Source organism: Pristiophorus japonicus, chromosome 16 (genome assembly GCF_044704955.1).
Source record: "Pristiophorus japonicus isolate sPriJap1 chromosome 16, sPriJap1.hap1, whole genome shotgun sequence".
In the NCBI taxonomy this organism is placed as follows: Eukaryota; Metazoa; Chordata; class Chondrichthyes; family Pristiophoridae; genus Pristiophorus; species Pristiophorus japonicus.
In genome coordinates, this window is record NC_091992.1 from 132,424,310 (window position 1) to 132,672,954 (window position 248,645).

The 248,645-nt window shown below is 44.4% G+C and overlaps 1 protein-coding gene and 1 long non-coding RNA gene across 7 annotated transcripts; one reads left to right on the forward strand and one right to left on the reverse strand.

The window, feature by feature from the left end:
• Positions 1-13,926: 13,926 nt before the first annotated feature.
• tex2 (testis expressed 2) lies at positions 13,927-208,547 on the forward strand. 5 transcript variants are annotated; one of them, XM_070857901.1, is made up of 12 exons: positions 13,927-14,015; positions 83,474-85,130; positions 140,729-140,929; positions 143,372-143,717; positions 149,606-149,850; positions 150,641-150,787; positions 166,142-166,241; positions 192,233-192,365; positions 201,527-201,652; positions 202,587-202,796; positions 204,314-204,434; positions 205,944-208,547. In XM_070857901.1, exons 2-12 carry the CDS (start codon positions 83,499-83,501, stop codon positions 206,067-206,069), a joined length of 3,387 nt encoding a protein of 1,128 aa, XP_070714002.1. In that variant the 5' UTR covers positions 13,927-14,015; positions 83,474-83,498; the 3' UTR covers positions 206,070-208,547. The 5 variants fall into 5 exon arrangements, with proteins under 5 accessions (XP_070714002.1, XP_070714006.1, XP_070714003.1 ...); XM_070857905.1 differs by having other exon boundaries at positions 201,533-201,652; XM_070857902.1 differs by having other exon boundaries at positions 13,932-14,020.
• A 6,629-nt stretch (positions 208,548-215,176) lies between these two features.
• LOC139226843 (uncharacterized) lies at positions 215,177-223,463 on the reverse strand. 2 transcript variants are annotated; one of them, XR_011587324.1, is made up of 5 exons: positions 223,395-223,463; positions 223,078-223,221; positions 222,790-222,842; positions 217,814-217,893; positions 215,177-215,364 (listed from the first exon to the last, which is right to left on the reverse strand). It is a non-coding gene; the product is annotated as an uncharacterized lncRNA (long non-coding RNA). The 2 variants fall into 2 exon arrangements; XR_011587325.1 differs by having other exon boundaries at positions 223,326-223,414.
• Positions 223,464-248,645: the final 25,182 nt, after the last annotated feature.

The following is a 248,645-nucleotide window of genomic DNA, read 5'->3' on the forward strand; positions in this document are numbered from 1 at the left end:
CGTATTGTCCCTTCCTATCACCTTGTGGTTTACACTTACCCTGGTGCTACTCTGCTCTGTTGCCTCCTGCCTTTTGTATTCTTTCTTGGGATCCTGTTCATCTGAGCTCTCACCCATTCTAACTAGCTCAGAGCCCTCTCCTGGGTTCCGAATTCTCCTTGCATTGAGGCACCGAGCTTTCATGTTTGCCTTTTCATTACACCTTGACCCTTTAGAATTTTGCTGTACAGTGGCCCTTTTTGTTTTTTGCCTTGGGTTTCTCTGCCCTCCATTTTTACTCATCTCCTTTCTGTCTTTTGCTTTTGTCTCCTTTTTGTTTCCCTCTGTCTCCCTGCATTGGTTCCCATCCTCCTGCCATATTAGTTTAACTCCCTCCCCAACAGCACTAGCAAACACTCCCCCTAGGACATTGGAAATTGGCCAATTGTATTCAATAGTTAACTGTTCACTTGTTATCATTACTTAACTGTTCACTTTCCATTCTTTCTGAAATGGTCACTTGTTATCGTCACTGAAATGGTCACTTGTTAGCTGACTGAAATGGTCACTTTTTGTCATGACTGAAATGGTCATTTGTTGTCATGACTGAAATGGTCACTTGTTATCATCACTGAAATGGTCACTTGTTAGCATCACTGAAATGGTCACTTGTTAGCATGACTTAAATGGTCACTTGTTGTCATGATTGAAATGATCACTTGTTAGCATGACTTAAATGGTCACTTGTTGTCATGACTGAAATGGTCACTTGTTATCATGACTGAAATAGTCACTTGTTGTCATGACTGAAATGGTCACTTGTTGTCATGATTGAAATGGCCGCTTGTTCTTTAAAATGTTCAATTTATTCTTCTTCTAACGTTTTGCGGATTTTGAGGGAAGGGTGGGTTGGTGCGGGGGGTAGGGGGTTGGAGGGAGGGTGTTGTTCATTAGTTCTTTAAAAAAATGTATGTTTGTTAATAAAAGATTTTTTATGTTTGTTAATAAAAAAAAATGTTCTACAAATTTTGTACCTTCTCTATTATTTACATAAGTTTTACAATATACAGTTCTTCATGCAGATTTGTTTATTTATTCTGTTTCACCACAGAATATCATTAAATAACTTCAGTGCGTAAAAGATGTTTAATAAATAATTCCAATATATAATGAGATCTATTTAGCATAGATAAGGTGATAATACCTATTTATCTTCCCTGTCCCAAATTTCTGAGTAGAATTTGCATCAATTTTATTCTCTAAATAACTCAGAACAATTCTCCACCCTTCCTCAGAGGCTAAAACTGCCGTCCGTAGTGCCCATTTCCCTCTAAGGCCCTGAAAAAGCAACTATTTTTGAGCACTCTTTTGGGCCTTGCATCGGCCCAGCGAAGTGCATGCTAAGTGCTGAAACTTGGGATGGGCCTAGTGTGGGCGATCATTTGGGCGATCATCTCAGCGATCAAAGTGGAAACTTGGGGGCCTATTTTTCCGCCGATATTTTGGGCCTAGTTTCCACTTTTTGCTCAAAATGGGCGATAGAGGTCCATTTTGGGCCATAGATGGGCCATAGATGGGCGATGTGAAGTGGAAAGTCTAGCCCATAGAATGGTCACAGCACAGAAGGAGGCCATTCAGCCCGTCAAGCCCGTGCCGGCTCTCTGCAAGAGCACTTCAGCCAGTCCCACCCCCCGCCCTTTCGCCATAGCGCTGCAAATGTTTTTCCTTCAGGTACTTATCCAATTCCCTTTTGAAAGCCATGATTGAGTCTGCCTCCACCATCCTCTCAGGCCGTGCATTCCAGATCCTAACCTCTCGTTGCATAAAAAGGTTTTTCCTCATGTCACCTTTGATTCTTTTGCTAATCACCTTAAATCTCTATCCTTTGGTTCACGATCCTTCTGCCAATGGGAACAGTTTCTCTCGATCTAATCTGTCTAGACCCCTCATGATTTTGAACACCCCTATTAAATCTCCTCTCAACCTTCTCTGCTCTAAGGAGAACAACCCCAGCTTCTCCAGTCGACCCACGTAACTGAAATCAGTCATCCCTGGAATGATTCTCGTAAATCTTTTCTGCACCCTCTCAAAGGCCTTCACATCCTTCCTATAGTGTGGTGCCCAGAATTAGACAAAAAATATTCCAGTCCTAACATTAAAAAGTTGACGTTTATAAAATCCCCATGAGCAGACACTCTGGACACATTTAAAACAGGGCTTTGCACTGGACTGGAGTTATACCGCACTCGATGCAAACCCCTGCTTCCCCCTAGAGGAAGTCTCACTTTGCTTGGCATAAGCATGCTCCTAGAGTCAGATTAGGTCTTGATCCCGTGAGTCAAACTCTCACTTAACCATTGCTGCCTGCCTGAACCCACTTTTCATTAATGTGATGACTGCAATAAAGACTTGCAGTGAGTGAGGAAATAGTAACCCAACGGGCGACATGTCTGCATTATCATTTTATTTAGTCTTGATTTCAGACTTTGATGGGGCAGACTTGTTCCTCATCAGCCATCATCCTTATTAGCATTTTCATTGTGACATCAGTGATATAGAATTCCGGTGAGCCTCCAGCATGTCACTGCTTTTGCCACATAAACCCATTCACAGGTGATGCTGCACCCAGCTTAGTCGCGTACCGATGCACTCGGTCACTGAGTTAGAGGATGTGACTGTGATCCGTCCATGTGCTGAGTTCCCAACTTCAGCCACTGGGCAGACAGAGAGGAAAGGAGACCCATTCATTCATGAGGTACCAGACGGTCAGTTCTGACGAAAGGTCATCGACCTGAAACATTAACACCGTTTCTCTTTCCACAGATGCTGCCTGACCTGCTGACTGTTTCCAGCATTTTCTGTTTTTAATTCATGAGGTAATCTCCAAACAACCAGATTAAAAAGTGGCGTTAACTTGGTATCAGTTTAAGCCAGTAAGTACGTCACCTCCCTGCCTTCGGGGCGAGGATCTGATATCTGGTGCAGGGGCACAAAGAGGGCGGAAAATGACACAGGATATACAGCACAGAAACAGGCCATTCGGCCAAACCAGTCCATGCTGTCGTTTATGCTCCACTCGAGCCTCCTCCCATTCTTCCTCATCTAAATCTATCAGCATAACCCTCTATTCCCTTCTCCCTCATATGCTTATCTAGCCTCCTCTTAAATGCATCTAAACTGTTATGGTCACAATAAAGAAATGTAACTGAGTACTGTAGATGTGAGTAAGTGTGACCTTAGTTCCTTTATTCTAACTCCAGAGTGCCGGTACAGAATGGGAGACCTGCTTATATACAGTGCTCCCAAGGGATGCTGGGATCCCTTGGAACTCCAACAGGTACACCCTCTGGTGGCGATATAATACTGGTTACATAGGGTTGCATACATAACATAAATTATTCGCTTTAACCACTCCCTGTGGTAACAAGTTCTACATTCTCACCACCCTCCGGGTAAGGTAGTTTCTTCTGAATTCCCTACCCTACCGAGACAGAGGTTGGAGATCAATATTGGTGCAGCCCGAGGCCAGGTATTCAAATGTGAAATTTGAATGCACAAAACTTTAAATGGGCCGCCCAGTCTTTTATCATCATAGGCAGTCCCTCAAATCAGTGGGTACCTGTTAAACCTTCGTCGCCAACAGGCTAGATCCAAGACCGTCCCATCTTCTGTCGTCAAACTACAGTAAATGGACGACACTTGCGCACATTCAGAGGCTGAACTCCAAGCTATCGTCAACAACTTCACCGAGGCGTACAAAATCACAGGCCTCACACTAAACACCCGTAAGACAAAGGTCCTCCACCAACCTGACCCTGCCAATCAGCATTGCCCCCCCCCCCCCCCCCACCGGTCATCAAAATTCATGGTGCGGCCTTGGACAATGTGGACCACTTTCCATATCTCGGGAGCCTATTATCAGCAAGGGCAGACATCGACGATGAGGTCCAACACCGCCTCCAGTGCACCAGCGCAGCCTTCGGTCGCCTGAGGAAGAGAGTGTTTGAAGACCAGGCCCTCAAATCTGCTACCAAGCTTATGGTCTACAGGGCTGTAGTGATACCCGCCCTCCTGTATGGCTCAGAGCCATGGACCATGTACAGTAGACACCTCAAATCGCTGGAGGAATACCACCAATGATGTTTCCACAAGATCCTCCAAATCCCCTGGTAGGTTAGACGCTCCAACATCAGTGTTCTCGATCAGACCAACATCCCCAGCATTGAAGCACTGACCACACTCGACCAGCTCCGTTGGGCGGCCACATTGTCCGCATGCCCGACACAAGGCTCCCAAAGCAAGCGCTATACTCGGAACTCCTACATGGCAAGCGATCCCCAGGTGGGCAGAGGAAACGTTTCAAGGACACCCTCAAAGCCTCCTTGATAAAGTGCAACATCCCCACAGGCACCTGGGAGTCCCTGGCCAAAGACCACCCTAAGTAGAGGAAGAGCATCCGGGAGGGCGCTGAGCACCTCGAGTCTCGTCGCTGAGAGCATGCAGAAACCAAGCGCAGGCAGCGGAAGGAGTGTGCGGCAAACCAGGCTCCCCACCCACCCTTTCCTTCAAAAACTGTCTGTCCCACCTGTGATAGAGACTGTAATTTCCATATTGGACTGTTCAGCCACCTGACAACTCATTTTTAGAGTGGAAGCAAGTCTTCCTCGATTTCGAGGGACTGCGCACTCCAAAATAATGAAGCGGAACATTGGTGGAGATACATGAATGGGAGTCAAATAATAAGTGAAAGCTATAAGAAAGGATAGGGAAAACTGCTGCTACACCTGACCTCACAGGCCACGCAGGTTGGCTGTAACGTCACGGTCTCAGCAGCTATTGCCAGACATGTGTCCCAACCGGCTGCTTATACCAGTTATGTTGTGTTTTGAAGCCGAGGTTACAGAGCTGTTCTCTCACTGCCTGGGCTGTGACCCTGACGTTCCAGGACTTCTTTTAGCGCAGCCACAGGATAATTGTCCGTTCACAGGTTGTATAAACTTGTCTTGTATTCCCTCGGGTTTAGAAGGTTGAGTGATGATATATTTGAGGCATTTAAAATGATAAAGGGATTCGATAGGGTAGATACAGAGAAACAATTTGCTCTGGTGGGGCAATCCAGAACAAGAGGGCGTAACATTAAAATTAGAGCCAGCAATGAAATCAGGAAATGCTTTTTCACACAAAGGGTAGTGGAAATGTGGAACTCTCTCCTCCAAAAAGCTGTGGATGCTGCGGGTCAATTGAAATGTTTAAGATCGAGAACGATAGATTTTAGTTCAGTAAGGGATACGGCGCAAATGTGAATGGATTTGAATTACAGAATGGTTGAACAGCCTACTCCTGTTCCTATATTAGTACAAATCGCTGAGCGATTCCCTCTATTATTCTGTTTGGATGTTTATTTTGTTTTCTCAGTCCGAGTGAATGTCCATTTGCAGCGCACTATGGCTGGTGGGTTGGGGCAGTTCCTGGGTAATCCAAAGCTCATCGCTACAGATTCACATCCATCATTCCCAACTGTGGTATGGTGCCAAACCTGACTGCAAGGGTTGACGGTGGATAGGCAATGGCAGACATTTAAAGATCACATGGATGAACTTCAACAATTGTACATCCCTGTCTGGCGTAAAAATATTGAATGTAATATCTCCAAGTTTGCAGATGACACTAAGCTGGGAGGTAGTGTGAGCTGCGAGGAGGATGCTAAAAGGCTGCAGGGTGACTTGGACAGGTTAGGTGAGTGGGCAAATGCATGGCAGATACAGTATAATGTAGATAAATGTGAGGTTATTCACTTTGGTAGTAAAAACAGAAAGGTAGATTCTTATCTGAATGGTGACAGATTAGTAAAAGGGGAGGTGCAATGAGACCTGGGTGTCATGGTACATCAGTCATTGAAGGTTGGCATGCAGGTATAGCAGGCGGTTAAGAAAGCAAATGGCATGTTGGCCTTCATAGCGAGGGGATTTGAGTACAGGGGCAGGGAGGTATTGCTATAGTTGTACAGGGCCTTGGTGAGGCCACACCTGGAGTATTGTGTATAGTTTTGGTCTCCTAACTTGAGGAAGGACATTCTTGCTATTGAGGGAGTGCAGCGAAACATAGAAAATAGGTGCAGGAATAGGCCATTCGGCCCTTCGAGCCTGCACCACCATTCAATATGATCATGGCTGATCATTCACCTCAGTACCCCTTTCCTGCTTTCTCTCCATACCCCTTGATCCCTTTAGCTGTAAGGGTCACATCTAACACCCTTTTGAATATATCTAATGAACTGGCCTCAACAACTTTCTGTGGTAGAGAATTCCACAGGTTCACAATTCTCTGAGTGAAGAAGTTTCTCCTCATCTCAGTCCTAAATGGCTTACCACTTATCCTTAGACTGTGACCCCTGGTTCTGGACTTCCTCAACATTGGAACATTCTTCCTGCATCTAACCTGTCCAATCCTGTCAGAATTTTAGATGTTTCATAGAAAACATAGAAACATAGAAAATAGGTGCAGGAGCAGGCCATTCAGCCCTTCTAGCCTGCACCGCCATTCAATGAGTTCATGGCTGAACATGAAACTTCAGTACCCCCTTCCTGCTTTCTCGCCATAACCCTTGATCCCCCGAGTAGTAAGGACTTCATCTAACTCCCTTTTGAATATATTTAGTGAATTGGCCTCAACTACTTTCTGTGGTAGAGAATTCCACAGGTTCACCACTCTCTGGGTGAAGAAGTTTCTCCTCATCTCGGTCCTAAATGGCTTACCCTTTATCCTCAGACTGTGACCCCTGGTTATGGACTTCCCCAACATTGGGAACATTCTTTCTGCATCTAACCTGTCTAAACCCGTCAGAATTTTAAACGTTTCTATGAGGTCCCCTCTCATTCTTCTGAACTCCAGTGAATACAAGCCCAATTGATCCAATCTTTCTTGATAGGTCAGTCCCGCCATCCCGGGAATCAGTCTGGTGAACCTTCGCTGCACTCCCTCAATAGCAAGAATGTCCTTCCTCAAGTTAGGAGACCAAAACTGTACACAATACTCCAGGTGTGGCCTCACCAAGGCCCTGTACAACTGTAGCAACACCTCCCTGCCCCTGTATTCAAATCCCCTCGCTATGAAGGCCAACATGCCATTTGCTTTCTTAACCGCCTGCTGTACCTGCATGCCAACCTTCAATGACTGATGTACCATGACACCCAGGTCTCGTTGCACCTTCCCTTTTCCTAATCTGTCACCATTCAGATAATAGTCTGTCTCTCTGTTTTTACCACCAAAGTGGATAACCTCACATTTATCCACATTATACTTCATCTGCCATGCATTTGCCCACTCACCTAACCTATCCAAGTCACTCTGCAGCCTAATAGCATCCTCCTCGCAGCTCACACTGCCACCCAACTTAGTATCATCCGCAAATTTGGAGATACTGCATTTAATCCCCTCGTCTAAATCATTAATGTACAATGTAAACAGCTGGGGCCCCAGCACAGAACCTTGCGGCACTCCACTAGTCACTGCCTGCCATTCTGAAAAGTACCCGTTTACTCCTACTCTTTGCTTCCTGTCTGACAACCAGTTCTCAATCCACGTCAGCACACTACCCCCAATCCCATGTGCTTTAACTTTGCACATTAATCTCTTGTGTGGGACCTTGTCGAAAGCCTTCTGAAAGTCCAAATATACCACATCAACTGGTTCTCCTTTGTCCACTTTACTGGAAACATCCTCAAAAAATTCCAGAAGATTTGTCAAGCATGATTTCCCTTTCACAAATCCATGCTGACTTGGACCTATCATGTCACCATTTTCCAGATGCACTGCTATGACATCCTTAATAATTGATTCCATCATTTTACCCACTACTGAGGTCAGGCTGACCGGTCTATAATTCCCTGTTTTCTCTCTCCCTCCTTTTTTAAAAAGTGGGGTTACATTGGCTACCCTCCACTCCATAGGAACTGATCCAGAGTCAATGGAATGTTGGAAAATGACTGTCAATGCATCCGCTATTTCCAAGGCCACCTCCTTAAGTACTCTAGGATGCAGGCCATCAGGCCCTGGGGATTTATCTGCCTTCAATCCCATCAATTTCCCCAACACAATTTCCCGACTAATAAAGATTTCCCTCAGTTCCTCTTCCTTACTAGACCCTCTGACCCCTTTTATATCCGGAAGGTTGTTTGTATCCTCCTTAGTGAATACCGAACCAAAGTACTTGTTCAATTGATCCGCCATTTCTTTGCTCCCCGTTATGACTTCCCCTGATTCTGACTGCAGGGGACCTACGTTTGTCTTCACCAACCTTTTTCTCTTTACATACCTATAGAAACATTTGCAATCCGCCTTAATGTTCCCTGCAAGCTTCTTCTCATACTCCATTTTCCCTGTCCTAATCAAACCCTTTGTCCTCCTCTGCTGAGTTCTAAATTTCTCCCAGTCCCCAGGTTCGCTGCTATTTCTGGCCAATTTGTATGCCACTTCCTTGGCTTTAATACTATCCCTGATTTCCCTAGATAGCCACGGTTGAGCCACCTTCCCCTTTTTATTTTTACGCCAGACAGGAATGTACAATTGTTGTACTTCATCCATGCGGTCTCTAAATGTCTGCCATTGCCCATCCACAGTCAACCCCCTAAGTATCATTCGCCAATCTATCCTAGCCAATTCACGCCTCATACCTTCAAAGTTACCCTTCTTTAAGTTCTGGACCATGGTCTCTGAAATTACTGTTTCATTCTCCATCCTAATGCAGAATTCCACCATATTATGGTCACTCTTCCCCAAGGGGCCTCGCACAATGAGATTGCTAATTAATCCTCTCTCATTACACAACACCCAGTCTAAGATGGCCTCCCCCCTAGTTGGTTCCTCAACATATTGGTCTAGAAAACCATCCCTTATGCACTCCAGGAAATCCTCCTCCACCGTATTGCTTCCAGTTTGGCTAGCCCAATCTATGTGCATATTAAAGTCACCCATTATAACTGCTACACCTTTATTGCATGCACCCCTAATTTCCTGTTTGATGCCCTCCCCAACATCCCTATTACTGTTTGGAGGTCTGTACACAACTCCTACTAACGTTTTTTGCCCTTTGGTGTTCTGCAGCTCTACCCATATAGATTCCACATCATCCAAGCTAATGTCTTTCCTAACTATTGCATTAATCTCCTCTTTAACCAGCAATGCTACCCCACCTCCTTTTCCTTTTATTCTATCCTTCCTGAATGTTGAATACCCCTGAATGTTGAGTTCCCAGCCCTGATCATCCTGGAGCCACGTCTCCGTAATCCCAATCACATCATATTTGTTAACATCTATTTGCACAATTAATTCATCCACCTTATTGCGGATACTCCTTGCATTAAGACACAAAGCCTTCAGGCTTGTTTTATTAACACCCTTTGTCCTTTTAGAATTTTGCTGTACAGTGGCCCTTTTTGTTCTTTGCCTTGGGTTTCTCTGCCCTACACTTTTCCTCATCTCCTTTCTGTCTTTTGCTTTTGGCTCCTTTTTGTTTCCCTCTGTCTCCCTGCATTGGTTCCCATCCCCCTGCCATATTAGTTTAAATCCTCCCCAACAGCACTAGCAAACACTCCCCCTAGGACATTGGTTCCAGTCCTGCCCAGGTGCAGACCGTCCGGTTTGTACTGGTCCCACCTCCCCCAGAACCGGTCCCAATGCCCCAGGAATTTGAATCCCTCCCTGCTGCACCACTGCTCAAGCCACGTATTCATCTGCGCTATCCTGCGATTCCTACTCTGACTATCACGTGGCACTGGTAGCAATCCCGAGATTACTACTTTTGAGGTCCTACTTTTTAATTTAGCTCCTAGCTCCTTAAATTCGTTTCGTAGGACCTCATCCCTTTTTTTGCCTATGTCGTTGGTACCAATGTGCACCACGACAACTGGCTGTTCTCCCTCCCATTTTAGAATGTCCTGCACCCGCTCCGAGACATCCTTGACCCTTGCACCAGGGAGGCAACATACCATCCTGGAGTCTCGGTTGTGGCCGCAGAAACGCCTATCTATTCCCCTCACAATTGAATCCCCTATCACTATCGCTCTCCCACTCTTTTTCTTGCCCTCCTGTGCAGCAGAGCCAGCCACGGTGCCATGAACTTGGCTGCTGCTGCCCTCCCCTGATGAGTCATTCCCCTCAACAGTACCCAAAGCGGTGTATCTGTTTTGCAGGGGGATGACCGCAGGGGACCCCTGCACTACCTTCCTTGCTCTACTCTTCCTGCTGAGATCCCCTCTCATTCTTCTAAATTCCAGTGAATATAAGCCTAGTCGATCCAGTCTTTCTTCATATGTCAGTCCTGCCATCCCAGGAAACAGTCTGGTGAACCTTCGCTGCATTCCCTCAATAGCAAGAATGTCCTTCCTCAGATTAGGAGACCAAAACTGTACACAGTATTCAAGGTGTGGCCTCACCAAGGCCCTGTACAATTGCAGTAAGACCTCCCTGCTCCTATACTCAAATCCCCTCGCTATGAAGGCCAACATGCCATTTGCCTTCTTCACCGCCTGCTGTACTTGTATACCAACTTTCAATGACTGATGAACCATGACATCCAGGTCTCGTTGCACCTCCCCTTTTCCTAATCTGCCGCCATTCAGATAATATTCTGCCTTCGTGTTTTTGCCACCAAAGTGGATAACCTCACATTTATCCACATTATACTGCATCTGCCATGCATTTGCCCACTCACCTAACCTGTCCAAGTCACTCTGCAGCCTCTTAGCATCCTCCTCACAGCTCACACCGCCACCCAGCTTAGTGTTATCTGCAAACTTGGAGATAGTACACTCAATTCCTTCATCTAAATCATTAATATATATTGTAAATAGCTGGGTCCCAGCACTAAACCCTGCGGCACTCCACTAGTCACTGTTTGCTCCACTAGTCACTGCCTGCCATTCTGAAAAGGACCCGTTTATTCCTACTCTTTGCTTCCTGTCTGCCAACCAGTTCTCTATCCATGTCAGTACATTACCCCCAATCCCATGTGCTTTAATTTTGCACACCAATCTCTTATGTGGGACCTTGTTTGAAATCATGAAGGGTTTAGATAGAGTAAATAAAGAGAATCTGTTTCCAATAGTTGAAGGCTCAATAACCCGAGGGCATCGATTTAAAGTGATTGGCACGAGAACCAGAGGCGAGATGAGGAGAACCTTTTTGCGCAGCAAGTGGTTAGGATTTGGAATGCACTGCCCAACAGGGCGGTGGATACTGTTCAATAGTTGCCTTCAAAGGGGAATTGGATAAATACTTGAAGGAGAATAATTTCTGGAATATGTGGAAAGAGCGGGGGGAGTGGGACTAACTGGGTTGCTCTTCGAAAGAGTCGGCACAGGCTCGATGGGCCGAATGGCCTCCTTCTGGGCTGTGCTATTCTATGATTTTAACCTCAGCCATGGGCTCACTGTTATTTTATTTCCCAAGCTTAACACAAGCTTCAGTTTTCAATTAGTTTTTAATGGGCAACTGTGCTGTGTTTAATTTTTGCAACTAGGAATAAAATCTTCAGATTGAGTATTGTGAACTGGTGGCGATGGAGAAATCCAGCCTGCAGTAATGCACATTTTATCAACACTTGCTGTGCCTTCATGTAAAACATGTAAATGATGGCATCATTGCTGGCAGGCTGCCAGCTTGTGATTGATTGTAACATCTCCTCAGATTTTGGATGTACAAACAAAAGAGATAGTGTTTTTTGTCATATGGGCTCAGAGGAGAAATTTGGTAAGAACTCTCTGAGCAGTCAGCTGAATGAATACCCGTATCTCCAACAGGCCAAAGTACAGAATAGACATCCAGATAAAGCAGTTTGTGAAATGCTGATTGACATCTTGTGGAAAAAAATCTGGATGGTTATTTAGGAAGAAGACTTGAGATTTATACAGCTTGGGATAATTAAAGGTTGCACAGAAAATGATGGTTCCTGGGCAATGAACATCATCTCAAAGTAGAGAACTGGTGAAGAATAAAGTAGCTCACTGACGGATTAAACACAATCCTCTATCTTTAAATAGAGTTGTATCTGTGTTATTCTGAGACAGCTCTTCAAACAAACTGCCCACTGTCAGCTGTGGCTAAATAGGTAGCACACTCGCCTCTGAGACAGAAGGTTGATTGTAGGTTCAAGCCCTCCTCCAGGGACTTGAGCTCATAAATCTAGGCTGACACTCCAGTGCAGTGCTGAAGGAGCGCTACACTGTCGGAGGTGCCGTCTTTCAGATGAGACGTTAAACCGAGGTCCCGTCTGCTCTCTCAGGTGGACGTAAAAATCCCATGGCCACTATTTCGAAGAAGAGCATGAGAGTTCTCCCCGGTGTCCTGGCCAATATTTATCCCTCAATCAACATCAATAAAACAGATTATCCGGTCATTATCACATTTCTGTTTGTGGGAGCTTGCTGTGCGCAAATTGGCTGCCGCGTTTCCCACATTACAGTAGTGACTACACTCCAAAGAAAAGTACTTAATTGGTTGTAAAGCGCTTTGAGACATCTGGTGGACGTGAAAGGCATTTAAAAAAAAAAGAAAAAACATATCACCTCCTTTCCATGGACAAAAAACCCCCCAGTTGAACTCTTTACCTCCTGCAGCCTCCCCTTCCAGCGACAATTTACAATCCAAGCTTTCATAACCCGCACTTGCTAACTAATTACCACTTCCTGATATAACTCATCTTCTCTCCTACTGTTTGCTGCTTTGTCATGCAGGCCAAGGCCCTTCACCCACATTTCTCAATACCAACTACAGCAGACCTGGTTGCAAATCAATAGGCTAGACAAAAACAGCTTTCCCAAATCAAATGCATTAAAAGTAAGACTCGTGTGGCGTATAAACACCAGTACAGACTAGTTGGGCCAAATGGCCTCTTACTGTGCTGTATATTCTATGTAATTCCGTAACATGTTTGTAGTAGGCTGGAATGATTTGTCCAATCAGTTATTTAATTAATTGACTGTACTCGTAGGAAAAGCACATAAATTAGCCATAATTTGACTGCATCTGGACTCACTTTGCCTGTAATGACGCAAATGAAACAGTGCAATTTAATGCTTCTTCAGTTTGAGCTCTTATTCTGCGTCTTTAGCCTTAAAACCTTTACTCAAATACTCAACATCATGAATTATATCAAATGACTGAGAAAAGCAAAAACGGAAAGTATCTGCATGGATGCAATAAACAGAATCAGAATATGTTGATCAGGAGACCGTCTGCCGGTCAATAACGGATCTGGGAAATAAGGCAGAACGCATGTGGGTCTTCCGCGGTTACATCCGAGCCAGGGTGTCCCTGGAGATGGAGCACGCGGTGTCCACCGGTGCGCTCGCGGCCTTCCGCAAGAGATGGGTGCCAGAGGGACTGGAGTGCATCATCACCCCCGGCAACTTGATTTAAGTTACTGCCAAGTTAATTTGTTTATTGTGTCGGCTTTAGTGCCCCCCTCCCTCTCTCCCTTTTAGCCAGGGGGCACTTGTATAATTTGTGTTTTTAGTGCCCTCAAAAAAAACCTCCAAAAAACAAGGGGGCACTTGAAAAGTTCTTGGATTGTGACCCTCTTTAATCGGGGGGTGGGGGGGGGGAACGATAAAAAAACAGAACGCATGTGGGCCAGGACCACTGGGATCCATCCATTCCGCCCCCTGTTCGATGGGTGGACCGGATAGTCACATTGATTGATCCAGTCTGAGACGGTCGTCGCGGGGAAGGGGGGCGGGGCCGGAGGGTGAGAGTGCACATGCGCACTGAAACTGTCGACGGTGGGTGGAGGGGAAAACGAAGGGTGATCGTACGCATGCGCCCTGAGACGGCGGACCCGGGCAAGGGGGCGGGACAGGAGCTGGCGGCTGAGCGTGCGCGTGCGCTCTGTGTTCCCAGGCGTCGCGGGTGTCAACAGGCTGTGGCGCGAGCGCCGAGTGGTGGTTGGAGTGAGGCGGCTCGAGCGCCGGGGCAGGCGGCTGGAGAGGGGGCAGGGTGAGCGCCAGTGCCGGGGCAGCGGCTGCCATGAAAGTGCTCGGGTAAGGTGAGCGCCGGACCGCCGGCTGTGTCCTTCTCCTCGGAGGAATGACTTAACACTTCTTCCCCAGCCGCCCCCCCCCCCCCACACACACACACCCCCAGCTCAGTCTCCACACCGCGGCGGCCGGGCAGTGAGGCGGGCGGTTCCCGCAGTGACAGACCGGCCGCGAGGCGGACAGCCGGGCCCCGCGCTTTCCGCAGCGACTGAGGGGGGGGGAGGAGGAGGAGCCTTTGCATCAGTCACCTGGAGCTGTCACCGGCTCTCTGTCCCCCCCCCCCCCCGGGGTGTCTCTGTTTCCCCTTCCCCCCCCCCCCCCCCCGGGGTGTCTCTGTTCCCCCTCTTCCCTACCCCGGGGTGTCTCTGTTCCCCCCTCTTCCCTACCCCGGGGTGTCTCTGTTCCCCCCTCTTCCCTACCCCGGGGTGTCTCTGTTCCCCCTCTTCCCTACCCCGGGGTGTCTCTGTTCCCCCTCTTCCCTACCCCGGGGTGTCTCTGTTCCCCCTCTTCCCTACCCCGGGGTGTCTCTGTTCCCCCTTCCCCCCCCCCCCGGAGTGTCTCTGTTCCCCCTCCCCCCCCCCCGGAGCGTCTCTGTTCCCCCTCCCCCCCGGAGTGTCTCTGTTCCCCCCTCTTCCCTACCCCGGGGTGTCTCTGTTCCCCCCTCTTCCCTACCCCGGGGCGTCTCTGTTCCCCCTCTTCCCTACCCCGGGGCGTCTCTGTTCCCCCTCTTCCCTACCCCGGGGTGTCTCTGTTCCCCCTCTTCCCTACCCCGGGGTGTCTCTGTTCCCCCTCTTCCCTACCCCGGGGTGTCTCTGTTCCCCCTCTTCCCTACCCCGGGGTGTCTCTGTTCCCCCTCTTCCCTACCCCGGGGTGTCTCTGTTCCCCCTCTTCCCTACCCCGGGGTGTCTCTGTTACCCCTCTTCCCTACCCCGGGGTGTCGCTGTTCCCCCTCTTCCCTACCCCGGGGTGACCCTGTTCTCCCTCTTCCCTACCCCGGGGTGTCTCTGTTCCCCCCTCTTCCCTACCCCGGGGTGTCTCTGTTCCCCCCTCTTCCCTACCCCGGGGTGTCTCTGTTCCCCCCTCTTCCCTACCCCGGGGTGTCTCTGTTCCCCCTCTTCCCTACCCCGGGGCGTCTCTGTTCCCCCTCTTCCCTACCCCGGGGCGTCTCTGTTCCCCCTCTTCCCTACCCCGGGGCGTCTCTGTTCCCCCTCTTCCCTACCCCGGGGCGTCTCTGTTCCCCCTCCCTCTCCTCCCCGGGGTCTGATGTGCCCAGAAATGTCCAGGCGACACTTAGATGCTTTGTCCTTCTTGCTTTTAGAGGTGCTAGGCAGTTCTCTCCTCCCCCTCCAGCCTTGTCTCGGTTTAACCAGAGGACGACCTGCAGGTGTGCAGTAAAGGCTAATGCAGACCAATTTAGTAGTTTCTGTGACTATTCCCCTTGTTTTTGTCCAAAGGCTTCATTGCTAATGTTGGGTGTGGGAGGCACAAGTTGTACACTGCTACTGGAAAATACATTTTACTCCATATACAGGAAGGAGTTCTCTTTTCCCTCACTGCTCCATATATCTTTTACTTCAACATAACATCATGTTTAGGAGATGAAAATTATTGTAATTTTTAAAGTTGTGGGAAAATAGCAAAAAAAGTGTGTATTGGTCCATATGTTGAAAGTACTTTCAGTTGTGCAGCTTGTTTCAGTCTTTGGCCAATTTTTAAGAAAGCAGAAATGTATATAATTGTTTAAAAATCAGTAACAGAAATACTACGCTATCTGTCCTGATGGTGCAAAGGGGCATTTTGGACTATGGAACTTGTTTATTGTGCTTTGAATGTAGCATCATTTGGTAAATACTGTATTATTTGCTGTTCCCTGTAATCCACTAAATTACAATTGGGTGTGAGTAATAAAGACTGTAATAATGGTGTTAGTGGACATTAGTCAGAGATGTAAATATCTTTGGATGACATTGAACTCTTTTAATTGTTGGTTTTCATTCTATTTCTGATTTGAATACACCCCACATGCACACAGCTGTTTCCATAAAACAAAGCTATTGACACAAAAAAGGTAATAAAGTTGCATTGAAGGCCTGAGAGGCCAAGGTGATAGTACAGGAGAGTTCTTTTTGCAGGATGGTCGAATCAGAATTTTTAGCACAGCAGAGTTGGTCCAATGCGCTTGTGCTAGCTCCATATGTACTCTAATTCAATTTCCCACTCTTTTATCAAATCCTTTTAATATTTTTTCTTAACATGTTTATCCAGTTCCCTTTTCAATGTTGTGATTGATTTGACTCAAATAATCACATTGCTGTTAATGCATTCATATTCCAATAACTCTTTTGCCTATGAGTTATAACTGTTAATATAAAATATTGCAATTTCAGCCAAATTACATCTCTGCTAAATTCACCACATAGAAATATACAGTGCTGTTTTCTGTTTATACCTTTTTGTATGAGTAGTGGATTCATGTTAGGCATTTGGACTTGATCTTCAGGGGATGCCCAGCCCACCATCATCATAGGCGGTCCCTCGAAACGAGGATGACTTGCTTCCATGCCAAAAAGGGACAAGTTCACAGGTGTTTCAATGAAGGACCCGAACCTGAAGGGTGGAAGATGCCTGTGCGTGAATTTTTTTAACATGGGGGTGGCCGTTGCACACCAGTCACCACACGGGCTTGACAGAGCTAGGCCTTGGTCCAGTGGCAAGGATTATCCAAGACCACTGGAGACCAGCTCTGCTGCATGGACCTTGTGTGCGCACATGTATCGCAGTATTGTCTATCATGATTGGTGAGATTAGGGTGAAAATATTCTTCTTGGACTGCAGAAATCACACTGTTTACTTGAAAATATACAAGTGAAATAAACAATGGTGGCAAGTATTGCGATATAAATATCTTGACTTGAAACTGATCCTAAGCCATTGATGACTTTGTCACTTTCATTTTATGGTCAGCCTGATACCTGAGAACTGAGACTGAAGGTTACTATTTCTCAAACTTGTACGTACTGGAGTTTTAGAAGTATGCTTTTGTTTGCAATAATGTCAAACTTTCCAAATGAAGTGCAGTAATTTCACAACTCTGCTTGGCTCAGTGATAGCACGCTTACCTCTCAGTCAGAAGGGTATTCAAGACCGACTCTAGAGACTTGAGCACATAATTTAGGTTGACAATTCAATGCAGCAGTGAGAGGAGTGCTTCACTGTCAGATGAGACAATTGAGGCCTTGTCTTCCTGTTGAGGTGGATGTAAAAGATCTCATGGCACGATTTGAAGAGGAGCATTGGAGATTTGGTGTCCTGACTGACATTCATCCCTCGTCTAACACCACCTAAACAGATTATATGGACATTTATCTCATTACTGTTTGTATGTCAATTAGCTGCTGCATTTGCATAAAAATGTAGCTCCATTTGAAAAGTATTTAATTTGGATATGAAGTGCTATTTGGTTAGGGTTAGTATGTGAAAGGTGCTATATAAATGCATTTTCTTTAATTGAGTAGCCGAACTGCTGCTAGGTTAGTGATGTGTAGCAATGTTTTCTACATGCAATGCCTTAGTGTGGGGAGGAGCTATAGTTACTGTGTTTGTGTTGCCTCTTGATGAAGTTGGCTGAATTATTTTTGGTAAACTGAACCATTTTATTATCAACTGAGTTACTTTAGTTCCAACCATGAATTTGTTTTACACCTCATTTATGTTGAAAAACCATCCCAACAATAGCTGTCAAAGTTTATGTATGGCAAAATAGAAGGAAAGAACTTGTATTTATATAGTGCCTTTTGTGACCTCCGGACATCCCAAAGTATTTTACAGCCAGTTCAGTACTTTTAAAGTTTAGTCACTGTTGTAATGATGGAAAAGCAGCAGCCAATTTGCGCACAGCAATGTCCTACAAACAACAATGTGATAATGAGCAGATAATCTGTTTTAGCGATGTTGGTTGAGGGATAAATATTGACCAGGACACTGGGCGAACTCCCCTGCTGCTCTTCAAATAGTGCCACGACATCTTTTATGTCCACCTGAGAGTGCAGACACAGGACCTCAGTTTAACGTCTCATCCAAAAGACAGCACCTCCGATAGTGCAGCACTCCCTCAGTAGAAGTTAGTACTCACCTTGCCTGAAAAAGTCCGTTTTTAAAAAAGCACGTAGCTTACAATTAATGATCTCTCAAATGAAATGTGTTTTTAACTATTTTCAATTTTGTAGCCTTGCATGTTTACAGTAGGGAGAGCTTTGTTTGACTAGAAATGATTTTAATCGATCTTTCCTGAGGTTTGAGAAAATAGTCCATGTTTGCTGTGAAAGGTCAGAAGCCGTTAGTTTGAGGTGGTGACATGTGCGAATGCACTAGTTTTAATCACTGAGATATGACCTTTAAGTGTCTGATGTTAAGAATACTGTAGTATTTTTTTCAGCGTGTATTTAGTCTAGCATGACAAATAATGAATTTTCTTAAAAGAATGCCACTTGCATTCAGTGCACCTGGAGTTCTGTGACAAAAATTCAGGATTACTCAGAGGGTCACTCAACATTGTAGTCTGCTCATGAAATGGGAACATATAAATAGCTAACTAATCAATGCAAGCTGCCTGATTCAGAAGTGAAACAAAAGGAGAAATAAATTGGGATTTAATGGCACTTGATCCATGGTAAATTATTAATTATAAGACTGCATAGGGAAGATTTGGAATACTTATTTTTTGTGTGCTTCCAAAAAAAAGGTTCCTTACCCCTCCTAATACCATAACTTAGTATATCAAAAGCAAAATACTGTGGATGCTGAAATCTGAGATAAAAACAGAGAATACTGGAAATCTCAGCGGATCAGGTAGCATCTGTGGAGAGAAAAAAAGTTAACGTTTTGGGTTGACGACCCTTTGTCAGAACTGTCGAATGGTCCAAAAGAGCGCATTCTTAAGCACTGAAAGGGGGAGGGGAAGACAGATCAAAAAGGAAGGTCTGTGATTGGGTAGAAGGCAGGAGAGAGACAAAAGGGATGATGGGATGAATTGAAATGGTAATGACAGAAGTTAGAACAAGGTTAATCTCATCATCGTCATAGGCAGACCCTCTAATCGAGGATGACCACCTACGTCAGAAAGTTAATCTGGATAGAGTGTGAATGGCGTAGTAATGACCAGCTGCCATTATAGACAGAGAGGTGGGGGGGTGGGGCAGGGAAGAGAAAGGGAAAGGGAGCCAAAGATGACCAGAGGTTATGCTCTGAAATTGTTGAACTCGATGTTGAGTCCAGAAGGCTGTAAAGTGCCTAAACGAAAGATGAGGTGCTGTTCCTCGAGCTTGCGTTGAGCTTCATTGGAACAGTGGCGGAGGAGAATCCTGCAAATCCCCTGGGAGGACAGGCGGACCAACATCAGTGTCCTCGACCAGGCTAATATCCCCAGTATTGAAGCACTGACCACACTCATCAGCTTCGCTGGGCAGGCCACATAGTTCGCATGCCAGACACGAGATTCCCTAAGCAAATGCTTTATGTGGAGCTCCTTCATGGTAAACAAGCCAAAGGAGGACAGCGGAAACATCATAAGGACACCCTCAAAGCCTCCCGGGTAAAGTGCGACATCACCACTGACACCTGGGAGGAGACCCTGGCCGAAGACCGCCCGAGGTGGAGAAAGTGTATCCGGGAGGGCGTTGAGCTCTTCGAGTCTCAGCGTGAAGAGGCCAAACGCAGGCAACGGAAGCGCGCGGCAAACCAGCCACACCCACCCCTTCCCTCGACGAATGTCTGTCCCAATTGTAATAGAATCTATGGTTCTCGTATCGGACTGTTCAGCCATCAAAGAACTCACTTTGGGAGTGGAAGCAAATGTTCCTCGATTCCGAGGGACTGCCTATGATGATTGATGGAGGAGTCCGAGGACGGAGATATCCTAGTGGGAGTGGGAGTGGAAAAATGACAGGCGACTGGAAGCTCAGGGTCACACTTGCGGACTGAACGGAGGTGTTCAGCAAAGCGGTCACCCAATCTACGCGTGGTTTCCCCAATGTAGAGGAGACCACATCGCGAGCAGCGAATACAGTATACTAAATTGAAAGAAGTACAAGTAAATTGCTGTTTAACCTGGAAGGAGTATTTGGGGCCCTGGATAGTGGGAAGGGAGGAGGTAAAAGGGCAGGTGTTGCATCTCCTGCACTTGTACGGGAGGGGGTGCTCGGGGTGACTGCGGAATGGACCGGGATGTCGTGGAGGGAGCGGTCCCTTTGGAATGCTGAGAGGGGAGGGAAAGATGTGATTGGTGGTGGGATCATGCTGGAGGTGGTGGAAATGGCAGAGGATGATCTGAAGAACGTAGAGGCTGGTGGGGTGAAAGATACGGACAAGGGGAACTCTGTCGTGGTTCTGAGAGGGAGGGGAAGGGGGTGAGAGTAGAGGTGCGGGAAATAGAACGGACACGGTTGAGGGCCATGTTAACCACGGTGGAGGGGAATCCTCGGTTGAGGAAAAGTTAGTGATGTGCTTGCTGTGGAGTAAAACAGTCAATTTTTCCTGAAAGAGTTGTGCTGCACCTCAAAGGCCTCCCATGTATTTTTGCAGGCAATGACAATGTGAAAATTGCTCATTTAGCTTTGTTCAAAAATCTTTTGAGTGAAGACAAGTTGTTATTTTTGAACATGTTATTGTAATAATCAAAATTGGGCCGAGACTCTTTCTTATCCTCTCCTTACCACCCTGGGCAGTCCTTAGGGTCAGGGAGCAAGTCACTTGTCTACCCTCTTGCCTGTAGATCTTGCCAGCGGCAGGTTGGGGCCCTAAAAGGAGTGGTGAGCAGCGTGGAGGCCCCGACCTGCGAGGGACCATCAGCGGCAGGTCGGGGCCATAAAAGGAGTGACGAGTGGAGGCCACTACAAGGTACAGTGTGAGCTGATGCAGGAGGGCAACGGCAGCGAAGAATAACGTCAGCAAGGTCCAGGTCGGTGATTGGCACGTGGGCAGATGCAGCAGGAGCGACGCGAGACTGTAGAGGGACATGATCGGGGCCTAGGAGAGGCGTGAGTTTGTGGCCAGGGGCCCAGGGGCAGCACGGGCCAGCCCCACGCTGCGATATGTGTGCTTATTGGGTCCGTGCAGCAGAGCAGTTTTCCAGTTGTCTTGGGTAATCCTTGCCACTGGACCAAGACCTCGCTCTGTCAAGCCCGTTTGGTGGCTGGTGTTTTTTTTTAAATCCACACACGGGCATCTTCCACTCTTGAGGATGTAGTTAGGGTTCTTCTTTTGAAACACCTGTGAACTCATCCTTTTTTTTGGCGTGGAAGCAAGTCATCCTCGTTTTGAGAGACCGCCTATGATATGTTTCAGGCCAGCTGGTTCCAGTTTTGAAAAAGGGAGTAGGTAAGGTTGCTGTGGAGCCCTCGACAATATTTTAATTGCTAAACTGTTTTTTTTCTAAATCCCATTTAAGCGTCAATAACCATTAAAGGAAAGCATTTTCACCCAAATTACGATTTTTTTTATTGACAAGTATCCCCTTACGCTGTGCAAATAGACTGCTGTGCCTGTTTGCACCAGCTGTAAAATTTTCAGGCGTAATTGGGCAATTAGCCCAACTCTGCGCCGGTAATTAGGATTTCAACATCGGTGCAGATCATCTGTCAAGTCGGAACTTGACAGATTGCAAGTTCTGGATTTAGCAAAATCCCGAACTTGCTGTCCATTTCAAAGGTGTTATCACGGCACACTCAGAGTACGCCATCATACCGACCACAGAATCTGGGCCATTAAAGTCCAAGAAGTGATTGTCGCAGGGATAGTGTTAGGAACCTTTGTGTCTACAGTTAAACAATTAAGGTGTTGCATGCAACTTTTATTTTAATCTTGTGGAGTTCCTAGGTTTAATGTCCCATAAAAACATAAGAACATAAGAACATAAGAAATAGGAGCAGGAGTAGGCCATAAGGCCCCTCGAGCCTGCTCCGCCATTCAATGAGATCATGGCTGATCTGATCATGGATTCAGCTCCACTTCCCTGCCCGTTTCCCATAACCCCTTATCCTTTAAGAAACTGTCTATTTCTGTCTTAAATTTATTTAATGTCCCAGCTTCCACAGCTCTGAGGCAGCGAATTACACAGATTCACAGCGCTCAGAAGAAATTTCTCCTCATTTCAGTTCTAAATGGGCGGCCCCTTATTCTAAGATCATGCCCACTAGTTCTAGTCTCCCCCACCAATGGAAACATCCTCTCTGCATCCTCCTTGTCAAGCCCCCTCATAATCTTATATGTTTCGATAAGATCACCTCTCATTCTTCTAAATTCCAATGAGTAGAAGCCCAACCTACTCAACCTTTCTTCATAAGTCAACCCCCTCATCCCCGGGATCAACCTAGTGAACCCTCTCTGAACTGCCTCCACAGCAAGTATATCCTTTCGTAAATGTGGAAACTAAAACTGCACGCAGTATTCCAGGTGTGGCCTCACCAATACCCTGTACAGCTGTAACAAGCCTTCCCTGCTTTTATACTCCATCCCCTTTGCAATAAAGGCCAAGATACTATTGGCCTTCCTGATCACTTGCTGTACCTGCACACTATCCTTTTGTGTTTCATGCACAAGTACCCCCAGGTCCTGCTGTACTGCAGCACTTTGCAATCTTTCTTCATTTAAATAATAACTTGCTCTTTGATTTTTTTTTCTGCCAAAGTGCATGACCTCATACTTTCCAACATTATACACCATCTGCCAAATTCTTGCCCACTCACTTGGCCTGTCTTATGTCCTCCTGCAGCCTCTTCATGTCCTCCTCACACATTGCCCTTCCTCCCATCTTTGTATTGTCTAGATTACTTGGCTACATTACACTCAGTCCCCTCTTCCAAGTCGTTAATATAGATTGTAAATAGTTGGGGTCCCAGCACTGATCCTGCGGCACCCCACTCGTTACTGATTGTCCCATCTCTCCATAGTCAAAGGCTTGAGGTTAAAAGGTGACTGGATGGTGGTGTGAATTAAACACAGATTTTCACCTAAGGGACCTGGGTTCAAATTCAGGACAGACTGATGGGCTAAATGTTTCTTCTCTCTGATGAAATTAGTTTGGATAGTCTGTGCAGTCCTCCTCGGTGTGGGCCCATGACACAAAACTGGCCACTAATTGTTTACTAAATTTTATAACCTCACTCGGATGTCACAAGATGACTTGAAATTTGCTTCATGTTAACAGTGGGTATTCTAAATGGAAAATGATTCATTCCCCAGCACTTACGTCATTAGTTTTAAAGGGTGCAAATTGAATCTGCTCTGGATTTTTTTTTCTATACTTGGTAGTCATGGAAAGAAGATGTCAGCTTTTGGCTCCACTAAGTGAGTTGGACAATTTACTGCTAAATCATTGCTGAACTGAGAACTTTGTTCTGTAAGCCCTTGTAGAAGTAGAATAGAAGTAGAAAGTAATCAAAAAGTGACGTCACAGCCAATGGGGTAAGTGATTGGCTGGTGTTGGGTGAGTAGCTTTTCTTTTATTTTTTATATCAGTAAGTGAACTATAACATTGTTATTACCAATTTAAGGGTATCTAAGGTTAAGACATGGCAGGAGAGCTCAGTCATGTGATATGCTCCTCCTGTACCATGTGGGAACTCGGGGACACTTCCGGTGTCCCTGACGACTACGTGTGTGGGAAGTGTATCCGCCTCGAGCTCTTGACGGTCCGCGTTGCAGAATTGGAGCTGAAGGTGGATTCACTCTGGAGCATCCACGATGCTGAGAATGACGTGAGTATCACGTGTAGTGAGTTGGTCTTACCGCAGGAGAAGGGTCCACAGCCAGATATGGAATGGAAGACCAACAGAAAGAGCAGTGCAAGAAAGATAGTGCAGGAGTCCCCTGTGGTCATCCCCCTGCAAAACAGATACACTGCTTTGAGTACTGTTGGGGAGGATGACTCATCAGGGGAGGGCAGCAGCAGCCAAGTTCATGGCACCGTAGGTGGCTCTGCTGCAAAGGAGGGCAGGAAAAAGAGTGGGAGCGCGATAGTGATAGGGGATTCGATGGTGAGGGGAATAGATAGGCGTTTCTGCGGACGCAACCGAGACTCCAGGATGGTATGTTGCCTCCCTGGTGCAAGGGTCAAGGATGTCTCGGAGCGGGTGCAAGACATTCTGAAATGGGAGGGAGAACAGCCAGTTGTCGTGGTGCACATTGGTACCAACGACATAGGTAAAAAAAGGGATGAGGTCCTACGAAAAGAATTTAAGGAGCTAGGAGCTAAATTAAAAAGTAGGACCTCAAAAGTAGTAATCTCGGGATTGCTACCAGTGCCACGTGCTAGTCAGAGTAGGAATCGCAGGATAGCGCAGATGAATACATGGCTTGAGCAGTGGTGCAGCAGGGAGGGATTCAAATTCTTGGGGCATTGGAACCGGTTCTGGGGGAGGTGGGACCAGTACAAACCGGACGGTCTGCACCTGGGCAGGTCCGGAACCAATGTCCTAGGGGGAGTGTTTGCTAGTGCTGTTGGGGAGGAGTTAAACTAATATTGCAGGGGGATGGGAACCTATACAGGGAGACAGAGGGAGACAAAAAGGAAGCAAAAGCAAAAGACAGAAAGGAGATGAGGAAAAGTGGAGGGCAGAGAAACCCAAGGCAAAGAACAAAAAGGGCCACTGTACAGCAAAATTCTAAAAGGACAAAGGGTGTTAAAAAAACAAGCCTGAAGGCTTTGTGTCTTAATGCAAGGAGTATCCGCAATAAGGTGGATGAATTAATTGTGCAAATAGATGTTAACAAATATGATGTGATTGGGATTACGGAGACGTGGCTCCAGGATGATCAGGGCTGGGAACTCAACATCCAGGGGTATTCAACATTCAGGAAGGATAGAATAAAAGGAAAAGGAGGTGGGGTAGCATTACTGGTTAAAGAGGAGATTAATGCAATAGTTAGGAAAGACATTAGCTTGGATGATGTGGAATCTATATGGGTGGAGCTGCAGAACACTAAAGGGCAAAAATCGTTAGTGGGAGTTGTGTACAGACCTCCAAACAGTAGTAGTGATGTTGGGGAGGGCATCAAACAGGAAATTAGGAGTGCATGCAATAAAGGTGCAGCAGTTATAATGGGTGACTTTAATATGCACATAGATTGGGCTAGCCAAACTGGAAGCAATACGGTGGAGGAGGATTTCCTGGAATGCATAAGGGATGGTTTTCTAGACCAATATGTCGAGGAACCAACTAGGGGGGAGGCCATCTTAGACTGGGTGTTGTGTAATGAGAGAGGATTAATTAGCAATCTCATTGTGCGAGGCCCCTTGGGGAAGAGTGACCATAATATGGTGGAATTCTGCATTAGGATGGAGAATGAAACAGTTAATTCAGAGACCATGGTCCAGAACTTAAAGAAGGGTAACTTTGAAGGTATGAGGCATGAATTGGCTAAGATAGATTGGCTAATGATACTTAAGGGGTTGACTGTGGATGGGCAATGGCAGACATTTAGAGAACGCATGGATGAATTACAACAATTGTACATTCCTGTCTGGCGTAAAAATAAAAAAGGGAAGGTGGCTCAACCGTGGCTATCTAGGGAAATCAGGGATAGTATTAAAGCCAAGGAAGTGGCATACAAATTGGCCAGAAATAGCAGCGAACCTGAGGACTGGGAGAAATTTAGAACTCAGCAGAGGAGGACAAAGGGTTTGATTAGGGCAGGGAAAATGGAGTACGAGAAGAAGCTTGCAGGGAACATTAAGGCGGATTGCAAAAGTTTCTATAGGTATGTAAAGAGAAAGAGGTTAGTAAAAACAAACGTAGGTCCCCTGCAGTCAGAATCAGGGGAAGTCATAACGGGGAACAAAGAAATGGCAGACCAATTGAACAAGTACTTTGGTTCAGTATTCACTAAGGAGGACACATACAACCTTCCGGATATAAAAGTGGTCAGAGGGTCTATTAAAGAGGAGGAACTGAGGGAAATCTTTATTAGTCGGGAAATTGTGTTGAGGAAATTGATGGGATTGAAGGCCGATAAATCCCCAGGGCCTGATGGACTGCATCCCAGAGTACTTAAGGAGGTGGCCTTGGAAATAGCGGATGCATTGACAGTCATTTTCCAACATTCCATTGACTCTGGATCAGTTCCTATCGAGTGGAGGGTAGCCAATGTAACCCCACTTTTTAAAAAAGGAGGGAGAGAGAAAGCAGGGAATTATAGACCGGTCAGCCTGACCTCAGTAGTGGGTAAAATGATGGAATCAATTATTAAGGATGTCATAGCAGCGCATTTGGAAAATGGTGACATGATAGGTCCAAGTCAGCATGGATTTGTAAAAGGGAGATCATGCTTGACAAATCTTCTGGAATTTTTTGAGGATGTTTCCAATAAAGTGGACAAAGGAGTACCAGTTGATGTGGTATATTTGGACTTTCAGAAGGCTTTCGACAAGGTCCCACACAGGAGATTAATGTGCAAAGTTAAAGCACATGGGATTGGGGGTAGTGTGCTGACGTGGATTGAGAACTGGTTGTCAGACAGGAAGCAAAGAGTAGGAGTAAATGGGTACTTTTCGGAATGGCAGGCAGTGACTAGTGGGGTACCGCAGGGTTCTGTGCTGGGGCCCCAGCTGTTTACATTATACATTAATGATTTAGACGAAGGGATTAAATGTAGTATCTCCAAATTTGCGGATGACACTAAGTTGGGTGGCAGTGTGAGCTGCGAGGAGGATGCTATGAGGCTACAGAGTGACTTGGATAGGTTAGGTGAGTGGGCAAATGCGTGGCAGATGAAGTATAATGTGGATAAATGTGAGGTTATCCACTTTGGTGGTAAAAACAGAGAGACAGACTATTATCTGAATGGTGACAGATTAGGAAAAGGGAAGGTGCAACGAGACCTGGGTGTCATGGTACATCAGTCATTGAAGGTTGGCATGCAGGTACAGCAGGCGGTTAAGAAAGCAAATGGCATGTTGGCCTTCATAGCGAGGGGATTTGAGTACAGGGGCAGGGAGGTGTTGCTACAGTTGTACAGGGCCTTGGTGAGGCCACACCTGGAGTATTGTGTACAGTTTTGGTCTCCTAACTTGAGGAAGGACATACTTGCTGTTGAGGGAGTGCAGCGAAGATTCACCAGACTGATTCCCGGGATGGTGGGACTGACCTATCAAGAAAGACTGAATCAACTGGGCTTGTATTCACTGGAGTTCAGAAGAGTGAGAGGGGACCTCATAGAAACGTTTAAAATTCTGACGGGTTTGGACAGGTTGGATGCAGGAAGAATGTTCCCAATGTTGGGGAAGTCCAGAACCAGGGGTCACAGTCTAAGGATAAGGGGTAAGCCATCTAGGACCGAGATAAGGAGAAACTTCTTCACCCAGAGAGTGGTGAACCTGTGGAATTCTCTACCACAGGAAGTAGTTGAGGCCAATTCACTAAATATATTCAAAAGGGAGTTAGATGAAGTCCTTAGTACTCGGGGGATCAAGGGGTATGGCGTGAAAGCAGGAAGTGGGTACTGAAGTTTCATGTTCAGCCATGAACTCGTTGAATGGCGGTGCAGGCTAGAAGGGCTGAATGGCCTGCTCCTGCACCTATTTTCTATGTTTCTATGTTTCTATGTTTGTCTGCTGGTCATTTTTATTTTACATTGTTAAATGTTGAAGTATTTAACTTAGACCTTGATTTTCTTTCATTGGTTTGAAAAATGTGTGTACTGATATTGTCCAATATCTTCCACTGTATTCGTTTAATACTTTGCACTTCATTCTTGAATTACAGTATTTTCTCCCCATTAGTCCCATAAATTTGCCCCTGCAGCATGCACTTTTCTTCAATGAGAGCAGGTAGGCAACTGTTTCTGCTATGTTGCTATGAGCCAATGCTACTCTTCAGCTTGTGTATGTGTGTTGAGTAATTGTCTTTTCACCTGTTCCCTCCATCCTGTCTCCAGAACACCTGGTGGAGGTGAGAATCATAGGAGTAAACTAATTTCATAGCACATTGGTATAAGTGTCATACAACAGAGTACTATTTGCCTGCTGCTCACCAGCCTTATTAATCACACCTTGTGCATTTACACACAGCCACTTCAAACCTAACTTAGACTTCTTTGTATTTTCTATGATTCCCCCTAATTCTGCATTGTCTTACTCTGATTGTTTCCCCCAGTCCTCTATGCACCTTGTTTCTACTTAATACCACATCCTTGTGCCCAACCCTACCGAATTAGTTTAAACCCTCCCCCCTCAGCGCTAGTTAACCTGCCCGCAAGGATATTGATACCAGCTCTGTTCGGGTGCAACCCGTTCATCTTGAACAGGACCCTCATGCCACAGAACTGGTCCCAATATCTCAGGAATCTGAAGCTCCCCCTTGTACCATGTCCCCCACACATTAACCTGCCACATTCTCCTATTTCTACTCTCACCAGCACGCGGCATTGGGAGTAATCCAGAGATTTCTGTGTTTTGAGGTCCTGCTTTTTAACTTCCTCCCTCATTCCTTAAACTCTGACTGCAGGACCTTGACCCTTTTCTTCCCTATGCCATTGGTTCCGATATGGGCTATGACTTCTGGATCTTTCTTTTCCCCCAGCGGAATGTTTTGCACCCTCTGTGATGTACCTTACGCTGACACCAGGGAGGTAAAATACAATAGGGATTTATACTAAGCTATCTTTTTATAGTCCTACACCAACAAGTAAAATAAACTTTTGCCGTCAGTCCCATTTAGTGTACAGTCAAACTGTAGTTGTCATGCTTATATTCTTGGCGGGACCCAGAAGAGGCACGGGCCCAGGGGCACTGCGGGTCAGCCCACACTGCGATATGTGTGCGCACTAGGTCAGCTGGTCTCCAGTCGTCCTGGTTAACCCTTGGCACTGGACCAAGACCTAGCTCTGTCAAGCCCGTGTGGTGGCTGGTGTGCAACAGTTTAAAAAAAATCCACATACTGGCATCTTCCACCCATCAACATGTAGTTCTGGACCTGGAATATTAGGTCCTTCATTGAAAGATCTGTGAACTCATCCCTTTTTGGTGCGGAAGTAAGTCATCCTCAATACGAAGGACTGCTTATGATTCCCAAACTACCTGCTTTCACAATGCTTTCATCTAAATTAAAATATATGTGCATTTGTCAAGAATAATTGTATTGTATCTTTTTGAGAAACAAAGATGGAGAGCCAAGGTTCATAACACAGGACTACCATTAAGGTTGAAAAGGACAAAAGAGAAAACAAATAAAAAAAGTTGTGATTAAATGACTCTAAGCTGCTTTTAGAATGTTTTTAGATGCAACATTTAAAACTATTTTGGATTAGTTGGTTAAAAGCTGTTTAGCTTTCTACACTATGGTTTCATGTGATAAGATGGCAAAAAAAAGGAATGTATTGGGTGCTCAAGTATTTAAGCAGCTGCCGGGTCTCCCCCACCACACCAGTGATGATAAAAATGATTAGTTATTTTACATACTTATCACTTTTGTTGATGGGTGATTGGGGGGAGGGGAGGAGAGAAATAGCTTTTGTTTGTGCAAAATATTCCACTTGTGGATTTTGTATAATGCTCAAATCTCAGTATCTGCTGAAATAGTCCATTTCCAATTTACTTTCATGAACATTTAATAGGTTGCATTTAAAGTAGATGTTAGTCAGACTTCTAGGCAAGAATTTAGAACTCCCACTGTAATTTTGTAGAATGGGTGTCGATTATGCTCACACCCATTGTCAACACTTTATTTAAAACAATAATTGATAGATTGCTTTCTCTGGATGTAGCCATTGAATATTTCAAATGGTAATGGCCACCAAATAGGTTTCCTTCATATTGTCCTGGTCAATTAACAACAAATACAGATTATCTGGTCTTCATCACATTGCTGTTTGTGGGAGTTTGCTGTGTGCAAATTGGCTGTCGCGTTTCCCATATCACAACAGTGACTACACTCCAAAAGTACTTCATTGGCTGTAAACCTCTGAGATGTCTGGTGGTTGTGAAAGGCACTATATAAATGCAAGTCTTTTTTTCACCCCCCTCAATCTTTGCTCTCCTCCAATTTTAGCCTCTTGCACATCCCTGATTTTCATCACTCCACCAATTGGCGGCTGCACTTTTAGCTGCCTCGTCCTGAAACTCTGAAATTCCCGCCCTAAACCGCACTGCTTTTCTACCTCTCTCCTTTAAGATGTTCCTTAAAATCTACTTTTTAACAAACTTTTGGTCACCTGTCCTAATATCTCCTTATGTGGCTTGGTGCCAAATTTAGTTTGATAATGCTCCTGTGAAGATGTATAAACATCAACTTGTATTTATATAGCGCCTTTAACGTAGTGAAACGTTCCAAGGCGCTTCATAGGAATGTTATGAGACAAAAAAATTTGACACCAAGCCACATAAGGATAAAGTTAGGCAGGTGACCAAAAGCTTGGCCATGAGGTAGGTTTTAAGGAGGCGGAGAGGTTTAGGCAGGGAATTCCAGGCTTAAGGCCTAGACAACAGAAGGCAAGGCCACCAATGGTTGAGCGATTATAATCAGGGATGCTCAAAAGGGCAGAATTAGAGGAGTGCAGACATCTTGGGGGATGGGGAGATTAGAGATACAGAGGGATTTGAAAAAGAGGATGAGAATTTTGAAATTGAGGCGTTGCTTAACTGGGAGCCAATGTAGGTCAGCGAGCACAGGGGTGATATAAATGTAAATTGTTTCAATTCCTGCTGTTGAGGACCATGAATTTGCATTTCATTGTGCCACTATGTGGAGTGGTAGGGCCATAGGTTCATCTCTGTGGCTCCCAACACATTGATCTGCTTTTTCACAAGGAAGATGCTAAAATATTCAGGTGAGTGTATCCTACATAACTCGCATCAACTAGCAGATTGAACCCAGGATATCTGTTGCCAGTAGCCTGGGGAACAGGTTTGCTTACACTTCTTGGTTGAGCTATGAGTGCAAGGTTGATTTTTGTGGGTAAGGATAAGAACTGTAATGGAAGAACAAAAGATAGTTATTTTTTTTAAAAAAGGCTTGGATTATTTGGAGTGTCAATTTGAAGTGCAAATTATAAAGCTTATATTTGTGACCAGAGCATAAAAGTTGTACCTCAGTTCAAATACATCCCTTAGCTCATTTTATTTAATTTTTCCTGCCGGTGTTTATGTTGCTCTAATTTTAACCCTATGTTTGTCGAGTGTTGCTGTTGAGTTTAACTGTGAAAGTAAATTTCCAGAGCTATGCATATCCCTTGTTTGTGCTTTTTCTTTAAAAGATAAGCCAAATTTTCACCAAAGTACAGTACTACAGATGTTTGCTGAATTTGAACCCAGAATTTGCATAATCAAAACTTCAAACTTCAGAAGTACAGGTATTTGCATCTTTTGAACCTTCAACAGTTTTTTTTTAAAGTCCTTGCAATTTGTGGTTGAGGTCATTTAAAGGTGATTTACCCCATCACTAAAATATTTGAATGTATGCTCTTGATTCCAACTATATGAGAAAACATTTTATTCCTAGTCTGCTATATAATTTTTTGTGGATTAGGTCTGTTGGAAGTAAATGCAGTTCATGTACTCAGATAGTAGATTGGGAGTAATTTTGTTAGCTAGACTTTAAATTCTGCTGTCCCCAGTTTTAATCGGCAGCTGTGGCGCTTGCATCTTTAAGCTTTTTCCATAAAGCTACTTGTACAGGCTGAAATTTTGATGTGATTATACAATTGTTCTTCTCCTGACTGCTGCTGTAAATTCAGCTGTAGTGTACATGTAATGTAACCAGCTTGGGAGCGGCCAAAGTTGAACGAGAGCTACTTGAAGGGAGAAGTAACCTGCAGTCAGTGCGAAGAAGTACATGAGCATGTTCAGTATGGGTTCCTTTTATTTTCATTGTAAATAACATCTAGAATTGACTTCAACTACATAGAACAACTGGTTTGTTACAAATAAACATGGTAAAAGTAATTGTTTAACAGCTTCTCAATTGGACAAGTTCCCTGAGGATGATTGAAGCTTTGTTCAACTGAATGGTGGAACTGATCTGGCTGTTAATTTTCAGCCGGTAGAAATTTGATTCTTGAACTATGTGAAGGCATTATACAGGAGATCACTAGTACATTTTGTAATTACAAATAGCTCTAATGTATCTCATTAAAAAGTTATGAGCGAATGAGAATAATGAAGCAACGTGAGACTTAACTACAGCAGAGCTGTAATACTGTAACATCCAGTGCATAGAAAAGACTGTTGTCATTCAGAGAACCAGTGGAACAGCCAAAACAGTACTACAGTCGATGCACAGTCATATTTGACAGCTGATTGTGGTTTGCTTCTGTCTCTGTTACCCTTTAAATTATTTTCTCCAAACCTCTTTCCCCCCACCCCCCCTGCTGATCAGTTTAACCGAAGGATTATAAACCAGTCAGCCCGCTTTTCTATTTTATATGGTAGAGTATGTAAATGCATGATCTATTTCTTGGCTATGGAAGAGCAAGTCTATTCAGGCAATAGATTTTTATAATATAATCTATTCGTATTTGAGGCTAATGAAAAGACTGTATAATGTAAAGCAATGAAAAACAAAGTTTCCAACAGTAAACTTGCACACTTCAAAAGTTAAATGCCTCCAACATTTTTATGAGCAGTAGTAATTAATCTTCCCAATCCCAAGATTTTTCACTTTCTGTTTTTTAATGCATCGCCTCATTTAAAAATAAGGACCAAACTGTGTACATGTTCTGTGACTGAGGTAAAACCCACCCTCACTGTCAAAAAACTCCCACTAAAATCAAAAATGGGTAGTGAAAACACAAACTTAAATGCATCAACTTGGGGACTGAGTGAGTTAATATGTAAAGAGGCAGTCTCCTCTGTTGTCCAGTTCCGTGGTGCCCTTGCTTTCTAAAATATCCTACTTTCAGATATGCTGCAGCCCAGAAAAAGTTTTTTTGTCTTGCCTTGTAATCAGTTAATGTTTTGTTTCTTGAAGTAAAATACTGTATTGAAAAAAAAGCTAGAGATGGTGATGAGAAAGCTCAAATTTGCATAGGATACACGGCACAGAAATGGACCATACAGCCCAACCATAAATGGCAGTGGTGTTCATGCTCCACTAGAGTCGTCTCTCGTCTTGACTCATAAAATCCTATTAGCATAACTCTCTATGCCCTTCTCCCACATATGCTTATCTAACTGTCCCTTAAATGCATATTTCAGCAGGTGCAGTGGAATTCTCTGCTGCAAACAACAACTTCTTGGGTAAACTATTGCGGTGTTCAGAAACTACTCTGCTTGAAAAGAGGAATGTTAAAGGTGTTGAAGTGATTGGGATTAGATTAGGTAGTTCATTTGGAGAAAAGCACTGGCACAGACTTGATGGGCTCAACCACCTGTTTCTGTACAGTAACATTTTATGATCAAGCATTGTAATGTTAGAAAAGTTCATTTGACAATTCAAGAATATTGTAATTTTTCAACTAAGCAGTTTGATACTGTTTTCTTAAAACTCATCTTTGACTAGTTTTGCAGATTTAGGTTGCACTAATATTCAAATATATCTAGCTCCCAATGTAGTTTCTTACATTTCAAAGGGTTCAAACCCATTCCAGTGGCGGAACTACAAATGGCAATATTGCAACCTTTGTTAAATCTTAAAATTTCAGTTTCAATCTGGGTTGTTTCTCGTCAGCTGTGACTCCGTCCTCTCACCTCTGAATCAGAGGACTGTGGGTTCAAGTCCCGCACCAGGAACTTGAGCACAAAAAAATCTAGGCTGACACTCCAGTGCAGTATTGGGCGAGTGCTGCACTGTCGGAGGTCCTTTTGGATGAGATGGTAAACCGAGGTCCCATCTGCTCTCTCAAGTGGACATAAAAGATCCCATGGCACTATTTTGAGAAGAGCAGGGCAGTTATCCCCGTTGTACTGGTCAATATTTATCCCTCAATCAACATAACAAAAACACGTTATCTGGTCATCACATAGTGCACAAGCAAGCTCCCACAAACAGCAAAGTGACTGCCACGTTTCCCACATTACAACAGTGACTACACTTCAAAAGTACCTCATTGGCTGTAAAGCACTTTGAGATGTCTGGTGGTGGTGAAAAGTGCTATGTAAATCCAAGTCTCTTTTAGTTTAGTCTGATAATGGTACTGCAATGTCACAACATTTGCTATTTTCAAGAAATTACTTGTGTTTTTTTTTATCTGCTTTTTATTTGCTTGTTAGTGGTAATCAGAATAGAAACATAGAAAATAGGTGCAGGAGTAGGCCATTCGGCCCTTCGAGCCTGCACCACCATTCAATATGATCATGGCTGATCATTCACCTCAGTACCCCTTTCCCGCTTTCTCTCCATACCCCTTGATCCCTTTAGCCGTAAGGGCCATATCCAACTCCCTCTTGAATATCTCCAATGAACTGGCATCAACGAGACTCTGCGGCAGGGAATTCCACAGGTTAACAACTCTGAGTGAAGAAGTTTCTCCTCATCTCAGTCCTAAATAGCCAACCCCTTATCCTAAGACTATGTCCCGTGGTTCTGGACTTCCCCAACATCGGGAACATTCTAACCGAACCTGTCCCGTCCCGTCAGAATCTTATACGTTTCTATGAAATCCCCTCTCATCCTTCTAAACTCCAGTGTATAAAGGCCCAGTTGATCCAGTCTTTTCTCATATGTCAGTCCAGCCATCCCTGGAATCAGTCTGGTGAACCTTCGCTTCACTCCCTCACTAGCAAGAACATCCTTCCTCAGATTTGGAGACCAAAACTGTACACAATATTCCAGGGTAGGCCCACCAAGGCCCTGTACAATTGCAGTAAGACCTCCCTGCTCCTATATTCAAATCCCCTAGCTATGAAGGCCAACATGCCATTTGCCGCCTTTACCGCCTGCTGTACCTGCATACCAACTTTCAATGACTGATGAACCATGACATCCAGGCCTCGTTGCACCTCCCCTTTTTCTAATCTGCCACCATTCATATAATATTCTGCCTTCATGATTGTGCCATCAAAGTGGATAACCTCACATTTATCCACATTATACTGCATCTGCCATGCATTTGCCTACTCACCTAACCTGTCCAAATCACCCTGCAGCCTCTTAGCATCCTCCTCACAGCTCACACCGCCACCCAGTTTAGTGTCATCTGCAAACTTGGAGATATTACACTCAATTCTTTCATCCAAATCATTAATGTATATTGTAAAGAACCGGGGTCCCAGCACTGGGCCCTGCGGTACTCCACTAGTCACTGCCTCCCATTTCGAAAAGGACACGTTTATCCCAACTCTCGGCTTCCTGCCTGCCAACCAATTCTCTATCCATGCCAGTACATTACCCCCAATACCATGTGCCTTGATCTTGCACACCAATCTCTTATGTGGGACCTTGTCAAAGGCCTTTTGGAAGTCCAGATACACCACATCCACTGGTTCGCCCTTGTCCACTTTATCAGTTACATCCTCAAAAAATTCCAGAAGGTTGGTCAAGCATGATTTCCCTTTCATAATTCCATGATGACTTGGACCGATCCTGTCACCGCTTTCCAAATGCGTTGCTATTTCATCCTTAATAATTGATTCCAACATTTTCCCTATTACTGATGTCAGGCTAACCGGTCTATAGCTATTCGTTTTCTCTCTCCTTTTTTAAAAAGTGGTGTTGCATTAGTTACCCTCCAGTTCATAGGAACTGATCCAGAGTCGATAGACTGTTGGAACATGATCACCAATGCATCCACTATTTCTAGGGCCACCTCCTTAAGTACTCTGGGGTGCAGACAACCAGGCCCCGGGGATTTATCGGCCTTCAATCCCAGCAATTTCCCCAACACAATTTCCCGCCTAATAAGGATATCCTTCAGTTCCTCCTCCTCACGAGACCCTCGGTCCCCCAGTACATCCGGAAGGTCATTTATGTCTTCCTTCATGAAAACAGAATCAAAGTATTTGTTCAATTGATCTGACATTTCTCTGTTCCCCATTATTAATTCACCTGAGTCCGACTGCAAGGGACCTACGTTTGTCTTCACTAATCTTTTCCTCTTCATATATCTATTGAAGCTTTTGCAGTCAGTTTTTATGTTCCCGGCAAGCTTCCTCTCGTACTCTATTTTCCCCCTCCTAATTAAACCCTTTGTCCTCCTCTGCTGAATTCTAAATTTCTCCCAGTCCTCAAGTTTGCTGTTTTTTCTAGCCAATTTATATGCCTCTTCCTTGGATCTAACACTGTCCTTAATTTCCCTTGTTAGCCACAGTTGATCCACCTTCCCTGTTTTATTTTTACTCCAGACAGGGATGTACAACTGTTGAAGTTCATCCATGTGATCTATAAATGTTTGCCATTGCCTATCCACCGTCAACCCTTTAAGTATCATTTGCCAGTCTATTCTAGCCAATTCACGCCTCATGCCGTCAAAGTTAGCTTTCCTTAAGTTTAGGACCCGAGTTTCTGAATTAACTGTGTCACTCTCCATCTTAATAAAGAATTCTACCATATTATGGTCACTCTTCCCCAAGGGGCCTCGCACAACAAGATTGCTAATTAGTCCCTTCTCATTACACATCACCCAGTCTAGGATGGCCATCTCTCTAGTTAGTTCCTTGACATATTGGTCAAGAAAACCATCCCTAATACACTCCAGGAAATCCTCCTCTACTGCATTGCTACCAGTTTGGTTAGCCCAATCTATATGTAAATTAAAGTCGCCCATGATAACTGCTGTACCTTTATTGCGCACATCCCTAATTTCGACAAGGTCCCACACAAGAGATTAATGTGCAAAGTTAAAGCACATGGGATTGGGGGTAGTGTGCTGACGTGGATTGAGAACTGGTTGTCAGACAGGAAGCAAAGAGTAGGAGTAAACGGGTACTTTTCAGAATGGCAGGCAGTGACTAGTGGGGTGCCGCAAGGTTCTGTGCTGGGGCCCCAGCTGTTTACATTGTACATTAATGATTTAGACGAGGGGATTAAATGCAGTATCTCCAAATTTGCGGATGACACTAAGTTGGGTGGCAGTGTGAGCTGCGAGGAGGATGCTATTAGGCTGCAGAGTGACTTGGATAGGTTAGGTGAGTGGGCAAATGCATGGCAGATGAAGTATAATGTGGATAAATGTGAGGTTATCCACTTTGGTGGTAAAAACAGAGACAGACTATTATCTGAATGGTGACAGATTAGGAAAAGGGAAGGTGCAACGAGACCTGGGTGTCATGGTACATCAGTCATTGAAGGTTAGCATGCAGGTACAGCAGGCGGTTAAGAAAGCAAATGGCATGTTGGCCTTCATAGTGAGGGGATTTGAATACAGGGGCAGGGAGGTGTTGCTACAGTTGTACAGGGCATTAGTGAGGCCACACCTGGAGTATTGTGTACAGTTTTACATAGAAACATAGAAAATAGGTGCAGGAGCAGGCCATTCAGCCCTTCTAGCCTGCACCGCCATTCAATTAGTTCATGGCTGAACATGAAACTTCAGTACCCCCTTCCTGCTTTCTCGCCATAACCCTTGATCCCCCGAGTAGTAAGGACTTCATCTAACTCCCTTTTGAATATATTTAGTGAATTGGCCTCAACTACTTTCTGTGGTAGAGAATTCCACAGGTTCACCACTCTCTGGGTGAAGAAGTTTCTCCTTATCTCGGTCCTAAATGGCTTACCCCTTATCCTTAGACTGTGACCCCTGGTTCTGGACTTCCCCAACATTGGGAACATTCTTCCTGCATCCAACCTGTCCAAACCCGTCAGAATTTTAAACGTTTCTATGAGGTCCCCTCTCACTCTTCTGAACTCCAGTGAATACAAGCCCAGTTGATCCAGTCTTTCTTGATATGTCAGTCCCGCCATCCCGGGAATCAGTCTGGTGAACCTTCGCTGCACTCCCTCAATAGCAAGAATGTCCTTCCTCAAGTTAGGAGACCAAAACTGTACACAATACTCCAGGTGTGGCCTCACCAAGGCCCTGTACAACTGTAGCAACACCTCCCTGCCCCTGTACTCAAATCCCCTCGCTATGAAGGCCAACATGCCATTTGCTTTCTTAACCGCCTGCTGTACCTGCATGCCAACCTTCAATGACTGATGTACCATGACACCCAGGTCTCGTTGCACCTTCCCTTTTCCTAATCTGTCACCATTCAGATAATAGTCTGTCTCTCTGTTTTTACCACCAAAGTGGATAACCTCACATTTATCCACATTATACTTCATCTGCCACGCATTTGCCCACTCACCTAACCTATCCAAGTCACTCTGTAGCCTCATAGCATCCTCCTCGCAGCTCACACTGCCACCCAACTTAGTGTCATCCGCAAATTTGGAGATACTACATTTAATCCCCTCGTCTAAATCATTAATGTACAATGTAAACAGCTGGGGCCCCAGCACAGAACCCTGCGGTATCCCACTAGTCACTGCCTGCCATTCCGAAAAGTACCCATTTACTCCTACTCTTTGCTTCCTGTCTGACAACCAGTTCTCAATCCACGTCAGCACACTACCCCCAATCCCATGTGCTTTAACTTTGCACATTAATCTCCTGTGTGGGACCTTGTCGAAAGCCTTCTGAAAGTCCAAATATACCACATCAACTGGTACTCCTTTGTCCACTTTATTGGAAACATCCTCAAAAAATTCCAGAAGATTTGTCAAGCATTGGTCTCCTAACTTGAGGAAGGACATTCTTGCTATTGAGGGAGTGCAGCAAAGATTCACCAGACTGATTCCCGGGATGGCGGGACTGACCTATCAAGAAAGACTGGATCAACTGGGCTTGTATTCACTGGAGTTCAGAAGAATGAGAGGGGACCTCATGGAAACGTTTAAAATTCTGACGGGTTTAGACAGGTTAGATGCAGGAAGAATGTTCCCAATGTTGGGGAAGTCCAGAACCAGGGGTCACAGTCTGAGGATAAGGGGTAAGCCATTTAGGACCGAGATGAGGAGAAACTTCTTCACCCAGAGAGTGGTGAACCTGTGGAATTCTCTACCACAGAAAGTAGTTGAGGCCAATTCACTAAATATATTCAAAAGGGCGTTAGATGAAGTCCTTACTACTCGGGGGATCAAGGGTTATGGCGAGAAAGCAGGAAGGGGGTACTGAAGTTTCATGTTCAGCCATGAACTCATTGGCGGTGCAGGCTAGAAGGGCTGAATGGCCTGCTCCTGCACCTATTTTCTATGTTTCTATGTTTCTTGTTTAATGCAGTCCCTAACCTCACGCCTACTGTTTGATGGCCTGTACACAACTCCCACCAGCGTTTTCTGCCCTTTGGTATTACGCAGTTACACCCATACCGATTCTACATCATCCATGCCAATGTCCTTCCTTACTATTGCATTAATTTCCTCTTTGACCAGCAATGCCACCCTGCCTCCTTTTCCTTTCTGTCTATCCTTCCTAAATGTTGAGTTCCCAGCCTTGGTCACCCTGGAGCCATGTCTCTGTGATGCCAATTACATCGTATCCATTTACTGCTATCTGCGCAGTTAATTCATCCACCTTATTGCGAATACTCCTCGCATTGAGGCACAGAGCCTTCAGGCTTGTCTTTTTAACACACCTTGCCCCTTTAGAATTTTGCTGTAATGTGGCCCTTTTTGTTTTTTGCCTTGGGATTCTCTGCCCTCCACTTTTACTTTTCCTCTTTCTATCTTTTGCCTCTGCCTCCCTGCATAGGTTCCCATCCCCTGCCATATTAGTTTAACCCCTCCCCAACAGCACTAGCAAACAATTCCTATCGGACATTGGTTCCGGTCCTGCCCAGGTGCAGACCATCCGGTTTGTACTGGTCCCACCTCCCCCAGAACCGGTTCCAATGTCCCAGGAATTTGAATCCCTCCCTTTTGCACCACTCCTCAAGCCATGTATTCATCTATCCTGCGATTCCTACTCTGACTAGCACGTGGCACTGGTAGCAATCCTGAGATTACTACTTTTGAGATCCTACTTTTTAATTTCGCTTCGAGCTCCCTAAATTCGTCTCATAGGACCTCATCCCATTTTTTACCTATATCGTTGGTGCCTAATTATGGCAATATTTGCATTTTGATGTGTTGGAGTCACAATTTTTTTTCATGGTCAATTGTTTACTTTAAACACAAGTTTGAACCTGTCACATCAAGTGATAACGGAGAGCTGTTCAATACTGAACCCATTTCACGTTTGTTGCAGATGCTCTTTAGTATGGTCGAATATGTAAGTGATGTGGCTTACCTCCTGGCAGTGTTTGGTCAATGTTTGTGCCTCTGAGCGCAGTGGTCTATCCTTTTGCTTGCTGACATTAGTCTAGATAGCTGAAGCTTGCTGAAGTAAATTGAATACAGTAGATGTGATCGATTTTGATTTTGCATTTCAAGTATTTATCTTGGTTTATTTTAAACCCAAAACAGATTCACATGGAATCAATTTGACAATTCAAATAATCTGCTCCAGATACTCACCGTAATATTTGGAAGCAAGAGCATGTTTACAGCAACGGTGTGCTGAGAAATAAATCTTCATTTTACAGTGAAATTTAGTAAAATATTTATAAAAATTATTAAGGCATCTCAGAAATACTTTTAAAGACAGCACTTGTACAAGACAGCTAGTTGCTGTTCTATACATGCTATAATATTGTGAATGCATGGCTTTAAATTTTAGATAATTCAAATGTATTGGCAGAAATTCATTCTTTAATGTATTTTCTAAATCGTTTCATTTGTCAACTTGACGCATGCAATTTCTCTTTTGAAAGAGTTTGTGTTTGTTTAGTGTCGTATCATCCCAAAATGCTTTACAATTGATGGATTACTTTGGAAGTACAGTCACTATTGTTTAGAATCAAAGAATGGTTACAGCACCGGGGGCCATTTGGCCTATCGAGCCTGTGCCAGCTCTCCAAGAACACTTCAGCTAGTCCCACTCCCCCGTCCTTTCCCCGTAGCGCTGAAAATATTTTTCCTTCAGGTACTGATCCAATTACCTTTTGAAAGCCACAATTGAAACTGCCTCCCTCACCCTTTCAGGCAGTGAATTCCAGATCCTAACCACTCGCTGCGTGTTGCTTTTGTTTCTTTTGCTAATCACCTTAAATCTGTGTCCTCTGGTTGTCTACCCTTCTGCCAATGGGAACAGTATCTACTGTCTGGACCCCTCAAAATTTTGAACATGTATCAAATCTCCTCTCAACCTTCTTTACTCCAAGGAGAACAACTCCAGATTCTCCAGTCTTATCCACATAACGGAATTTCCTCATCCCTGGAAACATTCTTGTAAATCTTTTCTGCACCCTTTTTAAGACCTTCACATCCTTCCTAATGTGCGGTGCCCAGAATTGGACACACTACTCCAGTTGAGGCCGAACCAGTGTTTTAGAACCATAGAGACATAAAAAATAGGTGCAGGAGTAGGCCATTCGGCCCTTCGAGCCTGCATCACCATTCAATATGATCATGGCTGATCATGCAACTTCAGTACCCCATTCCTGCTTTCTCTCTGTACCCCTTGATCCCTTTAGCAGTAAGGGCCATATCTAACTCCCTTTTGAATATATCTAACGAACTGGCTTTAACAACTTTCTGTGGTAGAGAATTCCACAAGTTCGCAATTCTCCGAATGAGGAAGTTTCTCCTCATCTCTGTCCTAAATGGCTTATCACCTTTTCCTTAGACTGTGATCCCTGGTTCTGGACTTCCCCAACATGGGGAACATTCTTCCTGCATCTAACCTGTCCAATCCGATCAGAATTTTATATGTTTCTATGAGATCTCCTCTCCTTCTAAGTTCCAGTGAATATAAGCCTAGTCGATCCAGTCTTTCTTCATAGGTCAGTCCAGCCATCCCGGGAATCAATCTGGTGAACCTTCGCTGCACTCCTTCAATAGCAAGAATGTCCTTCCTCAGATTAGGAGACCAAAACTGTGTACACTATTCAAGGTGTGGCTTCACCAAGGCCCTGTACAACTGCAGTAAGCCTCCCTGCTCCAAAATTCAAATCCTCTCGCTATGAAGGCCTAGATGCCATTTGCCGCCTTCATCATAACTTCCTTCCTTTTGTATTCTATGCCTCTATTTATGAAGCCCAGGATCCTGTATGCTTTCAACAATTTGTGCACATATACCCCCAGTTCTTGCACCCGCTTTAATTGTATCCTTTAGTTTATATTGCCTCTCCTCATTCTTCCGACTAAAATATATAAATTTGCAATTTTCTGCTTTAAATTTCATCTGTCACATGTCTGCCTATTTCACCAGCCATTCTGTCTACTTGAAGTCCATCACTATCCTCCTCACTGTTCACTATATTTCCAAGTTTTGTGTCATATGTAAATTTTGAAATGTTGCCATATCATCATCATAGGCAGTCCCTCGAAATCTAGGAAGACTTGCTTCCACTCTAAAAGTGAGTTCTCGGGTGGCTGTATAGTCCACTGTGGGAATTACAGTCTCTGTCACAGGTGGGGCAGATAATGGTTGAAGGAAAGGGTGGGTGGGACTGGTTTGCTGCACACTCCTTCCGCTGTCTGTGCTTGATTTCTGCATGCTCTCAGCAACGAGACTCGAGGTGCTCAGCGCCCTCCCAGATGCTCTTCCTCCATTTTGGACAGTCTTGGGCCAGAGATTCCCAGGTGCTGGTGGGAATGTTGCACTTTATCAAGGAGACTTTGAGGGTGTCCTTGAAACGTTTCCTCTGCCCCCTGGGGCTCGCTTGCCGTGCAGGTGTTCTGAGTAGAGCGCTTGCTTGGGGAGTCTCGTGTTGGACATGCGGATGATGCCGAGTGTGGTCAGTGCTTCGATGCTGGGGATGTTGGCCTGGTCGAGAACACTGATGTAGGTGCATCTATCCTCCCAGGGGTTTTGCAGGATCTTGCGGAGGCAGCGTTGGTGGTACTTCTCCAATGCTTTGAGATATCTGCTGTATATATGGTCTATGCCTCTGAGCCATATTGGAGGGGTGGGGGGTGTGTGTGTGTGTGTATCACAACTGTCCTGTAGACCATAAGCTTGGTGCCAGATTGGTGGTATTGGTTTTAAACAATCTCTTCCACAGCCGACTGAAGGCTGCACTGGCACACTGGAGGTGGCGTTGGACCTAGTCATTGATGTCTGTCCTTGCTGATAGGCTCCCGAGGTATGGAAAATGGTCCACATTGTCCAAGGTCGCGCCGTGGATTTTCATGACCGGGGGGGCCGTGCTGTGTGGCGTGGTCGGGTTGGTGGAGGACCTTTGTCTTGCGGATGTTTAGCGAAAGACCCGTGCTTTTGTACGCCTCGGTGAAAGTGTTGACGATGGCTTGGAGTTCGGCCTCTGAGTGTGTGCAGACGCAAGCGTTGTCCGCGTACTGTAGTTGGACGAGAGAGGATGGAACAACCTTGGATCTAGCCTGGAGGCAGCAAAGGTTGAACAGGTTTCCATTGGTTCTATAGTTTAGTTCCACTCCAGTGGGGAGCTTGTTGAGAGTGAGATGGAGCATTGCAGCAAGGGAGATCGAGAAAAGCGTTAGTGCGATGACGTAGCGCTGCTTGACTCTGGTCCGGATATGGATTGGGTCTGTGTGGATCCGTTGGTCAGGATCACGGCTTGCATATCATCGTGGAACAGGCGGATGATGGTGACAAACTTTTGGGGGCAGCCGAAATGGAGGAGGACGCTCCATAGTCCCTCGCAGTTGCCAGTGTGGAAGGCGTATGTGAGGTCAAAGGAGGCCATGTACAAGGGTTGATGCTGTTCCCTGCATTTCTCTTGTAGTTATCGCGCGCTGAAGATCATGCCCGTTGCACCCCTTACTGGACGGAATCTGCATTGCGACTCTGGGAGGAGCTCTTCAGACCTATACACCCATGTGTAAGTCATTAACAGATATCAAGAAAAGTAATGATACTAGTACTGACCCTTGGGGAACACCACTGTTCCTCTTCCAGTCCTGAAAAACAACTGTTCAGCACTACTGTTTCCTGTCACTTAGCAATTTTGTATCCATGCTGCCACTGTCCCTTTTATTCCATGAGCTCAAACTTTGCTGGAAAGCCTATTATGTGTCACTTTATGAAACACCTTTTGGATTTCCATGTGCACCACATCAATTGCATTGCCTTCATTAATCCCCTTTGTTACCTCATCAAAATACTCGATCAAGTTAGTTAAACACAATTTGCCTTCAACAAATCTGTGCTGGCTTTCCTTAATTAATCCACGCTTATCCAAATAACTATTAATTTTGTCCCGGATTATTGTTTCTAAAAGCTTCCCCACTACCAAGGTTAAATTGACTGGCCTGTAGTTGCTGGGTTTATCCTTGCACCCTTTTTTGAACAAGAGTGTAACATTTACAAATCTCCAGTCCTCTGTCACCAGCCCCGTATCCAAGGAGGAATGGAAGATTATGGTCTGTACCTCCGCACTGTCCACCTTTCCTTCCCTCAGCATCTTAGGATGCATCCCATTCGGTCTAGGTGACTTATCTACTTTTAAGTACATTCAGCCTTTCTAGTACCTCATCCTTATGTTTATTCCATCTAGTATCTCCACTACCTCCTCTTTCACTATGACTTTGGCAGCATTTTATTCCTTGGCGAAGACAGATGCAAAGTACTAATTTTGTACCTCAGCCATGCCCCCTGCCTCGATGGGTAGGTCTCCATTTTGGTCCCTAATCAGCCCCACCCCTTACTGCCCGTTTACTATTTATATGCCTACAGAAGACTTTTGGATTCACTTTATGTTAGCTGCCAACCTATTCTCATACGCTCTCTGCCCCTCATGTACTTTTTCACCTCCTCTGAACTATCTATATTCTCAACCTGATAACTGTCATACACACCTTTTTTCTGCTTTATCTTACTCTCTATCTCTTTCTGTTGTGTTCCAAACACAGATGAGACTGCAAACAGGGAGGTTAAAGTAACAGTGACCTCAGTCTTTATTAAGACACTCCAGAGTGAGGAACAGGACTTGGGGGCTGGCTTATTTACAGTGCTCCCAAAGGATGCTGGGATCCCTTGGGACTTCAGGGGATGCACTCCCTGGTGGCGGAACATGGGAGTGCATGCTTTACAGATACACATCATCACTCCGCCCGCCCCCAAAGTCAAAGTGAAAACTATTTACAAGGTGAGGCGGTCGGGAGCCTTTCTTTCCCTGGTGGACTGCCTCGGTACAAATGTCTGTTCTGGTGTGTTGGCTGTGCCCTCGCTGGGCTGGCGTGTTGTTGGCCCTGCAGGGCTGCTGGGTGAGCCTGGCCTTGCTGGTCTGTTGAGCATGATGGGTTCGATTTCCTGGTCCGGGGTGGTATCGTTGATTCTTTGGGTGTGTGTTTTGGGCTCAAAAGGTGGTGTCTGCTGTGGGTTGTTCAGAGCAGTCTGTGACTCGCAGCCTCGTTTGGTCCAGGTGCTTTCTGCAAATTTGTCCATTGTCTAGTTTGACTACAAACACCCTACTCCCTTCTTTGGCTAGCACCATGCCCGTGATCCACTTGGGACCATGTCCATAGTTTAGCACATACAGGGTCATTCAGATCAATTTCCCATGTCACAGTGGCGCAACCATCGTTTACATTTTGCTGCCGCCTGCTCTCTACCTGATCATGCAGGTTGGGGTGAACCAGCGAGAGTCTGGTTTTAAGTGTTCTTTTCATGAGTAGCTCAGCCAGGGGCACCCCTGTGAACGAGTGGGGTCTCTTGCGATAGCAGTACTCAGGACAGGTGGGTTTGGAGTGAGCTTTCTGTGACTCGTTTAAGGCTCTGTTTGATTGTTTGTATTGCCCGCTCTGCCTGCCCATTGGAGGCTGGTTTAAACAGGGCCGAGGTGACATGTTTGATCCCATTGCGGGTCATGAATTCTTTAAATTCGGCACTGGTGAAACATGGCCCGTTGTCACTGACCAGTATGTCAGGCAGGCCTTGGGTGGCAAACATGGCCCTCAGGCTTTCAACTGTGGCGGTGCTTCCCGACATTATTTCACATTCAACCCATTTTGAAAAAGCATCCACCACCATCAGGAACCACTGTGAGCGAGTTTTACTGAGAAACGGGCCTGCATAGTCGACATGGATCCTTGACCATGGTCTGGAGGGCCAGGACCACAAACTTAGTGGTGCCTCTCTGGGCACGTTGCTCAACTGAGCACACACGCTGCATTGCCGTACACAGGACTCTAAGTCAGAGTCGATACCGGGCCACCACACGTGGGATCTGACTATCGCTTTCATCATTCCTATACCCGGGTGTGTGCTGTGGAGATCCGAATGAACGTCTCCCTGCCCTTTTTGGGTAGCACTTGTGGAAATGTATTTTTATCTAAGCTGATACCATACGGTATTTGTGTGCCCTTTGCAATATATATATATCAAAATGGAGTCCTGGCCCTTCCAGAACTTTCTGCATTTTAGCAGTCAGCTTGCATAAACAGCTAAACCTGGTTTGAGATGGCTGATGGCCATCAGACAGCTAGGAGACAAGTCATGCTGAGACAAGTACCCCCCCATGGTGCTTTCCTATTGTCTACACTACAGAAGTTCCATGTCACCCCACCCTTATCTTCTAGCCATTATCTTCTTTCCGAGACCTCATCCATTTGATGCAAACAGATAAACTGACCAGGAAATTGGAACAATCCTGACACAATACAAGACAGGTGATAGCCCATTACCTATGACTCATGGAGTAATGGCCGGCTGACCAACTGATAACCCTGACAAAAGGAAATATCTGGATACCATGTCAGGACCAGGATATAGTAATTAACTCTATCTGTATTCACTGACTGTGAGACAGAGCAATACACAGGGAGAGGCCATAACTTTGGTTTTACTGTATAAATATCTTGTTAAACTGAACCATTTCACTTAGCCCTTGACTGAGTGTAACCTACCCCTTGCGAGCAAGTAAATTAAAGAAACTTCTACCGGAGCTGTAAGTGTCGGAGTCATTCTTTTCGGAGGTCGAGATTTCGACACACTACATGGTTACCCCACAACAGGCAGCCTGCTTGAGTGGACAGCTCGTCCTTTCACTGCTGGAATGGCTTGATTAACTCTTGCATTTCAACGGGGATGCTTGCCCAGCTCCCATGCAGTACACAGTTTTTGATTAGGGACAGCAGAGGATCTTGGCTGGTCCAAGTCCTAATCTGGCAGGCCGTGACCGGTGATTTATCATTTTCAAACGCTTCCATGACCATCAACAACTCTGCGGCTGTGCCACCATCAACAAGTTTGCAGACTGCGCCATTTCCACCCCAGTGGTAGGCAATGGTAGCCGACTGAGAGCATCCGCAGTTCTCGGTGCCTGGCCTGTGGCGGATGGTATAGTTATATGCTGTTAGCGCGAGTGCCCATCTTTGTATGCGGGCTGAGGCATTAGTATTTATCCCATTGTTTTCAGCGAACAGGCATATGAGGGGCTTGTGATCGGTTTCGAGCTCAAATTTGAGGCCAAACAGGTACTGATGCATTTTCTTTACCCCGAACACACACGTTAATGCCTCTTAATCATGCTGTGGGCTCTCCTTAGACCAGCTCCTGGAAGCATAGGCAACAGGTTGCAACTTCCCCGCAACGTTAGCTTGTTGTAATACACACCAGACTCCGTACGATGACGCATCACATGCGAGCACAAGTCTTTTACACGGGTTATACAATACAAGCAGTTTGTTGGAGCGTAAAATGTTTCTGCCTTTCTCAAAAGCAATTACTTGTTTTTTTTTCCCATACCCAGTTCTCACCTTTACGCAATAACACATGTAGGGGCTCTATGAGGGTGCTTAACCCCGGTAGGTAGTTAGCAAAATAGTTGAAGTCCCAGGAACGACCGCAGCTCCGTGATGTTCTGTGGCCTGGGCACATTTCTGATAGCCTCTGTCTTGGTGTCTGTGGGCCGAATGCTGTCCGCCGCGATCTTTCTCCCCAAAAACTCCACTTCTGTTGCCATGAAGACGCATTTCGACCTCTTCAGCCGCAACCCTACGCGATCCAATCGCTGGAGGAACTCCTCCAGGTTTAGTAGGTGCTCGACGGTGTCCCGACCCGTGACCAATATGTCATCCTGAAAAACCACCTTGCGTGGTACTGACTTGAGTAGGCTCTCCATGTTTCTCTGGAAGATCGCTGCAGCCGACCGAATTTCAAACGGGCATCTGTTGTAGATGAACAGTCCCTTGTGCGTGTTGATGCAGGTGAGGCCCTTTGAAGACTCCTCCAGCTCCTGCGTTATGTAGGCTGAAGTCAGGTCGAGCTTGGTGAACGTCTTGCCTCCTGCCAGCGTCGCAAATAGGTTGTCTTCATTAGGTAGCGGGTATTGGTCCTGTTGCGAGAAACAATTAATCATTACTTTATAATTGCTGCAAATCCTGACCGTGCCATCACTTTTGAGTACTGGAACAATCGGGCTGGCCCACTCGCTGAATTCCACTGGCGAGATGATGCCCTCGCGTTGCAGCCTGTCCAACTCGATTTCCACTCTCTCCCTCATCATGTGAGGTACCGCTCGCGCCTTGTGGTGGATGGGTCGTGCCTCTGGGACCAAGTGGATCCACACCTTCGTCCTGGAAAAGTTTCCAATGCCTGGCTCAAAAAGGGAAGGAAATTTGTTAAGAACCTGGGTACATAAGGCCTCATCGACATGTGATAGTGCTCGGATGTCATCCAGTTCCAGCAGATTTTGCCCAGCCAGCTCCTTCCAAGCAGTGTGGGGCCATCGCCCGGGACAATCCAGAGTGGCAGTTCGTGCACCGTGCCCTCGTAGGTGACCTTGACCATGGCGCTGCCCAGGACAGTGATGAGCTCTTTGGTGTACGTTCTCAGTTTTGTGTGAATGGGGCTCAGGGCTGGTCTGAGTGCCACAGATGAGACTGCACACAAGGAGGTTAAAGTAACAGTGACTGTCTTTAATAAGACACTCCAGAGCGAGAACAGGCCTTAGGGGGCCGGCTTATATACAGTGCTCCTAAGGGATGCTGGGATCCCTTGGGACTTCAGGGGATACACTCCCTTGTGGCGGAACATGGGAGTGCATGCTTTACAGGTGCACAACACTTTCGTCATCCAGCGAGCTCTGGCTTTGGTTGCCCTACCTTTCCCCATCATGGAAATGTACCTCGACTGTACCCAAACCATATCCTTTTTAAAGGCAGCCAGCCCATTGTTCGATTACAGTTTTGCCTGCCAATCTTTGATTCCAATTTACCCAGGTCAGATCCATTCTCAGCCCATTGAAATTGGCTTTTCTCCAATTAAGTATTTTTACTCTAGATTGTTCCGTGTCTTTTTCCATAGCTGGTCTAACCTTATGATCACTGTTCCTGAAATGTTCCCCTACTGACACTTGCTCCACTTGACCCACCGCATTCCCCAGACCAGGTTTAGCAATGCCTCCTTCCTCGTTGGGGCAGAAACATACGGATCAAGAAAGTTCTCCTGGACACACTTTAGAAGTTCTTCCCTCTCTCTGCCCTTTACACTATTACTATCCAAGTCTATTTTAGGATAGTTGAAGTCCCCCATTATCACTTCTATAGTTATTGCATCTCTCTAATTTCTCTGCAAATTTGCACCTCCATATTTCTCCCACTAGTTATTGGCCTATAGAATACACCTAGTAGTGTAATGGCACCTCTATTATTTAACTCTACCCACATAGATTCTGTCTTTGACCCCTCCAGGACATCTCTCTCCAGCACTGTAACATTCTCCTTAACCAATACTGCCACACCAACTCCTATCTTTCCTGAACACCCTATCTCCAGGAATATTTAATACCCAGGTCTCCGTTATTGCCATGGCATAGAAACATAGAAACATAGAAAATAGGTGCAGGAGCAGGCCATTCAGCCCTTCTAGTCTGCACCGCCATTCAATGAGTTCATGGCTGAACATGAAACTTCAGTACCCACTTCCTGCTTTCACGCCATACCCCTTGATCCCCCGAGTAGTAAGGACTTCATCTAACTCCCTTTTGAATATATTTAGTGAATTGGCCTCAACTACTTCCTGTGGTAGAGAATTCCACAGGTTCACCACTCTCTGGGTGAAGAAGTTTCTCCTTATCTCGGTCCTAAATGGCTTACCCCTTATCCTTAGACTGTGACCCCTGGTTCTGGACTTCCCCAACATTGGGAACATTCTTCCTGCATCCAACCTGTCCAAACCCGTCAGAATTTTAAACGTTTCTATGAGGTCCCCTCTCACTCTTCTGAACTCCAGTGAATACAAGCCCAGTTGATCCAGTCTTTCTTGATAGGTCAGTCCCACCATCCCGGGAATCAGTCTGGTGAATCTTCGCTGCACTCCCTCAATAGCAAGTATGTCCTTCCTCAAGTTAGGAGACCAAAACTGTACACAATACTCCAGGTGTGGCCTCACCAAGGCCCTGTACAACTGTAGCAACACCTCCCTGCCCCTGTACTCAAATCCCCTCGCTATGAAGGCCAACATGCCATTTGCTTTCTTAACCGCCTGCTGTACCTGCATGCCAACCTTCAATGACTGATGTACCATGACACCCAGGTCTCGTTGCACCTTCCCTTTTCCTAATCTGTCACCATTCAGATAATAGTCTGTCTCTCTGTTTTTACCACCAAAGTGGATAACCTCACATTTATCCACATTATACTTCATCTGCCACGCATTTGCCCACTCACCTAACCTATCCAAGTCACTCTGCAGCCTCATAGCATCCTCCTCGCAGCTCACACTGCCACCCAACTTAGTGTCATCCGCAAATTTGGAGATACTACATTTAATCCCCTCGTCTAAATCATTAATGTACAATGTAAACAGCTGGGGCCCCAGCACAGAACCCTGCGGTACCCCACTAGTCACTGCCTGCCATTCCGAAAAGTACCCATTTACTCCTACTCTTTGCTTCCTGTCTGACAACCAATTCTCAATCCACGTCAGCACACTACCCCCAATCCCATGTGCTTTAACTTTGCACATTAATCTCCTGTGTGGGACCTTGTCGAAAGCCTTCTGAAAGTCCAAATATACCACATCAACTGGTACTCCTTTGTCCACTTTATTGGAAACATCCTCAAAAAATTCCAGAAGATTTGTCAAGCATGATCTCCCTTTCACAAATCCATGCTGACTTGGACCTATCATGTCACCATTTTCCAAATGCGCTGCTATGATATCCTTAATAATTGATTCCATCATTTTACCCACTACTGAGGTCAGGCTGGCCGGTCTATAATTCCCTGCTTTCTCTCTCCCTCCTTTTTTAAAAAGTGGGGTTACATTGGCTACCCTCCACTCGATAGGAACTGATCCAGAGTCAATGGAATGTTGGAAAATGACTGTCAATGCATCCGCTATTTCCAAGGCCACCTCCTTAAGTACTCTGGGATGCAGTCCATCAGGCCCTGGGGATTTATCGACCTTCAATCCCATCAATTTCCCCAACACAATTTTCCGACTAATAAAGATTTCCCTCAGTTCCTCCTCCTTAATAGACCCTCTGACCACTTTTATATCCGGAAGGTTGTTTGTGTCCTCCTTAGTGAATACTGAACCAAAGTACTTGTTCAATTGGTCTGCCATTTCTTTGTTCCCCGTTATGACTTCCCCTGATTCTGACTGCAGGGGACCTACGTTTGTCTTTACTAACCTTTTTCTCTTTACATACCTATAGAAACTTTTGCAATCCGCCTTAATGTTCCCTGCAAGCTTCTTCTCGTACTCCATTTTCCCTGCCCTAATCAAACCCTTTGTCCTCCTTTGCTGAGTTCTAAATTTCTCCCAGTCCCCAGGTTCGCTGCTATTTCTGGCCAATTTGTATGCCATTTCCTTGGCTTTAATACTATACCTGATTTCCCTAGATAGCCACGGTTGAGCCACCTTCCCTTTTTTATTTTTACGCCAGACAGGAATGTACAATTGTTGTAATTCATCCATGCGTTCTCTAAATGTCTGCCATTGCCCATCCACAGTCAACCCCTTAAGTATCATTAGCCAATCTATCTTAGCCAATTCATGCCTCATACCTTCAAAGTTACCCTTCTTTAAGTTCTGGACCATGGTCTCTGAATTAACTGTTTCATTCTCCATCCTAATGCAGAATTCCACCATATTATGGTCACTCTTCCCCAAGGGGCCTCGCACAATGAGATTGCTAATTAATCCTCTCTCATTACACAACACCCAGTCTAAGATGGCCTCCCCCCTAGTTGGTTCCTCGACATATTGGTCTAGAAAACCATCCCTTATGCATTCCAGGAAATCCTCCTCCACCGTATTGCTTCCAGTTTGGCTAGCCCAATCTATGTGCATATTAAAGTCACCCATTATAACTGCTGCACCTTTATTGCATGCACTCCTAATTTCCTGTTTGATGCCCTCCCCAACATCACTACTACTGTTTGGAGGTCTGTACACAACTCCCACTAACGATTTTTGCCCTTTAGTGTTCTGCAGCTCTACCCATATAGATTCCACATCATCCAAGCTAATGTCTTTCCTAACTATTGCATTAATCTCCTCTTTAACCAGCAATGCTACCCCACCTCCTTTTCCTTTTTATTCTATCCTTCCTGAATGTTGAATACCCCTGGATGTTGAGTTCCCAGCCCTGATCATCCTGGAGCCACGTCTCCGTAATCCCAATCACATCATATTTGTTAACATCTATTTGCACAGTTAATTCATCCACCTTATTGCGGATACTCCTTGCATTAAGACACAAAGCCTTCAGGCTTGCTTTTTTAACACCCTTTGTCCTTTTAGAATTTTGCTGTACAGTGGCCCTTTTTGTTCTTTGCCTTGGGTTTCTCTGCCCTCCACTTTTCCTCATCTCCTTTCTGTCTTTTGCTTTTGCTTCCTTTTTGTCTCCCTCTGTCTCCCTGTATAGGTTCCCATCCCCCTGCAATATTAGTTTAACTCCTCCCCAACAGCACTAGCAAACACTCCCCCTAGGACATTGGTTCCGGACCTGCCCAGGTGCAGACCGTCCGGTTTGTACTGGTCCCACCTCCCCCAGAACCGGTTCCAATGCCCCAAGAATTTGAATCCCTCCCTGCTGCACCACTGCTCAAGCCATGTATTCATCTGCGCTATCCTGCGATTCCTACTCTGACTAGCACGTGGCACTGGTAGCAATCCCGAGATTACTACTTTTGAGGTCCTACTTTTTAATTTAGCTCCTAGCTCCTTAAATTCTTTTCGTAGGACCTCATATTCATATTCCCATGTGGCTATTTGTGCCTGAAGCTCACCACCCTTGTTTATTATGCTTCAAGTGTTCACGTACGTACACTGTAAATCTAATTTAGACCATCTTGTGTTCTCTTAATCTTACCAGATCTAAAACTTTACTATTTCTTGCTGGGACTTGTCTCCACAAGGACTGTGTGGTGATCACTCCTGCCAGTATTGTCATGGACAAATTCATCAGCAACGGGTAGATTGGTGAGAACGAGGTCAAATAGGTTTTGCCTTTGCATTGGTGTTCTCACCACCTGCTGCAAACCCGCTCTGGCAGCTATGCCCTTCAGGGCTTGGTCAGTCGTGGTGCTAATGAGTCAATGTTGGTGATGGACATTGAAGTCCCCTATCCACAGTGTTATGTTCATAATAAAGTAATGTAACTGAGTACTGTAGACATGAGTAAGTGTGACCTTCGCTCCTTTATTCAAACTCGAATGTTGGTACAGCATGGGAGGTCTGCTTATATACAGTGCTCCCAAGAGATGCTGGGATCTCTTGGGACTCCAACAGGTATGCCCTCTGGTGGTGGTATGAGACGGGCTACCTAGGGTTGCATACATAACACACAGTACCAGAGATGGACTCGTGACCAAAATCGTAACAAAATTGAAACTGCTTGATCAATACTATCCTTGCCATATTTTAGTATTCTTCTCTTAGGCAGTCCATTGGAGTCGAGGATGACTTGCTTCCACACTAATGAGTTCTCAGGTGACTGATGAGTTTAATGCAGGACCTACAGTCTCTGTCACAGATGGGGTAGATGGTGGTTGAAGGGACGGGTGGGTGGGGTGCTTAGGTTGTCTTACGCTCCTTCTGCTTTTTGTGCTTGGCTTTTGCGTGCTCCCGGCGAAGAGACTCCAGGTGTTTAGTCCCTTCTTGGATGCTCCTCCTCTATTTTGAGCGGTCTTGGGCCAAGGATTCTCAAGAGTTGGCAGGGGTGGTGCATTTTTTCAGGAGGCTTTGAGGGTGTCCTTGAAACGTTTTCTCTGCCCTCCTGGGGCTCGCGTGCCGTGACGTAGCTCGGAATAGAGTGCGTGTTTCGGGACTTGTAGAGTGCCAACAATGTGGCCCGCCCACCCGAGCTGGTCGAGCGTGGTCAGTGCCTCGATGCTAGGGATGTTGGTGTGCCCATCCCGCCAATTAATTTGCAGGATTTTGCAGAGGCAGAGTTGGTGCTTCTCCAGTGCCTTGAGGTGTCTACTGTACATAGTCCATGTCTCTGAAGCATATAGGAGGGCGGGTATCATTACTGCTCTGTAGGCCATGAGCTTGGTGCCGGGTTTGAGATCCTGGTCTTCGCATACTCTTTTCCTCAGGTGGCTGAAGGCTGCACTGGCACACTGAAGGCGATGTTGGACTTCGTCATCGATGTCTGCCCTTGCTAAGGTATGGGAAGTGGTTCACATTGTCCAAGGTCTCATTGTGGATCTTGATAACTGGGGAGCAGTACTGTGTGGCAAGGGCAGGTTGGTAGAGAACCTTTGTCATACTGATGTTTAATGTGAGGCCCAGACTCTCGTACGCTTCATAGTTTATCTGCCAGGGCATATGAATATACACAGGTAAAACACCCACAAACAAATCTTTGTCTTTAGACCAGCAGTCAGTGGCTGATCACTGCATAAAATAGATATAAGAATGTAATTTAATATTGGCTGCAACTCACTGATCCTAAATGTCTTGAATCCTGGAGCTTGTAGTGTTATCTGTTCCAAGAGCTCTGCAAGTTATTTTCTGCGGGCTTTTTAATTGAAGTACTGACATTAGACTAAGGAAGTCAGTCAATTGTTTATAATGTTTACATGCAATTACTGTTCAGGACATAGCATAGCAATTTAATGATTACTCTGAAGTATATGCTCACATGTTTTGGATGTGAATTCTGCACAGGCAGAAAACTGAAAAATTCACATCTTAAGAAGTATGCTGCTGTCTCTCAATTGCATGCTATCATATTTGTGCAAATTTTCTTCAATAAGGCTTACTGTACTGCTCGACAATTGAATTTTCCATTTCCCACATCAGCCATTTTTGTGGCTTCTAAGATTATTGCAGTTTTCTGGATATTATGGATGGGTTTATGCTGTGGATTCGTGTCCAATATGAACTAGATTGAGACTGTGAAACACATTTCATGTACAGGTATGACTCTCAACAACAGAGACTTTCATCTTATCAGTTTAGGCTGTATTCCAGGTAAACAATACTGTTCTAACCCACTTAGCCCAGTCTCTACACCCTCTTGCATTTTCCCTTCGGCATTTAGTCCCCTTGAATGAAAACACATTCAATTTAACATGCCATTTCAGGAAACTAATGGCACAAAAGATGTTCGTGATTTAAACGTACAAGAAGACTTCTGTTATTGACAGTCATATGCTTCATAGCCAATTTGTAAATTACTTTTTACTGCAAAACCCCTCACTAACAATTGTATATATTAAAATAAATTCTAAACTATGACAAAATTTAAGTTTTCAGTTTTCTCTCTTTCACTATCCTTCAGTGATTTACATTAAATGAAGTAAGACAAAGTCTGAATTTAAGAAGTTGAAATACTGTTGGAGGAAAGAAAAACTCAAGCTCCTGGCCAAAAGGCTTTCTTTGATTTCTTAGACATTGTTGAAATTCCTTGGCTCTCTAAACCTTTTTTAGTTTAATTCTTGGAATGTGGGCGTCACTGGCAAGACTGGCATTTATTGCCTGCAAGGTGGGTGCAATTCTTGAACAGCTGCAGTCCGTGTGTTGAAGGTGAATCACACTGACTGTGTGGGAGTTCCAAGATTTTGACCCAGCGACAATGAAGGAATGGCGATAAATGTCCAAGTCAGGATGGTGTGTGATTAGGAGAGGAACTTGGGGATGATGTTCCTTTGCGCCTGCTGCCCTTGTCCTTCGAGGTGGTAGAGGTCGTGGGTTTGGGAGGTGTTACCGAAGAAGCCTTGATGAGTTGCTGCAGTGTATCCTGTAAACAGTATACACTGTAGCCACTGATGAAATTGTCCTTGAAGAATTGAAAGAAACATATTTCATTGTTTGTTGAATGGTATAGAAGGGATTTACATGTGAATCGGCCATCGCACTGATGCTCTGCCATATGAAGGTAGTTTGTGAATGCAAAATGGTATCCGCAGTAGTGGGTAGGATGATTTGTGGAGGAGAGCATTGAGATGCACAACAGAGTCAGAGAAAAGCCCTGGAAAACCCTGGGGTTAATGGACTATGAATCAAAGCAACTGAGCCAATAAATAATAATTAACCAAGGAATGCAAGAGCAGACATCCAGAAGTGAATGAACTGGACCACAAGATTTCTAGTGATCAAGGGACCATACTAAGTAGCATGCTAATCATAGATTGGACCAGAACTTTCAAGATGATAGTTTGAAAACTAGCAGCAACTTCCATAAGCTTAAAGTACTGATGTAAGTACTAATAACAGGGTAACCTAGAAACATAGAAAATAGGAGCAGTAGTAGGCCATTCGGCCCTTCGAGCCTGCACCGCCATTCAGTATGATCATGGCTGATCCTCTGTCTCAACACCATATTCCTGTTTTGTCCCCCATACCCCTTAAATACCTTTTGTGTCTCAAAATCTATCTATCTCAAATATATTCAGTGATTTGGCCTCCACAGCCTTCTGTGGTAGAGAATTTCACAGGTTCACCACCCTCTGAGTGAAAAAATTTCTCCTCATTTCGCTCCTAAATTTCCTACCCCGTATCCTGAGACTCTGACCCCTTGTTCTAGGCTTCCCAGCCAGGGGAAACATCCTCCCCACATCCAGTCTGTCCAACCCCGTCAGAATTTTATACGTTTCAATGAGATCCCCTCATTCTTCTAAACTTCAGTGAATACAGGCCCAGTCGACCCAATCTCTTCTCATACAACAGTCCTGCCATCCCAGGAATCAGTCTGGTGAGCCTTTGCTGTACTCTCTCTATGGCAAGTATATCTTTTCTTAGGTAAGGAGACCAAAACTGCACACAATACTCCAGGTGTGGTCTCACCAAGGTCCTGTATAACTGTAGTAAGACATCCTTGCCCTGTACTCAAATCCTCTTGCAATGAAGGCCAACATACCATTTGCCTTCCTAACTGCTTGCTCTACCTGCAGGACACTCGGGCCCCTTTGTACATCGACATTTCCCAAGCTATCACCATTTAAATAATACTTTGTCTTTGTTTTTCCTACCAAAGTGGATAACTTCACATTTATCCACGTTATACTGCATCTGCCATGTGTCTGCCCACTCACTCAACCTATCTAAATCGCCTTGCAGCGTCTTTGCATCCTCCTCACAACTCACAATCCCACCTAGTTTTGTGTCGTCAGCAAACTTGGAAATATTACATTTGGTTCCCTCATCCAAATTTATTTATTTATATATGGGGCCCAAGCACTGATCCCTGTGGTACCCCACTTGTCACTGCCCGCCACCTTTTTTTTATTAGGTAAATCTGAGAGTTTCCAAATTTCCAAGTAGGTTGTGAGAAAAATTGAAGAGAACATAGGACAGCGATAACTTCAGATATGTGCATCTTGAGGACCATGGCAAGAATGCTTTTAGACCAGTGGCCCTAGTGTAGTGCAAAGCGGAGATTCTGACAGGCTTGATGCTGATCTTTATGGTTGAACAGAATGGAACAAGAAGGAAGGTTCTTTGCTAAGATTAAGATTAGAGTTCAACAACAAACCATCAGCTATATCATCAGGACTGAAGAGATGGAAATAAGGATTCGCAGAAGTTACAAGAAACAGCATTGCCAAGGAGCAGGAAGACGGCAGTTGACATTTTCTTCTAATAAAATTTAGCAGTTCTAATAGTGGATTTACAGACGTTTCAAGCAGAGATAGAATTCACTTGGGATGCTTCAGTCCAGCTATACCAAATATGATAGGTTGATTATTTTGAAACAGCAGAACAGACATGATGGTACCACAATGTAGTATCAGAACTAACAAGAGAGCAAAGTGAAATATAAACCTTCCATGTTAGCGAGTTTACTGTGGCACAGAAAGAATGGTCAGATGACAAAGTAGCCGCTGGATTCGGAAAATTAGTTGTCATAGACAGTCCCTTGGAATCGAGGAAGACTTGCTTCCACTCCTGAAGTGAGTTCTTTGGTGGCTGAACAGTCCAAAAGGAGAGCCACAGACAGTCGCCGAGGGAAGGGGTGGGTGGGACTGGTGACATTGAGTGTAATATCTCCAAGTTTGCAGATGACACTAAACTGGGTGGTGATGTGAGCTGTGAGGGGGACGCTAAGAGGCTGCAGGGTGACTTGGACAGGCTAGGTGAGTGGGCAAATGCATGGCAGATGCAGTATAATGTGGATAAATGTGAGGTTATCCACTTTGGGGGCAAAAACGCGAAGATAGAATATTATCTGAATGGTGGCAGATTAGGAAAAGGAGAGGTGCAACGAGACCTGGGTGTCATGGTTCATCAGTCATTGAAAGTTGGCATACAGGTACAGCAGGCGGTGAAGAAGACAAATGGTATGCTGGCCTTCATAGCTAGGGGATTTGAACATAGGAGCAGGGAGGTCTTACTGCAGTTGTACAGGGCCTTGGTGAGGTCTCACCTGGAATATTGTGTTCAATTTTGGTCTCCTAATCTGAGGAAGGACATTCTTGCTGTTGAGGGAGTGCAGCGAAGGTTCACCAGACTGATTCACGGGATGGCCGGACTGACATATGAGGAGAGACTGGATTAACTGGGCCTTTATACATTGGAGTTTAGAAGGATGAGAGGGGATCTCAGAAACGTACAAGATTCTGACGGGACGGGACAGGTTCGATGCAGGTAGATTGTTCCTGATGTTGAGGAAGTTCAGAACCAGGGGACACAGTCTTAGGATAAAGGGTAGGCCATTTAGGACTGAGATGAGGAGAAACTTCTTCACTGAGAGTTGTTAACCTGTGGAATTCCCTGCTGCAGAGAGTTGTTGATGCCAGTTCATTGGATATATTCAAGAGGGAGTTAGATGTGGCCCTTACGGCTAAAGGGATCAAGGGGTACTGAGGGAATGATCAGCCATGATCTTATCGAATGGTGGTGCAGGCTCGAAGGGCCGAATGGCCTACTCCCGCACCTATTTTCTGTGTTTGCCACACGCTCCTTCCGCTGCCTACGTTTAACCTCTTCACGCTCTCGACGTTGAGACTCGAAGTGCTCAACGCCCTCCCGGATGCATTTTCTCCACTTAGGGCGGTCTTTGGCCAGGGACTCCCAGGTGTCAGGGGTGATGTTGCACTTTATCAGGGAGGCTTTGAGGGTGTCCTTGTAACGTAACGTTTCCGCTGCCCACCTTTGGCTCGTTTGCCATGAAAGAGCTCCACATAGAGCACTTGTTTTGGGAGTGTCGTGTCTGGCATGCGAACTATGTGGCCTGCCCAGCGAAGCTGATCGAGTGTAGTCAGTGCTTTAATGCTGAGGATGTTAGCCTGAACGAGTACATCATTCTTGAATTATTTAGGTTAGTTGAAGTCGAAAGTTGAGGGAATTTGGAAGGGGGGGGGGGAAACATTTAGAGGTGAAACTTAAATGTCATTGAGAAACAAACAATGAGAGCAAGATAACTGGAGATGAAGTGCACAGAATAGAGATTGAAGAAAATGCCACAATGCTTCAGAAGCAAATGGAGAGGATACATTTTTATCAGCGATCGGGATAAGTTGTGAATCTTTATGTTGTACTTTCATATCGTTCATTGTCAATAGCCAGAAGAAAAAGTAAGTATACTGAGCTGTCTTGCTGTGTAATGTGAGAGGAGAGCGGGATTGAAGATCTCATTATTATCATCATCATAAGTGGTCCCTCGAATGAGGATGACTTGCTTCCACACCAAAAGGAATGAGTTTGAAGATGTTTCAATGAAGTACCCGATATTCCAGTCCTGAACTCAAGGGGTGGAAGATGCCATTGCGTGGATTTTTTTTAACGTGTGGTGACCGTTGCACATCAGCCACCACACAGGCTTGACAGAGCTAGGCCTTTATCCAGTGGTCAGGGTTAACCAGGACGATTGGAGACCAGCTCTGTTGCATTGACATAGTGCGCACACATATCCCAGTGTGGGCTGGCCCATGCTGTCCCGGGCCCTTGGCTTATCTGGGCCCCGTACCCCATTTGCCACTCCTCCGCCACGATCTCTCGCCGCTCCTCTGCCATGATCTCTTGCCGCTCCTCTGCCATGATCTCTTGCCGCTCCTCCACCAAAACTGGGCCCCGCTGCTGTTCCTGCTCACGCTCCAAACTGCGACCTGGGTTTTGATGACGTTGGCCACCTTGAAGCCGGCACACGCTTGGAGCAGCTCGTGCCGGAAGTTGTAGTCGCGGTGGCCCACGATGTTGCAGAGTCCTGTGCTCCAGCTCTTATCCTCCCGACCAGTGGTGGTGTCCCACGTTAAGTGCTAAATGGACTGTCGTTTGTCTTTATGGTATCCCTGGGCAACAACTGGGTTTTACATCCCAGCTGATAGCACTTTTGACAGCAGCACTCCCGTGGAAGAAAAACAAAGGAGAAAAAAATGAAGTACAAAAGAGGAAAATGGAGAAAGGCGAGTTTATATTCAGAGGGAAAAAAACAGTTTGGCACATTGAAACATCCTTTTGGGACTTAAAGGTGTCTACGATCAGTGATCATCCAGATGATCTGCCACCTATTTGAAAGATTCTGTCCCTCTTCCGAGGATAGGGCGACTCTATGCCTAGATGAGAGTGGCCAGGTAAGGGCCTGACAATGGAATACACAGCGATTGTCGTTAAGGCAATAAAACAGGACAAGTTAACAAAAGCCACATAATGGAGTTGGGGCTCACTGTGGTTAATAGCACTTACCCTAAGTGAGTTAGTTACTGCTGCAAAGACCATTTGGAGTAAGACCGAGCTTCTCCAAGTTAGATTTGTTTTTGTTCCTAGCTTTTTGAGAAAGGCAGTCATGAAATTGGTGTCTTCAATTAGCATTGATGCTGTTCCCACTTGGGCACTACTGCTTCAATCAAAGGGTGTGTAGTTTGAAAATCACCTCTCGTATCATCAAATGTAAAATTTTATGAATTGGTATCACCCAGGCAACACTAACAGTGATATTTACATTCATGTAAAAAAAAAAGTTGGTAGTTTTCAATTCAAAATGTATGACAAGTTCTAATTGTTTTTTAACGAGTTATTAATTGAATGTTTGTCTTGCAGCCAAAATTAATATTTTGTTTTCATTTCCCCCCCCGATTAATTTTGTCCCTTTGTTTATAATTTTGTATTATTTTGTATTATGAAGCTTTTCCCCCAATTTAAGGTTGTTTATCCTCAACATTTCCCAACAGCAATATAATTGAGATTGAGAATTTTCCAGTGTAGCGGATACAATCCATATTCACCATTCTGAGCTGCATTTGGTATTATGGTGCTCTATGTTTTATTTTTCTCTCTGGCTCCCTGCAACATACATAATTCCCTGGTCTATCAGTTGTGTTAGTTATGCATTGGTGTATGCAAAGATTTCCACTGGGAATAGAACTTGTTATTGTCATGTTAAGTCACATGTTAAACTGATGAAGCACATTTATTATAAAACCTATATATGTACTTTAAGTTGAAGAAGCCTAGCTTTATTTTTAGTATGTTTGGGGAAAGGCCTGAAATGTGTAACCTGTGCATTTTTTTTTACAATTCAAAACCAGTTTCTGGTTTTCAGTGTTTTTCCCTTTACAGATGCATATACGTTCCTTGGTTGCAATATTGGACAATAAGTGACCACTCCAGGTACTTTAGCACAGAAATCTAGGCTGACAGTCCAGTGCAGTACTGAGGGAGTGTTGCACTGTCGAAGGTGGTGTTATTCAGATGAGTCTGTCCCCTCGGGTGAACGTAAAAGATCCCATGGCACTATTTCAAAGAAGAGCAGGGAAGTCCTGGCCAATATTTATCCCCCAATCAACATCACTAAAATGAATTATATGATTATTATTACATTGCTGTTTGTGGGAGCTTGCTGTGTGCTAATTGGCTGCTGTGTTTCCTATATTACAACAGTGACTACACTTCAAAAGTACTTCATTGGCACCAAAGCACTTTGGGATGTCTGGTGGTTGTGAAAGGCGCTATAGAAATGCAAGTCTTTCTTGAAGTTTGCTCCCAAACTAATCCTGCAAGAATGGTGCAAGAGTACCTGAGATAACTCCTCTGTTAAAGAAAGCACTTTCTTCTCTGGTGCTTTTTTAAAATGGTGACCTTTCCTTCTCTAAGTTACCATGGGCATTGTGTTTGAGAAAGTGATAGAGTATTCAAACAGGCTCATTTAGACAGACTGTGAAAACTTATCTAAAACCTGTATTAAGATCGAACAAAAGTACGGAACCTCCAAAGGACAATGGTCCTTGGACGGGATTAAAAGGGTCTGGGGAAAAACGACCCGTATGAAAAATAAAGAGCGAACTAGATGGTCCCTAGCGGTTATGGGCCAGATCCGAAACCGGAATGAAATTATAATGTGTTCCCAACATGATCGAGAACTGACCAGTGCAAAGGATCAATTGCAAGCAGTTTGTGCACAGCTGCGACAGAAAAAGCTTGAACTTGAAAAGCTGGAAGCGGAAGTTAAAGATTTTAAAGGTGAAATTAAAGAATGGAAAAAATCATTAGGTCAAGAGACAGTAATGGGAAAAGGAAAATGTATTGATCAATTCCCAGGGTACCCATGTTTGGATAAATTAAAAGCGCAAACCCAAAGACACGACCGAGGAATAGATACGGTTTCTGAATCCTCCGACAATACAGTGTCGGAGGATGATGAAGAATTAGGGGTGCGCTTTGCCCCGTTTTTAAAAAAAGACGAGGGCGGAACCAAAAAAACAAAGAGAAGGGTGTATGCAGAATACTTAGTTCATGCTCCGGCAGACCCAGAGAAAATTGATAAATGGTCCAAGGAATTGCCCAATCCAAAGAAAGGGGGAGTAAAAACGTGGGACCAATTGGACTGTTTAAGAAATATATATCAACTTCATCCCTGGGACGGAGTGCAAATTTTGACCATAATGGTGCCAAAAACACAGGGAAGAAAATTGCACGACAAGGTAGATGAAGCTTTGGGGCAGAATGAGCAAGAATTAGACGCAGGATGGGAGGCGATTAAACACTGGCTGCAAGCCTTCAGTCCAGCTAAGACAGACTGGGGAAAAATTGCAGCCTGCCAACAGAAAGGAACAAAGGAGGTCCTGGAGTATGACGAGCGGTTTAGATGCACGTGGCTAGAACATTCGAGTATGAATAATACGGATGAGGAAATGGATGAACAAGCGTTTGGACCCCTGAAAGCAGCTTTCGTGGCAGGTCTAAAGCCAGAACTGTCCAAAATGCTTAAGGTAGTGTTATCGGACTGGGAAGGTAGAAGAACTACCTTTGCAGCATTGGTGGATCGATGTAACCAATTAGATCGGGATATGGGAGCTAAAGTCCGAGCTGTACAGGCTTATGGGATGGAAATCCCAGGATTCCGATAAACAGTTATAAGGAAAATTACCCGGAAAATGTCATTATTGTGGGAAAGAAGGTCACTGGGTCAAGACGTGCAGGGCAAAACAGCAAGGTCGTGGCTGGAGAAGAGGACGCAGCCAGGGATACAATTCAGCCAACAAGCCAGGCTTGTCACAAGATAACGACCTCATAGAAGCATTTAAGTGACTGACAATACAACAACAGAAGGAGTTACTTGGGATAGCAAAAAATGATGAGAGCCCACCCTGGCCCCCCTCCTCGCACTAATACAACAAAGGGGAGATGGGCTATATATAACTGAGGGTGGGCGATAAGGATGTGGACTGTCTTTTAGACACGGGCGGAATTAACATGCTTACCCCTACAATATGGAGACTTTTTGCCGTTGGATGGTAGGGCACGTACAGCCTATGGAGTTGGGGGCCATAAAATGGAAATTAAAAGGACAACACCGGTACTTATAGGGCTGGGTCCACATGAACTAACCACACCAGTCTGGATAGGCCCAGTAGATCAACCCCTTTTGGGAATGGACGTTCTAATCCAAATAGATTCATCGTTGCATTTCGAGGATGGTCGGGTGACATGGTCAATTAGAACTTTGAAGAAAGAAGAATTGAAGGAACACCTGATATGGACTAAAGATAAGAACGATTGTGGCCTACTCCAGATGGAGCCTGCGTCATTTACAGGGACCAAGCCTCCATGCACTAAACAGTATCCCATCAGTCCAACTGCCATCGCGGGAACCTTACCGGTTATTCAGCAATTGGAGAAACAAGAGGTGTTTATTAAAACGCATGGCTCCTCCAATAGCCCCGTGTGGCCAGTACAGAAATTTAATGAGACTTGGCGTTTGACTGTCGATTATAGGAAAGCTAACCAGTGTATTGATCAAAAAGCTCCTTTGGTCGCAAATCCCTCCACCATTTTTAATGCCCTCAAACCGGAACATAAATATTTCTTGGTTATCGATATGGCCAACGGATTTTGGTCGGTGCCTCTGGCACCAGAGATTTGACAGTGGTTTGCTTTCACTGTCCAAGGACAACAGTATACTTGGACCCGGTTACCACAGGGTTTCCACAACAGCCCTACGGTATTCCACATGGCTTTACAAAGCCATTTGCGAGAATTACCTCCCCTGTCATCCACAGTCATCCAATATGTAGACGATATCCTGCTCGCTTCAAACACGGAAGAACAGCATGAACAAGATTTACGAGCTTTGCTGGATCACCTTCGGCTGAAAGGACATAAAAGCCAGCATCGACAAAGCACAAATATCCCAAGAAGAGGTTGTATACCTGGGACAAAAGATTTCACAAGAAAAGAGAGAACATACCCAGGATAGAACTGCAGCCATTCGGGCTGCTAAAAAAACCACCACTATTCAGGAACTAAGGTCTTTTTTGGGATTGTGTAACTTACAGAAATTGGATTGACTCCTTCACATAGCTTGCTCAGCCACTGAATGATATTTTAAAGGGGAAACGTGCCTCTAAAGAAGCCATCACCCTCACTAAAGAACAGCAAGAGGCCTTCCTGAATTTGAAAAAGGCTTTGTATTCGGCACCGGCTCTGGGAATCCCCGACAGTGGTAAGTCATTTACCCTGTTTGTTCATGAGAAAGAAGGATATATGACCGCTATACTGACACAAGAACATGGGGATCGGCAAAGACCTATTGGCTATTATTCGGCAAAACTGGATGCAGTAGCCCTCGGATGGGGAAGTTGCCTAAGGGCCATGGAAGCTACATGTCGAGCGGTAATGATCACTGCGGGTCTAGTCCTCGACCAAAAGCTGATTGTCAAGTGTCCCCACACCGTACACGCTTTGCTGTCTATGAATAGAATGTCTCAGGTGACAGCAGCAAGATGGACCCGCTGGACAGCAGTTTTGGAAGCTCCTAATCTCCATATCGTCCGGGCCAGCCCGGTTAATCCCGCAACTATGCTCCCGATGTCAGAATCGAGGGAGCAAGAGGGGGGAGAATGTGAAGAGCATGACTGCGTGGAGATTTTAAAAGAAACAGAAGAAGCAGCCTTAGCAGCAGAGGAGCCTCTGCACAACCCAGACCTCACCCTGTTTACAGATGGTTCCTCCTTTGTTGACAATGGTACCAGAAAAGCAGGATGGGCAGTTACAACCTTATATGAGGTAGTGGCAAAAGAACATTTACCCTCAGGAACGTCAGCACAACAGGCCGAGTTACGGGCCCTGTCAGAAGCATGTCAAATAGCAGAAGGACAGACAGCTAATGTCTACACAGATTCGCGTTATGCTTTTGGAGTCGCTCACGACTTTGGTATGTTATGGCGGAAAAGAGGATTCCTAACTGCTGCTGGTACACCTATCCGAAATGGAAAAGTCGTCTGAGACTTACTGGAGGCCATACAATTACCTCAGGAAGTGTCCATCCTGAAGTGTAAGGCCCATACCAAGGAAAATACCACAGAAGCACAGGGAAATGCCCTAGCCGACCAGGCAGCTAAAGATGCCGCCTCACAGGGCGTTCCTCCAGAAGAACCAACACAGATGTGCAGATTGAAAGCACTCAGGACTCTGACACGAGACCTTCAAACAATGCAAGGCGAGTGCTCCCGAGAGGAAAAATGGACATGGATTGAGGCAGGAATTAAGCTATGCGAAGATGGTGTCTGGAGACAGAGTTACCGACAAGCCAGTCGCGCCACAAGCGCTTATGCCTTTTCTAGCCCAACAGATCCACTCGTGGGGACACTTGGCCTCACAACAGATGACGGCACGGTTCCAGAAAAGCTGGTGGGGTTGGGGATTTAAAAAACATGCCCAGCTGGTAACAGACCGCTGTGTGGTCTGCCAGAAAAATAATTCTGGACCCATCACGGTAATGCCCCAACTGAGGCCCCCTGCCCCTGTTGGACCATTCCAGCATCTGCAGGTTGATTATCTATCTCTTCCTTCATGCAAAGGATACACTAACATTCTTGTCATGGTCGACAGATTCTCTAGATGGGTAGAAGCTGTCCCAACTAAAAGAGCCACAGCCAATCACACTGCAAAGGTCTTGTGTAAGGATGGGGAGTCCCAAGTAGCATTGACTCAGATCAGGGAACACACTTCACAGGTGCTGTCTGCCAAGAAGTCTGTAGGTTACTGAACATTACGTGGGATTTACACTGTCCTTATTATCCACAATCATCAGGACAAGTAGAGCGAATGAATCGAACTCTGAAACAACAGCTTGCCAAATATCACCAACAAGGAACACCATGGCCCCAGGCGCTACCAATAGTGCTATGTAGCATTAGGGCAACCCCAAACAGAACTACAGATCTAAGCCCATTTGAAATTATAACAGGCAGACCCATGTCGCTGCCAGGAACTATCGATTTACGGAAAGCTGATGTTCACTTAATGAGTGACACTCTGTTATCATACTGTCAGAACTTAACCAATGCTATTAGTTCTGTTTCCCGGCAGCTTGGGGTAATCCACCCGAAGGAGGACACGACATCATCCCGGGAGTCTGAGTCTATGTGAAAAAGTTGCATAAAGAACCTTTGGGTGCCAAGTGGGAGGGACCTTATCAAGTGTTATTGACCACCCAGGCAGCTGTTAAAGTCCAAGGAAAGAAAGCCTGGATCCATGCTTCACACGTTAAACGAGCACCCGTAACTGAAGCTGAAATCTAATAAGGACAATTACATTTTGCGAAAATGTATAAATTTACTGTAGTATTGATTGTAGGTATTCTAGGCATAGGCCTACTTCTTACTAGCTGACCCTCTGCACCAAAGGGAAATAGTAGGGTAGCAAGGGAATTACATGTAAATACCTTTTACTTTTATATTGCTTGTTTGTTATGTTTAAGGAAAGGTGGTTTACTGGTTGAATTAAGATATTGATTTGGATTAAATTGGAATAAGGTTAATTAACCTACTAAAACCAGACTTCCATTGTGGCCACGATGGAACTCTGGTTGGTGTAAATTTATGTGGAAGCTACTAGTCCGGACATGTGGCGAAACACATCAACAAATTTTAGAAGGAAACTCTTAACATGTATGAAATTATTTTGTAGAATGTTTAACCAGTGATACCTGATGTTTTATGATTCAGTTTGTGAAAGAATCAAAGGGGGGATTGATAGAGTATTCAAACAGGCTCATTTAGACAGACTGTGAAAATTCACAGACCCCCAAGTCAAGACTGCTACGTGCTGCTCAGCATGTTGCATTAACTCATCAATCAACTTGACATTTTCGGACCTTGGGTAGCGAGCCAATAAAACGTTAAAAGACTTTCAATTGAGCCAGTAAGGTCAAAGAAGGCGAGTTCTTTTCTGTAAATTGATCCAGGTATAAAGTACAGCCATTTTGACCATGTGTCTCAGTAAGAACAAAGACCTGGCTTGAAGCCAAGAAATTTGTTGCTCTCTGGAGAGATTAAAAAGTTAAAACTACCATCGGAGTTCGTATTTCATTGGAAATGAAGAGATCTAACAGAAAGGAATCTAATCTGGATTAGCTAAATAGATTTGCCAGTTAAAATACATGCTGTAGCACTGAAGGTGTGCTAAAGGGGTAGAGAACCTAAACTTGAAGCAGAGATCACTTGGGGATCAAAATGGTTGCAGAACAAAAATTCATGGAAAATTAAAATAAATCAAAATCTGTTTGCTAAATAGACTAAAGGGATCAAACCTGAGAATGAGTAGAGAAAAAAAAAGCTTGTTGAAGAAAATGGACAAGCTGAAAATTTAGCATGAAGACCTCGGATTACAAAGGAGGCAATAACTAAAACTCACAACTAGCTCATTTATAAAGGGTAACCTAATAATCTCAACATACTACTCTTGGATCTCAAGAACCGGTGTAATTGTTTTGACGTCAACTAATTCTAATGTACTCTGGCAGAGTTCTATTGGATTTCCATCTGTGCTGATAAATGCCATGACAATCTTCTGGAATGTAATAGAAACATTCTGTTAGTGATTCTTCAAAAACAAAACATTAACTACAGGTAGTTATGCCAGTGGTAGAACCTAACATGCCAGTAAATCTGGTTTTAATCTGAAAAATGCTGCCCCTTTAAGTGATGTATAATATTTTTAATCGTTTATCCTTGAGTATGGGTGCGTGGTGGGGTGGAAAGGAGAGTAGTACATATGGAACGGACTTTATACAAAGAAAATAGCAAATTTAAGAATACTTTGTTGAAGTGGTACTTTGAAATCTTAGACTTCAGGCAGAGCAATAAAGGGGCCTTAAACCTCAGTCATTGAGATCTGATTGAAAAGTTCAGTGGTCATTTTTGAATGTTCAGGATTGTGGCCTTCAATGTGTGATGTCATTTTTAATTTGATCTATTTATTTAAATATATATAGACATAGATATAGGTAGTGGAGATGGCTCCAATGTTTGCAAGCCCTGCTTTCTGGTGTAGTTGGGATCCATGGAAAAGCCTGTCACAAATAGGATCTTTGCTCCTGTCACATTGCTACGGTCATATACAGAGGGCCCAAGTTTCGAGCCGCGCCTAGAATGGCGCAGTCTCGACCTGGACGCCCGTTTTTCGCGCCACAAAGTGCGCCTAAAAAACCCTCCAGATTCTCCACCTCCCTGCAGGTCCTCTGGCCCTCGGCGCAGCACGAGCTGTAGGGGGCGGAGCCAGATCCCTACGCTGAAAACAGTGCCGGGACCTCTGCACATGCGCGCTACAGTGGGCGCGCATGTGCAGTAGTTCCAGGCGCCCAAAACTGTGTGGGAGGGGCCGAAGCACGCAGCCCCTAGCCCTGGCCGAATGGCCTCACCGGGGCTGCGTGCATAAGGCTCCTCCCACGGCCAGCTCCTGCTTCCTCCCGACCCGACTCGACTCCCGCTTCTCACCTCCTGACCGGACCCGACACCGACCCGACTCCCGCCCCCCCCCCCCGCCCCCAGGACTGGACCTGACCTGACCTCCCTCTCCCCGACCCGAACCGAACCGACCTTCCTCCCACCACCCCCCTGACCCAACGCCACCTACCTGTAAATCTGGTGCTGGGGACGGGCTCTGCCCGAAGTCTCGGTCCCGGCCCGTTCAGTCTCCCTCTCCCTTCTCCTTTCTCCTTTTCCTCCCTCCACTTCCCCCCAATCTCCTTTTCCCCCCTTCCCCCCCTTCCCCCCATCTCCTTTCCCCCCCATCTCCTTTCCCCCCCATCTCCTTTTCCCCCCAATCTCCTTTCCCTCCCCCCCAATCACCTTTCCCTCCCCCCCCCAATCTCCTTTCCCCCCCTCCCCAATCTCCTTTCCCCCCCTCCCCAATCTCCTTTCCCCCCCTCCCCAATCTCCTTTCCCCCCCTCCCCAATCTCCTTTCCCCCCCTCCCCAATCTCCTTTCCCCCCCTCCCCAATCTCCTTTCCCCCCCTCCCCAATCTCCTTTCCCCCCCTCCCCAATCTCCTTTCCCCCCCTCCCCAATCTCCTTTCCCCCTCCCCAATCTCCTTTCCCCCTCCCCAATCTCCTTTCCCCCTCCCCAATCTCCTTTCCCCCTCCCCAATCTCCTTTCCCCCTCCCCAATCTCCTTTCCCCCTCCCCAATCTCCTTTCCCCCTCCCCAATCTCCTTTCCCCCTCCCCAATCTCCTTTCCCCCTCCCCAATCTCCTTTCCCCCTCCCCAGTCTCCTTTCCCCCTCCCCAGTCTCCTTTCCCCCCCCCCCCAATCTCCCTTTCCCCCCCCCCCAATCTCCCTTTCCCCCCCCCCAATCTCCCTTTCCCCCCCCAATCTCCCTTTCCCCCCCCCAATCTCCCTTTCCCCCCCCCAATCTCCCTTTCCCCCCCCCAATCTCCCTTTCCCCCCCCAATCTCCCTTCCCCCCCCAATCTCCCTTCCCCCCCCAATCTCCCTTCCCCCCCCCAATCTTCCTTTCCCCCCCCCAATCTTCCTTTCCCCCCCCCAATCTTCCTTTCCCCCCCCCAATCTCCCTTTCCCCCCCCCCAATCTCCTTTCCCCTCCCCAATCTCCTTTCGTCCCCCCCCTTCTCCCCCATCCCTCCCCCCTGTCAGAAACACAGACACTGACAGACAATGAGACACACACACAGACAGAGATATAGATATAGAGACACTGACAGAGACACACTGAGGGAGGCATCCCAGCACGCTGTTGGAGGGCTTCCGGTGCTGCAGTCGGTAAGTAGAAAATGTTTTATTTATTGATTTAAAAAATAATTATTATTTCTTATTAATTTTTTTGGATTAATTTATTGGTTGATTTATTGATGTATTTATCATTTATTATTGATGATGGCTCTTTATTTTTAAAACTGAAGTGTTTAATGTTTGTAAACTTCCCTTTAAACCCCCCCCCCCCCCCCACCATTCCCTAAGCCTGATTTGTAACCTACACCTGATTTTCTAAAGCGTAGACAAGGTTTTTTCGAGCGTACAAAAATCTTCACGTACTCCATTCTAAGTTAGTTTGGAGTAAGTTTTCACTGACGAAACTTTGAAAACAGGCGTAAGTGGCCGGACACACCCCCTTTTTGAAAAAAAATTCTGTTCCAAAGTGAAATTGTTCTAACTGACTAGGACTGGAGCAAACTAAATGACGAGAATTCCGATTTCTAAGATACTCCGTTCTATACCAGTTGCTCCTAAAAAATCAGGAGCGAATCATGTGGAAACTTGGGGCCATAGAGTCTAACACTGAGTGTTCATATTGTGATTGTGCTTCTCAAAAATTTGCATCGTATTGTGACTAGTTGATATTTTTTTGGCCAGAATCACTGGTTGAGTTACAGTACCGTTTCAAAGTTGCAACTTTTGTCCTTCATCAATTCTTTTGCCTTTTGTAGTCAACGCATTTTCTAGATTATACAATTTGAGCTGCTGTTAAATGTTTGTTTACAATATACTACAGAATTTGTAACTTGTTTTTTTAACACTTATTGTTTAGGAAGTGTCAAGCAGAGGCCTGTGTCAAGTGAGTGGGAGGAAAATCTTTTAAGGCGAGTCATACAGATGACGCACGTATTTCCCAGCAGATCATTAAAGAGACAGATTGGAAGATGCTCAAGAACAAGATTCAGGGCTAACAGCTTGACATGGAATTGCAGAAATGGAATCCCTTGTCAATATTGTTTCTCTCTCTCCTACTCTTGCCTTAGTCCAGTTCTCTGCTTGACAACAGAATGTCGATGTGACACCTGGGGGCATGCAGCTTGCAAGTGCCAGCTGACGATAGAATCATAGAATTTACAGAGGGAGGCCATTCAACCCATGCTTGCCTGTGTTGGTATGAGCTCTGTAACTAGAACTATGTAATCTCATTTATTTTCCCTTTCCTTGTATATTCTATAACTTGCTCATTTGTTTTAGTGATAGTCCTGAGTCCATACTTCATTCTTTTGTATGGTAGTAGTAAATCAAATGTCAATATCTGTCAGATCTCCAGGCCAAAGCTTCCGGTGTAACAGCGTGGATATCTTGTAGGCTGCCTGCGAATTTCCTCTGAGGGCAGTGCTCGGTCATTAAGGCTTGAGGGTGTAAATTCGCTGAAGGGCTTTGGCGAGGGTCCAAAATAGCTTTCTAGATTTGAGGCGGGTTGGTAGGTTGTTTAAGTTGGCCTGGATCGACATGTCTTTGTCCCAGTGTTGGTATCGATAAAAGCGCACTGGTGATGATTCTCGAAGTAGAATTCAGCTGGACATCAACAGATTTGACATATGGACTTGATAGCCATGCAGGAGAGCAGTACTCCGCTTCAGAGTACACCAGGATGAGTGCTGCCTTACGGAGGATTTGAGTTTCTGCTCCCCATGTGGATCCGGCGAGTTTCTGAATCAAGTTGACCCGAATCTTTTAGTTTCTTGCAAAGGTTTTGGAGGTGCAATCGAGTGTAACTCCTAAATAGGAGGGGTGTTTTTTTTAGCATGATTTACCACTGCACTGCAGAAGAAGACTTTCAAAGCTAGATTTGCTTTTGATGGGTGTTGAGGTGGAATGTCGAGGTGACTGTCTTTTACGGGTTTGGCTGAAGTCACCATTGGCGGAAGTAGGCCTCCATCCTCTTAATTCACTGGTCAAGGTCTCATTACTAATTGTTAACCATTTACCCTTTCAAAAGCTTCCATAATTTGGACAGGCAAAAAATACTGTCCTTGCAGTCTAGCCCAAATCCTAAGAACAAATGTTTTAAAAACTCTTTGATCCCCCTTAACCTTCTCCATTCATAACTATTTCTTCAGAACTATTTATTCCTGTTATCATTTATTGAGAGTTAGAGATTCGCAGCACTATACTTAATGTAACGATGCTAAGCAATTGAGCTGTGAGAAAGTGAATGTGACTTCTCCCATCCCTGAGAAAAGGGAGGTGGTGGTTGAGGATAGAAGAAAAACTCCATAAGGTTTTGAGTGAAGCGAGAGGGAGGGAAGGCAGTGTTTGTAGTTGCTAACCTATTAAATTAAATTAATTTATAAATCACACCATTTGGAGTTTTGCGTGGAAAGTACTTATGTTCGTCTTGACAATTGATGCTGGAACAAAAATGCTAATGCAAGAGTTAGGAAACACTTTTTTTTAAACTGGCAAAGTGTTCTTAAAGAACAGACAAGGATCTGTTGCATTGTTTGGTGTTTACCAAAAAAAAACAAAGAGTGAAGGAGACAGGTGCAAATCTGTGACAATTTTCAGGTAAATATAAAAATAATCAAGCAGTAATAGGAATTAAATTATTATAATATAGACTGGGGGGGGGGGGGCGAGGGGGGAAGAGAACAAAGGGCAAGAAGAATTCCTAAAATGTGTACAGGAGGACTTCCTTAATCAGTATGTTTCTAGCTCAACGAGGAAGGAAACAGTGCTGGATCTAGTTCTGGGGAATGAGGTAAAGCAAGTTGAGTGTGTTGCAGTGGGAGAACATCTGCATAATAGTTATCATAATGGCCCGTGGCCCGTAATTTGCATTCAGTGACGAAGCAATGGTGATCGTGCTGTCCACAAAGATCTCTCGATCTCTGAGGAGAACTTTAGCTTCCTCGATGTGAAATTGATTGTAGCGCTGTCAAAAGGTAAACTCTGGCGAACAGCAGCAGTGATGTCATCAAGCTGTCTGAGCAGCCAATCACATTGAAGAATTCTCAGTCAGCAAACCAGGAAAAATAAATCACTGATCTGTTTAAAAAAAGTTAGTGAAATAAAGATTGGGAGGTGCACAAGAGTTTAGTTAAGGTAAAAGCTGAAATATCATAAACAAAAAAAAAAAATTGTAATCTAGTCATTTTTATCACAATGGAGAAATTTGGCATTCCACAAATATAACATTAGTTTTTCAGGGCCAGAACGGTTTTTTGCAGTCAATACGCTGTTCAAACCCCAGTTACATCTATTCCAATAAGGCTTAACATATGGGGCCCAAGTTTCCACAGGATAAAAAACGGGCGCCTCTCCGAGCTGGGCGCCCGTTTTTCGCGCCTAAAACGGCGCCAGAAAAAAAACGCGCTATTCTCAAGCGCTCTGCAGCTCCTTGTCTGTTTTGACGTGGCGCCCAGGGGGGCGGAGCCTACACTCGTGCCGATTTTGTAAGTGGGAGGGGGCGGGTACTATTTAAATTATTTTTTTTCCTGCCGGCAACGCTGCGCGTGTGCGTTGGAGCGTTCGCGCATGCTCAGTGTGGAAAAAAAACATTGGCACTCGGCCATTTTTGTAGTTCTTTGTAGCTGTTTAATTTTTGAACATTTTTTAATAAAACCACATTGCCATCAGCACTGAGGCTTCCCTTCTCTCTGTCTCCTTCCCCTCCCTCCCCTCCGCGGCAACAAGCCGCTGTCTCCTTCCCCTCCCTCCCCTGCGCGGCAACAAGCCGCTGTCTCCTTCCCCTCCCTCCCCTGCGCGGCAACAAGCCGCTGTCTCCTTCCCCTCCCTCCCCTGCGCGGCAACAAGCCGCTGTCTCCTTCCCCTCCCTCCCCTGCGCGGCAACAAGCCGCTGTCTCCTTTCCCCTCCCTCCCCTGCACGGCAACAAACGGCGGTTTCCTTCGAACGATGGCTGAAGCACTTTCACACAGGTAGGAAGATGGTTTATTTAATCTTTTCTTTGCTTATAAATGTTTATTCAGGTTGGATTTATTTGTATAATATTTGTAGAAGTATAAATAAGGATTGATTGTAAATTTAATGAGTTCCCTTCCCTCCCCCCCCTCCCCCCCACCTCGTTCTGGACGCCTAATTTGTAACCTGCACCTGATTTTTTAATGAGTAGAACAGGTTTTTTCAGTTCTACAAAAATCTTCACTTGCTCCATTCTACTTTAGTTTGGAGTACGTTTTCACTGTGGAAACTTTGAAATCAGGCGTCAGTGGCCGGACACGCCCCCTTTTGAAGAAAAAATTCTGTTCTAAAGTAGAACTGTTCTACCTCACTAGAACTGCAGAAAAAAAAAATGTGGAGAATTGCGATTTCTAAGATAGTCCGTTCTCCACCAGTTGCTCTTAAAAATCAGGCGCAAATCATGTGGAAACTTGGGCCCTTAATGGGGTATTTAACAGTGATCGCGTGGAAAAGCTTAGGTTTTTGTCAGTTCCACTGATTTCACCGATTGCTGGCTATGGGGAGTTCCACAGCGCAGCCTGTGGCAGCGCAGTGAATGTATGACCGCGACTTCAGGATTTCCATGATTAGCTGCGCATGCGCTAAATTCTGAAGTTGCGATCAGTTTCAGAGGCGCTGACAGTTCGCTGTCATTACCGCTGCTAAATCTAGTATAATTAGGTTCAAAGTAGTTATGGAAAGGGACAAAGGTGAAAATACACAACTGGAAGTGAGCCAATTTCGGTGATTTAAGAAAGGATCTAGCACAGGTGGTCTGGCAACAGAAGTTGGCCAGGAAAACCATAAATGAGCACTGGCAGGTCTTCAAGGCGGAGATACAAACCAAGCATATTCCCATTAGGGGAAAAGATGGGGCAGCCAAAGCTAGAGCTCCCTGGATGACAAAGGAAATAGAGGTTAAAATAAAACAGACAGAGGAGGCACATCAGAAATGTCAGGTATAGAATACAGTCAAACCAGGCAAAATACCGAGTGCAGGGGAAAATTGAAAATGGTTAAAGAAGGGCAAAACATATGAGAAAAGATTAGTGGGTAATATAAAAGAAACCCCAAAAATCTTTTGTAAACATATTAAAAAGTAAAAGGATTGTTAAAGGAATGGCGGGACCAATTAGTGACACACAAGGAAATCTTGAAGCAGAGGGTATGACTGAGGTACTAAATGAGTACTTTGCATCTGTGTTCACAAAAGGGTAGTTAATATTGTAAGGGGGAGTAGAGATATTGGATAGAATTTAAAATGGATCAAAAGGAGGTGCCAAATAGGTCGACATCACTGTTAATAAGTCACCTGGTCCAGATGGCATGCATCCTAGGGAAGCTAGGGTGGAGATAGTAGAAGCTCTGACAACAATCTTTCAATCCTCCTGGGAGTGGTGCCAGAAGACTGCAGCATTGCAAATATTACACCCCTGTTTTTTTTTAAAAAAGGGAGAGTGATAAACCAATCGTCAGTGGTGGGGAAAACTACTTGAGACCACGGTAGACGACAAAATTAATTCTAACTTGGAGAACAGTGGGTTAATAAGGGACAGTCAGCACGGATTTGTTAAAAGCAAATCGTGTCTGACTAACTTTATTGAGGTCTTTTGAAGTAAGAGGTGGGTGGGGGTGGAAGAGAGAGACTTGGATTTATATAGTGCCTTTCACGAGTACTGGACGTCTCAAAGCGCTTTATATTCAATGAAGTACTTTTGAAGTACAGTCACTGTTGTAATGTGGGAAACGCAGCAGCCAATTTGTGCACAAGCAAGCTCCCACAAACAGCAATGAGATAATGACCAGATAATCTGGATTTTTTGTTATGTTGATGCTGTATATATGGACTTTCAAAAGGCATTTGATAAAGTACCACATAACAGACTTATTTCAAAAATAGAAGCATATAGTATTAAAGGGATGGTGGTAACTTGGATACATAACTGGCTAAAGGATAGGAGGCAGAGAGTAGTGGTGACTGGAGAGAAGTATGCAGTGGGGTCCCCCAGGGGCTGGCAATTGGGACCATTGCTTTTCTTGTTATACATAAATGACCTGGACTTGGGTATAGGGGGTATAATTTTGAAGTTTGTGGATGATACAAAACTTGGTTGCGTAGCAAATAGTGAGCAAGATGGTAGCAGACTTCAGGAGGACATGGATATATTAATAAAATGGGCAGACATGTTGCAGAAGCAATTTAATATAGATAAGTGTGAAGTGTTGCACTTTGGGATAAACATGGAGAGGCAGAATAATCTAAGTGGTACTCTTTTGAGCGGGGTGCAAGAACAGAAGGACCTGGGGGTGCATATTCCAAATCCTTGAAGGTGGCAGGGCAAGTTGATAAGGCAGTTAAGAAAGCGTAAGGGATGCTTGGCTTTGTAAATAGATGCATTGAATACAAAAACAAGGAAGTCATGGTAAACCTGTACAAATCACTGGTTAGGCCTCAGCTGAAGTATTGTGTACAATTCTGGGCACCACACTTTAGGAAGGATGTCAAGGCCTTGGAGAGGGTACAGAGGAGGTTCAGCTGGATGATACCAGGGATGATGGACTTCAGTTATGTGGAGAGACTGTAGAAGCTGGGACGTTCTCCTTAGAATAGAGAAGGTTAAGGGAAGATCTAAAGGTATTCAAAATTATGAGGGGTTTTGATGAAGCAAGTAGGAAGCAATTGTTTCCTTTGTTAAGTGGACCTGTAACCAGAGATCATAGATTTAAAGTAATTGGAAAAAGAACCATAGGGGAAATGAGAGAACTTTTCACACGAGGGTTATGATGATCTGGAACAAACTACCTGAAAGGGTGGTAGAATCAGATTCCATAAGAACTTTCAAAAAGCAATTGGACATTTGCAGAGTAGCCCTTTTATAACTTAAAACCTAGGACACAGCTTGTTGTAAAACTGCTGTATCTGGATCTTTCAATGAGTCTGGTTCACTAGTGCTTTCCCTTGCAACTTGATTCCTTTCCGTCCCCCAATTCTCGTGAGGTCAGCGGAACACGGCAGCGGGTAAGATAGGTTTTTGTGGAATGGGGAGCTCTTTACCCAGCATGCACAGCGACAGAGAAACCGCTCTATCTCTGGGATTAAATACTTGCATAATTCTCTGCAGCTATGAATGCAGGGTAAATAAGTCTCCGTTCTACTGAGAATTTTTACAGTACATACAATGACCATTTTGAAAATAAGGATAGCTGATGCCAGTTCCCAAGATGTCTGTAATTTACAGGTATCCAAGTTTCTTAAGTCTTTCCTCATACTTAGACTTTTAAGATGAGGAATCAGCCTTGTGGCTCTTCTCTGCACTGCTTGAATGTCTCCTGTGTGTCTTGATCGCAAGAAATAGACGCAGTACGCGAGGTGTTCTGACCAGAACACTACAGTTTGATCAGCTTCCTCTGACTTGTATTCTGTTGTCTTGCTATTGTAGTTCAACATTCTGCTGGTTTTATTGAATGCTTCATTGGTAGGACATGTCAACCACCATCATGTCTGTTGGAGCTATTACAGCACCATTTATGGAGTATGTGTTGGTTTTTTTTATTTCTGTTTGGCACTTTTACATTGATTAGTATTAAATTTAATCTGCCATTGTTCTATTCATTTATATATTTTGTGCAACTTGTAATTTCTGAGCTGCCTCCCTGATTTCACTGCCCCTCTTAGCTAATCATATGCAAATTTGACCAATTTACATTGGGTTCTTAGTCTTAAATCATTGATGCAAATTAGAAATAGGTGTGATCCCTGGGGCACTTCAGTCAGTACCTGTTCTCTTTCCCCTCTTTCTCTCTCTCTCGCTCTCTCTCTCTCTCTCTCTCTCTCTCTCTCTCTCTTCCCTGCCCCCCTCCTCCCCGCCCCCCCCCCCCCCCGGAAAAAAAACTTGATATAACTTGTCTAACAAGTACCTGCTGTTTTTCTACCCTTAAACCAACTTATTGCCCCTGAATTCCCACAACTTTTATCTTAACTAATAGCCTTTCATTTGGAACTTGGCCAAATGCCTCTGGAAACTAGATGAAATGTGTCATAGGACTTTTCACAATCCACTTGGGATGTAACTTCAAAGTTGGATCTCTCCCTTCTGATCAATGTCTGCTGCCATTTACTGTTCAATTATCAAGTTTCTAATCTAATAGTTCTATTAGTTTACAAGAAATTGGAGTAAAACTGATCGGTAGTCTGTCTGGTTTGTTTCGCTTTAGTATATGTGCATCGCATTTGTCTGTTTCTATTCTCCTGTTGCCTCCCCATTGTTTAGACTCCATGATTATTGTCAATGCTTCTCAAATCTCCTTCCTCTAAATTGTCAGACTGCTTGTCTGACATCCAGTACTGGATGAGCAGAAATTTTCTCCAATTAAATATTGGCAAGACTGAAGCCTTTGTCTTTGGTCTCTGCCACAAACACAGTTCCCTAGTCACTGACTCCATCCCTCTCCCTAGCATCTGTCTGAGGCTGAACCAGACTGTTTGCAACTTTGGTGTTATAGTTGACCCCGAAATGAGCTTCCGACCACACATCCACAGCATAATTAAGACCACCTATTTCCAACTCCGTAACATTACCCGTCTCAGCCCCTGCATCTGCTGCTGAAACCCTCATCCATGCCTTTGTTACCTCTAGACTTGACTACTTTAACGCACTCCTGGCTGGCCTCCCACATTCTACCCTACATAAACTTGAGGTCTTCCAAAACTTGGCTGCCCGTGCCCTAACTCTCACCAAAGAACCAGAGGTGACATGAGGAAAAACTTTTTTACGCAATGAGTGGTTAGGATTTTGAATGCACTGAACTAATTCGATGGTGGCTTTCAAAGGGAATTGGATTAATACTTGAAGGAGAAAAAATTGCAGGGATATGAGGAAAGAGTGGGGGAGTGGGATTAACTGGATAGCTCTTCGAAAAAGCTGGCGCAGACTTGATGTGCCAAATGGCCGCCTCCTGTGCTCTACTATTCTGATTCAATGGGCCCAAGTTTCGGGCCGCGCCTAGAACGGCGCAGCCCCGACCTGGACGCCCGTTTTGCGCGCCACAAAGTGCACCTAAAAAAAACTTAGATTCTCCAGCTCCCTGCTGGTCCTTTGGAGCCGGGCGCGGCGCAGCACGAGCTGTAGGGGGCGGAGCTAGGTCCCTGCGCTGAAAACAGTGCCGGGACCTCTGCTCATGTGCGCTACAGTGGGCGCGCATGTGCAGTAGCTCCAGGCGCCCAAAACTGTGTGGGAGGGGCCCGAAGCACGCAGCCCCTAGCCCTGGCCGAACGGCCTCATTGGGGCTGCGTGCATAAGGCTGCCTCCCACGCCCAGCTCCTACTTCCTCCTGACCCGACTCTACTCCCGCTCCCTGCGACCGGACCTGACACCGACACAGACCCGACTCCCGCTTCCCCCCCCCCCCGTCCCCTGGACTGGACCCGACCCGACCCCCAACCACCCGACCTGACCTCCCTCTTCCTCTCTTTCCCCCCCCCCCTCCCCCCCCCGGACCGAATCGAACCTCCCTCCCACCGCGCTCCCGACCCCGATCTGCGCTCCCCCCAACCCGTCCCGACCCAACGCCATCTATCTGTAAATCTGGTGCTGGGGACGGGCCCTGCCCGAAGTCTTGGGCCGAGCCCGGCCCGTTCAGCCTCCCTCCCCCATCTCCTTTCTCCCCTCCCCACTTCTCCTTTCTCCCCTCCCCCCTTTCTCCTTTCTCCCCTCCCCCCCTTCTCCTTTCTCCCCTCCCCCCCTTCTCCTTTCTCCCCTCCCCCCCTTCTCCTTTCTCCCCTCCCCCCTTCTCCTTTCTCCCCTCCCCCCTTCTCCTTTCTCCCCTCCCCCCTTCTCCTTTCTCCCCTCCCCTTCCTTTCTTCCCTCCCCCCCTTCTCCTTTCTCCCCTCCCCCCCTTCTCCTTTCTCCCCTCCCCCCCTTCTCCTTTCTCCCCCCTTCTCCTTTCTCCCCCCCTTCTCCTTTCTCCCCCCCTTCTCCTTTCTCCCCCCCTTCTCCTTTCTCCCCCCTTCTCCTTTCTCCCCCCCCTTCTCCTTTCTCCCCCCCTTTTCTCCTTTCTTCCCTCCCCCCTTCTCCTTTCTCCCCTCCCCCCTTCTCCTTTCTCCCCTCCCCCCTTCTCCTTTCTCCCCTCCCCCCTTCTCCTTTCTCCCCTCCCCCCTTCTCCTTTCTCCCCTCCCCCCTTCTCCTTTCTCCCCCCCTTTCTCCTTTCTCCCCTCCCCCCCTTTCTCCTTTCTCCCCTCCCCCCCCTTTCTCCTTTCTCCCCTCCCCCCCCTTTCTCCTTTCTCCCCTCCCCCCCCTTTCTCCTTTCTCCCCTCCCCCCCCTTTCTCCTTTCTCCCCTCCCCCCCTTCTCCTTTCTCCCCTCCCCCCTTCTCCTTTCTCCCCCCCAATCTCCTTCCCCCCCCTTCTCCTTCCCCCCCCCTTCTCCCTTCTGCTCCCCCTCTAACCCCCTCCCCTCGCTGTCAGAAACAGAGACACTGACCGACAGTGAGAGACACACAGACAGACAGAGAGATAGAGACACACTGGTGGGGGGGGGGGGGAATCCCAGCACGCTGTTGGAGCGCTCCCGATGCTGCAGTCGGTAAGTAGAAAATGTTTTATTTATTGATTTAAAAAAAAATAATAATTTCTTTTTTTTTTTTGGTTGATTTATTGATGTTTTTATCATTTATTATTGATGATGGCTTTTTATTTGTAAAACTGAAGTGTTTAATGTTTGTAAACTTCCCTTTAAACCCCCCCCCCCCCCATTCCCTACGCCTGATTTGTAACCTACGCCTGATTTTCTAAAGTGTAGACAAGGTTTTTTCGAGCGTATAAAAATCTTCACTTACTCCATTCTAAGTTAGTTTGGAGTAAGTTTTCACTGCCGAAACTTTGAAAACAGGCGTAAGTGGCCGGGCACGCCCCCTTTTTGAAAAAAAAATTCTGTTCAAAAGTGAAACTGTTCTAACTGACTAGAACTGGAGCAAACTAAATGCCGAGAATTTGAATTTCTAAGGTACTCCGTTCTGCACCAGTTGCTCCAAAAAATCAGGAGCAACTGAGGCTGAAACTTGGGCCCATATAAGTCCAGTTCACCCATCACCACTGTGCCCCTGTTATTTTGGCTCTCGGTTAAGCAACGCTTCGATTTCAAAATTCATATCGTTCTTTTCAAATCCCTCCATGGCCTCACCCCTCCCTATCTCTGTAATCTCCTTCAGCCCTATAATCCCCTGGGATGTCTGCGCTCCTCAAATCCTGCCCTCTTGAGCATCCCTGATTATAATTGCTCAACCATCAGTTGCCTATGATTGTTCCGCCCTTCTGTGACCTGTGCTGACCCTTGCTTTCGAGCTGCTAGGCCCTAAGCTCTGGAACTCACTCCCTTATTCTCTCTGCCTCTCTACCTCTCTTTCCTCCTTTAAGACACTCCTTAAAAACTACCTCTGACCAAGCTTTTGGTCATCTGACCTAATTTCTTCTTGTCATCCAATGCTGATCTACCTTTTGATTAATTGGGTGTCTGGTCACTTTGCTAGTTAACTTTATTTGAATAAAATTTTACATGCTGCAATGAGCCCCTTTGACAGTACATCTAGTACATATGTCACAGCATATAATGAATAACAAATTAAGGGAGGAATAGTTAAAGATTGTCTTTGGTAGCTTAAAAAAGAATCTTCCTACAGAATACACAGTATTTAATGAAGGAAAAGTGTGCATTTATTAGCACCGTATCATATCCTCAAGGGCATCCCAATGAATTATCTTCGAAGTGCAGTCACTGTTGATACTGTAGGTCAATATGGCAGCCAATTTGGATACAGCAATGTCCTACAAATATCAAATAAGATGATTAAACGAGTTGATCTGTTTTTGGTGATGCTTAAGTGAGAACACTCTGCTTTTTAGATAGTGCCAGCCTTGATTATGTGCTTGTCCTAGAGTAGGACTTAAATCCACAATCTTCTAACTGAGTTAGAAGGCCTACCAACTGAGCCAAATTGACAGTCCTACACAAAAACGAGGAGCTGCAGATATTTTACAATTATGAGATCTAATTCCTGCTAAACATAAGAAATAGGAGCTGGAGTAGGCCAGTTGGTGGTGATGAATAATGCCAGGTGGAATTCTATTCCCATTATTCCTTCACATTGATACAAAAGCTATAATTAACTTAATTATTTTAAGCTTCAATTAGAAGTTTATAGATAATTTTGATGTTTGGGAAGAAAGCCGTGATGATGGGATTCCTCCATATAATGAATGTGGAGGGAAAAAGGGTGTACACAAACCCATGGTTTAAAAAAAAAACTGATACGCATTTGGCAACTTGGATTCAGTATGAAGATAAATTTTATAACATACTACTGCTTAATGGAAAGCAAATCGGATTTTGTACCCAATTTTTTACTTCATTTTGTTTCACTTATTTACAGATTCAGACTTTGGAGCTTCCAAGGTTTGTTTGGCTTATGTTACCCAGTGCAGAATGCATGAAATCTTCAACATATTGGCACATGTTCTGAAATAGTTTCTAACACACTTTGGCAACTTCAATGCTGTTCTTTGCACCACCAATAATATTGATTTTGTTTTGGATGACTGAGTTACAGGGTAAAACCTAGAGGTGAACCTTTTCTAAGAACTGGCAGAAGTCAACTTTGCAAACTATAACCGTGGTTTTTTTATAGTGATTTGTATCATGGATTTTGTTTGAAAGATTTTAATGCATCCATGTTTTCTTCTGTTTTTAGACTGTGATACTTGCGCAAGACTGCAATGACAAATCAGAGCAGTAACCATGCAGAAAGAGCAGTTTCTATGTCGTCAACGCCAAAAGTGCAGGTTCAGCGCTCCATTTCTAGAGAGACCATCACTATACACTTTTCTGCCTTTGGTAAGGAGGAGGAGGAGGAAGAGGAAGAAGAATTTGAAGATTCCTCCACAAGTCTTCATGAAGAGGTGAAAGACCAAAGTTTTGTACCAGGACTTGAAGGAAAAGAAGGTACTTGTGAACATGGTGGCCAACTTTCATCAGAGCCTGCTACCTCATCAAGTATGTCAGCGACATCAACTTCAGCTACAGCTTCCATTTCCACTTCATCAACAATGGCCTCTTCAGAACCATTGCAAACATCAGTGACATTGTCTTCTGCACCATTTACAACTACTGCATTGTCATTATCCTCATTACCAGCCCAACCACTGGATTCCACCAGTTTGTCTTCAGAGGGCGGAACTACAATTTCAGCCTCTACGTCTGATTCTCCGTCTAAATCTGTTGTGCCCTCCATTGGCCCTTCATCATCCATGACGAGCACAAAGCCATTCATGAGTTTAGTAAAATCTCTTTCATCAGAAGTAGAACCAAAAGAACTCGCAACCCCTCTAAGGACAAGGCATTTAATGAAAACACTAGTTAAATCTCTGTCAACAGACACATCAAAACAAGAATCTGAATCTGTCCCATTTCGGACCTCTGATTCCCGAATAAACTTGCATCTGTTCAAACAGTTTACTCAACCTCGTGTCACTGGAGGGGATTCTAAGACTGCACCTTCTTCCCCAATCACCTCTCCGTCAGAAAGTAGGTCATTTTTTAAAGTAACAGAAGTGGAGGCTAGAATTGAAGACACTAAAAGACGACTTTCAGAAGTTATTTATGAACCTTTTCAACTTCTAAGCAAGATAATTGGCGATGAGAGCAGTAGTCTTCGGCATAAAGCCTTATCGTCCAGTGCAACAGAACTTTCCACTCTTACTAGTTTAAATGGACATTTGGAAAGCAACAACAGCTATAGCATTAAAGAGGAAGAATGTGATTCTGATGGGGACTGTTCAACAAAAGACTCCATTCCAAGTAAAAGTAGTTCCAAACCCACAGATGAGCCATCAAAAGAGGGAGACAGTAAAAGCTCATTGTTGGGGACCACAAAGGAAATTTCTTTGAAGGCATCTTCCCTAGGTCTAGAAAAATGCTCACTTTCTGTACTTGCCAGCAAAGAAGATGATGACTATTGTGATTTGTACCTTGAAGAACTTGAGCTAGAAACTGATGAAGAGACTGTTGTGGATAAAACTATAGAACCTCTAACTGCAGAAGAAGCACTTGAGGAAGAAAGTAAAGTATTAGAGCAAGATGAAACCGAATCTGAAGTACAGCCTCCTGAAGTTCCATTTAAGACTTTATTACTCTTTACCATGCTTGTATATTCCTATTTAGTGCTGCCTCTGCCAAGTTATTTAAGTGGGCTATTCCTGGGAATTGGCTGTGGATTTATGATGGCAATTGGTGTTGTTTGGCTATTAGTACCAAGAAAGTCAAGGGACTATCAACAGTCACAGAGAAGGAATCGTTTTGAACATCTAACTACAGAACCCCTGAATATAAAGGAACCAGAAATATTTAAGGTGGGAATACTTTAATCTTTGGAATTTGGTTTGCATTTATACATTATACTTTCAGGTTTATGTGGCTGATGCAAAGCCTGCAGGATTAAATATTTAATCTGTAAAAATGTTCAAGCATTTTTAATGTTTATAGAATGTAGACCTGTTTGTATAGTTATACTGCTTGCAGTGTTAGATGAGGTTATTCTTCAAATGTAATTTTTTAAATTGTAATTTTGACTCTTTAGAGTGCATGCAAGCTGGCTTTAAGTTTTATACATGTCTTTCATGACCTCAGCATGTCCCAAAGCATTTTGTAAACCAACCAATACTTTTGGAGTGTAGGCGCTTTTGTAATGTAGGCAATATGGTAGCCAGTTTGCCACAGCAAGCTCCCACAAATACCCAATGAAATAAATGATCAGATCAACATCATCTTTCAAATAGTAAAATATCCCATGGCATTATCAAGCAAAATTTGACATCGAGCCACATTAGGAGAGGTTTAGGGAGGAAATTCCAAAGCTTGGGGCCTAGGAAGCTGAAGGTGCAGCTGCCAATGGCGGAGCGATTAAAATCGGGAATGTGCAAGAGGCTAGAATTGGAGGAGTGCAGATATCAGGGCGAGAGAGAGAGAAAAGGCATTGCCAGACCGGGAGCCAATGTAGGTCAGTAAACAAAGGGCTGATGGATAAACGGGACTTGGTGCGGGTTAGGATGCGAGCAGCTGAGTTTTGGATGAGCTCAAGTTTATGGAGGGTGGAAGATGAGCGGCTGACCAGGGGATCATTGGAATAGTCAAGTCTAGAGCTAACAAAGACATGGATGAGGGTTTCAACAGCAGATGAATTGAGCCAGTGGCAGAGTTGGGTGATGTTATGGAGGTGTAAGTAGGCGATCTTGGTAATGGAGCGGAAATGCTCATCTCTGGGTCAAATATGATGGCAAGGTTGCAAACGGTCTGGTTCAGCCACAGACAGTTGCCAGGGAGAGATGAAGTTGCTGGCTAGGGAATGATTTTTGTGGCGGGGCCCAAAGGCAATGGTTTCAGTCCTCCCTATATGTAGTTGGAGGAAATTTCTGCTCATAAAGTACTTGATGTTGGACAAACAGTGTGACAAATTAGATACAATGGAGGGGTTGAGAGAAGTGGTGATGAGCTGGGTATCATCAACACACGTGGAAGCTGACTGTTTTTTCCGGATGATGTCGCTGAGGGGCAGCATGTAGATGAGAGACAGGAGGGGGCCAAGGATAGATCTTTGGGAGACTCCAGGTAATGGTGCGGTAGTGGAAAGCAAAACCGTTGCAGGTGATTCCCTGACTACGACTGGATAGATGAGAATGGAACCAGGTGAGTGCAGACCCACCCAGCTGGACAGAGGCATTGGAGAGGATGGTGTAGTCAACCGTGTCAAAGGCTGCAGACAGGTCGAGAAGGGAGAGTTTACCAAGTCACAGTCATAGGATGTCATTTATGATTTTGATAGTTTTAGTAGACCATCTGTTTTAAACATTTTACCTGCTTGGCAAGCAGACTGCTCTTGCTGTCCAAGACCTGGGCTGTTTTACTAACCGTTATGGTCCGGATCCCTAGAATTCTATATTATATGAATGTCGATTCTGTGACTGATCTGTTCAAGATTTGGGGACTTATCGATCTGTGTATAGGAAATTATTTTAAACTGCTGTTTGGGATAAACTAGTGCCTTTTATTTAGAAAGATTTGCATTTTAAGTCTTTGTGCAGATAGTTGTGTGAAGAATCCTGAGGGGAGAGGCATTATAGCAACTGCCTCTTTTAGCATTGGCTTGGTCATACTGAGTAACATACAGAAAAAAAACTTTATTTATATAGCACATGTTTTGGCGTCAGGACATCCAAAAGCACTTCGCAGCCAATGAATTACTGTTGAATTGCAGGCAATGTTGTGTAGGGAAAAGCAGAAGTCAGTTTGTGTACAGCAAGATCCCACAAACAACAATATATGTTGCGACTGTTTGTTCCTCATCTTCTGGAGGTGTAAGAAATGATCGCATCTGCCATGCGACGTTCTGAAACAGTTCAATGCGGACCAGTGCTTTTTAGGTTTTGTGGAGTCAACAATCAGATGTTTGAGACATTCATTTTGTCCCAGAACACACTCCATTGTGCCTCGGGATTAAATGACATACATAAAATATTCAGCACAGAAAAGGGTCATTCGGCCCAACTAGACTGCGGGTTATTATACTGCACACGAGTCTCCTCCCATTCCATCTACCACAGTGTCAACTGTGGCTAAGTGGCGCACTCACCTCTAAGTCAAAAAGTTGTGGGTTCAAGTCCCACTCCAGGAACTTGAGCGCACAAATCTAGGCTGACACTCCAGTGCAGTGCTGAGGGAGTGCTGCACTATCTGAGATGCTGGCTTTCGGATGAGACGTTAAACTGAGGCCCGTCTACCTTTTTAGGTGTACATAAAAGATCCCATAGCACTATTTTGAAGAGCTGAGGAGTTATACCCAGTGTCCTGGCCAATGTTTATACCTCAATCATCATAACAAAATAGTTTATCTGGTCATTATCACATTGCTGTATTTGGGAGCTTGCTACGCCTTTCCCACATTACAACCGTGACTACACTCCAAAAGTACTTCATTGGCTGTAAAGTGCTTTGAGATGTCTGGTGGTCGTGAAAGGCGCTTTATAAATGCAAGTCTTTTCTTTTCTCAGCCTTTCAGCATATCTTTCTATTCCCCTTTTCTCTCATGAACTCATCTAGTTTCCTTTTGAAAGCATCTAAGCTATTTGCTATTTCCTGTGGTAGTGGGTTCTATATTCTAATCCTACTGAGTAAAGAAATGTCTCCTTATTTCTCTATTGGCTTTATTAGTAACTTCCTTGTATTTATGGCCCTTAGTTTTTGGATACTCCCACAAGTGGAAACATTGGGGTCAAGTTTTGGCCTGAGTTGCTCCTATTTTTTTGGAACAACTAGTTTAGAATGGAGTATCTTAAAAATTGCAATACGTGGCCTTTAATTTGCTCCAGTTCTAGTGAGTTAGAACAGTTTCATTTTAGAACAGATTTTTTTTTTCAAAAGGGGTTGTGTCCGGCCACTTACGCCTGTTTTGCAAGTTTAGGCAGCAAAAACGTACTCCAAACTAACTTAGAATGGAGTAGGTGTAGATTTTTGTACGGAAAAACCTTGTCTACACTTGGAAATCAGGCGTATGGAACGAAAGATGGGGGGGGGGGGGGGGGAAAGAGGGAAGAGGTGATGATGCGGGGAGTGGGGGAGGGAAATGATGATGATGCGGGGAGTGGGGGAGGGAAGAGATAATGATGCGGCTGGGGGGGGGGGGGAGAGGAGATGGGGAGGGGGAGAAGAGAAGATGATGGGGGGGGGGGGGAAGGTGAAGAGATAATGATGGGGGGGGCGAAGAGATGATTGGGCGGGGGGGGGGGGGGGGGGCGAAGAGATGATTGGGCGGAGGGGGGGGGGGGGCGGAGAAGGAGAGACGACGAAGAAGCAGCTTGGCTCCGCCGAGGACTTCGGGTGGGGCCCGCACGCAGCCGATGCCGGTCTGCCGCTGACACTTCGGGTGGGGCCTGCCCCAGCGAGATGCGGGGTGGGCGGGCCCTGCCGCCAACGAGGAAGCCTGGCCCCGCCGAGGACTTAGGGCGGGGCCCGCAAGCAGCCGATGTCGGGCTGTCGATGCCGCCGACTCTTAGGGCGGGGCCCGCCCCAGCGAGGTGAAGGTGGGCCCTGCCGCCGACGAGGAAGCTAGGCCCTGCTGAGGACTTCGGGTGAGGCCCGCAAGCAGCCAATGCTGGGCTGCCGACTCTTTGGGCAGAGCCCGCCCCCAGTGAGAGGCCGGGCAGGCCCCGCTGCCAAGATAAGATGCGCAGGCCACTCGGCCTGGGATAGGGTCGTCGCCCCGGAGACAGGACGCCGGCAGCCACTGCGCACGCGCCCAACTGCTGGCACTGTTTTTGCCGCAGGGCTGTAGCTCTGCCCCCAGCAGCTCCTGCTGCGCATTGCCGAGCTGGAAATGGGCCTACAGCTATCTGAGAATCACGAGGTAAGTATTCGGAGTAATTTTTGTTCTATAAATTAGGCGGGCCTCGCCAATGTGCGCAGTTCTAGTGGGCGGCTGAAACTTGACCCCATTCTTTCCACGTTTACCCTGTCCAAACCATTCATAATTTTGAAGACCTCTATCAGGTCAACTGTAAGTCTTTTTTCTAAGTAAAACCCCCAGTCTGTTTCATCTTGATAGCTGTAATCTTTCAGTTCTGGTACCATCCTTGTAGCTTTCTCCAGTGCTTCAATGTCCTTTTTATCTAGTATGGAGACCAGAACTGTGTACAGTATTCTAAGTGTGACCTGACCAGGGTTCTGTACAAGTTTAACATAACTTCACTACTTTCGTATTCTAAACCTAGAAATAAAATGCGGATGCTTTAAGAGCATTAGCCCAATCCCTTAAAGTCTTGTGAAATTGAATGTGTTTTCGGAAGATTTTGGAGATTCATGAGTTCATAAATTCAGGTTGGCAATGGCTTGATTGTACTTGCACTCTGTTTGTGTGTGTGTCTCGGGAATTTAGGTGGGGGTTATATGTGCCATAGAGGGCCATCATTGAATTGATAAATTTGGTGTTCGAGTTCATTTTCATTGTATCATTAAGCTGCATGTCCCAAGGTTTGTTGGGTGAACTGCTTGTCCAGTCTGATGTGCAATGTTCAGTGGTCAAATTTACCAGTGCTTGGTATAATAAGTGCTTGGGGATGTTTAAAATGCAATTTGATGCTGAAGTGTGAAGTGTTAAAACAACAGATGAGCTCTGATAGAGTGGGTGGCCTTTTTCTCTCTTTTTTAAAAAAAAAATTTCCGTTTTGTTCATACTTCTCCAATTAAATCAAGTGAACCAGAGGCAAAATGCCAGATCAAGCTTCTCTGCAATGTAAAACAATATGTGCAGGAACAACAACAAACTTATAAACAATGAAGGGGTGTATTTTAGCCGAAATAGCAAAGAGGATTTGGGTCTCTTTTTGGATTATTTGCTGAAAATGTCCAGCCAGTGTGAAACCATTGCTAATTTCCAGTAGAGCTGGAAACTACATGGGACTAAATTTTTTTGTGCTGCTTGGGTGGGGAAGTGATATTGGGAGGAAATGAAGCCAGGGTTCAATAGAGAAGCAGAGAGAAGGATGACCTAGATTTTGCAGGATAATATTGTCATAAGACAGAATTCATGAACTTTTGCTCATGAAATAAATGAGAACGGTAGGGTCTCTAATCAGATACGTTGCACTTGCTCTGTGGAAGGAATGGTCCAGTGTGGCGGTAAAATGGCCTTTTCTTCTACACTTTGCTCTTATCAACTGAAAATCTAGGACTTTGTACATTCAACAGAAAATTCACAACACCTGTATAAGGATAATTCCAAAAGCAGCTAAAACCTTGTGTAGTTTACAGAGGAAGTGGGAGCAAACTTATAAATCCAGTCTGCATGGGAAATCAGAATAAATGTAATTAGTAAGACAGTGTTATCTGGGCATGCCTTAGTGTCATAGTGAGAAGCGCAGCTTCTAACATTCAAGACTGAGTAAGTAGCAGAAGGTGTGTAGAAATGTAATTAATCGGCAACAAAACCAATCTAGTAAATTTTCCTCTTGAGTTCTGTTTATTAAGAGGAGTTTTCATAAATAGCTTTGGTGAATTGTTAGAGAAATTAAAGCACAAAAAGGAGGCCATTTGGCTCATTGTGCTGGGGTTGGTGCTACTGGAGCTATCTACTCTGATACCATTTATTTTCCCTTTATCTGTCTGTTTTATATTCCTTTTTAAAATGCTAATCCAGTTTCCTTTTAAATGCTGTTAGTCTCGGCCTTGGTGGTGATGTATTCCATATTCAAATAACCCGCTGTATTTTTTAAAAAAAAGTAAAATTATCTCATTTCCTCCTTTATTCTCATGAATCCGACTCTAGTTTCCTTGTTGAACTGTAAAATCAAATACAACTTGTATTTATACAGAGCCTTTAACATATTAAAACATCCCAAGGCGCTTCACAGGCGTTTTATCAAACAAAATTTGACACTGAGCCACAAGGAGATATTGGGTCAGATGACCAAAACCTTGGTCAAAGAGGTAGGTTTTAAGGAGCGCCTTAAAGGAGGAAAGAGAGGTTAGGGAGGGAATTCCAGAACTTGGGGCTTGGGTATCTGAAGGCTTGGCCACCAATAGTTGAGCGGTTAAAATTAGGGGTGCTTAAGAGGCCGGAATTAGAGGAGCGCAAATATCTCGGGGTTGTGGGGCTGAAGGAGATTAGAGATAGGGAGGGGCGAGGCCATGGAAGGATTTGAAAACAGGATGAGAATTTTAAAATCAAGGCGTTGCTTAACCAGGAGCCAATGTACGTCAGCAAGCACAGGTGCTGGGTGAATGGGACTTGGGACTTTGTGCTTGTTAGGACACGAGCAGCAGAGTTTTGGGTGACCTCAAATTTACGGAGGGTAGAATATGGGAGGCCAGTCAGGAGTTTGTTGGAAGAGTCAAGTCCAGAGGTAACAAAGGCATGGACGAGAGTTTCAGCAATAGTGGAAGCAATCTTTCACTATTTAGCATCTCAGAATCCTTCATCATTTTAAAACCTCTGAGATGTCCCCTTAATTTTTTCTGTTGCAGTGGTAAAAAGCTCCAATCCTTTCCTCTCAACTATAACCTCTCACCCCTGTATTGTAGGAAACCTTTGCTTTGCTCTTTCTAGGGCTGGTTCCTTTGACCAGAACCAAACATTGTTCCAACTTCAATTTAACCAATGTCTTGCACAAACTCAACATCAACTCCTTGCTTTTTGTTTAGTGCTCTGACATATCGAACCTAAAATCCCAATTGCTTGTGAATGGCCTTTACTTCTTGCTTTCCCACCTTTTAAAAGTCTGTGTTTGCATCCCTAGATCTCTGTTCCTTATAGTTTAAGGCACATTTCTTTTACTTTTCCCAAAATGTTCTACTTTACAGTTCTCTGCATTGAACTGTGTCTGCTAATTCTCTGTCCACTCAATGCATTCTTCTTCACTTTGCACTGCCCTTTAACTTAGTGTCTGCAATCTTCAATATCATTTTTGTTGTCTGTGTCCACGTGGTTCATATAAATTGAACATCAAAATTGTTCTAATGCAGATCCCTTAGGCACATCATTAATCACATCCCAGAGAGCTGTGGAGGTTGGGTCATTGAATATATTTAAGGTGGAGATAGACAGATACGGAAACTGAAAGTGCATACATAAGAACATAACATAAGAAATAGAAGCAGGAGTAGGCCATTTGGCCCCTCAAGCCTGCTCCGCCATTTAATAAGATCATGGCTGATCTGATCAGGGACTCAGTTCCACTTCCCTGACCGCTCCCCATAACCCTTTACTCCCTTATCGCTCATAAAATCTGTCTGTCTCTCCACCTTAAATATATTCAATGACCCAGCCTCCACAGCTCTCTGGGGCAGAGAATTCCATAGATTTACAGACCTCAGAAGAAATTTCTCCGTCTCAGTTTTAAATGGGCGGCCTCTTATTTTAAGACTATGTCCCCTAGTTTTAGTTTCCCTTTTGAGTGGAAATATCCTCTGTGCATTCACCTTGTCGAGCCAACTCATTCTCATAATTTTCAATAAGATCACCTCTCATTGTTCTGAACTCCAATGTGTATAGGCTCAACCTATCCTCATAAGTTAACCCCCTCATCTTCGGAATCAACCTAGTGAACTTTCCCTGAACAGTGCAAGTATATCCTTCCTTAAATACGGAGACCAAAACTGTACGCAGTACTCGAGGTGTGGCCTCACCAATACCCTGTACAGTTGCAGCAGGACTTCTCTGCTTTTATACTCTAGCCTCCTTGCAATAAAGGCCAACATTCCATTTGCCTTCCTGATTACTTGCTGTACCTGCATACTAACCATTTGTGTTTCATGCACAAGGACCCCCCAGGTGTCTCTGTACTGCAGCACTTTGCAATTTTTCTCCATTCAAATTATAATTTGCTTTTCTATTTTTTTTCTGCCGAAGTGGACAATCTCTCATTTTCCCACATTATACTCCATGTGCCAAATTTTTGCCCACTTACTTAGCCTGTCTATATCCCTTTGCAGATTTTTTTGTCCTCCTCACAATTTGCTTTCCCACCCATCTTTGTATCATCATCAAATTTGGCTACATTACACTCTTCATCCAAGTCATAAATAATTGAGGACCCAGCACCCATCTCTGCGGCACCCCACTAGTCACTGTTTGCCAACCGGAAGATGACCCATTTATCCCGACTCTCTGTTTTCTGTTAATACATTTGAAATTAGTACGGATAATACATTTAAAGTTGGTAGCTACAGTGATACAGATTCTCATCCCCCCCCTTTTATCATTTCATGATAACTCTGGTGGCTGATCCAGGAGTATTGCGTTTAACCGTTCGTATTCCCGCTCCTGATCCTCTTTGTTGTCATCGAGTAGGTCTTTAGTTTGTTGGACCATAATCCGGGGGCCCATAGCCATAAGAGAGTTTTCCAACTTTGCCATCATGACTTTGCAACAGACATTAAAACAACTGATGATCAAGCAACAGGTAATTATTATAATAACGAGAATAACTACTCCATGCGTTAAATAGGACCCCCAGGATCCCCCTAATAGCCAGTCAAGCCAGCTATTCCCCTTCTTTGGGCCTTGTCGAAACTCATCGAGTTGTTTCCGTATAGCATCAATAGCTTGGGTGATATTGTAGGACTCGTCCGTGACATGGGTGATACATTTGTCTCCTATTATCGTGTAGACCCCTCCTTGTTGGGCCAGCTGATAATCTACTGCATAACGGGTCTGTTGGGTATATAGCCGCAGCTCAGACAATTCCCGGTTGATAGCATCCAATCCCTTAGAGGTGCTGTTTCCCCCAGGATGGTCAACCCACAAATAAGATAGTTCCTATTTTTGACACTAATTACCCCCACTGATCCCCCTACAGATAGGGCCCAGAGGAACCCGTAGCCGAGTGATGATCCCAGCGTGATAGGATCCTTCCAATCGGCACAGAATTCCTTGCTGATGGCTCGTGTTACTATCCTTTTCTGGGTATGAAATCTTTTGGGGCATGGGACAGTGAGTGGTCCTATGGTTCCTACTGCGAAGAGGACCGGGTGTTGCTGTCTTGAAGGTGCCGTTGAGGAGGAACATGAATCCTTCCTTAGCTCTATAATACTTTACGTTGGTGTTGCTAACACTCGTGAACTGCTTATACCACCAATTGCTTGGTTTCCTTGAATTTGTGCCCGATCCTACCAATTGGTAAGCATCAGACGGGTATTCCCATGTTTCTGAGCTAACATGAGTTCCATTACACTGACTGCAGATAACTTGCCTTCCCCCGGTCACATTCAGGCATCTTTGCTTGTTAGAGGTACAGGTAAACTGGCCTCCACGCACTCGACAGTGCTGACCGGCACACTGCGTTTGCGCACAGGTGGCGTTCCCAGGGACCAGGGCATATACACATCCCCATCCTTGTCCTGAGAAGCAAAGTGGGTAGCTTGCATTGTGTGAGCATACTGCTCCGTTCTTTCCCTGGGATCCCCTGCACTCAGGATTCGTGGAGTCTATTAATTCCACACATCTTCCCTGTATACCCCTTTTATATTTGCCCGTTTGTCCCTCACAGGGCGCGTCCGAGGTACCTGCCGTATATAAGTTGCGGGGGGTCCACCCAGGGGTGGCCACGAACAGGGCTTCCACCGATTGGGCTAGTGGGTAGCACACGGTTCGATTGCCGTGCAACCGAATATGGGTCTTGAAAAACAAGTTATCTTCTAACCCCTTTAGCTTTGCGACCGTGACGACATAAAGTAACGCAATTATATACGCTATCTTAGGCATGTTTGTTAAGCTCGAACAATATTACACATTAGTAGTAGCCGTAAGTTGGATGACAACTGGGTCTTTTCCTCCTCTTGGGAAAAAAAAAACCTCCGCCGAGTTGAAGAGTCCGATTTCCTCGTTTCCTCTTTAGTCTACTGCCGGTACAAATACTCGTCTATCATGCCGGGCGTGGATTCAAACTGCCTTCCTCGGGATTCACTATGCCAATCGGGAAGCTTCTAAGAGGGTCCTTATTCAGCTATGGGAAGAGGAAGTCTGGAATAGAAATAAGGGTTAGGAAAGCCAGTAAAATGGGTTCATTATAGGGTGATAAGTTTACAGTGGTGCAGGTGAACCCAGGCACTCCTCCCCTTAACCTTGGCGGCGATGGGGGTGGTGAGCAGCACCTGAAAAGGCCCCTCCCATCGAGGCTCCAATCCCTTCCGAATCCATTTCTTAATCAGGACATACTTCCCTGGTGCCACGAGAGACGATTCAGGTAAGACTGGGAGGTCGAGGTGAGCATCTCGGACCTGGTTGTGGGCTATTCGCAGGGCCTGAGTCAAGGCAAGAACATATAGGTAGTCATTTCCTCAGTCATATGGTGGAATTGGACAGTTGAGGGGACATTCTGATTCCATGGGGTCCTAAGGGGCCTACTATAAATGACCTCAGCAGGGGTCAATCTAGCCTTCCCGGCGGGGGTAGTTCGGATCTGGAATAGGGCGATGGGAAGGAGTTTGAGCCAATTGAGTCCGGTTGATGCTACCAGTTTCGCAAGCTTGGTTTTAAGAGTTTGATTAGCCCGTTCAACTAGTCCCGCAGCTTGGGGTCGGTAGGCACAATGCAGCTGCTGGTTAATGCGCATCTGGGAACAGAATTCCTTGTTAACTTGGCTAATAAAGTGAGGGCCATTATCGGAACTCAGTCGAGCTGGGATACCATATCTAGGAACGGTTTCCCTCATTAACACCTGAACAACAGTTTGAGCCTTATTGTCCAGGGTAGGGTAAGCCTTGATCCATTTGCTAAACACATCTACTATTACTAACACATATTTGTAACACTGAACTCTTTGCAACTCAATGTAGTCCAACTGCAAGGTCTCAAAGGGACCTTCTGGTAGGGGCGTCTTACCCCAATCACAAGGGACTCCTTTCCCCGGATTGTGCTGTTGGCAAACAAGGCAGCGACTACTAATGTTCTGGGCCAGCGCCTGGAGTCTAGGGTGCCACCAAGTGGCCAAAAGCGTGTCACTTGTCTTTGCTCCACAATGAGTAGCAAAGTGCATACATTCAATAACCCATAGGGCCAACTCGTCAGACATGCAAGTCTGTTCCACGGGAGTGGTCGAGTTTAGAAACATTGTCATAAGTACATCCATAATCTTTCCACAACAGTTTATCTTTTTCAGGAGCGTCCTCCTGTGCTTTAATGACATCTTGGATGGTTGGCATTGGTTTTTCCGAGGCTGACTTATCTTTTGCAAGGTTTTAGTCTGACTCATCTTTTATCCATGCATGTCGAGGTCACTCCGTGAAATCGGAGGTCAGGGTTAGGTTGGGTTTGTGGATTCCCCACTGTGGGGTACATTGGCTCTTTTGCCACAGGTGATGGTGCTATGGCTGTGCACTGTACTATCTGTATCTGTCTGGTCCCGGTTATTTAAAAAAATCTCTTTCAGCTTATTTATCTTCGCCTTTTAACTCTTGAATTTGTTTTGTTTGAGTATCTATTTCTTTATTGTATCAGGCAAGTATTATTACATAAGCTAGTTCTATTTTATTCTGACTATCCCACCATTTCCTTTATCTGTCAGGTGAGTCTTTATTCTATTAAGAAATCCAAATTATTAATGTTCAGTATAAAACGGCTGTCAATGGAAAGGGTTAACTCCTTTACAGGTTTGTAAGAAGAGCTGATGTCATTACGTGACTTCACGTATTTTTAAGTCTTTGTGCCTTCAAAACTTGCTTAGAAATTAGGAATCCGTTGAACAGCAGAAATCATTAGTAAAGCCGTCATAATAAAAGTCTTCTCATCAGGAAAGGCAGCATTTTAGATCAAACTCCAATTTTTTTTTAAACTTCTAATTCAAGTACTTGCCAAAGATTTAAAAAAAAATTGATTTAAAACGAGACCATACATTTTTAATAGCTATTTTGTTTACTGAAATTCAATTTCGTCATCAGCCTCGGTCAATGCAAGGCCAACCATTTGACTACGTAGTCTATCAATACCCTTTTCAGAGGTCCGAGTGGAGCTCTTGGTACGTTTTTCGTGCGCGCACTCTTTCTTTAATACATCTAGGGGTTTAACATGTCCTCCTTCCATTAATGAGTGTCCTAACTTAGAGGTGTTTTCCTGCCAACTTGACAGAAGTGATTCATCTTTTCAAACTGCAATGGAACTTTCTCTTAATTTAAAATCATTATCAATGGAGAGTGTCTTTTACCTCTTCCAAAATTTTTTCAATTAAGCCAATATCTTTTTCACAGCAAATATCAGCTAGTATTTAGTAAGTTATGTCCTTTTCCATCTCGGAACACTTTTTTTTTTCCTTTCAGCACCTATTTAGTACGTTACATTTTTTTTAAGATCTCCTTTCTTCAAATTAGGTTTTGTATTTTACACAGAGGGCTCGTGTCTCGGTAAATTTGTTAATTTAAAATCATCAGACAATCGAAGACACTTTTTCTTTCAAATTCGTTCAATTTGTTTTCTTTCAAGGTTGCGTCTTTTTTTTCCCGTCTTTTCCATAACTAGAGGGGAGTCTGGCACGTAGGCTGAGAGGGCTGCTTTTCGTTATCTCAATTGTTCCAGTTTCAAGGTCGTTACAATGTCTCTTCTAAACTGCTAAAGCTTGCTGTTTTTAACATTTTTCAAAAGTCTCTTTTACACCTTTGCAGATAGCTCGCCACTCACCCAGGAGTTTGACCTGATCCCTGAAGGTATTTCTAGATTGTTTCCAAACTTTTTAGTTTTATATCTCCTATTTTCTTTGAGATCAGATTTAATATAATTTTTTTTTGTTTGAATCCACCTCAATATTTTGCTGTGCCTTCTCAATATCTCAAAATCCCAATTCAAATTTTGTAATTTCAATCTTTATTTAAAACTTTTTTTTTGAGCTAGAAGCTTTTTTTTAAAAAAAGGCATTCTTTATCTCATTCCTAGACTATGTCTTTCAACCCAATGTAATCAATCATTGCATGTTTTCTTTCGACAAGTAAGTGAGCGTGTCAAATAAATTCTTTTTTTTTCAACCACCGGGACCATGTATTTTTTATCTTTTACTCAACAAACCTATCCTTTGTGCATTTCCTAGCTCCGTAACTTATCATCTGAATATATCCACACCTGTGTTCCGAACTTAAAATGTCTTAAAACTTCCCACGTACAGGACAACACGACAAAGGGTTGAAAAAAAAACTTTCACTCTGTTTGGAGAAATGGGAGGAGCCTAAATTAATAGACAGCTGCATCACCTTTCCAAACAGGCTTTTAAAAAACATGAAAAGATAAAAATTTATTCCGTAGTCAAAAATTCTCACAAGGACTCCCACTCAACGACAGACATTCACAAAAGTCTCTCTTCATTCAACAAAGCTTATTAAATAATTTTTTTTTGGCCGGCTCTATTTTTGGATCCATGATTGGCCATTCCCGCGTCGCCCCGCGGTAAAGAAATATTTTGTCCTTACACAATTCCTTTTATCCTTATATAATTCCTCGCGTCGCCCCGCGATTTAGTTTTACACAATTTTCCTTTTCTTCCGCATCGCCCCGTGGTTTTCCTATTCGCGTCGCCGCGCGATTATCTATTTCCCTATTCCTCCGCGTCGCCGCGCGATTGTCTATTTCCCTATCCCTCCACGTCGCCACGCGATTGTCTATTTCCCTATCCCTCCGCGTCGCCGTGCGGTTTGCGTCGCCGCGCGATTGTCTATTTCCCTATCCCTCCACGTCGCCGCGCGATTTAAGTCCAATCAGCGCCTAGACGGACTAAGTGATATACAAAGTCGACGTCGTACCTGACTTGGACACTTATTTCATAAGTTAAAAGGTATTCGACAGATTGACCTGGATCTCGTTCAGACGCTACCTGAGAACCAGCGAGTGGCCAAACTTTCCTCAGACTTTTGGGACTGAAGGAAACCGAAGTGGTATTTAAAGAATACTCACTCCAGTGGCCATTTTCCTCCCGTCTCATCCGAGGTTAGATTGGCTCTTAGTTCGCAAGTTACAGGCGGTCGTCCGTTGAGATCCCACTTCTGACACCAAATGTGGATACGGATTCTTTTCCCTCAATCTGTTTCAGCGAATACACTGATTCGAACACTTTAAAGTTTAGTTCAGACTAACTTTACTCAGGCTTCATCGATGAAGGGTCTTGCTCTGATAAAGGGGCACCAGACTCCATGAGTTTGTCGAATCCATCAGAGCAAGCAAAAATCATTACAAAATCAATACATTTATACAGTTTGTGAATGGTACCACCCCTTTTCATTGTCCTATCACATCAGCTACCGTGGCGATGATACAAGCTAAATTAGTCATTTGCACAGTTAATTAAGCAATGCCCCTAATGAGAGAAGATTAAGTCATCTCCTGCTTGTCTTTGTTTTGCAGGCAAGGAAGACACAGTTCTGCTTCTCTGGGTATTCCCAAAGTTTAGCTCCTATAGCTGTTACATTCCCATGATCAGACGGTTCCTCAAGGTTGTTTAACAAAGACAAGTCACTCATTGTTTTCCCCTACAGTGAGATCTAAAGGGCCCAAATTTCCACACGATAAAAAGCGGGCGCCCCTCCGAGCTGGGCGCCCGTTTTTCGCGCCTAAAACGGCGCCGGAAAAAAAACTCTCGAATCTGGAGAGCCCTGCAGCTCCTTGTCTGTTTGGCGCAGCACCCAGGAGGGGCGGAGCCTACACTCGCGCCGATTTTGTAAGTGGGAAGGGGCGGGGTACTACTTAAATTAGTTTTTTTCCTGCCGGCAACACTGCGCGTGCGCGTTGGAGCGTTCGCGCCCGCGCAGTGTGAAGGAAACATTGGCACTCGGCCATTTTTGTAGTTCTTTGTAGCTGTTTAATTTTTGAACATTTTTTAATAAAAGCCCATTGCCATCACCACTGAGGCTTCCTGCAGCCTTCTCACTGTCTCCTTCCCGCCCGCCGTCGGGAAAGTCCCCCCCCCCCCATCCCGCTGCGTTCGGGCCCGCCCGCCGTCGGGAACGTCTTCCTCCCCCCCCCCCCCCCCTCCCTCTGCTGCGGTTGGACCCGCCCGCCGTCGGGAACGTCTTCCTCCGCCCCCCCCCCCCCCCCCCCCCCCCCGCTGCGGTCGGGCCCGCCCGCCGTCGGGAACGTCTTCCTCCGCCCCCCCCCCCCCCCCCCCCCCCCCCCCCCCCCCCCGCTGCGGTCGGGCCCGCCCGCCGTCGGGATCGTCTTCCTCCTTCCCCCCCCCCCCCCCGCCGTTGGGAACGAACAAACGAACTTGAGGCTGGCTGAAGCACTTTCACACAGGTAGGAAGATGGTTTATTTAATCTTTTCTTTGCTTATAAATGTTTATTCAGGTTGGATTTATTTGTACAATATTTGTAGAAGTATAAATAAGGATTTATTGTAGAATTTAATGACTTCCCTCCCCCCCCCCCCACCTCGTTCTGGACGCCTAATTTGTAACCTGCGCTTGATTTTTTTACTGTGTAGAACAGGTTTTTTCAGTTCTACAAAAATCTTCACTTGCTCCATTCTAAGTTAGTTTGGAGTACGTTTTCACTGTGGAAACTTTGAAATCAGGTGTCAGTGGCCGGACACGCCCCCTTTTGAAGAGAAAATTCTGTTCCAAAGTAGAACTGTTCTACCTGACTAGAACTGCAGAAAAAAAAATGTGGAGAATTGCGATTTCTAAGATAGTCCGTTCTCCACCAGTTGCTCCTAAAAATCAGGCGCAAATCATGTGGAAACTTGGGCCCAAAGAGTCAGCAATAACCATGAGCGGCCATTTTAGAAAGAGTTAATACATTTGAAATTAGTACGGATAATACATATAAAGTTGGTAGCTACAGTGATACAGATTCTCATTGGGACAGAGTGTAGTGTAACAAAATTTGCAGATGACAGTGGGAAAGTGGGTTGTATAGAGGACACAGAGGCTGCAAAGAGATTTAGATAGGTTCAGCGAATGGGCTAAGGTTGGCAGATGGAATACAATGTCGGAAAATGTGAGGTCATCCACCTTGGGGGGGAAAAAAAAAACAGTAAAAGGGAATATTATTTGAATGGGGAGAAATTACAACATGCTGCGGTGCAGAGGGTCCTTGTGCATGAATCCCAAAAAGTTAGTTTGCAGGTGCAGCAAGTAATTAGGAAGGCGAATGGAATGTTGGCCTTCATTGCGAGAGGGATGGAGTACAAATGCAGGGAGGTCCTGCTGCAACTGTATAGGGTATTAGTGAGGCCGCACCTGGAGTACTGCGTGCAGTTTTGGTCACCTTAAGGAAGGATATACTAGCTTTGGAGGGGGTACAGAGACGAGTCACTAGGCTGATTCCGGAGATGAGGGGGTTACCTTATGATGATAGATTGAGTAGACTGGGTCTTTACTTGTTGGAGTTCAAAAGGATGAGTGGGGACCTTATAGAAACATTTAAAATAATGAAAGGGATAGACAAGATAGAGGCAGAGAGGTTGTTTCCACTGGTCGGGGAGACTAGAACTAGGGGGCACAGCCTCAAAATACGGGGGAGCCAATTTAAAACCGAGTTGAGAAGGAATTTCTTCGAGAGGGTTGTGAATCTGTGGAATTCTCTGCCCAAGGAAGCAGTTGAGGCTAGCTCATTGAATGTATTCAATCACAGATAGAAAGATTTTCAATAAGGGAATTAAGGGTTACGGGGAGTGGACGGGTAAGTGGAGCTGAGTCCACGGCCAGATCAGCCGCGATCTTGTTGAATGGTGTAGCAGGCTCGAGGGGCTAGATGGCCTACTCCTGTTCCTAATTCTTATGTTATGTTCTTTCACTCCCACTGAACGTCTCAAAGCGCTTTACAGCCAGTGAAGTACTTTTGGAGTATAGTAACTATTGTAATGTGGGAAACGTGGCAGACAATTTGCGCACAAGCAAGCTCCCACAAACAGCAATGTGATAATGACCAGATAATCTGTTTTTGTTATGTTGATTGAGGGATAAATATTGTCCAGAAGAATGTAGGAGAGGCAATGAAGAACAGATTGGCATGATTGACTGTTGAATGCCTCAGGGAAGATCAGAAGCACTTTCAGAATTTTGTTGGTGAATTTGACCAGGTAGGGTCTCTGTACTGTCGGCTGGCTGGAAACAAGATTGAAGTGATTCAAACAGAAAGTTAGTTGTGGTTAAGATGAGCATGAAGTTGTGAGGCAGTGACATGTTCAAGGATTTTGGAGAGAACAGATGTCGATAACTTCAGATGGTGATGGTGACTTTGAAACACTGGGATGGTGCCTCAGCATAGGGATCCATTTGTGATGTCATTAAACACTGGGACAAGAAGTGGCAAGTATTTAGGATGGTGGGGCAGAAGTTGAGTCTTGTTGAAGTGATGGAAGGGAGATGTAGAGAAAGTCATATGGGGTGGGAGGAAGAGGCAGATTGAGGGAGACAAAAGTCCATAACTTCCTTGTCCATGGTGTTGGAGGTGATTGCCATTGTATATGTCAGGGATTATCTTAATCCATCAGGATAATCTTGGAGTAGTACAAAGATTATGTGGCTGTCGAGAGGTATGTGATATTCATTGAAGCGGTCAAACTCGATTTACAAGTGTTTAGCAGAGTCTGTCAGCAGCAGGCTTTTTTCCAATAGTTTTTGATTAATGGAACTAATTTACTATTCACATCTGACATGTGTAACACTGGCTTTGTGATCACCTCAACCTATTATGGGTTGAAGTATAAGAACATAAGAAAGGAAGGTAGTACAGGGGTCCCCTGCGGTCATCCCCCTGCAAAACAGATACACCGCTTGGGGTACTGTTGAGGGGGATGACTCACCAGGGGAGAGCAGCAGCAGCCAAGTTCATGGCACCATAGGTGGCTCTGCTGGGCAGGAAAAAGAGTGGGAGAGAGATAGTGATAGGAGATTCTAATGTAAGGGGAATAGATAGACGTTTCTGCGGCCGCAACAGAGACTCCAGGATGGTATGTTGCCTCCCTGGTGCAAGGGTCAAGGATGTCTCGGAGCGGGTGCAGGACATTTTGAAGGGGGAAGGTAAACAGCCAGTTGTCGTGGTGCATATAGGTACTAACGATATAGGTAAAAAAACGGAATGAGGTCCAACAAGATGAATTTAGGGAGCTAGGAGCTAAATTTAAAAAGTAGGACCTCAAAAGTAGTAATCTTAGGATTGTTACGAGTGCCACATGGTAGTCAGAGTAGGAATCGCAGGATAGCTCAGATGAATACGTGGCTTGAGGAGTGGTGCAGAAGGGAGGCATTCCAATTCCTGGGACATTGGAACTGGTTCTGGGGGAGGTGGGACCAGTACAAAACTGGACGGTCTGCACCTGGGCAGGACTGGAACCAATGTCCTAGGGGGAGTGTTTGCTAGTGCTGTTGGGGAGAGATTAAACTAATATGGCAGTGGGGTGGGAACCTATGCAGGGAGACAGAGGAAAGTAAAATGGGGGCAGAAGCAAAAGATAGAAAGAGGAAAAGCAAAAGTGGAGGGCAGAGAAACCCAAGGCAAAAAGGGCCACATTAGAGCAAAATTCTAAAGGGGCAACAGGTGTTTAAAAAGACAAGCCTGAAGGCTCTGTGCCTCAATGCGAGGAGTATTCGCAATAAGGTGGACGATTTAACTGCGCAGATAGCAGTTAATGGATATGATGCAATTGGCATCACGGAAACATGGTTCCAGGGTTACCAAGGCTGGGAACTCAACATCCAGGGGTAGTCAATATTTAGGAAGGATAGACAGAAAGGAAAAGGAGGTAGGGTGGCGTTGCCGGTTAAAGAGATAATTAATGCAATAGTAAGGAAGGACATTAGCTTGGATGATGTGGAATCGGTATGGGTGGAGCTGCGAAATACCAAAGGGCAGAAAACGCTAGTGGGAGTTGTGTACAGACCACCAAACAGTAGTAGTGAGGTTGGGGACAGCATCAAACAAGAAATTAAGGATGCATGCAATAAAGATACAGCAGTTATCATGAGCGACTTTAATCTACATATTGATTGGACTAACCAAACTGGTAGCAATGCAGTGGAGGAGGATTTCCTGGAGTGTATTAGGGATGGTTTTCGAGACCAATATGTCGAGGAGCCAACTAGAGGGTTGGCCATCCTAGACTGGGTGATGTGTAATGCGAAAGGACTAATCTTGTTGTGTGAGGCCCCTTGAGGAAGAGTGACCATAACATGGTAGAATTCTTTATTAAGATGGAGCGTGACAGTTAATTCAGAGACTCGAGTCCTGAACTTAAGGAAAGGTAACTTTGATGGTATGAGACGTGAATTGGCTAGAATAGACTGGCGAGTAATACTTAAAGGGTTGACGGTGGATAGGCAATGGCAAACATTTAAAGATCACATGGATGAACTTCAACAAAAGTACATCCCTGTCTAGAGTAAAAATAAAATGGGGAGGTGGCTAATAAGGGAAATTAAGGATAGTGTAAAATCCAAGGAAGAGGCATATAAATTGGCCAGAAAAAGCAGCAAACCTGAGGACTGGCAGAATTTTGTAATACAGCAGAGGAGGACAAAAGGGTTTAATTAGGAGGGGGAAAATAGAGTACGAGAGGAAGCTTGCTGGGAACATAAAAACTGACTGCAAAAGCTTCTATAGCTATGTGAAGCGAAAAAGATTAGAGAAGACAAACGTAGGTCCCTTGCAAGTCAGATTCAGGTGAATTTATAATGGGGAACAAAGAATTGGCGGACCAGTTAAACAAATAGTTTGGTTTTGTCTTCACAAAGGAAGTCACGAATAACCTTCCGGAAATACTAGGGGACCGAGGGTCCAGTGAGAAGGAGGAACTGAAGGAAATCCTTATTAGGCGGGAAATTGTGTTAGGAAAATTGATGGGATTGAAGGCCGATAAATCCCCGGGGCCTGATAGTCTGCATCCCAGAGTACTTAAGGAAGTAGCCCTAGAAATAGTGGATGCATTGGTGATCATTTTCCAACAGTCCATCGACTCTGGATCGGTTTCTATGGACTGGAGGGTAGCTAATGTAACATCACTTTTTAAGAAGGGAGGGAGAGAGAAAGTGGGTAATTATAGACCGGTTAGCCTGACATCAGTAGTGGGGAAAATGTTGGAATCAATTAAAGATGAAATAGCAGCACATTTGGAAAGCAGTGACGGGATCGGTCCAAGTCAGCATGAATTTATGAAAGGGAAATCCTGCTTGACAAATCTTCTAGAATTTTTTGAGGATGTAACTGGTTGAGTGGACAAGGAAGAAACCAGTGAATGTGGTGTATTTGGACTTTCAAAAGTCTTTTGACAAGGTCCCACACAAGAGATTGGTGTGCAAAATTAAAGCACATGGTATTGGGGGTAATGTACTGATGTGGATAGAGAACTAGTTGGCAGACAGGAAGCAGAGAGTCGGGATAAACAGGTGCTTTTCACAATGGCAGGCAGTGACTCGTGGGGTGCCGCAGGGCTCAGTGCTGGGACCCCAGCTACTTACACTCAATTCCCTCATCCAAATCATTAATGTATATTGTAATATCTCCAAGTTTGCAGATGACACTAAACTGGGTGGTGGTGTGAGCGGTGAGGAGGATGCTAAAAGGCTGCAGGGTGACTTGGACAGGTTAGGTGAATGGGCAAACGAGTGGCAGATGCCGTATAATGTGGATAAATGTGAGGTTATCCACTTTGGTGGCAAAAACACGAAGGCAGAATATTATATGAATGGCGGCAGATTAGGAAAAGGGGAGGTGCAAAGAGACCTGGGTGTCATGGTACATCAGTCATTGAAAGTTGGCATGCAGGTACGGCAGGCAGTGAAGAAGGCAAATGGTATGTTGGCTTTCACAGCTATGGGATTTGAGTATAGGAGCAGGGAGGTCTTGGTGAGGTGTCACCTGGAATATTGTGTTCTGTTTTGGTCTCCTAATCTGAGGAAGGACGTTCTTGCTATTGAGGGAGTGCAGCGAAGGTTCACCAGACTGATTCTTGGGATGGCAGGACTGACATGAGGAGAGACTGGATCGACTCGGCCTGTACTCACGAGTTTAGAAGAATGAGAGGGGATCTCATAGAAACATAAAAAATTTTGACGGGCTGGACAGGTTAGATGCAGGAAGAATGTTCCCGTTGTTGGGGAAGTCCAGAACCAGGGGACATAGTCTAAGGATAAGGGGTAGGCCATTTAGGACTGAGATGAGAAACTTCTTCACTCAGAGTTGTTAACCTGTGGAATTCCCTACCGTAGAGAGTTGTTGATGCCAGTTCATTGGATATATTCAAGAGGAATGGCCCTTATGGCTAAAGGATCAAGGAGTATGGAGAGAAAGCAGGAAAGGGGTACTGAGGGAATGACCAGCCATGATCCGATTGAATGGTGGTGCAGGCTCGAAGGACTGAATGGCCTACTCCTAACATAAGAACATAAGAATTAGGAACAGGAGTAAGCCATCTAGCCCCTCGAGCCTGCTCCGCCATTCAACAAGATCATGGCTGATCTGGCCGTGGACCTAACTCCACTTACCTGCACGCTCCCCATAACCCTTAATTCCCTTATTGGTTAAAAATCTATCTATCTGTGATTTGAATACATTCAATGAGCTAACCTCAACTGCTTCCTTGGGCAGAGAATTCCACAGATTTACAAACCTCTGAGAAGAAATTCCTCCTCAGTTTTAAATGGGCAGCCCCTTATTTTGAGACTATGTCCCCTAGTTTTAGTTTCCCCTATGAGTGGAAACATCCTCTCTGCATCCACCTTGTTGAGCCCCCTCCATTATCTTATATGTTTCGATAAGATAACCTCTCATTCTTCTGAACTCCAATATGTATAGGCCCAATCTACTCAGCCTATCTTCATAAGTCAACCCCCTCATTTCCAGAATCAACCTCGTGAACATTCTCTGAACAGCCTTCAATGCAAGTATATACTTAAATACGGAGACCAAAACTGTACGCAGTACTCTAGGTGTGGCCTTACCAATACCCTGTACAGTTGTAGCAGGACTTCTCTGCTTTTATACTCTCTCCCCACCATGCAATAAAAACCAACATTCCATTTGCCTTCCTGATTACTTGCTGTACCTGCATACTAACTTTGTGTTTCATGCACAAGGTCCCCCTGTATGGCAACACTTTGCAATTTTTCTCCTTTTAAATTGTAATTTGATTTTCTATTTTTTCTGCCAAAGTGGATAACCTCACACTATTCCACATTATACTCCCAAGTGACAAATTTTTGCCCACTCACTTAGCCTGTCTATCCCTTTGCAGATTTTTTGTCTTCCTCACAATTTGCTTTCCCACCCATCTTTGTATCATCATCAAACTTGGCTACATTACACTCGGTCCCTTCATCCAAGTCATTAATATAGATTGTAAATAGTTGAGGACCCAGCGGCACCCTACTAGTCACTGCCAACCGGAAAGTGACCCATTTATCCCGACTGTGTTCTGATAGTTAGCCAATCCTCTATCCATGTTACTATATTACCCCGAATCCTGTGAACTTTTACTTTGTGCAGTAACCTTTTATGAGGCACCTTATCAAATGCCTTCTGGGAATCCAATTGCACCACATCCATTGGTTTCCCCCTTATCCACCCTGCTCATTACATCCTCCAAGAACTCCAGCAAATTTGTTAAACATGATTTCCCTTTCATAAAGCCATGCTGACTCTGCTTGATTGTATTATGTTTTTCCAAATGTCCCGCTACTGCTTCCTTAATAATGGACTCCAGCATTTTCCCAATGACAGATGTTAGGCTAACTGGTCTATAGTTTCCTGCTTTTTGTCTGCCTCGTTTTTAAAATAGGGGTGTTATATTTGTGGTTTTCCAATCTACTGGGACCGCCCCAGAATCCAGGGAATTTTGTTAGATTACAACCAATGCATCCACTATCTCTGAAGCCACCTCTTTTAAGACCCTAGGATGTAAGCCATCAGGTCCAGGGGACTTGTCCGTCTTTAGTCCCATTATTTTACTGAGTACTACTTCTTTAGTAATTGTATTAATTTCCACCCTCCCTATAGCCCCTTGATTATCCACTATTGGAATGTTTTTAGTGTTTTCTACCATGAAGACCGATACAAAATATTTGTTCAATGTCCCTGCCATTTCACTGGTTTCCATTATTAATTCTCCAGTCTCATCCTCTATGGGACCAACGTTTACTTTAGCCACTCTTTTCCTTTTTATGTACCTGTAGAAACTCTTGCTATCTGTTTTTATATTTTGTGCTCATTTACTTTCATAATCTATCTTCCCCTCTAACATTTTTTGCTGCCTTTTAAAAGTTTCCCAATCCTCTGGCCTCTCACTAGTCTTGGCCACATTGTATGCCCTTGTTTTCAATTTGATACCATCCCTTATTTTCTTAGTTAGCCACAGATGGTTATCCCTTCTCTCACAGTCTTTCCTTCTCATTGGCATATATTTTTGTTGCGAATTATGAAATATCTCCAATGTCTGTCACTGCTCAACAAACCATCCCATACGTTATTCTATTTTTCCAGTCCACTTTAGCCAACTCTGCGCTCATACCTTTGCAGTCTCCTTTAGTTAAGCTTAGGACACTGGTTTGAGAACCAACTTTCTCATCCTCCAACTGAATCTTAAACTCAACCATGATATGGTCACTCATTCCTCAAGGATCCTTTACTATGAGATCATTTATTAATCCTGTCTCATTACACAATGCCGGATCTAAGATAGCCTGCTCCCTGGTTGGTTCCGTAACGTACTGTTCAAGGAAACTATCCCGGATGCGCTCTATGAACACTTTCTCAAGGCTGCCCTGGCCAATTTTCTTGGTCCAATCAATATGAAGGATAAAATCGCCCATGATTATTACCATTCCGTCAATGCCGGAGCACTTAAGGACCCAGCTAAGAGAGCCCTATACAGCCAGCGCCTCACAACTAACCTGGCGTGCCTTGACAACCCCGAGACACAGAATGCCCACAGCGCTTGGTCTGCCCTCCAGGCCTCCATAACTAGTGCCTGCAAAGAGACACTCGGTTACTCAACCAGGAAGCACCAGGACTGGTTTGATGAGAGTGATCAGGAGATCCAAGAGCTAATAGATTGCAAGCGCAGGGCATTTCTGAGCCTTAAACAACAACCCAATGCGTGAACAGCAAAACAGCATTACAGATGGCTCAAGGCTGCGGTCCAACAAAAAAACCCGGGACCTAAAGAACAGGTGGTGGATGAAGAAAGCACAGGAGATGTAGCAGCTGGCCGACAACCATGATGTGCGAGGCTTCTTCATCGCAGTCAAGGCCAAACACCCAAGGCCTCACCCCACTGCTGGTCAAGAATGGGGAAACACTCATCAAGGACACCGAGGCAGTCAGGGCCCGCTGGAAGGAGCACTTCGAAGATCTCCTTAACCGAGACTCTGCCTTTGACTCGAGTGTTGTCGACTCCATCCTGCAGCATTCTACCCGCCACCACCTCAGTGAGATCCCAACACTGCACGAGGTAGAAAAAGCCATAAGACAGCTCAAAAACAACAAGGCTATGGGTGCGGACGGAATCCCTGCTGAGGCATTGGAAGTATGGCGGAGAGGCACTGCTGGCACGAATACATGACCTCATCTCTATCATCTGGAGGGAGGAGAGCATGTCGGGGGATCTCAGATGCAGTAATCGTGACCATCTTTAAAAAAGGGGACAAGTCTGACTGTGGCAACTACAGAGGAATCTCCCTGCTATCAGCCACTGGGAAAGTCGTCGCTAGAGTCCTCCTCAACCGTCGTCTCCCTGTGGCCAAGGAGCTCCTCCCGGAGTCACAGTGTGGATTTCGTCCTCTACGGGGCACAACGGACATGATTTTTGCAGCGCGACAGCCACAGGAAAAATACAGGGAACAGCGCCAGCCCTGATACATGTCCGCCTTCGACCTTACAAAGGCCTTTGACACTGTCAACCGCGAGGGTTTATGGAGTGTCGTCCTCCGTTTCGGATGCCCCCAAAAGTTCGTCACCATCCTCCGCCTGCTCCACGACAACATGCAGACCGTGATCCTTACCAATGGATCCATCTCAGACCCAATTCAAGTCCAGACCCGGGTCAAACAGGGCTGCGTCATTGCCCCAACCCTCTTTTCAATCTTTCTCGCCGCCATGCTCCATCTCACAGGCAACAAGCTCCCCGTTGGAGTGGAACTAAACTACAGAACCAGTGGGAACCTGTTCAACATGCGCCATCTCCAGGCCAGATCCAAGACCACCCCAACCTCTGTCGTCGAGCTACAATACGCGGACGATGCCTGTGTCTGCGCACGTACAGAGGCCGCACTCCAGGACATAGTCGATGTATATTTACTGAGGAGTATGAAAGCATGGGCCTTACGCTAAACATCCGTAAGACAAAGGTCCTCCACCAGCCTGTCCTCACCACACAGCAGCCCCCCCCCCCCCCCCACCAGCCATCAAGATCCACGGCGTGGTCCTGGACGCCGTAGACCACTTCCCATATCTCGGGAGCCTCCTATCAACAAGAGCAGGCATCGACGACGAGATCCAACACCGCCTCCAGTGTACCAGTGCAGCCTTCGGTTGCCTGAGGAAAAGAGTGATTGAAGACCAGGCCCTCCAAACTGCCATCAAGCTCATGGTCTACAGGGCTGTAGTAATACCTGCCCTCTATGGCTCAGAGACGCAGACCATGTACAGTAGACACCTCAAGTTGCTGGAGAAATATCACCAAAGATGTCTCGGCAAGTTCCTACAAATCCCCTGGGAGGACCGGTGCACCAACATCAACATCAGCATCCTCACTCAGGCTAATAGAAACATAGAAAATAGGTGCAGGAGTAGGCCATTTGGCCCTTCTAGCCTGCACCGACATTCAATGAGTTCATGGCTGAACATGCAACTTCAGTACCCCCTTCCTGCTTTCTCGCCATACCCCTTGATCCCCCTAGTAGTAAGGACTTCATCTAACTCCTTTTTGAATATATTTAGTGAATTGGCCTCAACAACTTTCTGTGGTAGAGAATTCCACAGGTTCACCACTCTCTGGGTGAAGAAATTCCTCCTCATCTCGGTCCTAAATGGCTTCCCCCTTATCCTTAGACTGTGTCCCCTGGTTCTGGACTTCCCCAACATTGGGAACATTCTTCCTGCATCTAACCTGTCTAACCCCGTCAGAATTTTAAACGTTTCTATGAGGTCCCCTCTCATTCTTCTGAACTCCAGTGAATACAAGCCCAGTTGATCCAGTCTTTCTTGATAGGTCAGTCCTGCCATCCCGGGAATCAGTCTGGTGAACCTTCGCTGCACTCCCTCAATAGCAAGAATGTCCTTCCTCAGGTTAGGAGACCAAAACTGTACACAATACTCCAGGTGTGGCCTCACCAAGGCCCTGTACAATTGTAGCAACACCTCCCTGCCCCCCCTGTACTCAAATCCCCTCGCTATGAAGGCCAACATGCCATTTGCTTTCTTAACCGCCTGCTGTTCCTGCATGCCAACCTTCAATGACTGATGTACCATGACACCCAGGTCTCTTTGCACCTCCCCTTTTCCTAATCTGTCACCATTCAGATAATAGTCTGTGTCTCTGTTTTTACCACCAAAGTGGATAGCCTCACATTTATCCACATTATACTTCATCTGCCATGCATTTGCCCACTCACCTAACTTATCCAAGTCGCTCTGCAGCCTCATAGCATCCTCCTCGCAGCTCACACTGCCACCCAACTTAGTGTCATCTGCAAATTTGGAGATACTACATTTAATCCCTTCGTCTAAATCATTAATGTACAGTGTAAACAGCTGGGGCCCCAGCACAGAACCTTGCGGTACCCCACTAGTCACTGCCTGCCATTCTGAAAAGTCCCCATTTACTCCTACTCTTTGCTTCCTGTCTGACAACCAGTTCTCAATCCACGTCAGCACACTACCCCCAATCCCATGTGCTTTAACTTTGCACATTAATCTCTTGTGTGGGACCTTGTCGAAAGCCTTCTGAAAGTCCAAATATACCACATCAACTGGTTCTCCCTTGTCCACTCTACTGGAAACATCCTCAAAAAAATTCCAGAAGATTTGTCAAGCATGATTTCCCTTTCACAAATCCATGCTGACTTGGACCTATCATATTACCTCTTTCCAAATGAACTGCTATGACATCCTTAATAATTGATTCCATCATTTTACCCACTACCGATGTCAGGCTGACCAGTCTATAATTCCCTGTTTTCTCTCTCCCTCCTTTTTTAATATCCCCAGCATTGAAGCACTGACCACACTCAATCAGCTCCGCTGGGCAGGCCACACAGTCCGCATGCCAGACACGAGACTCCCAAAACAAGTGCTCTACCTGTGACAGAGTCTGTAGCTCTCGTATTGGACTGTACAGCCACCAAATAATTCACTTCAGGAGTGGAAGCAAGTCTTCCTCGATTCCGAGGGACTGCCTATGATTACAAGCCTCCATTATTTCTTGATTTATACTTCGTCCAACAGTGCAGCTACTGTTAGAGAACTTATACACTACGTCCACCAGTGACTTTTTCCCCTTATTATTCCTTATCTCCACTCAAACTGATTCAACATCTTGATCCTCTGAGCCAATATCGTTTCTCACTAACGCACTGATCCCATCCTTTATTAGCAGTGCTACCCCACTTCCTTTTCCTTTCTGTCTGTCCTTCCGAATTGTCAAATACCCCTGAATATTTAATTCCCAGTCCTGGTCACCTTGCAACCACGTCCCTGTAATAGCTATCAAATCATACCCATTTGTTTCTGTGCCGTCAACTCCTCTATTTTGTTACAAATGCTGCGTGCATTCAGATAAAGAGCTTTTAAATTTGTTTTTTTCCTGTTTTGACCCCACTTTCTGATTCACCTTTATGTTTATACACTCTGTCCCTTCCTGGCATGCTTTGGTTTTTATTTTTTCAAAAATATACTGTATTCCTATAAAATGTTCAATACTTTGGAAAATAGTTCAGAACCTTGCAGTCAGCAATTCCATACAATTGGTTTGGATGCTGACAGCAGTTCCATACAATGCACTAGCGTGCATTTCATTTCAAGGTACAGTTTAGTACAATCCATAAATCACGTTACATGTAGTACAGTGCAAATAAGGGTATTACATGGAGCAGATGAGAACAGGTTTACATTACATTCCAGGATACAGTTCAATACCGATCACGAATCACGTTACATGTAGCACTATGCAGATGAAAGCAGTACACGGAACGGATGGGAATACCTTTACATTTCTTTACAAGTTATTAAACAGTGCAGAGACTTTCATTATACATGGCACAACACAGGTGTTTTTCAGTACATGGTGCTCTATATATACAAGCAGATTAACAAGTACAGCCCGAGGGGGATCTGATTCCATTTCCTGGCGGAAAGGCCTTAAACTGTGGCTCTTCCCCATTGTGCCTTTGCGGCGACTGCACCAACCTTTAGTGCGCCCCTCAGCACGTACTCCTGGACCTTGGATTGCGCCAGTCTGCAACACTCGGCCGTGGACATCTTGCTCTGGAAGACCAGCAAGTTTCGGGAAGACCAAAGTGCGTCTTTCACTGAGTTGATGGCTCTCCAGCAGCAGATGATGTCTGTCTCGTGTGTCCCTGGGAACAGTCTGCAGAGCACAGAGTCCTGTGTTATGGAGCTGCTTGGGATGAACCTCGACAGCAACCACTGCATCTTCTTCCAGACCTGCCTTGCAAAGGGGCAATCCCGAAGGAGATGGATGACGGTCTCGTCCGCTCCACAGCCGACTCGGGGGCAGAGTGCCGTGTCTCTGAAACCTCGGCTGTGTATGAAGGATCTGACGGGTAGGGCCCTTCTCACCGCCAACCAAGCTACGCCTTGGTGCTTGTGTGAAAGCTCTGGTGATGAGACATTCCACCAACAAGTTCGACAGTCTGCTCGGGGAACTGCCCGACAGGATCCATCATCTTCCGTACGGCGTCCAGGACCTTGCGTGCCGACCACTGCTTTTATGGCTTTGTGGTCAAAGGTGTTTTCGTTGAAAAACTTTTCCACGAAGGACAGGTGGTGAGGCATAGTCCAACTGGTTGGAGCGTTCGGCGGCAACCTGGCCAGACCCATCCTTCGCAACACCAGGGACAGATAGAATCTTAGCACGTACTGACACTTGGTGTTTGTGTACGAAGGGTCTATGCACAGCTTGATGCAGCAGCACACAAAAGTGGCCATCAGGATGAGGGCCACGTTCGGAACTTCCTTTCCTCCCTCGTCCAGGGATTTGTACATCGTGTCTCTGCGGACATGGTCCATTTTCGATCTCCAGACGAAGTGGAAGACGGCTCGGGTGACTGCCATGGCACAGGAGCGGGGTATGGGCCAAACCTGCGCCACGTACAACAACACTAAGAGCACCTCACTCCTGATGACCAGGTTCTTTCCTGCAATGAAGAGGGAGCGCAGCTTCCACCATCCCAGTGTATGTTTGGCTTTAGCGATACGCACCTTCCAGTTTTTGGCGCACGTCCCGTCCGCTCCGAACCATATTCCCAACACCTTCAGGTAATCTGACTTCATGTTGAAGGGGATAAAGGATCGGTCCCCCAGTGCTACCCTGATTTATTGTCTTCTCCTTGTTTGACTTTTTAAATTTTCGCACACCTGAATTCCCCCCCACCCCCACTACTTGGTTTAAAGCCCTCTCTACAACCCGAGTTATTTGATTCGCTAGAACCCTAGTCCCAGCACGGTCTAAGTGGAGCCCGTCCGGTAGGACTAAACTTTTTCCTAACAAACTGACATATGCTGCAAACTACTATCAATCTGTTAATGTTTAGCAGCCTATTACAATAATGCAAATTTTGCAATGTGCCAGCTTCTGAATTATTTATGTGAATGAAAGCCGAGCCTAATTAATTTCATGTAATGGCATTCGGAAATGCCATCTAAATAGTATATATAGCATTGAAATTATGTCTTGGAAGTAACCGCCTTTTGAAATTCAAACCAGGCTTCTGATTTTTGCTAAAAGCCTTTGAAGACTATTCAATAATTGGAGCATGCTACATTTTGGAAAATAAGTTATTTCTCTGGAATTGTTAATCATACTAGTAATTTGGAGTCCTTTGCAATTTTTCTTTTATGCACTTTAAAGGCAATCGGCCTGTTTCGTCTCCAATTGTAAAAATAAGAATTTGCATTTATTTATATAGTGTCTTTCATGACCCCAAAATGTTTTGCAGTCGGAGGTAATTTTGAAGGGTAGTAACTATTATAATAGGACATTAAACCGAAGCCCCGCCTGTCCCCTCAGCTGGATGTAACCGATCTCACGGTATTAATCGACGAAGAACAGGGAAGTTTGCCCAGTGTCCTGCCCAATAATTATCCCTCAATTAACTCCTTTAAAACTGATGATCTGGTCATTATTTTCTTACTGTTTGTGGAAGCTGCTGTGTGCACATTTGACTGCCGTTTTTCCTTTTTTCCAACAGTGATTACACTTCAAAAGTACTTAATTGGCTGTAAAGCATCCTGAAGTCATGGAAGTCTCTTTAAATTCAAGTTTATTCTTTCTAGCGTAAGGAAACTCAAGTCAATTTGCATACTGCAGGGACCCACAAGCAACAATGAGAGAAATGACCAGATAATCTGCTTTAGTGAAGTTGGTTGAGGGATAAACATTGGCAAGACACCCAAAGAACTCCCCTCTCCTCTGAATCGCCATGGATCTTTTACGTGTACGCCTACGCCTCGCTTTGTAACCTCTGCTAGAAGGTTTCGAAAACTGGGGGGGGAAAAGTTGAGAAGCTCAACCTGCTCATCCTGCCTTTAGTCGTGTAGGGATTGGGTGCCTCAATTGCTGCAAAGATCTTTACTTTGATGCAGCAATCAGGAGAGGCCATCAAAATGTCCTTCACTTTAACTGATCCCTCAGAGGAGGTGTATTATGGGTGACCTCAGCATAGCATGGGATGTTTAATTTCTATCAATTTCTAGAAGAGGACATTGGACCTATTGGAGCTATCTGTGAAATGTCCAATGACTGCCGGTGCAACAGTAATCAGTTGCTCTGCACCAGAAGCAGCTGATCAACGTGACCAAAATCTGGCCTGCAAATCCGTTTGAATGCTTCCCAATGAACCATCTGTGGTTCAAAGCACCTGGTGTTTTCCTTTCCCAAAGAAACTCTGCTGCCCTAGATTGGTCATAGTTACCTTCCCATGCGATCCTGCTGGCTTGCAGCCTTCGCTGGATCCCCCTCTTCACTGCCACCATGCACCCATCATTGAAAGTACACCCTGCGGCCTTTTATAGCATCCCTTCCTTGCCTACCCGTGCCTGCCGGTAGAAAATGCAGCCTGCAGGCCTCAACAGGTTCTTTCCTCGCCAGGCCATCCTAACCTCAAAAGAAAAGGACAGAGAAGAGAAAATGAGCCAGCACAAAGATGATAGACAAGTAAGAGAAAGATTGTATGCATTGATTTACTGCATACAATGCCACATACTATTCATTAGTATAAAATAAGTAAATCTATTAAAAACCTTGTATATATGCATGCTTCTTGTCCAACTTTGTCATGTTTTTGGTAACACTTGTGTCACCAAAAATCCTGATACTTAGAATGTAAAACACTTACAATGTATCACTGGGAATTTTCCAATGTAAATAGGTGGCTGTCATCATGTAGTTGTGCGTTGTGACCACTAACTGGTGTGTGACGAGTTTCCCAATTCCCTCCTTTCTGCCATTTTCTTCCCTACATCTTTTTTTCTAAATTATAAGTAAATATTTTGACATTTATATATCGATACTTGTGGTGGCACTGTCTGCTCCCTCAAGTTTTGAAAAATAATGATTTTGCCCACAACCACTTGAGGGTTGGAGAAGAAAATGACACCCTGCTCTTTTTATTTATTTATTTATTTTTTTTAATAATGAGTACTGTTGACCTTGGATTCAGAAACAGCTATTATGATACCCATCGCCCCCCGACTCCCCCATCGCCCCAAAAAGAGAGGAATAAAAACAGTGTTATACTTTTTTTCTTCAGACAATAACATTGCCCACGGCTGGTTCTGTGGGTCCCCCCTCCACTGCCGTGCTGTACTATTGGCTGTTATACCTGGTTGGTTTTCCACAGTTCCGCATCACAGCCCTGTTCTCCCATGACAGCCCTTGCTGGCGGGGGGGGAAATTAACACACTTTTTTGCTGCAACTGCTCCCTGCTACCAAATTGACATTATAGAAACATAGAAAATAGGTGCAGGAGTAGGCCATTCGGCCCTTCGAGCCTGCACCACCATTCAATATGATCATGACTGATCATGCAACCTCAGTACCCCAACCCTGCCTTCTCTCCATACCCCCTGATCCCTTCAGCTTTTAGGGCCACATCCAACTCCCTTTTGAATATGTCCAACGAACTGGACTCAACAACTTTTTGTGACCGAGAATGCCACAGGTTCACAACTCTCTCAGTGAAAATGTTTCTCCTCATCTCGGTCCTATATGGCTTATCCCTTATCTTTAGAGTGTGACCCCTGGTTCTGGACTTCCCCAACATCGGGAACATCCTACCTGCATCTAACCTGTCCAGTCCCGTCAGAATTTTATAAGTTTCTGTGAGATCCCCTCTCATTCTTCTAAATTCCAGTGAGTATAAGCCTAGCCGATCCAGTCTTAGAAACATAGAAAATAGGTGCAGGCGTGGGCCATTCGGCCCTTCGAGCCTGCACCACCATTCAATATGATCATGGCTGATCATTCACCTCAGTACCCCTTTCCCGCTTTCTCTCCATACCCCTTGATCCCTTTAGCCGTAAGGGCTATATCTAACTCCCTCTTGAATATATGCAATGAACTGGCATCAAAGACTCTCTGCGGTAGGGAATTCCACAGGTTAACAACTCTGAGTGAAGAAGTTCCTCCTCATCTCAATCCTATATGGCCTATCCCTTATTCTAAGACTGTGTCCCCTGGTTCTGGACTTCCCCAACATCGGGAACATTCTTCCTGCATCTAACCTGTCCAGTCCCGTCAGAATCTTATACGTTTCTATGAGATCCCCTCTCATCCTTCTAAACTCCAGTGTATAAAGGTCCAGTTGATCCAGTCTCTCCTCATATGTCAGTCCAACCATCCCTGGAATCAGTCTGGTGAACGTTCGCTGCACTCCCTCAAAAGCAAGAACATCCTTCCTCAGATTAGGAGACCAAAACTGAGCACACTATTCCAGGTGAGACCTCACCAAGGCCCTGTACAACTGCAGTAAGACCTCCCTGCTCCTATACTCAAATCCCCTAGCTATGAAGACCAACATGCCATTTGCTGCCTTCACCGCCTGCTGCACCTGCATGCCAGCTTTCAATGACTGATGAACCATGACACCCAGGTTTTGTTGCACCTCCCGTTTTCCCAATCTGTCACCATTCAGATAATACTCTGCCCTCGCGTTTCTGCCACCAAAGTGGATAACCTCACATTTATCCACATTATACTGCATCTGCCATGCATTTGCCCACTCACCCAACCTGTCCAAATCACCCTGCAGCCTCTTAGCATCCTCCTCACAACACTCATACCACCACCCAGTTTAGTGTCATCTGAAAACTTGGAGGTATTACACTCAATTCCTTCATCCAAATCATCAATGTATAATGTAAAGAGCTGGGGTCCCAGCACTGAGCCCTATGGCACTTGTCGAAATCTCGACCTCCGAAAAGAATGACTCCGACACTTTCAGCTCCGGCAGAAGTTTCTTTAATTTACTTGCTAGCAAGGGGCAGGTCACACTCAGTCAAGGGCTAAGTGAACACCTCCCAAATGGTACAGTTTCACAAGATATTTATACAGTAAAACCCAAGTTATGGCCTCTCCCTGTTATTGGCTCTGTCTCGCAGTCAGTGAATACAGATAAAGAGTTAATTACTACATCCTTGTCCTGACATGGTTTCCAGATATTTCCTTTTGTCAGGGTTATTAGTTGGCCAGCCGGCCATTACTCCATGAGAGTGTGGTAATGAGCTATTACCTGTCTTGCATTGTGTCAGGATTGTTCAGTTTCCTAGTCAGTTATCTGTTTGCATCAAATGGATGAGGTCTCTACAAGAGATGATGGCTGGTGGTTTGAGTACTTCGAAAAGGGTGGGGTGGCATGGGACTTGTCGTATAGACAATAGGAGAGCACCATGGCGGGGGGGGGGGGGGGTACTTGTCTCAGCATGACTTGTCTCCTAGCTGTCTGATGATGGCCATCAGCCATCTCAAACCAGGTTTAGCTGTTTATGCAAGCTGACTGATTTTATGCAGAAAGTTCTGGAAGGACCAGGACTCCATTTTGATATATATATTGCAAAGGGCACACAAATACCATATGGTATCAGCTTAGATAAAAATACATTTCCACATTCCCCCATTTTGTCCTTCACAAGGACAACCTAATCCATTCTGATCTTGTACAGTCTCTCCATTTCCATTTCCACACAAGAGCCTTCAGCAGTTGTTGCTCTCCATAACTCTAGCCGTGGTCTCATTAGGTAACATAGTTTCTCCCACCCTTCACCTGGGGCTTTGTTATGGACCGTTGTCCAGCCAACGGATGCTATCCTTCTCCCATCAGTGGGATTAGTTGTGGCTTGCCATTTAGTCATTTGGGAACACTTGCGTCCCATTTCTGGTCCTTTAGTCTCATTACTTACTAGGCATATTATACCTTCAGGATTTCCTATTCTGGGAGTAATGCTTAGGAAGGGAGGCTGATGGTTATTATCATAATTGGGCTGGTACCATCCCTGGAAGGCTGTAAGTTTATATCCTGCCGACCTCCCTTCTGTTTGTTCCTTCGTTTCTGGCCCCTTAGTTAGGTTTGTCCTATTTTGCACTGTCAACCATTCTACCATTTCTGATTTGTTAAAGGGGACAGATCTCAGGGGAATACCCCCTTCGGAGTGGACAGGTACATGGGAACATATCCAACAACTCGACAAGCTTCTTTCTTGAGCATACCTATGACTCAGTGCCATAAATACGTTTACTTTCAATTCCCTTCGGTGGCGGATCTGTACCCCTGGTGTAATCAATAATGCAAAGTAAAACCCTGTCAAGCCCAGCACCATCAGTCCCCATAGTCCATACAGTTCCTTATTCAGTCTTCCTTTTTCTATTCCTCTGGTTCCTTCTTCCCTTCCTCCTGGTCGGGTGCCCGTTTGCAATGGGATGCGTGGATCCATGTTGGTCTTTCCTTTACCTTGATTGCAGTATTGGTCGCCAGCAAGACCTGGTATGGTCCTTCGAATCTTGGCTGTAGACTGCTTTTTCTTTTTAAAATCTTGATGTAAACGAATTCCCCTGGCTCCAGGTTATGACACTTCCCTTCCGTTGGCTTGACTTGAGCTTCCTTTACCTGTGAATGAAAGCTGGAAATACATTTGGTTAGTGCAATACAATAGTTCAACATATTTTCCTCCATTTTGTGGATGTCCATTTGTTTTGCAGTAAATGGTGCTGTAAAAGGTAGTCGTTGGGGACGTCCCATAACTATCTCATGCGGTGACAGGCCTGTTGTTCTGTTGGTTGCAGATCGCATTACCATCAAAGCTAAGGGCAGCAGTTCTGTCCATTTCAGTCCAGTGTCATTGCATAGTTTTGCCAGCTTATTTTTAAGCATTCCATGATATCTTTCAACAAGTCCAGCTGATTGTGGATGATAACTGCAATGAAAACGTTGATTAATCTGCAAAGCTTTACACATTTCTCTTATAACAGTTCCTGTGAAATGTGACCCGTTATCACTAGAAAGCTTAGCAGGGATTCCGAAGCGCGGTACGATTTCCTTTAACAAACATTTAGCAACAGTAGTGGCATCGGCCTTTTTACATGGAAAGGCTTCAATCCATCTCGAGAACACATCTACAATACCTAATACATACTTGAATCCCATACACATAGGTAATTCAATAAAATCCATTTGTAAATGTACAAAAGGCCCGACTGGATTTGGGTGGGAGGCAGATTCTACTTTTTCCGTCTTACCCGGATTCATTGTCTGACAGGTAACACAATTTTCACAAATTTGTTTTGCAATTGCCGAAATACCTGGTGCATACCAAGTTGCCAAAATATAATCTGCCATCCCCCCTTTGCCTGCATGTGTGAATGTATGAACACATCGGGCTATCCATGGAAGTAAGGATCTGGGCGCCACCACACGGCCGTAGTGGTGAACCCATATTCCTTCTGGATTTTTATAACATTGATCCTTCGTCCAGGTCACCACCTCCTCCGTACTGGCCTGTGTCTAAAAAGTCAGCACGTCATTAATAGTAGGTGGCGGGTCTGAGCAATTATAAGGTTCGGATTTGATAACAGTTCAACTTCATATTTAGTGGTTCTTGCGGAGGTTAGGTGTTGGGTGGCACATTTAGTAAGTAAAATCTCGACAGAGTGTGGGATGTACAAAATGGTCTGATGATTTAGAGTTATTGTCTGAGCCTGTTGCATAGCATAATAAGCTGCTGCCAGCGAAGGAAGACATCCTGGTAGTCCGCGTGCCACTGGGTCTAGTTGGGTACTGAAATACGCTACCGGTCGCTGCCTGTCCCCATGTAACTGAGTCAAAACAGATTGTGCAAAACCCGATTTTGTGATGCACAAATAAGTTGAATAGCTTAGTGTAATCTGGTAATCCCAAGGCTGGTGCTGAAGTGAGGGACTGCTTAAGACTCTGGAAAGCATTCCGAGATACTTCATTCCAAATCCTTCTTTAAGCATTGTGAGAATATAGTAGATTCATTCACAGCTCGTAGGTCTTGGAAAAACTTCCATTTGTCACTATTGGGCTTCTGAACCGGAAGAATCGGTGTGTTACATGGACTTCTCATTTATGCTTATAGTGATTCACAGATCACAGAATGTAAAGTACTTGTTTTATAATTTTATTAAAAGGCTCCCAAACCCAAGATTTTTCCAATACACCCAAAATGTTGATCAAGGAGATCACCTGAAATATCTCAAAATCCCAATTCAACTATTGTACTGCCACTCTTTATCAAAAAAAACAAATCCTCTTACTGAGCTAGAAGCTTTCGCGTCAAGATTTTACTCCAAGGACAATGAGAGTGTACTCCCCCAGCCTGCACCTCGAGAGACCCACAAAGGCTTTTTAAAAAAAAAAAGACACTACAACTTCCCAAGGCATTACAACTTTTAACCACCGGGACCATGTCTCAACAAACCTATCCTTTGTGCATTTCCTGGCTCCGTAACTTCTCAGCCGAATAAATCCACACGTGCGCTTCTAACTTAAAATGTCTTAAACTTCCCACATACAGGACAACACTATGAAGGGTTTAAAAACTTCACTTTGTTTGAAAAAGTGGGTGGAGCTAAAACAAACAGGCAACTCCACAACCTTTCCAAACAGGTTTCCAGACACACGAAAAAAACACAGAAGCACTCTCATTCAAAGACAAGACATTCACGCACTCTCATTCAAAGACAAGACATTCACAAAAGTGTCTCTCCATTCAATAAAGCTTCTCTTTTTTTTTTGAATCCATAAGTCACTATCAGGTTCTCCTATGGCATTTAACGAAACGACGGGTAGCTGTTTGTTCGCAGCACTCGGGTCTGGGATTGGGCATCATTGATCATTATACGGGCAATTTGGTTGTTGGCCGAATTGCTTTTGATTCTGTGATCCAAATGGATCTTGAACAGAGAAATTAGTCTGAGGTCTAGCCATGTACCTGGACTTGGGCCGCATACGGGTTGGGTCCTGGAGGGGGAGGGGGTGCTCTATTACCTGCCTGTTGAGTCCAATCATAATTTGGTTGTTGCTGTTTTGCCCGGCAATTTCTAGCCCAGTGTCCAATCTGACCACAATTGTAACAGGTATCATTGTTCCCGCCCTGCACCTTCTCTCCCTCTTCCCCTGAAATTTTCTCCTCTGCCCCTCCCTCTTCCTCTACCCTGGGGGGGGGGGGGCCGTAGGACGGTGTCACCGGGGTGGGTGTTGTTGGAGCTGCTTGTTCCACAAACAGACTTTGCTTTTAGATTCTCTGTTTCGCTCTTGTATGTCCTTTAACATAGATACAACCTTGGATAGCGATTCCTGTCGCCATCCGAGACAAACTAGTTTAAAGGGATCTCTGAGTTCGGGTCGTAGCCCGTTTACCACGGCGTTGATCATAGGAGCTTCTACCTCCTATTTTCATGCCTGAACATTGGTTCATGATCTCTCGCACTCTTTCTACATAATCCTCAACATCCTCCTCCTTTCTTTGTGTAGTTTCCATAATTTTGGACCAATTCGTTTTCCTTGGGAACACCGAATGCAAGGCTTCCCAACATCTTTCCCAGAACCCCTCTCCTGGCTTCGTGCTGGGATCTGCATCCGGAGCCTCTCGATGGGTTTTAAAATCTTGGAATTTTATCTCAAGTTCGGCAAATTTTGTGTCCTTTAACCATGCTTTCAGTAAGATTTGACCATCTAATATACTGGGTTCGTGGCACAAGATGATCACTTTTAACTGGTCTATGGCCTTTTCAATATTGGTTTTAGGGTCTGCCAATCCTTCCACAATTATTCTTAACTCACTTGGTGATCATGGTCGATAAATAGGGACCGGAGCCCCCCCAGAGAGTGGACTGGGAAAAAGTCTTACTCTGTATGCAGATGATGATGGCTCCAGGGCACCGGGCCCTTGTCCACGGGTAAGACTTCGTGTGCCCACCTGCAGGGCCGTCATGGTATTGATTCCCTTGTGACTGATCTATTTTTCCTGCAGCCGCACCTGCATTGTTGGGAGCGGGTGTTACCCCATTTCCCTGTGCTCAGGCCCGAGGATCGTCTCCTCCTTGTTGGCTTGGAGCACCCCCCGGGGGTGGAACATACGGTGGTGGTCGATGGCTGTAGGGAGTCCAATCATCGTCCCATTCCTCATTCTCATCTTTTTCCCAACCCTTAGAGGCACTTGTTGAGTGTGCCTTTGTCTCTTTAGCAACCATGACAGATGGATGTTTGCTATGTCGAGGGCGATTCACCTGCTCTACCCGTTCATCCCCCTTCTTTCTCCCTCTAGTACACTGCTTGCTAACTCTTAGGCTCTTCTCGTGTCGTTCCTCAGCTTCCCTTTTCCAATCTCCAAACGCCGACCAATTCACTTTTTTTTCCCCCCTCTTCTACCTGGGTCTCTGTCTATAAGGCATTCTTCTAGACAGATTATTCTCTCTCAATTAAATGAACCATCGGGTGGAACTGGCCTGTTTTCACCCTTAGTCCATTTTACCCATTCTCTTAGGTGGTCAATTGAAGAATGACCACAATTCTGGAGCATAAAATGGGCTGAGGTCCCTTTTGGTGGTTTACTTGCTCCAGCCCCCATTCTGGATGATTAAGATTTTCCACAGTTTCTGATCTCTCAATCCTTTCGGCCAACCGAGTTCTCTACGCCCACTTCTCCTGGCCGTTACGTGGCCTGAAAAGGCTCTTAATTCGGGCTCAGTCTGGGTGTGTGAGATATGTTGGCACGAACCAACCGTAGTTGATCAATCAGTTACTGTTTCTTTTCTTAATCAATCCTTGTTTTTTTTTTCCCGAATCACAATTTTCCCGAGTGACTCTTCCCGTTTCTCTAATGGCAATGTCGCATAAAAGTATTGCACACAACAGTATAACAAGGACAACTAGGACAAACAATATTCACGCGAGTACACAAATCATAACCTTACACTCTATCTAAACAAATAATCAATTCTCAGTCTGCGTTGTACGCCACTACAGACCGAGTCCTTAACTTATCCTAATAAAACTTATAAAACTGATAAAACTTATGGTTCCATACCCTAACTCTTATCACATAAGAACCTTTGATCGATTGGGCTTCTCTTTTTTTTTTCCTACTCATCACATAAGAACCTTTTCCTAATTAAAAACAATAAAACTCTTATCACATAAGAACCTTTGATCGATTAGTGCTTTTTTTTTCTAATCTTATCACATAAGAACCTTCAGGAACCGTTTTCGATCGACTAGCGCTGTTTCTACCTTACCTACTGAAACCTTCCCCGGGCTGTTCCGAGATTTTTTTCAGAACCCGTTCTCTTCTTGCGAGCTGAGAAAGAAGTGGTTATAAAAACATAACTTTAGCTTTTAAATGTCGAGTCTTGTAGATTGCAGTACCTCCCCTGTGGACAACAGATTACATATGCAATTCAACAGTGAAGAAACCTCTTGTGAGCAAAAGGCTCACCTTGTTTTGGCCACTGAAGCCTTTCACTGGAGAGGCACTATGCCTGTATCCGTTTTACTCACAGGACAGAGAGTATGCAATCTCGGTGGAACCTCCAAGAAGTAACTGTCGAAATCTCGACCTCCGAAAAGAATGACTCCGACACTTTCAGCTCCGGCAGAAGTTTCTTTAATTTACTTGCGAGCAAGGGGCAGGTCACACTCAGCCAATGGCTAAGTGAACACCTCCCAAATGGTATAGTTTCACGATATTTATACAGTAAAACCCAAGTTATGGCCTCTAACTGTGTATTGGCTCTGTCTCGCAGTCAGTGAATACAGATAGTTAATTACTACATCCTTGTCCTGACATGGTTTCCAGATATTTCCTTTTGTCAGGGTTATTAGTTGGCCAGCCGGCCATTACTCCATGAGAGTGTGGTAATGAGCTATTACCTGTCTTGCATTGTGTCAGGATTGTTCAGTTTCCGAGTCAGTTATCTGTTTGCAGCAAATGAAAGGTCTCTACAAGAGATAATGGCTGGTGGTTTGAGTACTTCGAAAAGGGTGGGGTGGCATGGAACTTGTCGTATAGACAATAGGAGAGCACCATGGGGAGGGGGGGGTGGGTACTTGTCTCAGCATGACTTATCTCCTAGCTGTCTGATGGCCATCAGCCATCTCAAACCAGGTTTAGCTGTTTATGCAAGCTGACTGATTTTATGCAGAAAGTTCTGGAAGGACCAGGACTCCATCTTGATATATATATTGCAAAGGGCACACAAATACCGTATGGTATCAGCTTAGATAAAAATAAATTTCCACACACTCCACTAATCACTGCCTCCCATTCCGAAAAGGACCCGTTTATCCCGACTCTCTGCTTCCTGTCTGCCAACCAATTTCCTCATATGTCAGTCTGGCCATCCCAGGAATCAGGCTGGTGAACCTTCGCTGCACTTACTCAATAGCAAGCACATCCTTCCTCGGATTAGGAGACCAAAACTGCACACAATACTCAAGGTATGGTCTCACCAAGGCCCTGTACAACTGCAGTAAAACCTCCCTGCTCCTATACTCAAATCCTCTCGCTATGAAGGCCAGCATGCCATTTGCTTTCTTTACTGCCTGCTGTACCTGCATGCTTACCGACAATGACTGATGCATCATGACACCCAGGTCTCTTTGCACCTCCCCTTTTACTAATCTGTCACCATTCAGATAATCTGCCTTCCTGTTTTTTCCCCCAAAGTGGATAACCTCACATTTATCCACATTATACTGCATCTGCAATGCATGTGCCCATTCACCTAACCTGTCCAAGTCCCCCTGCAGCCTCTTGGCATCCTCCTCGCAGCTCACATTGCCACCCAGCTTTGTGTCATCTGTAAACTTGGCGATATTGCCTTCAATTCCTTCGTCTAAATCATTAATGTATATTGTAAATAGCTGGGGACCCAGCATTAAATCCTGCGGCACCCCACTAGTCACTGTCTGCCATTCTGAAAAGAACCCGTTTATTCCCACTCTCTGCTTCCTGTCTGCCAACCTGTTCTCTATCCACATCAATACATTACCCCCAATACCATGTGTCTTAATTGTGCACACCAATCTCGTGTGGGACGTTGTCAAAAGCCTTTTGAAAGTCCAAATACACCACACCCACTGGTTCTCCCTTATCCACTCTACTGGTTACATCCTCAAAATTCTAGAAGATTTGTCAAGCATGATTTCCCTTTCATAAATCCATGCTGACTTGGACTGATCCTGTCACTGCTTTCCAGATTTGCTGCTATTACATCTTTAATAATTGATTCCAGCATTTTCTCGATGTCAGGCTAACCGGTTTAGAATTACCCGTTTTCTCTCTCCCTCCTTTTTTAAAAAGTGGGGTTACGTTAGCTACCCTCCAATCCATAGGAACTGATCCAGAGTCCATGGAATGTTGGAAAATGACCACCAATGCATCTACTATTTCTCGGGCCACTTCCTTAAGTACTCTGGGATGCAGACTATCAGGCCCTGGGGATTTATCGGCCTTCAGTCCCTTCAATTTCCCTAACACCATTTCCTGACTGACAAGGATTTCCCCCAGTTCCCCCTTCTCGCTAGACCCTCGGCCCCCTAGTATTTTCAGGAGGTTATTCATGTCTTCCTCTGAAGACAGAACCAAAGTATTTGTTCAATTTGTCTGCCATTTCCTTGTTCCCCATGATGAATTCACCTGATTCTGACTGCAAAGGACCTGCATTAGTCTTCACTAATCTTTTCCTCTTCACATATCTATAGAAGCTTTTGCAGTCACTTTTTATGTTCCCTGCAAGCTTATTCTCATACTCTATTTTCCCCCTCCTAATTAAACCCTTAGTCCTCCTCTGCTGAATTCTAAATTTCTCCCAGTCCTCAGGTTTGCTGCTTTTTCTGGCCAATTTATATGCCTCTTCCTTAGATTTAACACTTTTCCCCAATTTCCCTTGTTAGCCACGGTTGAGCCACCTTCCTTTATTTTATTCTTACGCCACAGGGATGTACAATTGTTGTAGTTCATCCATGTGATCTTTAAATGTCTGCCATTGCTTATCCACCGTCAACCCTTTAAGTATCATTCTCCAGTCTATCCTAGCCAATTCACGTCTCATACCGTTGGAAGTTTCCTTTCTTTAAGTTCAGGACCTTAGTCTTTGAATTAATTGTGTCACTCTCCATCTTAATGAAGAATTCTGCCAAGTTATGGTCACTCTTCCCCAAGGTGCCCCGCACGACCAGATTACTAATTAATCCTCCCTCGTTACACATGGTGCCTTGCTTCCCTTTAAAAAGAATTACAATTCTGCTCTTCCCTTAAGGTGGTCTCATTCCCTACTCGACCTTTCACCCCAGTGCCTGTGTGGTCCTGTAATGTTCACACAAAATAATTCCACCCTTTATTGCTCCGTCCTTTCAACTGCTGGCTCCTGGTCAGCTTCTGGCACCCTGTTCTACATCCCCCCACTAGGGCCCAGAAGAGGCGAGGGCCCAGGGGCAGCACGGGCCAGCCCACACTGCGATCTATGGATAGTGGGAGCATGTGTGCGCACTAGGTCCGTGCAGCAGAGCTTGGTCTCCAGTCGTCTTGGTTAACTCTTGCCACTGGATCAAGACCTCGCTCTGTCGAGCCCCTGAAGTGGCTGGTGTGCAACGGCCACCCCACGTTAAAAAAATCCACACACAGGCATCTTCCCCCCCCTTCAATATGTAGTTTGGGACCTAGAATGTCAGTTCCCTCATTGAATCACCTGTGAACTCATCCCTTTTTGGAAGCGAGTCAGCCTCGATACGAGGGACTGTCTAATACTACACCACATCTCCACTTCTTTCTCTATCAGCAACCCCTGCTTCTTGCCTCTTCAATGAGATCCCAGCTCTTTAGCATTTTGTATTATTTAGGATACTTTGGCCTTGCTCTTAGTCTCCCCTTTTTGCTTCTGTTTCTTCTTTATTCATTTGCTGCCCCACTTCATAGATGTGTACTTTTCAGTTCAGTTCTATTCAAAACATCAAATGCCTGTTGGGCCAATATATTCCATTTTTTGGAAAGATTAAAGCAAGAAACGCAACTAATTTAAATGGAATATGATGTAAATTTGATTTTATTGAAGTTGTTTCATGACCAAATTGTACCAAGGACCAATTGTTCCTGCATAACTGCATTTAAAGAATGGAGCTGTTAGTTATAGTTATAGTTATAGATTGATTACTTTCATAGACTTTTGATAATTCACTAATTGTGTTCTTTGTCCTGAAAACTTTATTAGTGATACTCTATGCTAATTTCTCATTGTCCTCCATTTTGAAAATTGGTGTCACTACGCTGTATTGTTTTCCCCCACACCCTCAGGAACTGTTCAATCTTCTAACTATTGCATAGATTGTGGATAGCCTCAACTCCAATTTCCCAGATACCGTAACTATTTCTACCTCAAAGACTAGCAGGAACTGAAACATTTTTTTTCCAAATCATGTGTCACATGCCCAATTTCAGCAGTACAAATTTCAAGCGTTTATTATTCAAAGTTTAAATTGGTTATTACACAAATGATGCCAATGCTACCTATGTTCTTCACCTGTTGTCTCCTTTTGGGGGTATTTTTCCATTTTTTGCTGGAATTTAGGCCAGAAACACAATTGTCTTGTCAATGCACTTGCTATCTAGAAATTCTGCTGTTCAGTTTAAAAAGTCAGCTCGAGAGTGGCACGTTGATTGTTTAGCCAAATTTTCATTCATTCTTTGTTTTTGTGAACAAATCTTGTAATTTTAAGGTGCTTCTGTTTTCTGCCTTTTACTGGCATTGCTAAGCGCCAAAGGATCAGTTAACTATACTGAACTCTTGTGCCTCTTCGGGGCCCAATATTGCTTTTTTTGCCTCATGAACTCCAGTCTAAATTTCTGCCCATGTAGATTCAATGACTCTTCCATTTTGACAGGATTACTTTCATTAAAACTTTTATTCTTAGCTAGAATTGCTCTTGCCACTTTTTCTTAATTACTCATGTTAAAACACAGTCAGTCTTGTGTAGCAGATTATAAACATTTGCTAGTTGCGGTCTAAGCCAAACCTATGTCATGTTTTTTTTTAAAACTAAGTTTATTATATTTGATTTTTGTTTTCTACTTAGTAGAATGATGTCTCTGATCTTTAGTACTACCATTTGATCACTTTGATGTCCCAGTCTTTTTAGTTTTCATTGCCTGAAGTGCATATTTGCCACCACTGAACTATTTGTTTGACAACCCATAGCCAAAATTTCCTATAGTTCCTTTAAATTGTGCCCGAGGAAGAGTGTTTGAAGACCAGGACCTCAAATCTGGCACCAAGCTTATGGTCTACAGGGCTGTAGTGATACCCGCCCTCTTGTATGGCTCAGAGATATAGGCCATATACAGCAGACACCTCAAATCGCTGGAGAAATGCCATTAACACTGTCTCTGCAAGATCCTGCAAATCCCCTGCGAGGATAGACGCACCACGTCTGTTCTCGATCAGGCCAACATCCCCAGCATCGAAGCGCTGACCACACTTGACCAGCTCCATTGGGCAGGCCACATCGTCCGCATGCCCGACACGAGACTCCCAAAGCAAGCGCTCTACTCTGAACTCCTACACGGCAAGCGAGCCCCAGCCTCCTTGATAAAATGCAACATCCCCACCGACACCTGGGAATCCCTGGCCAAAGACCGCTCTAAGTGCATCCGGGAAGGCGCTGGGCACCTCTAGTCTCGTCACCGAGAGCATGCAGAAAACAAGCGCAGGCAGCGGAAGGAGTGTGAGGCAAACCAAACACCCCCACCCACCCCTTTCCTCAACCACTGTCTGTCCCACCCATGACAGAGACTGCAATTCCCGTATTGGACTGTTCACTCACCTGAAAATTCAGTGGAAGTAAGTCTTCCTCGATTTTGAGGGACTGCCTATGATAAATTCTTCCCTTCATTCTTCCAATATTCTTTTTAATGTTGGATCTTGCAAATGCCACATATTACATTAAGTTGTAGTGTAAACCACTTCACTATTAATGCTGTAATTTTTTTTCTCATGGGAGATTTTGTGCAGTACAATAACTAGTAACTTTCAGTTTCACTTAATTTAATGTGGGAAGATTCATTTTAACAAATACCCGATTGCTGGATTTTTCAAACTTTGGTGTATTTAAGTCCTTTGGAAATCAGTTGGAAGTAAATAATGTAAAAGCTTAATTTGACCAGTATTGTTAACCCTGCTAAAAGGATTGCCAAACATAAAAATAATGTTAGTGACGTTTTCAAAATCTGCTGTACACCTTCATGTAAGTTTTATACACGCCACCTGATGGTGTGCTTAATGTTTGTAAACTATGTGCTAATTTTTATAATGTAGGATTTCATCAAGAACAGATGTTTGTGACAATACTTCGTGAATAGCATGTTTAGTGAGTTGGTCACACCACAGGTAAAAGGTACACAGCCAGATTGGGGATGGGTGACCAACAGGAAGAGCAGTGGAAGGAAGGTAGTGCAGGGGTCCCCTGCGGTCATCTCCCTGCAAAACAGATACACTGCTTTGGGTACTGTTGAGGGGGATGACTCATCAGGGGAGAGCAGCAGCAGCCAAGTTCATGGCACCGTGGGTGGCTCTGCTGCACAGGAGGGCAGGAAAAAGAGTGGGAGAGCTATAGTGGTAGGGGATTCTATTGTAAGGGGAATAGATAGACATTTCTGCGGCCGCAACCGAGACTCAAGGATGGTATGTTGCCTCCCTGGTGCAAGGGTCAAGGATGTCTCGGTGCAGGACATTTTGAAGAGGGAGGGTGAACAGCCAGTTGTCGTGGTACATATCGGTACCAATGACATAGGTAAAAAAACGGGATGAGGTCCTACGAGACGAATTTAGGGAGCTAGGAGTTAAATTAAAAAGTAGGACCTCAAAAGTAGTAATCTCAGGATTGCTACCAGTACCACGTGCTAGGCAGAGTAGGAATCGCAGGATAGCTCGGATGAATACGTGGCTTGAGCAATGGTGCAGCAGGGAGGGATTCAAATTCCTGGGGCATTGGAACAGGTTCTGGGGGAGGTGGGACCAGTACAAACCGGATGATCTGCACCTGGGGCAGGACCGGAACCAATGTCCGAGGGGGAGTATTTGCTAGAGCTGTTGGGGAGGAGTTAAACTAATATGGCAGGGGGATGGGAACTAATGCAGGGAGACAGAGGGAAACAAAATGGAGACAGAAGCAAAAGACAGAAAGGAGAAGAGTAAAAGTGGAGGGCAGAGAAACCCAAGGCAAAAAACAAAAAGGGCCACTTTACAGCAAAATTCTAAAGGGTCAAAGTGTGTTTAAAAAAAGCAAGCCTGAATGCTCTGCCTCAATGCAAGGAGTATTCGGAATAAGGCGGACGAATTAACTGCGCAGATAGCAGTTAACGGATACGATGTGGTTGGCATCACGGAGACATGGCTCCAGGGTGACCAAGGATGGGAACTCAACATCCAAGGGTATTCAACATTTAGGAAGGATAGACAGAAAGAAAAAGGAGGCGGGGTGACGTTGCTGGTTAAAGAGGAAATTAATGCAATTGTAAGGAAAGACATTAGCTTGGATCATGTGGAATCGGTATGGATGGAACTACGGAATACCAAAGGGCAGAAAACGCTAGTGGGAGTTGTGTACAGAACTCCAAACAGTAGTAGTGATGTTGGGGAGGGCATCAAACAGGAAATTAGGGGTGCATGCAATAAAGGTGCAGCAGTTATCATGGGTGAATTTAATATGCATATAGATTGGGCTAACCAAACTGGAAACAATACGGTGGAGGAGGATTTCCTGGAGTGCATAAGGGATGGTTTTCTCGACCAATATGTTGAGGAACCGACTCGGGGGGGGGGGCGGCCATCTTAGACTGGGTGTTGTGTAATGAGAGAGGATTAATTAGCAATCTCGTTGTGCGAGGCCCTTTGGGGAAGAGTGACCATAATATGGTGGAATTCTGCATTAGGATGGAGAATGAAACAGTTAATTCAGAGACCATGGTCCAGAACTTAAAGAAGGGTAACTTTGAAGGTATGAGGCGTGAATTGGCTAGGTTAGATTGGCGAATGATACTTAAGGGGTTGACTGTGGATGGGCAATAGCAGACATTTAGAGACCGCATGGATGAATTACAACAATTGTACATTCCTGTCTGGCGTAAAAATAAAAAAAGGAAGGTGGCTCAACCGTGGCTATCAAGGGAAATCAGGGATAGTATTAAAGCCAAGGAAGTGGCATACAAATTGGCCAGAAATAGCAGCGAACCCGGGGACCGGGAGAAATTTAGAACTCAGCAGAGGAGGACAAAGGGTTTGATTAGGGCAGGGAAAATAGAGTACGAGAGGAAGCTTGCAGGGAACATTAAGACGGACTGCAAAAGCTTCGACAGGTATGTAAAGAGAAAAAGGTTAGTAAAGACAAACGTAGGTCCCCTGCAGTCAGAATCAGGGGAAGTCATAACGGGGAACAAAGAAATGGCGGACCAATTGAACAAGTATTTTGGTTCGGTATTCACTAAGGAGAACACAAACAACCTTCCGGATATAAAAGGGGTCAAAGGGTCTAGTAAGAAGGAGGAACTGAGGGAAATCCTTATTAGTCGGGAAATTGTGTTGGGGAAATTGATGGGCTTGAAGGCCGATAAATCCACAGGGGCTGATGGACTGCATCCCAGAGTACTTCAGGAGGTGGCCTTGGAAATAGTGGATTCATTGACAGTCATTTTCCAACATTCCATGGACTCTGGATCAGTTCCTATGGAGTGGAGGGTAGCCAATGTAACCCCACTTTTTAAAAAAGGAGGGAGAGAGAAAACAGGGAATTATAGACCGGTCAGCCTGACATCGGTAGTGGGTAAAATGATGGAATCAATTATTAAGGATGTCATAGCAGCGCATTTGGAAAGAGGTGACATGATTGGTCCAAGTCAGCATGGATTTGTGAAGGGGAAATCATGCTTGACAAATCTTCTGGAATTTTTTGAGATGTTTCCAGTAGAGTGGACAAGGGAGAACCCGTTGATGTGGTGTATTTGGACTTTCAGAAGGCTTTCGACAAGGTCCCACACAAGAGATTAATGTGCAAAGTTAATGTGCAAAGTTAAAGCACATGGGATTGGGGGTAGTGTGCTGACGTGGATTGAGAACTGGTTGGCAGACAGGAAGCAAAGAGTAGGAGTAAATGGGTACTTTTCAGAATGGCAGGCAGTGACTAGTGGGATACCGCAAGGTTCTGTGCTGGGGCCCCAGCTGTTTACATTATACATTAATGATTTAGACGAGGGGATTAAATGTAGTATCTCCAAATTTGCGGATGACACTAAGTTGGGTGGCAGTGTGAGCTGCGAGGAGGTTGCTATGAGGCTGCAGAGTGACTTGGATAGGTTTGGTGAGTGGGCAAATGCATGGCAGATGAAGTATAATGTGGATAAATGTGAGGTTATCCACTTTGGTGGTAAAAACAGAGAGACAGACTATTATCTGAATGGTGACAGATTAGGAAAAGGGGAGGTGCAATGAGACCTGGGTGTCATGGTACATCAGTCATTGAAGGTTGGCATGCAGGTACAGCAGGCGGTTAAGAAAGCAAATGGCATGTTGGCCTTCATAGCGAGGGGATTTGAGTACAGGGGCAGGGAGGTGTTACTACAGTTGTACAGGGCCTTGGTGAGGCCACACCTGGAGTGTTGTGTACAGTTTTGGTCTCCTAACTTGAGGAAGGACATTCTTGCTATTGAGGGAGTGCAGCGAAGGTTCACCAGACTGATTCTCGGGATGGCGGGACTGACATATCAAGAAAGACTGGATCAACTGGGCTTGTATTCACTGGAGTTCAGAAGAATGAGAGGGGATCTCATAGAAACGTTTAAAATTCTGATGGGTTTAGACAGGTTAGATGCAGGAAGAATGTTCTCAATGTTGGGGAAGTCCAGAACCAGGGGTCACAGTCTAAGGATAAGGGGTAAGCCATTTAGGACCAAGATGAGGAGAAACTTCTTCACCCAGAGAGTGGTGAACCTGTGGAATTCTCTACCACAAAGTTCTTGAGGCCAGTTCACTAAATATATTCAAAGGAGTTAGATGTAGTCCTTACTACTAGGGGGGGGTCAAGGGGTATGGCGAGAAAGCAGGAATGGGGTACTGAAGTTGCATGTTCAGCCATGAACTCATTGAATGGCGGTGCAGGCTAGAAGGGCCGAATGGCCTACTCCACCTATTTTCTATGTTTCTATCTATGTTTCTAATTGTACATCACTGTCTGGAGTAAAAATAAAACGAGGAAGGTGGCTCAACCGTGGCTAACAAGGGAAATTAAGGATCGTGTTAAATCCAAGAAAGAGGCATATAAATTGGCCAGAAAAAGCAGCAAACCTGAGGAATGGGATAATTTTGTAATACAGCAGAGGAGAACAAAGGGTTTAATTAGGAGGGGGAAAATAGAGTACGAGAGGAAACTTGCTGGGAACATAAAAACTGACTGCAAAAGCTTCTATATGTGAAGAGAAAAAGATTAGTGAAAACAAACGTAGGACCCTTGCAGTCAGATTCAGGTGAATTTGAGTATAGGAGCAGTGTTAGCGCAAATGTTTTCCCGGATGAATCACTCGACACTCTGGGTCGGTTCCAACATCAAAACGGCCTTTATTACTCCGGCGGGGAGAAAGCCTCTGGTCCAACTTCAGGCACTCCACTCCACCGAACAAAGAAATTCATCGATATTTATATGTTTTACAATAGTTCATTACAATTACTCAGCCCATGTCGGCTGGATACAATCCAATCATAACGATTACAAATCGATTCCACTGGGCCAATGCAATTGGGCACCAGGGGACTGTGTGATCATCTCTTGTTTTAGCTGGGGCTTATTCATAGCCTCGTGATATTCTCCAGACCCCCTTATCTCTACTGTCCTTGGGTTCTGCTTGCGCCTAACCTCCTTAGCCTTACACAGTCACAGAAATTTCTTTGTTCAGTATTCTGCTCGGACATCTTGTCTGTGGTTTGTTGATTAAGGACGTTCTGCTGAGCTCGCCCTTTCCAGTGTTCCTTTACACGGAACTGCAGTGTCATCATCTACCCAAAAATGTAGTCAAGCTAACTGTTAACTGAATTACCCTCGTGCTTTGTGGAATCCCTGGCAGCCATTATGTATCTGGCTTCCATTTTACACATACATGCATGCATACATATATTCAGCAGGTGCCTTTGCCTTTGAAAGTGCCCTACAACAAGCAGAGAGGTCTTACTGCAGTTGTACAGGGCCCTAGTGAAACCTCACCTAGAATATTGTGTTCAGTTTTGGTCTCCTAATCTGAGGAAGGATGTTCTTGCTATTGAGGGACTGCAGTGAAGGTTCACCAGACTGATTCCCGGGATGGTAGGACTGACATATGAGGAGAGACTGGATCGACTGGGCCTGTATTCACTGGAGTTTAGAAGGATGAGAGGGGATCTCATAGAAACATATAAAATTATGACGGGACTGGACAGGTTAGATGCAGGAAGAATGTTCCTGATGTTGGGGAAGTCCAGAACCAGGGGACATAGTTTAAGGATAAGGGGTAAACCATTTAGGAATGAGATGAGGAGAAACTTCTTCACTCAGAGTTGTTAACCTGTGGAATTCCCTACCGCAGATGTTGATGCCAATTCATTGGATATATTAAAGAGGGACTTAGATATGACCCTTACGGCTAAAGGGATCAAACAGTATGGAGAGAAAGCAGGAAAGGGGTACTGAGGAGAATGATCCGCCATGATCTTGTTGAATGGTGGTGCAGGCTCGAAGGGCCGAATGGCCTACTCCTGTACCTATTTTCTGTGTTTCTATATTCTCTCAAGATGAAAGCAGAGCTGTCAGGCCTAAGAAAATTTATGTATTCTAACACATCGAGAAACTGTAGAGCAATGTGATCAGGGCCCAAGAGAGGCATGAGTTCGGGGCCCAGAAGAGGCGAGGACCCAGGGAGAGCATAGTCAGCCCACACTGTGATATGTGTGCGCACTAGGTCCGTGCTGCAGAGCTCGTCTCTAGTCGTCTCTAGTCGTCTTGCTACTGGACCAAGACCTAACTCCGTCAAGCCCGTGTGGTGGCTGGTGTGCAACGACCACCACACGTTAAAAAAAATCCACGCACAGGCATCTTCCACCCTTCAACATGTCGTTCAGGACCTGGAATATTAGGTCCTTCATTGAAACGCCTGTGAATTCATCCCCTTTTGGCGTGGAAGCAAGTCATCCTCGATACGAGGGACCGCCTACAATGGAAGATGACTTTAGATTAAAATGGGCTTCACTTGGCTTTAACTGAGACACAGGTTTTGTCTTTATGGGGTAGCAAATACATAAAACTCTATCAGCTGTATTTCAGTGAGAATTGTTTGTTTTAGTTTCCTTTGTTTGAATAATGCCTGTATTCAGAAGTGAATTGGCCCAGATGATTACCTACCTGATGTATGGGTTTGACTCTTTCAAGTTGTTAATATATGCAAATTTGCAGATTAGGGAAAGCTGCCAAAGTTCATTACCTGTAATAGTGAATACTTGTGCTTATCATTGTTTATACATTCATGAGTATGCAACAACTAGAAATGGTTAATATTTTAGATGCCAAAGTATTGAGAAGAATCAGTTTGATCTTGGGATATGAAAGCTGTCTTTAGAATTCCAAAAATTTGTACAAGTCCCTTGAGATTTCCCTGTAATTTAGTTCCCTGCTTTGCAATGTTTATTTCTTGCAAGGTGGCCAAGAGGGACTCCGTGAAGTCATCCTCCATGTAGTGATTCATTAGAGACCCAGTCAAAAGTGACTGAAAACAACAAAGATTTTTCTACTGTTTTCAAACTGTTTATTTAAGTCAAGTACTGCACTGCTGGTTTCACTGTATTCTTCTGTGTAATTATTGTACTTTTTAAAAAAAAAAAAAATCTCAATTTTAGCAGGAGCATATGTAATATTTACCGGCTTCCCCATCGACAGGAGGGTGTGGAAGCCTGCTTCTGGTATCTGCATGCAATCCCTTGGTAAAAAGGTTGTTAGTGCTCTGGGATCTATTCCATTTACACCACCAGAAGGGTGCAAACTTCAGTTCATGGGAGACCAGGTATGCTTGTCGAAGCTGCCTTTTTTCTATGAGCATATGTTAAAAATTTTGAGAGGAAGCCTGGATTGTAACAATGACCATAAACATAAATGTCTCTACTGTTACATTCTTAAAATATTTTGTTCAATTTCATATAAAACAAACCCCTAGGCAATATGGTTCATATGAGCAAAAAAAGCACTTGAATAAATAATAAATAACTCAGCCTGTGATTTATTTCTTACGAGATTTTGTTCTTGCTTCAGATATGTTCCAAGCCTTTTGGGAAGCAGTAATATGACCTCAATAAATAGAAGGTAGAGCCTTGGGGTAGTCAAACACTACATCGATTTATACTTCAATAAGATGATTAGTAGTATAGGTTCTGTGCTATAAAAGTAATAAAATTGGTTTGAATCTTATGCAAACTGTCGTAGGTATCACGCTGATACATTGCGACTTTTCTTGCAAAAGATGATTATCAAAAGTTTTCTGAGGAAGCAAGCTGATCCTTCTGAGTCATGAGATTGATAACTTTATTTTGCATGTGATTGTAATATGTTGAATTGCAAACTGCAAAGAGATTTTGTTAAAATTTCAGCATGGCCAGTATTTAAAATTCTTTGCCTCTACTTAATGAGCTCAATTTTGGCCAGGAGTTGCTCCGTTTTCTTTTTGGAGTAACATTATTTTTCTGGCCTATTTTAAAAATCCCCATTTTGCACATTCAATTTGCGCCAGTGTAAGTGAGTTAGTTACGATTTTTTTAGTTTAGTTTTTTTCTCAAAAGGGGGTGTTACCAGTCACCTACGCCAGTTTTGGCCATTTAGGCCACTTTAACCAGCTAATAGTTACTCCAAATCTACTTCGGCCAGCATATGTGGCCACTTCAGAAAACCCTTGCAAAGAATTAAGAAATCAGCCAGGTAGGTACATCGGAGGCCATTCGGCCTGTGATAGGGGCGGGAAGGGAAGCGATGAAGACCTGCACCTAAAGCACCAAGACTTGCAAAGCACTAAACAAAGCAGAAAAAGTAATAAGCATTCAATAACAAATAAAAAATAGAAGTAAGTCCTACCTTCATCTGAAAACTCGGCCGGGAAGGCAGCGGGCCGGCCGGTGCGGGAGGCCACTCGGCCTGGGATAGGTGTGTGACAACGCACCGGGAGGCCACTCGGCCAAGGCTGGGGGCGGTAGTGATTGAACTGCCGACATCGGAGCGCACACAGCGGCTGCAAGAAGCAAAATCATCGGATGGGCTGCAGCAAGTAAACAGCAAAACACAAGCAGCTACGTAAGCCTTTAAAAATGGCCGATTGCCAAATTTCAGCGCTACTGCGCATGCGCCGACATCGCAACCCGACTCCAATGCGCATGTGCAGATGTCCCGGCACTGTTTTCAGCGCAGGACGCTGGCTCCGCCCCCGACTCGACTGGCCACGCTGCGCGACAACCGGGGAGAGGCCGGACAGCGGCCAAGTTGGGGAGGAATTTTTTCAGCGCACTTGTGAACGGAGAAAAGCGGCGCATCTCTGGTAAGTGCGCCGAAAAAAGGGGTGGGTCAAAATTGAACCCAATAAGTTTAGCCAACTTTGCCATGGGTTCTGGCTGGGACCATAAGTAAAGCACACAAAAAAACTCTCAAGCTTTGTATAATGTTGCTAAAGTACTTGTCTCTCCTGGCTATGTCAGAGCCTCATTAACAAATTATGTTGCCATGTTTAATTGAAGAGAGATGATTATAGATGTCAGTAGTGGAACATCTAATGGTTTGCCGCACAGGTCAAAGACCCTAATGGTTGTTTTGTATTTGCTGCACAGTGATCATACTGCTGCCTCTAGGAGAGGAGTTCCACAACATGGCCATCGAATGCAGAAGACCCATTTATGTCAGATATATCTGCAAACATTTGTTTTTGCACTGTAGTAAATTAAATGCCTAAATCAGAGAAGTGGACTGGAGGGAAATGAATAATCTCTGGATATACAAGTTAATCTATCCAGATCACCACAGGATTTACAAAATGAGCATTGCTGATTTACAGCACCATCCAAATAATTTTACTTGAATATAAATGACATTGTTTTAATTGTTGGTAATGAAAAACAGGTGGGAATTTCTAGTTGATAGCATTTTGCGGTGTTGCCATTCAGGAACATTCCCAAACCCAAATGTTGATTGAGTTTTAGGATTACAATTTTTTCACTTGCCCCTGGTTACATTTTGTTATCTGAAGCACAAAAGTGTTCTGTCTGGAGAAATAAATATATCTGTCATCATGATCATGATCATGATGCAACATTGGTCATTTGTGAAGGCTTTGGGATTGACTATGCTGCCTGGTTGGTTAGAGAAAGATTTGAGCAGCCTGCAGAGCAGGGATTAAGAAGGATGGATTCATTTCAATCCCACATTTGGTTCGGCAAGCACTTTAGAACTGTTGTGACATGGCTGAACTCTTTACTGAGCAACAATTTCTAAAGTTCCAGCTTGTTTTGTGGAGGATAAAGGGAAGGTCAAATGAGATTTATAATGCCATTAATGACTTTACATACTAATACAGTAGATCTTACCAAATTTGAAATCGGTTTAGTTTTTTTGGTGGTTTGGCCATTTAATATTGGGCATGAGCAAAGTCACTGCTGTACAAATATGTTGCATCTATGTAATCCTTTTATTCTACATTTTTCTTCTCTACAGGGCTGGATGAATGAAATTTACAATTATGATCCTGAAACCTACCATGCTACACTGACCCATTCTATCTTCACTCGTCTTGAAGGGAGTATACTAAGGCTTTCAAAACCGCATAAAAATATTTCCCGGAGGGCTTCTTTCAACGAGGCCAAGATGGAAGTCACATACATCAGCCAGAAGATTTATGACCTATCGGACAGTAGGGTAAGTGAGTAGCAGACCTGAGGATTTGAGGATAATTAAATATGGTCACGTTGCTGTTCTATTTCATTTACGGTCTGGGCTATAATCACAAACTAGTGTAAATACACAGATAACAAAGTGTAATACTTCAAATGAGCAGTAACTACTCAACTCACACAGCATGTTCCTAACACTGACTTTTTAAAAATAAAATAAATGTGATCAGTGAAAGGTGTGGACTTCACGCTTGGGTTGTTGGATTGAAAGATTGGCACAGGGATTGGGCAGGTGCCTGAGCATAGGTGATTACATTGGATGTCTCAAGCCCTACAGCTGCAGTTCATCTTGTACTGAGCACGGAGTGACATTGGCAACTTCGTATTTCATATTTAAATACCTAGTGTGGTTCTGTAAGCAGTGAATTGTAATCTTCTGATTTAAGAAATTCATTGATATAGAAGCCTTTTGCTGGTTTATTTATTAGTAGTGGGCTCAACACAGCTACAGTTGCCATACATGTAGAGTATCTCTCTGCTCCAGATTCTGCAATTCTACAACTTTATCTTTACAAAGTGAAGCTTCATACCAACACTCCCACTGTGAAAATGCAACCGTAGATTATTACTTTTTAAAAAATTGTTCCGACTTGTTCACTGTTCTTTGTCAAAGCTGCTTAGTACAGAGTGACTCGTACCATGTGAAGGACAAATGCTATGTTCTTTTCTCCTGAGATGAGTCTCTGCTTGACATAAATCATAAAATATTGTGTGAGCTGAGAATGTATAAAAGCCCATCACAGAGGACAAGTAGATTTATCTGGATTGCTGTCTAGCGGTATTGAATTTTATCAGAAAATGTTTGACCACTTGTTCTTGAAGTTCAGAAATGGTCAGCGTGCACTTAACTTTTCAATTAAAATACACAGCAAAGCAATAAGGAACATAGTGGGCATTTAGATCTGAAGAATTTCTAAGATGCAACTGTATACCTAGATTCTGAGATTGTATATTTGCCCTGATGCCGACAAACCTACTAGAGAGGGACCAAAGGGATAGCAAACAGGGTTTTTCTGTGTTCTGCCGCCTTCCCACCTTTTAAAAGTGAAAAAAGGGAAGCCATTTGATACTGGGTAAGGGGGCAGATGGGAGCAGTAGTGGGGAAGGACAAGTGATGCTGTTGAGGGAGTAAAAGAAACCGAGAGAGATGGGAAGAAAGCAAACAGCATTGAGATAAATAATCAGATAATCTGTTTAGTGATGTTGGTGGAGGCATAAATGTTGTGCAAGACATTGGAAGAACTCTCCCGCTCTTTGAATAGGATCTTTTGCATCCATGTGAGGGGGCAGACCGGGCATTGGTTTAACATCTCATTTGTAAGTGGGGAAAAACTGATGCACAGGGAGAGCCTGTTCAGATAGGACAGTGTGGCCCTGTTGATGGGAGTAGAAAAACACCATTGTGAGGAGAGGCAATATACAGACAAGAGAGCCTCATGTTTCTTTCTAACTCTCAGTTCCCCATTTCTCTCACTCATGCATACTGCAACACTTCTTCAAGTTCTACACCTATTCCTGCCCTGATACCAACTCTGACATGTTGGATGCCATCTTACTTTTGCTCTGGCCTTTAAAAAGGGTAAAAGGTAGAAAGAGAGCAAATCAATATAAGAATAAGTGAGAGACGTGGAGAGCGAGATTCTGAAAGAATGAGAAAGTAAAACAATTGATGACCGAGAAAACTAGAACAATGACAATGTGAGAGAGAGATGCTTAGAGAAAGGAGGAGAGTGGAACTCTGGCAGTAAAATAGAAGGGTAGATGGTTATGAAGTGGAAAAGCAGCAGAGAAATAATTAGAAAAAGACAAGTTTTCCAAATTTTGCCCATGAACAACATCGCAGGAGATCAACTGGGAGCATACAAGGGTAAACGAGAAACAAAGACAGCAGCAAACAAGTGGGGAGTCTTTGAAAAGCTCAGCCTGATCGAATACGGCATGTTGTATTATTGCACTGTGGCTCAGATATCTAACATTTGAGAAAACAAATCACGGTGTATTTTAACCTGCTGAAATGCAGCATTACAGGATGGTAACAACCTCAAAATAGTGTCAGTAGCCTTACCGCAACCGTAACCCCGTGATTATCCTACTGCAGCTTTCACAGGGACCTACCAGTGGGTGCCCGAATTGCCTGCCTGTTTCCAGTGGTAGGCCCCTTTTCACGTGTAAATCCGGGTCCTGTGACGTGGGCGGCCAGTGGCATGCCCATCTAGTCAGCCCCCCAAAAGTCAAAATCTACTCTTATTTTATTGGGAGGTTATTGTGCAATATTTCCTGACTGAGATTCTCTTCCCCTTTTGTTAAGTCTTGATTGATGTTGCTAAACTTCAATAGAATGGTTATATTAATATATTTGTGATAACAGAAAACCACAATGTAAAAAGGTGACCTTCATTTTTAACAGGTGCATTTAGTTCCAAAGGGTCTGGCTAGAAAAAGAGTTTGGAATAAAAAGTACCCAATTTGCATTGAACTTGCCAGACAAGATGACTTTATGTCAAAGACCCAGATGGAGAAGGAAAATGTGGAGGAAAAGCTCCCTGCTGATAAAGTTGAAACTGCGCCTGAGGAACCAAGGAAATCTGTGTCACAAGATTCTGCAAAGCCAATTTGCCAGAAGGACCAAGTTCTATATCTTTTTGGAAGGACTGGTAGAGAAAAGGAAGAATGGTTCAGGAGATTCATTTCCGCCTCAAAATCAAAAGTTGATGCTAAACGACCAGCCAGTCTAGGAGGAGGTGTCCTACCAGGTGAACCAATGTTTTCTATGCTACTGAAATCACAATGTGAGGATAGTTTAAATGGGTATGTGTATGTTGTGTATATATATGATGTAACACGTTTTATTGAAGTCAAATTGTTGGACAATGCACACCTTTTAGAATCATGAAAATCTCAGCACAGGTGTGGGCCACTCTACCCATTATACCTGTGTTGCCGTTAGTGACCTACTCTAATCCAAAGTCACTGCTTCCTCCCCATGCCCAATGATATTTTTCTGGAAGTGTTAAACTCATTCCCTCTTGTATGCTGTGATTAAATTGGTTTCTGTAGCCACTTGAGATAATGTGTTCCATATTCTAATAAGGTTTTGCATGAAAACAGTTCTTCTAACCTCCCTGTTTAAGCTTCTAGTACTAATTTTAAGTTTACAGATTAGTGAAAATAATCTTTTACTATTCATCCTCTGAAACCCTTCCAGAATGTTGAACCTTTTTGTTAAATTCCTGCTTAACTTTCATTATCCCAGTGAATTCAGCCTTAGGTTTCCAAGTTTTTCATCACAATTATATCCTGTTATAACAGGCATCAGCTCAGTAAATCTGCATTACATCTTTCCCAAGGCTTCAATATCGTATCTAAAACTGCATGCAGTATTCCAACTGTGGCCGTCTTGTACGGCATTATCCTTTTGTATTCAATGCCTTGAATTGAAATCCAGAATCCTATTTGCCTTTAGCTTTTTCCACCTGCAGTTCTGTTTTTAACTTCTGTTTCTCCACTCAGTTGAGAATTTTACAGTTCAGGATTCAATTCTCTTCTTTGTCCCAACATGTTGTACTGTTTGCCATGTATCTGCCTACTCTCCTAACCTATCTGTCCCCCTGCTGTCTCCCAGTGTTTCTCATAGTTTATCATGCTCCTTAATTTAATAAGAACATAAGAAATAGGAACAGGAGTAGGCCATACGGCACCTCGAGCCTGCTCCGCCATTCAATAAGATCATGGCTGATCTGATCATGGACTCAGCTCCACTTCCCCACCCACTCCCCATAACCCTTTATCCCCTTATCGTTTAAGAAACTGTCTATTTCTGACACATTTATTCAATGTCCCTGCTTCCACAGCGCTGTGAGGCAGCGAATTCCACAGATTTACAACCCTCAGAAGAAATTTCTCCTTGGGCCCAAGTTTCCACACGATAAAAACCGGGCGCCCCTCCGAGCTGGGTGCCTGTTTTTCGCGCCTACAGTGGCGCCTAAAAAAAAAAGACGCGATTCTGGAGCGTTCTGCAGCTCCTTGTCTGCCTGGCGCGGCGCCCAGGGGGGCGGAGCCTACACTCACGCCGATTTTGTAAGTGGGAGGGGGCGGGTACTATTTAAATTAGTTTTTTACCTGCCGGCAACGCTATGCGTGCGCGTTGGAGTGTTTGCGCACGCGCAGTGTGAAAAAAACATTGGCACTCGGCCATTTTTGTAGTTCTTTGTAGCTGTTTAATTTTTGAAATTTTTTTTAATAAAAGCACATTGCCATCAGCACTTGCAGCCTTCTCACTGTCCCCCCCCCCCCGTGGGAAAGAACGGGCGCCTCCTCTTCCCCCCCCGTGGGAAGAACGGGCGCCTCAGGCTGACTGCAGCATTCTCTGTGCCTGAAGCACTTTCACACAGGTAGGAAGATGGTTTATTTAATCTTTTCTTTGCTTATAAATGTTTATTCAGGTTGGATTTATTTGTAGAAGTATAAATAAGGATTGATTGTAGAATTTAATGACTTCCCTTCTCCCCCCCCCCCCCCCCCCCCCCCACCTCGTTCTGGACGCCTAATTTGTAACCTGCGCCTGATTTTTTAATGTGTAGAACAGGTTTTTTCAGTTCTACAAAAATCTTCACTTGCTCCATTCTAACTTAGTTTGGAGTACGTTTTCACTGTGGAAACTTTGAAATCAGGCGTCGGTGGCCGGACGCGCCCCCTTTTGAAGAAAAAAGTAGAACTGTTCTACCTGACTAGAACTGCAGAAAAAAAAACGTGGAGAATTGCGATTTCTAAGATAGTCCGTTCTCCACCAGTTGCTCCTAAAAAAAAATCAGGCGCAAATCATGTGGAAACTTGGGTCCAGAATCTCTGTTTTAAACGGGCGGCCCCTTATTCTAAGATCATGCCCCCTAGTTCTAGTCTCCCCCATCAGTGGAAACATCCTCTCTGCATCCACCTAATCAAGCCCCCTCATAATCTTATACGTTTCAATAAGATCACCTCTCATTCTTCTGCATTCCAATGAGTCGAGGCCCAACCTACTCAACCTTTCCTCATAAGTCAACCCCCTCATCTCCGGAATCAACCTAGTGAACCTTCTATGAACTGCCTCCAAAGCAAGTATATCCTTTTGTAAATATGGAAACCAAAACTGCATGCAGTATTCCAGGTGTGGCCTCACCAATACCTTATATAGCTGTAGTAAGACTTCCTTGCTTTTATACTCCATCTCATTTGCAATAAAGGCCAAGATACCATTGGCCTTCCTGATCACTTACTGTACCTGCATACTATCCTTTTGTGTTTCATGCACAAGTACCCCCAGATCCCGCTGTACTGCGGCACTTTGCAATCTTTCTCCATTTAAATAATAACTTGCGCTTTGATTTTTTTTCTGCCAAAGTGCATGACCTCACACTTTCCAACATTATACTCCATCTGGTAAATTTTTCCCCACTCACTTAGCCTGTCTGTCCTTTTGCAGATTTTTTTGTGTCCTCCTCACACATTGCTTTTCCTCCCATCTTTGTATCGTCAGCAAATTTGACTACTTTACACAGTCCCTTCTTCCAAGTCGTTAATATAGATTGTAAATAGTTGGTAGCCCAGCACTGATCCTTGCAGCACCCCATTAGTTACTGATTGCCAACCGAGAATGAACCATTTATCCTGACTCTCTGTTTTCTGTTCGTTAGCCAATCCTCTATCCATGCTAATATTACCCCAACCCCATGAACGTTTATCTTGTGCAGTAACCTTTTATGTGGCACCTTGTCAAATGCCTTCTGGAAGTCCACACCACATCCCCTGGTTCCCCTTTATCCACCCTGTTTGTTACATCCTGAAAGAACTCCAGCAAATTTGTCAAACATGACTTCCCCTTCATAAATCCATGCCGACTCTGCCTGACCGAATTTTGCTTTTCCAAATGTCCTGCTACTGTTTCTTTAATAATGGACTCCAACATTTTCCCAACCACAGATGTTAGGCTAACTGGTCTATAGTTTCCTGCTTTTTGTCTGCCTCCTTTTTTAAATAGGGGTGTTACATTTGCAGTTTCCAATCTGCTGGGACCTCCCCAGAATCCAGGGAATTTTGGTAAATTACAACCAATGCACCCACAATCCCTGCCCCTACTTCTCAAGACCCGAGGATGCAAGCCATCAGTACCTTGTTAGTTGGTTAAATACAAATTTTAGTTCTTTCCTGATGACTGAGCAAGCTTATCTAGTGAGTAGCTGGTGTAAAGAACCAAAGATTCCAGCTTCAGTCTGTGGTGGGTTAGGTGATAATGGTACTATAATTGTATCTAGCATCCTGGGATTATGGAGGGGAAAATCAATCGGGGGGCAATCATTGCTGTCCAGTGAATCCTGCCAGAAGTGCATGTGTGTGGATATTAGATGAGGACAGCATTGTCCCTAGGGCTGAATGACCTACCTACACTATTATTCATGTGTAAACATTGATAGTCACTTGGACAATGTACCATGAGCAACTGATCACAGTGGAACAACACTGCAACCAAGTCAATGTCTTTAGAAGAAGAGAGGAAAAAAATGGCAGGAAGAAGTTGGTGAGAAGAAAAGGGGGGGGTCTAAAAATAAATGTTGTAGAGTTGTTAATAGCAGAGCATATGCACCAACTAATGCACAGCAATATGTTTGGATACTCCCATAGGCATCACATGGAACAAGCTTGTCATATTTTCCCTTGCTCATTTTGTTAAGTACTGTAAATCTTGGAGTATAATAAATCCCAATAATATGGGTATATATACACTTGGTGTCCTGCCCAATATTTATCCCCCAATCAGCGTGACAAAAACAGATTATCTGGTTGCTATCACAGTGCTGTTTGTGGGAGCCTTGCTGTGCGCAAACTGGTTGCTGTGTTTCCCACATTACAACAGTGACTGACTATACTCCAAAAGTACTTTATTGGCTGTAAAACGCTTTGAGCTGTCCAGTGGTTGTGAAAGGTGCTATATAAATACAAGTCCTTTTTTTCTTTTTAATACCCATTTGCAAGAGGCTTAGGAATGAATCAACCCTAATGAAACTGTTTAAAATGCAGTGTGAAACTGGCATAACTCCAAGTATGTAACATTTTATTTACTGATGTAGAACAGAAAATGTCAAAAAGTGGAGCTTAACAGTAGAGGCAGAAAAAACAGAATTTTCATTCTTCTTCACAATACTTTGTATTAAGTAGCATAACTAGTTTAAAAGCCCACACAGTCCTGATTCAATCCACAATCAAGGCCTCGCGCATCTATCACAGGATGCACTCTCTCATGAGTGCCCGTTTGAAATGTTACTGTAGGTAACATCTTCCTTTTAAATATATAGGATGGTAACTCAGCTTTTAACTTTTGATTCGGTCTCAACTCCTCTTTGCTACTTGAGCCACAGCAAGCTATCCTTCAACTCTGGAAAAGCTGCTGGACAATCCTGTTCATCAAGTTTCTTGTGGAATGCGCTCCAGTTTTATTTTTGGAACCTTTCCAAAGTCTCTAACTTCATTGCATTGGAATTCACACTTCTATGCTCAGTTGTGGCTCTGTTGCCATACTGGACTGTCTTCTGGCAGGAAGAAGTTGGTGAGAAGAAACGGGGGCGGGGGGGGTCTAAAAATAAATGTTGTAGAGTTAATAGCAGAGCATATGCACCAACTAATGCACAGCAATATGTTTGGATACTCCCATAGGCATCACATGGAACAAGCTTGTCATATTTTCCCTTGCTCATTTTGTTAAGTACTGTAAATCTTGGAGTATAATAAATCCCAATAATATGGGTATATATACACTTGGTGTCCTGCCCAATATTTATTCCCCAATCAGCGTAACAATATTTATCCCCCAATCAGCTTCATGGCTGCTTTGTAGCCATTGCAAAAATAACAATTGATAGTTTCAAAAGTCAGAAATGGAGGCATTTTATACACCTCTACAACATTTTTCTCTCAATTTATGGGTCAGGGGGGGAGATCTATAATTAGAAATGGTATTGTATTATACGTGAACAAGTTACAACATCATGAACTAATTGAATAGCTACAACAATAACCCCTTTAACCATAGGAAAATGTTCCAAGGCATTTCACAGGAGTGTAATCAAACAACAATAATTGGTATAGAGCCAAAGAAGTAGATATTCGATGGAGTGACTAAAAGCTTGATCAAAAAGATAGGTTTTAAGAGGAGTGTGAAAGGAAGTGATGGGGAGATGGAGAGGCAGAGTTTTAAGGAGGGAATTCTAGAACTGAGGGCCTGGTCAGCTTAAGACATAGCTGCCAAAGGTGGGGTGAAGGGAGTGGGGAAATGCCTACAAGACCAGAGATGAAGGAATGTAGAGTTCTTGGAGGGTTTAAGGCTGGAGGTGGTTAGCAGTTACGAAATGGCAAAGAAGCTGAGATATTCCATTTACATCAGGAACATTGATAATGACCATGTTCATTTTATTTCCAAGACTGGACCTGTTGAATCTTTAGTTTAATAAAGTTGTGCAAAAAAAGCGCACAATCTAAATGATCATTACCAAAATCAAATTCTGTCCAGAATGTATTAGAATTGCAACTTTTTGATACTGGACATAAAACTGTTGAGGAATTTTGAGTAATTCAACTGTTCACATGACTAATTGATTGTGCTTTATTTTAGGGTTTGTGCCATCACACAGTAGGAACAATAGCCAGTCAGGAATGCTGACACATAGTCGTAACAGCAGTAAGGGAAGTGTTGAAGAAATCATGTCACAATCCAAACAGAAAGATCTTATATCTGGCGTGCGCCAGAAAATGCTTCTAGACTACACTGTGTACATGGCAAAGTATATTCCTGAAGGAATCTCCAGTCCTAACTTAAGTCCTGTCCACAGTGCAGAAAGTAGCCCCACTGCTAATAAGGTAAGAAAAAATAAATTGTTTCTGCTTTTTGATACTTCCAATCCACAGTATCCCTGTTTTATTTTTTTTTAAAAAGAACACTATTGTGATACAACTTTAAGGCAGGACAGTTGAGCCTGCAAATATCCCATGAATGCTGTCAATGTTACTTGGTTGACTCCAAGAAGGCTACGTGTTATGTAGGATGGTTCAGAAACAAGTCATTCGGCCCAACCAGTTTTTGCAGGTGTTTATGCTCCACTCGAGCCTCCTCCTGTCTTTCCTCATCTAAATCTGTCAGCATAACCCTCTATTCCCTTCTCTCTCATATGCTTATCTAGCCGCCCCTTAAATGCATCTATACAATTCGCTTCAACCACTCCCTGTGGTAGCGAGTGTGTAGGATGGGAAGATACTTTGTCTTTCTTTTATCCCCCCTCGCCACCACACTATGACTTTCCCTCTCAAAATGACACAGCCAGCACTAAGATTTGGATTTTACTCTGGTCTTCTAGTTGGGAGTCCAGCTGTATAGTATTAGACTTATCTTCAGATAAGCTTGTGTGTGCATTTTTGGCTCTTGAATAATTCCACCTCAAATACTAGATATCAAAATACTTTACGTAATCTTTTTGGAAAAAATGAAAGTTGTTCCTAAATCCTGTTGCAATTTTGATAAAATTTTGCAAAAAAATTAGCCATGTTGTCATCCTAACAGATTTAATATTCCTGGTGTTACAGTACAGTACATATGGATTGTTAACATTTTATGAATTATTTCATAGTCCTGTATATTTTCTTTGCATGTCAGTTGCCAAACAGTCAAATCGAGGACACAGAACAACGAGTGGCTTGGGTCAATGCATTGCTTGGGAGAATCTTCTGGGACTTCTTGGGTGAAAAATACTGGTCTAACTTGGTGTCTCGAAAGATCCAGATGAAACTCAGCAAGATTAGGGTATGTGCTCAACCTGTTACAATCCATCTAGATCGAAGTTTACCTGTATAACTATCATTTTCCATGGCACAAATGTTTGATTGGATTTTGTTTATGCATAATTTTAAAAATTGGAAAAGTTTGTATTTTTTTTTACAAGTCTTTATTTGATTGACATATTCTGCGCCTTGGATGTCTTTAAAAAAAATCTAATTTAAGAATGCTTTTTTGCAGTGGCCGCCCCAAAGTAAGTATCATCAATGTGAGTTTAGACAGTGTGTCTTGAGCTATTTGACCGTGATGGTATAATAAATATTTATTAATCAGCTCCTGGTTCCACACACACATCTTTTGAACTGCTTAATGTTAATGGAAAGTTACACTAATGATGTAAATACCAGCAAGGAGTGGTCCTGTTTGAGAGAAGGCGAGTCAGAAAAGGTGGGGTGGATGGGGGTGGTTATTGTAAAATATATAGTGGGGCCTCATTGTACTGTACCAGACTTTGGCCTACTGAAACTCTTGATTTACTGAAGTATTCCCAGCTCCAATGACTTATCTTCCTGAAAGTGGCAACACTCCTTTTTTTGTTGCTGTGTTATTTTGTTGACCAGGTAATATCATTGGGATCAGTTGTTTGAATATCATGAGTCTTGGGAGCCTGTTTTCAGGACTGCTCCCTGGATGCGAGAGCGCAGATCCATTAGTCCCCAACATTCAAAAATTGAACTTGCACCTGCAGAGCTACCACATTTTCACACTACTAACTATGCTGTGTCTGGATTGCGTTAATATGATGAGGTTGTGCTATTTGTGGATATTTGTCGGGGTGTATGAATAGGTAAATTATTAAAAATGAATTGCAATGATAGTAACTTGCAAGACCGGTGAATGGGTTAAATTAAGGGACTAACCATTGTACTTGGACTGGGGTAAGGCACTTTGGCTGGGGGAGGGATGTATTTGGACCGGGGTAAGGCACTTTGGCCGGGGGAGGGATGTACTTGGACTGGGGTAAGGCACTTTGACTGGCCCTTGTTGTTTTCTGGGGAGCTCTGTCCTCTGTTGCTTCAGGAAGTCAAAGTGGATCGAGTTATAATTTGCAAAGTCAGTGAGACCTTGGGATGGGCGGTTTCAGTTACACATTCCTGTGAAACGTCAGGGTGTGGCTTATCCTCCAAGGGGATCAATCAAAAACAAAGGGTGGAGCATGGCGGCCATTTTGGCAGTACAAATAAACGCGTCCTTAAATTAACCAAGTGCTTTAATTCTTCAACAATAAGATCAGCAGTTTGAAAAGTTATCAAATATGCTAACACCTCTTGTGCTTTATGAACTCAGTCACGTGAAATGAATGCTGATTCCCCTTTTTAAATGGCACCCGTGCTATTTTGCCAGTATTTTTTTTTAAATGTGCGGGAAATTTAAGATTTCAAGCATTAACCATTTAGTTTTTTTTGAAGAGACAGGAAGACCTTGTTCGCAAGTTTCAAGAGATTGAAACACTGGGTAAGTACTTGCCCCTCTGAGCATTTCAGGTGTTCCTAAGTATCACTTTATTGATCCACAAAAAAACAGTAGCTTAAAGATTCTTTGGTAGACTCCAATTCAATTAGATCATGGCTGATCTGTACCTGAACTCCATTGACCTGTTGCTCCATATCCCTTGATGCCTTTACCTAACAAAAATCTATCCATCTCTGTCTTGAAAGCTCCAATTGTTCCTGAATCACTGTCTTTTGGGGGAGAATTTCAGATTTCAACTACCCTTCATGTGAAAAAAGTAATCAAACCTAGAGATGATGAAAGACTGAATAAGGATTTCAGCAGTGGGAGGGAGCAGTAAGGATGAATGCAGGCGCTAGAAATTCAAACCAGCAGCCTGAGTGGCTAGGATGTGGAGTTTGAAGCTCAACTTGATGAAGCAAGACACTAAGGTTGTGCACTCTCGGATTTAGCCTGAGCAAGAAGCCAGGGAAGAGAATGGAATTAAATACCTGTTATGATTTTGGTTTATTTTTTTAAAAAGTTCTCGCAATGAGGTTTATAATAGATTCATGTGCATTTAACTAATAGTAGAAAAAACTGACAGTATCCTGTCAGATGGCAAAAGTATGTGAATATTTCCAAAGCCTTAAATGGTGAGTGGAAGATACTAATTTTGAAACATCTTTTCTGTGTAGATGAAGTGGAACGAAACATTGTAATATTGTGTTCTCAAATCTAAAACTATTGAGTTTAAATTTTCTTTATGGGAAAAAAATGACACATTAAGGGTGGCTTGATAACACTGCTGCAAATGCTTCAACTCCATCGGAGAGGCAGTAAATTCAGATGCCCTTCTCAACTGACACTTTCCCATTCTGCTCAGATGGTTAATGTACGTAATCCATTTATTTTTGAAGTATTTTTCATGTCAAAACTTTTCAAAGCACTTCAGATGATAAATTACTCTTTTAAATGCTGCGACAGATGTAGCCAAATACATGAGGGAGTGAAATTTATAGTTTAAAAAAAATTAAACCAGTAAGTCTGTGTAACTTATATAAATTGATGCTGACCAGCACTGAACTTTTAATTAGATAGATGCAGTCTAAAAGACTACTTTATCAATTAGGAAACAAATCTTAATTTAATAGGATGTAAACAAAAATCTTGAAGCTCTTTGCCTTGCCAGGTTCAGAATTTAACTTATCTCTGCGATCATACGATTACATAGGATATACAGCACAGAAATAGGCCATTCGCCACAACCAGTCCATGCCGCCATTTACGCTCCAATCGAGCCTCCTCCCGTCTTTCCTCATCTAAATCTATCAGCATAACCCTCTATTCCCTTCTCCCTTCCCTTAAATGCATCTACATTATTCACTTCAGTCACTCCCTGTGGTAGTGAGTTCCACATTCTCACCACTCTTTGGGTAAAGATGTTTCTTCTGAATTTTCTATTGGATTTCTTGGTGATTATCTAAAATTGATGGCTTCTGGTTATGCTCTTCCCCACAAGTGGAAACATTCTATCTCTATCCACTCTATCAAAACCATTCATAATTTTGAAGACCTCTATTAGGTCACCCCTCAGCCTTTTTTCAAGAGAAAAGAGACCCAGCCTGTTCATCCTGTCCTGATGTGTATACCCTCGAATTTCTGGTGGTATCCTTGTAAATTTTCTCTGCACCCTCTCAAGTGCCTCTTATATCCTTTTTATAATATGGTGGCCTAATCAAGGTTCGATCCAGGTTTAGCATAACTTCCTTGTTTTCAATTCTATACCTCTAGAAATAAACCTTGGTGCTTCGTTTGCTTTTTTAACAGCCTTGCTAACCTGTGTCGCAACTTTAGTGATTTATGTATTTGTACTCCGAGATCCCTTTGTTCCCCTATCCCACCTTGATTCGTGGCCTCTTCTTCTTACGAAAATGTAATACCTCAGATTTATAAGAACATAAAAAGCAGGAGCAGGCCATATGGCCCCTCAAGCCTGCTCCGCCATTTAATACGATCATGGCTCATCCGATCATGGACTCAGGTCCACTTCCCTGCCCACTACCCATAACTGTTTATTCCCTTATCGGTTAAGAAACTGTCTATCTCTGTCTTAAATTTATTCAGTGACCCAGCTTCCACAGCTCTCTGAGGCAGCGAATTCCACACCCCACTAGTTACTGATTGCCAACCCGAGAATGAACAATTTATCCCGACTCTCTGTTTTCTGTTAGTTAGCCAATCCTCTATCCATGCTAATATATTGCCCCCAACCCCGTGAACTTTTATCTTGTGCAGTAACCTTTTATGTGGCACCTTGTTAATTGTTTTCTGGAAGTCCAAATACACCACATCCACTGGTTCCCCTTTCTTTATCCACCCTGTTCGTTACATCCTCAAAGAACTCCAGCAAATTTGTCAAATGTGACTTCCCTAGTTCTAGTCTCCCATATCAGTAGAAACATCCTCTCTGCATCCACCTTGTCAAGCCCCCTCATAATCTTATATGTTTCGATAAGATCACCTCTCATTCTTCTGAATTCCAATGAGTAGAGGCCCAACCTACTCAACCTTTCCTCATAAGTCAGCCCCCTCATCTCCGGAATCAACCTAGTGAACCTTCTCTGAACTGCCTCCAAGGCAAGTATATCCTTTCTTAAATATGGAAACCAAAACTGTGCACAGTATTCCAGGTGTGGCCTCACCAATACCTCGTATAACTGTAGCAAGACTTCCCTGCTTTTATACTCCAACCCCTTTGCAATAAAGGTCAAGATTCCATTGATCACTTGCTGTGTACCTGCATGCTAACCTTTTGCGTTTCATGCACCAGGACCCCACGTCCCACTGTACTGCAGCACTTTGCAATTTTTCTCCATTTAAATAATAACTTGCTCTTTGATTTTTTTTTTCTGCCAAAGTGCATAACCTCTCACTTTCCAACATATACTCCATTTGCCAAATTTTTACCCACTCGCTTAGCCTATCTATGTCCTTTTGAAGGTTTTTTGTGTCCTCCTCACAGTGCTTTTCCTCCCATCTTTGTATCGTCAGCAAACTTGGCTACGTTACACTCGGTCCCTTCATCCAAGTCGTTAATATAGATTGTAAATAGTTGGGGTCCCAGCACTGATCCTTGCGGCACCCCACTAGTTATTGGTTGCCAATCCGAGAATGAACAATTTATCCCGACTCTCTGTTTTCTGTTAGCTAACCAATCCTCTATCCATACTAATATATTGCCCCCAACCCCGTGAACTTTTATCTTGTGCAGTAATCTTTTATGTGGCACCTTGTCAAATGCCTTCTGTAAGTCCAAATATACCACATCCACTGGTTCCCCTTTATCCACCCTGTTATCCTCAAAGAACTCCAGCAAATTTGTCAAACATGACTTCCCCTTCATAAATCCATGCTGACTCTGCCTGACTGAATTATGCTTTTCCAAATGTCCTTCTTTAATAATGGACTCCAACATTTTCCCAACCACGGATGTTAGGCTAACTGGTCTATTGTTTCCTGCTTTTTATCTGCCTCCTTTTTTAAATAGGGGCATTATATTTTCAGTTTTCCAATCTGCTGGGACCTCCCCTGAATCCAGGGAATTTTGGTAAATTACAATCAATTTCGCTACTTCTCTTAAGACCCTAGGATGCAAGCCATCAGGTCCAGGGGATTTATCTGCCTTTAGTCCCATTATCTTACTGAGTATCACCTCCTTTGTGATTGTGTTAAGTTCCTCCCCACCCCCCCCCCCACCCCCAATTAGCCCCTTGACTATCCACTTGGGATATTTTTAGTGTCCTCTACCGTAAAGACTGATACAAAACACCTGTGAGCTCATCCCTCTTTGGTGTGGAAGCAAGTCATCCTCTATACGAGGGACCGCCTAAGAGAGAGAGGTTTTTAATTCCAACCTCCAGTCCCCTCTCCTATGAACTAGTGTGATATTGCTACTTTCCACAACAGCCGCCTAAGTACTCTCATAATTACCTGCTTCTGCTAGAATATGTATTTTGAATGTCATTTACAATTTCCCCTCTGGCTATAACCAAATTTAGTCTGAGCAGTATTAGTCCACTTCCGAGTTGATGTGAATTTGTAGCAGAATGTATTCAGAATTTCATTAAATTTACAGTCTTGCTCATAGATCATAAGTGTGGTTGTTATTAAAACTATTTATCACATTGGTGTGCAGCAGGGAATACATTTTCAAGGTTATGATTACGACACATTGTTGGGGAAACAAAATGGGCTTGACATAAAAGGCCAAATGATTCATAAAGGTAGTTTTGGGACTGAAGTTGGCTGGTATGTGTAAGGATTGAGAATTAATTCTTCCTTCTCCCATCATCAATCAATGGGAGCTTAAGCATGATGTGTAATAATTTATTAAGTGCATGACACAGTTATGAAATTAACCTTTTATTTTTCATTAAATATAATGGATTGGATTCTTCAATAAAAATAATGGTGAGGTAATCGGCACCCACCATGATTAGAGTAAATCAGACAGCAACTTCCAGCGACCGCACCTGTGCAGTTAAACACAGAAATCGGGAAGTTGCCCTGTCCCTCCAAAAGCTTTGCTATGACAGTATCTTGCCGAGATACTGAGCATTCAGCCATATGGAAGAGTGGGAAGTTGGGGTACTTTTTTAAAAATTTGTTCCGGGATGTGGGCGTTGCTAGCAAGGTTGACATTTATTGCCCTTGAGAACATAATATAAGGAGTAGGAGCAGATATAGGCCATTCGGACCCTCGAGCCTGCTTCGCCTTTTAATACGATCATGGCTGATCCGATCATGGACTCAGCTCCACTTCCCTGCCCGCTCCCCATAACCCCTTAATCCTTTATCAGTTAAGGTTGTGGTGGTGGTGAGCCACCTTCTTGAACTGCTAAGTCCTTGTCGTGAAGGTACTCCCACAGTGCTGTTAGGGAGGGAGTTCCACGATTTTGACCCAGCGACGATGAAGGAAAGGTGATATATTTCCAAGTCAGGATGGTCTGTAACTTGGAAGGGAACTTGCAGGTGATGGAGCTCCCCTGTGCCTGATGCTCTTGTTCTTCTACGGGGTAGAGGTCATGGGTTTGGGAGGTGCTGCCGAAGAAGCTGTGGCGAGTTGTTGCAGTGCATCTTGTACACGGTACACACTGCAGCCATGGTGCACTGGTGGTGGAGGGAGTGAATGTTAAAGGTGGTGGATGGGATGTCAATCAAGCATGCTACTTTGTCCTGGATGGTATTGAGCTTCTTGTGATGTTGGAGCTGCAATCATCCAGGCAAGTGGAGAGTATTCCATCGCACTCCTCACTTGTGCTTTGTAGATGGTGGAAAGACTTTGGGGAGTCAGAAGGTGAGATACTTACCACAGAATACCCAGCTTCTGACCACCTCTTGTAGCCACAGTATTTGTGGCTGGTCCAGTTAAGTTTCTGGTCAATGGTGACCCCCAGAATGTTGATGGTTGGGCTTCGGTGATGGTAATGCCATTGAATATCAAGGGGAGGTGGTTCGATGCTCACTTGTTGGAGATGGTCATTGCCTGGCACTTGTGTGGCGCGAATGTTACTTGCCACTTAGCAGCCTAAGCCTGAATGTTGTCCAGGTCTTGTTGCATGCAGGCGTCGACTGCTCCATTATCTGAGGCGTTGCGAATGGAACTGAGCACTGTGTAATCATCAGTGAACATCCCCACTTCTGACCTTATGATGGAGGGAAAGATCATTGATGAAGCAGCTGAAGATGTTTGGGCCTAGGAGACTGTCCTGAGGAACTACTGCAGCGATATCCTGGAGATGGGATGATTGACCTCCAACAACCACATCCATCTTCCTTTGTGGTAAGTATGACTCGAGATAGTGGAGAGTTTTACCCCTGATTCCCATTGACCAGTTTTACTAGGGCTTCTTGATGCCACACTCTGTCAAATGCTGCCTTGATGTCAAGGGCAGTCACTCTTGCCTCACCTCTGGACTTCAGCTCTTTTGTCCCTGTTTGGATCAAGGTTGTAATGAGGTCTGGAACCGAGCGGTTCTGGCAAAACCCAAACTGACCATCGGTGAGTATGTTATTGATGAGTAAGTGCTTGATCACTTTGCTGCTGATTGAGAGTAGACTGATGGGGTGATAATTGGCCAGATTTGATTTGTCCTGCTTTTTGTGGACAGGACATATCTGGGCTGTTTTCCACATTGTCTAGTAGAGGCCAGTGTTGTAGCTGTACTAGAACAGCTTGGCTAGAGCAGCTAGTTCTGGAGCACGTCTTCAGCACGACAGCCGGGATGTTGTCAGGGCCCATAGCCTTTGATATATCCAGTACACTCAGCTGCTGCTTGATATCACGTGGAGTGAATCGAAATGGACTGGCTTCTGTGATGGTGGGGACCTCAAGAGGAGGCTGATATGGATCATCCGCTCCACACTTCTGGCTGAAGATGGTTGCAAACGCTTCATGAAGCCTTGTCTTTTGCACTTGGGTGCTCGGCTCTCATCATTGAGGATGGGGCTATTCTTGGAGCTTCCTCCTCCTTCTATTAATTGTTTAATTGTCCACCATCATTGTATCAGGCCAGGTAGATAAGATGGCTAAGAAGGCATATGGAATACTTGTCTTTATTAGTTGAGGTATGGAATACAAGAGCAAGAGGTTGTGCTTGAACTATGTAAAACACTGGTTAGGCTGCAGCTGGAGTACTGTGTGCAGTTCTGATCACATTACAGGAGAAGGTGCAGAGGAGATTTACAAGAATGTTGCCTGGACTCGAGAAATTTTGGCTATGAGGGAAGATTGGAGATGCTGTGTCTGTTTTCTTTGGAACAGAGGAGGCTGAGGGGAGACCTGATTGAGGTGTATAAAATTATGAGGAGCCTCAATAGTGGATAGGAAGGACCTGTTTTCCTTGGCAGCGGGGTCAACAACCAGGGGGCATAGATTTCAAGTAATTAGGGGGAGGTGTAGAGGAGATAGGAGGGGAAATTTCTTCAACTAGAGGGTGATGGGGCTCTGGAACTCTCTGCCTGAAAGGGTGGTAGAGGCAGAAACCCTCACCGCATTTAAAAAATACTTGGATATGCACTTAAAGTGCCATGACCTATAGGGCTACGGGCCAAAGGTTGAAAAGTGGGATTAGGCTGGATAGCTGTTAGTCGGCCAGCGTGGACACGATGGGCCGAAATGGCCTCCTTCTGTGCTGTAAATATCTATAATTCTATGATCATTCATGACTGAATGTGGCAGGACTGCAGAGCTTTGATCTGATCTATTGATTGTGATATCTCTTTGTTCTGTTTATAGCATGCTGCTTCCGCTGCTTAACATGCATGTAGTCCTGTGTTGCAGCTTCCCCAGGTTGGAACCTCATTTTTAGGTATGTCGGTTGCTGCTGCTGCTGGCATGTGGTGTATTTGGACTTCCAGAAGGCATTTGACAAGGTGCCACATAAAAGGTTACTGCACAAGATAAAAGTTCACAGGGTTGGGGGTAATATATTAGTATGGATAGAGGATTGGCCAACTAACAGAGAAAAGAGAGTCGGGATAAATGGTTCATTCTCGGGTTGGCAATCAGTAACTAGTGGGGTGCCGCAGGGATCAGTGCAGGGACCCCAACTATTTACAATCTATATTAACGACTTGGAAGAAGGGACTGAGTGTAACGTAGCCAAGTTTGCTGACGATACAAAGATAAGAGGAAAAGAATGTGTGAGGAGGACACACAAAATCTGCAAAAGGACATGGACAGGCTAAGTGAGTGGGCAAAAATTTGGCAGATGGAATATAATGTTGGAAAGTGAGGTCATGTACTTTGGCAGAAAAAATCAAAAGAGCAAGTTATTATTTAAATGGAGAAAGATTGCAAAGTGCCGCAGTACAGCGGGGACCTGGGGGTACTTGTGCATGAAACATAGAAACATAGAAAATAGATGCAGGAGTAGGCCCTTCGAGCCTGCACCACCATTCAATAAGATCATGGCTGATCATTCCCTCAGTACCTCTTTCCTGCTTTCTCTCCATACCACTTGATCCCCTTAACTGTAAGGGCCATATCGAACTCCCTCTTGAATATATCCAATGAACTGGCATCAACAACTTTTTGTGGTAGGGAATTCCACAGGTTAACAACTTTCTGAGTGAAGAGGTTTCTCCTCATCTCAGTCCTAAATGGCCTACCCCTTATCCTAAGACTGTGTCCTCTGGTTCTGGACTTCACCAACATCGGGAACATTCTTCCCGCATCTAGCCCTGTCCAGTCCCGTCAGAACACAAAAGGGTAGTATGCAGATACAGCAAGTGATCAGGAAGGCCAATGGTATCTTGGCCTTTATTGCAAAGGGAATGGAGTATAAAAGCAGGCAAATCTTGCTACAGCTATATAAGATATTGGTGAGGCCACATCTGAAATACTGCATGCAATTTTGTTTTCCATATTTATGAAAATATATTCTTGCTTTGGAGGCAGTTCAGAGAAGGTTCACTTGGTTGATTCCAGAGATGAGGGAGTTAATTTATGAGGAAAGGTTGAGTAGGTTGGGCCTCTATTCATTGGAATTCAGAGGAATGAGAGATGATCTTATCGCAACGTATAAGATTGAGGGGGCTTGACAAGGTGGATGCAGAGCGGATGTTTCCACTGGTGGGGAAGACTAGAACTAGAGGGCATGATCTTAGAGTAAGGGGTCGTCCATTTAAAACTGAGATGAGGAGGAATTTCTTAGGGTTGTAAATCTGTGGAATTCGCTGCCTCAGAGAGCTGTGGAAGCTGGGACATTGAATAAATTTAAGACAGAAATAGACAGTTTCTTAAACGATAAGGGGATAAGGGGTTATGGGGAGTGGGCGGGGAAGTGGAGCTGACGATAAAGAAACGGGCTGTTGAAATATTTTTTGGTGTCTAAACAAAAATGTTTTTGAAGTCAAAAAGAATGGGCATAGTGGTGTTGCTTAAAGAGGAGGAAACAATAATTAGATACAAGCCTGTTTTAATACTTTCAAACATGTAAGTGTGTATATATATATATCCTATTTTTCAGGCATTAAATGCAAAGGCAAAGTGAGCAAGAGCAGTGCTGGAGAATGGAAATATTTTTCACTTGTGGTTTTGCATTTCAGCATCAGATACTCCCAGCTTAGCTGTAGTACAGACCAGAGGCAGAATGAAGTCACCTCCACTCTGTCCTTTCATTGCATTCCTGAATTTCTTTTGTTTGGAGGCTAATGGTATGGACTATGGATATCTTATTAGCAAACAGGAAACCCTGGATCGGATTAATGGGGTCAAGTTTCGACCTGAGTTGCTCCTATTTTTTTGGAGCAACTGGTTTAGAATGGAGTATGAAATTGCAATTCTCGGCATTTAGTTTGCTCCAGTTCTGGTCAGTTAGAACAGTTTCAGTTTGGAACAGATTTTTTTTTTTCAAAAGGGGGCGTGTCCGGCCACTTACGCCTGTTTTGAAAGTTTAGGCAGTGAAAACTTAATCCAATCTAACTTAGAATGGAGTAAGTGTAAATTTTTGTACGCTCAGAAAAACCTTGCCTACACTTTACAAATCAGGCGTAGGGAACGGGGGGAGGGGGGGAAGTAATTAAATTCTACAAGCATTCAACAGTCTTATACAAATAAAGAGCCATCCTGAATAAAAAATTATAAACAAAGCAAAGACAAAATATTGAATATTCCTACCTGTGTGAAGCAGCAGCAGCCTTCGAGCTGCGGTGCTTCAGGCAGACCACCTATGTTGGAGACAGGCGGCGTCAGTGGCTCGACGGCAGCCGAAGACATAGCAAGCAAGCAGCCTTCGAGCTGCGAGGGAGACTGAGGCCATTAGGCCAGGGACAGACAGGGCGAGGCAGCCAGATAGCCAGTTTGAAATTTAAATTTGCAGAATGGGGGCTGCATTGTCAACACCACGGATTATGCAATGGTTCGCCATCAATTCACTGCATAGAAGAGAATTGATTCGAGCTCACCGCACCAGGAACGTCATAGCCCGCAGGGTGATGGGCAGGAGACCTTACCCATGTCGACAATATCGAGCCAGGCGCTCGTACCTAGACATGAGCGAGGCTGATTGTGTCAAAAGGCTGCGTTTCCGCAGAGAAGTTGTCGCTGAGATCTGTGATATGCTGAGCAGATTTGCAGCCCAGAAGCAGAACGTCAACTGCCTTGTCTGTTAAAGTGAAGATAACAGCTGCACTTTCTTTCTATGCCTCGGGATCGTTTCAGGCTACAACTGGAGATGTGTGCGCCATCTCAACATGAAATACATGCCTGCGTTTACCAGGTCACGGCTGCACTGTATGCGCGGAGGAATGACTTCATCAATTTCCCAATGACCGCACAAGCGATCCATGAGAGGGCTGTGGGCTTCTTCAGGATTGCCAGCTTCCCAAAGGTACAGGGCTGCATTGATTGTACCCACATAGCCTTGCGAGCACCTGTGGAGGATTCCGAGCAGTACAGGAATAGAAAAGGTTTCCACTCCATCAATGTGCAGCTCGTGTGTGACAACAAGCAGCGCATCATGTCAATCGGTACGAGATACCCTGGCAGCACCCATGATGTGTTCATCCTACGCAACAGCGTTATATCTGACATGTTTGAGCAGCAGCCAGAAGGGCAGAGCTGGCTACTGGGAGACAAAGGATACGGCCTGACCACCTGGCTCATGACGCCCCTACACGTGACACGGACAGAAGCTGACTGTCAATACAACATGGCGCACATTGCGACGCGCAACATCATCGAGAGGACCATTGGCATATTGAAACAGCGTTTCCGATGCCTGGACCATTCCGGAGGCCACTTAGAATACTCTCCTCAGATTGTTGGTCACTTCACTGTTGTGTGCTGCATGCTCCATAACTTGGCCATCATGAGGCAGCAGGAGCTGGTAGTGGAACCAGAAGACCCACCTGAGGGTCCAGTGCCTGATAGTATGACGGAAGAGGAGGATGTGGCTGATGACGACGATCAGGAAAGCATGCAAGTTACTGATGCCGGAGCACGAGGTCGGAGGAAGGCCGTCCATCGTGCTCCTTTAACGATTGCTCAAGCCTTGCGCCAGCAGCTCATCCATGAACGCTTCAATTACTGATGCGTGAAGGCTCTGCGACCACTGTTGCGCATGGACATGTTTATTCTTTGCAGTTGTTCCTACGTTGTGTTAATGGAAGATGAATCAGTTTTAATGAAAAAATATTTTATTGAAAAGTTAATGTCACTGCAATAAAATATTTGTTGTATCAAACTTTACTTTTTAATATGACTCTTGAAGATCACTTAGACTTTAAAATCACTTAAACTTGTAAAGTTACAAAACTTACAAAACAATTTCAATTTGTAAAATCTTACACTCTCAAGATCACTTAAACTTCAGGATCACTTTTTAGGTGCAAAATTAAATAAGATACAAAATGTGAGTATTTACACTAAGACCGCTTAAAAACCCTAAGATCACTTAAATTGTAAAGTTACAAAACTTAAAAAAAACAATTTCTATTTGAAAAATGCTACTACAGTTACATAAAGAACAAGAACAAAAGCAGCAAAGAAAGGCTGCAACCATCTCTCATCCACATCTCGGTGAATGTTCACTTCTTCATGGGGGTGTCATTTGATTGGCCGGGCTGTGTGCCCTTATTGCAGCAGCTACCTCACGCAGGCTCTCCCTGATGGCCTGTGCCATCGATTGCACTCCCTCGGATATTCCCTCCCTAAGTTCCCGTGTCATTACTGCTATTTCTCCCGTCAGGGCCGTCACCTCTTCACCCACTGCACTGACGCCACCAATGAGTGATCGGGTAAGCTCATTGGTCTCCATACCCAATGCCACAACCTGAGCTGCATCTGTTGCATGCTGCATCTCGGGAGAGCGTGTCTCCAATCTCCTTCTCCTCTGCCTGGGTCTGCCTCCTGGCACCATGGCACTGGGAGGCGTGGGCACGGGCGGTGGGGCACTCTGTGTTCCAGACGGCAGTACTATAGAGGGAGGCACAGGCTGGCAAGGTGGGGCGTTCGGTGTTCCAGACGACAGCACTCGAGTGCGAGCCGTGGGCTGGGATGGTGGGTGAATGGGTGTAAACTGCTCCATGATATCACCAGCACCACTGGGACCCGCAACGTCAGAATCAAAACCATGGAAGGTGGAACCAGAACCTATGCTAGGGGTTGAAACTCTGATGCCCCTTAATGGGGGCTCAGACATTAATTTGGAAGCTCTCCCCTGCAGACATTTCAGTCATCGCTGCCATCATCCAGTCTGGATCGTCCGCATCAAGTTGTACTGGTTCTTGTTCTGTATCTTCAGGATCCTCAGGATTGGCAGCAGCAGCAGCATCATCATGTTCTGCAAAATATATCCGAACAGTCAAATGTTTCACAGCAAGGGAGAGGGCCAGATGGGTGGCATGAGTACTCTCACATAGCAGGCCAGGCAGCAGGTTGATTTGAAGGGCCACGATGCATTTTCAGGACTTGCCCTCCTCCTCGTGTGCGGGCCCAGCTTGTGCTGTACTGATTGCTTTTCTCCATGTACAACTCATCATAGCAGTGACCCTCTGTTCCAAGAGTGTCAGCGGATGCAGATTGGGCGTGCCTCCTCCTGTTCGAGTTGCTTCCCTTTTGTTGTGGGCCAATTTCTTCTGCAAAGAGTAAAATATAACTTTTTAAACATGTGCGTCTTTTTGCAGGGAGGGACATGCAGATAGTCACGTTACAATTACGATTACATTAAAAATGGAAAATATTACTTCCACTAACTACTTGACCAAGGCCATGCCATTTCTTTTTACACTGGCTTCCAGATCTCATGGTATGCACCACTGCGCAGTAATCTTCTGCAACTTGGTTCCAGCGTTTCTTCATTTCTTTAGGTGGCACTTTTATGCGACCTCTGTTGCTGGTATCTAGCTCCTGCCATCTCTGCTCAATGACGTTGACTAATATCTCCACTTCCTCATGCAAGAAATTCTTTGTTCTTGGTGGACGTTGTTCCATTGCTGTATTGAATTGACACTCTGATTTTTCAAAACACACAGTCCTTATTTTGCATGCACCTATGCAGCACCTGTTCTGGAAGTTTAGCAGTGAAAAGCAGCACTCACTGATTTCAGCAGGTGATTTCTTCAACAGTGCTGCTAAAAGCCCTCCTTCAGACACCAAAAATTCACCAAAATTCAATCCCAAGCCTTTCCATGGGTTCAACAGACAAATGAACATTTTTCTTTTCAGTCCCTTTAAAAATGGCCAAGTGCCAATGTTTATGGGCTGCTGCGCGTACGCGCAAGGCTGCCGGCACGATGTTGTCTCATTTAAATTAGCCCCGCCCCCCCACCACTTGTAGAATCGGCGTGGCTCTGTGGCTCCGGCCCCCGCTGCTGTGTGCGCGCCGAGCTCCCAGGGACCTGCAAGGAGCCGGAGAATCTGGAGGTATTTTTCTGTCGCACTTTTAGGCGCGAAAAACGGGCGTCCAGGTCGGGGCTGTGCCGTTCTAGGTGTGGCCTGAAACTTGACCCCAATATTCTGCCACAATTTTTCCTTGCTTTGAGCACAAATCTTGTGGTCAAACCAAAAGTTGAATGAATGCTCCTATTTAGAGTACCTAAGTTTCAGTCTCGGTGTAGGATTCAAACGTGGGCCATTGTAGTCCAAAATATTGATTTCACCTGAAGCTCATACATTTGCTTTCTGTGTATTCCATTTTTGTTGAGAAGGTGGCATTACTTAGCGTAGTTTTCAAAATCTTTTCAATTTATGTTGGAATGGTCAACGGTTTCTCGGGGGTTGGGGTGGGGGGGGGGGAGGATTTAGTTTCATGATTATATCAAAATTATAGAGCTTCTCAAAATTTGACTACATCTTCACATGTTTAATGTATACGATTTCAGCTGCCATATTTTATGAATGAACTGACCTTGACTGAACTCGATATGGGAGTTGCTATGCCGAGGATATGTCAAGCTTCAAAACCTTCAGTTAATCATCAAGGTAAGCCGATAAAAATTCATCATAGGCTTCTTCACTGGTCTTTGATGTCAGATATTCTAGATTCAAAATTACACTGAAATATTGCATTGATGCAGATCCAGAAATCTGTGACGAATATTAATCAAAGTATTTCTATTGCATTAATCTGCTTTACCATCAGAATTGAGTTCTTTTGCCATTGTTCACATCTTTTTTTTCATCATATTGTAAAGATCTTGGAGCAAAACAAGAATTAGGAGCAGGAGTACGCCATTTAGCCCCTCGAGATGCTCCGCATTTAACATTCATCATCGAAAGTAGTGTTGGATGAACACATTGCACCATATAGTCGGCTATGGTCTTAAATATGTGTTGGTTGCGCCCCCCCCCCCCTCCCCCCACCAACACATTAGTTCCGAGCCCTGATGATGTACTGAGGCACAATCACAATCCATTCCTAAAAGTGGAAGGGTATTTTCTGCTCTGCGGCAATTTCTCATGGTCAATTTCAGAGCTATGAGTGAAGATGCCAGATACGCCAAGGAAGAGAGCATTTTACAGAAGGAAGAGGATATTGACTAGACAATATAAATAGAGAACTGAAGAAAAGACTAGTGAATAGTTTGACGTGGTGCTGAGGAAAGAGGAGGCCTGGCTTCTAGAGAGCTTTGAGATAGGGATTTGGAGATGCGTGGAGAAAGTAAAGTGCATCGATAAGAAAAGTAATGAGGTGTTGGCAATGATACAAATGAGAAGAATGTTGTTTGATTTGGAGATGTTCTGATGAGATAGAATGTTGAAAGAGGTGTTGGAAGGAAAAAGACCAAGGATGGAAAAGGAGGATGCCTCTGGACCACCTGAAGAATGGGAGATCGTATGGAGAATTGGAGAGAAGCACAAGACCGTGTGGTTTGGAGAAGGTGAAAATTGAGCCACAATCTGCTTTACTCAGGCCACTGATGATGATTGACAGAGGCCTGGAAAAAGATAGCTTGTTCAACTGGTTAGCTGAGATGAGGTGGCATTTTGAGAAGCTACTAAGAGATGGAAAAATAGCCCCTCAAATCTAGGAAGCAAGAAATGAGACGCCTCAAACAATTGTATTTTCTCCAAATACATGTACAATGCCTGTAGTAGGAGACTTTACATCTTCTAGAGTGAGAGCTGTGATGGCATTGATATAAGGCAGTTAGTTAATCAGTATTATTGAACCTCCAGTTGATGTATTTGAATTTGAAAAATGGCAACATTTATTTGTAGTCAGAAATAGTTACTTAAGTGGAAAGCAAAAAACATTCAATAATTTTGAATAGTGTGTAGTACAGTGCAGTGCATTGGTGTCAATGCAATTTGCCCGCTATAGATGGTGGCCGGTGTCACCAAAACATTTCTTAAACCACAGAGGGAATCTTTGTCCTCTGTCTGTTGACTTCCTGCTTGTGGTTCTGGTAAAGGGAGCCTGTTCTTAGAAGGAGCATCTCTTCAACCTAGAGCAGTATCTGAACATCAAGCAACCCATGAAATGTGTGTTATACATGGACCAGCGGGGACAGTGATGGATTCAGTGAATGCCGCAAGGAGTTGGCTACTTCCAGAGGCTGCGGGGTGACTTGGACAGGTTAGGTGAGTGGGCAAATGCATGGCAGATGCAGTATAATGTGGATAAATGTGAGGTTATCCACTTTGGTGGCAAAAACACAAAGGCAGAATATTAAGTGAATGGTGGCAGATTAGGGAAAGGGGAGATGCAACAAAACCTGGGTGTCATGGTACATCAGTCATTGAAAGTTGGCATACATGTACAGCAGGTGGTGAAGAAAGCAAATGGTATGTTGACCTTCATAGCTAGGGGATTTGAGTATATGCAGGGAGGTCTTATTGCAGTTATACACGGTCTTGGTGAGGCCTCACCTGGAATATTGTGTTCAGTTTTGGTCTCCTAATCTGAGGAAGGACGTTCTTGCTGTTGAGGGAGTACAGCGAAGGTTCACCAGACTGATTCCCGGGATGGCGGGACTGACATATGAGGAGAGACTGGATTGACTGGGCCTGTATTCACTGGAGTTTAGAAGGATGAGAGGGGATCTCATAGAAACATATAAAATTCTGACGGGACTGGACAGGTTAGATGCTGGAAGAATGTTCCTGATGTTGGGGAAGTCCAGAACCAGGGGACAGTCTAAGGATAAGGGGTAAGCCATTTAGGACCGAATGAGGAAAGTTGTTAACCTGTGGAATTCCCTACCGCAGAGAGTTGTTGATGCCAGTTCATTGGATATATTCAAGAGGAAGTTAGATATGGCCTTTACGGCTAAAGGGATCAAGGGGTATGGAGAGAAAGCAGGAAAGGGGTACTGCGGTGAATGATCAGCCGTGATCTTATTGAATGGTAGTGCAGGCTCGAAGGGCCGAGTGGCCTACTCCCGCACCTATTTTCTATGTTTCTAGAATAGGCCGACCCTGCTGGACAAATGACATGGGGTGAGAGAAGAAGAGCTCTCTGCTCTCAGTTGCATCCTGGACGGTGTCGTTGTCCATGCCAGTGAGTTCACAAAATCATAGAAATGTACGGCACAGAAGGATGCCATTCGGCCCATCGTGTCTGTGCTTGTTTAAAAAGAGCTATCCAGCCTTAATCCTACTTTCCAGCTCCTGGTCTGTGTAGCCTTGTAGTTATGGCACTTAAAGTCTATATCCAAGTACTTTTTAAATGTGGTTCAATGGAGAAAATGTGACCGGGGTGGGTGGGGATTGCTCACTCGTTGTGAAAATGCGCTAAATGTGAACAGACACACACACACTGTGGTAATGATCCAAATGGGGAATTAATCTTTTCACGTCTGCTCTCTTCAGCAACTAGACTTGTAGATTAAAGCCCTGGAACTGAGGACAGAAGAGCCAATCAGACTACTTCAGTGCTCTTTAAAGGTGTGATCCGATGAGTGAACATGACTGTTTTGGATGAAATAAATGGAGCATTTAAGATGCCATAATTGGCAACTTTGAAATTGACAATGTAAATGGTTAATGGTTTTCACCTTTTGACTGAACCTGGACGTTTTAAGTGGTGGGGTCTGTACGACCATTTTTTCAAAAAAAATTAGTGACATTATTGCTAGGATATTGAACAGTTTTTCCATTTTGACAACTGTGGGCGTTACAGACAGTGTAAAGCTCTAGTCTGTCCCAACAATGTATTTTAGCATTAATCTCCGTAATACACCCTCTACTACATCAGTGTGATTTTACACTTCCAAAAGCCATCTGAGCGTGTTTGATAATTTATGCAGAATTTATGTGTAGTTGTATGTTGTGGACTCAACTGGGTCAAAACTGCCAAACTCATTTTACTTTGGCTATTTAGGGGCCAAGTTTCCACCGACCCTTAGAACGGTGCACCTCCGTGAGGTCCGCCGACTTTCTGGAACAAAAAGTGTACCTAATCCTTACCATGGTATTCTCCACGCTCATCAGGCCTCCTTTGGACTTGGCGGAGTGCAGCAGAACCAGCGGTGGGCGGAGCCAGATCCTGGCGCTGAAAACAGTGCCGGGACCTCTGTGCATGCGCGCTCGAATGTGCGCGCATGTGCAGTAGCCCCTCGTCCCCAGATTCTGTGTGCGTGTGCTGCAGGCTGTGTGGGAGGGGCCCGAAGCACGCAGCCCCTGGCCGAATGGGCTCCCCGCCACGACCTGCGAGGGGACAGGTGGCAATGTCCGTCATGGGAGACGGGATCCCGGGAACAGAAAACCAAACAAAAAAACGGAGAAGGAGCTGACAAAAGTGACCATCAAGAAGGAAGATGACTGAGGCCATCGAGTGTTCCTTGGGACTGTCTCTGAGATGTTTGGGGGGACGGGAGTAGCAGGAAAGCAGAGATTGGGGGAAAGACGTGAGTAGGATGGGACCTGGGCAGGCTCGTATGTTTAATGTTGCCCCTCCCCGCCCCTTGACCCATATCCTCCTCTTCCCTCTCCACCCCCCCCCCCCAAATATCCTCTTCACCACATCATCTCCCCCCCATATCCTCTTCACGCTGCTTCCCCCCATATCATAATCTTCCTCCCCCCCCCATATCCTCTTCACGCTCCCCCCCCCCCATATCATCATCTTCCCCCCCTCCCCATCCTCTTTCTCCCCCCCATCCTCTTCACGCTCTTCCCCCCCCCCCCATCCTCTTCACGCTCCTACCCCCCCCCCCATCCTCTTCACGCCCCCCCTGCCTCCTTTGCCACACGCCCCTTTCCCCTCCCTCATCGGCGGCCCGCTGCCTTCCCTTCACACAAAGGTAGGACTTCTATTTTTTATTTGTTGTTGATTGATTGCTTATTACTTTTTGTGCTTTGTTTAGTGCTTGTACGTCTTGGTGCTTTCTTTGTATTTTTTATTATTGAATGTTTATTTTTGTGCTTTTAGTGATTGGTGCTTTAAATGTACTGCTTTGTTTAGTGCTTAGTGCTTTAAATGCACTTATGCTTCTTTAATGTTGTTATGAAGGTGTTCAGTGCTTTGGAAAATCCTCTAACTTCCCTTCTCCCCCGCCCTTCGCCCCACCATCACCATCTCTCTGGCTACCTGCGCCTGATTTCTAAAGTGTTCAAGATTTTTCTGAGCGTACCAAAATGGACACATACGCTGGCCTGAGTTAGTTTGGAGTAACTATTGGCTGTCTAAACTTACTTAAATGGCCAAAACAGGCGTAAGTGGCTGGTAATGCCCCCTTTTGGGAAAAAAAAACGGAACTAAAAAAGAAACTGAACTAACTCACTGAAACTGGAGCAAACTAAATGTGGAGAATTGCGATTTTTAAGATACTCCAAAAAAAAAACTAGTTGCTCCAAAAAAAAAGGAGCAACTCCTGTGGAAACTTGGCCCCTTAGACCTGACTTTCATCCCATCACTCTGCACCAAATTGAAACATCAATCCCAGATTCAGTTTCCATCGCAATGTAGCAGCTCTGGCAGAAACTAATTTATTAAATCACCCATCTGAGAAATGACAGCTTATTACCGTTCTGAGCAGGTAGCTTAGAGCTCTTTCATGTGTACAGACAGTGAATTAGAACGGTGTATGGCAGCATATTCCAAAGTGCCCTGTGCCATTGAAGTTGTTAATCCTCTTATTAAAAGATGCTGACACAGTTTATTTCATTAGTGTGGCTGTATCACAGAACCAGGCGATGAAATAATAGAATGCTACAAAAGCAAAATAAATATCTGTATTTCTTGTAACCACGTGAATGCAAGAAGCCTAAAAATAGAATTTCTGAATGGGTCAAAAAGTAATATGTGGCATCAAATTATTGTGTATCTGTAATGAGGTGGTGATAGGAGGTATAATTCCAAGTAGAAATACCTGTCATATTGTAGGCTGCCCGTGGTATATGAATTCTACAGGTTTAAATGTTTGATATGTTTATTATCTTTAAGAACAAAATTTAATTTTTTTAAATATTCAAGCACAAATTATAAAAACATTCAGAAGTATAAAAACAGCCATGTGGATGTCCAGCCCGTCAATGTCACAGAACAAGCTACAAATGTTCCAAATAAATTCCATCTATACCTTTGCAAGCACCTCTCTATCCAAATAAAGAGGAGGAGAAAATGTTGCTCTGCTCCATCCTTGGACAGTACAAGTATTGCCCAACATAGCTCTCCTCTATTCCCCTGGATGAAGGTTTCCTCCCTTCCAGCAGAGGATTTTCACATCTTACCCCTGTACTCCGGAAGTCATCTTCATCCTTTCTCCAGTTTGATGGAGTTCTAAGATCTCTCTGCTGTAAAATACCATTCATATTTCCAAACACCTTATTCACCTGGTTGAAGTACATCGGTGACCTACTTGATTTTCATGCCGGTGACAATCATGAGTGAATATTGTGCAGCAATGAATTTGACCATAATGGGGAGGAGTTAAACTAATATGGCAGGGGGATGGGAACCAATGCAGGGAAACAGAGGGAAACAAAAAGGAGACAAAAGCAAAAGACAGAAAGGAGATGAGTAAAAGTGGAGGGCAGAGAAACCCAAGACAAAAAACAAAAAGGGCCACTGAATATAAAGAAGCTGCAGGAGGGGTCAAAACTAAAAATCATGGTTTAAAAACTAGGATTAAAACACTCTAAACGAACGCAGCATTCGAAATAAAGTAAATAAGTTGATGGCACAAATCATTACAAATGGGTATGATTTGGTGGCCATTACAGAAACATGGTTGCAGGGTGGCCAAGACTGGGAATTAAACATACAGGGGTATCTGACGATTCGGAAAGATAGACAAGAAGGGAAAGGAGCTGGGTTAGCTCTGTTAATAAAGGATGATATCAGGGCAGTTGTGAGAGACGATATTGGCTCTAATGAACAAAATGTTGAGTCATTGTGGGTGGAGATTAGAGATAGTAAGGGGAAAAAGTCACTGGTGGGCGTAGTTTATAGGCCCCCAAATAATAACTTCACAGTGGGGCGGGCAATAATCAAGGGAATAATGGAGGCATGTGAAAAAGGAACGGCAGTAATCATGGGGGATTTTAACCTACATATCGATTGGTCAACTCAAATTGCACGGGGTAGCCTGGAGGAGGAATTCATAGAATGCATACGGGATTGTTTCTCAGAACATAATGTTACAGAACCTACAAGGGAGCAAGCTATCTTAGATCTGGTCCTGTGTAATGAGACAGGAATAATAAACGATCTCCTAGTAAAAGATCCTCTCGGAATGAGTGATCACAGTATGGTTGAATTTGTAATACAGATCGAGGGTGAGGAAGCTGTGTCAGAAACGAGCGTACTATGCTTAAACAAAGGGGACTACAGTGGGATGAGGGCAGAGTTGGCTAAAGCTGACTGGAAACACAGACTAAACGGTGGCACAATTGAGGAACAGTGGAGGACTTTTAAGGAGCTCTTTCATAGTGCGCAACAAAAATATATTCCAGTGAAGAAGGGTGGTAAGAGAAGGGATAACCAGCCGTGGATAACCAAGGAAATAAAGGAGAGTATCAAATCAAAGACCAATGCGTATAAGGTGGCCAAGGTTAGTGGGAAACTAGAAGATTGGGAAAATTTTAAACAACAGCAAAGAATGACTAAAAAAGCAATAAAGAAAGGAAAGATAGATTACGAAGGTAAACTTGTGCAAAACATAAAAACAGATACCAAAAGCTTTTACCGATATATAAAACGGAAAAGAGTGACTAAAGTAAATGTTGGTCCCTTAGAAGATGAGAAGGGAGATTTAATAATGAGAAATGTGGAAATGGCTGAGACTTTAAATAATTATTTTGCTTCGGTCCTCACAGTGGTAGACACAAAAATCATAGCAAAAATTGCTGGTCATAGGAATGTGGGAAGGGAGGACCTTGAGACAATCACTATCACTAGGCGGGTAGTGCTGGACAGGCTAATGGGCTCAAGGTATACAAGTCCCCTGGTCCTGATGAAATGCATCCCAGGGTATTAAGAGATGGTGGAAGTTATAGCAGATGCATTCGTTATAATCTACCAAAATTCTCTGGACTCTGGGGAGGTACCAGCGGATTGGAAAGCAGCTAATGTAACACCTCTGTTTTTTTAAAAAAAAAAGAGGGCAGACAAAAGGCAGGTAACTATAGGCCGGTTAGTTTAACATCTGTAGTGGGGAAAATGCTTGAAACTATCATTAAGGAAGAAATAGCGGGACATCTCGATAGGAATAGTGCAATCAAGCAGACGCAGCATGGATTCATGAAGGGGAAATCATGTTTAACTAATTTACTGGAATTCTTTGAGGATATAATGAGCATGGTGGAGAGAGGTGTACCGATGGATATGGTGTATTTAGATTTCCAAAAGGCATTCAATAAGGTGCCACACAAAAGGTTACTGCAGAAGATAGAGGTACGTGGAGTCAGAGGAAATGTATTAGCATGGATAGAGAATTGGCTGGCGAACAGAAAGCAGAGAGTCTGGATAAATGGGTCCTTTTCGGGTTGGAAATCGGTGGTTAGTGGTGTGCCACAGGGATTGGTGCTGGGACCACAACTGTTTACAATATACATAGATGACCTGGAAGAGGGGACAGAGTGTAGTGTAACACAATTTGCAGATGACACAAAGATTAGTGGGACAGCGGATTGTGTAGAGGACACAGAGGCTGCAAAGAGATTTAGATAGGTTAAGCGAATGGGCTAAGGTTTGGCAGATGGAATACAATGTTGGAAAGTGTGAGGTCATCCACCTTGGGGGGAAAAAAACAGTAAAAGGGAATATTATTTGAATGGGGGGAAATTACAACATGCTGAGGTGCAGAGGGACCTGGGGGTCCTTGTGCATGAATCCCAAAAAGTTAGTTTGCAGGTGCAGCAGGTAATCAGGAAGGCGAATGGAATGTTGGCCTTCATTGCGAGAAAGATGGAGTACAAAAGCAGGGAGGTCCTGCTGCAACTGTATACGGTATTGGTAAGGCCGCACCTGGAGTACTGCCTGCAGTTTTGGTCACCTGACTTGAGGAAGGATATACTGGCTTTGGAGGGGGTACAGAAGCTGATTCCTGAGATGAGGGGGTTACCTTATGATGATAGATTGAGTAGACTGGGTCTTTACTCATTGGAGTTCAGAAGGATGAGGGGTGATCTTATAGAAACATTTAAAATAATGAAAGGGATAGACAAGATAGAGGCGGAGAGGTTGTTTCCACTGGTCGGGGAGATTAGAACTAGGGGGCACAGCCTCAAAATACGGGGGAGCCAATTTAAAACCAAGTTGAGAAGGAATTTCTTCTCCCAGAGGGTTGTGAATCTGTGGAATTCTCTGCCCAAGGAAGCAGTTGAGGCTAGCTCATTGAATGTATTCAAGTCACAGATAGATAGATTTTTAACCAATAAGGGAATTAAGGGTTATGGGGAGCGGGCGGGTAAGTGGAGCTGAGTCCACGGCCAGATCAGCCATGATCTTATTGAATGGCGGAGCAGGTTCGAGGGGCTAGATGGCCTACTCCTGTTCCTAATTCTTATGTTTGTTCTCAACAGGTATATCTTTGGATCGTTCTCAGCCTTGGTTATGGTAATAGCCATTCTCCTGAAAAGGGGAAACTTTAGGACCACAGATTGTGATGTGCCTGCACCACAGTGGAATCCGACTGGGCATTATGTTTATCTTGAGTGTTCTCATAATGAAAGAAAGAGAAGGACTTTCTTACTGATGCCAGTAGCTTCAGCCTTTCTTAATGGACACATTAATAGCGACCAACAGTGCCCTCTCTTCCGGTACTTTTGCACCTCCCTTTTAAAACTTCCATCTTCAAAAAAAATGCTCTCGACCTCTGTCCTTGCAAACTACGACCCCATCTCTCAGGCTCTCTTTCCTTTTTGTGCTTGAAAGTATTGTTGCCTCCCAAATCCATGCCCATCTTTCCTGCAGCTCCATATTTGAATCTCTCCAATCAGGTTTCTGTTCTTGCCACATCCTCTGCCACTAAACATGGTTCATTTTCTCTCCTCGATGTCCTTGACACCTCAGCAGCCATGAACATGGTCAGCCACATCTTTCTTCTCCAAAACCTCTCCTCTTATGCAGCTCAGTAGAACTAATCTCTCTTCATTCTACTCTTATCTATCAAATCGTAGCCAGAGCATCTCCAGTAATGGCTTCTCTTCCCACCCCTGCACTGTTACTCTGGAATCCCCCAAGGATTTATCTTTGCCCTTCCTTCATTTACGTGCTGTCGCTTTAACGACATCGCCCTCTCTCCAGATTCAAAACATCCCTAATATACCACACACCCCCATAACTTCCAAATTATATTCTGAAACACAATACATGCTAAAGGAACCCTATGATCTTGTTCCTTGCTTCTCTGTATAGATTCCCTCCGGTGCTTTCCCTTAAAACAAACTGATATAAAATCCTCTATTCAAAATGTACAGTCTTTAGAAGTTGAACACATACTCTACTGGCCACTTGATTCCTTTCTTTTTCCTGAATAGGACACATCAGTGAGCCAAGCTTTCCCAAATTCCCAAACGGACTCTTGAGCATTCTCTATACTAAGCCCTTAAATTCAAATCTTAAAACTGTATTCTGGTATGTCACTTATGCAGGTTGCATAGCATCTTAATGCTTAATTTAGTAACCAAAATTCTCAATCAATACTTTGGTACTTGTTCCAGAAAGATCTTGATAGAATCCCCTGCATCAAATTTCAGATGCAAAAGAGGCCATATCGACTACCTTCAAAGAATCCCGATATCATGGAACTGAGTCTAGTGCTTCTGGAGTTAATACATGTCATGGAAAAACTTCAAATAATCAGCTTTCGTTCACTCTTCAGTGTTGGCTCTAAAATTTGTAATTTATCTCGAGTCTGAGCATTTTGAAGATGACAGCACGTGTCTCTCTCTCGGGTTTGGTCATGGTTAATTTCCAGTTTGAGATTCTGACAATCCCAGAAGCACTTGAAGCATATCCTGGATTTAGGCTAAGGTAGTCTTTCCCTCTGCCTTCTTTGGCAGGCTTATTAAATAGAGCTTGCTCCTTGGAGTGACTTTCCAAATTATCCAGTTTATCAGATGCTGCAGCCCTCTATTACAGCACATCAATCTCTTTCAAGGCAGTCTCTAATCAGTTCTCTATGCCAGTCAGCCACTCCTCTAACTCTGATCCTGGTTCTGTTTTCTGTTCATTCCGATTGAAACAAGGCCATTTCCTGTTTTACCTCAACTTTAATTTATGTAGCTTTTGTTGTCCATTAACTCTCAGGGCCATAGCCTCGCCTCGGAGAGGCAGACACCATTGAGCTGCTGGCAGATAACTAGCTTCGTTGGCTGGTCAGGTCAGGATTTTCTGCTCATTGTTTCCCCTGTACTTTACTTGAGATTCAGAAGGTATAGATGGTTTAGCAGGGGAGTATTTCTGTGGCTCGACTACCTCCGTTTAAAGTGCGGGTTTGGATGTGGTTTCAAGACCAAGCAGCTGCCTCACCAATTTAGTGCACTTTTGTATCTACCTGTTACCCTTTCATATCTCGGGATTAAAGTTACTCTTGTGACGCATGTGAGCTCAGTTAAGGCAGTTTCACAAAGAATGCCCATTGAGCCCAATTGCATTTCTAAAATTATTTGACTCATATATCAGTGAATATCTTTATTTAGATGTTTTATAATGTGATGAAAAAGCTAAACAGGCTGCAATGACAGTGTATTTTTCCACGATTCTTGGGGTACATAGTGTGTAAACAGTCAATGGCAGATTGAAGTGATCTCCAGATCTGATTGTCTAATCAAAGTTCATGATGGTTCCAGACCAGAGCTGCAGATCTCTGACCATAGTTTAAATATGGTCTTCTATAGTTTGAATCCCAAAGCGCAAATTTTAGCAGCACCACGTAGAATTTTTTTCTTAAATGTCAAAGATGATTCCCTAATTGATGTCCCTCCCAGAGTTAGAAATAATTTTAAAGGGTTAAAAATGCAGCATAACTGTTTTGTTCATCCCGATCAAAGGAATCCCCACGAACTCTGATTTTGGAAGTGTATGCATGATTGGAGCCTCCAAACTGAAGATAAACCGTGGAAAAATTTGCTCTTGGTTCCATTGATGGAGTATGAAAGCACAGTTCAAGCTATTGTCAAATAGTGTGTGATGTAGAGATGTCATTTTGAATAGCGCAGTGGCAGAGTATATTAAACACTGTTTTGAAGAGCTATTTGACTTTTTGCCTCTGGGGCATACCTAGCTACGGCTTGTGATTTCTCCTCCTCCTTTGGTCGGGGATATCAGTGCCTGCGTGTTAAGTATTTTCCAGGTTTGAATCCAGCAGCTGCATTAAAGCAATGTTATGCCTGATTTAGAAATAGTTAACACTAAATAAAGCTTAGACTGCTTTCCCAGACGACCACCTGTACCAGTATGATGACTGATTTCGCAAAACAGCCATAATTTTGGCCTCTGAGTGGCGCCATTAGTTTTCTGCTGAAAAGTTGGAAGCAATTTGGACTTCTCTACCACTGTTACCATCAAGAGAATGTATAAGCAGAATGATTAATTTATCTAAAATGAATCTCTCCACTCCTCCAATTCTGGACTTTTGCACGTCCCTGATTTCCATCTCCTCACCAAACGTGACTGTGCCTTCAGCTGCCTAGAGACTAAGTTCTGGAATTCGCTCCCTAAACCCCTCTGCCTCTCTACCTCTCTCTCCTTTAAGATGCTCTTTAAAACCTACCTCTTTGACCAAGCTTTTGGCCACCTGTCCTAATCATGGTACATCAGTCATTGAAGGTTAGCATGCAGGTACAGCAGGCGGTTAAGAAAGCAAATGGCGTGTTGGCCTTCATAGTGAGGGATTTGAGTACAGGGGCAGGGAGGTGTTGCTACAGTTGTACAGGGCCTTGGTGAGGCCACACCTGGAGTATTGTGTACAGTTTTGGTCTCCTAACTTGAGGAAGGACATTCTTGCTATTGAGGGAGTGCAGCGAAGGTTCACCAGACTGATTCCCGGGATGGCGGGACTGACATATCAAGAAAGACTGGATCAACTGGGCTTGTATTCACTGGAGTTCAGAAGAATGAGAGGGGATCTCATAGAAACGTTTAAAATTCTGACGGGTTTAGACAGGTTAGATGCAGGAAGAATGTTCCCAATGTTGGGGAAGTCCAGAACCAGGGGTCACAGTCTAAGGTTAAGGGGTAAGCCATTTAGGACCGAGATGAGGAGAAACTTCTTCACCCAGAGAGTGGTGAACCTGTGGAATTCTCTACCACAGAAAGTTGTTGAGGCCAATTCACTAAATATATTCAAAAAGGAGTTAGATGTAGTCCTTACTACTCGGGGGATCAAGGGGTATGGTGAGAAAGCAGGAATGGGGTACTGAGGTTGCATGTTCAGCCATGAACTCATTGAATGGTGGTGCAGGCTCGAAGGGCTGAATGGCCTACTCCTGCACCTATTTTCTATGTTTCTATATCTCTCCCTTTGTCTCTATCAAACGTTTGTATAATGCTCCTGTCAAGTGCCTTGGGACGTTTTACTACATTTAAAGGTGCTGTATAAATGCAAGTTGTTGGAAAAACTGTTCAATATCCTAGCAATAATACCAGTATATTATACAATTTAAGCAGAACCTCCCTGCTCTTGTATTCAATGCCTCGGCCAATAAAGGCGAGCATTCCGTATGCCGCCTTAACCAGCTTTATCCACCTGGCCTACTACTTTCAGGGATCTGTGAACAAACACTCCAAGGTCCCTTTGTTCATCTGCACTTCTAAGTGGCCTACTGCTTAATGTGTATACCCTTTCCTTATTAGCCCTCCCCAAGTGCATTACCTCACACTTCTCCGAATTAAATTCCATTTGCACCTCTTCTGCCCACCTGACCGGTATATTGATATCCTCCTGCAGCCCATGACTTTCCTCTTCATTATCAACCACACAGCCAATTTTAGTGTCATCTGCAAACTTTTTAATCATACTCCCCAAAGTCAAATCTAGATCATTGATGTATACCACAAAAAGCAAGGGACCCAGTACTGAGCCCTGCGGAACCCTACTGGAAACATCCTTCCAGTCTCAAAACATCCATCAACCATTACCCTTTGCTTCCTACCTCCTAAGCCAATTTTGGATCCAACTTGCCACTTTGCCCTGGATCCTTCGTGACCAGTCTACCATGTGGGACCTTATCCAAAACTTTGTTAAAGTCCGTATACACTACATCGTACGCACTACCCTCATCGACCCTCCTGGTTACCTCCTCTCAAAATTCAATCAGGTTAGTCAAACACAATCTTCCCTTAACACATCCGTGCTGACTGTCCCTAATTAATCCTTGCCTTTCTAAATGTAGATTTATCCTGTCTTTCAGGATTTTTTCCAATAATTTTCCCATCACTGAGGTTAGGCTGACAGACCTGTAATTTCTCGGCCTATCCTTTTCTCCCTTCTTAAACAATGGTACCATATTGGTGGTCCTCCAGTACCATGCCCAAATCCAAAGAGGACTGGAAACTGATGGTCAAGGCCTCTGCTATTTCCTCTTTTACTTCGCTCAACAGCCTGGGATGCATTTCATTTGGGCCTGGGGACTTAATCTACTTTCAAAGCTGCTAAACTCCTTAATACCTCCTCTCACTGTTTATTTCATCCAGAATTTCATATTCCTCCTCGATAGCAGTATCTGCATTGCCTTTGTGAAAACAGACGCAAAGTATTCATTAAGAACCATACCAACATCTTCAGCCTCCACACAGAGATTACCCTCATGGTCTCTAATAGGCCCTACCTTTTCTTTAGTTATCCTCTTACTCAATATATTTATAGAACATAATTTTACTTGCCAAGAATGTTTTATGCTCTCTCTTAGCATTCCTAATATCCTTTTTAATTTTACCTCTGAACTTTCTATATTCCTCCAGAGATTCTACAGTATTTAGCTGTCTGTATATAAGCTTCCCTTTTTTTCTTTATCCTCTCCTGCAAGTCCCTAGAAATCCAGGGGGCTCTAGAATTGTTATTTCCACCCTTTTTTTTTTTTAAGGGCACATGTTTGGCCTGAACCCTCCGGATCACCGCCTTGAATGCCTCCCACTGTTCCAACGCTGATTTACCTTCGAGCTGTGCCTGGTCTCCAGTTGTCTTGAACCTGCTTGCCACTGGACCAAGACCTTGTTCAGCTAAGTCCGTGTGGTTGCCGGTGTGCAATGGCCACCCCACGTTAAAAGAACTCACGCACAGGCATCTTCCACTTTGTCAGTATGAAGTTCGGGACCCTCATGGACAATCCCAACAGCAACAGGCCGGAACGCCGCACCGCCATAGTTGCCCGGGAACTCAGACGTTTCGACATTGACATCACCGCCCTAAGCGAGACCCAGCGGGCAGGGGAAGGCCAGTTAAAGGAACATGATGGAGGATACACCACCTTCTGGAAAGGGAAACCAGAGGCAGAACGCTGCCTTCATGGAGTTGGCTTTGCCGTCAAGAATGAGCTGGTCAACCGCCTCAAAGACTTCCCCTGTAGCGTTAACGAAAGCCTCCTGACTCTTCGTATTACCCTATCTCGGAACCAATGTGCCACAGTCATCAGTGCATACGCCCCTACACTCGATGCAATGGATGAGGCTAAAGAGAGTTTTTGTTCCAACCTCGAGACATTCTTGTCCTGCGTCCCCACGGGCGACAAATTGATCCTCCTGGGTGATTTTAATGCCAGGGTCGGCAAAGGCACAGCCCACTGGGGAGGCGTGATTGGCAGAGAGGGGGTAGGGAAAGCCAACTCCAGAGGTACCCTACTCCTGACAAAATGTCTAGAACATGAACTCTTCATCACCAACACCCTGTTCCGCCAGAGGGACAAATACAAGGCATCATGGCAGCACCCTCGCTCCAAACACTGGCACCTTCTTGACTATGTCATCGTCCGAGCCAGGTATCGCAAGCATGTGCACATCACCCGCGCCATGACAGGAGCTGACAACTGCTGGACGGACCACCGCCTAATCCGATCCATCAACGTTAGCATTGCCCCAAAACAGAGGGGACAACAGAAGCAGTTCCACAAAAAAGTTAATACCGGGGCACTTAGAGACCCAGCTAAGAGAGCCCTATACAGCCAGCGCCTCTCAGCCAATCTGGTGTGCCTTGATGACCTGAGATGCTGAATCCCCATAGCGCTTGGTCTGCCCTCCAGGCCTCTATAACCAATGCCTGTGAAGAGACACTTGGTCACTCAACCAGAAAACATCAGGACTGGTTTGATGAAAAAGATCAGGAGATCGAAGAACTAATAGATTGCAAGCGCAAAGCATTTCTGAGCCTCTAGCAACAACCCAACTCGGGAGCTGCAAAACAACATTACAGACGCCTCAAGGCTCAGGTCCAACAAAAAACCCGGGACCTAAAGAACAGGTGGTGGATGGAGAAAGCACAGGAGATACAACAACTGGCCGACAGCCACGATATGCGAAGATTCTTCGCTGCAGTCAAGGCCACCTACAGTCCAAACTCCCAAGGCCCCACCCCACTCCTGGCCAAGAACGGGGAAACACTCATCAAGGACACCGAGGCTGTCAGGGTCTGATGGAAGGAGCACTTTGAAGATCTCCTCAATCGAGACTCTGCCTTTGACTCGAGTATTCTCGACTCCATCCCGCAGCATGCGACCCGCCACCAACTCGGTGAAACTCCAACGTTGCACGAGGTAGGCAAAGCCATAAAACAGCTTAAGAATAACAAGGCTACGGGTGCGGATGGAATCCCTGCTGAGGCGCTAAAATATGGCGGAGAGGCGCTGTTGGCGCGGATACATGACCTCATCTCTCTCATCTGGATGGAGAAGAGCATGCCGGGAGATCTGAGAGATGCAGTGATTGTGACCATTTTTAAAAAGGCGGACAAGTCTGACTGCGGCAGCTACAGGGGAATCTCCCTGTTTTCAGCCACTGGGAATGTTGCCGCTCGCGTTCTCCTCAATCATCATCTCCCTATGGCCGAGCAGCTCCTCCCGGAATCGCTATGCGGATTTCGTCCTCATGGGGCACAACAGACATGATCTTTGCAGCGCGCCAGTTGCAGGAAAAATGCAGGGAGCATCGCCAGCCCTTATACATAGCCTTTTTCGATCTTACAAAGGCCTTTGACACTGTCGACCGTGAAGGTCTATGGAGCGTCGTCCTCCCTTTCGGATGCCCCCGCAAGTTTGTCAACATCCTTCACCTGCTTCACTGTGACATGCAGGCCGTGATCCTTACCAACGGATCCATTACAGACCCAATCCACGTCCGGACTGGGGTCAAACAGGACTGCGTTATCGCACCAACCTTCTTCTCAATCTTCCTCGCTGCCATGCTCCACCTCACAATCAACAAGCTCCCCACTGGAGTGGAACTAAACTGCAGAACCAATGGGAAGCTGTTTAACCTACGCCGCCTCCAGGCCGGGTCCAAGATCACCCCGACCTCTGTCGTTGAGCTGCAGTATGCGGACGACGCCTGCGTCTGTGCACATTCAGAAGCTGAACTCCAGGATATAGTCAATGTATTCACTGAGGCATATGAAAGCATGGGCCTTACGCTTAACATCCGTAAGACAAAGGTCCTTCACCAGCCTGTCACCGCCGCACAGCACTGCCCTCCAATCATCAAGATTCACGGCGCGGCCCTGGACAACGTGGACCATTTCCCATATCTCGGGAGCCTCTTAATACAAAGGCAGACATTAATGCGGTGATTCAGCACCGCCTCCAGTGCGCCGGCTGTCTGAGGGAAAGAATGTTTGAAGACCAGGCCCTTAGGTCTGCCATCAAACTCATAGTCTACGGGGCTGTAGTAATACCCGCCCTGTATGGATCTGAGACATGGACGATGTATAGAAGGCACCTCAAATCGCTGAAGATATATCACCATCGATGTATCCGCAAGATTCTGCAAATCCCCTGGGAGGACAGGCGCACCAACATCAGTGTCCTCAACCAGGCTAACGTCCCCAGTATTGAAGCATTGACCACACTCGATCCGCTTCGCTGGGCAGGCCACGTAGTATGCATGCCAGATACGAGACTCCCTAAGCAAATGCTTTATGCGGAGCTCCTTCATGGTAAACGAGCCAAAGGATGACAGTGGAAACGTTATAAGGATACCCTCAAAGCCTCCCTGGTAAAGAGTGACATCACCACTGACACCTGGGAGACCCTGGCCGCAGACCACCCGAGGTGGAGAAAGTCCATCCAGGAGGGCGTTGAGCTCTTCATGCTCTTTGCATTGAGATTCGAAGAGGCCAAGTGCAGGCAGCGGAAGGAGCACGCGGCAAACCAGCCCCACCGACCCTTCCCTCGACGAATGTCTATCCCACCTGTAACAGGATCTCTGACTCTCATCGGACTGTTCAGCCATCAAAGAACTCACTTTGGGAGTGGAAGCAAGTCCTCCTCCGATTCCGAGGAACTGCCTATGGAGAGAAAGCAGGAAAGGAGTACTGAAGGAATGATCAGCCATGATCTTATTGAATGGCGGTTCAGACATGAAGGGCAGAATGGCCTACTCCTGCACCTACTTCTCTATGTTTTTCTATGTTTTCTATGATGACCTTCAAGTAGCTGTTTCCTGTCTATTGTGGCCAAATCACTTCTCAACTTAGCAAAGTTAGCTTTTCCCCAATTTGGGACTTTTATTCCTGGTCTATCCTTGTCCTTATCCATAGCTACCTTAAATCTGACTGAATTATGGTCACTGGCACCCAAGTGCTCTCCCATTGATACACCTTCCACCTGCCTAGCCTCATTCCCCAAATCTTAACCAAGGACTGCCCCCTTCCGTGTTAGGTTTGTTACATACTGACTAAAAAAAGTTCTCCTTGAATGCATTTTAAGAATTCCGCACCTTCTATACTCTTCACACTATATTTGTCCCAATCAATATTAGGATAGTTGAAATCTCCTATTATTACTGCCCTATGGTTTTTGGACTTCACAGAAATTTGTCTATATATTTGCTCTTCTATCTCCCTCTCACTGCTGGGGGTCTATAATACATGCCCAGCAGTGTGATCGCCCCTTTTTTATTTTTCAGTTCAACCCATGTGGCCTCATTTGTTGATCCCTCTAACATATTGGGCCCAAGCTTCCACATGATTTGCGCCTGATTTTTAGGAGCAACTGGTGGAGAACGGACTATCTTAGAAATCGCAATTCTCCACATTTTTTTTTCTGCAGTTCTCGTGAGGTAGAACAGTTCTACTTTGGAACAGAATTTTTTCTTCAAAAGGGGGCGTGTCCGGCCACTGACGCCTGATTTCAAAGTTTCCACAGTGAAAATGTACTCCAAACTAAAGTAGAATGGAGCAAGTGAAGATTTTTGTAGAACTGAAAAAACCTGTTCTACACATTAAAAAATCAGGCGCAGGTTACAAATTAGGCGTCCAGAACGAGGTGGGGGGAAGGGAAGTCATTAAATTCTACAATCAATCCTTATTTATACTTCTACAAATATTATACAAATAAATCCAACCTGAATAAACATTTATAAGCAAAGAAAAGATTAAATAAACCATCTTCCTACCTTTGTGAAAGTGCTTCAGCCATCGTTCGAAGGAGACAGCGGCTTGTTGCCGCGCAGGGGAGGGAGGGGAAGGAGACAGCGGCTTGTTGCCGCGCAGGGGAGGGAGGGGAAAGAGACAGCGGCTTGTTGCCGCGCAGGGGAGGGAGGGGAAGGAGACAGCGGCTTGTTGCCGCGCAGGGGAGGGAGGGGAAGGAAACCGCCGTTTGTTGCCGCGCAGGGGAGGGAGGGGAAGGAGACAGCGGCTTGTTGCCGCGCAGGGGAGGGAGGGGAAGGAGACCGCGGCTTGTTGCCGCGCAGGGGAGGGAGGGGAAGGAGACAGCGGCTTGTTGCCGCCCAGGGAGGAGAAGGAGACAGCGGCTTGTTGCCGTGCAGGGGAGGGAGGGGAAAGAGACAGCGGCTTGTTGCCGCGCAGGGGAGGGAGGGGAAGAAGACAGCGGCTTGTTGCCGCGCAGGGGAGGGAGGGGAAGGAGACAGCGGCTTGTTGCCGCGCAGGGGAGGGAGGGGAAGGAGACAGCGGCTTGTTGCCGCGCAGGGGAGGGAGGGGAAGGAGACAGCGGCTTGTTGCCGCGCAGGGGAGGGAGGGGAAGGAGACATCGGCCTGTTGCCGCGCAGGGGAGGGAGGGGAAGGAGACAGCGGCTTGTTGCCGCGCAGGGGAGGGAGGGGAAAGAGACAGCGGCTTGTTGCCGCGCAGGGGAAGAAGACAGCGGCTTGTTGCCGCGCAGGGGAGGGAGGGGAAGGAGACAGCGGCTTGTTGCCGCGCAGGGGAGGGAGGGGAAGGAAACCGCCGTTTGTTGCCGCGCAGGGGAGGGAGGGGAAGGAGACAGCGGCTTGTTGCCGCGCAGGGGAGGGAGGGGAAGGAGACCGCGGCTTGTTGCCGCGCAGGGGAGGGAGGGGAAGGAGACAGCGGCTTGTTGCCGCCCAGGGAGGAGAAGGAGACAGCGGCTTGTTGCCGTGCAGGGGAGGGAGGGGAAGGAGACAGCGGCTTGTTGCCGCGCAGGGGAGGGAGGGGAAGGAGACAGCGGCTTGTTGCCGCGCAGGGGAGGGAGGGGAAGGAGACAGCGGCTTGTTGCCGCGCAGGGGAGGGAGGGGAAGGAGACAGCGGCTTGTTGCCGCGGAGGGGAGGGAGGGGAAGGAGACAGTGAGAAGGGAAGCCTCAGTGCTGATGTGCTGATGGCAATGTGGTTTTATTAAAAAATGTTCAAAAATTAAACAGCTACAAAGAACTACAAAAATGGCCGAGTGCCAATGTTTTTTTTCACACTGAGCATGCGCGAACGCTCCGAGTGTCGGCTCCGCCCCCTGGCGCCGCGCCAAACAGACAAGGAGCTGCAAAGCGCTCGAGAATAGCCCGTTTTTTTTCTGGCGCCGTTTTAGGCGCGAAAAACGGGCGCCCAGCTCGAAGGGGCGCCCGTTTTTTATCCTGTGGAAACTTGGACCCATAATCCCTCCTCACAGCTGTAATAGTTTCTTTAATCAGTCGTGCCACCCCACCTCTCCCCACTCTCTGGCCTGTCTAAAAATCCTGTAACCAGGAATATTGAGCTGCTGAACCTGCCTCTCTTTCAGCCATGTCTCTGTAATGGCTATAATGTCATATTCCCAAGTGTTTGAGAAAAATCTAAATATAGAGTTACATATTGTCTGTCACCATGAAATTTGTTGTAGCTTTGGTAAAGGGCTAGAGGTTCGGTACACTTAGAGAGATTTACAGTAAATGAGGTCTCTCAGCTGTTTATGCAAAGTGCATAGATTTGTTGCAATCCATGCTTTGCAGAATATTGATGAAATGTAACTTGAGACTTATGAAAAATGTCATCATCTGTTCAAGGGACAAATCAATTGTTGAGATGTTCCAATTGTGTCAGTAGTGGTTGCATAGCCAAGATTGGCTCAACTGCTCATGTGTGACACGTTCTGAATTCTTGTGCTCTACTTCTTGAATTATCTGTACATTTTTTCCTTTCTCCTTTTCTGAAAATGGTAAATTGCAGTGGGGAATGGTTCCATAGCTGGAATGGCTCTTCAGTACTCCAATTGATCTTTACCTATGAACATAGAAACATAGAAACATAGAAAATAGGTGCAGGAGCAGGCCATTCAGCCCTTCTAGCCTGCACCGCCATTCAATGAGTTCATGGCTGAACATGAAACTTCAGTACCCCCTTCCTGCTTTCTCGCCATAACCCTTGATCCCCCGAGTAGTAAGGACTTCATCTAACTCCCTTTTGAATATATTTAGTGAATTGGCCTCAACTACTTTCTGTGGTAGAGAATTCCACAGGTTCACCACTCTCTGGGTGAAGAAGTTTCTCCTCATCTCGGTCCTAAATGGCTTACCCCTTATCCTCAGACTGTGACCCCTGGTTCTGGACCTCCCCAACATTGGGAACATTCTTTCTGCATCTAACCTGTCTAAACCCGTCAGAATTTTAAACGTTTCTATGAGGTCCCCTCTCATTCTTCTGAACTCCAGTGAATACAAGCCCAATTGATCCAATCTTTCTTGATAGGTCAGTCCCGCCATCCCGGGAATCAGTCTGGTGAACCTTCGCTGCACTCCCTCAATAGCAAGAATGTCCTTCCTCAAGTTAGGAGACCAAAACTGTACACAATACTCCAGGTGTGGCCTCACCAAGGCCCTGTACAACTGTAGCAACACCTCCCTGCCCCTGTATTCAAATCCCCTCGCTATGAAGGCCAACATGCCATTTGCTTTCTTAACCGCCTGCTGTACCTGCATGCCAACCTTCAATGACTGATGTACCATGACACCCAGGTCTCGTTGCACCTTCCCTTTTCCTAATCTGTCACCATTCAGATAATAGTCTGTCTCTCTGTTTTTACCACCAAAGTGGATAACCTCACATTTATCCACATTATACTTCATCTGCCATGCATTTGCCCACTCACCTAACCTATCCAAGTCACTCTGCAGCCTAATAGCATCCTCCTCGCAGCTCACACTGCCACCCAACTTAGTATCATCCGCAAATTTGGAGATACTGCATTTAATCCCCTCGTCTAAATCATTAATGTACAATGTAAACAGCTGGGGCCCCAGCACAGAACCTTGCGGCACTCCACTAGTCACTGCCTGCCATTCTGAAAAGTACCCGTTTACTCCTACTCTTTGCTTCCTGTCTGACAACCAGTTCTCAATCCACGTCAGCACACTACCCCCAATCCCATGTGCTTTAACTTTGCACATTAATCTCTTGTGTGGGACCTTGTCGAAAGCCTTCTGAAAGTCCAAATATACCACATCAACTGGTTCTCCTTTGTCCACTTTACTGGAAACATCCTCAAAAAATTCCAGAAGATTTGTCAAGCATGATTTCCCTTTCACAAATCCATGCTGACTTCGACCTATCATGTCACCATTTTCCAGATGCACTGCTATGACATCCTTAATAATTGATTCCATCATTTTACCCACTACTGAGGTCAGGCTGACCGGTCTATAATTCCCTGTTTTCTCTCTCCCTCCTTTTTTAAAAAGTGGGGTTACATTGGCTACCCTCCACTCCATAGGAACTGATCCAGAGTCAATGGAATGTTGGAAAATGACTGTCAATGCATCCGCTATTTCCAAGGCCACCTCCTTAAGTACTCTAGGATGCAGGCCATCAGGCCCTGGGGATTTATCGGCCTTCAATCCCATCAATTTCCCCAACACAATTTCCCGACTAATAAAGATTTCCCTCAGTTCCTCTTCCTTACTAGACCCTCTGACCCCTTTTATATCCGGAAGGTTGTTTGTATCCTCCTTAGTGAATACCGAACCAAAGTACTTGTTCAATTGATCCGCCATTTCTTTGTTCCCCGTTATGACTTCCCCTGATTCTGACTGCAGGGGACCTACGTTTGTCTTCACCAACCTTTTTCTCTTTACATACCTATAGAAACTTTTGCAATCCGCCTTAATGTTCCCTGCAAGCTTCTTCTCGTACTCCATTTTCCCTGTCCTAATCAAACCCTTTGTCCTCCTCTGCTGAGTTCTAAATTTCTCCCAGTCCCCAGGTTCGCTGCTATTTCTGGCCAATTTGTATGCCACTTCCTTGGCTTTAATACTATCCCTGATTTCCCTAGATAGCCACGGTTGAGCCACCTTCCCCTTTTTATTTTTACGCCAGACAGGAATGTACAATTGTTGTACTTCATCCATGCGGTCTCTAAATGTCTGCCATTGCCCATCCACAGTCAACCCCCTAAGTATCATTCGCCAATCTATCCTAGCCAATTCACGCCTCATACCTTCAAAGTTACCCTTCTTTAAGTTCTGGACCATGGTCTCTGAAATTACTGTTTCATTCTCCATCCTAATGCAGAATTCCACCATATTATGGTCACTCTTCCCCAAGGGGCCTCGCACAATGAGATTGCTAATTAATCCTCTCTCATTACACAACACCCAGTCTAAGATGGCCTCCCCCCTAGTTGGTTCCTCAACATATTGGTCTAGAAAACCATCCCTTATGCACTCCAGGAAATCCTCCTCCACCGTATTGCTTCCAGTTTGGCTAGCCCAATCTATGTGCATATTAAAGTCACCCATTATAACTGCTACACCTTTATTGCATGCACCCCTAATTTCCTGTTTGATGCCCTCCCCAACATCCCTACTACTGTTTGGAGGTCTGTACACAACTCCTACTAACGTTTTTTGCCCTTTGGTGTTCTGCAGCTCTACCCATATAGATTCCACATCATCCAAGCTAATGTCTTTCCTAACTATTGCATTAATCTCCTCTTTAACCAGCAATGCTACCCCACCTCCTTTTCCTTTTATTCTATCCTTCCTGAATGTTGAATACCCCTGAATGTTGAGTTCCCAGCCCTGATCATCCTGGAGCCACGTCTCCGTAATCCCAATCACATCATATTTGTTAACATCTATTTGCACAATTAATTCATCCACCTTATTGCGGATACTCCTTGCATTAAGACACAAAGCCTTCAGGCTTGTTTTATTAACACCCTTTGTCCTTTTAGAATTTTGCTGTACAGTGGCCCTTTTTGTTCTTTGCCTTGGGTTTCTCTGCCCTACACTTTTCCTCATCTCCTTTCTGTCTTTTGCTTTTGGCTCCTTTTTGTTTCCCTCTGTCTCCCTGCATTGGTTCCCATCCCCCTGCCATATTAGTTTAAATCCTCCCCAACAGCACTAGCAAACACTCCCCCTAGGACATTGGTTCCAGTCCTGCCCAGGTGCAGACCGTCCGGTTTGTACTGGTCCCACCTCCCCCAGAACCGGTCCCAATGCCCCAGGAATTTGAATCCCTCCCTGCTGCACCACTGCTCAAGCCACGTATTCATCTGCGCTATCCTGCGATTCCTACTCTGACTATCACGTGGCACTGGTAGCAATCCCGAGATTACTACTTTTGAGGTCCTACTTTTTAATTTAGCTCCTAGCTCCTTAAATTCGTTTCGTAGGACCTCATCCCTTTTTTTGCCTATGTCGTTGGTACCAATGTGCACCACGACAACTGGCTGTTCTCCCTCCCATTTCAGAATGTCCTGCACCCGCTCCGAGACATCCTTGACCCTTGCACCAGGGAGGCAACATACCATCCTGGAGTCTCGGTTGCGGCCGCAGAAACGCCTATCTATTCCCCTCACAATTGAATCCCCTATCACTATCGCTCTCCCACTCTTTTTCTTGCCCTCCTGTGCAGCAGAGCCAGCCACGGTGCCATGAACTTGGCTGCTGCTGCCCTCCCCTGATGAGTCATTCCCCTCAACAGTACCCAAAGCGGTGTATCTGTTTTGCAGGGGGATGACCGCAGGGGACCCCTGCACTACCTTCCTTGCTCTACTCTTCCTGTTGGTCTTCCATTCCCTATCTGGCTGTGGACCCTTTCCCTGCGGTAAGACCAACTCACTACACGTGATACTCACGTCATTCTCAGCATCGTGGATGCTCCAGAGTGAATCCACCTTCAGCTCCAATTCCGTAACGCGGACCGTTAGCAAGTGTTTACATAGGTAGCAAGTGTTTACATACTATTTGTTTAAGAACTATTAGAGTTGACCCCAACTCTATTCTTGCCCAGCTTGCACTTACTCTCAGGAGTGGGCCTTCCACTACTGAAACTTATTCAAGCTTTTGTCACTTCAAGACTTGATTTATTCCAGTGCTATCCTTTCTGGCCTCTCATCCTCCGCCCTCCATAAACCTCTTGTCCAAAATGCAGCCACCTGATCTATACTGCACTCTTTGGACCTCCGACTGGACTTTTGTGCCCCAAATTTAAAAGGAAGAGGGAATATATAGAAGGCTAGTCAGGGAACCCAGCCAACAGCAACCTTGGCTGCACTCTGCAAAACCTTTTGCCTCTCCTTTCCTCCTTTTAAAAGCTTTTAGTCAACCCATCTTTTCGACCAGGCTTCTCTTGCTCCAAGATTTGGTCTTTTTATTTGTAAAGAGCCGTGATACTTTTTTAAAAAACCGTTAAAGGTGTTACATAAATGCAAAAAGTTGTTAATACTGTAATTTGATTTTCAAAAGACAGTTGTGGGATTGTGATCACCATTGGTATTGTCTGCAGCAGCACTGTTGATTCTGTATTGAGCTGCAGGAACCGCATTGACTGGTAATGTCACACCCTTATTTGTTTCCAATTGACCAGGAACAGTTTTTCGAATGATAAATTTAAATTGGCTGCATAATAACTGACTTCATCGTGGCATAATTGAAGTAGGGTGCATGTCCCTGTTGCCATTCCTATTGCTAGCCTGGGTGGAAACAGATTTTCATGCAGTTCTAGTCCATATATTGCACATTTCTGATTACTAACCTCATGGAAAAATAATGTGGTGGCTTTCATTCATCGTGTTGTAAATACCTGTAATTTGTGGTCTTATTTCTGTTAGCTCTTATCTAATACATATTGCATCTTGCTGAAAAGATAGGCTTTGGGTGCCATTTTAGCTTTGCAATTCTCTGTACAGTTACTCAGCCAGATTATTTATTTTCTACAGGACTATGGATTGATCTGGAGATTTCTTACAATGGATCATTTCTAATGACCTTGGAAACTAAAATGAACCTGACCAAACTGGGAAAGGAGCCTTTGGGAGAAGGATATAAAGTAGGCGATGTTGGCAAAGAAGGGTAAGATTTCTTGTATTAAAATGTGATTTCTGACACTACACAGGCAGGAAAGAGTCCTTTCTGCATCAAGTACAATGTGAAGCCATTTCTTGTACTGCAAGCCAACATAAAAAGCAGACTGGAAATGGCTTGACATGGACATTTGGCAATGATACTCTGCGCAATCTCATTGCTGGATAGAATTGCTTTTCTTGATCATACTTCCAAGTGCTCTATGCAACTGGCAGAATATGAGGAAAAACAGCAAAGACAACTTGTATTTATATAGCACCTTTAATGTAGTAAAACATCCCTAGGTGCACAGGATTAGTATGAGATTTAAAAAATTGACACCGAGCCATATAGATAGAAATTAGCGTAGGCGACCAAAAGCTTGGTCAAAGAGGTAGGTTTTAAAGAGCGCCTTGAAGGAGGAAAGAAAGGTACAGAGGTGGAGAGGTTTAAGCAGGGAGTTAAAGAGCTTGGGATCTAGGCAACAGAGCACCAATGGTTGAGCAATTATAATCAAGGATACTCAAGAGGGCAGAATTAGAGGACCACAGACATTTCTGGGGGCGGGGGTTGTGGAGCTGGAAGGGATTAGAGATAGGGAGGGGGCGAGGCCATGGAGGGATTTGAAAATAAGGATGAGAATTTTGAAATTGAGGCATTGCTTAACTGGAAGCCAATGTGGGTCAGTGAGCACGGGTAATGGGTGAGCGGGACTTGATGCAAGTTAGAACACGGGCAGCAGAGTTTTGGATCACCTCAGTTTACGTAGGGTAGAATGTGGGAGGCCAGCCAGGGATGCGTTGGAACAGTCCAGTCTAGAGGTAACAAAGGCATGGATCAGCTGAGTTAAGGGCAGAGATGGACGATGTTATGGAGGTGGAAATAGGCGGTCTTAGTTATGCTGCGGCTATGTGGTCGAAAGCTCATTTCGGAGTCAAATATGACATCAAGGGTGCAAACAGTCTGGTTAAGCCTCAGACAGAAGTTGGGGAGAGGGATGGAGTCAGTGGCTAGGGAACGGAGTTTGTGACGGGGGCAAAAAAACAATGGCTTCGGTCTTTCCAATATTCAATTGGAGAAAATTTCTGCTCACCCAGAATTGGATGTCAGACAAGCGGTCTGACAATTTGAAGACCGTGGAGGAGCCGAGAGAAAGTGGTAGTGAGTTAGAGCTGGCTGCCATGCACATACATGTGGAAACTGATGCTGTGTTTTCAGATGATGTCGCCATGGGGCAACATGTAGATGAGAAATAGGAGGGGGCCAAGGACAGATCCTTGGAGGACACCAGAGGTAACTGGGCGGGAAGGGAAGTTGTTGCAGGTGATTCCCTGGCTACGATTAGATAGATAAGAATGGAACCAGGCAAGTGCAGACCCACCCAGCTGGATGACGGTGGTGAGGCGTTGAAAGATTGACTGATCATTCGTGTCAAAGGCTGCAGACAAGTCAAGAAAGACGAGGAGGGATAGTTTGCCTTTGTCACAGTCACAAAGGATGTCATTTGTGACTTTGATGAGAGCCATTTCGGTACTGTGGCAAGCAAACCAGATTGGAGGGATTCGCACATGGAATTACGGGAAAGATGGGCACGGATTTAGGAGGCAACAACACGTTCAAGGACTTTGGAGAGGAAAGGGAGGCTGGAGATGGGGCGGTAGCTTGCAAAGATGGAAGAGTTGAGGGTTGTTTTTTTTTGAGGAGAGGGATGATGACAGCAGATTTGAGGGAGAGGGGGACAGTACTTGGGGAGAACAAATGTCAGCTAACATGGGAGCCAGAAAAGGAAGTTGGGTGGTCAGCAGTTCGGTGGGAACAGGGTCAAGAGAACAGGAAGCGGGTCTCATGGACAGGATGAGATTGGAAAGGTCATGAGGGGAGAGAAAATTGAGAAAGATGTGAGGTCAGCACTAGGGGGGATTCTTAGAGGAAGTTTGGCCTGGTGAGCTAGGGGAAGGAAGGGAAGAGGCAGAGGTGATCGAACGGATGGTCTCAATCTTGGAGATGAAGAAGTCCATGAGTTCCTCACACTTACTGTCGGAGGTGAGGGTGGAGTCTGGGGAGAGGGGTTTAAAAAGACGGTTAGCAGTGAAGAATAGAAACCGGGATTTATCTTTATATCCCAGAATAACTCTGGAATAGTGAGCGACTTTGGCAGACGAGAGCAGTATCCCGATAGTGCTTTATGTGGTCCAGCCAGATCTGGTGGTGAATGGATAAACCAGTTGTCCGCTGTAAGGTTTCATTCAGTCCGCCATAAGAATTGACAGAGACTACCACATTGCAACAAGTAGGGACAATTTATTAAGTATAACAGTATAAAAGCATAACAAAATAGAGGCAGTAATTAACAGGCCTAGACAGGCTTTATTTCACGTTTTGGTCTTGGACAGCGGAGCATGCCGACTTGGCTTCGGTCACGTCTACGTAATTGCGTCTCTCTCGCTTGTAGTTCTGTTTTCTCCGCTGTGACAATCAGTGTTCAGCTTGTCCTTGTTATACAGTCTTGAATCTCGGGCACGAGTCTTTCTGGCCAAGTGATTGGCTCTTCGAACACATGATCTGTCCATGATTGGTCCCGGTCAGCTTAGTCCCGACCCCTACCTAGTGGCGGATGTAGAGTGTCTTCACGTGATGTTTTTGCTTACACAAATTATTTACATTAATCACATGAGTTAATCACATCACACACATGAGTTAATCACATCAATTACACAAGCACATTTTTGGCAGTTATAGACCAGATCAAACCGAGGCAAGCATAAGCAGTTTTAGGCTTGTACATAGTTTGAGGTCAAGGTTTGCTCAGAGCCTAAACTCCAGCATTAAAATCGCACATGTACATGCTTTACCCACAGAAATTGAATACTAACATGATTTTCTTACACCACCATATCCGTTTAAGTCTGCGTCCCTTGGACTTAAGGGAGCAAAGATCAGGGCTGTACCAGGGGGAATGGCCAGGGTGAGAGAGAGTAATGGTTTTAACTGGGACTAGGGCATCAAAAGTGGTCACCATCATCAGTTCACATAACATTGGCTCCATCACACAAGGACTTTCTCAACTTCTGATGTAAGAACTCCTTAGGCGGTGTCCCTGAATTTACCCATTTGCTGAAGTAGCAACCCTCCTCCCCAAACTGCAAGTAAATGTTCACAGCCCAGCTTATGACCTCAGTCTTGAGGAGTTCCATCAGTGATTTTTCTTGATTGATTGAATAGTTGCCCTGGGATGTATAATGTATGTTTGGTTGTACTGGAAGAATGTACTTTACCTTTGTTGCAACAAAATATATGGAATTACACTTGCATACAGTGTTGGCAAATGAAAAACAGCCCTAATCAGAGAATCATGTATATTACAGCGAAGGGGGGTCATTTGCTAGTTATGTCTATGCAAGCGTGAGCTTAACCAGAAGCTATCTACTCTCTTCCCATTCCATGCTTCATATTCTCCTTTTTCAAATATTTACTTAATTCCTTTTTAAATGATGCTTATGGGGTGTTTTTTGTCATTAATGTCAGGAGATAAAGCATGACCTGAGCAGAGCACAGAAAAGAAAATCTGTCAGGAGGATTGCACATGTGTAACGGAGCCTGTCTGATTTTCCTTCCGTTAATTTAAAGAGAAAGAAAATCGGGTGGGCTCTCTTAATAGCATGCGATCCTCCCTGTCTGATTTTCCCCTGTGCATTCTGCTCAGATGGTGAAGACAAAAATCTGCTCATAGAGGGTTCTGTTAACTTAAGCCGCCTGTTTTACACCCCACCCTGTTTACGTTCCATTGACTTCCATATAGCGTCAAATTGGATGGAGTATTAAATAGGCGTCCAACCCAATCCCGCCCTATTCCCTCTACGTGGGTTCGGTTAAAATTGCCCTTATAGTCCCTGCCTTGATGCTTGCCTTGTGGAGCATTCCATGTTCTTCTAACCCTTTGTGTGATTATACATATGTAATATATAATATATATATTTATAACTATCATCAAGCCGGGGAAGCAATGTTTCACTATTTATCCTTTCAAAACATTTCATCATGTGGAAAACAAAATCTGTTAACTCCTCCTCTATTCTAGTGGGGAAAAAAACTATATCTTCCTTTCTTCGTAACAATAATGGCCTACTCCTGGTTTCCTTTTGTGAATGTTCACTATCCATTCTATGACTCCAATATCCTTCCTACAGGATTTCTTAAACTTCTTGCATAATACAGACAGACAGAAATTGGCCATTCGACCCCACGTGTTATGTTCCACATGAGCCTCCTCCACCTTGCATTGTCTCACCATATCCACTTGTGTAACTCAAATGCGATGGCATCTCATTATATTTTGCTCTGAAAATGGTGAAAGCACAAGTTATCCACAAGAATCCCAGCCTACATAAAAGTGAATTATCCTGTGTTTACATGTTCCCACCATTGGTCAATGTTGTGATGTGTAAGAAAGTACCATACTGCCTGGATAAACAACAGAAGGGCCATGCAGGGTCAAAATGTTCATGAGTGGTTAACTAATGTTGTGCAAAGCTTGCTTTAAAAATGTCATGCTGGTTAACAGGCAAACTGCATCAAAAATGTAAGGTTGGTTTTATCTGTATTTGCCTCAGTTCAAAGGTCCAACTAACACTTTTTGCTCACTAACTTGCCCTTCCGATGTTTTTGGGTTTGAGTGGTGAGAGTCAGTATAGCACATCTACATACAGACTATAAACCTCTGCACTCTCTACCAACCTCAAGAATCCATCCTTTACAGCATCTGAGATTCTCTTGCTAAATTATGGGGAACTTTGTGCACGTGCCTACGAGAATTGGTTTGAAACAGCCCCAACTCATTTCATACAGCCCAGTCATTTTGGGCTGAGGGACAATGTGCTAACCTGATGCACTAATTCCCCTCCTATCCCCTAAAATTTCCCTTACCTTTGTGTGAAATATTACGCCTATCATAAGTATTTTTTTTACATTTATTCAACTGTTTAGTTTGTATGTTTTGATTATTTGTTCAGCTGGAAACATCTACCAAGGTTTAATTTTTTTTAATACATTTATTAACAAATAATATGCACACACAGGCAGGAGGGGATTGTATACTGGTATCATTCCTATTTGAAACCATCCAGATTAGCTAGTACAAGTATAATCTAACAACAATGATTGCAGCCATGTGTTATCATGTATACATGTTACAAGATGAATTTATTTAAAAAGTTTGCTAAAAACTACAGTACCAGACCTTTGCACAGTTGTGTGCATTTTTCAATTGAAAGGTGGTCTGTTTTCACTAACTTCTGTTTATACGTTTTTCCTTCATTTCTCCGTTTATAATGTGTTTGATCGGAATCATCTGTGGATTTGTGTGATTCTGGTGAGTGGTAATTGTAATCTACAATCCGTATAGCATATGTAACCTGTGGGAATGTGGTTCTGTCAACATTCCATTCAGAAAATAAACACTGTGTTGTTCCTGAACAAAGGGGAAAACCATTGTTGCTTCATCCTTGCTTGTGCATGGGAATTATCTGTCCATAATGTGGTGAGTTAATGAAGGGGCATCGTCATAGAAAGGTATTTGACAAGACATCCCAATACATAATTGTGATTTGCATAGAGATGTGTTGTGTTGTCATTTGCATGTGATCTAATTGACATTTGTGACATTGCTCTCCTGGTTCTTCTCCCCCTCATGACGATCCCCCTTTACATTCTTGCATTTTGGTGAGCATGCAGGGTTTTTTTCTAATGTGTATACTAACATGATTTCCTGAGGGACTGTATTGGTTTTAGTTCAGTAAACAAATTGCAGTTAAGCCATTATAGATCAGTAGCTAAGCAACCCAGCCTCCTGAAATGGATGAATAGATCTTCTATGGGTGTTATCCCTTTTGAACTGTTGTCTGTATTTTACGTGTATCAGTGACCCAAGTTCACAGTGTGAATCAAACCTACACAATATACGTTGTATTGTACGTCATCTTTGTTATAATCTAATTTGGAAAATGACAGTACAGTGGCACCTAGAATACTGAAACATTAGGCTGCTGTCTCATTATGAAGGATATGAAGAGTCATCTAGTAATGATGGAAAATAGCTACAGACCACTTGGGGTGAGGGGAACTATTCTATTCCAAAATGGCAGTTTTTTTTTGTATCTTTAAAGTCACTACCTTCTACAAGAGAAGCTCAAACTCCAATTGAGACTGATAATTCAAACGGTATGTCTCCTAGTTGAAAGTCCAGTGCTGTAGATGTAACTGAACTGCCCTCAGTTAGTTTAGGAAAGCACAAATGAGACATTTTACTATCAGTAATAAACCAGTCCTTAGCAAATATTCAGTCAAACTTCAATTGCTGATTTAAACATGTTAATTTTGCTACTTATCATTAAATGTTTATTCAAATGAATGTTTATATTCATAAATATAGAATTTATCTTTTTTGTATCCATTGATGCATTTATGAAAATATGCATTACCGTAATTGCCATTAGCTGTAAATATTGGGGGTATCAAGGCCATAGCAGTCTAAAGATTGCAGATTTAAACATCCACAGATTTTATTAGAAAGAAATAAGGAATTTATTAAAAATTATATTTGGAAAAGCTGGGTGGGTAACCATTTACTCTTTCCAGTTTCTCCTCCTCTTCTCCCCACGCCCTCTCTTCCCCCCCGCCCCCCCCCCCCAACAATTTACAATTAACATTTGCTTTACATGTAAAAGAAAATGTTTGTGCTCGTCATAATTAGAAACATTATACCTGGGAACTTACACAAGTTTTACTGTTTTATGCACCCAACAGAAACTCCAAGCGCTCAAAGCCAGATGCAAAATAACACTCTATCCCTATGCATGGTCCCAGCAATTTCTTGATGCTAAATTCAGGGAGTATCCCATATTGCACAAGTGTGACATTTTCCACAGTAGCATTCCTTCATACTTTGTCTGTGTGAGATTGCCAGTTGGTGCTGAATTGTTGGCAGTTTTGTGCTGTGGACCTGCACCCATTAAGAAATAGGCTGAGACTGACCAAACTCATTTCATTACAGCCAGCAGACAGAGGAGTCTTTCATCCCATCAGTCTGGTCTCAATTTGATGCCGGGTCCCGGAGGTAAAAGGATAGTGTTCTTCCCACTGTGCCACCCAGTTCCCTACTGAACCCTTTCTAAATCATATATCTTCCCATACATTGGTTTTAGAGATTTGTGTAAAGAATCTGACTCAGTGTGCCATTGTGTGTGATAGCTGTTGCTATTGTGAGTCCTCTTTCCAATCAAATATTCTATGATGCATCCTGAAATTTTCCCTAACTACCTTCAATTTTTTTTTTCCCCTCTTCTTCTCTATTGAGAATGTTCCATCTCCACTACACAGTGCAACTAACTATATTTTTAGAGATGATCTCTCTTGCCAATGTTCTAAGAAAAATAGATCCTGAAACTTGAAATAAGAAACTGAACCGTGTTGGGCACAGAAATGGTTAGATAAATATTGGTGCTATATATTTGAAAATGACGGGTGCTTTTTAATAACTGCAATGATAAGAGTGTTGGACTCTCAACTAGGAGACCTGAGCTCCAAACCCAGTCTTGAATGACATTTTTAGCCTAGTTTCTCCCAAGGCGCACATCCACCACTGTAAGGTCATCTGTTGTAGAGGAAGGGTGGGTTCATCCTTTCTTGGATCACTTAAATGCCCTTTCTCTGTGGAGCTATGTTGAGGATATGTTTGGAATTTACCAGATCGAGAGTGAAAGATGTGTAATAATTTTCCCCAGAATAATATGCACTGACCATATTATTTAGTAATTAACTGCTGATTAGCACTTGATGAACTGAGTCATTATCTCAGTCTTTAATGATAAAGCACAACTATTGCACATAAATAATACAAAATGCACAGCCATAACAGCCTTGTTGCAAATCTGGACTATAAATGAATTGAATGCCCCATATGAACTTCATAGAATAGATTCCCAATTCATGGATACCTGGAAATGATTAGAAGACTAATAAGTTAGAAATTTAAACACTCAAACTTTACTCTCTTGCTTTATGAAATCATTTGAATCTCTCCATTAGGCTTGTAATCACTCCTCGGTCACCATTATTCTCTCATGCATGCAAGTCTTCAATACAGAGGTTAAAATCTTGGTGTTTAATATTTTTGTGATTATGAAGCAACGCAGCCAGGCTTTTTCCAGGATAATTGACTGCTTGTATCCATCCATTCATTCCATGGAAATACAAACATTACAGGGGACACATGATCACATCTGCACACTGAAAATCATGTGGTTACCAAGGAACTTTGTGAAGAAATTGAGAAGTATATCTCTCTCCCCAAGAGCTCTGTTTGTAGATGCACCATGTGGTGGACTGAGCTACTCGGATCAGGAAATTCCCAGATTTAGTTCTTCATCTAGGATAAGTTAGCTGATCACAGCTTGTGTGTCGGTGGGGAGACGGGGTGGGGTGGAGGGAAGCAGCAACATCCCAGATGAGAGTAGGGAGGGAAATGGGCCCTAATACTGACTGCGATCAGTGACTCCTGCTGAACATATGCATGTGGACACGGTGTAGAGTTGGGCTTGGCTGTGATGCCTCCTGACATTCATTGTTGAAGTTTCTTCATAAAGAATGTCATTTTGGTGAGGTACTGAAGGACTGCTGCCAATTTATGAGTCGCTATCTTAAAGAATTATGGTAATGAGGAAAAGTTAGGGAAGGAAAATTTTACTCCAATTTATGAGTCACTATCTTAAAGAATTATGGTAATGAGGAAAAGTTAGGGAAGGAAAATCGAAACTGCACATCTTGGTAGAATATAATTTTTTTTTAAACTCCTAGTTTCAGAAAGTGCAGATTTATTTGAGAGATTGTATATTTGCTTGTTATCAAAAAGATAGACGTTTTGTAGCTTCAGAAAATGTAAAGTACATTTCCATCAGCTGTAGCAGTTAGTATATTTTGGACAACTTTTTGGAATCTAAATAAAATTCAACTTTGGTGGGGAAAATTTCTTATTGCTAACCTAGTTTTTATATTATCGTTTTTAGCTTTCCTCTGCATGATCCTAATTGGTTTAATCTATATTAAAAAAAAATACTTAACATGGAATAGGATGTTTGTTTGAAGCTGTTTTTCCTCCTCCAATGCTCCTACTACAGGAGTAGACCAAAAGCCTATTGCCTTGCTGATAGTGACGAGGAGTCCTCGAGTGCTGGATCATCAGATGAAGAAGATGCTCAAGATGTGATGGGAGGAGACAAGGCACTAGCAGCAGCAGCAGAAGGGTATGAATATTATCGACAACATTTTGAAGTAGTACGTTGTAAAATAATGTATATATGCATTCATTTGATCATTGCTCTAAATGTTTTTTGTCTCAACGTGTAGAGTAAGCATATCTTTATTCTAATTGTTTAGGTTCCTAATTGATAATTTTTTTTAATTAGTTTGATTTTTTTAAAATATGTAAAACCCCATTGCGATTGTTCTATTCGCACCACAATCCTAAACCAAGAGAGGAAGGGAGTTGTGGCTGGCTGGGCAGCATGCCATTTAATGATGGTTACAATGGTGGGTCAATTAGACTGAAATTTGATATTATAATTAATTGAAAATTTCAGTGACATTTAACCAGATACTAGAAGTGTTCTATGCTAGTGTATATCTTGGGGAATGAATACTTCCCATCTATTATTTGTTCTATTAATTCAGTTGTTCTGAAGGAATTATTGACTTTTCTTTTACAGTAAATTATAATTGGCTTGGTGGGAGTAAGAAAATTTAACGTGAAATTTCAGGAACAAACCCACAACCTACTTCTCTAAAGCAATGCCTGCCTTTCCTGCAATTTGTAATTGAATAAGATCTTTAGGTTTCCTGTAATGTGATTCACTGTAATGTGGATCATGGCAGCGGCATATTTCTCAATAAAGGTGACTATAGTGCAAGAATTCCTTAAATACAGGAAAAGGTGCACCTGCCTTCTCATAATAACACTGGGAGCATAGAGCATCAACATTCACAGCAAGCACCACAGTTTCTATTTAAACATAATCCAGTATCTATGATCATGGTGCATGCATGACTTTCAAAAGCATTTTGAGTATACATTGCTCTTCCCATGCATTGAATATTCAATCACTTGGAAATTAAAGTAAATGAAATGTTAATGTGCAGAATATTCAATGATGAGTAATAAATTATTTCCCACATGTGCAGATACGTGGGAGGACATCGACCGAGCAAGATAATGAGACTTGTGGATAAAATTACAAAATCGAAGTATTTTCAGAAAGCTACAGAAACTGAATTTATTAAGAAGAAGATCGAAGAGGTCTCAAATACTCCATTGCTGTTAACAGTAGAGGTTCAAGAGTGCAAAGGAACGCTAGCTGTGAATATTCCATCTCCACCTACTGACAGAATATGGTAAGGGCAGGCTCGGTTACAAATTTTGATGGAATTACACTGGTTCTGCGAAGCTTATACGGCGGTTTTATAGGTAACCATCCTGTACTGCGTAAACTCGAGTAATCTGTTTTGTACATTTTTAAAGTGGTAAGACTTCTTATTCATCAACAGTAAATATGTAAGAAAACATATAGGGCTGGAATATGCCTCTGCCCGACATTTGCTTGTGGGACTTCTGTTCACTCGTGGCACTGTCAGAATCCAATGCCATTTTCCTGGGGAAGGGCCTAATTTTACATGCTAAGGTTTGTGATATTCCTACTTCTAACTGGAATCCTGCCACTTGCAGGGAGGGAAATGCAGTGCAGCTGCAATGTGTAAAAGGCTGCAGCAGCTTAAAGGACGTGAAGCGTAGGAAATTGGAAAAAATAATAGGTGGAAACAGCCCCGGGGACTTTTGTGGCAAGAGATCTTAACTTCTTCGTCACTTCTGTCAATGTACTGTTGGCTGAGATAAGGGCAAAGGGATGCCGGCTCCTCAACCTAAAAAAGCAAGCCACAAAAAAGATTTGTGCAGACATCATGGAGGCAATGAGTGCCACCTCCACCAACCCAAGCACTGACACTAAACGCAGAAATCGTAAGGTTGGTCAACGGCACAAGTACCCTTGAATATCTCGATACAGTGTTCAAAGCGTGACTCCCTTCCATACCCACCATGACCTCCCTGTGTAAGTAATGGAAAAATGGTTACAGTAAATATTACAAGTCCCTACACTCACTCCCTCCCCATTGCACAGAGAGCTGGCTCAGAGTGCTTGTGGGCAAGAGTGGTGATGTAATGCTCAAATGAGAGATAATTGCTGCTATTCTGCACTTGAAAGCATTATTACCAGGGAAAGTATGGAGATGCCTGGGAGAAACATAATGGCAAGACGGTTCCTTTCTCATTCTGTATCATCCCTGCAAAGATGATGATTGGTATCTTGGGTGAGGTGGGGGATTGGGATGCAGATATCTGTATTGTGGGGGGGGGGGGTGCAGATATCTATCGTTGGGGAGGGGAGCAGCGTGCAGATACCAGTATCTGAGGGGTGTGGGAGCAGATATCGGTAACGTGTGGGGAGTTCAGGTATTGGGGGGGGGGGGGGGGGGGGAGGGGTGGTGCAGATATTGGTTATAGGGCGGAGGGGTGGTTCAGATATCAATCGTGGGGTGCAGATATCGGTATCATGGGGGTGTATGGGGTGCAGATATCTTAACGTGGGGAGGTGGGGTGCAGATATCCGTATCGTGTGGAGGGGGGAGTTGTACTTGGTAACACTGTAAAAGCTTGAACTGTTATCAATTATGAGATATGCTTGCAAACCAAGTGGCTGTTTAGCTTGAAACTTTCAGTATTTTAGCTGAGTGCTTTGTGTTGGTTGTATTGCCCTCTGAGATATTAATTTTATACAAATGTTGATAAATGCAGTTTATCATTTTGCTTTAAAGTTGCTGCAGTTGCCAATGAGATTTGTAATCTTTGTTTAAAGGTATGGTTTCCGAACGCCACCACATCTGGAGCTAAAAGCTCGGCCCAAATTGGGTGAGCGTGAAGTCACTATCGCACATGTAACTGACTGGATCGAAAAGAAACTCGAACAAGAGTTCCAGGTAAAGGACATAATTAACATACCAGATAACTTGCTGCAAATCCATACTTCCTAATTGTTCCTCTTCCCTTCTGTATTCTCCTGTTTATCTAAGCAACTTAAATAAGACTAGATGATTAGTAAATTTATCTGCAAATCAAATCACCTTATGTTCTAGTAAATAACTCGAATTGCTTTTAAAGTGAGACATTTAAGCTCATAGGCAAGGCACTGGAGGGAATCCTGCGCAAATGGAAGGGAGAAAATTAATGTCTTAAAGAGACTTGTCAAAAGTTTTCATAACCGTTAACATCTCTTTCTTTTTAAGTGATTGAACTGTTGCCCAATTTTCTCCCCATATGGGACGAGGATCTGAGCTGCCTTGGGTCATGCTTTTAAAAAGGCTCTGCTAAGCAAATAAATCCCATTAATAATGGGATTATAGCGATAGAATGTTCAGATAGAATAATGTTTGTTAAAATAGGCTTGGGTCCAACCCTAATCATGTATCGTTGACAGCAAAGCTGACTAGTTACACTGTAGAACCACTGCTTTTCCCACCTTGCTGGCTCTAATCTGACTTTCAACTGCAGTATAGCAGTTTCCCTGTAGCTTGCCGACCAAAAGGTAGCTGGGCGGGGAATTCAAAATTCCTCCTCACAAGTGATAAGACATTGGTAGTATCTCCTTCTTCCTAACTACACAAGGAAGAACTTTGACATGGAAAGTATTGTTAGTTATGTTCCTTCTTTAAGTTGCAAAAACTGAAGAAAGGCACTGTTCTGTGGCATAGTGATAAAGCATGGCATGTACAGTTGCACTTACGCGCTAGGTCCGTGCAGCAGAGCTGGTCTCCAGTCGTCTTGATTAATCCTTGCCATTGGACCAAGACCTAGCTCTGTCAAGCCAGTGTGGTGGCTGGTGTGCAACGGCCACCACACGTTAAAAAATCCACGCACAGGCATCTTCCATCCTTCAGGATGTAGTTTGGGATCCGGAATATTAGGTCCTTCATTGAAACACCTGTGAACTCATCCCTTTTTGGCGTCGAAGCAAGTCATCCTCGCTTCGAGGGGCTGCCTATGATGATGATGACGACACTTACACTAGAGCATTTTGTCATTTTGATGAGATCCTGCAAATTTTCATCCAAAAGTAAAGTTTATATTGTAGAGTGCAGGCACTAAATCTAATGGGTGAGCTTCATTGTTCCCCACTGCTTAGTTTTGACAAGATTATGGTAGTATTCACTCAGCACAAGTTTGGTAAAATGGCTGGAAAAATATTTTTTTAATGTTTACTTAGAAATCTGTTGTTTCTAGCATTTGTGACAAGTTGTAAATATTCAGCTTCCAAAAATGATTGTTTGTAATTTACGTAACTCTTCATGCAGAGTGCAAACAGGTGACAGTGGATGCTTTGAAATAATATACGTAGCACCGCGATGGGTATTGAAGCTTCAGAACTCTAAAATTTCAAATAAACCAAACGACCAAAGTTTAATAGTTAAATTTCTTGTTGAATTTTACAGAAAATTTTTGTTATGCCAAATATGGATGATGTGTATATTCCAATAATGCATTCAGCCATGGATCCACGTTCATCTACAGTGTGGCCTTCAAAGGAGATACCAACAGAAGTTGCTGAACGACTGTGATGTACGGAAGTTTTATGTTTACAGTATTACGAAGTTGCTGTTCATGTGCATTCAACTGTGCCGTCTGTCTTTTGGAACCATTCGTGCCACGATACTTTCCAGGAATACTTGTGATCTGTTGTACTCAGTATGTGCAGTTTACTGAGTGTCTCTTTCTCTGTGTATTGTTAACAGCTAATATTGTTATACCCCATTTATCACTTGGCCATTCCAAGAAAATAAAGGCCCAGACATATATAGAGAGACTATATGTAGCTGTACTTGTAAATGACTTATTTGGCATGAAATGCTTCAGTTTAGTCAGGTTCTCATAGGCCTGAAGAGAAGATTTCCAGATACATGTGATTGTATGGTTGTCTGAGGCAACCTTGATGCAGCTGCAGAATTGATGCATGATTGCCTTGTTGGGTTTGAGTATTTATAAAGGACAGTATAATGCATCACTAAAATGGCACATGGTCTATAATTGCTAATTTTATGTAAGTTACTCTTGGAATACTTACAGCTCATTGCTTTGTGGTGATTTATCATTAGAATTGTACTTTTACTGATTAATGGGTTCTTCTGACAGTCTGCACACACGTCAGATAAGTATGCATCTGCAGGCAAGATCAATATTTTCCCCCTTATACCTGGATGGCAATTTATAGATTGTGTGGGAAATTACTTTGTACAACTGATTTTACCAAAATGCTAACTGCTCATTATCTGCACATTATAAATGGACACACCCCTCCTGCCCAATTCAGGAGCAATTTAAATGCACAAGAAACCTTTCTCAACTCTTTGGCATCTCCCTATTAGTTCACATGATCAAACAATTGGCACCAGCTCCTGAAATAATCCACTTTGGGGTGGTATGTCTGTGGGAGAGTGAGGGATGATATGACTGTGACAGCCACTGTGATATATTATATAAAGTATATTTTTCAAGTTTTACATTTATGGTTTATAAAAATTAACAGTTCCTTAAAAGGTTATAATGTATAGAGCAGTGCTGTAATCCACTGCTAATTACATTTCTATAATCTGGCAGTGATATCACAAGCTTAATCATTGAGTGATATAATTAACAGTGCTCTATATAATAGTGGGTGGGTGTATATAAGGGCTAGGTACTTGGTTCTGGTAGGGTTTTTTATGTATTTTCTCCCTCAGTCATTCTAGTGCATGACAGAGACACTCCAGAACAGAGACCAGTCCCTCCTAAATATAAATTGGTGAATAGCATGTCAGAATTTTCAAATATGAGTAGATTAAGTAATATTAGACCACTTATTCCAATTTTTGTGAAATTAGTTTTTTTTTTAAATCGCTCCCCTACTTTTTATAGCATTATTTTTGGGTTTGTACGATGCGTTCAATGCCACTTCACTGAAAGTTGGGCATGTTTAGTGGTTAGCCAATCACAATTGACCTCCTGTTTACTTTTAAAAGTGGTGCTGTCTGTAAGAAAGTGTTTGCCAAATATGAGCAAATGATTTAAGGCTCTTGCTGCCTCTCTAATGGTGAAGACAGCTCTCCTTTCAAACTCTATTTGTTAAAACTTTTATTGGTTCCCATTAAAATCTTCAAATTAAAAAAAAATACTGGAAAGAATGACTAAAACTGTTGAATCCGGGTAGCATTTTTCTGAACAAATGAAGGGGAAACTATAATGTTGCAGAAATAAATCTGACATGTAGGCCAACTCAAAATGCCTGTTTTGTTTAAAACAAGGTTTTCTCAAATTGTGTTCATCCTGAGCCTTTCTTTTGTATGCGATGTGTCTACATAAGGTCTGCGGAAATTTCAATGTTAATTGTGCTTCAGTGCCATTACGCCCATGATTACTATCATTTGTCTTGGTTATACTATATATTTTTCCTCCATGCATTTCCTGAGCTATATGTTGCCCCAGTAGCAGATGTTCAACTTGTCTGTAAATTGACATTCACAACATGAATTGCAAATAGATAATTGAAGACTCTACAGTGTGAAGGATTTGGCCAATCGTCTTTCAAGATGAAGTTGCTTTGGAAAAAGTTAGGACCATTTGCAGAATGTTTAATTAAAGCTAATATATTTTAAGATGTGTATAAAGTTGTATTTTTAATTTTGTACATTTGTTTTAATTTAGGCCTATAGGTACAATATTGTATTTTGTTTCTATCTAATACTAGGGACACTGGCCACAACACAATATTTGACTGCATTCCAGTCTTAACCCACATTCTTGCTTTCCTCTACTTACCTTTTGTGGGCAATATTTGCCTGCCAAAAAAACCCTTTGCATGTCTTGTTATAGTCGGGCCATTTGTGTGGCCTGAATTAAGTGTGCAATAATGAATTATGAGTCCATGGACTAAATGCACTATGCATAATCAGAATTAAATAAAGATTCTTATAAATTGTCATATTGTACTTCACATAATCAAATTAACATTGTGAAGGACTGGCTTGCTATGTTTTATTTAATAAATTCTTCGGTCTAACAATCTTTGTGGTTTTATTTATGTAGCAACTATAACCAATCCAATTATTCAAATTACACATGGGGATCAGAAGAAGTAGCACACTCCAAACCAATGACAGTCTGGATATGTATTATCTTAATCTGCAGCATGGGGTAGTTCAGCTATTTCATTGAGCTCCCCATCTGATACTGATCTGCAGGGTTTGAAAAATATTATCTCAATATTCTCATCTGATGGTCACACTTGTGCTATTGCATTGTTTCATGGCTACGGACTGCCCTCTGATACTTCAACCATGTGTGAGCGTGATGGGTGAGTATCGGCTGGCTCTTCTGAGAGATAGGAGGGCTAAACAGATCAGATCAAAAAGTAGAGAATAATCAAATAAAAGGTGCGTTTTGAAGCCGAGGCATAACCTATTAAAATAGATTTTTTACAATGCTAGAATCATTTGTACCAAAATGACTGAAGATGTTCACACAATTATAGATGAGGAAGGCCCATTTAGTTCTTTCAGCAATCCAGAAAGACACTATAGTGCTCTCTTCCAATTGTTCAATAATTGCAGCGTTTTTCCCTCTGCTGCTTTTCCCAGAAATCTATTCCGTTTATTGATCACTGTGTGGTCTTCCTAATAGTGTTAAATTTACCGTTTACAAGTTTAAACCTATATCTGACTCAATTTAGTTTGAAATATTTTACCAAATTTACCTTATCCATATTGTTTACTATCTGATGCACCTCAATAAGGTCACTGCTTAGTCACCACCTTTCAAGGCTGAAAAGTCCATGTTTTTTCAGTCTTTGCTCATCACTCGGACCTCTAACATTAGTGGCCAGCCTTGTAGCTCATCTCTGTACTGCTTCCAGCTCGTGAATATCTCCCCTGTGTTTCAGTGACCAGAACTTCAGTTACTCCCAAGATGTAGTCTGGCCAGACCACTATATAGTTTGAGCATATTTATTGTGAGGAGACTCTACCAAGATTCCTAGATCTTTCAGCTTCAACATGACCTTTTCAGGCTCATTCATAGAACAGTCCTGCTTGTAATGGAACTGCCCCCAGCATACATAATCACCTATTTTTACTTGTGCACATTTCTTTACATTTGCCCTGCAATTATTTTCTCCCAAGTATTTAACCAATTCCCTTTTGAAGGCTACTATTGAATTTGTAGCCACCACCCTGTCAGGCAGTGCATTCCAAATCCTAGCCACTTGTTGCGTAAAAAAAGTTTATCCTCATGTCGCCGCTGGTTCTTTTGCCAATTTTAAATCGGTGTCCTCTGGTTATCGACCCTTCAGCCATTGGAAATACTTTCTCTTTATTTACTATCTAAACCCTTCATGCTTTTGAACACCTCTCAAATCTGTTTAGCCTTCTCTGCTTTAAAGAGAACTCCATCTTCTCCAGTCCATCTACTTAACTGTGATCCCTCATCCCCGAAACCATTCCAGTAAATCTCTTCTATACCCTCTCCAAAGCCTTCACATGGAGATGGCAGAAACACTGAACAAATATTTTCTATCAGTCTTTACAGTAGAGGACACTAACAATATCACAATCACTAGGGAGGTGGTACTCAGTAAGATAATGGGACTAAAAGCAGATAAATCCCCCAGACCTAATGGCTTGCATCCTAGGGTCTAAGAGAAGTAGCGGCAGGGATTGTGGATGCATTGGTTGTAATTTACCAAAATTCACTGGATTCTGGGGAGGGCCCAGCAGATTGGAAAACTGTAAATGTAATGTATTTAAAAAAGGAGGCAGACAAAAAGCAGGAAACTATAGACCAGTTAGCCTAACATCTGTGGTTGGGAAAATGTTGGCGTCCATTATTAAAGAAGCAGTAGCAGGATATTTGGAAAAGCAAAATTCGGTCAGGCAGAGTCAGCATGGATTTATGAAGGGGAAGTGTTACGTAAGCAGCAATTTCGCTAATTGTATGACTGGTAGTTGCCTGCGATGGTTCCGGAGTTAAATACCAAATTACACACTAGACAAATGACTATCATTAATGTTCGTTTAATACAGGAAAAGTACAAGACTCACTACTTATACTCTAGTTCTTCAATACAGGTAAAGTACAAGACTCGCCACTTGTACTCTTATAGTTACTCAATAAAAAAGTACAAGACTCACTACTTATACTCTATTTAACTCTGCTTAACTGCAGAAAGGTGTTCTAAAGGGTGTTCCTTTCCACTCCAAATACTCTGTTCAACTCTGCAAACAAGGTGTTCCTTGCTGTTCAAAATACTCTGTTTAACTCAACACTCTCTGTTACCCAATACGTCCCAGGTGATCAATCCGGTCCTGGCACTGTTGATTACACTGATTACATTTTCTCTGTACCCTGTTGATTAGTATATTCCAGTTACTGGCAATGCTAAGGAAGCATAACTAATCAAATTTCAATTGGTAATTCATTTTATGTTCAAGGCACCTTAACCTTACTCTCGGGGGTCTTTCCATTTTATGTTGCCATAGCCTGCATATTTCCACAGGAAGTCATATTGACAAATTTGCTGGAGTTCTTTGAGGATGAAACAAACAGGGTGGATAAAGGGGAACCACTGGATGTGGTGTATTTGGACTTCCAGAAGGCATTTGACAAGGTGCCACATAAAAGGTTACTGCACAAGATAAAAGTTCACGGGGTTGGGGGTAATGTATTAACATGGATAGAGGATTGACTAACTAACAGAGAACAAAGAGTCGGGATAAATAGTTAATTCCCTGGTTGGTAACCAGTAACTAGTGGGGTGCTGCAGGGATCAGTGCTGGGACCCCAACTATTTACAATTTATATTAACGACTTGGAAGAAGGGACTGAGTGTAATGTAGCCAACTTTGCTGATGCAAAGATGAGAGGAAAAGCAATGTGTGAGGAGGACACAAACAATCTGCAAAAGGACATAGGCTAAGTGAGTGGGCAAAAATTTGGCAGATGGAATATAAGTGTGAGGTCATGCACTTTGGCAGACAAGTTATTATTTAAATGAGAAAGATTGCAAAGTGTCGCAGTACAGCGGGACCTGGGGGTACTTATGCATGAAACACAAAAGGATAGTATGCAGGTACAGCAAGTGATCAGGAAGGCCAATGGTATCTTGGCCTTTATTGCAAAGGGGATGGAGTATAAAAGCAGGGAAGTCTTGCTACAGCTATATAAGATATTGGTGAGGCTACACCTGGAATACTGCGTGCAGTTTTGGTTTCCTTATTTAAGAAAGGATATACTTGCTTTGGAGGCAGTTCAGAGAAGGTTCACTAGGTTGATTCCAGGGATGAGGGAGTTGACTTATGAGGAAAGGTTGAGTAGGTTGGTCTTCTACTCATTGGAATTCAGAAGAATGAGAGGTGATCTTATCGAAACATGGCTTGACAAGGTGGATGCAGAGAGGATGTTTCCGCTGATGGAGGAGACTAGAACTAGAGGGCATGATCTTAGAATAAGGAGCTACCAATTTAAGACAGATGAAGAATTTCTTCTCTGAGGGTTGTAAATCTGTGGAATTCGCTGCCTCAGAGAGCTGTGGAAGCTGGGACATTGAATAAATTTAAGACAGAAATAGACAGTTTCTTAAACGATAAGGGGTTATGGGGAGCAGGTGGGGAAGTGGAGCTGAGTCCATGATCGGATCAACCATGATCTTATTGAATGGTGGAGCAGGCTCGAGGGGCCATATGGCCTATTTCTTATGTCCTTCCTAAAGTGTGGTGCCCAGAATTGGATACAATACTCCAGCTGCAGAAGAACTAGTGTTTTATATAGGGTTAGCTTAACTTTCTGGCTTTACTACTCCAAACCTCTATTCATAAAGCCCAGGATCCCATATGCTTTATTAATTTCCAGCATCCGCAGTATTTTGCTTTATTAACTGCTTTGTGAACCTGTCCTGCCACCTTCAAGAATTTGTGCACAAACATTCCCAGATCTCTTATTGCACCCTATTTAACATGTATTGTCTCTCATTCATCATGCCAAAATATATCACCGTACACTTTTCTGCATTGATTTCCATCTGACATGTCCGTCCATTCCGGTAGGTCCTCATGAGGTCTGTTACTATCCTCACTGTTTACAAGTTTTTCAAGTAAATCTGCAAATTTTGAAATTGTGATCTGTACACCCCCTTTCTCCCCCCCCCCCCAAAGTCATTAATGTACATCAAAAACGGCAGTGGTCCTCGTACTAAACCTTGGGGAACTCCACTGTATATCTTGCTCCAATCTGAAAAACATCGGTTCACCAACACCATCCCTTAGCCAATTTTGTATCTCTGCTACTACTGACTCTTATCGCATGGGCTTCAAATCAATGCCTTTTGAAAGTCAACCACACTGCCTTATCCAACTGTTACCTCAAAAAAACTCAAATTAGTAATTTGTAACACTAAACTGTAGTTTGAGCTGCCTCCGGAGTTCAGTGCCATTCTGAGTTTGGTGTTATCTGCAAATTTGACCATTTTACATTTGAGTTGCTTAAGTCACAACACTAAATTCGAAGCAATACTGATCCCTGTGCATTTGATGCAGCAATCACTTCTCCAATAGCCTTAAAAAGTACTTGCCATTTTCCACCCATCAGCCAATAATACTACATGTTTGCAGGGATGGGTACAGTGCAGAAGGGTTGATATGAGGCACGGGGGGTAGGAATGAGTGCTAAAGCCACATCTGAAGCAACAAAACTGAAAAAAAAAACTAGTCTACATGAAAAGAGAATTAATGGTCAATGGAGCTAATGGATAATTATGCATTTCTAAACTCATAGTTAAGGAGACAAGATCTCTCTTCTAGGAGCCTTGCAGCATGGGTGTAGAAGTTGCATTTCCATGTGCACGGTTAAGGATGTCTAAGTCCCGATGGGAATCCTTTTACATAAAAATTAGGAGCAGGAGCAGGCCACCTGGCTCCTCGAGCCTGCTCCGCAATAAGATCATGACTTCACTTCCCTACCCACGCCCCATAACCCTTTATTCCCTTATCGCTCAAATATCTGTATCTCCACCTTAAACATATTCAATGACCCAGCCTCCACAGCTCTCTGTGGGAGAGAATTCCATAAATTTACATAGATGAGAAATTCTTCATCTCAGTTTTAAATGTGCAGCCCCTTATTCTGAGACTTATGTCCCCTAGTTTTAGTTTCCCCGAGTGGAAATATCCTCTCTGCATCCACCTTGTCGAGCCCCGTCATTATCTTGTTTCGTTAACCTCTCATCCTTCTGAACTCTTAACATGAATAGGCCCAACTTACTCAACCTATCTTCATTCGTCACCCCCTCATCTCCAGAGTCAACCTCGTAAACCTTCTCTGAACAGCCTCCAATGCAAGTATATCGTTCCTTAAATAGAGATCAAAACAGTAGGTGTGGCCTCACCAATATCCTGTACAGTTGTAGCAGGCCTTCAGCTTTAATACTCTATCCTCCTTGCAATAAAGGCCAACATTCCATTTGCCTTCCCGATTACCTATTGTACCTGCATACTAACTTTGTGTTTCATGCACAAGGACCCCCAGGTCCCTCTACAGCAGCACTTTTTCTCCATTTAAACTATAATTTGCTTTTCTAGTTTTTCTGCCAAAGTGGATAACCTCACATTTTCCTACATTATACTCCATCTGCCAATTTTTTGCCCACTCAGCCTGTCTATATCCCTTTGCAGATTTTTTGTGTCTTCACAATTTGCTTTCCCTTCCATCTTTATATCAGCAAACTTGGCTACATTACACTCGGTCCCTTCATCCAAGTCATTAATATATATTGTAAATAGTTGAGGACCCAGAACCGATCCCTGCGGCACCCCACTAATCATTGTTTGCCAACCAGAAAATGACCCATTTATCACGACTCTTTTTTGTTCGTTAGCCAATCCACGCTAATATATTACCCCCAACCCCGTGAACTTTTATCTTGTGCAGTAACCTTTTATGTGGCACCTTGTCAAATGCCTTCTGGAAATGCAAATACACCACGTCCACTGGTTCCCCCTGATCCACCCTGCTCATTACATCCTCAAAAAACTCCAGCAAATTTGTCAAACATAATTTCCCTTTCATAAAACCATGCTGACTCTGCTTGATTGAATTATGCTTTTCCAAATGTCCTGTTACTGTTTCCTCAATAATGGACTCCAGCATTTTCCCAACGACAGATATTCGGCTAACTGGTCTATAGTTTCCTGCTTTTTGTCTGCCTCCTTTAAGTAAATGGATTAGACTTGAAAATGTTTGTTACTGGATTATAAAGGAAGTGTCAAATGCTAATCACCCCAGTGTCCAATTCTTCTTTGAAGTTGCACATTCCAGCAACAAGGAACTACTATCAAACACCCACCTGCTTCATTCGGAATAAAGTTGGATAAATCTGAACTGAATGCAAAACACAGTAAACAAGGTAAGGAAGTCATCAGTCTCCATTTATAGGAGACAAAAATTGTAAAGACATTGAATTTTGCTCCATATTAATTGCACATACGGAATCCGTATTAACACACAGCTGAAGTAACCATGGTTCACAATTGCATATCTCCAGCTGTTAATCTACACATGATGCAAATCACATCCTCCATCGTTAAAGTTAATTTATTTTTAAAGGCTACCAAAAGAAGGACAAAGGGAAGAAAAATAATTTACAATGTACATTATAAAATATAGCATTTATTGTATACAAATGGATGCAGTGAAAATCTTTACAATTATAGTTTATAGTTAAGATGCTGAGTTTCTGGAAGATACGGTTGTGATGTAAGCACAAAGTAGACTGTAACCCAGGAGTCATTCCAGCTGCATTGCTGCAATCCCCATCTCATCCTCTGTTGACTTCATCTAGGATTCAAAGAGTAAAGATGGCTGAAATTAATTATTTGGTACAACAGAGATTTTTCTTTTTTCGTCCAGGGATGTGGGTGGTGCTGGCTATGCCAGCATTTATTGCCCATCCCTACTAGCCCTTGAAGCTGGTGGTGAGCTGCTGCCTTGAACCGCTGCAGTCCTTGTGGTGAAGGTACTGACACAGTACTGTTACGGAGGGAGTTCCAAGATTTTGACCCATAGCCGATGAAGGAACGGCGATACATTTCCAAAACAGGATGGTGAGAGACTTGGAGGGGAACTTGGGAGGTGATGGTGTTCTCTGACGCCTGCTGCCCTTGTCCTTCTAGGTCGAGGTCTTGGGTTTGGGAGATGCAGCCGAAGAAGCCTTGGCAGTGCATCTTGTAGATTGTACAGACTGCAGACACGGTGTGCGGGGGTGGAGGGAGTGAATGTTTATGGTGGTGGACGGGGTGCCAATCAAGCAGGCCGCTTTGTCCTGGATGGTGTCGAGCTTTTTTAGTGTTGTTGGAGCTGCATTCATCCAGTCAAGGGGAGAGTATTCTATCACAGCCCTGACTGTCTTGCAGATGGTGGAAATGCTTTGGGGAGACGGGAGGGGAGATATTTGCCACAGAATACCTGGCCTCTCACCTCGATCTTGTTGCCACAGTATTGATTTTTGCTGATCCGGTTAATTTTCTGGTCAATGGTGACCCCCGGGATGTTGATGGTGGGGGAATTCAGCGATGGTAATGTTGTGGGCAGTGGTTAAGCTCTCACTTGCCTGGCACTTAAGTGGCAAGTAACATTCCCACCACACATCAGGCCAAGCCTGAATGTTGTCCAGGTCTTGCTGCATGCGGGCATCGACTGCTCCATTATCTGAAGAGTTGCAAATGGAACTAAACACTGTGCAATCATCAGTGAACTTCCCAACTTCTGACCTTATGATGGAGGGATGGTCATTAATGAAGCAGCTGAAGATAGCTGCCCCGAGGAACTCCTGCAGCGATGTCCTGGGGCTGTGATTGACTTCCCAACTATGATTCCAGCCCGGGGAGTTTTCCCCGATTCCCATTGACTTCAGTTTTATTAGGATTCCTTGATGCCACACTCTGTCAAATGCTGCCTTGATGTCAAGGGCAGTCACTCTCATCTCTGGAATTCAACTCTTTTGTCCATGTTTGGACCAAGGCTGTACTGAGGTCTGGAGCTGAGTAGTCCTGGCGGAACCCAAACTGAGCATCAGTGAGCAGGTTATTGGTAAGTGCCGCTTGATAGCACTGTCAATGACACCTTGTGGTAGTAATTGGTTGGACTATTCTGTGGGACAGCTCTCTCTAAATGTTAGCGAGGAGGACTTTGCAGAGTCGACTGGGCTGGGTGTGCCTTTGTTGTGTCCGAAGCTGGTGCCGAGTGGTCCATCCGGGTTTATTATTATTTTCTGTAGCAGTTTGGTACAACTGAGTGAGTGGCTTGCTAGGCCATTCCAGAGGGCAGTTAAGAGTCAACTACATTGCTGTGGGTCTGGAGTCACGTATAGGCCAGATCAGGTAAGGACGGCAGATTTCCTTCCCTGAAGGACATTAGTGAACCAGATGGGTTTTTACGACAACCCGGTAGTTTCATGGTCACCATTATTGACACTAGCTTTTTATTCCAGATTTATTTAATTGAATTTAAATTTCCCAGCTGCCGTGATGGGATCGGAACTCACGTCTCCATATCATTAGCCCAGGCCTCTGGATTACTGGTCCAGTAACATAACCAGTATGTGGTCTGTGCTATTGCCTATGGCAGAAGGTTGTGGGATATAAAGCCCAACCCCAGAACTTCAGCACATGATCTTGGCTTACACTTATGACATTAAACAGAAAGCTTGTCTGTCAGTTTAGGTGGCTGTAAATGAGGTGTCCTGGACAACATTATTTCCAAAACAGATGAATAATCAGTTAATCTCAGTTGCTGTTTGTGGGACTTTGTGGGCAAATTAATTGCTGCATTGATCACACATATGCTTCAAATAATTCTTCATTAAAATAACCAGCACAGTACTCTCTTATTTTAAAACGTTCTCTATGCAGTAGATTCAGAACATAAAACAAGGCAGGATTAAATTGAATGTATGTTCTGTTTGTTACATTGCCAATATGTACTTTGAAATTACAGTATGGAAACAGGATGATTGTCCCAGGCAGTCCTTGTTGGGTTTGAGTCCTCCAAATGAGAGTAGACCAAATCCCATCGCCCTTTATTACCCTTTCCTTCAACCACCTCTTACAAATTGACATGGATTTTACTTCAGAGACTGACTCTGGTGGAGCATCCCACAGCCTCAGGCCCCCTTAAAAAAAAAAATCTTAAATGTGTGCTCCCTCAACCATTAGGGTACAGTCAATTTCCACCTCTATCCCATCCCTTCATATTAGAGATAGAGATATAACTGAACATTTTAATTTACCTGTTAGCAGTGTTTCTCCTTCTGCAGCACTTCTTCTGCAATTACTGCTGGTTAGTATTACAGATTTTTAAATTCATAACCTAGAAGAAAATTAAAATGTCAGCACACGGGAAGAAAGGTCAGCTAGATAGAAACAAGCTCCAGGGTCGGTTTACTGACTGGAATCAGATCCGAGTATTCTTCATCTGCATCAGAAGTCTAACACGTATAAAGAATCATCATATCCAGTCAAACATAGGCCCGGAATGTGCAGCCAGCAGCAAAGGGGGTAAGTGATTGGCTGGTGATTGGTGAGTAGTTTTTCTTTTTCTTTTCTTTTATCAGTAAGTAACCTTTTGGGCAACAACAATGTTAATCAGGTTAATCTGAGGGTTAAGTCATGGCAAGAGAGCTCGGACACGTGTTATGCTCCTCCTGTACTATGTGGGAACTCGGGTACACTTTCGGTGTTCCTGACGACTACATATGCGGGAAGTGTATCCGCCTGCAGATCCTGACGGACCGCATTGCGGCACTGGAGCTGAGGGTGGATTCACTTTGGAGCATCCACGATGCTGAGAATGACGTGAATAGCACGTTTAGTGAGTTGGTCTTACCGCAGGTAAAGGGTCCACAGCCAGATAGGGAATGGAAGACCAACAGGAAGAGCAGTGCAAGGAAGGTAGTGCAGGGATCCCCTGCGGTCATTCCCCTGCAAAACACCGCTTTGAGTACTGTTGAGGGGGATGACTCATCAGGGGAGGGCAGCAGCAGCCAAGTTCATGGCACCGTGGCTGGCTCTGCTGCACAGGAGGGCAGGAAAAAGAGTGGGAGAGCGATAGTGATCGGGTATTCAATTGTAAGGGGAATAGATGGGCGTTTCTGCGGCCACAACCGAGACTCCAGGATGGTATGTTGCCTCCCTGGTGCAAGGGTCAAGGATGTCTCGGAGCGGGTGCAGGACATTCTGAAAAGGGAGGGTGAACAGCCAGTTGTCGTGGTGCATATAGGTACCAACGATATAGATAAAAAACGGGATGAGGTCTTATGAGACGAATTTAAGGAGCTAGGAGTTAAATTAAAAAGTAGGACCTCAAAAGTAGTAATCTCAGGATTGCTACCAGTGCCACGTGCTAGTCAGAGTAGGAATCGCAGGATAGCTCAGATGAATACGTGGCTTGAGCAATGGTGCAAAGGGAGGGATTCAAATTCCTGGGGCATTGGAACCGGTTCTGGGGGAGGTGGGAGCAGTACAAACCGGAAGGTCTGCATCTGGGCAGGACCGGAACCAATGTCCGAGGAGGAGTGTTTGCTAGTGCTGTTGGGGAGGAGTTAAACTAATATGGCAGGGGGACAGAGGGAAATAAAATGGAATCAGAAGCAAAAGATAGAAAGGAGAATAGTAAAAGTGGAGGGCAGAGAAACCCAAGGCAAAAAACAAAAAGGGGCCACATTACAGCAAAATTCTGAAGGGGCAAAGCGTGTTAAAAAGACAAGCCTGAAGGCTTTGTGCCTCAATGCGAGGAGTATTCGGAATAAGGTGGACGAATTAACTGCGCAGATAGCAGTTAACGGATATGATATGATTGGCATCACGGAGACATGGCTCCAGGGTGACCAAGGCTGGGAACTCAAAATCCAAGGGTATTCAGCATTTAGGAAGGATAGGCAGAAAGGAAAAGGAGGCGGGATGGCGTTGCTGGTTAAAGAGAAAATTAATGCAATTGTAAGGAAGGACTTTAGCTTGGATGATGTGGAATCGGTATGGGTGGAGCTACGGAATACCAAAGGGCAGAAATCGCTAGTGGGAGTTGTGTACAGGCCACCAAATAGCAGTAGTGAGATTGGGGATAGCATCAAACAAAAAATAAGGGATGTGTGCAATAAAGGTACAGCAGTTATCATGGGTGACTTTAATCTACATATTGATTGGGCTAACTAAACTGGTAGCAATACGGTGGAGGAGGGTTTCCTGGAGTGTATTAGGGATGGTTTTCTAGACCAATATGTCAAGGAACCAACTAGGGAGCTGGCCATCCTAGACTGGGTGATGTGTAATGAGAAGGGACTAATTAGCAATCTTGTTGTGCGAGGCTCCTTGGGAAAGAGTGACCATAATATGGTAGAATTCTTTATTAAGATGGAGAGTGACACAATTAATTCCGAAACTAGGGTCCTGAACTTAAGGAAAGGTAACTTTGACAGTACGAGGCGCAAATTGGCTAGATTAGACTGGCAAATGATACTTAAAGGGTTGATGGTGGATAGGCAATGGCAAACCTTTAAAGATCACTTGGATGAACTTCAACAATTGTACATCCCTGTCTGGAGTAAAATTAAAACGGGGAAGGTGGCTCAACCGTGGCTAACAAGAGAAATTAAGGATAGTGTTAAATCCAAGGAAGAGACATATAAATTAACCAGAAAAAGCAGCAAACCCAAGGACTGGGAGAAATTTAGAATTCAGCAGAGGAGGACAAAGAGTTTAATTAAGAGGGGGAAATAGAGTACGAGAAGAACTTGCCCGGAACATAAAAACTGACTGCAAAAGCTTCTGAAGATATGTGAAGAGAAAAAGATTAGTGAAGACAAACGTAGGTCCCTTGCAGTCGGATTCGGGTGAATTTATAATGGGAACAAAGAAATGGCAGACCAATTGAACAAATACTTTGGTTCTGTCTTCACGAAGGAAGACACAAATATTACCTTCCGGATGTACTCGGGGACTGAGGATCTCGTGAGGAGGAGGAACTGAAGGATATCCTTATTAGGCGGGAAATTGTGTTAGGGAAATTGATGGGATTGAAGGCCGATAAATCCCCAGGGCCTGATCGTCTGCATCCCAGAGGACTTAAGGAAGTGGCCCTAGAAATAGTGTGATCGAGTATTCAAACAGGCTCATTTAGACAGACTGTGAAAATTCACAGACAAGTCAGAGATGCTACATGCATTTCAGCCACATTGCGTTAAGTCATCAATCAACTTGACATTTTCGGACCTTGGGTAGCGAGGCAATAAAACGTTAAAAGACTTTCAATTGAGCCAATAAGGTCAAAGAAGGTGAGTTCTTTTCTGTAAAATGATCCAGGCATAAATACAGCCATTTTGACCATGTGTCTCAGTAAGAACAAAGACCTGGCTTGAAGCCAAGAAGTTTGTTGCTCTCTGCCGAGATTAAAAAGTTAAAACTACAATCGGAGTTCGTATTTCATTGGAAATTAAGAGATCTAACATAGTGGATGCATTGGTGATCATTTTCCAACAGTCTATCGACTCTGGATCGGTTCCTATGGACTGGAGGTAGCTAATGTAACACCACTTTTTTTAAAAAGGAGGGAACGAAAACGGGTAATTATAGACCGGTTAGCCTGACATCAGCAGTGGGGAAAATGTTGGAATCAATCATTAAGGATGAAATAGCAGCGCATTTGAAAAGCAGTGACAGGATTGGTCCAAGTGAGCATGGATTTATGAAAGGGAAATCATGCTTGACCAATCTTCTGGAATTTTTTGAGGATATAACTAGTAGAGTGGACAAGTTGAACCAGTGGATGTGATGTATTTGGACTTTCAAAAGGTTTTTGACAAGGTCCCACACAAGAGATTGGTGTGCAAAATCAAAGCACATGGTATTGGGGGTAATGTACTGACATGGATAGAGAACTGGTTAGCAGACAGGAAGCAGAGAGTCGGGATGAACGGGTCCTTTTCAGAATGGCAGGCAGTGATTAGTGGAGTGCCGCAGGGCTCAGTGCTGGGACCCCAGCTATTTACAAAATACATTAATGATTTAGATGATGGAATTGAGTGTAATATCTCCAAGTTTGCAGATGACACTAAACTGGGTGGCGGTGTGAGCGGTGAGGAGGACACCAAGAGGCTGCAGGGTGACTTGGACAGGTTAGGCGAGTGGCCAAATACATGGCAGATACAGTATAATGTGGATAAATGTGAGGTTATCCACTTTGAGAGCAAAAACACGAAGGCAGAATATTATCTGAATGGCAGATTAGGAAAAGGGGAGGTGCAGTGAGACCTGGGTGTCATGGTTCATCAGTCATTGAAAGTTGGCATGCAGGTATAGCAGACAAATGGAATGTTGGCTTTCATAGCTAGGGGATTTGAGTATAGGAGCAGAGAAGTCTTACTGCAGTTGTACAGGGCCTTGGTGAGGCCTCACCTGGAATATTGTGTTCAGTTGTGGTCTCCTAATCTGAGGAAGGACATTCTTGCAATTGAGGGAGTGCAGCGAAGGTTCACCACACTGATTCCAGGGATGGCACGACTAACATATGAGGAGAGACTGGATCAACTGGGCCTTTATTCACTGGATCTCAAAGAAACATATAAAATTCTGACAAGTTAGATGCGGAAGAATGTTCCCGATGTTGGGGAAGTCCAGAACCAGGGGACACAGTCTTAGGATAAGGGGCAGGCCATTTAGGACTGAGATGAGGAGAAACTTCTTCACTCAGAGAGTTGTTAACCTGTGGAATTCACTGCTGCAGAGAGTTGTTGATGCCAGTTCATTGGATATATTCAAGAGGGAGTTAGATATGGCCCTTATGGTTAAAGGGATCAAGGGGTATGAAGAGAAAGCAGGAAAGGGGTACTGAAGGAATGATCAGCCATGATCACATTGAATGGTGGTGCAGGCTCGAAGGGCCGAATGGCCTACTCCTACACCTATTTTTTATGTTTCTAAAGCGAAGGCGCGGACTGTTTCGGAGTGGTGACGGACCGCAACTTGCAATTGGTTTCAAAGGCGGTCTGACGCGTAGTCTCGCCGCCATACTGACCGCAAATTCAGGGCCATGGTCCCTACTTCACTCACTACTCTTGGCAGTGCATCCCACAGCCTTAAATCCTCTTTAGAAAATGTTTCTTTCTGCTCTCTGCCCTAAATGTGTGTCCCTATAAACCATTGGGGAATAGTCCATTTCCACCTCTGTCCCATCCCTTCATATGAAGAGATAAAATGTAACATTTTAATTTACCTGTTTAGTGCTTCTCCTGTCAGGATGGCTTTGTAGATTTTAAAATTCATAACCTGGAAGAAAATTTAAATATCAGCACACGAGGTCAGCTCGATAGAAACACATTCCAGGTTTACTGACTGGAATCAGATCCTAGTATTCTTCACCTACATCAGAAGTCTAACACGTATAAAGAATCATCATATCCAGTCAAACACAATCTCAAAACGAATGGGCGAATAAATTGGAAAACAAGCGCCCGATATCAATGCCCCCAAATCCTGGCTGTTTTAATAATTATATACAAACCGCAACTGGCTTCCTCTTCTTCATTCACACCCGCTGGGCGCAGCCTAGGTTAGCAGCCCAGGGCACACGATCACCTCCTCCATCAGCAGCTCAGCCCTCTCTCCTTGCCATCGGACATTGCGGGTCTGGGCCTGGCCGCCGACTCTGCAAATCCAAACCGTAAGCAGCTGCTTCAATATCATAAACTTCAAGCGGTTCAACATCGACAGCAAACGCTTTTCAGAACGATCATTGTTTTTATAACATACCGAGGGACGCCGGTGGGTAAAGCAGCACATTAGCGGGCCGATGCGGACAGATTGCATTCACTCACTCACCCGCTCCAGTCTTCACCCGATTCACATGCACGGCTGCCAGCGACCGGCATAGAGCACTTTCACCATGACACACTTCCTGTGCCAGCCCAAATCCATCCGGTTCTACTCTTGCTTCCAAGGGTGCGGTAGCACAGTGGTTTATGTTACTGGACTAGTAATCCAGAGACCTGGACTAATGATCCAGAGACGTGCGTTCAAATCCCACCAAATAAATCTGGAATAAAAAGCTAGTATCATCTTCATCATCATAGCCAGTCCTCAATCGAGGAAGACTTGCTTCCACTCCTGAAGTGAGTTCTATGGTGGCTGAACAGTCCAATACGAGAGCCACAGACTCTGTCACAGGTGGGACAGACAGTGGTTGAGGGAAGGGGAGGGTGGGACTGGTTTGCCGCACGCTCCTTCCGCTGCCTGCGTTTGGTTTCTGCATGCTCTCGGCGTTGAGACTCGAGGTGCCCAGCGCCCTCCCGGATGCACTTCCTCCACTTAGGGCGGTCTTGGGCCAAGGACCCCCAGGTGTCAGTGGAGATGTTGCACTTTATCAGAGAGGCTTTGAGGGTGTCCTTATATCGTTTCCGCTGCCCACCTTTGGCTTGTTTGCCATGAAGGAGCTCCGAGTAGAGCACTTGCTTTGGGAGTCTCATGTCTGGCATGTGGACTTTGTGGCCTGCCCAGCGGAGCTGATCGAGTGTGGTCAGTGCTTCAATGTTGGGGATGTTGGCCTGAGTGAGGATGCTGATGTTGGTGCGCTTGTCCTCCGAGGGGATTGGTAGGATCTTGCGGAGACATCGTTGGTGATATTTCTCCAGCAATTTGAGGTGTCTACTGTACATGGTCCATGTCTTTGAACCATACAGGAGGGCAGGTTTTATTATAGCCCTGTCGACAATGAGGTGGCAGTTTGGAGGGCCCGGTCTTCAAACACTTTTCTTCAGGCGACCGAAGGCTGCACTGGCGCACTGGAGGAGGTGTTGGATCTGGTCGTCGATGCCTGCTCTTTTTGATAGGAGGCTCCCGAAATATCAGTGTAATTACTGTCATAAAAACCCATCTGGTTCACTGAAGGACATCTGCTCCGTCTGGCATATATGTGACTCCAGACCCACGGCAATGTGGTTGATTCTTAACTGTGCTGACACATAAGAACATAAGAATTAGGAACAGGAGTAGTCCATCTAGCCCCTCGAGCCTGCTCTGCCATTCAACAAGATCATGGCTGATCTGGCCGTGGACTCAGCTCCACTTACCCGTCCACTCCTCGTAACCCTTAATTCCCTTATTGGTTAAAAATCTATCTATCTGTGATTTGAATACATTCAATGAGCTAGCCTCAACTGCTTCCTTGGGCAGAGCATTCCACAGATTCACAACCCTCTCGGAGAAGAAATTCCTTCTCAACTCGGTTTTAAATTGGCTCCCCAGTATTTTGAGGCTGTGCCCCCTAGTTCTAGTCTCCCTGACCAGTGAAAACAACCTCTCTGCTTCTATCCTGTCTATCCCTTTCATTATTTTAAATGTTTCTATAAGATCACCCCTTATCCTTCTGAACTCCAACGAGTAAAGATCCAGTCTACTCAATCTATCATCATAAGGTAACCCCCTCATCTCCGGAATCAGTCTAGTGAATCGTCTCTGTACCCCCTCCAAAGCTAGTATATCCTTCCTTAAGTAAGGTGACCAAAACTGCATGCTGTACTCCAGGTGCGGCCACACCAATACCCTGTACAGTTGCAGCAGGACCTCCCTGCTTTTGTACTCCATCCCTCTCGCAATGAAGGACAACATTCCATTCGCTTTCCTGATTACCTGCTGCACCTGCAAACTAACTTTTTGGGATTCATGCATAAGGACGCCTACATCCGGTCCAGGGTGTCCTTGGAGATGGAGCACGCGGTGTCCACCGGTACGCTCGCGGCCTTCCGCGAGAGGTGGGCACCGGAGGGACTGGAGTGCATCATCACGCCCGGCAACCAAATTTTAATTTGATTTTACGTTTTAAAGTTTAATTTGTTTTAATTGCCGGTGCTTTTAATGTCCCCCTCTCCTTTTATAGGGGGCACTGGAAAAAGGAAAAAATTTGATTTTAGTGCCCCAAAAAAAAAACCAAAAAAAAAGAAAAAAAGGGCCTTGTAAATGTCTGGTGTGTCATCCAGGTCGGGTGGCACGGATAAATGTTTTATGTTTTGCAGGTAGACTCTAAAAGAGTTTCATGCTTAAGGACACCTACATCCGGTCCAGGGTGTCCTTGGAGATGGAGCACGTGGTGTCCACCGGTACGCTCGCGGCCTTCCGAGAGAGGTGTGCACCAGAGGGACTGGAGTGCATCATCACGCCCGGCAACCAAATTTTAATTTGATTTTATGTTTTTAAGTTAATTTGTTTTAATTGCCGGTGCTGTTAGTGTCCCCCTCCCCTTTTATAGGGGGCACTTGGAGAAAAAATACGATTTTGTGCCCAAAAAAAACCCCCAAAAAACCCACAAAAAAATAAAAGGGCCTTGTAAATGTTTGGTGTTTCCCCCAGATCGGGGGGCACGGTTTAATGTTTTTTGTTTGCTCCCAAAAGAGTTCATGCATAAGGACCCCCAGTACCCTCTGCACTTCAGCATGTTGTAATTTCTCCCCATTCAAATAATATTCCCTTTTACTGATTTTTGTTTTTCCAAGCTGGATGACCTCACATTTTCTGACATTGTATTCCATCTGCCAAACCTTAGCCCATTCGCTTAACCTATCTAAATCTCTTTGCAGCCTCTCTGTGTCCTCTACACAACCCGCTTTCCCACTAATCTTTGTGTCATCTGCAAATTTTGTTACAGTACACTCTGTCCCCTCTTCCAGGTCATCTATGTATATTGTAAACAGTTGTGGTCCCAGCACCAATCCCTGTGGCACACCACTAACCACCGATTTCCAACCCGAAAAGGACCCATTTATCCCGACTCTCTGCTTTCTGTTAGCCAGCCAATTCTCTATCCATGCTAATACATTTCCTCTGTCTCCGCGTACCTTTATCTTCTGCAGTAACCTTTTGTGTAGCACCTTATCGAATGCCTTTTGGAAATCTAAATACACCACATCCATCGGTACACCTCTATCCACCATGCTCATTATATCCTCAAAGAATTCCAGTAAATTAGTTAAGCATGATTTCCCCTTCATGAATCCATGTTGCGTCTGCTTGATTGCACTATTCCTATCTAGATGTCCCGCTATTTCTTCCTTAATGATAGCTTCAAGCATTTTCCCCACTACAGATGTTAAACTAACCGGCCTATAGTTACCTGCCTTTTGTCTGCCCCCTCTTTTAAACAGAGGCGTTACATAAGCAGCTTTCCAATCCGCTGGTACCTCCCCAGAGTCCAGAGAATTTTGCTGAATTATCACGAATGCATCTGCTATAACTTCTGCCATCTTTTTTAATATCCTGGGACTTGTCTACCTTGAGTCCCATGTCCAGCACTACCCCCCCCCCCCCCTCCACAGTGATAGTGATTGTCTCAAGGACCTCCCTTCCCACATTCCCGTGACCAGCAATTTTTGGCATGGTTTTTGTGTCTTCCACTGTGAAGACCGAAGCAAAATAATTGTTTAAGGTCTCAGCCATTTCCACATTTCCCATTATTAAATCCCCCTTCTCATCTTCTAAGGGACCAACATTTACTTTAATCACTCTTTTCCGTTTTATATATCGGTAAAAGCTTTTACTATTGCTTCTGGTCTGCACCTGGGCAGGACCGGAACCAATGTCCTCGAGGGAGTGTTTGCTAGTGCTGTTGGGGAGGAGTTAAACTACTATGGCAGGGGGATGGGAACCAATGCAGGGAGACAGAGGGAAACAAAATGGAGAAGAAGCAAAAGACAGAAAGGAGATGAGTAAAAGTGGAGGGCAGAGAAACCCAAGGCAAAAAACAAAAAGGGCCACTTTACAGCAAAATTCTAAAGCGTCAAAGTGTAATAAAAAGGCAGGCATGAAAGCTCGGTGCCTCAATGCGAGGAGTATTTGGAACCCAGGAGAGGGCTCTGAGCTAGTTAGAGTGGGTGAGAGCTCAGATGAACAGGATCCCAAGAAAGAATACAAAAGACAGGAGGCAACAGAGCAGAGTAACACTGGGGTAAGTGTAAACCACAAGGTGATAGGAAGGGACAATATGTATGAATATAAAGGGGCTGCAGGAGGGGTCAAAACTAAAAATCATGGTTTAAAAACTAGTATTAAAACACTCTACCTAAACGCACGCAGCATTCCAAACAAAGTAAATGAGTTGACGGCACAAATCATTACAAATGGGTATGATTTGGTAGCCATTACAGTAACGTGGTTGCAGGGTGGCCAAGACTGGTAATTAAACATATAAGGGTATCTGACAATTCGGAAAGATAGACAAGAAGGGAAAGGAGGTGGGGTAGCTCTGTAAATAAAGGATGATATCAGGGCAGTTGTGAGAGACGATAATGGCTCTAAGGAACAAAATGTTGAATCATTGTGGATGGAGATTAGAGATAGTAAGGGGAAAAAGTCACTGGTGGGCGTAGTTTATAGGCCCACAAATAATAACTTCATGGTGAGGCGGGCAATAATCAAGGGAATAATGGAGGCATGTGAAAAAGGAATGGCAGTAATCATGGGGAATTTAACTTACATATCGATTGCTCAAATCAAATCGCACGGGGTAGCCTTGAGGAGAAATTCATAGAATGCATACGGGATTGTTTCTTAGAACAGTATGTTACAGAACCTACAAGGGAACAAGCTATCTTAGATCTGGCCCTGTGTAATGAGACAGGAATAATAAACGATCTCCGAGTAAAAGATCCTCTCGGAATGAGTGATCACAGTATGGTTGAATTTGTAATACAGATTGAGGGTGAGGAAGTAGTGTCTCAAACGAGCGTACTATGCTTAAACAAAGGGGACTACAGTGGGATGAGGGCAGAGTTGGCTAAAGTAGACTGGGAACACAGACTAAACGGTGGCACAATTGAGGAACAGTGGAGGACTTTTAAGGAGCTCTTTCATAGTGCTCAACAAAAATATATTCCAGTGAAAAAGAAGGGCGGTAAGAGAAGGGATAACCAGCCGTGGATAACCAAGGAAATAAAGGAGAGTATCAAATTAAAAACCAATGCATATAAGGTGGCCAAGGTTAGTGGGAAACTAGAAGATCGGGAAAATTTTAAACGACAGCAAAGAAAGACTAAGAAAGCAATAAAGAAAGGAAAGATAGATTACGAAAGTAGATAGTAAAAGCTTTTACCAATATATAAAACAAAAAAGAGTGACTAAAGTAAATGTTGGTCCCTTAGAAGATGAGAAGGGGGATTTAATAATGGGAAATGTGGAAATGGCTGAGACCTTAAACAATTATTTTGCTTCGGTCTTCACAGTGGAAGACACAAAAACCATGCCAAAAATTGCTGGTCACGGGAATGTGGGAAGGGAGGACCTTGAGACAATCACTATCACTAGGAGGGGTAGTGCTGGATAGGCTAATGAGACTCAAGGTAGACAAGTCCCCTGGTCCTGATGAAATGCATCCCAGGGTATTAAAAGAGATGGCGGAAGTTATAGCAGATGCATTCGTTATAATCCAGCAAAATTCTCTGGACTCTGGGGAGTTACCAGCGGATTGGAAAGCTGCTAATGTAACGCCTCTGTTTAAAAGAGGGGGCAGACAAAAGGCAGGTAACTATAGGCCGGTTAGTTTAACATCTGTAGTGGGGAAAATGCTTGAAGCTATCATTAAGGAAGAAATAGCGGGACATCTAGATAGGAATAGTGCAATCAAGCAGACACAACATGGATTCATGAAGGGGAAATCATGCTTAACTAATTTACTGGAATTCTTTGAGGATATAATGAGCATGGTGGATAGAGGTGTACCGATGGATGTGGTGTATTTAAATTTCCAAAAGGCATTCGATAAGGTGCCACACAAAAGGTTACTGCAGAAGATAAAGGTACGCGGAGTCAGAGGAAATGTATTAGCATGGATAGAGAATTGGCTGGCTAACAGGAAATCGGAAATCGGTGGTTAGTGGTGTGCCACAAGGATCGGTGCTGGGACCACAACTGTTTACAATATACATAGATGACCTGGAAGAGGGGACGGAGTGTAGTGTAACAAAATTTGCAGATGACACAAAGATTAGTGGGAAAGCGGGTTGTGTAGAGGACATAGAGAGGCTGCAAAGAGATTCAGATAGGTTAAGCGAATGGGCTAAGGTTTGGCAGATGGAATACAATGTCAGAAAATGTGAGGTCATCCACCTTGGAAAAAAAAAACAGTAAAAGGGAATATTATTTGAATGGGGAGAAATGACAACATGCTGCGGTGCAGAGGGACCTGGGGTCCTTGTGCATGAACTCTTTTGGGAGCAAACAAAAAACATTAAACCATGCCCCCCGATCTGGGGGAAACACCAAACATTTACAAGGCCCTTTTATTTTTTTTGTGGTTTTTTTGGGGGGTTTTTTTTGGGCACAAAAATCGTATTTTTTCTCCAAGTGCCCGCTATAAGAGGGGAGGGGGACACTAATAGCACCGGCAATTAAAACAAATTAACTTAAAAAAAAAACATAAAATCAAATTAAAATTTGGTTGCTGGGCGTGATGATGCACTCCAGTCCCTCCGGTGCCCACCTCTCGCGGAAGGCCGCGAGCGTACCGGTGGACACCGCGTGCTCCATCTCCAAGGACACCCTGGACCAGATATAGGCGCGGAAGAGAGGCAGGCAGTCCGGCTGAACGATCCCCTCGATCGCCCGCTGCCTGGACCGGCTGATGGCACCCTTGGCCGTGCCCAGGAGCAGTCCCACGAGGAGGCCCTCGGACCTACCCGCTCCCCTCCGCACAGGGTGCCCAAAGATCAGGAGTGTGGGACTGAAGTGCAGCCAGAATTTCAGGAGCAGCCCCTTTAAATAACAAAACAGGGGCTGCAACCTCGTGCACTCAATAAAAACATGGAACACGGACTCTACCAGACCGCAGAAATTGCAGGCGGCCTGGGAGCCCGTAAACCAGCTTCAAAATTTATTTCACGGCACTGCTCCGTGCACTACCCTCCAGGCCAAGTCCCCGATAAACAGTGGGAGGACCCCCGCATAGAGTGCCCTCCATCGGGGACCCCCGCCTCCTCCGGACGGCAAGATGGTACGCCATGGCGTGTCCGGACGGCAGGCGAGGATGGCAAAGTTGAGAGTGTGCAGGAGCAGCCCGTACAGGAAACCCCTCCGCGCGGAACTGAAAGGCACGGAGGGGATTTCCTCGAGGCGGCTCAAGTTGTGAGGCGCCGGCCCCCGAGGGAGGTTCCGGGGTTTGGCGCCGATGAGGAATTCCGTTCCTTGTGCATGAAACTCTTTTCATGAATCCCAAAAAGTTAGTTTGCAGGTGCAGCAGGTAATCAGGAAGGCGAATGGAATGTTGGCCTTCATTGCGAGAGGGATGGAGTACAAAAGCAGGGAGGTCCTGCTGCAACTATACAGGGTATTGGTGAGGCCGCACCTGGAGTACTGCGTGCAGTTTTGGTCACCTTACTTAAGGAAGGATATACTAGCTTTGGAGGGGGTACAGAGACGATTCACTAGGCTGATTCCGGAGATGAGGGGGTTACCTTCTGATGATGGATTGAGTAGACTGGGTCTTTACTTGTTGGAGTTCAGAAGGATGAGAGGTGATCTTATGGAAACATTTAAAATAATGAAAGGGATAGACAAGATAGAGGCAGAGAAGTTGTTTCCACTGGTCGGGGAGACTAGAACTAGGGGGCACAGCCTCAAAATATGGGGGAGCCAATTTAAAAGTGAGTTGAGAAGGAATTTCTTCTCCCAGAGGGTTGTGAATCTGTGGAATTCTCTGCCCAAGGAAGCAGTTGAGGCTAGCTCATTGAATGTATTCAAATCACAGATAGATAGATTTTTAACCAATAAGGGAATTAAGGGTTATGGGGAGCGGGCGGGTAAGTGGAGCTGAGTCCACGGCCAGATCAGCCATGATCTTGTTGAATGGCGGAGCAGGCTCGAGGGGCCAGATGGCCTACTCCTGTTCCTAATTCTTATGTTCTTATGTTCTTTATGTTTTGCGCAAGTTTATTTTCGTAATCTATCTTTCCTTTCTTTATTGCTTTCTTAGTCTTTCTTTGATGTCGTTTAAAATTTTCCCAATCTTCTAGTTTCCCACTAACCTTGGCCACCTTATATGCTTTGGTTTTTAATTTGATACTCTCCTTTATTTCCTTGGTTATCCATGGCTGGTTATCCCTTCTCTTACCGCCCTTCTTTTTCACTGGAATATATTTTTGTTGAGCACTATGAAAGAGCTCCTTAAAAGTCCTCCACTGTTCCTCAATTGTGCCACCGTTTAGTCTGTGTTCCCAGTCTACTTTAGCCAACTCTGCCCTCATCCCACTGTAGTCCCCTTTGTTTAAGCATAGTACGCTCGTTTGAGACACTACTTCCTCACCCTCACTCTGTATTACAAATTCAACCATACTGTGATCACTCATTCCGAGAGGGTCTTTTACTCGGAGATCGTTTATTATTCCTGTCTCATTACACAGGACCAGATCTAAGATAGCTTGTTCCCTTGTAGGTTCTGTAACATACTGTTCTAAGAAACAATCCCGTATGCATTCTATGAATTCCTCCTCAAGGCTACCTCGTGCGATTTGATTTGAGCAATCGATATGTAGGTTAAAATCCCCCATGATTACTGCCGTTCCTTTTTCACATGCCTCCATTATTCCCTTGATTATTGTCCGCCCCACCATGAAGTTATTATTTGGGGCCCATAAACTACGCCCACCAGTGACTTTTTCCCCTTACTATCTCTAATCTCCATCCACAATGATTCAACATTTTGTTCATTAGAGCCAATATCGTCTCTCACAACTGCCCTGATATCATCCTTTATTAACAGAGCTACCCCACCTCCTTTCCCTTCTTGTCTATCTTTCCGAATTGTCAGATACCCCTGTATGTTTAATTCCCAGTCTTGGCCACCCTGCAACCACGTTTCTGTAATGGCCACCAAATCATACCCATTTGTAATGATTTGTGCCGTCAACTCATTTACTTTGTTTGGAATGCTGCGTGCGTTTAGGTAGAGTGTTTTAATACTAGTTTTTAAACCATGATTTTTAGTTTTGACCCCTCCTGCAGCCCCTTTATATTCATACATATTGTCCCTTCCTATCACCTTGTGGTTTACTCACCCAGTGCTACTCTACTCTGTTGCCTCCTGCCTTTTGCATCCTTTTTTGGGGTTCTGTTCATCTGAGCTCTCACCCACTCTAACTAGCTCAGAGCCCTCTCCTGGGTTTCCATCCCCCTGCCAAGCTAGTTTAAAGCCCTCCCAACTGCACTATCGAAACCACCTGCGAGAACATTGGTCCGACTTGTACAGGTCCCACCTACCCCAGAAGCGGTCCCAATTGTTCAGGAAACTAAAGCCCTCCCTCCTACACCAATGGCCCAGCCACGTATTTATCTGACTAGCCTTCCTATTTCTACCCTCAGTGGTATGTGGCACTGGCAGTAATCCCGAGATTACCACCTTTGAGATCCAGGCTTTCAATCTTACTCCTAGCTCCCTAAACTCAGCTTTCAGGACCTCACCCCTCTTTCTAAGTGAAGTGCCGAGCAAACTACTCAGTTGTTTCTGGGAACAGCGCCAGCCCTTATACATGGCCTTCTTCGACCTTACAAAGGTCTCTGACAGTGTCAACCGTGAGGGTCTATGGAGCGTCCTCCTCCATTTTGGATGCCCCCAAAAGTTCGTCACCATCCTCCACCTGCTTCACGACAACATGCAGGCTGTGATCCTTACCAACCGATCCATCACAGATCCAATCCACGTCCGGACTGGGGTCTAACAGGGCTGCGTCATCACCCCAACCCTCTTCTCAATCTTTCTCATCGCCATGCTCCACCTCACAGTCAACATGCTCCCCGCTGGAGTGGAACTAAACTACAGACCCAGTGGGAACCTGTTCAGCCTTCGCCGTCTCCAGGCCAGGTCCAAGACCACCCCAACCTCTGTCGTTGAGCTACAGTACACGGACAACGCCTGCGTCTGCACACATACAGAGACCGCACTCCAGGACATAGTCGACATATTTACTGAGTCGTGCATTGGGAGGGCACTGAGCACCTCGAGTCCCAACGCCGAGAGCATGCAGAAATCAAATGCAAGCAGCGGAAAGAACGTGCTGCAAACCAGTCCCACCCACCCCTTCCCTCAACGACTATCTGTCCCACCTGTGACAGAGTCTGTGGCTCTCGTATTGGACTGTTCAGCCACCAAAGAACTCACTTCAGGAGTGGAAGCAAGTCTTCCTCGATTCCGAGGGACTGTCTTTGATGATGATGATGACTCGGTTGTCAAGAGTCGGCTCACCACCACCTTCTCGAGGGCAATTAGGGAAGCCCACATCCCATGAATGAGTAAATGTCAGGAATGACCGGTGAATGATTAATAGTGCACAGACCCAAATATATGGTGGAACCAATTTGTGAAATTGCACTTAAATTAGCTTCAAAAAACATCTGAATGTTCTGTGAGGGATGCCTTGCATAGGATAAGGTTGGAGGTATTTATGCTGTAATGTTCTGACGAGCGTCATGAACCTGAAACATTAACTCTGTTTCTCTCTCCACAGATGCTGCCTGACCTATTGAGTATTTCCAGCATTTTCTGTTTTTATTCATGCTGTAATATGGGTTCAGGTACCCATCATCATCATCATTACCCACCCAGTGGACAAAGGACAAAATATTTTGAGTTATTGCTATTATTATATTCGTTATAGTTCATTTTTTAGCAAGTGTTGACTCACTCATGTCAAACAGCTCAATGGAGTAGAATTTTCCTTTCCAGAAAGGCTGCTGAATAGCATCATTTACTTAAAACCCACGACCACTACTTAATTTACAACAAAAGCTTGCAGTTATATAAAAAATTTTTTAAATGCATTTATATAGTGTCTTTCACAACCTCAGGGCGTCCCAACGCGCTTTACAGCCAACAAAATACTTTTGAAGTGTAGTCACCGTTTTATGGTGGGAAACGCGGCAGCCAATTTACGCACAGCAAGCTCCCACAAACAGCAATGTGATAATGATCAGATAATCTGCTTTTAGTGATATTGATTGAGGGATACATATTGGCTAGGACACCGGGGAGAACTCCCCTGCTCTTCTTTGAACTAGTGCCATGCGATCTTTTCAGTCCACCTAATAGGGCAGACGGGGCCTCAGTTTAACATCTCATCTGAAAGATGGCACCTCCGACAGTATTATTAGGAGGGGTGAAAGAGTTGGGCTTTAAGGAGGGTCATGAAGGAAGCAAAGGAGATAGTGAGGCAAAGAGGTTTAGGAGGGAATTCCAGTGAGTGGCCTAGATGGCTGAAGGCATGGCTGCCAATTTTGGGGCAAAAGAGGAGCTAATTTACAAGAGGCTGGAGGAAGAGGAACAAAGAGTTGGGGCTTACAGAGATAGAAAAAGTGAGGCAATGAAGTGACTTAAACAATAAGATGAGAATTTAAGTTGGGGGACCAGGAGCAAATGTAGGTCAGCAAGGACATGTACGGATGGGTGAACAATTTCTGGTGCAAGATAGGACGTGGGCAGCAGAGCTGAAGTTTATAGAGGGTGGAGGATGGTAGGCCAGTGAGGAGAGCATTGGAATAGTTGAGTCTTGAGGTGACAAAGACATGGATGAGTGTTTCAGCAGCAGATGAGCTGAGGCAGGAGCAGAGACAGGCAGAGGTCAAAGTAAGCAGTCTTTGTGATGGAGAGAATATGGGGTCGGAAGCTCAGCATTAGAGTCAAGTAGGATGAGGATGTACTGAACAGTCTGTTTCAGACTCAGGCAATGGCTAGAGAGGGAAATGGAATCAGTAACAAGGGTAGGGGATTATGGCAGAGGCTGAGGATGATAGCTTCAGTCTTCCCAGTGTTTAACTGGAAGAAATTGTGACTTATCCAAGACTGGATGTCAGAACAAGCAACTGAAGCTGTGGAGGGATCAAGAAAGATGCTGGAGAGGTGGTGGACTTTGGTGGATTCCTGTACTCTAGGATTTAGCTCACCTTGGTTTCTCAAGAAACAAACTATCCTAAATAACAATAACTTTAATTTATACGACTCTTTTAATGGACATTGTCACCTGACAATGGAACCTGACCCCATATCTGTGGACGATGTTGCCAAGGGACAACATGTAGATAAGGAAGAAGAGGAAGCTGAGGATGGATCATTGGTGACTCCAGAGGTAACGGTGCAGGGTTGACAGAGTAGCCATTTTTAGAGATGCTGTGACAATCATCAGATAGATAAAAGTGAAACCAAGAGAAGGCAGTCGCACTGGACTGGACAATGGAGGAGAGGCATTGGAGGAGGAGGACCATGTCAAAGCCTGCAGAGATGATGAGCAGGGATAATACACTGTGGTCATGGTCAAAGAAGATGCAATTTATGACTCTGATTAAGGCCATTTTGATGCTGTGGCCACAGCGATAACATGATTGGAGAGATTCATGGACACAATTACCTGATCTCAAGTGCTGCTTTCAACTTTGATGGTGTCCTGCACTCAAGGCTTTATCTCACCTAGGTTTCTCAATTTATAATAACTTTCATTTTTATAACTCTTTTATTGGAACGAAGTAGCCCAAGGCACTTCTCAGTAGTGGATCAGACCCAAGCAGGTGGCTTAAGGAAAAGTCACAAGTTTAAAAGAGGTTTTAAAGGTGGGGCAGGATGTAGTGAGGTGGAGGAGTTTGAGGAGAGAGTTCCGAAGTGTGGAGGGCAAGATGGCTGAAGCTTCTGCCACTGATAGTAGAGCAGAGGGAGAGGGGAAAGGCTTTGCACAGTGGACCAAAGTTATGAGTGGAGGGTGTGAGCAAGGACAGGAGCTAGAGGAGATTCGAGAGTGGTGTGAGAATGTGTAGGGATATGTAAATGATAATTTTAAAGTGTTGAGGGTAGGGAGACATTGGACTTCGGAAAGGAGAGGGATGATAAGTGATTGGTCTTTTTGCAGTTGCTTTTAGGTCACATCCATGAATTCCATGGCAAGCATCAATTATCCACCCTCTTCAGTTAGTACTAACAGATAAAGGACGTACGCCTGACAAACATTATAACATTTCCAATGTTGCACTTATCACACCCTCCCTCAAAAAGCCTACCCATGACCCCATATTCTGTCCAACTATCACCCTATCTAACATCCCTTTCCTCTGCAAGGTCCTTTCATGTGTCAGTTTCTCCTAACTCCCTGCTCACCTCTCCAATTGATCCTTGTTCAGAATCCTTTCAGTCCAATTTCTGCTTAGTCCACAGCACTGAGGCTGCTCTGGTCAATGTCACCTATTATAATTGGAGCCACACTTTTTTATTAACTCTGGGATATGGGCATCGCTGGCTGCCCATCCCTAATTGCCCTTGAGAAGGTGGTGGTGAGCTGCAGTCCTTGTGAAGGTGCTTCCACAGTGCTGTTAGGAAGGGAGGTCAGGGATTTTGACCCAGCGACAATGAAGGAACGGCAATATATTTCCAAGTCAGGATGGTGTGTAACTTGCAAGGGGAACTTGCAGTTTATGGTGCTCTCCTGCATCTGTTGCCCTTGTCCTTCTAGGTGGTAGAGGTCGCAGGTTTGGGAGGTGCTGCCGAAAAAGCCATGGCTTATAGATGGTACACACTTCATCCATGGTGCGCCGGTGGTGCAGGGAGTGAAGGTTAAAGGTGGTGGATGGGGTGTCAATCAAGCGGGCTGCTTTATCCTGGATGATGTCAAACTGCTTGAGTGTTGTTGGAGCTGCACTCATCCAGGCAACTGAGCTCTTTGTCCTCCTCGATATCTCTGTGGCATTCAATACAGTTGACCACTCCATCCTCTTCCATCATCTAGCCTTTGTGGTTTATCTCCATGGCACTGGTATTTCTTGGTTCCACTACTATCTACCCCAATGTAACCAGCACATCTCTTGTCCTCCTGCCCCTTCACAATCACCTCAAGACTTCCCCTAAGGTCCATCCATGTCGCTGTCTTTTTCTATGTCAAGCTCCTGCCCTCAGTGACATTATCCATAGGTATTGCAGCAGCTGTCTATGTATTCTGACAACTCCCATCTCTACCTTTCTGCCACCAACCATGGCTCAATGATCACCACTGCTGTCTATCCTCTGGTCTATTAAGTTGTCATTGAGCAGCTCAACATCAGCAAGACATCTATAAAGAGAAATCTGTTGAAGTTTCAGGTGTGGATTCCCTCCATGAGTTCTAACCAAGGGTTTACACACACAACCTTAGACTATGTTTTTGCTTTACAGATGCTGACAGACCTTCTGTGTGTTTACAGCAGTTTCTGTTTTTATTTCCGACTTCCAGCATTTGCAGTTCCCCCCCTCCCCTTTTATTGCTACCATCCTCTGTTGCTAAAGCTGCTTCCAAGAAGCTGAGTTTACTTATTTTGTGCCAAACACTTATTTTTCTGTTTACTCTCCATGAAGCGCAAGTCTGCCAAGACCGAATATTGCTCCCATATCATGGATGCTCTTCCAACACCTCTCCTGGACAAGATAGAAGACTTGTCATCCAACGAGCAATTCCTTTCTCACCTCGAGTCCCTAATCTCTCTTTTCCTCTCGTAATACTTCTGTTATCCATGACCCTGAGCTTTCCATTATTGTTGCTTGCAATACTCTTTCTTCACACTCCACCCTCATGTTAAAAGCAAAATTCAAGAATGAAGAAGTGAAAAGAGTCTTCAATTCTCCACAATTGAAGAAATAACAAAATCAAATTACAGATGTTTATTTCCCCATAGAAACAAGATATCTAAAAAATAGTTAGACAGTTTCTTAGATCTCGTCTTTTGAAATGACTTGACAAATTATTCTGGCTTGTCTTCATTTCAAGCTTATTTAATATGCAGTTGTCACTAAGGAGACATAAAGCCTCATAGCTTTTGAAAAGAAATAGGCATAGCTATTTTAATTACCTAAAGTATGGTGTAATTTAACACCTCAATAGTTAGACTACTGTCCTTATAATCACTGGCAGATGTCCATTATTCTGGTACGTACACAAAAAGGACAATTCAGATAATTTCTCAACATGTCGAAGTGCCCAGTTTCAGTCTGAAAAGCAGAACTATTTTAGAAACTGGAAGTGAAAGAAGCTGAGAAACGGACTAGATCTGTTTACAGATGTTTCATTAGAAACTGTTCTGGGGGTCAGACAGAAAACCTCATTTTGATTTCCTTATTACCATAAATTGGAAATCCGTCAATTGGATTTCATGCAACTCACCAACATTGTGACTAGATACAAACCCGAATGGAGTAAGTTATGGGCTACAGCTCACTTACTGGTGACTTTACTCACAATTTTCTTTTACCTACAAAAAGTGAATTGCTTTCTCTTAGGGGAGACATCATCTTGCAAAATCGCGGTGTTTCAAGATAAAATTAACATAAAATAAATACTGCATTCTAGGTCACCTGCCACAGTTTTTAAATGATGTAACAAAGCCTGAATTATTTCCTCCTTGACTTTAAAGTTCAAATTACATCTTTGATCCTGGGTCAAATTGGCTCATTGATTTAAATAATAAATGTTCCCTGTAGCTTAAAGAACTGTTTTATTCCTTTGTGAAAACATTGAACCATCATCATCAATGAACTACAAACATAATAAAAAGTAAAAAACTGCAGATGCTGGAAATTGGAAAGAAAAACAGAAAATGCTGGAGTTTCTCTGCAGGTCAGGCAGCATGTGTGGAGAGACCAGATGAGTCAACCTTTCATGTGGCCCGCCCATGTTGGCCTTTCATGTTGGCCTGAGCGAGAAAGTCAGTGTTCTCACTCAGGCCAACATCCCCAGCATCGAAGCACTGACCACACTCGACCAGCTCCGTTGGGCGGCCCACATTGTCCGCATGCCCGACACGAGACTCCCAAAGCAAGCGCTCTACTCGGAACTCCTACACGGCAAGCGAGCTCCAGGTAGGCAGAGGAAATGTTTCAAGGATACCCTCAAAGCCTCCTTGATAAAGTGCAACATCCCCACCGGCACCTGGGAATCCCTGGCCCAAGACTGCCCAAAACGGAGGAAGAGCATCCAGTTGAGCACCTTGAGTTTTGTTGCCGAGAGCATGCAGAAATCAAGCACAGACAGCGGAAGGAGCATGCGGCGAACCAGGCTCCCCACCCATCCTTTCCTTCAACCACTATCTGTCCCACCTATGACAGAGACTGGAATTCCCGCATTGGACTGTACAGCCACCTGAGAACTCACTTTTAGAGTGGAAGCAAACCTTCCTCGATTCCGAGGGACTGCCAATGATGATAATGATAACCTTTCAGATGTGGACTCTTCTTTGGAACAGAATGAATAAACCTGTTTAACTAACACATTCAAAATGCTTTTCCAGCTCACTAGATAAACCTGTATATTTTATCTTGGAGAGACCTGTTCTTCCTGTTTTAAATGTATCTATAATTACATTTTGTTTGAGAAATGACACAGCTTAGAATCCCCAAGTGCGGCTCTTTGTGACATATGTGGTTAAAAGGATTTGTTTAAAACCTACTGATCCAAACAAAAGCACGGTGCTGTAAGTCAAAAGGAGGCTGGATTGACGAAGGAACTTGTGTTTATCAATTTCAGACATTTGGTCTAAATCAGAAATCATGTTCATTAAGTGTTATTAAAAGCCAAACTGAACACTCTTTTTGTGTTTTGTCAGTTTACACTTTAAATGTTTTCTGCTTTATGCTGTGATTGGTTTATAAATAAAACTATTAGTTGCTTTAGCCTATATTCTGGTATAATATGCAGCAACTCAAGAAGAATAAATTCAGTAAATGGTTTCTGCAAGTTGGGTACACATTTGTACACATGGCAAGGGTAAAGTATAGAAAACAATAAAACTTCTGAATTATGGGACACAGACCCTCTTACACAATACTGTTTGAGGCAAAATAGTACAGAAAATCTCAAAAGTGTAACAGATGGATAATTTTACTTTCTTATTTCTTCCCTAAACCTCTCTACCTCTCCTCCTGTAAGAAACTCCTTAAAACCAACCTCTTTGACCAAGCTTCTGGTCACCTGTCCTGATATCTCGATGTGGCTCGGTGTCAAATTTTGTCTGATAACTCTCCTGTGAAGTGCCTTGAGATGTTTTGCTATGTTAAAGGTGCTATATAAATGCAGATAACTTCAGATTTCCAGCATCCGCAATATCTTGCTTTTTTATATAAATGCAAGTTGTTGTTTGAGCCTATGGTGTGTTGGCTGTTAACAGGAAAGCGATTATAATATTGTAACCATAAGTCAAATATACAGATAATATTTTAAAGCTTTTAAAATGCAACATTTTCTTCAAATGATCTTAAGTCAAAAAATCTTATATTTTAAGAACAAGACTGTTAGCTGCACGGAGACAATTTAAAAGTTATTTTATATGTTAAAATAGGTATTTTAATTTAATTCAATGGAGATGTCCCATTCCCCAAAAATTGAATCCATGATTTATTCTCAACCAGAGCAGTATCTATATAGAATTACATGGAGTTACAGCACAGAAACAGACCATGTGGCCAACCAGTCTGCGTCAATGTTTACCCTCCACGTGAGCAAATTGTTCCAATCACATTTACCCATCCTGTTTCAACATTCCTTCAAACCCTTTTCCTTCATTTTGTTAATTATTGTATTGCTGTTTTTGGGAGCTTGCTGTGTGCAAATTGGCTGCCTTGTTTCCTACATTACAGCAGTGACTACACTTCAAAAAGTACTTCATTGGTTGTAAAGCGCTTCAGGACGTCTGGTGGTCGTGAAAGGCGCTCTATAAATGCATGTTTTTCTTTTTTCTGTTGTCATGCAGGAAACAGATAGAAGGTTGTATAGATAGGGCACTGTCATTTTAATTACCTAAAATAAAGACTGGTTTATGGTGTAATTTAACACCTCAATAGTTAGATTACTGCGCTGTAAGCACTAGCAGTTAGCCACTGGACAGGTGTCCTTCTGAACATAAGAACGTAAGAATTAGCAGAAGTAGGCCATAAGGTCCCTCCAGCCTGCGCCATCATTCAATAAAATCATGGCTGATCTGCGACCTCAACTTCACTTTCCCCTCCTATCTCCATGGTTCCCCTAGAGTCCAAAAATCTATCGATCTCAGTCTTGAATATACAACGACTGAGCATCCATAGCCTCATAGCGAAGAAATTGCTCCTCATCTCAGTCATAAGAAATAGGAGCAGGAGTAGGCCATTTGGCCCCTCGAGCCTGCTTCACCATTCGATAAGATTATGGCTGATCTGATCATGGGCTCAGCTCCACTTCCCCGCCCGCTCCTCGTAACCCTTTATTTCCTTATTGCTCAAAAATCTGTCTATCTCCGCCTTAAATATATTCAATGACCCAGCCTCCACAGCTCTCTGCAGCAGAGAATTCCACAGATTTACAACCCTCTGAGAGAAGAAATTCCTCCTCATCTCAGTTTTAAATGGGCGACCCCTTATTCTGAAACTATGTCCCCTAGTTTTACACTCTCCAGCCAGGGGAAACAATCTCTCAAAATCGACCTTGTCAATCTCCCTCAGAATCTTTTTTGGTTCGATGCGATCATCTCTCATTCTTCTAAACTCCAGAGAGTATAGGCCAAATCTATTTCATCTCTCCTCATAGGACAACCCTCTTATCCCAGGGATTAATCTAGTGAACCTTCGTTGAACCGGGCTGTGGAGGCTCAGTTGTTGAGTATATTCAAGACACAGATTGATACATTTTTGGATATTAAGGGAATCAAGGATATGGGAATAGTGCAGGAAAGTGGAATTGAGATAGAAGATCAGCCATGATCTTATTGAATGGCGGAGCAGGCTCGATGGGCCGAATGGCATACTCCTATTTCTTAAGATTTATTTCTTATTACACTGCCTCTAAGGCAAGTATACCCTTCTATAAATAAGGAGACCAAAGCTGTGCACAGTACACCAGATATGGTTTCACCAAAGCACTGTACAATTGTAGCAAGACTTCCTTAATCTTCTACTTGCACTAAAGGCCAACCTGCCATTTGCTTTCCTAAGATCATGTCCGTTGTACCCCTTAGTGGATGGAATCCGCATTGTGGCTCTGAGGGGAGCTCTTCAGCCACAGGGAGAAGACAATTGAGGAGGATTCTTGCAATGACTTTCCCTGTGGCCGACAGCAGGGAGATTCCTCTGTAGTTGCCGCAGTCGGAATTGTCCCCTTTTTTGAAGATGGTCACGATTACGGCATCTCTGAGATCTCCCGGCATGTTTTCTCCTTCCAGATGAGAGAGATGAGGTCATGTATTCGTGCCAGTAGTGCCTCTCCGCCATACTTTAGTGCCTCGGTGGGGATTCCATCCACTCCTGATGCCTTGTTCTTGAGCTGATGGATGGCCTTTTCTACCTCGTGTAGGACTGGGGTTTTGCTGAGATGGTGGCGGGCAGCATGCTGCTGGATAGAGTTGAGGACACTCGCATCGAAGGCAGCGTTTCGGTTAAGGAGATCTTCAAAGTGCTCCTTCCAGCAGGCCCTGACTGCCTCTCTGTCATTAATGAATGTCTCCCCGTTCTTGGCCAGCAGTGGAATGGGACCTTGGGTATTTGGGCCGTAGATGGGCTTGACTGCGCTGAAGAATCCTCGCACGTCGTGGTTGTCGACCAACTGCTGGATCTCCTGTGCTCCACCCAACTATTCTTTAGGTCGCGGGTTTTTTGTTGGACCTCGGCCTTCAGCCACCTGTAGAGCTGCTTTGCTTCTCCTGAGTTGGGTTGCTGCTTTAGGTTCAGAAATGCCTTGCACTTGCGGCTTATTAGTTCCTGGATCTCCTGGTCATTCTCGTCAAACCAATCTTGATGTTTCCTAGTTGAGTGACTGAGCATCTCTTCGCAGGTGCTGGTTCTGGTAGCCTGGAGGGTAGACCAGGCACAGTGGGCACTCTGCATCTCAGGGTCATTGAGGGTCGTCAGATTGACATTGAGGCGCTGGCTGTATAGGGCTTTCTTAACTAGGTCTTTCAGTGCCCTAACATTGATTTTTCTGCGGCATTGTTTCTGTTGCCGTCGCTGTTTTGGGGCTATATTGATGTTAATGATGGAGCAGTTTAGGCAGTGGTCCGTCCAGCAGTCGTCGGTTCCTGTCATGGCGTGGGTGATGCGCACGTCCTTGCAGTCCCTCGCTTGGACGATGACATGGTCGAGCAGATGCCAGTGCTTGGAGCGAGGGTGTTGCTATGATGCCTTGTACTTGTCCCTCTGATGGAACAAGGTGTTGGTAATGACAAGGTCATGTTCTAAGCATTTTGTCAGGAGCAGGACAACTACAAGAGAAATGCAGGGAACAGCATCAATCCTTGTACACGGACTTCTTTGACCTCACAAAGTCCTTTGACACTGTCAGCCGTGAGGGACTATGGAGCGTCCTCCTCCATTTCGGCTGCCCTCAAAAGTATGTCACGATGACATGCAAGTCATGCTCCAGACCAACGGATCCACCACAGACCCAACCCATGTTCGAACCAGGGTCAAGCAGGGCTGCGTCATCACACCAACGCTCTTCTCGATCTTCCTCGCTGCAATGCTCCATCTCACTCTCAACAAGCTCCCCGCTGGATTGGAACTAAACTATAGAACCAATGGGAATCTGTTGAACCTTTGCCGTCTCCAGGCTAGATCCAAGGTTGTCCCATCCTCTGTCACTGAACTACAGTACGCGGACGACGCTTGCGTCTGCGCACATTTAGAGGCTGAACACCAAGCCATCGTCAACACCTTCACCAAGGCGTAAGAAAGCATGGGCCTTACGCTAAACATTTGTAAGACAAAGGTCCTCCACCAACCTGACCCCACCACACCACACTGCCTCCCGGTCATCAAAATCCACGGTGGGGCCTTGGACAATGTGGACCATTTTCCATACCTCGGCATAGGCAGACATTGATGACGAGGTCCAACACCGCCTCCAGTGCGCCAGCACGGCCTTCGATCGCCTGAGGAAGAGAGTGTTTGAAGACCAGGACCTCAAATCTGGCATCAAGCTTATGCTCTACAGGGCTGTTGTGATACCCGCCCTCCTGTATGGCTCAGAGATGTCATCATCATAGGCAGTACCAAGAAATCGAGGAAGACTTGTTTCCACTTTAAAAGTGAGTTCTCAGGTGACTGAACAGACCAATACGGGAATTACAGTCTCTGTTACAGGTGCGACACACAATGGTTAAAGGAACCCCAACCTCTGTCATTGAGCTGCAGTATGCGGACAACACCTGTGTCTGTGCACATTCAGAGGCTGAACTCCAGGATATAGTCAATGTATTCACTGAGGCATATGAAAGCATAGAAACATAGAAACTAGGTGCAGGAGTGGCCATTCGGCCCTTCGAGCCTGCACCACCATTCAATAAGATCATGGCTGATCATTCCCTCAGTACCCCTTTCCTGCGTTCTCTCCATACCCCTTGATCCCCTTAGCTGTAAGGGCCATATCTAACTCCTTCTTGAATATATCCAATGAACTGGTATCAACAACTCTCTGTGGCAGGGAATTCCACAGGTTAACAATTCTCTGAGTGAAGAAGTTCCTCCTCATCTCAGTCCTAAATGGCCTACCCCTTATCCTAAGACTGTGTCCCCTGGTTCTGGACTTCCCCAGCATCGGGAACAATCTATGCGCATCTATCCTGTCCCGTCCCATCAGAATCTTGTATGATTCTATGAGATCTCCTCTCATCCTTCTAAACTCCAATCTATAAAGGCCCAATTGATCCAGTCTCTCCTCATATGTCAGTCCGGCCATCCCGGGAATCAGTCTGGTGAACCTTTGCTGCACTCCCTCAATAGCAAGAACGTCCTTCCTCAGATTAGGAGACCAAAACGGAACACAGTATTCCAGGTGAGGCCTCACCAAGGCCCTGTACAACTGCAGTAAGACCTCCCTGCTCCTATACTCAAATCCCCTAGCTATGAAGGCCAACATACCATTTGCCTTCTTTACCGCCTGCTGTACCTGTATGCCAACTTTCAATGACTGATGAACCATGACACCCAGGTCTCGTTACACCTCCCCTTTTCCTAATCTGCCACCATTCAGATAATATTCTGTCTTTGCATTTTTGCACTAAAGTGGATAACCTCACATTTATCCACATTATACTGCATCTGCCATGCATTTGCCCACTCATCTAACCTGTCTAAGTCACCCTGCAGCCTCTTAGCGTCCCCCTCACAGCTCACACCGCCATCCAGTTTAGTGTCATCTGCAATCTTGGAGATATTACATTCAATTCCTTCATCCAAATCATTGATGTATATTGTAAAGAGCTGGGGTCCCAGCACTGAACCCTGCAGCACTCCACTCGTCACTGCCTGCCATTCCGAAAAGGACCCATTTATCCCGACTCTCTGCTTCCCGTCTGCCAACCAGTTCTCTATCCACATCAGTACATTATCCCCAGTATCATGTGCTTTGAATTTGCACACCAATCTCTTGTGCGGGACCTTGTCAAAAGCCTTTTGAAAGTCCAAATACACCACATCCACTGGTTCTCCCCTGTCCACTCTATTAGTTACATCCTCAAAAAATTCCAGAAGATTTGTCAAGCATGATTTCCCTTTCATAAAGCCATGCTGACTTGGACCAATCCTGTCACTGCTTTCCAAATGCACTGCTAAGCATGGACCTTACACTTAACAGCCGTAAGACAAAGGTCCTCCACCAGCCTGTCACCGCCGCACAGCACTGCCCCCCCAATCATCAAGATCCACGGCGCGGCCCTGGACAACATGGACCATTTCCCATATCTCGGGAGCCTCTTATCAACAAAGGCAGACATTGATGCGGAGATTCAGCATCGGCCGTCTGAGGAAAAGGGTGTTTGAAGACCAGGCCCTCAAATGTACCACCAAACTCATGGTCTACAAAGCTGTCATAATACCCGCCCTCCTGTATGGATCTGAGGCATGGACGATGTATAGAAGGCACCTCAAGTCATTGGAGATATATCACCGTGATTGGCAGAGAGTGGGTAGGGAAAGCCAACTCCAGCGGTACCCTACTCCTGACAAAATGTCTAGAACATGAACTCCTCATCACCAACACCCTGTTCTGCCAGAGGGACAAATACAAGGCATCGTGGCAACACCCTCGCTCCAAAGACTGGCACCTGCTTGACTATGTCATCGTCCGAGCCAGGGATCGCAAGGATGTGCGCATCACCCGCGCCATAACAGGATCTGACGACTGCTGAACGGACCACCGCCTAATCCGCTCCATCATCAACATTAACATTGCCCCAAAGCAGAGGGGGCAGCAGAAGCAGTACTGCAAAAAAGTTAATGCCGGGGCACTTAGAGACCCAGCTAAGAGAGCCCTGAACAGCCACCGCCTCACAGCCAATCTGGCGTGCCTTGATGACCCTGAGATGCTGAATCCCCATAGCACTTGGTCTGCCCTCCAGGCCTCTATAACCAATGCCTGTGAAGAGACACTTGGTCACTCAACCAGAAAACACCAGGACTGGATTGATGAAAATGATCAAGAGATCGAAGAACTAATAGATCGCAAGCGCAAAGCATTTCTGAGCCTCAAGCAACAGCCCAACTCGGGAGCTGCAAAACAACATTACAGACGGCAAAACAACATTACAGATGGCTCAAGGCTCAGGTCCAACAAAAAACTCGGGACCTAAAGAACAGGTGGTGGATGGAGAAAGCACAGGGGATACAACAACTGGTCGACAGCCACGATAAGCGAGGATTCTTCGCTGCAGTCAAGGCCACCTATGGTCCAAACTCCCAAGGCCCCACCCCACTCCTGGCCAAGAACGGGTAAACACTCATCAAGGACACCGAGGCTGTCAGGGCCCGATGGAAGAAGCACTTTGAAGATCTCCTCAATCGAGACTCTGCCTTTGACTCGAGTTTTCTCGACTCCATCCTGCAGCATGCGACCCGCCACCAACTCAGTGAAACTCCAACGTTGCACGAGGTAGGCAAAGCTATAAAACAGCTCAATAATAACAAGGCTACGGGTGCGGATGGAATCCCTGCTGAGGCACTAAAATATGGCGGAGAGGCACTGTTGGCGCGGATACATGACCTCATCTCTCTCATCTGGATGGAGGAGAGCATGCCGGGAGATCTGAGAGATGCAATGATTTTGACCATTTTTAAAAGGGGGGACAAGTCCGACTGTGGCAACTACAGAGGAATCTCCCTGCTATTAGCCACTGGGAAAGTTGTCGCTCGAGTTCTCCTCAATCATCATCTCCCTATGGCCGAGGAGCTCCTCCCGGAATCACAATGCGGATTTCGTCCCCATGGGGCACAACAGGCATGATCTTTGCAGCGTGCCAGTTGCAGGAAAAATGCAGGGAGCATCGTCAGCCCTTATACATGGCCTTTTTCGATCTTACAAAGGCCTTTGACACTGTCAACCGTGACGGTCTATGGAGTGTCCTTCTCCGTTTCGGATGCCCCCAAAAGTTGTCAATATCCTTCGCCTGCTTCATGATGCCATACAGGCCGTGATCCTTATCAACGGATCCATTACAGACCCAATCCACGTCCGGACCGGGGTCAAACAGGGCTGCCTAATCGCACCAACCCTCTTCTCAATCTTCCTCGCTGCCATGCTCCACCTCACAATCAACAAGCTCCTCGCTGGAGTGGAACTAAACTACAGAACCAGTGGGAAGCTGTTTAATCTACGCCACCTCCAGGCCAGGTCCAAGATCACCCCAACCTCTGTCATTGAGCTGCAGTACGCGGATGACGCCTGCGTCTATGCACATTCAGAGGCTGAACTCCAGGGTATAGTCAATGTATTCACTGTGGCATATGAAAGCATGGGCCTTACGCTTAACATCCATAAGACAAATGTCCTCCACCAGCCTGTCAGCCCCGCACAGCACTGCCCTCCAATCATCAAGATCCACGGCGTGGCCCTGGACAACGTGGACCATTTCCCATATCTCGGGAGCCTCTTATCAACAAAGGCAAACATTGATGCGGAGATTCAGCATCACCTCCAGTGCGCCAGCGCAGCCTTTGGCCATCTGAGGAAAAGAGTGTTTGAAGACCAGGCCCTCAAGTCTACCACCAAATTTATGGTCTACAGGGCTGTAGTAATACCCGCCCTTCTGTATGGATCTGAGGCATGGACGATGTAGAGAAGGCACCTCAAGTCGCTGGAGATATAT

Bases quoted from the DNA above. Each gene is read 5' to 3' on its own strand.
- tex2 (XM_070857901.1), top strand. From the start codon at position 83,499: ATGACAAATCAGAGCAGTAACCATGCAGAAAGAGCAGTTTCTATGTCG. The intron at 140,930-143,371 runs GTAAGTGAGTAG...CATTTTTAACAG, and splicing joins ATGACCTATCGGACAGTAGG to GTGCATTTAGTTCCAAAGGG. The intron at 204,435-205,943 runs GTAAAGGACATA...TGAATTTTACAG, and splicing joins AACTCGAACAAGAGTTCCAG to AAAATTTTTGTTATGCCAAA.